Here is a 288,358-nt window from a genome sequence, read left to right on the forward strand (position 1 = left end):
CTGCCTCCTCAGTGCCCCCCCCCACGGGTCCCCAGAAGTGTCCTCTGAGACTACTTCGCCCTGCTTACCTGTCAGCCCTGGATGTGTCCTGATCTAAACCTTCCCCATAACCACCTCCAAAAACAACTGCAGGCTCAACTCAGTTCCTTCCTTTTCTCCAGCTGTACATGTTGCTAAAAGCCTCTGGGCCCATTCCTTCAAGTGCCTCTCCAGGCCTCCCACTGCATGGCGACTGGCACAGCAATGATCTTCCTAAAAGATCCATGTCCAATGAAATGTGTGGCCTTCTGAGACCTGAGATTTGATCGTGTATGCCTTATCCTGTTGCCCCATCTCCAGTTCCCACCTGCTGCTCTCAGGACAAATGTTTCAAGTTCCTCCCTCAACAGGTCTCTGCTCCAACTGTCCTCCACTCCTTTTCACCTGAAAAGTCCAACTGTTCAATCTCAGCTTCACAGAAACCTCCAGGAAGCTGTTTCCCAGCACTTGCCACGAGAAGCTCAATATGTTGAATGAACAATTTTTGTTAGCATTATTCCCTTTTAATGAAATGGTCACTCCAGTATACTGGTGGTGGTCACTCTGATATACTGAAGAAAAAACTGGGAAGAAAGTGATTTGCCCAAGGTCTCCTGCTAATAAGTGGCAGAGCCAGCAAGGTCTCTCTCCTGCTCAAGTCCGAGAATCTGTTAGGCCCCTCGTGTTTGAGGGAATGGGATTTTTACTTGGAAAATTTAAGATCTGCTCGGCTTCAGTTCATTTTCCCTCTTTTCTCATGCCTACCTGTCTCCCACAGGTGACTCCTGGGCTGGTCATCCTAGCTTTGCTCATCTCTCTGCTTGCTCCTAGCACCCGCCCACTTGCACTCCTGGCATCATCTGAATAAAAGCAGCTGCTGCAAGAGCAAAGAGGACTTTCTCTGCAGAGGCCATAATCTGACCAAAGGTACAGATACAAATGCTGCCAATAGCACCGGGCAACCAGAACTGAAGTGACATGCTGACTGCAAAATCCATTTAGGCTCTGAGTTGCAGTATCTTGCAGACATGGAAGGTATTTGTCTAGGGATGGAGCCAGAGCCTTAGAGAGAGATTCAGGCTAGATCAGGGATTTGGCTATCATCAGTTGAAGGTGGCAGTTGAAACCATTGGCAGTGGATAAAATCGCTCAGTATTAGCTTCATATATTGGTGGACTCAACCCAAGTCCACCAGACACAGAAAGACTTGCTGTCTACAAATGGGTTTCAAAGATGGCCCTGGTCATATGAGCATATCCCTAATTCTCTCACCCCACAAGCCCCCATATCACATGGGCTATTGTGCTCATAAACCTATGAGTGTCCTAAGTACAAAACAATTTGTACTGGGTGTGATTTAACAACAGAGCTCCTATCTTGTCCAGTAACTAAAACGAACTCCATTAGTGATAAGGAAAGTTAATGGGCTACCATTGTGCGTTCAATTTTCTCCCCAATGGTAGGTCTGAAATAAAAAATGCAAATATGGTTGTAAAATTACTTTTTTTTCCCCAAAATTGGAAACTTAGCTCCAATGTTACAGGCTAGACCACTTCCTTAATCTCAAAACCAGTTTCTCAGCTGTTCTTAGAAAGGAAATTACTTGTCCTTTACCATGAGAACCTGAGGACAATGCAGATGATTCGATATAAAGTCAAGCCCTTCCTGGAACGACAGTTAGCAGGTACCTTGATTTTTTTTTTTTTTAATTTTCCTCTAAAGGAAGAGATACTGAGCTTATCTTATCTGGAAATGCAAAAGAATTCACAACTCAAGAGGGGGTAAGAAAATTTAAGAGAAACTCGACATTGCAATACCAACCGCCAGTGGTGCGGTGTAGACACGTCATTGGAGTCTCAGGCCTGCCGGTACTCAAACCCCAGCTTTGCGTCTCATTTGCCAGGTAACCCTTGGGCTTGTGAGTTAATTGTCAACCACATAGAGCTCCTAGCACACACAGTGCCTGGCATATAACAGGCACCTAAATATTCTCTTTTCCATTTCCCAAATAAGTCAAACCAGCAGTTAAACCCAAGAGATGTGTAAGGATCCCACTGGGTCCCATTATTTGGAAGACCGCTTAGTTTTCAGCCACAAGTTGAAATCTTTAGTCATAGCTCTCAGATATGTTCAACAATTATCTCTTCCACTTATGAGCAAGTCTTTTAAACCAGTTATTAAAGCCTTTATGTAGCACCTCCCTAAAAGAAGGAGAACTAATCTGTGCTATTAGATGTCAGGGTAGTGGGTATTCCTGGTAGGGAAGGGACCAATTTCTGGGGTACAGTTATGTTGTTTCTTCATCTGGGTGCTGGTTGATTATGTTCAGTTACAGAAAATTAATCAAATTGAAATGTGTATGTATGATAGTTCAATAGGTTTGTGTTTTTTTTTTTTAATGCTTTTGTTTTTGTCCTGTATTTAGCTGGTTTTCAACCCGTACTTAGTTGAGGCTTGGATTGGATGTCTCAGGCAAGAGAGAACTTCCAGTTAGGTTGACACTGAGTTCCCTTCCTTTCCTCTCTTGGTCTCACTGGTGTACGGAAGTTCAAAAGACTGTTCTGCATCACTCATGTGGCACTCAGGTGCTCAGGGTGTCCCTGCTCGGTGACAAGACAAATAGCCAGGTCTAACACGGGCCACCACCACACACCCCTCTCCTCCCCAAAGCCTCCCCCAACCTGCCCCGCTTTCCAAGAAGCAGAAGATAAGGACAAAAGGGACAGGCGCAGGAAAGACAAAGATAAGGAAAAAGAAGGGAAGGGACAAAGACCAGAGTGTCAATGGCCATAAGGATGAGGAGACAGTGGGGGACAGACAGGAGTTGGACAAGGTAGGGCAGGGGAATGAAGAAGGGAGTAGTAGATAAAAAAGGTAGAAAAAAGTTCCCCAGTGTTTCCATGTCACCAGTAACACCTAGTCTCCTACTGTGAGTGGATTCCCCAGGGACTGAGATCCCACAGCCACCAGAGTGGAGTCCAGAGAACACAAGTTGTTCAACAGCTGCCACCACTGCATGGCACAGCACCCGACACAGCTGCCCTACTCGGGACCAGGCCAGCACAGCTCACTCAACTGGTGCCGCGGGTCCACCCCCCACCCCCCACCCCCCACCAACCTGGTCTCTCACCTTGTGGAAAGCGCTGATGAACAGCTGCAGTACAAGAGAACAGCATGGTCAGTGAGCATGCATGGAGCCCTCTAACCACGAGAAGGATCTCGGCCATCAGTAAACATCCCCTAAAGGAAATCTGCCAAGTTCCTGGTCCCAGTTAGCGAATTGAGCTGGAACACGCTATCACTATCCAAAGAGATTAAAATCCACGTGATAATGATTTTAATGGTATTTACCTGCGCTTTTTAAGTTATTAATCAACTGAGGTATTTGCAGGTAAAATATGACCACCCTAGACATATGCCTTTCACTTGGTTTCTGCTCTGACAGCCACCAGATACTTTCCCATCAACTACAAAGAGGAAGAAAGACTTAAAGGAAAAGAGCACAGTCCATGTTGAGCAGGAAGATTCCTTTATGATGGCGAATTTGATGATACACAGTACTAGAGTAGGGCCTGTCACTGGGCCACAGGAGGCAGTAAGGGAGCATCTGAGAACCAACACATTCTAGGGCTCATGTCACACGGACACTCACGCTGGAATGTCTGCCGCGTACCTCCCCGAAGCTCAGCCCACCCATCAGTTCAGTCAGGAACTGTCACTTTTAATTCTTCATTTTTGGCCGTTGAAGATAAAATCCACCATGATGACAAGATTTCAGTACAACAGTCTCTTTCCAGTCATGATAGACATGGGTGTCCCAGCTCTTGATGAGAAACAAAAGTTCATTTGACTTCTCTTGCAAGGACCGGAGAGAATTTTTTCTTAATGATCTGTTGAAATATTTATATATACTCAAAAAAAAAACAACAAAACAACTAATAGTCCATTCTGTGCTCTGTTTCCCTGGAAGATTTCTCATGACCATGCCTCCAACAGCTAGAGGGGTCATGTGTCTGGGAACAAAGAATTAAGACACTTCAAAATAAGCAATAAAAATCCTAGTGCAACACTCAGAAGCAGATGGTGGGCTTGAAGGGGTTGGAGGGGGAGGGAAGCAGGTGCTCTATTTGGGAGCAGGGTACAGCCTCTGGGAAAGCCGAGTGGATGAACAGACAGAAGCAGCAACAAGCAGGAGACATGACTGGGGAAGGGCCATTTCCTTCCAAGCTTTCCCCAGGAACGACGCTGTCACATCACCTGCGCTGTGACTTCTCAGGGCTGAGGACCCTACCCCTTACTCTCCACCCACTCCGGTGACCTGCACGCTAAGTTGAGTGGTCTTGAACTGAAACGGGTGTAGGCCAAGAATTGGGATCCAGCTCCGGAGGGTCCAGGTGGATCCTTTAGGATATTCCAAGCAAGCACCTGGGAAGCCCACTTCCCCAGGCGGCCAAGAGGCATGACGGGAAAAGGCAGGGAAAAGAGAGGCTTTGAAGGCTTGGAAAGAAGGCGACCAGCAACGCAGTGGCTTTGGCCCTGGCTCGGTTTTGTGGGGAAGACCTGCTGCCACCGCCACCTTATCCCGGTGCTGGGCACAGACTTGAGGTAAGTCTTCGCAACCAGCAGCAGCCTGAATATACGCCACGTTCCTTTCCTGTGTCTCTATGGGTATATATTATTTTAAAGAAATAAATGCAACGGATTCAGGTTCATCCCCCTTTGCTATCAGCTGCTCGGTCCCCTGCCCAGAGGGGTTCACGCCTTCAGGCCTGCCGCCAGGCTCGCCACAGCTTGCCATCTACCCTACCCCACGTTGTGGGACGGTGCCCCAGGAGGAACAGAGGATACACACCGCAACAGGTGACCAGGGCGAGGGCCTACCTCAATGAGACTTCTGTTTCTAACCCTGAGAACCTAAGGAATTGTGAAGGACTTGGAGAGGGAGCTGGGGTTAAAGGTCACCGGGCTTTTTATTGCAGTTAAAGCAGACTCGGACAGGATGGTCCCAGCCTCGAGAAGGGACAGCCCGGCGGTCATGGGAGCACTCGTCACAGAAGCCCTGTCCACAGGCGCGGCAGTGGTGCTTGGAAAGCTTGATGCTGAACTCCTTCCGGCAGTTGTGGCAATGCAGGATCTCATGGTCAGGCACCCAGTACGCTGGCCTGGCCGCATCCTTTACCAGACCTGCGGCAGGGAAGGAACCATGATGGGCGGGACACACGGAACCCAACACCCCGTGTCCCACCAGGCAGGAAGCATCGTCAGACACTCCACTGGCTTGCAGTCCAACTGCACACAGAATCAGCTATGGACCTTTGAAAACATGCAGATGCCTGGTCTTCACCCCACACCACCCAGGCCAAAATCTTTGGGGCTGGGCCCAGCACTGAAATTTGTGTATCTAGTAAGCTCTCCAGGTGATCCTAAAGTGCAGCGGCATTAAGAGCTCCTGGAGTAACAATAAGAAGTCGGACTCTGGAGTCAGGTTATAGCTTCATTCAAATCCCAGTTCCACTGAGCACGAGTTAATTAGCAGCTGCAGGATTAAAAGCGGTTGCTTCTCAAGGCCGTGGCTTCCACGTCTTTAACAACCTACCTTCAAGAGTGGCTATGGAGATAACAAGAAATGACGTGTCTAACACCCTGGCCTAGGGTCCGACAGCAAGTGAGTACTTGGTGAGCACAGGTGGCAGGCTCTGTGGGCCAAAGGCAGCCCCTGCCTTACCCATGAGAGCAGACGCAGCCTGAGCTTCGAGCCTGGGCAGTCCATGTATTCCTATGTCCTAGGCTCAGAAGGCTCATCATCTGCTCATTTATGAACCACACTGATTAAATCTGTCCCAAGCAATTTTTATCACCACCCACCAGGAGTCCTTGGTTTCTCCCCTACATATCCCAGGTCCGGACAACCCTGCTGAAGCTCTCCACACACTGATGGGTTTCCCTTCCTCTCCCTCGTCCCATTCTGGTTACAAGTATCTCTCACAACTAGAGGTGAGTAGCTATCTTAAACCTAAATGAAAAATAGCTTGGCTGGTGTGGATTAAAGACAACCACAAATTCTGACACTCATGCCCCCTCCCTCAAATCGTGGTAGGCTCTATGCCTACAGAAGACTATATAGTAGCAGTGCCAATTTCCAGGCGCAGGCCTTAAGAGACCAGCAGCTTCTACTTGTTTCTTGGAACATGAGCTCTTAGAGCTCTGAGCCACTATGTAAAGAAGTCCAACTACTACTGGAGAAACCACGTGGAGAATACGAGGGGTGGGGGAGTTTCACTAGGCCTTCTAGGTGTCCCTGCCAAGCATGTTAAGGCCCAGCATGGAAGTGACGTTGGCTCGGCCTCTCAAGACCAATCCAGCTGCCACACTAGAATATCAGGTAGTAACTCCAGGCAATGCCACTTGCAGCAAAATAATTAACTACCCTTCCTGACTTAAAGTTGTGAGACATGATAAAATGGTGGTTGTTCACAGGTAGTTTGTTATGCAGCTATAAGTAGGTGGTACTAGAGAATGGCCTCCAGAGATAAACGTGAAACCACCAAGGTACATAAGTAGTCAGGAAGCAAAACGTCAGTCAATTTTCAATCAACTCCCTGCTGCCCAACTCAATCTAGGTCTGCAAGCCTTTGACAAAATGACAGCCTGGGGCACTCTGAAACCTTTCATCCCACATACACTGTCCCCAAGAGAAGCACTGCCAAGCCCACCTAGTGGTATGTCAATGGCTGTCACCACGGCTCCCAAAGTGTTCTGCACGGCCTCGCCCACCTTCCGAGCAATCAGTGTCCCGCCTTCATCGTCTGCCTGTACCTCAGTAACATCTGTAGGCAATGAGAAAGGAACAGCCATCAGCTCTGAGTCATTTCCCAAATGGAAAACTCAGGGGAACAGCAGCGCACTTCTGGATTCTTCTCACAGGGTACCACTGTACTTTCCTACAATGATCACAAGGACCTGGGCTGTGGGTCAGTCCAGACCCTTAAAGTGGGTGACATCTTAGTCCTTTACCTCAACCCTTTGGAGCTATTTTATAACTTTCTTTTAAAGTAAACCAGAAAGGTCTAAAAGCATGACCTACTACCTTCTCCAAGGACAAGACACAGTCTAAGCCATGTCTGGTAAACACAGGACACGTTTAACCCCCAGAGGACTAGCAACCACAGGACCCTGTTAACAAAGAGCTCAGAAAATGACTGGCCAAGACCAAGGGAGCAATTGCTCTCAGAAGAATGATGCAGTTAGGAACAGGGTTGGGCATATGAGAGTCTAGTTCCCAACATCCAGTGCCAAGGAGAGAGGCTCCCCGCCCCACCCAGGCGTTCCGGGCCCCACATTACCTAATTGGACATTCCTGGCTTCATAGCAGTTGTCACACACCCGCACGGGGGCAGGTCCCCAGCCCCGCTCAGGCACTGGCCGGGTCTTAGATGAACAGCCATCACAGAAGCCCTCCCCACAGGCCCGGCAGTGATGCTTGGTGTCGTTATCTTTAAAGGATGTAGCACACTTGCTGCAGCTCTGTTCCAAGCCCAAACAAAGAGAGGCAGGTATCATTTGTGTTGGCTCAGCTGAGAAAGTCAGTGAGACCCAGGGGGAGGACCACAGGACCATCTTGGAATGACAGGACCCCAACAGTCCTGACAGAGTGGCCCTAAAATCTCTAGGCACATGGAATGCCCCCACTGAAACACAGGTATGATTATCACTTGCTTCCAAGAAGAGACTGGAAAGGCACTCAAATCATTTGGTTGAGTCACAGGATTCTCAGAAGGGCTAATTCTCAGAAGGCCAGAAGATCAATGAGAATTCATTTTTTGCACGGCTTCTCAAAAGAGCTTCTGGGAAGTTGGTGAGAGCGAGTTCCCTGTCACAAAGTATTTGGGCTAAAGCTGGGCGCTCCTTTGCTGTGGTGCCGAAGAGATTTATGTACCAAGCCGAGGATAACCCTAAATGACATCTAAAGACCCTTTTCCTCTAGATTCTTTATCTACCATGTTTCCCCGAAAATAAGACCTAACCGGACCATCAGCTCTAACGCATCTTTTGAGGCAAAAATTAATATAAGACCCAGTCTTATAAAAGATATTATATATATATTATATCTTATATAAGACCGGGTCTTACATGGTACGACCTCAGATATGTGACCAATACTAATATGCCCGTGCAGGTAAGGAAACTAAAATCCACAACAAAGAAAATACTTGCAGAATAACACAAAGGGAAATCAGTGTGCAAAGGACACAGGCTGCCTCAGTGTATCCTCCCTTTCCAAAACTCTGGGAGCTAACCTGATGGGAGAAAAATCCCATGCCTTCTTCACAGAACAAGCTTAGGGCAGGGTGAAGTGGCACAAGCAGAAGGGGTTGTGCTAGGCATGCGGGAGTGTCCTGCCACACCATACCAGGATCTGGGAGTTTGGCCTCCAGTAGGCGGGAGCGATCTGGTCTGTCAGCCAGGATGTCACAGCCTTGGTGGGCCCAAGGCTAAGCTCAGACACCGACTGAGCCATGAAGTTCATCCCGTCCAAGAGGCGCTGGGCAGCATTGTTGTTGTCCTTCAGAAATCCATCGGTCTGAAATGAAAATGCAGGTTCCCATCATGCTCTGAGTGAAGGGAGTCAAAGGAAAGGAGGAGAGGGATCTTGGGTGAGTTGCACACTCATCATGGCCAACTCAGAACCACAGACCCCCGGCAGAGAAAAATGGGGACAGACCAGGAATCCCTCTGGCTTCTAGGCAACATCACACCAACCAGTCGTTACTGATTTATTCTGTTCAAGGCAACCATAATACTTGTTGCACAACTGTTCCATTCTGGACTTACTCTGCCCATATGCGGAGATATATAATCCAGGAGACACTCGTGTCAAGATGACACTTCCCCTAGGAAGCTTCCCACCCCAGGCTGGATTAGGAGCCCTTCCTCTCAGTTCCTCTAATACCCGTACATCTCCAGGAATCGTGTTTCCATGTGTCAGCGCAGTATCTATGTATTTGACTCCCTATTAGATTGTCAACTCTCTGAGAACACTAGCCTATCTTTTTTATTTTTGTGTTTTTGTAAGTATCTAGTTCAATTCTGAGCACATAGCACTCAAAGACATATGCTGAAATAACCAATCAATGAACAAACAGAAGTGGAGGAGCCTGTATTCCCTAATTCTGAGGACTCTGAGGAGTATGGCTTCATGGTAAACTGTAGTATGAGGGTTTTTTGGGAATATAAATTATCTTGCCATAGAGATGATAGCTTTGACGAGAAAGAACTAACGCAGATCAAAAAACGAAAGACATTAGTCATAAAAAGCTTCATGAGAAAGTTATACTAGTTTGAGGCCATAATAAATCCTTGGACTAGGATGGCCTGGACCATCACGCCAAGGGTGAGCTCTAGAAATGACACCACACGGCAGTAACAAATGTTGGTGGGGCTGGAAACTGGATAGAAGATGAACAAAACAATAAGGGAATCGTTCAGTTTCGTGGTACCTGCAGGAGCCGGGAAAGCTCAAAGATGAATCTGCAGGTAGACCTGACCAGTGGCTTTAGGAATCACCCAGCAAGGAGAACATCACCAAGGAAAATAAATCCCTTAGAGAAAATCACTTATCTTTTTTCCATGAAGGGCAAAGATTTTGCATGTGATGTGACTTAGGGTAATTCCAAGTGTGAACTGTGGTTTAATGCAGAATGAAAGCAATATATCAATGCGTCATAAACAGATATGTTTTTTCAACATCTTGAATTTGAAAGTTAAATTAAGACGTCATAAGGGTCTGTAGTAATCTCACTTCCTAGAATATACTTAAAGAAAATTTCCCAAAACAAAGAAAAGGCTTTCTTATATAAAGATGATTACTATAGCATTTTTTTGTTGTTGTTAAAAAAAAAAAACAGAAAAGCAAAAAACCCTCAAGGGATTAAGAAGTATAAATTGGTAATTACAAAATAGTCACAGGGATATAAAGTATGGAGAATATAGTCAGTAATATAAAAATGATATATAGTATCAGGGGGTGCTAGACTTATCGGGGAGATCACTGTATAAATTATATAAAATTCTAACCATTATGCTGTACACCTGAAACTAATATATAATGATATTGAATGTAAACTATAATTGAAAAAAAATAGTCATGGGGATGTAAAGTATAGCATAGGGAACACAGTCAATAATATTGTAATAACTATGTACAGTGTCAGATGGGTACTAGACTTTTGGGGGTTATCACTTTATCACTTTGTGAGGTAAATAAATGTCTAATCACTATGTTGTTTTGTACACCTGAAACTAATATTAATATTGTATGTCAATGGTAATTGAAAAATAAATTTTTAAAAATAAAAAGCAAAAGACTCAAACAGCATGAATGTTTAAAAAGGAAACGGGCAATCAAACTATAACACTAGCCAGACTATTACACAGTGACTACAAATGACAATGATGAAAAGTGAAATCAATGTGGAAATACAATTGTGGTGTGAGAAGAAAAGCAGATAAATGGCACAAATTATAATCACATCGGTACAAATATATGTATATTGGAAAATGAGTGAGAATATGAAAAAAATGAAATTTTATTTGGTAAGGCTGTAAAACTACAGATCAATTTTCATTTATTTAAAGGTGTGCTTCTAATATTTATGTAAAAAGAATGAAAATAATGATGTAGAATAAGAAAGGCTTGTTTCTCTCTGAATCATGCCTTCCTAAACCACCAATATACTGAAATTCATTCTAAACAAGTTCCACTTTTCCACACACATGAATAACTGAGCAATACAAGAGAAAGAGGAAAAATAAATAAGACTGCTCTTACTCCAGGCCACACATGCACAATCTCTGTCCGCACCACCGTATCCACAGGATCTTGGTTCCCAAACCAGTACTGCCGGCTACGATACACCACGCCGCAGTTAGGACATTCGATCACATACCTACGAGGAATGCAAATAGATACTATTACCTAGCCAAGTGCCTGGGGAGACAAACACACCAACCAACCCTTAGCTATGTCGCTTAAACTCACCCAGACCAGGCATATTTTGCAAGACCCATCCAGGGAGAGTCGGTGGAAGCAGATGTCTTGGGCACTACGCTGACTTCCTTGCCTCTCTCATAGCAGGCCTGAAACATGGAGCACTCTGCTAGCTTCTTCTCTGAACACCAGCCCCCATGGCCTCTTCATGTCCCTGTCCAGCCCCACTCCCGGCAAACCATACCAGCTGAGGGTTTACAGACCCCCCAGTTAGCACATCAAAAGAAAGTTCATTTCTCTAAAGAAGCCAGTGCCCTGAATGGTCATGAATTGAATGTGTACCCATCGTGAGACCCCAAACTGAGCTGTAAACTATACCTGTCACAGACAGGAGAAACCAATCAAAACCGGAAAACCGGTTCCTGAAGAGCACTTCTGTTCTTAAGAAGAACGAATAGTCAATGTATATGACCCTTGCATACAACTTCAAGAGAATAAGGGGAAAATAAGCTTTAAAAAACCCAAAACAAACAGACAGACAAAAACCCCAAGAGCCTCAGCAACAAAGACTGTGCGTTCTTTTGGTTAGAGCTGAGGAAAAGTTTCAGAGACATTCAATTTGAATATCAAATACTTTGGGATGCAGCAAAGGTGGCGCCAAGCCAGTCTTTCCAGAAGGACAGTGTGACCGGCCAGCCAGCTGTGAGAGCAGGGAGAAGGTCAGAGGACTCACCTTGCAGGTGTAAACTCGGTTGTCATACTGGTGGGAGTAGCTGCAGCGGCTCTTAGCTTCATGAGGTACTCCTTCTTTCCCATGATTCATGCTGTTCTTACATCCAGCCCTAAGTGAAGCCCAAAAGCTGACAATGAGGCAGCTAAAGGAGCCAATGCCACTTAGGCAGAAGAATCTGACCCTAAGCCAGACACAGGGCCAAAACCAGACCTTGGTTATTAACCAGCAGCAAATACTGAGCACAGACAGGGCAGTTTCTCTCAGGAACCCACAAGCCTCTCTTACACCTGCAATCAATATCACTACAAAGGTAGAGCAATTAAATACCTTTGTAAGAGGAGAAAAAGAGTAAGCAGAACTCTTAGAAAAACCACCTTGCCGCTCAGTAGGCACAGAGGGGCCAGAAGATACCACACTGACAAAAGATGAATCCTGAATGACTCTCAGGAAACTCAAAAATCCAAATAGCATGAAGTAAGTTTAACCAGAACAGGTTGCCAAGACGCCAAACAAAAACTAACCCCCAACATTTGGCAAAGCATTTGGCTTACGCTGGGCAAGAAAGTCCCCCAAATGAACAGAGAGCTCTGTCACCCTGACAACACAAAAACAGAGATCAGGACGTTAGGATTTCACTATGAGAGAAGGGAAAGTTCTGGAAACCCTGATAGGGCTCAGTGAGAATGGAAAAGTGATGATCTAACAGAGCCGCTGCCCCTCATCTCATGGGGCAGGTGAAAAGGAAGGTAAGTCATGCTGGCAACTAACCTCCCTCTGTCCACGATACTCCTTAGCTCTCCCCAGGCCAGGTTGTATAATCCCAAAGCCAAGGTGAGTCAGTGCCCAACAGGTGGCTTACCGGGCTCAGTGCAAAAAGGCCATTCATAACAGAACAGGCTCAGGTCTTCTCCTGTAGATGAGCAAACGTGGAGGACACAGGCAGTGGTCCAGAAGTGAGCAAAGACAATCTAGTGGGGAAGTGCCTACACGACACGGACACTGCAATCTGACCATGACACACTGTGTTTAAATCCCCTGGGCTCCATCAGACAAATCACCAAACTGTGATTTAACAGCCATCAACAGCTCAAATTACTCTAGTGATCCTCAAAGTGTGGTCCTCGGCCAGCCACACCAGCATCACCTGGAAACGCACCAGAAAAGCAAGTTCACAGGCCCTACCCCAGACCTACTAAACCAAACTATGGGTGTGAGGCCCAACAGTCCGTTTTCACATGTGCTTCAGGTTTTCCTGATGCATGCTAGCATTTGAGAATCGCTGCTCTGATCCCGTCACAACGTCACAACGTGTGGTCCACAGACCAGCGGCACAAACGTCACCCAGGAGCTTGTTAGAAACGCAGAATCTCACCCACACCTGCTGATCCAGAATCTGCGTTTTAACTAAATCCCAAAGTGATGCACACACAGCTTGAAGTTTGAGAAGCACTGCTCTAGGACAGTGTTCTTAACTCAGGCTACACATTACAATCATCTGAGGAGCCTTTTAAATACACCGATGCCGTGGCCCCAGCCCAGATCCATTAAATCAGACGCCTTGCAGGAGACGCCTGGATAATTCTGAAAGCTCTCTGGATAATTCTAAAGTGCTCTAAGCATTTGCCCTCATAGTGAATCAACTAGGATTGAAACGTACCACAGTGCTTTGCACACACTGGGCTATCAAATATTAGTTGAATACCGCGTTTCCCAGAAAATAAGACCTAGCAGGACAATCAGCTATAAAGCGTCTTTTGGAGCAAAAATCAATATGAGACCCAGTCTTATATTGTTAGATAAGACCCGGTGTTGTGACATGTCATGTCATGTCATATTATATAAGACCTGGTCTTATAGTAAAATAAGACCAAGTCTTACATTAATTTTTGCTCCAAAAGATGCATTAGAGCTGACTGTTCTGCCAGGTCTTATTTCGGGAAACATGGTAGGTGGAATAATTATAACTGAAAGCCCTGATAGGAGAAACAGAGAAAAACAAGCAGCCTAAAGTTTTCTGTAGTAAAAGCTGCCCAAACCAGAAGCCAGTCAATTTCACATCCAAACCAGGTTGGACTCTTCAGGGGATTCATCGTAACCATATGTCCTGGAATTCCCTGCATCCTCAAAGGATGGTCTCGCAACCACCAGGGTCACCTGGGAACTTAGAACTTGGCATCTCAGGCCTCACCTCACCCTTAAATCAGAATCTGTAATTTAACCACACTCCAGATGATTTGCGTGTACACTGAAGTGAGAGAAGCACCATTCTCTTTTTTCAAGGTGGGGAGGTGGCGGCCTCACTTACCCACAGCTGAGGCACAAGGAGGAGCAGGTGAAGTACTCATCTGGAAAAAAGGAGCTGTGTGCCATCTGGTCATCGGGGATTTCACCACTGAAGCGGTCACTCAGTGCCTGCGAGGAGGGAAGGTGACATGAAGGCACTCAGCGGAGAGCCCTGTGCTTCGGCCTTTCCACTACTGCGCCTTTCTAGGATCCCCTCACTGCTGGCTTATTTCTTACAGGCTCCAGAGAAGGAAGAGGGAACCCAACAACTTTTGTTCCTTACCTTCAGCCTTCTTGCCCAACTTGCACCAATCCTCACCACAGGAAACCTCAGAAAGAACCAGCCCATTTCCCAACTGGTCAGAGGTAAGCAAAGCTACTGTTCTCTCCTAATTACCTTGGAGGTTGTAAACACCTCACACAGTCTTTCATTCAAAACCACCACAGATATTGCTTAATGCCCACTTCATCCTTGTGAAGACTCGAGAAAGAGGCTCATCTTTCAGTCAGAGGCAGAGCTGAGCAGTGAGCTGGGAGGCTCCTGGATTCTATCCCAGTTCTAACCAGAGGCATGCATTTGGAGTTTATTAGGCCACTGAACCATATTAACGTAGAAAAAAAATGTCATCAGCCAAAAACAAGGAAGAATTATTGTAGTGCTTGGCAGCCTTTTATCAATTACCGTAACCTAAAAGATAGCAAAGGGCCAAAACAAATGCCAAGAATAAAGTACTTGCAGAAGCAAACTAGAAGTTTTATGTTGAAAAGCACTTCCATTTTTAATACTGTTTTCACCCATTATACAGAAAGTATTCTTCAGGCTGGTGTTTTTTTTTTTTCTGCCAGGCCCTTAGTCATATGTAGTGGAAAAAGTTATACAAATTAAACAAAAATGGACTTTCAAGGCTTTAAAAATCATTAAAGGCACACGGTTCCAAACTTCTAACTTTCAACCTCCCATTGTGAGGCAGCAGGGCACTATCCACAGGCAAAAGGACAAGATACTACTTCCTTTGGTAAAAAGGCAGAATAAATTTTAAGATGGGATGTGGAAAAAGGGCAGATTAGGGTTTAAACTAAGCTTCACAAGCTCTGAAGGTAATTTCACTCAATGGGAACTTCTGATTCAAGTTCCTTTTCCTTTTTTCAATGAGTTGCAAACTCAACTGTTTACAAAGGCAAGCGCTATCAATGTTAAGTCAGGTCAGGTGTAAGAAAAGAGCAGTGGCAAGGAATGTGTCAAACTGACAGTGCAAGACTCACGTGAGGGCATTCAAATCCAGTTTCTGCAAAGATAATGCAGACAGGTGTTTTATGGAAAACACCATCTGCCAGCAATGGTGGACAAAGTGGCCACCGCTGACTTTGACCAAAGGAAAAAAAGGTCTGACAAATAACACATGTAAGTCCTGTTCTCTTGGGAGTAATTTTGTAAAGAGTAACTTAGGGAAAATGTTAAGATTTTGAAAGAGAATATAAATGAATACACGTAGGAATATTAGGATAAATCAGAGGGCAAGTAGAATCACTCACTAGCCCACACCATCCTCCTCTCTTCTATTTCTTAATGTGACCCATCCTTGGGGGATTTTTTTGGTCTTACCTCTTCCACGAAGCCTTTCCAACTACTTTAGACACACCACGCTCTGCCTTCTCTGAACACCTGTTGTTTTCAACACCGAACTAGTATTGAGTAATTAGGCAATGATGCAAAGTTAAAGGGCTGTTGTATGTATTTCACCTCCCAGACTAGATCATAAACGCTGAGAAGGGAAGTTTCCTACCTCTGTATTCTCCTCTGACTCCTAGCAAAGCTCCTAACATATTCAACTCGGACCTCTGGAATGAAGTGCCCCAGCACCAACCCCCACACAAGTACCAACCCCTGCCCTCCCCTCCTCACCTTGGCTCTGCCTCTGAGCCAGGCTTCACTCAGGCCCACAGACCCTGTCAGATTTTAGGCTAACTCCCCAGTTGGCCCATTAGTGATAATTAAGGCTGTATTTCTTTTTTCTTTTTTTATTAGTTTCAGGTGCACAAGACAAGGCAATACTTAGACGTTCATCATTTATATCCCTCACACTGTGGACCCCCCTCCCCACAAGGCTGTATTTCTCTAACAGGTGAGTGTGTAACTCTCTGGGTCTAGGTGGTGGGAAATAGAGTATTATCTTCCTAAGGCATCAATTTACTGAAAAATTCAGGGAGGAAGTTATTTTTATATAAAAAGCAAACATTGACAGAGTATGAAACTAAATGGAAAATTTGAAGAAATTAAACATGAACCCCCAACCCCGGCGAAAGTCACTTCAGCTTATAGTTGGCAGCTTCACACACTGTCCCTTTATTTCCTTATCTATAAAACGGGGATGTTAGTACCTTCCTCAGTAGGGGTCTGCATGGATTACACTGCGAGGATCAAATGAAGTCATCCATATAGAGCACCTGGCACAGACTGAGAGCTCAGAAAACGTTAGCTGCCATCATTATCATTTTTTATTGTTTTTTATGCTGTGAATTTTCTTATTTTCTTCCTTTGATACCCCACTACTTAATCCGGGTTAACGCAAGAGATATAAGAACCCCTCTCCTTCCCACAGTAGCTTATTAGTCTTCATGGCTGCTTGCACGTGTGGGTAAATAGAGTAAGTCCTCACTTAACGTCGTCAATAGGCTCTGCAACTTTAAGTGAAACGACGCATAACAAGACCAATTTTACAACAGGTTCATTGACATAAACAAGAGTTCACTTCCTATGGTATCTCATCGTTATAATGAAATGACATGGAACAAAATGATGTTATTCAAAGACCTGCTGTATTTAGCTGCAAAAAGATGCTATGTATCTAGTGAGGTGATAAAGTAAGAAAAACAAAAAGAGATAACAAAGGAATGTAGAAGCTAGAAGAGGTATAGGGAAAACCTCAAAGAAGAGCATTTTCAGTTCCAGAGATTTTCTTTTTAAACAGGTAACTAAAAGGACAACCTACATGCCATTTTGTCTTACAAAAAGTAGTCATATTTAGCGTGAGTAGTCATATTTAGCTGGATTGAATTCAGGGGGCACACCACTCCCCAAGCAATATAAGATTGCAGCCCAGGAATAGTGACAGCACAAAGTTCTTTCTATTCCAAAACCCAAGTGGCCTGGTCCACTTCTCTGAAAGTTCTTCAGAAAAATGGGGGCATGTCTAAGTATCTCAAGGCTTGGCATGAAATAATCTGCAGCCTGATTCCCATGGTACATAAGCTTAGAGAACCTCCATCACTGCCTGCCCTTGACAAATTAACTGTTGGCTGATGTTGGCCAAGGCAACAGTAACCTCTTATGACATCAGAAAGAGAAGAACTCTTAAGACAAACCAGCCTCATCACTTCGGATGATGGTCACCCATCCTGTGAAATTCTGGGTAACAACACAAAAACCGTCTCACTTCCCTCAAGTCAGTGAAGAGCTGGCAGTTAGTATTGAGTCAGACCTTGACAAGCTTCAGCAGGACTTACATGAATCAAGAGTATGGGACTATAACAGGAACTCATAAAAAGTAAATCTGATGTTAGTGTGTTTTAGATACAAGAGTAAGGAGAAAACTATCCTCCTTCTTCTACAACCTGATTGTTCCTTTCCAGCATAGAAACTACCACCTGATCCATATATTTTGTCTTTCAAAAATTCTAAACTTTACATCATTCCTGGGTTTCTTGGGTGCTCCTCCTCCTGAGGTCCCAAAGCTGTCAGAGAAAGGCAGGGAAGGACATCTCCTGAAAAAGCTTGGGAGAGCATTTGAGGTAGGTCTGGAAAAGGTTGCCTGGACACCAGATGGTCTTGAACTTTAGTTGTCCTGGCAACAGTAAGGCTCTTTCTATTGAACCTGAAAGGTTAGTCCCAGTCATCAAGCACTAGCAGTGAATTTTGATTCAAAATGGAGACTCTTACGTAATCAATGATGCCACCCCAAAAAAATATGTAACTTTAAAAACATTTACCAGATGCTTCCTGATGTGATAAAATTGGAAAGTCAGAGTTTCTACATTTAGAGATCAGAGGCTAAAGAAGGTATTATATAAAACTTATACAAAGTCAACTTTAAAATGGTTCTCTCAATGATTCAGAACTGTAAATACAGACAACAATACTTAATTCAATATTCAATTCCCTAACTCACCAGGGATCTGAGCATCTCTTTAAAGAGATTTACCTGCTCACTGAGGGTATGCTCTGCTGGTAGGTATCTGGTCTGTTGCTACCACAGAACCTAAGCAAAGGAGTGAGTGAGTGGTCAAGAAGTGGGAAATAACCCAGCTGGAAAACAGGGGCTGGGGCCTGGACCACAATGTGGCTGAATGGCAAGAAGTGGTCAGGTCAGCAGGATTAATCGGGAAACATGAGCAAGCCACTAGAGCAGAAAGTGACTGCAGATCTCGAGCTCCATCTCTCTCTCACACATACCCATTCTACAAACTCCTCAACCTTTCTCATCAATCACATTTCCTGTTCAATAATGAACATGAGAAGTAGCACTTGGGCTCCCTTTGAATCCAATAGTGCTACATCAATGAAGTGGAACCTCATAAATAAGATACAGCTAATAATGTTTTAAAAGTATACCAATGGCATTAAAAAGAATGAGGTATGTATATTATGTACTAATATAGAAAGATTACCAAGATGCATAATTAAGTGAAAAAAAATCAAACTGTAAACAGTATGAATGGTATGATCTCATTTATGAAAGAAAAAGGACGTGTATGCATGTGTGTGTATAAACATGCACTTATATAGCACTGAAAATTTCTAGAAGCATATAGAAGAAACTACAGTGGTTATCTGCAGAATGAGAAGAGAATGTGGGGAAGTATAAAAGGATTTAACTTCTCTATGATCCCATTTATGTAGGGAGAAAAATATACACATCAGATACACATACTTATGTATGCACGTATGTAGCACTGAAAATTGCTAGAAGCATACACAAGAAATACTAACAATGATTATCATAGAGTGAGGGGGGAGAGGAGAAAAAGGGACTTAACTTGTACCATACACATTTCTGTACTATTTGAATTGTTTATCATGAACACACATTGCTTTTATAACTCAAAAAATGACTTTTTTTTTCAATTAAAATAACCAAACACTCGAATACAACTATTGGGAATGTCCTTTCTAAAAGCAACTAGCAATATGTATCAGGAAACGTTACAGACGACCACACTCTCAGACGTTCTTAGAAGTGGAATAACTATTGAGAAGGAATACAGCGCAGAGGTAGAAGCACAGGCTTAGGAGCCAGGCTCCCTGGTTCAAATGCTCCACCACTTACTGGATGAGTCATCTCAGGCGAATTAACTAACCTCACTGTGCCTCCATTTCTTTATAGAGGTGGTACGAGGGTTAAATGGATTACTGCATGTACAGTGCAGAGCACAGTACATGGCATGTAGTAAGCACCCCATTCAGGTTGGCCAATAGTAGTAGCGGGAGTTGTAAACTATTCTAAGGAAATAGGTGGAAAATGTAATAAGAAATAATGGAAATCACTATTAAAAGAAGGGCAGAATTACTACATGTAAAAAGTGATCCATCATATAAATGAAAAGTGTGCACCTATTATTAATATTTTAAAAACATGTTTTCACAGAATGGCATGGAAAAAATGCTAGGTTTCAATAGTTTCACGAAAAAAGACAAAGTATATAGCTGCACATACATACATCACAACCCCAAATATCTTTTTAAATAAGTAGCAAGGATTATAAAATGCAAACATTTACCTATTTTTTTGCACATTTAGTTTGTCTTTTTTTTGGGGGGGAGGGTTGTTGTTTTTTTTTGTTTTACAAAAATGAGCTATTGGGCGGCCGGTCAGCTCAGCTGGTTAGAGCGCAGTGCTCTTAACACCAAGGTTGCTGGTTCGATCCCTACATGGGCCACTGTGAGCTGCACCCTCCACAACTAGACTGAAACAACTACTTGATTTGGAGCTGATGGGTCCTGGAAAAACACACAATAAATGTTTTTAAAGTTTTTTAAAAAAGAACACATCCCTAGCCTTCTCAAAGTGTTTACTTGGTGAGTCAGTGATGAACTAGAAGGGTAAAGAATACCAAGGAGACAGAAAGAAGAAAATGGGAGAAAAAGGAAGCCAAACAAGTTATTTGGCATTGATAATGTATCTGTTTATGCCCATCCCCACTCTCTTGTTCCAAAAAGATTCCAAAAAAAAGGCTACTTGCAAAAATAAGTACAACATAAAACAAAATAAAATAAATGGAGAAGACTAGGCAGCCATTACATTATACACTGCTATGAACGATGAAGACTTCAGTTAGAGTGTATTTTAACAGCAATAAAACTCTACTAGACCTAATGTGGATCTTAAAGGTAGCTTTTTATTAGAGTGACAATCAGAGAATTAACAACTAATTTTAAAAAGTAAATTAAAACAAAACAACCAACAAAAGACTAAAACAACTTTTTCAAGGATTTGAGTAAGTTGCAAGAACCCCACAATTCCCTGGGGAGAGTCTAAATCATCCTTAAACAGATAACTCCTTCCCACCGACAGTGGTGGGTCCCACATCTCAGTACAGTACAGCCCCTATTTCAGAGAACAGAAAATACAGAGATCAGGTGAAACTCTGAGGACACCAGTTACCAAGAATCATCAGAACTCCAGTTGACCAGGCTTATTTTAATCACAGAAAGCTTTCATGATTCCTACCGTGCTTCCCTGAAAATCAGACCTAGCCGGACAATCAGCTCTAGTGGGTCTTTAGGAGCAAAAATTAATATAAGACCCAAAATTAATGTAAGACCCAGTATTTTATATTGTATTATATTAATTACATTACATTATATTGTATTGAAGACTAGGTCTTATATTAAAATAATATTGGGTCTTATATTAATTTTTGCTCCAAAAGACGCATTAGAGCTGATAGTCCGGCGAGGTCTTCTTTCCGGGGAAACAGTATTTTTTTCTCAAAAGTACCTAATCAACTTGCCTGGAGTAGGCCATCCAAGACTCCTTAAAGTAAAATCCCTGAGCATTAATTACCGCTTACAGCACTCAGTGTCCCTGCAGGTCTTACTTAAGCATTAACCCAGCGATAGGCCGTACTGACCAGATTTACAGCCCTTTGCATAACATAGATTCAGCCTCTGTGGAGAATGTCTGCAGTACTTGGGGGTGATTTTCCACTCTGACTACCTCTGAGCCCTAACAAGGCCATTAGCCAGTACATGTAAGTACACTGTAACCTCAAACCCTAACTGTATTTATTTCATGAATTATGAAGTATGTATTTCATGAATTATTCAAATATAATCATTTTTCACCTTTTTCCTTAATATTATCCACAATAGTTAACACTTATTGAACATTTCCCATATATGAAGTCCTATGTTTCTTAAAGTACGTTGTTCTCATTGAATCCCTACCACCTTAAATTCATTAGGAACCGTCTATTACCCGTCCTACGCAACTGTACAGATGAGGCAAAGGTTTGAAGGACGAGAAGGGCAAAGATTATTGTCCATCTTGTACTCCACTGTATTTCCAGCACCTCAAACTCTACCTGGCACATAATGTACTCATCTATTTGTCCAATGAATGAACAAATAAACTAATTTCCCAAGACCAAGCAGCTGGAAAGCAAAACTGGGATTTCGACACAAGCCTGACTCCAGCACCCAAGCTTTTAACCACTGTCTTAGTTGAGTCAGGCTGCTGTAACAAAATACCGTGCTTTTATCGCTGAGGTCGCCGGTTCGATTCCCACATGGGCCAATGAGCTGGGCCTTCTACAGCTAAGACTGTGAACAGCTCTCCCTGGAGTTGGGCTGCCGTGAGCAGCCGGAGGTTGGCGTAAGCTGCAGTGAGCTGCCGCGGGCTGCTGAGTGCTGGTGAGCGGCCGGCAGCCATCCTGAGCGGCCGGCAGCTGGCAAGAGCTGCCGTGAGCTGCTGTGAGCGGCCTACCCACGAATGGCGACCAAATGCCTCAGCTGGGGGGAGCAAAAGGCTCATAATACTAACATGGGCCAGAGAGCTATGTCCTACACAACTAGACTGAGAAACAATGGCTTGAACTGGAGTGGGGGAGGGGGAAGTGGAAGAAGCAGGGGAAAACAACCCACAGGGACTGGGTAGCTTAACAGAAATTTATTTCTCACAGTTCCAGAGGCTGGAAATCCAAGATTTGGGTACCATCATGATCAGGTTCTGGTGAGAACCCATTTTCTGGTTCACAGATAGTGGCTTCATAGATAGAGAACCCACTTTCTGGTGACTTCTCACTGTGTCCTCGCTTGGTGGAAGGGTCTAGGAGCTCCCTGGGGCTTTTTTCATAAGGGCATTAATCTCATTCATGAGGGCTCCATCTTCGTGACCCAATCACCTCCAAAGTCCCTCCTAATACCATCACACTGGGCACTAGGATTTCACCATGTGAATTTTGGGAAGACATGAACTTCCAGCCTATAGCAACCACTATGCAAAAACCACAAACTTTGTGGGGTTTTTTTGGGGGGGAGTGGTAACTTTTCATTTCAATATGTAATTTCAAACTAGGAGAAAAGTTGCAAGAATAGTCCAAGGAACCCTCATACACCATTTACCCAGATTCACTAATTGTTTGCATTGTACCTCAATGCAAACCTTTTAAACTCTACGGATTAAGCAAATCAGCATATGCCCAGTGTTTGTTCCTGTGTAAACCTTGGCCTGCCTAGCTTTATGCCAAACCCTCTCCTCCTATCCGTTCCTTCTAATCTAACCCAGTCCCATTCTCTATCCTCTAACCCTCAGGGCATCCTCAGATCTCTAGCTCCAGTCTTCTGGTCAACATTTCCTTGTCCTCTCTCCAGGTCCCCTCCCCCAGCACTGCCTCAAAAGCCCTGCTTCCTTCCCATGCTTCTGTCCTAAGCCTGTAGCCATAACACAGAGGTGTGGACAAAAAGCAGTATTCACAGGGATCGATTGGATGAATTCATTATAAAGAATGGTAAAATAAAGAGGTACATAGTAAAGATAAAAGATTGTGTGGACACCTTAAAAAAATAGTTTTTAAAGTTTGGCTTTTTAGAGATATAATTTAAATAAATGGAGCATTTAAACAAAACAAAACAAAAGATTGTGTGGAAGTAAAAATCCTTGAAACACTAAAAATAAGCAAAACAGAAAAAAGATACCAAATAGGCAAAAATGTTTAAAATTAGATTCCATTATATATCCAACTGTGAAATGATAGAAATGCAATAGACGTTCACTGTTTCTATTTACACACACACACACACACACACACACACACACACACACCTCTTTTGACACAATCTTCTACTCCAACAAAATATAACCTAGAAAAATAATTTCAAGTATAGAAAGAGCTTTTATATTTAGTTGTGGTGTTATTCATATTAGAGACGATTTACTAAGAATCTCTTGTCCAACAACTGTTAGTTTGGTATGTCTCACTGCACATGAAATACTGTGCAACTACCAAAACTATAAAAAAAATACAGTACAATGTTTATGATATTACATGGGGAAAGGATTACAAATGTACACCTATAATATGACAGGCTATATATTTTTTTAATACACAAAACACATACTATAAGGGCATGCAGTCAAGTGTTAACAATGGTTACCCTTGGGTGGAGGGATTATGGGTAGCTTTTGTTTCCAGTGTTGTACTCTATTGTGCAGCCAACACTTTCTACACTTAACATGTATTCCTGATGTAAGCCAGAGGACATGACTTTAGACAAATGCAATATAAATGGATCACTGAAGAAATTGTCCTAAAATTAAAATTCTTGCTCCCACAAGGATCTGAACAAATTTTAAATTTCTTATGGGAAAACTTTTCCCAGCTTTTACTAGGCCCGGAGAATGCTTTGACTAATGTACGTGTGATAAGACTTCAAAATTTCGTCTAGACTACCTCACCAATTCTAAAATGACAATTTTCAATAATCAGTAATACTTCAAGTCATAGTTTTCAATGATCCTATCTGTTCCCCCCACTGTCACTGTTCCGGTGCTTTCTTGCCTGTTGACAACCATAATAATGTAAGGATGGTAGAATAGCTACCAGCGTAGAAGTGGGCTCATATTAGCTAGTACAGCAGCGATCTCCACCTACCAGATACCTGTGCGGCCTAAGATGCTGTCTGATAAAGAAGGACCCCACACGGGTTACACAGAACCTGTCATGGTTGAAGGGCTAGCAGCCCACCCAGGTGGCAGGGTCTGTTACAAAAAAAGCAAGCACCATCCATCAGGACAGGAGAAACTGCAACAGCAAGGTACCTTTTAACAGGATTTTACTGTATTATCGAAACAGTACATGGATACCACTTCTGGGATACACGAGAAAAACAATTGGCCTGATTGTCAGGAACAAAAATACAATGCTTATTAGAGAGGTTTCCCAAAAGGTGTGCTGTCGGAAGCCATAGAAATCCCCAGGCCTTGCCTAGGCAGAACTTCCTGGTCACAAAACCCAAAGCCCGCGCGCGCCAAACCCAGAGCCCGCGCGCGCCAAACCCAGAGCCCGCGCGCGCCAAACCCAGAGCCTGCCCATTTCCTTGTACCTCATATGGCATCGCCCTGTCCTAGCCTATCAGCCCGCGACAAATACCTCGCCACCCTATGACATAGCATATCCCACCCCCATCTGACATAGCTATATATATAACCCGCCATCGTAATAAAATTTTGAGGCTTGATCAGATCCCTGTCTTGCCTCCATTCTTCGCGTCTCCTGTCTCCCCTTTTTTTCATCCTCAACAGGTTTCTTCCCCTCGTCCCACGTTGCATTGTCCTGCCGGTCGGGACATTTTGGCGCCCAACGTGGGGCCCGAGGTACGAAGATTCTATGAGGACACCTACTCTGGAAACCGCCGCGGCCCCCCCCTCCCTGAGCCTCCACGGGCTGGCTTCTTTCGAGCCCACGCAGTTTTCACTCGTGGGACAAGACTCGAGGGCCTCCCCGGCGCGAGTGTGGCTTGTTTCGAGCCCGTAAGGGACAAGACTCGACAGCCCCCTCGGCAGTAAAAAGGCTCGTTTGGAGTTCACGAGGTATTCACCCGCAAGAAAAGACTCCAAGTTTGCCCGACGTTGGAGTAGCCGCCCAGCGAAGGACGAGAGATTGGTGAGTAGGTGATTGACATGGGACAGGAGTTGAGTTCACATGAACTCTTCCTTAAGGGTATTAAGGAATCTCTCAAGATGCGGAGAGTTAAGGCTAGAAAAAAAGATTTACGTGAGTTTTTCAGTTTTGTCTCTGATATCTGCCCCTGGTTCCCCCAAGAAGGAACGATTGATCAAAAATATTGGAAGAGAGTTGGAGACTGTTTTAATGATTACTATCGGGTTTTTGGACCCAACAAGGTCCCTGTATCGGCATTCTCATATTGGAATCTGATTAATGATATCCTAAAAATACATTCCTCAGACCCAGATGTTAGAGAGATCTTACAGACAGGGGAAACAGTCCTAAAAGAGAGTTCCCGCCCCCCTTCTGTCTGCCAATCTGTTTCAATAGACATGCCAGAGGAACCTAAAAAACAAGCTGATAATCAGGAAGCCTCTGCCTTAGAGAATCACCCATTAAAAGACCCCCCTAAAATCTACCCTTCCCTTTTGGCCTTTAATAATCAGGACCAGCTCTCCCCAAGAGACCAGATAGATTTAGAGGAACAAGCTGCCTGCTATAATAAAAAAGAAGATCCCTGGGGCCTCGCCGCGCCAACCTTGCGCGCCCCTTCACAAAAAAAACATACTCCACCACCTATTCCCCCCTTTAACTTACCACCCCTTGGCTCTCCCAAAATCCCGGGATATGGATTTAGACACACAAACCAACAACATTCTCGAATCCACCTTCTGGGCCTTAAATCATTCCAACCCTTCTCTTGCCCAGGACTGCTGGCTTTGCATGACTATGGGAACTCCCATACCTACTGCAATCCCCTCCAATATCACAGTAAACACACAAATCTCTAACTGTTCCCGTCTCTCCCTTCCTCTTAGAGTTCAACCTGTAGGATTTAATACCTCCCCCTGCTATCAGGGACGATTTCAAAACAACACTTTTGATGTAGATCTAGGGTTTGTCACTTTTACTAACTGTTCTGACATCATTCAAGTTAACGGAACCTTGTGTTCTAGCCCTGGACAAGTTTTCATATGTGGGAACAGCCTCGCTTACACCACGTTACCCACCAACTGGACTGGACTTTGTGTCTCAGCTAGTCTCCTCCCTGATATCTCTATTATCCCAGGAGACACACCTGTCCCTCTCCCCAGCCTAGAATTTGCCACCGGGCGCCACAAGCGTGCTATTACAGCCATTCCCTTACTCGTAGGGCTAGGAATTACTGCTGGAATAGCCTCGGGTACCGCGGGAGTAGGTGTTGCAGTCCAGTCCTACAATAAACTATCACGCCAGCTGATAGATGATGTCCAAACACTTTCTGGGACCATCAATGATCTCCAAGATCAGATTGACTCTTTAGCTGAAGTAGTCTTACAAAACCGTCGAGGCCTAGATCTTCTCACTGCAGAACAGGGAGGTATCTGCTTAGCTTTACAGGAACGCTGCTGCTTCTATGCTAACAAGTCTGGGATCGTCAGAGACAAGATCAAAAAACTACAAGAGGACCTAGTAAAAAGACGCAAAGAACTCTTCGAAAACCCACTCTGGACGGGTCTCAACGGACTTCTCCCCTACCTGCTCCCCACCCTTGGCCCCCTCCTATGCATCCTTCTCTTAATAGCCTTCGGGCCATGGGCTTTTAGGCGCATTACTGACCTCATTAAAAACCAAATCGATGCTGTTTTGGCCAAACCAATCCAAATCCATTATCAGCGGCTAGCAACAGGGGACGGCCTCGAAGAAGGCTATCTTGGCTTCCTCCCCACGGGGACGGCATAATACTAAGGGTATGTCTACTCCCCCCACGAGTTGGGGAGGGGTATGGGCACCGAGGTGAGTGCAAAGCAAAGCATTTGCAAGGAAAGGGCTCGACTCACAACGGTCGGCTCCCTTTAACTTTCCTGAGAACATACCTGGTTTGCATAGAGGTTGGTATCAAAAAATCTCTACCTCTCCTCCACAAAAGATACCCAAAACCATCCAATAACGAGCTCTGCTCGTTGGAGGAACCAGGCCTCTGTTCCCTCACTCGGTCAAGGCCCACCTCCTTAAAACAAACAAAAAGGGAGGAGATGTCGGAAGCCATAGAAATCCCCAGGCCTTGCCTAGGCAGAACTTCCTGGTCACAAAACCCAAAGCCCGCGCGCGCCAAACCCAGAGCCCGCGCGCGCCAAACCCAGAGCCTGCCCATTTCCTTGTACCTCATATGGCATCGCCCTGTCCTAGCCTATCAGCCCGCGACAAATACCTCGCCACCCTATGACATAGCATATCCCACCCCCATCTGACATAGCTATATATATAACCCGCCATCTTAATAAAATTTTGAGGCTTGATCAGATCCCTGTCTTGCCTCCATTCTTCGCGTCTCCTGTCTCCCCTTTTTTTCATCCTCAACAGGTTTCTTCCCCTCGTCCCACGTTGCATTGTCCTGCCGGTCGGGACAGTGTGCCTCACATCAGTGCTGTATACAAGATGAATTTTAGGTGGCACACGACATGACTGTAGGAGATACACTGCATAACATCAAATTCCACAATAGAAATTATTTCCTTTTCAATTCTTTTTCAAAATTTCAGATTCTGTTAAAGGGAAAGTCTCACTTGGGTAACAGTGTATCTTTATCATCTTCCAAACACTGGCTGCTAATCTCCCTTGTAAATAAGGATAAAACAAACCCCACTCTCAGAACTTCCAATGAGCAATGGTCTCTAATGAGGAATATGGTATTTTATTTGTTGAGAGGCAGGAGAGTCTTCCTGGTTATAATAAGGAACTTGAGAGTAAAACAGCCAGGGTTTATGCGTGCTGCCACTCAGGAACTATGTGTAACCAATTACTTCATCTCTCTGTGCCTCGGTTTCCTCACCTTCAAAGTAAGGATGGTAACCGTACTTAGCTCATAGAGTTGGTGTGAGGATTAAATGTACAAATCCATATGTAGTCCTCTGAACTTTGGTACCTAATAAACAGTGACTACTGGTATCGTGTATCTGGTTTGTGTGTGTGTATGTTGACCTAATTTCTACCTTTGATACTAGTTTTCTGTTTATAGTGATTACAAAATATTGCCCTCTTGAATAAATTAATTTAGGTTATGAAAAACAAGAAAAAGGTAAGTCCTTTTAAAGAAAAGCACAAAGGCTGTCCACGTAACTGAGCTCAACACAAGGTCAGACACACCACCAGAAACGAAGGCTTTTCTCTGTTCCCTAAAAGCCTACTTTTTCTCTGAGATGAGGACCTGTCACTTTTTAACTATCACCCAAGATTCCTCTGCACTCGTGCTCCTAGCAAGCAAGACGAGGACATTCAACTGGTGCAAAGTACACTCCTGTGTTTCTTTTTCTCGTAACCCTTCTCTCCTTCCAGCCCAGGTTTTCAATCACCAGCACCAACAAAATCTGGAGAACTGAGAGTTCTCACCACCTACTGGTACCCCAAGGAGCAGCACTCGGGGCAGGAGCCAACTGACCTTCAGGGCTTTGAAGATGACCCCTGGGTGCCGGGGTGAACGGGTGGTGTTGTTCTCTAGTTGCTGCTCCAAAGCACGCCGAAGCCCAGAGAAGTCTGTGGGAGGGTTATAAGTCCTCGTTCCCTTGTAGTGAATGGAACTGAAGGCTTCAGGGAAACGGCCCAGCTTCCGGAACCGGTCCTGGATGAGCTTCTCTGGCACCTCTGAGGGGTGATCTGGACAAACAGAAACAGGTATCTGAAGAGTGACCTTTCTTAAAAAAAAAAAAAAAACGTAATACATAGTCTGACTCCATATACATATAATACAGGACACAAGCAGGCAGATGCAATTTATGCTGTGAGAATTCAGGTTACCCTCATCTAGAAGGGAGCGTAAGCAGAGCCTTGATGAGGTGGGTGCTGGTGTGTCCTGCTCTGGTACTGATTTCAAGGATATGTTCAGGTTGTGAAAATTCATCACATTATATGCTTTTGATACAATGTTCACTTTTCTGTATGTACATTATACTTCAAAGAGTCTTTTTTTAAAAAAGTCTGCTCACTGTAAAAAATCCATATATGCCAAAACATAAAAGGAAAGAAATATATGTCCTCTGCTCCCTCCTACTCCCCAAAAGTAACTACAATTCAACGTTCACGCTTTCAGACTTTTTTCCTTACACTTACCAACACATACGCAACTTGCTTTTATCACTTAACATACTCATACTGTCCTTTTCATGATACATTGAGAAGTCCCTTGCTCTTTATAACAGCGTCTTCCATCCTGTGGACATATTTCACCAGTCACCTACTAATGAAAATTTAAATAAATAGCTACTTTGAAAATGCTGGGCCAACCCGGTGGCTCAGGCGGTTGGAGCTCCACGCTCCTAACTCCTAAGGCTGCCAGTTCGATTCCCACATGGGCCAGTGGGCTCTCAATCACAAGCTTGCCAGTTTGATTCCTCGAGTCCCGCAAGGGATGGTGGGCTCTGCCCCCTGCAACTAAGACTGAACACGGCACCTTGAACTGAGCTGCCGCTGAGTTGCCGGATGGCTCAGTTGGTTGGAACGCGTCCTCTCAACCACAAGGTTGCCGGTTCAACTCCTGCAAGGGATGCTGCGCCCCTTGTACCTAGCAACAGCAACTGAACCTGGCCCTGAGCTTCACCCTCCACAACTAAGACTGAAAGGTCAACAACTTGACTTGGAAAAAAGGCCTGGAAGTACACACTGTTCCCCAATAAAGTCCTGTTCCCCTTCCCCAATAAAATCTTTAAAAAAAAAAAAAAAGAAAAAAGAAAATGCTGGTCATAGGCTGGTGAAGCCATGAACAAACTGCCAATGTATGAGGCTACTAACCTGCCCATAGTCTCACCAATAATTATCTAGAAATTTGGGGAGTGGTAGTATAAATGGATTCAATAAATATTTTGGAGGTAAAAGCTGCAAGGACTTTTTGTTTTAATTTCCTTTCATGTTTAACAATAACAAATCACTTGTATTAACACTGGAGATACAGCGTTAGCTTAAATTTAAAAGTAAAGTCATCAAAGTAGCCACAATTCTGCAGTTAATCCCTGAGCCCATCTCCTCTTGAATTCTTCCTGTGGCAATAAGTTTTGAAGGAACAGGAGGTACCCTGGGGGTAGTCTGACCACCTTCACATCCCTCAACTTCCTCTCACAGCTTGTCCGTTGACATACGTAATCCCTGCTCCCAAACAATTATGGGAACTCATTTCTGCTCACGTGTAAACCAGAGAGAATTCATTTGCCTACTAACTCCTAACTAGAAATCCTCTATCCAGAAAAGGAACAGGATCAAACAAAATCAGGAAGTCTATGAGATGGAGGAAAATCTGTCAGTTTGCCCACAATTCTGGCACCTGTCCTCCTACCCTGCATAAACTCTGGCTGCCTCAGTTCCATCTCAAGGTTTCAAGCAGCAGCAATGGTATTCCAGAAACAGTTCTGGATTTAGAACTTAGAAGACCTTGTTTTGAATTCCAATTTTGCAACTTACTAGTGGGAAACTCCTCGGTTACATAACTTAAGCTCTCTGAGTTCAGTTTCTTCATCTGTAAAATATGACTGCTATTGACAGAATAACAAAGATACAGTAAGTTAGTATTTATTTAAAAAACAAAAACACCTAGCATAGTACATGGCACAAAGCATGGAAAAAAAAAAAAGTTAGTTTTTAAGAGCTGGTTATTTCAAAACCCTGAACTAAAAAGTAAGCCTTCCCCTCACCCAAGGGGTAAAGATCCAAAGTGGCATAAAAATGCTGATCACAGGGGTGACCAGTTAGCTCAGTTGATTGGAGCGTGGTGCTGCTAACACCAAGGTTGCCAGTTCAATCCCCGCATGGGCCACTGTGAGCTGCACACTGTGAGCTGCTCCTTAAAAGAGTCAATTATGCCATTGTAGCGTGAAAGCAATACGTAACCAATGACCATGGCTGTTTCCCAATTAAAAAAAAAAATGCTGATCCCAGGAATCAGCCTAAAGTCAGCATTTCCAACCTCCTTTCCTAACATAGTCATTTGCTATGAGTTCCTTCTTCCATTCTAGAACATTTAGATTTCACACCCCATTAGACCTAGCTGCCTCAGGTTCTAACTCCTTGATATGGCCCCAGTGTATTCACTTCCCTCCTACTGCCACCGCCCTTGCTCTGCCCCCATTACTTCTCACCTAGAAGCGTGACACCTCCTGGCTGGTTTTCCTGCCTCCACGCATGCCTCTCCAGTTCATCCTGCAACAGCTGGCTGGGGGATCTTTTGAAAACATAGTCCTGATCATGTAACTCCCTGCTTAACATCTGTCAGGGGCTGCTGTCATACTTAAGAACTGAGTCAAAGCCATCCATGATCTAATTCCCAAGTGTCTCCACCATTCCCTCTCACACAACCTATGCTTCAGGCACACTGAGTCTCTTCATTTATTCATTCAGCAAACATCTGATGAGAGCCTACTGTGTGTTAAGTACTCAGCCAGGCTCTTTCGATACAGCAGTGAATAAGATAGGCAAGGTTCCTGCCTGCGCAGTTTCCATTCTAATGGGAAGACTAAAAACAAGTAAGCGATAGGTGTCCTGATGCAAATGAACAGGGTGATGCAGTAAGAGCATAACCCCTAGGGTGCAGGAAGGACAACTTCACAGGGGACAGTCAGGAAAGGCTCCAAGGGGATGAGAGCTGAGTTGAATCTGAAAAAAGGATGGCTAGCTGAGCGAAGAGTGTTCCAGGCAGACAGAGTAGCACACGCAGAGGTGGGAACAGAGAGAAGGCTGACATGGCTAGCGGAGGGAGCGCGCGTGCATGAAGCGGGAGGGGAAGCGGATGGAGGATGACAATCAGAGAAGGAGTTCAGAGATGCAGGCAGGAGTTGGAGTGAGCACACCATAATTAGGAGTTTGGATTTTATTAAGTGGAAAGACACTGACAGGTTGTAAGCAGAAGTCTAACATGATCTAAATTATAAATTAAGCCTTTAAAAAGATCACTCTGGATGCTGTGGGGAGGATGCACTGAAGGGGGTGAGAATGAAATTTAGGAAGCACCAGAAACACCTGGCAGCTCCCTGGACACACTGCTCCTTCCAATCACTAGGGGTTTGCTCTTTCTGGCGCATCCCTCCTCCCCTCCTCTAGCCAAGTCTCTGGAGTTCCAATGTCACTTTCTCTTCCCTAGATCCCATGAGGAGGTGTGTCAAGTGTCCTCTTCCATACTCTAGCTCCAGTGCCTGCATCTACCACAGAACAGAATACCTGTGGTCTCCCCAACTAGACCGTGATTTCTTCAAGGGTAGGAATTGTTTGTTTTCTCCCCCAGCTCGGTACCCCAGAGCTCAGCACATGACATTGTGCACTTGATAAACTTTGTTGATTCAATGAACAGGTAAACAGGGTAACTGCTTCAGGGGCCAACACTACTGTCCCCACCTGCATTTAATTACATTGTTATACCTGCTCCCTTATCCTCTCTCTCAGGTGGTGACCTTGCTTCCTATTTTTCGCTCTTTTTGTTTTATAAATTTTATTGGGGGATATTAGGGAACAGTGTGCTTCTCCAGGGCCCATCAGCTCCAAGTCATTGTCCTTCAATCTAGTTGTGGAGGGCGCAGCTCAGCTCCAAGTCCAGTCGCCGTTTTCAATCTTTAGTTGCAGGGGGCACAGCCCACCATCCCATGTGGGAATTGAACCGGCAACCTTGTTGAGAGCTCGCGCTCTAACCAACTGAGCCATCCAGCTACCCCTCCAGAAGCTCAGAGGTAGCTCGTTGTCTTCAATCTAGTTGTGGAGGGTGCAGGCCCATGTGGGAACTGAACCGGCAACCCTGTTGTTCAGAGCTCGCGCTCTAACCAACTGAGCCACCCAGCCGCCCTGCTTCCTATTTTTCTAATAGAAACAGTAAGACAACTTGCACACATACACACATGTACCTATTTACCTGCAGCCCTGCCCACATACTCTACCTCCTTTCCTGTTGTTACAGATGAACTGTCCACACTCCTAACCAAGGCTATCCCTTCACTTGTGTATCGCTCCAACGTTCCTGCTCTCTTCCATCTGCACTGATCCTTTTCCAGTGAATCATTCCTATCAGTACATAAATATCTGCAATACCTCACATCTTAAATGTCAAAAAGTAAGATGGCTCAGTTGGTTAGAGCGCAAGCTCTTAACAACAGGGTTGCTGGTTCAATTCCCACATGGGATGATGGGCTGAATGCCCTGCAACTAAAATCAAAAATGGCAAGTGGACTTGGAGCTGAGCTTCGCCATCCACTAGATTGAAGGACGACTTGAAACTGATGGGCCCTGAAGAAACACACCGTTCCCCAATATTCCCCAATAAAAAAAAAAAAAAAAAAAAAAACAACCCAAACTTATTTTAAAAAGTGAAAATTCGGTGAAATCCTACATCAGCCTGCAGCTATCATTTCATTTGTCTGCTTCCCTTTATAGTAGAACTTTTTGAAACAGTTGAAGGTAGCTTTATTCTTCTCTTATTCTCTCGATCCCACTCTCCACTCTCATCAGTCTTATGCCCATTACTAAGGACCTTTATTTTGCCAAAGCCACGCAGCAATTCTCAATTCTCATCCTGACCAGAAGCAGATTTTGACATGATCTATTCACTCCGTCTTTCTGGAAACACTTCCTTATGTCTTGCCCAAACAAAAACTTTTCTGGGCAATCCACCACCACCAAATCGCTACTACACTCCAACGCTGCCTCCTGTACCAAGAACGGTCAATCTGTGACAGTACCCCGTCTACTCACCAGAACCCAGTAGTTGAGTGTGCACAGTCTCATGGAAAATGACAACAGCCGGGCCGAGGGTGGACAAAGGGACATCCAGGCCACAGCGGGCAGTGGTTGCCTTGAGCTCCTTAGTGAAGTGCTTCAGATAAGCTTCTGAGGCGTCCCCAAGGAACTTGAAGAGGTCATTATGCAGCCGGTCGGCATGAGTTCGATAGATGACGAGGTCTGAGATGGCCAGGACCTTAAGCAGCAGCCGTGTTCTCTGGCTTAGATTCACTGTAGCCCCCAAAAGCCCTTCCGTGTCTATCACTGCTACTTTGTGGACTGGGTCATACGCTGCCCACACTCCCACAGTACAGGACTCCTGGGCTGGGGAGGTTTTGAAGACTTCCCGGCCATAAAAGAAAGTGTGATTGAGGGTATGAGACTTTCCATCACCAGTATTTCCAAAAATGGAAACCACCTTCAGATGCTGATCAGGTTTGCAGTCCAATTTCCTAATAAAGTCCTCTTCATTCGTTACCTTAAGAAAAAACAAATGAAAGAGAGAAATGGCAAATATCTAAAAACGTGCAAGAAGAACAAGTGCTTCCCAGAGTCAAGGTCTTTGGCTGACTTGTCAGGGTGGCAAGGAAAAGAAGCTCCAGGATAACAGCTTCCCGCCCAGCACTTACCCCTAGCAAATACCTAACAGGAACTTTTAAAGCCTCAGTCAGTACAAGAACTTAGTGGTCATGAAAGAGCAAAAATTACAAGTCTCAGAAGATGACACAGGAGCAAATCTTTTGACCTTGAATTAGGCAATAGTTTAAGTGTGACACCAAAAGAAATACAACAAAAAATAGACAAAATGGACGTCATCAAAATTGAAAACTATCATTCTACCAAGGACACTATCAAGACAGTAAAAAGACAACCGAAAGGACGGGAGAAAATATTTGTCAATTCTGTATTTGATAAGGGACTAGTGTCCAGGGCATATAAAAAAACTCAAGGGGAAAAAAATAACCTAAATTACATATTTTAAAGAAGTAACCTAATTAAATATTAAGCAATAATAATAATAGATATTTCTCCAAAGAAGATATATAAATGGCCATTAAGCACATGAAAACTTGCTCAACATCATTAGTCATTGGGAAATGCAAATCAAAACCACCATGAGACAGCACTTCACACCCACTAGGATGGCTATGATCAAAAAGATAACAAGTATTGGTGAGATGTGGAGAAACTGCAATTCTCATACATTGCTGGTATGAACATAAAATGGCACAGCGACTCTGGAAAACAGTGTTGTAATTTCTCAAAAAGTTAAACAGAGTTACCATACGTCTCAGAATTCCACTCCTAGGTATAGATCCAGGAAAATTGAAAACATATATGTGTCTACATAAAACCTAAATATGAATGTTCATAGCAATATTATTCATAATAGTCAAAAGGTAGAAACCCACATGTCCATTAACTGATGAACAGATAAACAAAATGTGGTATATGCATACAATGGAATATTATTCAACCATAAAAAGGAGTAAAATACTAATACATGCTACAACATGGAAGAACTTTGAAAACGTTATGCTAAGTAAAAGAGGCCAGTCACAAAATGCTACATATTCTATGATTCCACTTATATGAAATGTCCACAACAGGCAAATCCATAAAGACAGCAAGTATATTTAGTGGTTACCAGAGGCTGGGGGCAGAGGAGACTAGGGAGTTACTGCTAATGGGCACAGACAAGGTTTCTATTTGGGTGATGAAACTGTTCTGGAATTAGATAGTGGTAAGGGTTGCACAACTTTATGAATATACTAAAAACATTGAATTGTACACTTTAACAGAGTGAACTATATGGTGTGGGAATTACATCTCAATAAAGCTATTCTTTAAAAAAAGAATTATTGGTCAAACGTCATCCATCCATAATTCCTGTTTACAGTTTAAAGAACACAGCAGTCCTTATAAAGAATAAGGCCAGGAGGAAAGATACCTGGGGAAGAGAGAGATTATGGGATACCAGACTAGAGGTCCAGAAAGATGCGCAGGGCCGCTGCTCTCAGAACACAAGAGCCCCAGGATCAAAGCTCCTAATCCAAACGGGTAATATTTACTCCAGCAAAAGGAGTGACGAACCTTTTCAGCAAGTATCGCCAGCTTTAAGAGAAAAAAAACACCTTCCCGATACTCAAGAGTCTGCTGGTTTGATAAAGAGGAGTTGTTAGAGAAATGAGAAATGTAAACAGACCACTGGTGTAATAATATAAGCCCTCATCTTCCATAACCTTATCAAGATGGTAAACCACTCATTATTCTATTAATAACACCACTATTTTTTTTGAGGTAATGATTTTATTTCCTTTTTTTTTTAAGTTTATTGGGGTAACAATTGTTAGTAAAGTTACACAGATTTCAGGTGTACAATTCTGTAAATACATCATCTATATATATCACATTGTGTGTTCAAACACCACTATTCTTACATTAGAAGACAATGTTAATGATAATACTAATAATGTACTGAATGCCCACTGCAGTGACAGTGCCCTCCACTATATCCATGAGGACAGGACATGTCTATTTCATCTTTACATCCCTAGCACTTGGAACACAACATGGCACAGAGGAGCTCACTACCCAGTTACTGAATGAATGAATGAGTGAATGAATGCATGACAGGCATCTTGCTTGGTATTTTCATCACTTTTCTCCACACTGTATCTTCTATAGGGCTTAACACACAGCAGCATTCAATAAACTCGGCTAGGAGCTCACTGATCTACCAGACAACTGAGAGGAACAAGAAGTTACATGGAACAGCCCATTTTGGACCAGTCACTCAGCCAGCCTGGTTCCAAGCTGCTAACTTGGCCAGCAAGAGAAACAAAATAAAAGCTCCACGAACCTCTCCCAGAACAAGTCAGGTAAGGTCAGGGTGGCGCACTGCAAGAGCCATCCACCTTCTCAAGCAGTCCTGGGGAAGAAGACTAGGCCTAGGGACTTTCTCCCCTGAAATCTACTGTCAGGAATCTGTTAGCCCACAAAACAACAACTGCTATCCAGAATATGTAAAGAGCAGGCACCTGAAAAGAGGCACATGGGAGCGTTTAGGTACAGAATTAAATGTCTCAGTACTCATATTCATTAAGTGCCCACTTAATGATGCACATTATATATGTAAGTAAACTATTCATTTGGGATGAAAATAAACACTCCACAGCAGCATCTAGGGATATTATTTTGGCACCTGGTGTCCTGGGGGTATGTTAAACACACATGTTCATGTGTTGGGCATATGCATCTGAGTCCACTGCAAAGAATTCTGGGAGGAGGAGCTCAAAGCCCTAGGCTGGTTTTTCTACAGACAGACCTGGATAATCATTTAACATGCACTGACTGCATTTTTTTCATGTGTAAAGTGAGGATATAACCATCTTTGCCTCCCTCCACTGGAGGCTAATCAAATAGATACATGAGAAAATGTCTTGCGAACCAAAAAAATGCTTCATTTTTCCTTCTTGTACCTTCACATTATTTTGCTCCCTGTTATACTACTCAATTCATTCTTACGTGAGCCAGAACAGAGAGAACAGCCCATGCCTCAGTCGTAGGAAGACTGGTTTTCAGATAGGCAGATTCCCTTCAAGGTAAAGATGAGAAGATTCCCTTCAGTGAGGAAAGGAAGGGGCCAGAAGGGAACAAGGCTCCTGCTCTACTCGTTTTGCCTGTTTGCAATAAAGGATCCCACTTTGCTCCATTCCACGAGGGAGCTAAGCTACCTGACTCTGAGTCCTGCCAAGTGGCCACCCAACTCTACATGTTTGGAATGGTCCTTAGCTCTTTCACAACAGCAAACGCAGGAGTGACACCAAAGCCAACTTCTGCCTTCTGTCCTCCCTGAGCTTGCTAGACAATCTCTTGGATCTCAGACAAGTCAGAAACACCTGAATTCCACTCCTGGCTTTGCCACTGTGTGGCCTTGGAAAAGTTATTTAACTATTGAAGCCTCAGAGGAACCAGATAACAACCGATTCCACAACCCATAGGGATAATGGAGGGGATTAAATGAGATAAAGCACATAAAGACACAGTACAATGCCTGGCACACGGTAAGCACTCAGTAATTATTACCATTATTATTTAAAGACCAAGCCACTGGGAAAACATCCAGGTGCGCTGCAGTAGTAGCTGGGCTTGAAACTGCTTGGTGCTCAGAAGTTACTCCTGCCGGGACTAAATCAGCAATGTGGTCAGGTCTAAACTGATTCTACCTAAAAATGACAGATCTTGCTGCTTGCTTCTGATAACTAATCAAAACAACTTAATATTAATATCGACTGGCTTTACAGCTGGCTTTTAGTAAAGTGACCATCTATTGTTGTAGCAATCTTTAAGAAACCAAGCAGTACACCTCTATTTCACCCACAAAGCGTTTCACTTTGTATAGAGTTCCAAGTGGAGTCTCTAAAATGAAATGTAACAGTACTCAATGATCTTCCTTGTTCCAATTCAGAATTCAGAGCAGTTTATGGTAGTGAAAAGTGTCCAGCAGTCAACCTCTGACCCAGCAGGCCACAGGATGATGACAATCTCCCTCCAGAAATTCCTTTTTAGCCCTCAGAGAATCATCCAGGAAGAAAGACCCCATGGGCTTTGTTCTGAGAAGGCCTGGGAAGGGAAATGCAAGAGGTGGGAAGGAGCTGAAGTAAAGAGCCTTGGAAGGAGAAAAGTTCAACAGATCAGACTCTAGAAGTTAAACTCCCAAAGACACTAGGAAACACTCCCAAGGAAAGTAGCTCAGCATTGAGGTCCTTTCAGTTCTCTGGATGAAAACGACCTGATTTGTACCAACTACAATCATACAGGCCTTTCAATTTTTATAAAGGTGTTCCCTGTGGCTGAGGGTGAAAAATCAGCTCCTTCCCCAAAGTGATGGGAAGAGCTAAGGGAAGCTTGGTCGCTTCCAATCACAACTTAATGCTTCTAATAAATCCCACCCCTGAGTCAATAGAGTTTTTTTATACCTCTCCACTGAGATTCTAAAACTAGCCTAAGTCAATCGTTATTCCCAAAGTTAAGTTCCCCTTAATTACTTTTCTGTGTTTTGGTCTCTGGTTTATTTTGCTTTCATTCCATTTTTAGCTGAGTTCAGAGGAAGAGACAGAACCCAAAGAAACCAAACCAGATTCTTGCTCTGGGACCACGATCCCAAAAGGGAACTCACAACTTAAACACTTCATTTAATCAACAGACGTGCATCGCGCTTCCTCTAGTGTCTGGCACAGACCTGATGATGTTAGGCCAGCACAGGTACAGAGCTTAGGTAACGTTGTCCTTCTAGGGGAGGGCTTTCCCTAGAAGTAGACGGTTAGGGAACTCTTCCTTAAAAAAATCCAGACCCACTTTCATCGTGTTGAAAACAACTCCAGGCAATATTTAAATCCATGGCCTAATTTTCAGAGAGGGTTTTACTTAGACAAATATTACAGAGATTAATAGCCAGTCTATTTTTAAAGTCCAAATGATAAGGAAGTTCCATACCAACAGCAAACCCCTATTGCCAGAAAGTTCTAGTAAAACTGTTTCAACCTAGCAAGTGCAGAAAATTTCCTTTCATTCTATTCTAAAAGGATAATTTATCCACGTCTGTGTAAACACAATTTCATGTAAAAAGACAATTGTTACTCAAATATTTTCTTAGGACCACTGAGGTTGTTATCAAATACATTGAGCATATTTGGTAAGGGCAAAGATCACTTTCTCCCTCTCCAGTGTCCCCCGAGTGTCCCATTACTTGAGAGGTCACGAATTCTCCTCCATGTCACAGAACCACCCGTGGTGCTTATGATACATGGCCTTGCAGACATTGCCTGCCGCTCCCCTCCTACTCTAGCAGCAGAGAGATTCTTTCTATGTAGAGATGATCCACACAATGAATTCTTTAAAAAGAGTCATTTTTAGCTCCATGATCAGTCTCTTTGACTTCACCCAACTCACCCAGTTCAGTTTCCATTTATATCTGAATAAAAAGCTTTCCAAGGCAAAGCTGAATTCTGAGGACAGACTGGAAATACTGAGTCATCCTGAAGACCTGCATCATCCTCAAGAGGCTCTCCCAAGGAGCTTCCAGATGGGAGAGGCAGCTCCCCTTTTAAATGGTGTGACATACTATATTTGGCTAGCTATAAAAACAGACATAAGGTGTCTGGTAATGGCTCTGAGACTTAGCAGGAAAAGCACCAAGCTAGACAGAGACAAGAGAGCTGGGTTCAAGTCCACGTCTACCTGGATCACACCAGGGGCAATTTACTCAACCCTTCTCTTGCTCAAAGTCTCCATTCTCAAATCACCATCTCTGTTAACATTTTCCCATTTGTCCCGTCCTGGTTCTGAACTTCCCAACTAGAATGTACTTCATGCTGGCAAGGGGTATGGTCTGTGTTGTTCACCACTGCAGCCCTAGCACAGGGCCTGACACATTATTGGAAATCAATACATATTTGTGAAAATAAACAAACACAGCACAGAAAGTCTAGATGCAATACTCTCAGCGGGAGGGAACAGTATTGCATTACCGTTAAGGGTTCACCCAACCAGCCTCTACCACTCACTGACTTTCAAATAACCTTCAAGTTATTGGACTTCTCTGGGTCTCAGTTTTCTCACCTGTAAAATGAGGATAACAACACCACCTACTTCATAGGGTTGCTGTGAGGATTAAGAGGTGACGCCCATAAACACGTAGCACAGTGGAAGCATGCAGTAAATGCTAGAGAAGGGCTGACTGACACCACTATTACTGCTGCAGTTGTCCTGGTTTGCCTCTAGGCCACTGTCATCACCACCACCACCTAATTTCATTCCATTATCCCAAGAAAAACCCTCCTGAGGGAAGGTTTCCAGTAAATGCTTTATGAAAGAATTAGGGATAACGGGACAAGATGCTGAATACTTAACACTCCCTCTCTCAAAAGAATGTATCTTTTCAATTTAGGAGAAAGGAAAAAAACAGCTGTTCTAAGATTGTATAATACATATATTATGCATAAGAAAGCATTCAGTCTTCAAAAGAATGTGACATGATTCCAAGAATTATTACTACACCAGAGACTCACTAAGGTGCTCTTCTCACAGTTTTTGCTGAAGATCTTAATCGATGACAGCCTTGTAAGGAGAGCTTTGGTGTCTGAGGTGCAGACTGACAGGGGTCTGATTTTTATTCAATATGGAATGTGACAGTGGAGCCCTGGTGAAATAACAACATAGTCATAACTATTTAAAGTCAATTAACAATAGTAACCCCTTCAGCGATATCACTGTCCTCTGGCCTACCATAACATCCTCTCTACACTGCTCTGACATCATCCATCTTATTTCTATGCATTTGTCTTCTATTACCACAAGACTGTCCTCTCCCCAAGGGCAAACTCAATGACTTGGCATTTTGTATCTCCTTCAGTTGTCAGCACATAGTAGGCACTCATTAAATGTCTGAATTAATGATTACATTTATTCTCGTTAGTGTGTTCATTCATGCAACAAATATTATTTGAGAGCCTACTAAGTGCGAAACACTGTCTAGATGCTGACAAATAGAAGAGGCAAAAATCACTGCCCGATGAAAATGTTCTAAAATTGACTGTGGTGATGGATCACATATCTGTGAATATACTAAAAGCCATTGGACTATACACTTTGAGTGAATTGTATGGTATGTGAATTATATATCAATAAAGCTGTTCTTTGAAAAAGTAAAAGCAACATTAAAAAGGATTGAGATACTAGTGACTTTTACTGTAAAATTGACTACTTTTCTGTAGTTCTGTATTTTCAGTATTTTAACATGTTGAGTCTGTTCTTTTTATAATTGGAAAATAATAAAGGGTGTATAATAAGCCAAAAAAAAAAAATCACTGCCCCCGGGGATGGTCTGCTTAACAGGCACAGGGTTTTCTTTTGGGGTTGATGAAACTATTTTAGAACCAGACAGAGGTGGTGAATGTACTAAATACCACTGTTTACCTTTAAGTGTTTAGTTTTATGGTACACGAATTTCACCTCAACGAAAAAACAATCACTGCTCTCATGGAGCCTACATTCTAATAGGGAAAAGAAAGAGTCAAACTATTAAAATATATGGTATATAAAATGTCTATCAACAAGTGAATGGATGAACAAATCTGGTATATCCACACAATAGAATACTACTCAGTAATAAAAAGAAATGAAGTCAGACATGCAACAACGTGAATGACCCTCAAAAACATTATGGTAAGTCAAAGAAGCCAGACACAAAACAGGACTGCATGATTCTACTCATATGAAACTCCAGGAAAGTCAAATAGTTGTAGAGAACAAATCAGTGATTGCTGGGGACTGACTTCCTCGAAGCACAAGGGAACCTTTTTGGGGATTAGAAATGTTCTGTATCTTCACTGTGGTGGCAGTGGTGGTTACACATGTGTATATACACACACACGTGTCAAAACTCATAGAATTAACTGTACACTTAAAAATGTGTATGTTATCTGTAAATTATACCACAAAAGAGTTTTTTAAAATTACATGTTGTTCTTGGATGGACCTAGAGGGTATTATACTAAATGAAATAAGGTAGACTAAGAAAGACAAATACCACATGATCTCACTTATACTGGGGGTGCCAAAAAAACTGTATGCAAGTAGACACTTTGGTCAACGTTGCTCAAGCAGTAGTTCGCCGTAATCAGAAGTGTCTGGATGCTGACGGTAACCACTTTCAGCACCTGTTATAATTGCAGAAGTCAATCGTCACTTGTATTCATCTTTTGTTATCAGTATATATTGAGTATGACAATTTTAATGGTTTTTTTCCTTTCTTAAAATGTGCATACATTTTTTTTGGCACCCTCCATATGTGGAATCTAAAGAACAAAATAAACGAATAAACAAAACAGAAACAGACTCAATGATACTGATAACAAACTGATGGTTGCCAGAGGGGAGAGAGGTTGGGGAGCTGAGTGAAAAAAGTAAAGGGATTAAGAAATACAAATTTGTAGTTACAAAATAGTCACCGGGATGTAAAGTACAGCATAGTGAATATAGTCAATAATGTTGCAACAACTATGAATAGTGCCGGGTAGGTGCTGGACTAATTGGGGGGGAGGGCAGGGAATCACTGCATAAGTTATATAAATGTCTAACCACTATGCTGTACACCTGAAATTAATATAAATACTGAATGTCAACTATAACTGAAAATAATAATTAAAAAACAAAAGTACATGTTGTGTTATGTCTTTTTTTTAATGTCATGTCAAATGGCGATAAATTGTGTGAAGAAAAATCAGGAGAGGGGACTAGGACTACAACGTGGGGATAAGGGTTGCTCTTGTCAATATGGTGCTCAAGAAAGGCTGCACTTTAACGCCAAAACCTTTTTAGGTCAATCCTTTTTTTTTTTTTTTTTTTTTTTAAGATTTTATTGGGGAAGGGGAACAGGACTTTATTAGGAACAGTGTGTACTTCCAGGCCTTTTTTCCAAGTCAAGTTGTTGTCCTTTCAATCTTAGTTGTGGAGGGCGCCGCTCAGCTCCAGGTCCATTTGCCGTTTTTCTAGTTGCAAGGGTCACAGCCCACCATCCCTTGCGGAAGTTGAGGAATCAAACTGGCAACCTTGTGGTTGAGAGGATGCACTCCAACCGACTGAGCCATCCGGGAGCTCAGCGGCAGCTCAGCTCAAGGTGAGCTGCCGTGTTCAACCTTAGTTGCAGGGGGCGGAGCCTATCATCCCTTGCGGGACTCGAGAAACTGAACTGGCGACCTTGTGGTTGACAGCCCACTGGCCCATGTGGGAATCGAACAGGCCGCTTTCGAAGTTAGAGAACAGAGCGCTAACCACCTGAGCCACCAGGCTGGCCCCTAGGTCAATCCTTTAAAAAAAAAACAAAAACGGTAGCAAACTCAATTTTCTGTGGTAATGAAAGGAAGAGGGGCCAGCCTGGTGGCTCAGGTGGTTGGAGGGCCGTGCTCCTAAGGCTGAGGTGGCCGGTTCAATTCCCACATGGGTCAGTGAGCTGCGCCCTCTATAGCTAAGATTGTGAACAACAGCTCTCCTGGCGCTGGGCTGCCGGGAGCAGCCGGAAGTCCGCATGAGCTGCCGCAGGCTGCCGTGGGCTACCGTGTGCTGCCAAGAGTGGCCGGAGGCCAGTGTGAGTGGTCAGCAGCCATCGTGAGTGGCCAGCAGCTGGCAACAGCTGCCATGAGCTACTGTGAGCAGCTGATCGATGAGGGGCAACCGACTGCCTCAGCCAGCAGGAGCACAAAGCTCCTAATACCAGCATGGGCCAGGGAGCTGTGTCCTACACAACTAGACTGGGAAACAACGGCTTGAACCGGAGTGGGGGGGAGGCAGAGAAAGGGGGGAGGGGAGGAAGGAAGAGGTATGTCATGAACAATCCAAAACAATACATAGCCTAAAATCATTTATATTTAGTTCTAGAAAGAAACTTTCCTCCTGAAAGTGGCAGATTTTTCAGATTACTCACACTAATAAGGCACATAATTAAAAAGAAATGTTTATGACTACCGTGTTTCCACGAAAATAAGACCTATCCCAAAAATAAGCCCCAGTTAAGATCTCAGCCAGATGGACGCATTTAGTACATTATGACGATAATCCAGAAGATGACATGACTGTAATTGAATAAATGTAGATTGTTGTACATAAAAAAATAAGACATCCCCTGAAAATAAGCCCTAATGGAGCAAAAATTAATTTAAGACCAGATCTTATTTTCGGGGAAAAATGGTATTATTGAATGATTCATGTAAACTGAACTGAGATCTTTGAAAGAAAATGAGCAATTATGGAAAACAGTTTAACCATGTAGATGACATATTCACCAGGCAGAAGCAACTGGGCTGGAAAGTAGAGGAATTTCTAGAATACTCTATGACTGTTGAATTGCTCTTAACTTGAACCTGGGGTTTCTGTGAGTATATGCCAGAACAAGCCTCTGTCAACTCATTTTAAGCATGCCACCATCTAGACTCAAATTCCCTGGGAAAGACAGCAATAATCCAGTCTCAAGTAGAAAGAAATCAGGAAGGGGGAAAATTTTTTCCAGAAGCTACCAAAAAGTAGCATCCTCCTCCTGTGAAGTCAAGCCAGAGGTTAGGTGCTTACATATGACTGGTATGCATACTCTTCTGACCAAGAACTCCAGCCACTACCAAGGTAACCAACCACACAAACAGGTTAAACTGAGCCTCTTCATTGCTGGCCAAAAGTCAATGGAAAGAGAGGCAAAATAAAACATCCTTCAAGGAAGCATCCACCCTTTCCTGCCTCCAAAAGTTCCTGTGTCCCTTCCCACAGGTCTGTCTTTCCAATTCTTCTTGCCTGGAACTTTCTACAATTTTGTTTTCTTTCCCTTCTTCAGAGTCTCATCCATTAGCTTTCCTCTGATTTTCCATCACCAATCAAATGTGCTCAATACATTTAGAAGTTCTAACCCCAAACAGAAATGATCAAACGGGAGCTCCTCCCAAAGCAAGTAAGGCTCCCCAGAAAAGTTCAGCCAGTCATCAGAAGCCTTCCACGCTACATATCTCCAGGATAAACTCAAGGTGGGGTGCAGCCAGGAGATGTATTCACAGGGAAAACATATAAGGTCAACTTAATAAGAAGTCTTCCTGTAGTATTACCCACCCCTGGCTCAAAAAGCCAAACATCTGCCCAATTCCAGAAGAATCAATCACTTCAAGGAAGTGACAGACCAGAAAAAATAGAACCACACAAACTGAAGGTAACTTGAAATAGTCCCTGAAAAGCTGACTCAGCGATTTCAATGGCTTACATGGGTCAAACTTTAAACAGCCCTATAATAAACAAATTAGCCTACCAGGTTAAATGCCAGGAACCAGTTAAAACAGACCAAGGCTGAGAAAGCTCAGAAAATGCTGAGCAGAAACTAGATGCACATAATAGGGGCTCTTTCATCTTTCTGACTGTCTGAGTCATCCTCAATCCTGGTTTCCCAGTAATCCCATACAACGCCCTTCCCCCCACCATTATTACTAAACAAAAGGGCTTTTACTTGGGTTTCTAGGAGTAAAAGGCAGCAGTGGCAGAGGGAGCCTCTGTTACTCCTCCAATTATTGCTTATTATTTTGACAGACAGCTCCTAAGCAGATCTATGGCTTTTTGTTACTTTTTTTTTTAACATGGTGCCTAAGAACCAATAGTAACTACATTCATGTTCTGACCAGAACTTGCCAAACGGCTAACTAACCAGCCACAGCACCAAAATTAGTTTTTACATTATAAGAGTTTGGCCATTTAAAAAGAAAAATGGGAAACTTCCACAATTTAGATTACGATCCCCCTGGCTCAGGACCTATTGACCAGAATTAAGTCCTGAGGGGTTTCTGGCAGCCTTTCTGAAACAGAGGGCCTGAAAACAGCAAGCCCTAGCAAGGTACACTAGACCAGAAAGCAGAGGACAGGGCCAAGGGGTCACCAGCAGTAAGTCTAAGACAGAAGGAGCATGAAACGGGACAGACTAACACAGCCGGTTTGTGGTCAAGGATTCCCACCCAATCTGAAAACATCCTCTGCTATTTTTCATCCCTGGATCCCATTAAAATAATGTCTCTTTTAGCCAATAAAAAAAAAAAAGCCAAGTCCCAGTATTTTGAGCCACGCTATTCTGGGACTGTAAACAAGTGAAGCAGCCAAGCAACATGATGGATCTTCTTAAAGGAACGGACTCAAGAGAAGAGGTCCACCACTGACTTCACTGAAGCAAGAACACAGAAGACCCACTTGGCCTCCCATTTCACGGAGGGCCTGAGGCTGTCCATTTCTGAGTCAAGGAGGGCCTGCCCCAGTGGACACTTTCTCTGCTTCTCACTGACCACTTCAGGGCTTCCTTATCACCCTGCCACGTTCAGCATGAGGGGACTTAATTTCAGGAGTCTTTTGGCATGAAAATCTCCCTGGCTCTCAATGTCCTGGTCAGGGGTCAGTCAGCATGAAGGTGAAGTTTCTTGTCAGTTTGCTGTTCTATTCTCTTGAAAAGAGGACAGTTATAGGAAGTTCGCAGAAAGAGACAAAGAGAAGAATGGGGTGATTAAGAAAAAAGTAAAAACTTGTATGGGGTTTAAACACATGTATATATAGAATGAAAAACAACTTAATTTTTTAATTTTTCTTTCTAATAAACATTCTGATAAGATGTCTGAATTACCCAACAGATAAGAAAATACTATCCTCTTCCTCCACTAAGAACCCTAATTATTAGAACTTTATTCTTCTAACCTTTGAGCTATTTGCTAAGGGGGCTGTCTCTAACATCAAGAAATTATGGTTGACGACTTGTCAGTGTGGATATCTATTTATTATGGGCTCTAAATAATGTATCTGTAAGTTCTTGGGTTTCCCTCATACAGTTCCACTGAGGCCTAGAAAAATCAATGAATACAACCCAGAAAGTCTAACCATTTCACTAGAGAGGTTACAAAATATGCCAAAAGAAATATTGATTTCAGCTAGATTACTTCTGAGGAGTGAACAGAAGCAAAAGAGGGAGAAAAAACTGGTGTATTGATTTAATGTTTTGTTCCTGATACATTTTCCCCTTCACTGGAATCCAGACCTCCTATTCGACCAAAACTTCATCTGTTAGATCAGTTTCTCAACCTCAGCACTGCTGACATTTTGCAACAGGTAATTTTTTTGGTGGGGGACTGCCCTATGCAGTGTAAGATACTTGGCAGCACCCTGGCCTCTCTCTACCCACTGGCCAGTAGCACAGAACCTCCACCACCCCACTCCAGCTGTGACAACAACCAAAGATACCTAGTCTAAACAATGCCAAATGCCCCCTGGGGAAGGAAAATCACTCCAGTTTGAGAATCACTGTTAGATAATAACAAATGAGACTAATGTAGCTCTTTATTTTGCAAATTGAGTTCTTAAAGACTTTTAGTTTTATCAATTCAATAAAATCTGGGGGATTAAGTAGGGGGTGTTTGCACAAACCAATTGCCCAGGAGTCACCACTGAGTTCTCATTCCCTCACCCCTCCAACCCAATATATCAGTATTCCTGTTTTACATCCAAACTGCCCCAAATTCATCAGTCTTTCCATCTCACCACATCAGTGATAACACTAAATCTAAGCCAGTTCCCACCTCCTAAGTGGTTTCACTGCTTTCCTTCTTGCCCCCCCCTACAGTCACCATAATCCAGTCTTCACACTAAAGTCAAGTAAGAACCAACCTCTTAAAAAGTTCTATCAGATCATGTGACTTTCTAGAATAAAGCAGACTGGTGCTTCCCATTATATTAATACTTATAATCCACACTTATTTCTATGGTCTACAAGGCCGTAGACCTTGTGATCTGGTTGGTACCTGCTTCCCTCTGCACCTCTTTCCTTACCACTCTGCAACTCACTGGCTTTCTTTCTGTAGTCAAACATGCCATCCCATCTTTTTCGTTCCTGTTCCCCTCAGTCTGGAGGTCTATTTCCCCAGCTGGCATTAACCATCAGGTCTTTGCTTAAAAGTCGCCTCTACAATAAAACCTTCCTTGACCATCCTGCTATATGGTGGCTTCCAAAGTACTCGTCCTTAATAATGCTACATCTTAGCCATCTGAACCATCTTTTTATGCATTTTACACGTGTGAACTCTGCTTAAATGGTAACTCTGCTTAAATGCTTCCCCCCTTAAATGGTAAGCTCTATAACGGCATGGACCAGGTCTTATTAACCATGTACTCTGGAGCCGAGAAAAGTGCCCATCACAAAACATAGCTCAATAAATGTGATAAATTAATGAATGGCTTTGGCTAGCAGGCCACAAACAAGTTCCTGCTACTGAGACCAAAAGTCAGTCTGTCCTCAAATTTATCATTCTACTACACACACAAATGACAATAGGGTAATGATAAAATTTTCACATCTAAAAGAGAACTTTTGTCCTTTTAGGATTTCCAAAAGAAACTGAATACTCAAATCACAGGCAACAAATCTTAGGGGACTGTAGGCCATAGAATTTGAGGAAACCACATGTAAGAGTCAGAGCCTACAAGCTGCTAAAATCATCCTTATGTAATAAACCGAAAATGATCAAAACCTACAAATGCCAAGAAACATAAAAAGAAAAACAAAGCTGGGGCCTAATTTACAGAATCTCCATTGCAGGGCAGCCAGATGGCTCAGTTGGTTAGAGCGCAAGCTCTCACCAACAGGGTTGCCGGTTCGATTCCCACATGGGATGGTGGGCTGCGCCCCCTGCAACTAAGATTGAAAACAGCTCCTGGACTTGGAGCTGAGCTGCGCCCTCCACAACTAGATTGAAGGACAATGACTTGGAGCTGATGGGTCCTGGAGAAACACACTGTTCCCCAATATTCCCCAATAAAATTTTTTTTAAAAAGTCTCCATTGCTATGAAGAACTTCTTCGATGACAACAGTTTTACATTCATGTAGAGCTATGTTTCCTTTGATTTTCACAGCAGCCATGAGTAACTGGTGAGCTGATGCTATTAACCGTGATGAAGCTTAATTAGAAAGTTTAAATGATTTGGTCAGAGACAGGAGTGTCACAAGCAAGGATCTTAGAGCCAAACCCCTATGTTCAAATCCTCTGCCACTTACTGTACCTTGATATTGGCAAGTTATTTCATTTCTCCATGCCTCAGTGTCCTCATCTATACCGTGCTAAAGATGAAATGTTTGTATCACCCTTCCAAATTCATTATGTTGAAATCTAACCCCTAACATGATGGGATTAGGAGGTGGGGCCTTTGGAAGGTGGTTAGTTCTTTAGGATAGAGCTCTCATGAATGGGATTATAAGAGATCCAAGAGAGCTCCCTTCTGCCATGTGAGGACACAGTGAGAAGACAGCTGTCTATGAACCAGGCCCTCCCTCATCAGACACTGCATCTGCTAGTGCCAAGATCCTGAACTTCCAAGCTTCTAGAACTGTGAGAAATAAACTTCTGTTATTTAAAAACCACCCAATCGATGGTATTTTGTTAAAGCAGCCCAAACTAATTAAGACATACAACTTACTTCATAGGGTGTGGTAGGCTGAAACTGTGCCCCCCACCACCACCAAAAATGTCCACATCCTATCCCCAGAACCTGTGATTATGTCACTTTATATGGCAAAGAGACTTTGCAGATATGATTGAATTAAGGACCTTGAGGTGAGATTATGCTAGATTATCCAGGTGGATCCAGTGCAATCACAAGGATCTTCCTTAGGAGGGAGGCAAGAGGGCCAAGGACACAGAAGATGATGTAACAGAAGAGACAGAGAGGGGAATTGGAAGGTGTTATACTACTGGCTTTGAAGTTCCGTGATGGGGCCACAAACCAAAGAACGCACGAGGCCCCTAGAAGCTAGAAAAGGCAAGGAAATGCATTCTTCCCTAGAGACTCCAAAAGGAACACAGCCCTATGCACTAATAATTTTTAGGACTTCCGATCTCCCAACTATGAGATAAAAAATTTGAGTTACTTTAAGCCACTAAATTTGTGGTAATTTGTTACAGCAGCAATAAGAAACTAATACACAGGTTATCAACGGGATTAAATGAGCTCACACTTATAAAATGTAAGAACAGTTCCTAGCACCACAGTGAGAGCTCTTTAAATTTTAGTTATTATGAGCCAAGACCAGAACCCAAGGGAGAACCACAGAAGTACTGAAGAGGCTAAGAAAATGAGGTTTAAAAACTGGGTAATATCTGTAACAACATGGATGGACCTGAAAGGTATTATGCTAAATGAAATAAGTCAGACAGAGAAAGACAAATACCATATGATGTCACTTACATGTGGAATCTAAAGAACAAAATAAATAAACAAACAAAACTGAAACAAACTCATACATGCAGGGAACAGAGCTGATGGCTACTAGATGGGAGGGGGATTAGGGGCAGAGTGGAAAAGGTGAAGGGATTATGTACAAATTGGTAGTTACAAGATAGTGATGGGGATGTAAAGCATAGGGAATACAGTCAATGATATAGTAATAACTACGTATGGTGCCAGGTGGGTACTAGACTGGTCAGAGGATCACTTCATAAGTTAAATATCTAACCACTATGCTGTATACCTGAAACTAATATTAGTTAATAAAATAATATTGAATGTCAACTGTAATAGAAAAATTTTAAAAAGGGGGGAGGAGTGAAGGGGAATAAGAGGTTCAAATTTCCAGGTATAAAACAAGTAAGTCATGGAGATGTAATGTACAGCACAGGGAATATAGTCAATAATATCGTGATAGCATGGTACAGTGTCAGATGGTTGCTGGACTTACAGTGATCACTTCTTCAGGTACATAAATGTTGAATAACTATGGTATACACCTGGAACTAATATAAAAAAAAAACAGGAAAAAAGAAATTTGGTAATATCTAAATTTAAAATGCACGTTATCACTTGACAAAAAAAGACTCCATTTTAAATAGATTCACAAGCTATTTAATACACTCTTGTTTGTAATAACTCAAATATTCATTAACAGCCTAAATTTATTAAAAAAAAAAAAAAAATCAAAAAAATACTAGGCAGTCTTTAAATAACGAGGTAGATAGACCTCAATGTGCTAATGGAAGATCTATAAAATGTATCCTTCAGTGAAAAAAAGCCAAAGTGCATTAGGTTCCATTTTTGTTGAAAAATTAAAAGGATACGTACATTCATAAGTACACATAAAAAAAATTCTAGAAAGGCATGTCATTAACTGCTAATGATGATTGTTCTAAGAAAGAAGACTAAGGGTATGGAGTAAAAAGGTATGCCCTTTTATATCATTTTAGTTGTTTTTACTTATCTATTATTCATTTATTTTTTTACTAGGTATATGTGTGACATCTATTTTTAAAAAACTAAAGTTGAGATGTGACATCTCCAATCAATCAACAAATATTTATGCACTGACATGTCTACCATTGTACCTGATACCAGGAATAAGACGTGGTCCTGTTCTTCAGAAGTTTATAATCTAGTTGAATTTAATCTACATTCATTATCAGACAATCATCTAATTGTTTTGGACATTAGCATTAGAAAACGGAACCATACATTTTCTCAAAGTATTTTTCTGTTTATGACTCTATAAGAACGAATCACCACCTAAAATTCTATGTCCAATCATTAATCCCAACCAATGCCGCTTGTGATTAATAAACTGTTATTTCCTGTAAAATGGTCAATGTTTATGCAGGGAGAAATCTTTACAAACAACCTAATTATATACACATTACACACCACAGGGAAAAACAGGGACAAATATCGTCACTGGATAGTTGGATTTGTCTTCTTCATTACATTTCCTTATATTTTCCTAATTCTCAAAGGAATACGTATCAATGCCACAAAAAGAAAAAAATACACACCCTCCTCCCCTTAACAAATATTTTTTGTGCCAACACAATATCCATGATTACTGCTTTATCCCAAATCTTCCTCTCATTTTATGAAAGTGACAGCAATCCGAAATACGACTTTCCAAAGGCTGACACTAAAGAGAGCTGGTGGCAGAACCAACAAGAATCATCCAAAACCAAGTGCTCCTTTAATAAAATATGTAGTCCACACTGTCACCCAATTAGAGCATGATTCATGATGAACACATTATTGCTAAGAAGGGAGGCAGAAAGGGATCTGGGTCACTCTTTCATAACTATTAGTTCCTCTCAGCCAATAGTTAGCAAAGTATTTAGCCGACAATGGAAGTACAGTAGTGCCTCTTTATCCACGGTTTCGTTTTCCACGGTTTCAGTAACCCACCATCGACCATGGTTTGAAAATATTAAATGGCAAATTCCAGAAATAAACAATTCATCATTTTTAAACTACGTGCCGTTCTGAGTAGTGTGATGAAATCTCGCACCGTCCCGCTCCATCCTACCTGGAAGGTGAATCATCCCTTTGTCCAATATATCCATCCACACTCTATGCACAGTACACTATTTTGAGAAAGCCCACATTTACATAATTGTCATTACAACACATTACTAAAATTGTTCTATTTTATTATTAGTTCAGTACTATCCATAGTTTCAGACATCTACTAGGAGTCTTGGAACATATCCCTGGTGGATAAGGGGTGACTACTGTACATAGAAATCATGATGTATTTCCACAAGGCTATCCAAGTAGGAAAAAGACAGATGAAAAATGTTTAGTGGTTAACTGGAGAGTTTTTCAGATGGTTAACTTGCAGAGATTCTCCTCCAATCTGGAGACTTGAGGCGTCATCACTGCTAGGAGTCTGAGTCAATGTACCACAAATACTCCAGGGTACTGACAACAACAAGAGACTGGGGTAGTGGACACAGTGTGCCGGGCACTACGATAAATCCTTCCCATTCCTATTCTCTTTGAATCCTCTCAGTTACTTTTGAAGTAGAAGTGAAACTGAGGCACAGAGCTTAATTTGTCTGCGGTTATATAGCCAGTGAGTGGTGCAGCCAGGGTGTGAATTCAAGCAGTCTTCACTCGAAAGCACAAGCATTATACTACTTTCACTGGAAAGTATAAACATTATACTACCCCTTCCCCAATTGCCCCTAACTGTCACACACTACCTTCTCCCCACCTCGGAATCAAATCCAACGTTCTCTAGTCCTTCTGTAATTCCAGGTTCCCTCACTGGCTTTTACTGATCAAAAATCTAGCCATGAAAAGAAGATGCCATTTGTAGAGAATACTATCCTTATCAAGTGCCACTTTTGAAAGACCTGCCTCTCTAAATTGAGACAGTTTATGACTTATTGCCTAAAATGCCCATGGGATCCACTTGTCAGTGTTTCTTTCCCTGCACACACACAATCCCTCATCACTCACATTTATTCACAACTTGCCAAAGTGCTCATTTAAAACTGTTCTAAATCAGTTCTTCCTAATAACAATCCTATTAACAACAGCTACCATATACTGTGCATTTATTATGCAACAGGTTATACAAACACTATGCCATTTCATCCTCACAACAACCCAAAGAAGCAGGCAATGTTCCCAATCTATAAATGAGAAAACTAAGGCTCAGAGAGGTAAAGTAATTCAGCCCAAGGTCACACAGCTGGTAAGTAACTAAATCTCACTCTTCACAATTCAAACTTTCAGGGGTCTTGCCTTCTAATGATTAAAATGTGAGGTTCTCCTGGACTTTCCTTTTGAGAACTACTTTCCAGCAACAGATCTGCTTCGGTACCACACGAAACCCGCTTTACCCACACGCTTACCTGAATTTCTTCATTTTCATCTACTAGGAGGAAACTCACAACCTTCTCAGTCATCTTCTTCCTTTTGGTCTCCTCATCCATCTCTTCTTCCTCTAGTAATTCCTGACCCTTAGTGACATGATACACAGTAACGGGGTGTCTCCTTTTGTTACCCCCAGAATGAGTCCTCTTCTGGCACTCCAGGCACAAGTTGATTTTACAGGTCTGGCACCTCACAGCCGCCCTCTGCCTAACACCTGGGGAATGCCCGTTGGGGCCCTTGCAGGGGTCACAGTAAGGGATGTGGCCAGGTTTGAGTCTTATCCGCTCATGGTTTCGCAGGCGTTCCTGACGATGGAGCTCCTCCTCGCAGCGGAGACACTGCAAGCTGCAGCACTCATCACACTCAAAGACAGCTTCATCAGTGCCACTGCACGCGTAACTTTCCTGGCACATCAGCCCCGGATTCAGGCCCTTCTCTGCTGAGGAAGTCTGGGCACTCATCCTCAGATTGGTAAGGAAATCACCCACCATATAACAGTCACGGAGCTTTCCCTGGGAGTGACAACAAAGGCTTTGAGTCTCAAGACTGCACTGAGAAATACCACAGGGTTCTGAACACCTTAAAACACAGAAATAAAAAACCCTTCGGTGTCCTAGTAGAACTCTTCACACACTCATAAATGGTAGAATTTTTAATTTTCTGCCTCCAAAACTCCTGTCTCAGCAGCAACGTTGATTTGGTTTGATGGTTTCATCCTCCATAAAGTGCAGGCAAATATGTGGTCAAAATTAACTTGAAAGGGTCTTTTATGGCTATCTGAGAGATCTGACGGGTTCACCGGGGTGGGCTCATCAGTTGGGCCTCTATCCCAAGGTTTTGGTAATGAGACAGAGTGGTCAGAAACTTTTCAATAGAATCCAACCTCAAGTCAGTATTTCAGGGAACACCTAGAAATAGAGGAAGGAAAAGGATTTCACTCATCTAAAACCAGAAGTGTACCTTAAAAAAAAAATACACTGTGATTAAATACAACACCAAAACTGAGAAATCTTGCTCCTGCTTGCAAAACTTACACTGGCTCACTCTGATCCTAGCAATGTCTTCTCAAAATCATGGTCAAGGGTCCCTCTGAAAACAACCACTACCCCTAGGCTCAAGGGATTTTAAGAGATTTTGCTGCTTTATTTCCCAGACTGAAACTCTCTGTTCACTCAGTTATTGAATTCAGAATCAAAATCACTCAGCCAACAGTACTTGCAGGGACAACATTCTGCACCCCACAATTGGGAGAGGTGTAAAAAGCTAAAGAAATGATAACAATAAACTTCAGCTCCATCAAAGTCCTGGAGTTGTTTCAGCTCTAGACAGAGGCCTATTAAGGATTCTAAACCTGGAAACAAGAGTCACTATTTCATGCTTAAAAACAATAAAAAACAATTATTGTACTTCCTTTTGTCCCTTCTCTAACTACCATAAAAAGGGGGCAACAGGAGACAGAATTCCTCCACTATGGCCCACAGCAAAGCCAGACTTGCAGTGAGTTAAAACAATTTTTCTCTTTGTTGCTGAAAAATTAACTTAAAAATAACTTTAAAAAAAAAAGAAAAAAGATAACTGGAGCAGGAAGGGGGCTTTTGTCACAATTATATTCCTAACTCCTCTTCGCCCTGACCCCCCCATTCTAACGCCCCAACGAAATGCAAAGCCCTTCTTTCAGATATTCCCTACTCCTCCCCCACGGTAATCAATCTATCAACCTTATTTTTAGATAAACAAGGAAGGCGAACGGAGCAACCAGGAGACCTTATTTACACCCTAACCTCAGGCGTGCCCAACCAGCTCCCACAACGGAAACAGAAATCAGAATTTGTCACAATTGAGAAAAATATTAAACCAGCCTTCAAAAGAACACCTCACCGCGTCAGGCCAAGCAAACAATCTGCCCACTCGGCCCCCCACCTCGGTGCCTCTCTCCAGCCAGGGATTCCGCACCCTTCCTTCCTCCCGGGCAACACCACCACCACAACCAGAGGGTCGACAGTCTAAGAACAAAGGAGGTTCCCCCAAAATCCACCCCCACGCTGGCAGAGGCCAGAGCCGAATCCATTGTTTATGCCACCCCACCCCCACCACAGCCGCACCCGCCCCCCCTCCTCCCCGGGGCAGCCGGAGCTCCAGGACTATCGCTGGCCCAGCGCAGGGCCGTGCCCTTCCCTCCCCGCCCGCGGTGGCCCGGGGATCCCACCACGGAACAGCTCGGCCGCGGCAAGTGGCGTCGGGGGACCGCGGGGCGCCGGTGGGGGCGGGGGCTGATCCTCAGGGCACCCGTGGATCCATCCTCATCTCCATCTCCGCCCCCTCCTCCTCGGCTGCCTCCCGAGCTTCCTCCTCTGCTGTTGTCAATTGGGATCAGCTGATCCAAGTGAACTTCTCCCAGATCCGACTAACAGGAAGGCTCGAGCGGTGCAGCCCCGGGAGGGAGGAGCGGGAGGGGGTGGAGCCCGACGCTAGCGAAGGGGAAGAAGGGCACGCACAGCTTCCTGGGAAATGTAGGTCTCCGAAGGCGCTTCCTCTCCCACATCCCGGAAGTAGAGGACCCGAATGACTACAATTCCCAGTACGGAAGAGGCTGCCTATACGAGGAGGCGGTGGAGCCGGACCGTCGAGCATTTCGGGACTTGGAGTTTTTGCATTGGCTTGTGGTTCCCGCAGGTTTCAGCGCGTCGTTTTGGGGTAGTGGAGGGAGAAGGAATGGCGCTAAATTAGAGAACGGATGTAATATATAGTATAGGTCAGGTAAATAAGTCCATTTCCAGTAACGCATATTACACACCGTTCTTCAGAAATATGTAAAAACAGGCAGTCTCCAGTTCCCCAATTTCACCTTGTACAAACTAGGAAAAGATCAAAAAAAATTTTAAGTAGTCTTGTGTAAGTTTTGTTTTTCCTTTACATGCATTCGCCAAGCCACCATTATATTTTTTTCTACCTTTTATTGTTCTGACCTTTCCTTACATAGTTTCGGAACTTCTGAATTTTCAATCATCTATAAGTTCGGGTATATTTTCAGATAAGCTTGCAGGCTAAAGTGCAGGCTAATGGTTAACCATGTTATCTGGCTTTATGTAAAAGGTCATATGTTTATTTAGTGTTTTCACTTTTGGGAGTTTTGTTTGTTTCATAGAACACCAAAAGAAAGCCCGATGTAATGAAAAGAGCACTGATCTGAGATTGCCAAAGACTGGAAGCTTGTTCTCAAAAACTCTTGGTTAAGTCACTCAACCTCTCCATGAAATGAAGAAATTGTAAATTGTAAATTATGAAGTCTCTGCCAATTCTAACGTTCTATGATTTTATCTTGATAATTGTTAACCCGGGAGAGAATTCTAAGGTTTAGTGACTTGCCAAAGTCACACAGCAAATTATTGACAAAGGTGGGACAAGAACCCATCTCCTGATTTAGTCACATACTCTTACCTTAAGTTTCAAGGGTCATAATTAGACCAATGGTAAAAAACCAAATTTACATAATAAAGAGTGAACCACATATGAAGGTTGTATTGCTAAAAATTATATTTTCAAGACTGGGCAGATAGCCAATCTTTGGACTAAATGAACAAGATGACTGAGAATTTTTGTCCTATGCCACCTCACAAACTAAGATATTAAAAACTAAGCTATTACAAAAAAAGAAAAAACATCTAAGCTATTCGTCGGTTTAAAACTTTAAAGTTTCAAAGGGAGAGAAGGAAAGGAGGGATTTTAGAAAGTTAACAGGTCTTCAGCTAGGCTGTTGAGACTGGCTAGCCTGCCATAAAATTTCCCTAGAGGGTTTTATTCCTAAGACTACCACTTTAATTTTCTATAGCCCTGATAATTTGCTCTATGCCCCTAATTATAAAATGAAGATAGTAACATATCCTTGGAACAAAATGATATGTAATTCTTTTAAAGCCAACACTGCCCATTTGAAAGTATATGTTTTAAAGATAAAATAAACCCTGAAACTGTGGAAAATGGTTGCCTCCACGGAGTGTAACGTGAGAAAGAAGACTTCATTTAAACACATTTGTACTCTTGAAACTTTTTACTATGTAAGTGCAATATGTCAATACCGTAATAATGAAAAAAAACTAGTTTATTTTTATTTCTTTTAACAATTCTTTTGATAATTGGAATTATCAGAGCTGTTTCTATAGGTTGTTTTTCCTCATTCTTATTTTAGTGTGCTTATTTTTTACTGAGTTGTATTTTCCTTGGAAAATTATTTCTGGGAGTTTTTTGAGGCCTAAGATAGAGGTTAATTCCTCTAGAGAGGATTTGCTTTGGCTTCTGCCAGGAGGGATCACTTTAAACTACATTCATTATTTGCGATTTTTTTTTTTTTTAACCACCAGGAAACGTGTATTTGGATTACATATCCCTGAGATGGCTATCTTATGGGTCCAGTTTACATATCCCTGAGAGGGCTGTTTTATGGATCCTATGCCCTCCTATAACTCCCTGAAATCTACCCCTTTTAAGACAACTTTCTTTCCAGTCTGTTGGGTGGGGGTGTCTTTACTTGCAATTCACACTTAACACTGAAAACTGTAGCACTTTGAGGTCCCAGTTTTAGACTTCCCCCTTCCACCAGGCTTTGTCTCCTGTTCCACTTGCCCCGTGAGGCCTAGAAAAACCAAGCTTAAGTTGCAGACTGGGGCCAGCCCGGTGGCGCAGGCGGTTAGAGCTCTGTGCTCCTAACTCCAAAGGCTGCCGGTTCGATTCCCACATGGCCCAGTGGGCTCTCAATAAATAAATAAATACTCAGATATTAAAAAAAAAAAAAAAAAAAAAAAGTTGCAGACTAAGGTACATGCCCTAGGGTAAAACTGATGTCATTGCTTTACTTATTCTCTGGATCCTGCCTTCACCTAGATTTTGGTCCGATAATTCCTTATCTTCTTCTCGACTCCAATATTTTACCAATATATTTCATGGTTTTCAGTTGGATGACCTGTTTGTCATATAATCAGCCGTATTACAAAAAAAGGAACAGTCAATATTATTGTAAAATCTTTGTTATGGTGACAGATGGTTACTAGACTTATCGTGATCACATCATAAGATCTATAAATGTAGAATCATTAATGTTGTACACCTGAACCTAATATAATATTATATGTCAACTATAATAAAAATTACAAAAAAAACATTATTGAAAGAAATTAAAGAAGTAAATGGAAAGAAATCTGTGTTTTTGGATTGAAAGGCAATATTGTTATGATTATAAGACTCCCCAGATTGATCTACAGATTTAATTAATTTTCTATCAAAATTTTAACCGCTTTTGTGAGTGCATGTGTACAGAAATGGACAGCTGATCTTAATATTTACGTGGAATTCCAAGGGATCCTGAGCAGCAATATTAAAACAATCTTGTAAAGAACAAAGTTGAAAGACTGATACTTCCTGATTTCAAAACATATTACGGCTTTTGTTTTTCATGAAGATGGCACCGAAAGCGAAGAAAGAAGCCCCTGCCCTTCCCAAAGCCAAAGCCAAACCAAAAGCTTTGAAGGCAAAGAAAGCAGTGCTGAAAGGCATCCACAGCCTCACACAAAAAAGGAGAGCCACACATCACCCACCTTCCAAAGGCCCAAGACACTGTCTCCAAAGACAGTCCATATATCCTGGGAAGAGTGCCCCCTAGGAGAAACAAGCTTGACCACTGTGCCATCACCAAGTTCCCTGTAATTACAGAGTCAGCCATGAAGAAGACAGAAGACCACAATACACTGGTGTTCATTGTGGATGTCAAGGCCAACAAGCCTCAGATCAAACAGGCTATGAAGAAGCTTTATGACATTGACGTGGCCAAGGTCAACACCCTGATCAGTCCTGATGGAGAGAAGAAGGCATATGTTCAACTGGCTCCTATCTGTGATGCTTTGGATGTTGCCAACAAAATTGAGATTATCTAAACTGAGTCCAGCTGGCCTTAAAAAACCGGATAGTTTATCTGGTCTGGGAGGCTGGTGGCGTCTTCGGAGAAAGAGAGCAGGCCAAAGCGGAACGATACTTCAGAGCTCGGGCTAAAGAACAACTGGCAGCCTTGAAGAAACACCATGAAGATGAGCTCATTCATCATAAAAAGGAGATGGAATGTCTGCAGAAAGAAATTGAGCGGCACAAGCAGGCCATCAATAAACTAAAACAGAATCATGAGGATTAAGTTCACACAGTTCCCCGTATAATGGCCACATATCATCGCCCACTTCTATGGAGACATAGTTCTGGTCTCATATCTAACTGTGCTGCCAACAAATTATAATAAATTGTCATTGTTGAAAAAAAAAACAAAACAGAGTAAGAAGTGTTTGCAATGATGTGGACAAATTGGAATACTCAAACTTTGCTGGTGGGAATGTAAAATGGTGCACCTGCTATGGAAAACAGTTTGGCATTTCCTTAAAAACCTAAACATAGAACCACCATATGATCCTGCAATTTCACTTCCAGCAATATATCCAAGAGAATTGAAAACATATTATCAAACAAAAATGTGTGTTCAAATGTACATGGTACCATTAGTCACAGTGCAAACAACCTCAATTTCTATTAACTGATGAATGGGTAAATAAAATGTGGCACATCCATACGACAGCATATGAGGTCTGACAATTACGTTCGCGAACTCATCCTAGAAAAAGTGCTACATACCTCATTGCTGAATATCACTACAGTCACCTTTGAAGTCCTCCTCTTGGGAAGCTATGCACCAACGCCAGTGCCTAGTCCACCCTTCAAAACAATTTTGGAACTCTTTCTGGAATGGCCATAATACCCTTGATATCCTGAATATCATCAAAATGTCTTCCGTTCAATATTTTCTTTATCCTCAGGTAAAGAAAGAAGTCACTGGGGTGAGATCAGGTGAGTAGGGAGGGTTTTCCAACGCAGTTATTTGTTTACTGGCTAAAAACTCCCTCCTAGACAGTGCTGTGTGAGCTGGTGCATTGTCGTGATGCAAGAGCCATAAACTGCTGGTGAAAAGTTCAGATCATTTTCGTCTTTTTCACGCAGGCTTTTCAGCACTGCCAAATAGTATACTTGGTTAACAAAGTCAGTACAAATTCATAATGAATAATCCCTCTGATATCAAAAAAATTTCGGAACATTGTATCAACAAGTTTGCGAACTTAATTGTCAGACCTTGTATTATTCAGCCATATGTAAGAGTGAAGTACTGTCACATGGTACAAAATGAATGAACCTTAAAAACATGCTAACTGGAAGAAGCCAGACACAAAAGGCCACATATTCTATGATTAAGTTTATAGAAAATGCCCAGAATAGGCAAATCCATAGAGACAGAAAACCAATCAGTGGTTGCCAGGGATTGTGGGGAGTGACTGCTTAATGTATACAGTTTCTATTAGGGCAACATTCTAGAATTAGTGGTGATTGTTGCACAATATTGTGAATGTACTAAAAGCCACTGAATTGTACACTTAAAAGTGTTTTAAATTGTGAATTTCATGTAAATTTTGCTTCAAAAATGGACAATAATAAAGAGTGTAATTTTGCCAATGTTGGGTTTGAAATGGCCAGGGAATATTCTAGGTAGGTAGCTGACCAATAAGAGAAGGGAACACAAGTGATCTAGGCTCAAGATATACATCTGGGAATAGATGTTGTTGAAGGCCTGAGAGTGGATGAGTCAGCTGTGGAATCACTTAAGAGTAAGAGGAGAGGAAAACCTGCAGCAGGACCCTGAGAGAGACCAACATTTTAAGACATGAGCATAAGAAGAGTACACTCCTAAGGAGACTGAGAAGAAGAAATAGAGTGGTAGGAGGAAGAGTGTGGGACACACAAGACAAAGAAAGAGGATTTGTCAAAGTGTAGTGGTCAGAAGTATTAAATGCTAGAGGAGTAAAATAAGATAAAGGCTGATAAATGTCCATTGGACTTAGCAAAAAGGTAGACATAGTTTCAGCTTTTACAATGAGGTAGTTTTCTGTGTACAAATTTAACAAAAAAACCCAAGCCCTATTAGTGGTTGAAAGTTGAATAACTCTGATTCCATTTATGTAAAATTTTAAAAGCGAAATAAAATCATACATTTCTGTAAGTATATATAGATGTGGTTGCATAATTTATTTTTAATTTAAAATGTGTGTAATGTTTGCTACATTGAAAATATATGTAATGCATTTGTAAATGTATATGTAAATTATGAAGCATAATAATAAAATGAAAAACAGTAAACCCATCACTGAATTGATGAACTATATTACCAAACCCACTGAGGCTATCTATACATTCTTTTCCAGTCTCATCACCTTTGCTCCCTCCATAAGAGAAATAGTAACTCCAACAGGCAATCACTACCCTGAGTTTTCAATTAAGTATTCCTTTGGTTTTTAAAAAACAGTTTTATAATATATGTGTTTCTTTAAACAATAGATTATTACTTATGCCGATTTTTTTATCTTTATAATAATGGTATCATATAATATATAGACTTCTGGTTAGCTTTTTTCACTCAACATCTTGTGTGTAACTAATTTATTCCATTTTTATATAATGCTCATTATGTGACTTTTTGAAAATATCTATTCTTTTGTCAGAAATTTGAGCAGTTTCGAGTATTGTTTTTTCGTTTATGAATAATGGTGCCATGAACATTCTTGAGCATGTGTCCTGGTGCATATATGCAAATTGTCTATATAAAATTAGGAGTGAAACTGCTGGATCATAGAGAAAGCATATCCTTTATTTTTCTAGGTTATGCCAAAGTAGTTGTAGACTCCTGCCAGCAATGCCTATGTGTTCCTGTTATCCTATGTCATTGTATTATCAGACTTCTTAATTTTTACTAATGAAGTGACTTTAGTGTGACATTTTACTATGGTATCAGCATTTCTACAATTACAGTGGAGAGGGGCATTTTTCATATTTTATTCATCATTTGTCCTCCCTCTCTAGTCCTGGTTAAAACATAGTTCAGAATAATACTTCCTCCTGTTAGACTTCCCTAGATCCATAGGCTAGACTAAGTGCTGCTACCAATACTTTGTACATTTCGGTCATTAGATTTCAACAAACCCTCCATTTTTTAAGCTACTTGAGTAGCCCTTCTTTACAGCCCAAGGCGTAGTCTAACTCATCACTTCATATGGAAAATTGCCCCATTTTGCACTCATTTCCTCTTCTGCTCAATATGATTACTTAGTTTTCGATAACTTTAGAGGGTCAAACACAAAAATATACCTATCTCCTATAATTATACAAACATTTTAATAATGCTAAGTGGCAGCAGTTTTAATTCACGTAAAGTTTGAATCTTGATGACAAAGTAGCCTAAACTAGAGCTCTAGAACAGAGATGCTGAAAAAACTGATTGATATCTGGCTGTTTAAAATTATTTTGCTATACTTTAAAGATATGCTGTGATTTTTTAAAATCAAGTATTAATTTTGTGAATATTATGTGTCTAGCTTGGGCATTTAAATTTGAATAAACCATGGTCCCTTCCTTAAAGGAACTCAATGTCCAGGAGAGAGACTACGTGAGAAACAGATGATTATCATACAGTGGTATATGTCCTGAATGATGAAACAGGAACTAAAGCTACATGGCTGGGCCTCTGGGAGACTACATCTTCATCAGGATACCCCTGTAGCTCCAGCAGTTCTGATGACAGCTCGGGTGCCTTTATGAGAATTTGAATAATTTCCTTTTCCCAATCCAGGCCACAAAGGTACCTACTAATCTAGTGACCTTCTGTTTTTGACATGATTCACCTCCTCTGTCACCTATCACTGGCATTTTTCTTTTGCTATCAATTAATTGGCTATACTATCTAGTTTATCCACAAATCCAGTTTAAATTCTTGAGAGTGTTTGGTCCAGCTAAAAAATGCTTTTCTCACAGGTTATATGATATGCTGCTGCCCAATTGGGTCAAATGTGGCCATAGGAATAGGGTCCTAATGCATATAATATGGCCATCTATATCCAAATTAATTATTTATAGCCACTTTCCTCAGAAAGGGCCTGTGAGGAAAATCTTAGGAGGAGGCTGACTGGCATTGCAAGCGAATGGCTTGGCCTGTCTTCTACAAATATATACAAGTGTATCATCAGGATTGTTTCTGTTTAAGGGATAGAAAACTTAATTCTAACTAATTTAGGAAATGGAATTTATTGGCTCATATACCCAGAAGTCTAGAAGCATATCTGGTGCAGGAACGGCTGAATCCATGTTCTTAAATGATATTGTCAAAAATATTTCACCTTCTCTTAGCTCTGCTTTCTTCGGTGATGGTTTTATTTATTTATGTATTTGTTTTTCAGTTACAGTTAACATTCAATATTATATTAGTTTTAGGTGTACAGCATAGTGATTAGACATGCAATTTATTCAGTGATTCCGGATTAGCCTAGTATCCACCTAGCAATATACATGTGATGGTTTTATTCTTATCCCCACTAGTTCCAAGCTTATCTCCCCCAATATTTAAATTAAGTGAAAAAGATAGCCCTCCCTGCTCCTATCTTTTTTCTTCTTCTTCTTACCATTATTCCTGATAGAATAAACCAGCATTGTGTTTAAAGCCTGGTCTCAGGAACCAGACGGTCTCCATCACTTACTGTTTGTATAACCTGAGGCAAGTTGTTTAATCTTTCCACCCCTTACTTTGCTTCTTCATCTGTGTAACAACAGTTCCTAGTAGGTGGATTGCTCTGAGGATTAAAGTTGCTGATATTTGCAAGATGCTTAACATAGTGCCTGGTACAATAAAAGGGCTAAACCCTCAGGCTTTGATTGGGTTATAAATCTATCCCTGTGTCCTAAGGGGTCTGACCAGGTTGGGACTTCCTCTTCAAACTACAAATATCTGGAGTAGTGGAAGGATGATTTAAGAAATGTGGAGTGCCCTCACCAAAGACAGGAATGGATGTTAAATCAACATAAACAACAAATGTTTACTACAGAAAAGTTGGCAAAGTTGCTGAGACAACGCTCTCCTTAAGGGTACATTTTTTACTACACAAGGAATACATGAATTAGTGTACAGTATTTCTAACAATACAAAACCGTACAAAGGGATACAGAGTAACCTGAAAGGATTTCTCTGTTTATGCTTGTGGCAGGTAAAAACAAAAGGCACAAATTGCTTTTTTTTTCATTTGCAACAGGTAATTAGCATTTGTCTAGCACTTTACTGAATAAAGTACTTTCCCATACATTAGTTAATGTAGTCCTTGCAGTAGCTCTGTGTAGTTAAGTATTATTAGCCTTCCTCCGTGGTAAGGAAACTTAGCGAGAGACAATACTGATGGATGTCAATTTTACAGATAGGAGCAATGATATAGCCTTTCCCATTAGTCTCCCAATGCATTTTATAGTTGTTGGTACTCAGCATATGCAATCATTTGTTTCATTCAACAAATATTTATTAAACTCTTACAACGCACCAGGCATTGTTCAAGGCACTGGGAATATAGCAATGTACAAACAATCTCTGCACCCCTTAAGTTTACTTTCTGGTGGGGCAGAGCATCAAACACAGTACAGGAGAGGGTGATTCGTGCTATTAGAGTAAAATTAAACAGAAAACGCAGATAGGGAGTCTGTAGGTTGTTTCCATTTTACATACAGTGGTCAGAACTTGTCAACTATTCCGTGTTGTTTGCAGCTCCACCAGGACAGTAATACACCTGCACTTCCCTTTACCTTCCTACGACCCGCACTCAGCACAGCACCACTTACGGAGACAATACCTTTATCCTGAATAAATTATAAGCCTTCTGCGAAGCAAGTCGTTGGCAAACACAGGTCTGTGAATAGATATGGACCACGAAGTCCATAAATCGCATAATCATTCGCGATTCGTTCATTTCCATTAATTTAGTGAGGTGCTTTTTTTTTTTTTTTTTTTTAGCCTGTTTACATTCCAGAATGAAAGGTATGTTACATGTTTTTACCGGTCAGTTGAGGTAGCTCAGATATTGAACAGCCTCTTCGGCCTACCAGTGCGCAGAAGCTTTTGTGTGTGTGCACTTTCAAAACAAACAAACCCAAAACCAAAAAAAAGCATGGCCCGTTCTCTGGGTATCAAGAGTAGTTGTTTTCTAGGGAAAGATCAGCCCTTGGGGTTTCTACGGAGGTGCTGGGTGGGGCCCTATTATCAATCTATCGAACCTCAAGGAACCACCGAGCAACGTTCTAATCCCCGAAACACAAACTACAAAAAGCGAGAAATCCTCTAACATCCCTCGCGCCGCGTCCAGCCGGAACCTTGACCTCAAGATGGCGCCGCGTAGTCACAAGATTCAATCAGCTCCAATCAAAAATGGCAGGGTGGGTCGTAATTTACAGCTCGAGCCTTTCTAGTCCGTCCTAGGCGGTCCTTCTCTATGGTTCCTCGCTGGGGCGTGGTGAGTCAGAGCCAACAGTGAAGACTGTCTATATGCATTCTTCTCTATGATTCTCCTTTCCACGCCCCCGGCCGCAGTGCACGCCGGGCAAGAGGAAGACCTCCAGAAGCTCCCCGCGCAGCGCGGCTGTGTTTGCGTTGCGGCCTGTGCGAGTAGTTGGTTCGGAACCAGTCTCCTGGCGAGCGGTGCGCAGAAACCTCGAACCGGTGGAGCCCACTCGTAACCTGGAGCCCAGAAAACCGCGAAGACAGTACCGTTTTCTCGGCGGCGGGTGAGTTCACCCCTCTGAACCCGTGTGGCACCCGGGGAACCGGGTACTTCTGCTGGGGGAGGGAGGAAAGTCGGGGAGTATCCGAAAGGGCCGGGGCGGGGTGGGGGCAAAGAGGGGTGCTGGGTGGGGAAGGGGACGGCCACGAGGGTTGGGTTTCTTCACTTGTTTAAGGCCTCAAAAACCGGTGGGCCCCGCAGGAGATGGTGGAGGCCGGACCTACTGCCAGGGCTTTCCTCCTGGCATTGTCGCCCACTTTCCCTTTTCCTTTCGTGGCCCGCCGCAGTGAATTCCTCGGCTCCTTTTGGGCTCCATGTTTGCCACACAACCGTAGGGCTGCCCCTGGAAGCCCTTCTCTGAGGCCCCTTCCTAACTCGAGCCCTATGGCCGTTTCCGGGCCTAGGACTCACTCGGCCTAGGCTCTGCCTAGGAGCCAGCCGGTACCCACCCTGTTTAGAGAGGTGCTGGCCACCGACGGGTTTCTTTCCCTTCCTCTTCGGTCATCTAAAACTCGGCCCTGAGTGTGCTCCCCCACCCCTGAATTGAGCTGATGCCCATTTGTGTTCCGCACCCTCCGGGGTTGCTTTTCTAAGATTGTGAGGAGTATTGAGGCCCATTGGAGGTTGCAGTAAACTGGATCTCCATTCATTCTAGGCAATGACCAAGCTCCACGTTAAAACGTGTTACTTCTTTCTCTCCCTTCTTTGGTCTACAGTACCACTTTTTCAATACGTTTTCCGAAATAGGTCTAGGACTATGAAGATTTTTTTGAAGTTATGTAATGTGGATTTCTATGGCCATGGAAAAGCCATTTTGATACTGGGCAGAGTGGAGCAGGCCAAAAGGAGGGAAGAGATGGGACTGCTCTCGCACCAGACTGCTCTAGCGTGAAGTACTGTGAATTAGGTAGTTGGCAGTATTGTATAAATAAGTTTCTTATTGTCTTGGGAGCTTCAGTTTTTTTTTTTTGGGGGGGGAGCTTTAATTTTTAAAAGGTTGTTTCCAAAAACATTCAGAAGCCTAGAAAGGCATATTCAGTTGGTCATCAGTTCCTCGTGATTCAAGTAGATACTACTATACTGTTCTAATCAATGTAACTTTTCTTAAAGCCTTTGTTTTCTTCACTTGTAAAATAAGGGTTCTAATAGTTATCCACCTCATAGGTGATTGGGATTGGGAATTGAGAAAAATGTATATAAAATACTTAGTGCAATACCCAAATAACAGTGTTTTTTAATCCACATTAGAAGACATTTGTTATTTAAGATTTTTCAGTGAAATACACAAGAGCCTAACCCTGATACCAGTATTTCTTCCAGTGTACTCTGAATACTTTTTTTTTTTTAGATTTCTTTCCTTTTTCTTTTTTAGATTAAAGTTTATTGGGGTGACAATTGTTAGTAAAGTTACATAGATTTCAGGTGTACAATTCTGTATTACATCATCTATAAATCCCATTGTGTGTTCACCACCACCCAGTCAGTTCTCCTTCTATCACCATATATATATGATCCTCGTTACCCTCATCTACCACCACCACCCCCTTTACCCTCTGGTAACCGCTAAACTATTGTCTGTTATCTATGAGTTTTTGTTTCTCATCTGTCTTGTTCTTTTGTTGTTTTTGGTTCATATATCATATATCAGTGAAATTCTGGTTCTCTCCTTTTTCTGACTTATTTCGCTTGAATAGACTTTTAAAGTAAAAGTTAACCCTTAATAAATTTCTCCTTCGTGTGTTGTTACTAAAAAGAGGCATTGTGTTACAGTGAAAACAACCTTTGGGTTGGTAATTTCAGGATAGTGGGGACTTTGGGTCCCCACCCACTTGTTGTGTTCCCTTGGACATTAACTTCTTCTGTAAAAGGGAAATACTATATCTACACGAGATAATTTGGGAGATTAAATGAGATAATGTAAGTTGAAGGCTTTTGTAAACTAAAGTAAATAAAAATGTTAGTTGCTGTTTTTATTAAATAATTCATCATCTTGGGGTTATCAAATTTCCTTTTTTGGTCTTTTTTTTTGGGTAGGGTATCAGTACTTTTAGGAAGAAAATGTTTTTTATTTTTTAATTTATTGGGGTGACAATTGTTAATGAAATTACATAATTTCAGGTGTACAATTCTGTATTACATCATCTATAAATCCCATTGTGTGTTCACCATCCAGAGTCAGTTCTCCTTCCATCACCACATATTTGATCCCAGGAAGAAAATGTTTTTATTGTCCCCATTGTTGCATATAGGCACCGTATATTAATTATAGTTTTGACTTATTTTGTGGTTTGTTATCTTTATCCCATTGCACTAAGGCTCTAAATATATATATATGTATATATATATATGTATATATATATATATTTTTTTTTTTTGAATTTAATTTATTTTTTTTATATTCCTTTCAGGTGTACAAAACATAATGATTAGACATTTACACCCCTTACTAATTGATAACCCCCCAACTCTATTGTTCCTCTGACATTGTATATAGCTGTTATACTACCATTGACTCTATTCCTTATGCTGTACCTTACATCCTGTGAATCTATATATCCATATATATATATATAACATTTCTAATTATATCTTAAAATAAGTCCATTTTAACATTGGGTAATTACTTCAGACCTAATATGAGTTTGGGATTTTCAAGTTACTTTTTTGTCCACAGACAAATTAGCTATATACTTTTCTCAATTATACATGATTTAGGGAAAAATTATATTAACTGTTTCTTCGGAAGCAAAAGTAATCATTGAATCTTTTAAGGTCTTACAAAAACATTCTGTGTATTTTTTTAATCTCGAAAGTCTTCTGGCACTACCACTGCCATTCATAAGAATTCCGATTCTTCAAAGGGTTTGAAGAATCCCTTTTTGAAGAATAGCTTTTTTTCCCCTACTTTTTTTTTAAATTTTGAAAATAAAAAAAGCATGAAATTTCCACTAACTAGAATTATTGATACTGCTTTTTTTCAACTTTTTATTTTGACATAACTTCAAACTTAAAAAAGGATAGTACGTACCAAGAATTCTCAAATACTTTTCACCCACGTTACCCAAATGTTAACATTTCTTTTATCCTCTCTTTTTTTGCCATAGTTTTCTTCTGAAATATTTTGTTAGTAAGTTGCAGATGTGGTATTCTTTAACTCCTAAATGTGTATTTCCTAAAAACAAGGATGTTTTATTTAACAGCACAATGATCAAAATCAGGAAATTAATATTGATACAGTATTATCTAATCTACAGGTCTTAATTGAATTTTGCCTGAAATTGTCCTGAATTATGTTGCTTTTTGTAAAGCAGCTTTATTAAAGTGTAATTGACATAAAATTCAGATATGTAAATGTACAATACAATTCAGTGATTTTTAGTTAATGTTCAGAGTTGTGCAACCATTACCCTAAAAGGATCCCTCTTTCCTGTTTGCAAGTCACTCCCTGTTCCCACCCCAACTCCAGTCTACCACTAATTTTTCTCTATAATAGTATTGCTTTTTAATCATTGAAAATGTGAAACAGCAATGTGGAAATCTCAGAAAAAGATCAGCTCCCTTTTTGGAGACTCAAAACACTTGAGTATTTTCACATGTCTGAAAAGCTTTCCTGTAAAATACACTTTTTGTTAATCAAGCATTTCCTGTTCTTTGGACATGGAACACCTTTTCTTAGGAATAGTTTCTGAAGACGCCAGTTCTGTGGAAATTCAGTTTGAGAAATGATGTTATGAAGGGCTTGCTTTGCTTAGGCTGGGGGAGCTATGTTAGCCCATTGTACCTTGCCAGGCTTACTATGAGCGGAGCAGGAAACAGTGCATGATACACTAATAATCATTTATATTCAATCAGAGCAACTGGACTGGCTGTATAGTAACTACATAATAACAAGATTTGCTCTTTCAGAACAAAAAAATAATACTTTGAAAAGAATCTGGCACATTTATTGTAAAATAAATCTACAATATATTTATTGAGTGAATGAGTAAATTGTATATGTACATTTGCTGAGGAGAATCTTGGCTCATCGACCTCTTACATTGCTCAAATTTGGCATAGACTGTCCTGATAGCGTTAGCCTCTAAATCTAGCCTTGGTAAAATATTTTGTTTCTTTTGGGATAAATCTTCAATGGAGGAATGGTTATAAGCAGTAATGGTATTCCCAGGAGTGCAGGAAAAAAGAGTGGTTTAAAAGAGTAAAGAGAAAAAAGTGAAAAAAATGATTTGAGTGGTAGAGCGAAATATTATTTAGAAGTTTGGTTTTTTGGTGGGGACCAAATTTATTGACATAAATTTTACAATAAAATGCACCCATTTTAATTCAGTGAATTTTGACAAATGCATAAACCTATATGCCCATTGCCACAGTAGAGATAGGCAACACTTCCTTCACAGGTGCTTGTTTTTGTTACTTTGGGTCATAAAATATCATACTTAGCAGCTAAAATGCTTTGAACCTTCTAAAAATGAAGCACTAGTTTTCAAATATTTTTTAAATGCTATTTAAATCATTTCAGTGCTAATAAAAATAACCTCTGCATCTTTTTCTTAAACCCCACACACAATCCCTCAGCTATTGGTTACTTTCATAGTATATCCAGAATCTTAAAACTTGTTACCGCTTCACCATTACCACCTGTTTCAGGCCATCCTCTCTTGTCTGGATTATTACAGTAGTCTTTTGCTTCTGCCCTTGTTTTCCAGTCTTGTCTTAACAGAGTGGCCAGTAACACTGTTAAAATGTGAGTCAAATAAAAAAACCTTCAAATGTTTTCCATCTTACGCAGAGTAAAAACCAAAACGTTAACAGTACAAAGCCCTGCAAGTCTGTGAACCCCCACCCCAAGTAATGCTCGGACTTTCCTCCCATGCTCTGCTCTAGCTGTTGGCCTTGCTTTCCTACCCCAATGTTCCATTCCCACCTCAGGCTCTTTGTATGTTCTGTTTTCCTTTGCTGGAAGGCTATTTCCCCCAGATATGAATAGGGCTTCCTACATCAGCCTTTTTCACGTCTTTGTTCAAATATTACCTTCTTGGTGAGGCCAGATCACTGTATTTAAAATGAAGCACTCCCTAGCTCTCTTTCCAACTTCATTCTACAAAGTACCTACCAACTTTGAATATCTATATAATTTATTATAAGAGAGAGTTACAGTTTATCAACTATATGTAAAATCTGATAAGTTTGCTTATGGTAACCATTTTTACATGTTAAAATATAGAAAACTATGTTGAAATAAGTGGTTGATATTCTCATTTTAGGATGTTTAAAGTGAACATAAATATCAGAGATAACCAAAAATGTTTTTCTGAATTTCCATACAAAGGCCATTGTCTTATTAAGGTAACTTTCACCTTTGAAGTTCAGCTTATGCATAAGCAAGTTTTGAATAGCCCAAAGTAAAAGAAATATTTTATAGAAAAATTAAAAGTGAATGGAACAGATAATATATGGCATAAACTAAATTGAGCGTATAATCTGGTTAACTCTTTACAGAATGAATTATACATTTTATTTATTTGAATTATACATTTAAAAACCATGAAATACTGTTTAAACACTAAAAACAGAGGGTTAAAAAAATAATGCTTCTAGTACTTGGGGGAAAAGTGATTCAAAGATAAATTCATAGCCCAATCTTTATAACCGTTGTGAGGTTAGGCTCTGGGTCATTGCTAGCATAGTACCTGGCACATGGGAGCGTCTTAATAAATTTGTTTAATGAGGTCCTCAGAGTTCATTTGTTTACTGATTCATTCATTTATTCAACAGGTATTAATACCAACTGCCCTCCTAAGAAAGTGCTGAGATAGAGTATTATAATACAAGAGATTCTGTAAGTAGGACAGTAGCACTCTCTATTTTAAAAGGAGATACGTAGACTCCTGTTCCCTTCCTTTTGGAATATTTGTTTTTATTTTGGGGCAAAAAGTATTACAAAACGATTATTTAAAAGTATAACACATTTACAATCTTAAATTAGTTGCATTTTTCATTTTTAATGTATGCTGATACCTACTTACTATTTTAAAGCATTTCCAGTACCTTATTTGCTAAGTATGTGAAGTCATCTTAGGAATTTATTTTACCTATAAAACTGTCTAAATATTTTAAGTGTATTATGTTTTCTGAAATTGAAGTTTAGATTTTATAGCATATTTTATTACTCTAAAATTAAGTCGGAAGAATGGCTGTGAACACGCAGGACATTCCTTTTGTTTGTTTAAAAGAAATGTCTAATAAACAGGTAAAAAGATACTCAACCTTATTAGTGATTAGAGAAATGCAAACTGAAACGAGTATTTTTTACCTATCAGATTGTTATAATTTAAACACTGATTTGCTCTAGCAATGGTGAGGATATGAGGAAAGGGCATACCCATGTACTGGTGGTGGGAATAAATTTGTACACTAGTTTTGGAGGTAAAGTGTGGATACATACAGTACTAGTCTGTATTATACAATTACTTGCAGAGGTGCACAGAGTTACATGTTCAGTTTGTCATGTTCATCATTCGTAAGAGGTCAAATGTGGAGCCAACCAACAATGTTGGTTGAATAATTATTGTATATATTTTAATAGTTTGCTGCCTTATATAGAATGGAATAAAACTTTTTAAACTGACATAAAGATACGTTAATGATGAGGGAGAAATGCACATAACAATATAGTATGATTATACTGTTTGCAGAAAAACACAAATAATTATATATTAGTTTGTGTATAGAGAGATGTTTAGAAGAATACAACGATATATACCAAACTGTTGGGATTAGGGGGCGAGGAAGTGGAAGACATGCACTTTTTATCTTCTCTCTTCTGAAGGGTGAGTAAAATAATGTATAAAAGAAAAAAGTAGAGACAAACGTTTTTTAAAAGCTTCTAACAAACTCTAAACTCCTTCAAGTTATAGAGCGTGGATGAGGGCATTTTTCCTAGTGTCCAACAAAAATATCTCCTGTTGATCAAATCACTGCTTATGATATCAGCTCACTTATTTTGGCTGCTTTTTAAAATTGGTGCATGAAATCCACCTAGGACATCCTAACATTGTTTTTCTACTTTTTCCAATAGATATGGACAGCTAAATATGTTGAGGAAAATATAAAATTGGGGGAGGAAAAGTGATAAATACTTATATTCATTTATCTAAAAGTAAAAAACAGGTTTCTTTTAAGTAGTAATATCACAAACCAGATGAAACAGTTCAGTGTGTTCTTGTGTTTTAAAAATCAAACGCTAGCATGTGATTCTTGAATTTCATTCATTCATTCATTTATGGAATTTCATTCAAGAATGGTTAAAGGGTTTGGTTTTCAGTTTAAGAAAAATTATGACTTTTTCCCTCATTGTCACAGATTTTATGTTCTGTTTATATTTGAATGGTTACTGTGTGTCAGGAAGTATTCCCTCCTCAGGTTTGTAGATCACTGAGACAAATCATTGGTACTTGAGGAACTGAATCAACAACATTGAATCAATAAATACTGTGTAACTTTGTAAATTAGTTTTCAGAAAGGTGCTGATATATATTTTAAAATGAATGTATCAGAACACTTTTTAAAAATAACTGTTAGATACCTTCCTGGATGCTGAGTTTGGTTTAAAAAGATTCATTGATGTTTGGTATTTAAGTTTTGGATATTAACTGAACCTCAAAATTTTTTTCTTCCTTTATATGTATTCCCATATGATTGTAGGAGTCTATCCTGAACTTAGATGGTGTACATTTTGGGAACTTATTTTAGAAAAGATCTAAGTTTTAAAAATTCTCAATGGACAGACAGAGAAAAGAGGGTCTTTGCCAACTTCTTTGGGTAAGAAAACTTTAGAATTTTGCAGATACTCTAAAAATGAAGGCCAACAAACCAGGCATATCAAATTGTAAAGTTTTCAAATAAAATGATTTGCCATTTCTTTTTTTAGAGTGCTGCAGTAAGAATGTCTTTTCCCCCTCATTTGAATCGCCCTCCCATGGGAATCCCAGCACTCCCACCAGGGATCCCACCCCCACAATTTCCTGGCTTTCCTCCGCCAGTACCTCCAGGTAAGTTTGTATGAATACTGTTGTTTTATTCATACTTTTGTCTTTGTAGTATTAACTTTAGGAAGGTAATGTATATGTGACTGTTAGTAGCAAAGGTGTCCATTCGCATCATTCTGGAAACATGTTTCATTTCCCTGTGGCAGTAGTTTTCATATCTATCAAACTCATTTGGGAATTTCAAATTTTTTTTATTTAAAAAAAATAGGTAATACATTCATAAGGTTGTAAAAATCAATAAGTATACGCAGTGAAAATTATCACATTCACACCTAACTGTTGTTACTAACCCCTTATTGAAAGAGGGAAGCAAAGCCAGGGTTATTAGTTTCTTCTTTATCCTTCAGATATTTTCTAATGCATGTTGTAAGCCTCTATATAAGTATATGTTCCTTTATCCATTAGTTTTTTTTTTCTTTTAACAGATACATAGTAGCATCCTACATATTCTGCCCTTTACTTTTTTATACTTGACAGTATATAAAGCTTTCCAAATCACTGTTTAAAAGCTTCCTCTCTCCAAAGTTCTGTGAGGTAAAAAAAAATTTTCAGTCCCCACCCCAACCCACTGAATCAGATCCTCAGAAATTGGGACTCAGGAATCTTTATTTTTAATAAGTTCACAGGTGACACCTAGCCACCCATTTGACCATAGTTAAGAGAAAACCCACATTTGAGAGCCATTATCTTGAAGTACATAATTAGCATTGCTTGGCCTTAGAGAAGATTTTCCTTTGGTTTGCGGATGGTAGTTCAGATGTTTTTATATTTTAATTGGGTTGATAACGTTTCATAGAAAATCTTTTCCCCTCCAAAAGATAGTAGTATCTAAGAGCTCTCCTTAATTTGCATGTTAGAAATATCTTGACATAGAATCTGTGTAATTAAGGCTGAAATCATTAAACGATCTTGTAAATCATCCAGCAGTATTTCTAATTGAGTAAAGCTTCACATCAGGGACCTGTTTTTAATCATTGGTTTATTTATTTGAAATTACAGTGTTTTTTACTAAAGAGCTTCACTGTTACAGAATCAAAAGTACTTTGCAGTTGGCTTACATGATGACTTGATAATTCATATGTACATTACAGAGGCTCAGCTTTGGAGGGCTCCTGCCCCTAGGCCAAGTACACAGCAATGCTGGAGTAGGTGTGAAAAGCTGTAAGATAAAGCTGGCAATTTTTCTAAAATATCATTTAAAACTTCAAGAATTAGAGGGTAAATCATAGTTTAAGAAATCAGAACAATTACTTACACATGTATATTTTGGAGTGGAATACAATATTTGTACAAGTTTTTAAGACATGTCTATACCAGGCTATTTAAGCTGTTCTTCTAGATAACCATGGATGTGTATTTGTTAACCATCTGCTGCCAAGGGATGTAATGTGAAAGTTTAAATACCACCAGTTTATTATCCCATGTAACAACTACTTTAGTCAGTAGCTTAGCTGCTTTGTAATGGACTGTAAAGGAATTTCTGCTAAAAAGGGGGATTGAGAAAATGTTAACATCAAACTGAATAAAGTTGTAAACCATCAAACAGATTAATAATTTAAGGATAGTGTCCTGAACCACTTTCATTGGGGCATCAATTTTTTTGAGGATATCCATATATCCTAATTTTCATAAATTTATACTATCATAATAATGACGTCTGTTTTTCATAGGCCCTACTATCTGGTTTCCCCAAAAATGAGACCTGGCCAGACCATCAGCTCTAATGCGTCTCTTGGAGCAAAAATTAATATGATAAAATAAGACAGGGTCTTATATTATATCTGTCTTATTTTACTGTAAGACTGGGTATTATATCTGTTCTTATTTTACTGTAAGACCGGATATTATGTAAGACCCCGTCTTATTTTACTATAAGACCGGGTATAATACCAGGTATAAAAAATTAATTATGTTAATTTTTGCTCTAAGAGACGCATTAGAGCTGATGGTCCGGCCAGGTCTTATTTTTGGGGAAACGGGGTAGTAGCTATGACGCTTTTTTAAAAGCCCTTATATTACAGAGTTATAGGGAAGAATAGTTTATTTCTTTGTGAAGAAATTTAAGGGATTGGGAATGAAGCTTAATTTTTCAGAATCAGGAAAGGTGACAATGAAAATCAGTGCCTTAATTTCCTTACCAGTAGATTGGTTTTATGGACAAAATTTTAAAGTCCTTTAATTTTTTTTCTACTCTTTTTGGTTTGCTTGTTTGTTAATAAAAACATCTATTTTGCGTTTTATACAGAACAACCTGAAGTCTGCATCATGACAAGTTACCCAGGGGTTTATAGACAGTATGTCCATGTCAACAGTGTGGTTCTAGGGATTAGGGATCCACACAAACAGACAGAAGTTGTGAGGGAGGAAGGGAGCACAGCAGGGGTGTATTTTAATCCTTTCTTAAAGAAAAGGAGAACATTCTGAGTCACTGAAAACCTGTGCAGGTGACGCTTCTAAAACAAACGCTGTCCTATGAGCTCTTAAATTTCCTTTGAATTTTTAAGGAAAAAATACTAAATGTAACATTTTCTAATGAACACTATACCAAATTATAAATAGAAGCAGAAGATAAATGAGACATATTTCTCTTAAGGTTACTCCCTGCATATCTTTTAAGATAAATCAACAGACCTCAATACTAGATTTTTAGTATTTTTTTTTTTTTTGCCTGTTTGGTCAGTGTCACACTAATGTGGGCATTGGTTTATGGAGTGGTAACATTATTAATTGTGATTCATTTGCAATGGCGTATAGTATCTACGCCATTTCTATTTAGGGAAGTATACTTGGGTGATCAGACTTTAGTTGCAGCACATTCGCTACATCAATACTGTGCAGCATCAATACTTTAAAGGGTAAAAAATTAAGTAGTATGCTAAACTAGTATAATAATTGAAGACTACAAATATTCATCTAATAAGTGCAATTAATTGAAGTGAGATAATGTATATGGTGATCCCATACATGAAATTAGAAAATAAATTTGAAAAGTAACCATAATTTTTTTTCCATAATTTTTTCTTAAAAAGTAGTTCATGTATATAGAAAAAGGAAATTTTCCCCTCATAGTTCCTGAGAGTTCCTTTCTCCAAAGATCGCCTTTCTTATCTGTTTCTAGTAACTCTTCAAAGATATGGTATGCATATCCCAGTGTGTTTGCTTATGTTTGCTCTTTCCCCATGTTTGTTTTTGAAAAACTCAGATGTTCACTTCGCTTTTTTTCACTTTAGCATAATACATAGATCTTTATAATGAATAGCAATATATTTTTTAATGTGAATTCTGCATTTCATGTTGAGGTAAAAAACATACAATTAAACTTTTACTAACTTTTGAAAAGGAAAAAAGATTTTTCAATGTCTTTCTGAATGTTTTCTTTGATAGAAAGTTTACCTGAGGAGTATTGTTTTTTGTTTTGCAAACTTAAAAGTGAAAAAAAAATTTTTTTTTTAATGTGTTTTTTTTGTTTTCTATTGGGGAAGGGGAACAGGACTTGATTGGGGGAACAGTGTGTACTTCTGGGACTTTTTCCAAGTCAAGTTGTTGTCCTTTCAGTCTTAGTTGTGGAGGGCGCAGCTCAGCGCCAGGTCCAGTTGCCATTGGTAGTTGCAGGGGGTGCAGCCCACCATCCCTTGCGGAAGTCGAACCTGCAACCATGTGGTTGAGAGGACGCGCTCCAACCAACTGAGCCATCCGGGAGCTCAGCGGCAGCTCAGCTCAAGGTGCCGTGTTCAACCTTAGTTGCAGGGGACACAGCCCACCATCCCTTGTGGGAATCGAGGAGTCAAACGAGCAGCCTTGTGGTTGAGAGCCCACGCTCCAACCAACTGAGCCACCCTGGAGCTCAGTGGCAGCTCACTGACTTCATTCCAGTTGCAGAGGGTGCGTCTCTCTGGCCCATGTGGGGATCGAACCGGCAGCCCCTTTGCCTAGAACTATCGCTCTAAGCAACTGAGCCACTCGTCCGCCCAAAAGTGAAAATTTTAGATACGAATTGATTAATTATGGTAGTTTTGAACATCCATTGTATTTAAGTGCCCCACATAAATGATATCAGACAGTCTCACAGGCAGTGAAGAAAAGCTGAAGCTGAGGTTAAACTTGCCCAAGGTTACATAACTAAAAGTGATGGAACTAAGAATTGAACCTAAATTTGATTCTGAAGCCTATATGTTGTTTTGTTTTTTGTTTGCACAATCTTCTGTAGGCTCATTGATAACAATCTTGACTTTTATCTTTTAGTAAACTGTGAGATTATTTTAAATAAGTTATATTGGAAAATAAATGGATAGTGTTAAATGTTTAAGAATTATCCATTAGTCTTAGGTAGATAATTATCTTAAACCGATGCTAAATTTGAACTGAAGAGCAATTTCTGAACTTTCTGAGATATATTGACATTTTAAAATTTGTATTGGAAAAGTAGACAAATTTTTCACTGATTTTTGCCTTCATTGCAACCTTTCCCTTAGTTCTCAAATGGTAAGTTTTCTTCATTGGTTATGTGCACAAGGACTCGCAATACGGCAGCTGATTAGTAAACAAATGTAGTTGAAAACAGAAATGTAGATATCAATAGTAGATACCCCACTGACAATTGTTAAACCCTCAGAGCAGCAGGTGCTTGTCCTAGAGATTTTTCTCTGTGATAGTGACTGAGATTACTGATCTTGTTTTTTGCATGATTTTAGTTTTTTTGTTTTTGTGTTTCTTTTTAAGGAGGGCGCAGCTCACAGTGGCCCATGCGGGGATTGAACCAGCAACCTTGGTGTTAGCAGCACTATGCTGTAACTAAGTGAGCTAACCAGCTGTCCCGTGTTTTTAGTTTTTATTAAAGAACCAGGAATAACAAGATTTTCCTAGGTTTCCAGGTTAATTTCTCATTTGATACTTAAAAAAAAACTTTCAAAGGATTTGTTTTTACTTTTAAAGGATTCATTAATACCATTGTTCACCCACAAGTGAAGCTGTGTTTGTGAAAGTTGCTGGTTTTGAGGAGGTGCTGAATCAGTTACTATCCAGAATGTTATACTCCTTACGGCAAAAGCATGTTGTGGTAGCCTTTTTGCTTCTAGAATAGTTTGTTTTTTTTTTTTTTTTTTAAATTGGGGAATATTGGGGAACTGTGTGTCTCCAGAGCCTGTCAGCTCCAAGTCGTCCTTCAATCTAGCTGTGGAGGGCGCAGCTCACCTCCACGTCCAGTCACCGTTTTCAATCTTAGTTGCAGGGAGCTCAGACCACCATCCCATGCAGGAGTCGAACCGGCAACCCTGTTGTTGAGAGTTCCCGCTCAAACTAACTGAGCCATTAGGCCACCCCTCCAGAAGCACAGCAGCAGCTCGTTGTCTTCAATCTAGCTGTGGAGGGCGCAGCTCACTGGCCCATGTGGGAATCGAACCGGCGACCCTGTAGTTCAGAGCTCGCGCTCTAACTGAGCCATTCGTTTGCCCCTAGAATGGTTTTTAATTGTACGTATGCGAGCTTATATAAATTTGACCTGATAGTACATTGCTCTAGAAAATAAGGCATTCGTCAGTATCTCATTAGTTTGATATTTCCACTTAAATTATGATTTAGGATACTTGTATGTATGGCATATAGTCGATATAGAATAGAATCATGTATAATTGTATGCTTACGACTCATACTTTTTTCTTAGGGACCCCAATGATTCCTGTGCCAATGAGCATTATGGCTCCTGCTCCAACTGTAAGTATAATTTTAAGGAGGAATTAGGAGATATGGTAGCGATACTGCTTTTAAAGCTAAAAAACTTGATGAACTTAGATAAATTATTTTAAGTGTTTAAAAGAATAATAGGAATATACTCCCTAAATACATAGTTTGATGGTTTCCTCTTATTCTCTGGGTTCTTCATTTCCTTGTTATTTTCAGATTTAGAACATTGGCTCTTTCGTCATTCCCTCATCTTGTCTTGGTCCTGGGAGGTAGGGGAATGATCCAACATATGTGTTTCATTATGTTATTCAGTCTTAGGTTTTGAACCTTAATTCTCTATATTCATCAAAGTTTCTGTACACTTTAAGCATCTTATTTAGGAATACTAATATACTATAACACATGAATAAATAATAACCCTCTTAACTGTTATTTGATCAGAATATTTCTTTGAGTTCATTTGGTACAATATCAAGCTTCATTTGGAATTCCACTGTGAGGGAGGGTAGATCTCATTACTTTCAACTGTTTTTCTACCTGTGGGCTTTGAAACGTGAGGGGACTGGTGTTATTCACACTAAAAAGTGAGATGTGAACTACACGGGCCAACAAGAATCTGCTGTGAGGCAGACCATTAAGAAGATACAGTTCTGCAGACCAAGGGGGAGTCCAGCTTTTCTTTCATTGGACACCCATTGTTTGGCTATTTTGGAAAACTACCACATGACAGGTACTCTTACCCTCCTGCATTTCAGCCTAGGAAAAGTTAGCATTTGGAGTTTGGAGCACCTCCCCCAGTTCACCATTATTCAGTGCCTACTGTGGACGTTCTGCTAAATTCAGTACCAGATAAAACGATGAATAAGAGTATTTCTTCCTCTGGGAAGTTGAAAGTTTTCAAGGGAAAATAAGATAGAAATGCAAGTAACTGATCAAAGGTAAAATTTAAGTGTGGGGAGAGTGCTCTGGGAGTATTTGAATATTCTGCAAGAGGATTAACAGGGGTAATTGAAATTTGCTGTTATATTATTAGTACAGAATATAGTTGTAGAGAAACTTCTGGATAGATTTGATAATGTAAATGTTTTATGATGTCTTAAACATATAAAAATTATCTTAAATATAAAAAAGTTTCTATCCAAGTAATTTTTTTTTGCTTTTTCAAGTTGTTTTTAAAAGAAAGGTAATCTAGTGGTGGAACTTGACTTGTTATGAATGTTTATATTAATGAAAAATGCTATGTGCTTTAGGAGTTTTAGATTATGTAGACCATTTAATAATGATGTGCGATAGATTTACTACTTTAACATTGATGTTTTTAGCCTAATGTTACATTAAACGTGAAAGGTAATTTGCCAGATCAAATTTTATTGCCTTTCTTCCTTACAGGTCTTAGTACCAACTGTGTCCATGGTTGGAAAGCATTTGGGAGCAAGAAAAGATCATCCAGGCTTAAAGGCTAAAGAAAATGATGAAAATTGTGGTCCCACTACTACTGTTTTTGTTGGCAACATTTCTGAGAAAGCCTCAGACATGCTTATAAGACAGCTCCTTGCTGTAAGTTAAACTGTTTATTTTTCATTTTTAAAGTTTTTTTATTATAAATTTCAAAGTTACTGAAAAGCAGAAGTTTCAGTCAACAATTTCTCCTTTTTATTTTGAAAAATTTCATTTCTGCAAAAAAGTTGAATAGTACAGTGAGCACCCTTGTAACATGATTTGCTACATTTACTTTACACACACACACACACACACTTCATACTTTCTGAGTACTGTATTTTGTCATTCATAATACACACTTTTTTGCCCAAATTTGTGAGGGAAAAATAAGGATGCGCATTAAACATGGGTAGTACTAATTTCGTATCTTTTTTTTCACCTCCCCCCCCATTCTGGTTCAAGCCGTTGTTTCTCAGTTTAGTTGTGTAGGACACAGCTCCTTGGACCATGCTGGTATTATGAGCTTTGTGCTCCCCCGTCTGAGGCAGTTGGTTGCTGTTTGTTGGTCAGCCGCTCACAGCAGCTCTTGCCAGCTACCAGCCGCTCACAATGGCTGCCGGCCACTCACGCTGGCCACTGGCCATTCTGGAAGCCCACGGTAGCCCACGGCAGCACACAGCAGCCTGAGGGATCTTACTGAAGCTCACGCCAACCTCTGGCTGTTCTCCGCAGCCCAGCTCCAGGAAGAGCTGTTGTTCACAATCTTAGCTGTAGAGGGCACAGCTCACTGGCCCATGCTGGTATTGAACCAGCGACCTCGGGGTTAGGAGCAAAGTGCTCCAACCACCCGAGCCACTGGGCTGGCCCCAATCACAATGTTTTTAATTCTTTTATTTATGCTTATGAGTTAAAAGTGTAACTCTAGAAATCAGTAACAATATCCGTATGCAGAAGAATGCCCTGCAATATGATAATCGGTTTTATTGAACTTAAAGGATGCAATGACGAAGAGTTTTTGGCATTCTTAGATGCGTAAATATCATAAATTTGTTATTCGTCCATAAAATTTCTTGTACCATAATGTTAAAAAATAAACGCTAAAATTCCTTTATAATACAAAAAACAAGTACCTAAAAGAAAACAAACAAAAATTTGAATTAAAAAATTAAAATGAAAGATTTTTCCCCCTGAAAGTTTGGGCCAAAAACGTAGGTGTGCGCTATACATGGGAGTGCATTATACATGTCAAAATATGGTAATTTGCAAGTAAGTTGTGACAAGACATTTCACTTCTATATTAAGCATTTTCCCATGTGTCTTCTAAGACCAAAGACATTGTCCTACATGATCACAAAATCATTATTACACTTAAGAAATTTAAGAGTGGTACAGTATCGTTAAGTAATGTGCATGTAGTTCTTATTTAATTTTCCCAGTAGCTGTTTTTCGTTTTGATCTATGATCCAGTCAAAGACTATACATTGCATTTAATTGTCAGTCCTCTTTTTTTTTCTCTCTAAGTTTTTATTGGGGAATATTGGGGGACAGTGTGCTTCTCCAGGGCCCATCAGCTCCAAGTGTTGTCCTTAGTCTAGTTGTGGAGGGCGCAGCTCAGCTCCAAGTCCAGTTGCCGTTTTCAATCTTTAGTTGCAGGGGGCACAGCCCACCATCCTAATATGAGACCCGGTGTTATTTTACTATAATATATAATTAATATAATATAATATAACAACATAACATACCGGGTCTTATTTTAATATAAGCCGGAATCTTATATAAGACCGTGTCTTTTTTTTAATATAATATATAAGAAGACTGGGTCTTATGTTAATTTTTGCTTCAAAAGATGCATTAGAGCTGATGGTCCAGCTAGATCTTATTTTTGGGGAAACATGGTATATTACTAGTGATACCATGTCTTCATAGGTGAACCTGAAAGAATTTCTATCATGTGTTCTCTTAGAAGTGGAATTTCTGAGTTAGGGCATGCTCGTCTTCAGTTTTACAGGATAATGACAATTTTTTTCAGAGTGGAACATTGGGAGGACATTTTAAAAATAATCTTTATTGAGATATAATTTATAATACCATGAAATTCACCCTTTTATAATGTGGTTCAGTGGTTTTTAGTATATTCAGAAATGGTACAAACACCACTACTAATTTCAGAGAATTTTTATCACCCCAAATAGAAGTCCTGTAACCATTAACAGTCACCTCCCATTCTCTCCTCCCTCCAGGCTGTGGCATTAGCTTGTACTTTGTCTCAACAGACTTGCCTATTCTGGGAATTTTATATAACAGAATCATAGAATATGTGGCCTTTTTGTTTTATGTTCTTTCACTTAGCATGATGTTTTCAAGGTACATCTATATTACAGTTTTTATTGATATTTCATTCCTTTTTATAGCCAAATATTTTATTTAATGGCTATACCACATTTTGTTTATCCACTCATCCATTGATGGACAATTGGGTTCTTTCTAATCTTGTTGTTATGAATAATGATGCTGTGAATATTTGTATCAAGTTTTTATGTGGACGTAGGTAATGTTTTTTTCAATTTGAAGCATCCCTTTTAAAAACTTCTTGATTTATATGTGTAGCAGTGTTTTGTTTTTAAGCTTTCTTTGGGTTCCTGAATTTCTTTCACTTTTAAAACTTCTCTTAAATGTCTGGTGATCGTTGATTGTTTGTTCATATTTAAGAATTAGGCATTGAAATGCTATTGTGTGCATAATCTGGGTTTGTAAAATGTTGGGCATCATTGTGGGGTACTAGCCAACAGCCAGAGGTTTTAAATATTTGTGTGCAGAGCACTTTTCTTTGAGGCTTGTCGGTTTTGCTAGAAATCTTCTCGTTTCATGCTTCGTGGGTGTATGATTGGCTGCCTGCATGGGTAGGGGGTGATGGACTGAGTTCAAGCATTTCTTATATCTTTATTTTCTTCCCTTGTTACCCACTCTGTACCTCATTCAGATCTTCCTTCATCTCCAGTGCTTCACATCCCAAGCTTCTCGTGTTTACTTTCTTCAGACTAACTCTTCAGGCTGTCCTGGGGTTAGAGGTAGGGTAGTTGCTTCAAAGGAACTTTGAGGCTATGATTATGCCATGTTCATATTGTCAGGCAAACACCTGTTTTTATTTAGCTTCATGCTTCAACCCCATTCACCACCATACCTTTTTTTAAAACCTCCAGTCCCGTTCTACTTGGCCTGTAGAATCAGTTAAGTCAGCCTAATTCTTTTTCATCAGTATCTGCCTCTGGAGACAGTTATAGCTTTCTTTGCTTTATTGAACGAGTTACGCTTGCCTTTTGTCTTTTCAAAATTTTGTTGAATTCTGCTATTTCCCCCTGCTATATTAGACCTGAAGGGTTTTATCTTTTATTCTTTGATTATCATTTGTTTCTCTGAAGGGATGTGTGAAAAATTCATTCATTGTCAGTTTTGACAGGCAATCTTCAGTTACTATTTTCCACAAATAACTTTTTTTACCTCTTAGTTTTTTAATAATTAGAAATAATATTTTAAAATTTTGACAGCAGACAGGTTGTAATAAAGTCCCACCTTTCAGACAACCTGCCCGAAGAACATTTTAGAATATTTCTGATCATTTTATGGAAATTCTTTTTATTTACATAATTAAAATCCTCCTGTGTATCTGCAGTTTCATGTCCCATGTTAGTTTTTCATCCTATGTCAAGCAGTTTCCCATGTCATTAAAAATCCTTATGTACTGGGGGTGCCAAAAACACTTTATACAAGTGGACACTTTGGTCAACGTTGCTCAAACAGTAGTTCGCCGTCATCAGACATGTCTGGATGCTGATGGTAACCACTTTGCTATTGTTACTGCAGAAGTCAAAATTCATCTTTTGTTATCGGTATATATTATTACAATTTTAATAGGTTTTTCCTTTCTTAAAATATGTATACATTTTTTTTGTACCCTCTGTATATATGTTTTAAAACAATCTTTATGGATGCATAATATTTCCTTGAATTTACTGTAGTTTTCAATATTATAGTATTGGGCATTTTGGGTTTATATATATTTGATAGGATAAATAATGCTGCTAAATTTCTTTTTTTTTTAAATTAATTAGATTTATTGGGGTGACAATTGTTAGTAAATTTACATAGATTTCAGGTGTACAATTCTGTATTATATCATCTATAAATCCCATTGTGTGTTCACCACCCAGAGTCAGTTCTCCTTCCATCACCATACATTTGATCCCCCTTACCCTCATCACCCACCCCCCATAAATTTCTAATTAAAAGGCAATTTTAATTAGTAAGAATTAAATAATCAGTAAGAATTTATTTTTCTTTAAAATAATTTGTTAGATATTTAGTTCATAGAGGTTTGTGGGAATTGAGAGAATTTGAGGAAACTTAGTTGCTGGTATGATCTTTTTTCTTTCTTAGTTTTTGCTTGTGTTTTTCCTAGTAGAAATATAATTGTGCTTCTATTTGCATTATAAGTTTATATTGTTAAATGGTAATTATATGTATTTTTCTTTTTTAAGAAATGTGGCTTGGTTTTGAGCTGGAAGAGAGTACAAGGTGCATCTGGAAAACTTCAAGGTAGATGCTATTTTCCTTATATTGAGATAATTTTAATGTTTGTGCATAAATAACTGCATGTTTTACTTTTCATTGTTCATAATCATGGGGGTATTGTATTGGCATTCTTTGTTTTCTTATTGGAATAGGATTAAAACCAATTGGGAAGATATTGGCTGAGAGTTGATATTAGAAAATGGGTAAGTATAATTGGAAGGGGGTAGGTAGGAACCGAAAAAAAATTAGGCTAACTGGCTTATAAGATTACGAAGTTCTTTTTGTCTCAGCAGGATTTTATGATCAAGGTGGGATAATTAGGACTTAAAGTAGAAAAGATATTACCTGGTAGTCTTGAACACATGTTCTTTTCATACTTGTTGGTAGAAACACCTGCTTGATAGACATTCTTTAAACACTTTTTATTATGGAAAAATTCATATACATGTATAAAAATTTGAATAGTATGATCAGTTCCCATGTACTCATCACCTACTGTTAACATTTATCAACTGTTGGCCAATCGTGCTTAATCTGCACTTTACCCATTTCATCTTATATTATTTTTAAGCAGACTTATGCACCAGATACTTTTGTCTATAAATATTTTAGTATGTGTCTCTAAAAGATAAGGGCTTTAAAAAAAAAATCCAAATTACTATTATAAGGCCTAGAAGAATTAACTATTTTTCTTAATATATCATTAAGGCAATATTGAGATGTCCAACACTGAGTCAATATCCAGTCAGTTTTCAGATGTCCAGTTGCCTCAATGTAATTTTTGCTTGTTTGTTTGATTCAGGATCCATATAAGGTGCACACATTGCTATTGATTGACATATTTTTAAGTGTCTTAATCTTTTAAGTTCTTCTATCTCTCTCTTTCCCTTGAGTTATTTGTTGAAGAAACTTGGTCATTTGCCCAGTACTATTTTTTTAGTTTAGATTTTCTGGTTACAGCTCCAGTAGAATAATATGCCATGCATCTCTGTTTATTTTATGTAAACTGGTTGGTAGTTGTATCTTGAGACTTGATCAGATTTGAATTTGTGTTATTTTTGTTGGTGCTTTTTTTTTTTCTTAAATTAACGTTTATTGAGGTGACAGTTGTTAGTAAATGTTGATGCTTTTATTTGTAAGAATTCTCTAAAGGTAGCATTCTTCCAAAAGGAAACATTTGGGCTTTTTTTTTGGTTTTTTTTTTATGGTAGCATCTGTTGATTATCAATACCTAGGTGCTGCATTCATTGAGGGTTACAAAATACAATAGTCTGTTTTGAATTTTATCATTCCTCCATTGAAGAACAAATATTCTTACTAGTAGAATACTTCCATAAGGATATACTTCTCCCTCCATGTACTATTTGGTTACGTAGAGGTGTAATTTATATTTTAAAAGCCATGATAAGTACTGTGGTTGTTCATTTCATTTTTCAAAAGATTGAGCTTGTTTCTTTAGCATCTTTAGCAGTGACTTTTTTTTTGAACTTACGGATTGAATTGTATTCAATTTATTATATTTAATATGGATTAATTGCCATTGTTATTGCTAATGAAACTTAAGCTGTCATATGTTAGTTGCCTATGCAAGTTCGATTTCCAGTGGTTTTGACACAAGGCTAATTGCTTATGATAGCTTCTTTGTTGTCTGGAATGACAAGATATTCTAAGCTTAGTCGAGTAGTTTTTGTGCCCCAGATCTGGTATCAGACATCTCTCCAAGGAATTTTGTTCCTTTTAGTGTAAAACTGCTTTCAAAATCACAATCTGGGAATTAGGTATACTCGTAAGAGACGTTTGATCTTTGCTTTTCCGTTTTTGCATTGCAAGTTAATTCAAATTCAGGACTATCGTGTTTCCCCAGAAATAAGACCTGTTGGACAATCAGGTCTAATGCGTCTTTTGGAGAAAAATTAATATGAAACTCTGTCTTATTTTACTATAAGACCGGGTCTTGCATAATGTAATATAAGACAATGTCTTATATTAATTTTTACTCCAAAAGATGCATTAGAGCTGATTGTCCAGGTAGGTCTTATTTTCGGGGAAAACAGGGTAAAAAATTTCTGTTTAACCTTATTTTCATTCTTCCACACTGGGAATCCTCAGTTTCAAGGACACCTGGAATGATAGACTATTAAATATTTACTGGCTTGCTTCACCTCATGTTTCACATACAATTTCAGGCTAATAATACCAACATTATCATCAACAATATGATTATTGAATTTTCTTTTTTATTGACAGCTCTTTTTGTTCTTAGGATGTACACTCAAATTTACTATTTTAAAATCATTCAGAATAGTTTCTATGTGGTTATGTCATTAACTGGATTCATTTGTTTAATTCTACTTTCTACTTTCTAGTTTTAGATTACTCTTTAAAATTTAACATTGTTTTAATATCACTAATTTAAAGTCATGGTAATAATGAGGCTAGTTATTAAAATAAAACAGATTTAGAAAAATTAGATAACTAGAATAAAAGATCATTACTTTTATAGTTTGTTGTCTCAGAAAAGTGCTTTATTTATGTTCAAGCAGCCTGTTCTCACTTATTTGTAGCTGTTAGGAAGTCTGGATGAAGTGAATTTATGAAATAAAACATAATCATGAAATTTGCTAATTTTGCTAACCTTTTACCAGCACTTTTCCCCCCTCCCCCTCCCTCTTCTGCCTCCCTGCCACTCCGGTTCAAGCTGTTCTTTCTCATCTAGTTATGTAGGACACAGCTCCCTGGCCTATGCTGGTATTATGAGCCTTGCGCCCCGGCTGAGGCAGTTGATTGAGGCAATTCACAGGTTGTTGGTCGGCCACTCACGGCAGCTCTCGCCTGCTGTCAGCCGCTAACAATGGCTGCCGGCCACTCACGCTGGCCACTGGCCACTCATGGCAGCACATGGTGGCCCACGGCAGCACACAGCGCTGCAGCTGCTCATGCTGGCTGCCAGCCACTCATGATGGCCACTGGCCACTCATGGCAGCACGTGGTAGCATATGGCAGCTCATGCCGACCTCTGGCTGCTCTCTGCAGCCCAGCTCCAGAGAAAGCCGTTGTTCACAATCTTAGCTGTAGAGGGTGCAGCTCACTGGCCCATGTGGGAATCGAACCAGTGCGTTAAGAGCACAGAGGTCTAACCGCCTGGGCTACCGTCCCAGCCCTTATCAGCACTTCTAATAAGAATTTTTCTTCCTTTCCGCTGTTTAGAATTTTTTTCTCTTTTCCTGTTTTTGTCTTCTCCTTTTTCTTTTGGTTGAGGGTAAAAGTGAAATCATTATCACGGTAATTGAAGGACAGGGAGGAGTGACAACGTGAATAATCCTTGTAAAGTATTATAACATTTGGTCTCTAATGATTTTCATTTTCCAGAAATGTTTCATCATTCATAATTGTATTAATATTACTAAATTCTTTACATCTGTTGCTAGCCTTCGGATTCTGTGAGTATAAGGAGCCTGAATCTACCCTCCGTGCACTCAGGTTATTGCATGACCTACAGATTGGAGAGAAGAAACTACTTGTTAAAGTTGATGCAAAGACAAAGGCACAACTGGATGAGTGGAAAGCAAAGAAAAAAGCTTCTAATGGGGTATGTTTTCTATAGTGTAAACTTCGCTAGGCCAACTGCTCTTTCAGTGTAAATCTTAAAAATGAATCTAATATGGGGCTTCACAAGATCATTATGCTTGTGACTAACATGCAGGAGGGTATTTTTATAGTTTATAATTATTTTAAGTCTTTTATCTACCCATAGTGGGTGGATGACTGTTGATTTGCTTGTTCCAGGTTGGGATGAAGGTAGTAAGGGAGGCTGGACAAGGTTAACTTGCCAGAGAAAACATTGGTACAGACTATTCCAAACAGAGCTAATTCATTAAGGCAGCTTTGTAAGTAAGTACAAAATATATTTCAACCTACACAACTTTATTATTAGTTGCCCTCTGTTTTAGAAGTACGCAGGTTCTAAAATGAATGAAAATAAGTCTTATTATTTTTCTCAGGTGGGTGGCTATATTAAGTGAAGCTAAGTAAAGGAAAATTTTGTATGTTGTATTGTAATGTATGAATTATTACTCTCTCAACGAAGCAAAAAGTAGCTAAAAACCTGAGAATATATTTATTTCTTTGTTTTCCCTTCCTGTTTCTTTTTGGAGCCTCAAGCTGAGCTGATCCATATAGATTTATTATCTTCCTGTCTCTACAAAAACAAAGCGGCCTTTTTGCTCTTTCAAACTTATTATAATTGAGAATAGAAATAGCTTTCTTGTTCCACCCCTCCCTTCTTTACAAAAACATTTTATGCTCTTTGTAAAAACCATAAAAGCAAACTATAAAGAAACTAAGTACCATTCACAATCCCATCACCATTAGTAACCACTGTAGATATTTTTGTTGCGTATTCTTCCAGACAGTTTTCTCTGTGTGAATGAATATAGTTTTAATTGGAATATGTGAATTTGTTTTTCTTTTCATAAACACAGGATTGAATTCTAAGTGTTGTTTTGTAAACAACTTTTCTCACTTCCTTGTGCCTTTCCTTGGCTTTTAATACTTTAACTGATTTCTCTGCATAATTATTTTTAATTAGTTTCCTCTTATCTGTTACAGTGCTGCCTTTATTTCTAAAACAGTATAATTATTTCAATCTCCTGCTCATACATCCTTAATGGTTTTCAATTTCCTACAATTTAAAGCCCACATTCTTAGCATGACATTCAAGGCTTGCTCCAATCTACCTTTCTAATGTCCCTCCATTCAGTCATGTATCCGTACAAACTTCCTGTGTGCTTTGCTGACATCTCATGTTCTGTTGCCCACGCTCCTTGTTAAAATTCTATGCATATGGTTAGTATTATTAAAATGTTACTTGATTCATATAGCCTTCACCAGCCCTACCCCTTGATTCCTCTCTGGCAGAATTAAATCTCCTCTTCCCAGATCAAGCAGGATTTTTTCACTGCTCTTAATGTCAGTCTGCTTTGTGGTAGGTGTTGTTTATATCTCCCCATCCCTCATAGCCCCTTGAACCATCTCATTCCTATTTCCTCTCCCTATCTTTCGATTACAAGATAGAAAGGGAAATAAGTTTACAAAACTGTTCCTTCATCTTGTACCTCCACAGAATCTAGAATAATGTGTTGTCCATACCAAGAATGATTTATTGAATAACAGTTGCAGTTTATATTGCTGTCCTGGTAACCTTAACTGTCTTTACCTACCTTTATAAGGAAGTAATGAAATACAATTTCTCTGGAGTGTAAATTATATCTCAGATCAGCAGAGTTATCTGTCACGTCACTAAAACTTTGAAAAAATATGTGCAACAAAACTTTGCAGATTTTCCTTGCTGTGATACTGAATTCTTATTATTTTTTTTTAATTGGGGAAGGGGAACAGGACTTTATTGGGGAACAGTGTATACTTCCAGGCCTTTTTTCCTAGTCAAGTTGTTGTCCTTTCAGTCTTAGTTGTAGAGGGCGCAGCTCAGCTCCAGGTCCAGTTGCCGTTTTCTAGTTGCAGGGGTCACAGCCCACCATCCCTTGCGAGAGTAGAACCGGCAGTCTTGTGGTTGAGAGGATGCGCTCCAACCAACTGGGCCATCCGGGAGCTCAGTGGCAGATTAGCTCAAGGTGCCGTGTTCAATCTTAGTTGCAGGGGGCGCTGCCCACCATCCCTTGTGGGACTCGAGGAATGGAACCAACAACCTTGTGAACCCTCTCAACCTTGTGGTTGAGAGGTCACTGGCCCATGTGGGAATCGAACCGGCAGCCTTCTGAGTTAGGAGCATGGATCTCTAACCACCTGAGCCACCGGGCCGTCCCCATATTCTTATTTTTTAAGAAAAGCATGGACTCTGTCTTCGGACTCATTGTTTCACTGTGTTTGTTTGTTTGTTTGTTTTGTTTTACTATGTTTAATCACTAACTTGTGAGGTGGTTTAATTTGTAGCATTTTCAGATGGTGTACTCTGAACTTGAAGTAAATCACTTCACTATATATAAATAATGAAATGCACAATTTTGTGACTGATATAATTTGAAATCACCATTAGCAAGAGGAACCACCATTTAAATCTGTTAATATATCTTTTTTCAAGAATGGATTTGAAGCCACCTCCATTAAAAACAGAACAGTTATTTCAGATAAAATGAAATTTTAAAATATTAACAGACATGATTCTGGGTACACTTGGCATGGTACCCAGGTGCTTGAAGCCACAAGACAAACATGGCCTGTTTTCCTGGAATGTCAGTTTTCCTTAACAGTACTGGTAAAGAAAAAGTAAAGCAACTATCAGATGATTGCTTTTCAAATAACTTAAGCAAGTGTAACTACATTGTGAGTAGGTTGCAGGTTTGTCATGATTTTTCAAGATAAAATATTTGCAAGTTTACTTGATTTTTTCTCTTTCATTGATTTGTTGGAGAAATTTATAAAATATTGACTTATGGTAGATGTTACGATAATGAGACATTGAGAAACTTGTATGTTACTTTATCATGGCATCTTCCTGAATCCCAGGCAGAGGAGAAAACACAAATAAATAGCTGTATAGTTCTCTTTAACTAAATAAGAAACACAAGCTTGTCTAGAAACAGAGTGAAATATTTCTCTTAATTTAGAATTTTAAGAGGAGTTATGTCTTGTCTAATGACTTGATTGAAAGTTTTCGTTTAGATTTTGCAGAAATTGTAGAAGCAGGTTTTTGACCTTTAGTTTTTTATTTCAGGTAGCCATGCTGATCTAGTCTAGTCCGTGTCTTGTTTTCTGGATATTCAGCAGTAGAGGTAGAGCTATCTGCTTGATTGTCTCAGGAGTAGTGGTCGTAAACCACACCTTTAGGAATGAATTTTGACAAATATTGGAAATATAATCTCTGGAAAGAGCCACTCACATTGCATGTTAATTGATGACAGATTCTATACAGGTAGGAACATCTTGACATCTTTGTCTGGAAATTCTGGCTGAATCTACATTTCCTCAAAAGAAAAGGCTCCGCATTCGCTTAAATTCCCAAAGAAGTTCTTGTTTTAGATTCTAGAAGTCAGTGCCAAAAAAGTGAGCCTAGAAGGGCTGTTTTCCAACTTTATAGTCAGTAGCTTTACTGTTGAAGCTTTTTAATTCCTCTGAAAAGAGCCAAATAGGTGGGCCACATAAGCATTTCAGATATTCCGTTCATTTCTGTGATCAACTAAACCTTTCACCTTTTGCTGCTCAGTATTGTTGAATCTGCTTTCTGTTTCTGAATTGGAAGAAGAAACTGGAAATCAGGAAATTGTTTATGGTTGAAGACCCAGAGTTAGAGCAAGTTGAAACCAAAAATAAGTACCTTTCATGTTTATTTTTGTTTTTCTTATATTAATAATCAGTTGAGAGACTGAGGCTAATTTTTTCTTCTAAAAATCTACAATTTTTAGATCAACGGGCATTAGTTATTGGCAAGGTAGTGTGAATTAGTTCATTCCAAATGCTTTATTTCTAATTTAGATAAGCCCGGCTCTACTAATATTTAAATTTGGACTTAGGATGGTGGTGGTAGGGAATTTAGGGATGTGTATTTTTAGATGAGTAGGCCTTTGGATTTATAATCTCACTTCTATCCTTACTCTTAGAAGAACATGGAGATGTAGAGGGTTCATAGGAAGGAATTTAGAATATAAGGGAAAAGCTAAAGACAATCTGGATGCTCTCAAAGTATATTTTTATAATGAAGAATTTGGGGTTTGGGTTATAATAGATGTGTGTGTCAGGACCTACAGTTTCAGTGACAAGTTTACCTTGAGGGTTAATTCTTTAGTTTAAAACCTGTGAAGGAACAAAGTATCACTGAAGGAATTTTGATGAAAGCTGCATAAAGACCTTATTACTATATATTATTGATTTAAAGTAAGAAAGGAACATGTTGCCACAATTATAGTTTACAATATTTTGGTAAATAATTTTAACAGTTCTATTATAGTCCTTGGGTAAACCATTTTGTCTTTATCTAAGATGCCAAATAGAAAGTTGGCTATAAGAAGACTGGATGAAGAGGCAGGTCGAGAAAGTAAGAAACTCTTAAGAGTGGTTAGTTTTATAATACCGCAATGATTTATATTGACGTTATCTGTATCATAACTGTCTCTCAGCCTTTATTGTTAAATGCTTAAGGGCAAGGTTATTTCTTTTTCAATTTTGAATTTTTTTGCCATGTAGCATTGTATCTTGCACATAGTAGTAGGCTCTTAATTTGTTGAGCAAATTCATTTAAGAAATAAATGCTTGTTGAGTAAGTGTTCGTTGGAGAATGCTGGTAGTTGAGTTAAGAAATCACTCCTAGGTTATATTAAGGAGTTACAAGGTATGAAACTCACCTTGAATAGAATTGTGACCAGGAGTCAGCATTTGTGCAAAAGAGCATTGGTTCATGTTTGTTTATCTGAAAATGTGTGTAGTATGTATATGTTTACCAAGTAAACTGATTAGTTTGGGGTGTGCGTGTGTATATAGTTTTAAACTACAAGCTTTTGTACACATACACCTTTATATTTACCTTGTCGCTTTTTTGTCATATTTTTTCACCTTTCTAAGTTTTAAGAAGAGGCGTTGAGAGTAACTGGAAACTACCTAAAGTTTTGAGGTCATTGTCTAAATTTTGTGGTTTGAACTGAGTTATTCCTTAACCAGGGGACTTGAAATAAAACTTAGAAACAAGAATAGTAGCACATTAGAAGCCAATAATTTTTTTCACACAACACAAGTAACATTCTAGGCTTCCTTTAAAAAATAATGAAGTCTTGCAAATACTCCGTTGCTTGTTTGTGAGAAGCATTACACTGTGAATTTTTGTGTTTCTGTTTTTTATAATGTTACATATGCAAGTCATGGGGAGAAAGCCTTGTGCGGTATTTAGAGTTGATTCCGGTATTTAGAGTTGATTCCATCTTAGTGTGTAAGTATGTGACTTTTTAAGTGGTATTCCCACATTGTAGGAATTGTAGAAAGTGGAGTGGGAAAAAGAAGCCACCATTTCAGCCCCTGACCTGTCTATCTGATGTTTGCTTTGTGTTGTATAGATGTGTCTAGTTTTTTTTTTGTTTTGTTGTTTAACCTACACATTCTTTTTGTTTGTTTGTTTGTTTAATTGGGGAAGGGGAACAGGACTTTATTGGGGAACAGTGTGTACTTCTAGGACTTTTTTCCAAGTCAAGTTGTTGTCCCTTCAATCTTAGTTGTGGAGGGTGCTATTCACCTTCAAGTTGTTGTCCTTTAGTCTTAGTTGTGGAGGGCGCAGCTCAGCTCTAGGTCCAGTTGCCATTGCTAGTTTCAGGGGGCGTAGCCCACCATCCCTTGTGGGAGTCGAACTGGCAACCTTGTGGTTGAGAAGACACACTCCACCAACTGAGCCATCGGTGAGCTCAGCCCCAGCTTAGCTCAAGGTGCTGTGTTCAGTCTTAGTTGCAGGGGGCGCTGCCCACCATCCCTTGTGGAACTCGAGGAATTAAACTGGCAACCTTGTGGTTGAGAGCCCACTGGCCCATGTGGGAACCAAACGGCAGCCTTCGGAGTTAGGAGCATGGAGCTCTAACCGCTCACCGGGCCGGCCTCTACACATGCTTTTATTTTAACTAGTGGTTAGCATAGTGTACGTAAAATTGTATTTTGCTTTTTTCACATAATTATATTTTCAACTTTGGAAGGAATTAGTAAATTGTGAAAACTTGGCAGATGTTTTATGCAGTATACTAGTCCTGTGATTTAATCTTTCTGGTTAGGCGTCAGCATATTAGCTATCAAGGGAAGAAAAGAAAAAGATGAAGTACTGATATATAAGGAAAAAACAATAAAATCAAATTAGTTTTATAAAGTTAAGAGCAAAACCAAATCTGCATTTAATAGGACTACTGAGATGTTTTGGAGAAAGCATGTTTATTTTGTGTACTGACTCTTGTTTTAGAATGATTTTCATTTTCTTGTTTGATTTACCCGACTTCCCACTACTGTATTTGCCTTATTTGACTTTTTTTTTTTTTTTAAGAATGCTAGGCCAGAAACTGTTGCTAATGATGATGAAGAAGCTTTAGATGAAGAAACAAAGAGAAGGGATCAGATGATCAAAGGAGCCATTGAAGTTTTAATACGTGAATACTCCAGTGAACTCAATGCCCCTTCACAAGAATCTGACTCTCATCCCAGGAAGAAGAAGAAGGAAAAGAAGGAGGACGTATGTGTTACTGATTTCTGACAACAGAGTCATTTTCTACAGTTTACTTTTTATGGTGTCACATTCTCATCCTTTCATTACATTTCAACTTTTGGGGGGAAAACAGAATGACTAGCATTTATAACAATATACAAATTAGTTAATTAAGCTTAATTTGACCATGTTTTACTAATTTTCTAATTTTTTTACCAAAACATTCCTGTTTTCTATGTTTGAAATACACTGGCATGGAAGCTCGTGCTTATCTGTGGATTCTAATTAAGGAAAAAAACCTTGAATGATGAAGTGTAGGAAATGATATTAAGGGGTAAAGTAAGATTTCTTTTTGTTTTTGTTTGGTTATGAAGAGCCTTGGTTTGCCTGACTACCTAATTACCGCTGTTCCTTCTCTGTTCCAAATGTTCACTGAGGATTTTTACCCATTCTTTAATTTTTGGCCATCTCCTTATAAACAACATTTTATTCCTTTCTGTAGACAGTAATATTGTTCAAATTCCAACGGGAGGACTATGAAAAAGCAGCACAAGATGAAACACTCCTCCCCAGTATATTACATTGTCTCCACTCTTTGTCAGACCAAACTAATGGAACAGTAGGGAGTCCAGGCTGAAAGAAATGTTTCATATTCTTATACTCATTTCTTTTGGATAAATTTAGAAAAATTATGGGGAGCGTTCTTTAAAAATATTGGAAGTATGTTATATACATGGATTGTTTATACCATGAAAAGGGACTATGAAACATATTGTGATTTACTGTCAAGGGGTAGGTCCACTTCATATTATTTTGGATTTCATTGCTTTCTTGGGCCATCTTCAGTTTTCTTTGTGGCCAAGTGCATTTTCAGTATTTGGTTCAGTCTTTCTCACATGGTCGTGAAAGTCTGTCTGGTGAAATGCTGACAGTTGGGACTGGTAATTGGAAGAGATAGTCAGGTATCGGGTAATTGAGGCCTGTAAAGTGTTCTCTCTCCTCCCATTAATGGTAAAGGAGAATATAACAAGATGTGATATGGGTTGGGAGGGAGAGGATCAAAGAAATCCTGCTCTGTGGCAAGAATTTTGGGTACATTTTCTTAGTGTGTATGTTTCCTATATATCGGAGAGGATCAAGGACAAAGTCCCGCTAGTATGAGACACTCCTTGTTCCATTTCTTGGGGGAGTTGGAGGGAGCGGAGGTGGTGGGTGATCAGAGGGGTTATAGAGAGTGAAATCTTTTTATCAAGTAATTTGAAATCAAAATGTCGCAGAAATCTTGAATTGCCTGTTACAATCTTGCATTGCCTAGTACTGCAATCATCTCACTTTAGTATGAATGAAAGAGTATTGTTTTGCAGAGTAATGTGAACTGTTGTGTGTGTGTGTGTGTTTTTAAAGTCTTTGTGGATTTTTTCACAGATTTTCCGCAGATTTCCAGTGGCACCACTGATCCCTTATCCACTCATCACTAAGGTTTGTTTACATTGTAGGCCTTGACAATAACTGTTTACTGCTAATTGCCAGATTTGTGATACTTGTCTATCTGATTTTTTATTATTTAAATTGTTAGATTTATTACTATATAAGTTCTTTTTATTTATTTACTTCTCTCTTTTGTAAGACCTGTACAGAATATCCAACCTGTAATTTTTATTAGATTGATCTTTATGCATTCTCTCTTGTTCCCCTTGTCTTTTAGGAGGATATAAATGCTATAGAAATGGAAGAAGACAAAAGAGACCTGATATCCCGAGAGATAAGCAAATTCAGAGACACACACAAGGTAGTATTCTTGTTTTTTCACTTGATACCAATCTAGACTTTTTACAGAATCCAAAGCAAACAGACAAGAAAAATCAACTTTAATTTGAATATAATTTTAAATGCTTTTTATAGGTTTAATTGATATTTAGATAGACACAAACAGAAGACCGATACCATAGAAGACCAATACCATATTAAAGTGGTCCTTGACATATTATAGTTTTTTCAGTTACTGACTACTGCAGTCATCTCACTTTAATATGAATGAAAGCTAGTTTTATTTTTCGATACCAACATAAACATCAAGGTCAGACTTAAACTAGATTCAAGGGGGCAGGATAACTAACATACACTGTAGTGTATTTCTGGGGGCAGTTATTTAACTTAATCTTAGGAAAACCTTTTCTTTAGAGCTGAGATTAAAATTTAAGATTTATATTTGTATAGATTTAAGTTGAGAGGGGGAGATTTTTAAAAACTTAGGTCAGTGGTTACCAGACTTACCAAATTTTAGATGCATGGAAGAACTGTAAATGCCCATAAAGCTAATCTATTCATTGACCCCCACCATTATGATAGAGATCATATGGTGACTAATGCAAGATGAAACACTCAGCTTGGAAAGTAACAAGGAATAGGATGTAAGTATGAGCTTCTGTTTTTTATTATATTTATGGATGCCCCCTCAGAAAAATATGCAAAGGGGTAACTGGCTTGGAAATGGGTATTTGTGCATAGTAAATCCCACTCACGAGTTTTGCCTATTAAAAGCTTCTCTCAGTGACAGTGCACCTGTGAATGTTCGTTAATTGTTGAAGGTGATGCTTATGGATGGTGAAGTGCAAACACTGCATGATACGTATTTTGATGTTAGAGATAATAAGATGTTACTGGTTCTTACTCATAAGAATGAGTGACGCTCAAGTCAGTGAAATGCTAAGTGTTCATTTTTTCTTTTCTTTAATCTTATTTTTTCTTACTGCCTTCAAAATTCCACGTTGACAATCAATGCCATCGAAGCTGCTGTACACTAAATGATGCAGGCCCAGCCCTAGCTCACATACACAGTGCTTTTCCAGGAATTACATATGTCTAAAAGCACAAGTGCAGTTTTCTCAAATTAATTTTGAGAGTTAAAAGGGTAGTCCGTGGGAAGTCATTTTAGAAGAATACTTTTGGTTAGGTTCAATACTCAAATTCAGGATCTGAGTAAGCTTGAAAATGGTGTACAGTTGTGTGTGTGGTTTACCCCCATATTGTTATTTGTTAAACCCTGTCATGTCATTGGTAAAGTATGAGGGAATCGTGTTTTTAAAAAATTAATTCAAGATATTTCCTTCAGAGTTTGAGAAGCTGTCAGGCATTTGACTGCCTTAGACTTATTTCACTGCAAGGGGAATGTTTTGAATTTCCAAAACGTGCTTTAAAAATAAATCAAAAGGAAAAGAAAAACTGTTATTGGGTGGTATGGTTGAAAGAGATGTTTAAAACTTGAGTAACAAAAAATGAGCTCAGTGAACCTTTGCATGTTTTGGTATGAGTTTATTAAATAACCCCAGACTGTCAGGGTGTCAGCGTGGCAGGGGGCGTCCATTTACAGCACGGATGAGTCTGAAGAGAGAATAAGGTAAGATTTATGCTTTTTTTTCCTGTCCTTTCCTCTTCATTATTTCATTACTTTGTTACATCCTTTTAGACCCACTTCATTTCCTCTTTCTCTAGTCTTTGTCTTAAAATACATATATGTGTGTATCTATTTATTGCATATATAATCTTTTAGAAATGTATTTAGTATGGGCCAGATTCACTCACTTTTTCATTTACTTAGAATAAAACTTTTGAAATGAGTTCTGAAACAAATTGTTTACATAAGTGAAACTATATACCTAAGAAATAAGTAGTGCAGTGAATAAGGAAGAGTAAAAAAATTGAGGAGTTCTACAAAAGAAATTATTATTGGAACAGCTAAAATAATCTGTAAGTATCTATTATCTCAGAAATAAACAAATTTCTTTATAAGTGTATGATACTGAGGTAAGTTTTATGTAGTCCAGCCTCATTTTACAATTACAATTTTTATATTCCATTAGAACTATTTCAGAAATTAGAAAATTTGCCCCTTTAAATAGCTTTCAGTTTCTGTCCTCTTTCTATCATTTCTTTTCTGTTTGTGATTTCAATGTATTCAGTATTGGCTTTGCCTGCATTTTTCTTTGATATAAACTGGCATAGCAGCTGAATAGATTGGTTTCTCATGCATTAGCTTTTCTTCATAATCCTCTATCAGTTCTCTGATCCATGAGCAAGAGAAAAAGAGTATAACAGGTAAGATTGCTTTTTAAAGTTGTTTTAAATGCTGTACATGACTGAGAAAAGAAAAAAAAATGCACATTTTATCGTTAAAGTTTAAATTTCATTTCAGTGACTCTAAACATGGAACCAAAGAGATAAATGTGTTTTGTTTTTGTTTTGTTTTTCCTGTTTGGAGTTTTTTTTTTTCTTTCTGAGTTTGTGTAGAAGCCGCGTGGTACACTGGTAATCTTGTCAGGGTACAAACTTGGTCTGATTATGTTATTTGGTTTATTTGTGAACCATGTACTTGCTCTTCCTCCCAGAAACATAGCTTGTAGGCAAGGTTAATCCAGTGTTGGCGATCCATGTCCTAGCACAGCATCTGTAAGTTAATATGTAATCGTTCCTTCCAAGGATGGATTTATCACTGTTGATATATATATTACTGTCTTATAGGCGTAATGGGTATAACTAAATATGTTGCTTTTACAATTAATTTAAATGAGAATATTACAATTATGTACATTTTTGCTTGACATGAGTGATTTTCAAATTTTCTTTATTTGGTGGGCTGTCCATCTTGTAATGGTGGGAGTAAATGTATCCATAGATAATAAGATAGCTCGTGGCTGAATTCACCTTGTCTTTTGGAGGGTGGGCAACCCAGAGGGCAGTTTATTTAGTTGCATTACAGTGACCTGACTTTCCTTCCCCACCTCTCCTTTAAAATCTACAACTAGTAACCTTTCGGCAATGGGAAGTCTGGGATTATAATTAGTATCAGTAGTCCCACTGATTTACAGAAATTCATAACGGGAAGAATTATGTTTTAGCCAAGTGATTGTATTTCCAGAAATTATGAACCAATACATTCCTCACGGTCATTTTAGTTATTACATAATCATTGAGTGGCTAGCCACAGTTGACGCAATCTCTCAGCATCCAAGATTGGAGATTTCCTGGTCTGTGTAGAGCATATGATTTTGCACGGAATCTATCTCGTCTTGTGATTGCTTCTGTTTAGTTTGTCAAGTAAAACCACAAGTTTTTAATAGTAAAGTACCAGTGGTTTGGTTTTTGTTGTTGTTCCCAATATTGGGTATTGCGCCGGGAAAAATCTGAATACTGGAGCTACAGAGTTAACTCTAAAAGTGCTTTTATTGGTTTCTAGAAACTGGAAGAAGAGAAAGGCAAAAAAGAAAAAGAAAGACAGGAAATTGAGAAAGAACGGAGAGAAAGAGAGAGGGAGCGTGAAAGGGAACGAGAAAGGCGAGAACGGGAACGAGAAAGGGAAAGAGAACGTGAACGAGAAAAGGAGAAGGAACGGGAGCGGGAACGAGAACGGGATAGGGATCGTGACCGGACAAAGGAGAGAGATCGAGATCGTGATCGAGAGCGAGATCGTGACCGTGATCGGGAAAGGAGCTCAGATCGAAATAAAGATCGGAGTCGATCAAGGTAAGGCTTTATAGAAATTACTGTATTGCTGATAGTTTTAATAGAACTGCAGGTTAACACTCTCTAGGACCAATAACAATTATGTGATGAGAGAAATTCTTTAGCCACAGAGCATGCCCAGCTCGCTGTCTCACAGGTAAAACATTGGTTAAAATAACAATTTTCAACCATAGGATTAGTTTCTGTCTGAAGCTAGTTTTTACAGAGACCCAGAACACACCAACTGTCCACCCAATGTTTTGGGCAGACATGATTCTTTTTCGTCATCCAGGGCCAGTGGGCTATGTTTTCTAGTCACTGTTTCATTCAGGTATATTTGGAAATCAGCTCTAGCACCTCTGCTTTTAGCCCGTTATCTTTATTTGGTCCTGTAGCCCACTGGACGCCCATAACTCACCTCACAGTCTCTATTTACTCTCTATAGCTTCTAGTAATTTCACCTTGTTTTTGTTTTATTTAAATTTTTTCTTAATTACATTGATTATAATCGAATCATTTCAAATTCTTGAGGAATGAGGTAGAGCAAAAATGAACAAAGGAAGGAAGTGGAGAAGGGAGAAAGTAGAAGGGAAGAGAGGAAAAACTCACTTTTTTTTTTTTAAATCTGTATAGTCTTTTTTTTTTTTTAAACGTCTTTATTGGGGAACAGTGTGTACTTCCAGGCCTTTTTTTTCCAAGTCAAGTTGTCCTTTCAGTCTTAGTTGTGAAGGGCGCAGCTCAGCTCCAGGTCCAGTTGCCGTTTTTCTAGTTGCAGGGTGCACAGCCCACCATCCCTTGCGGGACTCGAACCGGCAACCTTGTGGTTGAGAGGACGCGCTCCAACCAACTGAGCCTTCCGGGAGCTCAGCGGCAGCTCAGCTCAAGGTGCCGTGTTCAGTCTTAGTTGCAGGGGTGCTGCCCACCATCCCTTGCGGGACTTGAGGAATTGAACTGGCAACATTTAGCTCACTTTTTTTCAAGCTAGTTTTCAAATACACATTTCTGTTGCAAATCTTCGACCTTATTATAGCTGAAGTGAGGTCCACTTTAGATCAGGTCACCAGTTTCTGGAACTGGAAGTTTAGTGCTGTTAACCTTTAGTAAGCATTAAAATCCTTTCCTTCTTCACCCCTGCAATAACCATTGTTGAGAATTTGACATGTGTAATAAGAATTTGATATGTGTAATAAGAATAAGAATTCTTATTATAAGAAGTATAAGAACATGTCAAATAAGAATTTGACGTGTATAAAATCAGTGTGTTCATGCTTTTACTACAGATATGAATCCGTAAACTATATTGTTTCATGTATGGATATATATTTACATATATTTGTATATATTTATAATTATATGTTATATATTATATATAATACAATGTAACTATTATATATAATATATATGTAAATATTATAATTCTATATTATATATAATACTATATATAAATATTTATATTTTAGTAGATCCATGACATCATGCTATATATGTTCTGCAGTTTGGTTTTATCACTCCAAATTAATTATTTGAGAACTTTTTGTTGCTGATAGATATATTAATAGCTCTAATTTCTCCGTGGAACATGCCAAAGTGCTTTTTCTCCACACCTTCTCCAACACCTTTATTCCTTGATCACTAGTGAAGTAGACCATCTTTTAACGTGTTCATTAGCACTTTGTATTTTCTACATTCGGGTTTTTTTTGTTTGTTTTCTGAGATACCAGTAAGAATTAACATTGAATTTAGAATGCAGTTCAGAATTTGAGGATAGAATTATATTCTGTGTTTCTCTGACGGATATAGAAGAGTTTACAATTCTACAAGAAATCAAATGTTAAATTCTGATTTGAGTTTGTGTATTTCATAAAACATCTTCTTTTTGGTTTTTAAAGCAAAAAGACAGATTTTTAAAATAATCTGTGTTTCATAGAGAAAAGAGCAGAGATCGTGAAAGGGAACGAGAGCGGGAAAGAGAGCGAGAGAGAGAACGGGAACGAGAAAGAGAACGTGAGAGAGAGAGAGAGCGAGAAAGAGAACGGGAGCGTGAAAGAGAGAAAGACAAGAAGAGAGACCGAGAAGAGGATGAAGAAGATGCATATGAACGAAGAAAACTTGAAAGAAAACTCCGAGAAAAAGAAGCTGCTTATCAAGAGGTAAATGGTGAAAATGCTTTTGTTCTTAAAGCTTGGTACTTAGCAGCTTAGTGAAAATTTTAGAACCCTTTCTATACATTTTTTAAAAAATTTATTGGGGTGGCAATTGTTAGTAAAATTACATAGATTTCAGGTGTACAATTCTGTATTACATCATCTGTAAATCCCATTGTGTGTTTACCACCCAGAGTCAGTTCTCCTTCCATCACCATATATTTGTGTATACATTTTTAAAGCTTTGACAATTTCTTTTTTAGCGCCTTAAAAATTGGGAAATCAGAGAAAGGAAGAAAACCCGGGAATATGAGAAAGAGGCTGAAAGAGAAGAAGAAAGAAGAAGAGAAATGGTAAGATTCTAGGTTAAGAATAAGTGATTTCCAAATAAAAATCAGATCAAATCTTTACTGTTAACTAGAAGTAACTTTATAATTAAAATGTACAAGCTCCCAGTATAATTTTATGTATTTCATGTAACCTTGAGACTCTTGCAGTACACCAAAATCTTTTTTCTTCTGTTTTTCACATTTTTGCTGTCTCAAAGAAAATTACCTTTTTGCATACTATCAAAGTAAGTCTGTCATAATGTATAAAATTAGAATTCATAGAACATTCTTTGATTAAGAATCTGCAATATTTTTGAATTTGAAGAGGCTTTAATACTGTTCTTATTCTGTATTGGTGTAGTATAGGTATTTGGGTGGAGGAAATAGTGTCGTAGAAGATCTCTGTTTTTATAAACCAAATTATTCTTTATATAATATTTATGGATTATAGTTTTTTATTTCAGTTACACCTTCTTTTGACTACATGATAATCATAAAAATACATATTTTTTACATTTACATTGTTTGATAAATTATAACAGTGAAGCAATTGGTATAGGTTGTTACTAAGTAAAATGACAAAAAATATATTTTATTATAGCACTTGCTTCAGTAGTATGTTCCATGTGTTCTGTCTTTGCCAGAATTTCATGAAAGTTTCTTTATCTCCAGTTTGGAGATTATTCTTCCAAAAACTTCAATGAAGTTAGGAATCTTCTTCAAATAGCTTTTGAACATGAGACATAGAATTTTTGTAAGTAACCAAAAGGGTGCATGCACCAACCAGATAGATAGTACGGGTTTTCTGGACAGTACATCCTTTAACGTCATAGCATTTAAAATAATTTTTATTTCCCTGGGTTATAGCTCTTATTCTAGATTTTTTTTTCATCCCTAGGTTAGAAAATAGGAGAGAATAATATAGAAAGAGACATAATTGTTGAAAGAAATATTTGCTATCAGCAACATTGTGGAAGAGATTTGAAGTGATTTTGCTTTCTACAAGCAAATCTGAAACCTGTCTTTCTAGAGAAAAATTTGCTATTGGATTTTTTTTGTTTGGGGACTTAAAAAATCCAGTAACAAAAGTTACAGTGGTACCTTGGTTTTCGAACGTCTCCGTTGACAAACATTTCGATTTACGAATGCCATAAATTTTATGGATCTATGGTATCATTAGATAGTAAAATTCATGCTAAATTTGCAGTTGTAGGGGTTAATTTTAAAGGTCTGAAACTGATTCATCCATTTTTGCATTACTTTCTATGGGGAAATTGTGCCTTGGTTTTTGAACGTTTTGGAACTCAAATGATCTTCCGGAACAGATTATGTTTGACAACTGAGGTACCGCTGTACTTGCTCATTATATAAATGTTCAAGTAACAGAAGCATCTGATGTAAAAAATAGAAGTTTCTACTCTTCAAGAGTGGTAACTTATGTATATATTTTAGTGTTTATCTATGGGCTCTCCTGTGTTTTATTTAGATATTTATGAGTATTGTATTTTCATTCATTTGACAAATTTTAAATATACATTATTTCTCAGCCTTGTGCTAAGTACTATGCTACAAGAATAATTAATGCGTTAAACTTGGAAACAAGTAGAAAATATTGTCAGATATATTGCTTAGTGTAACATGTGTTAGAGTATGTAAGGTATAATGAAGGTGTGTTCACAGAGGAAGAATGATTAATTTTGAGTGGGTGGAGGAGTTGGTCATGGATAGATGATTAGATCCGGGAAGTCTTTACAGAGGTAACATTTGAACTGGATGAAGTGTTTTACAATTTCACTGTAGTCAGAAGCCTACCATTAGTCTACTTTATATATAGATATAATAGTTGTTGGTATAATACATGTAGATTTCATTTTTATTTTTGTTATACACTCATACATATCTAATTGTTAGGTATACATGCTATTAAATATAATATTTGTTGTACTTGAAATTCCAAAAGGAGTGAGAGGTTCATGTATTTCCATGGTTTGTGTACTTAAAGTGAGGTAGACATTACCTTTAGATTGCCTTATGAATGTGATTTAAATTTTCAGTCCTGCATTTCATAAAAACTGCTTCTTGTAGCATCGTCTACCTACAAATGAAATGTAAAATATTTTTATTCAGTTAACACATTCAATAAGATAACTTTCAGTTTTGTTTCTTGGTGTGCTCAGATTTCATTAGAAAATAATTACTGCACTTTGAAGAGTATATTCAGAGAGGAAATTTATTGTACCACACTATATATGATTTTTATTTCATAGATAAGTCCTAAATCTGACTTGTTTTATGAATAAAAAACAAAAATAAAATCTATTATTCACATTTAATATATGAAGTATGTGACAATTATAAAATACAAGTGGTATGGATAAGAAAAATCTATTCCCAAGGAAGGGGGAGGAGGAAATCTAAATCTAAGTGATTTTTATGTTAAGTTTAACACACTTTGTCCTTCATTTCCTCAAAGGCAAAAGAAGCTAAACGACTAAAAGAATTCTTAGAAGATTATGATGATGATAGAGATGACCCCAAATATTACAGGTAAAGAAGCCTTGCTTTATGAACTCAAATTTTCAGCTTTTTGTTAGGTTCATTTTCCCTTGTCTTCTAGAGAGTGTAGTTTACTCAGTGGAATAAGGAAAAACCTTCACGTTCCATCTTGTAATCACTCCCGTAGTTGATTTGCTCTTTTGGGGAGAAAGAGAGGGCACTGAGGGGAAGAGCTGTTAGAATAGGATCAGTAATTCTATGCATCTTTTTGGGATGCAAGTCCATAACAGTATTATAACAAATTAACTTTTCTTTGTTTTTTAAAGAGGTCCAATTTTTCTAGCAAGTTTTAACTAATCTGTATAACTATAACTAAGATGGTCTAGCAATTTTTGTCTTCAAGGATTTCAAGAGTGTCAAATAGCAATCTGAACATCCCCTCTATCCTCCTCCCCTGTGCAATTGATATATTATTGTGAAGTGAGAGATGTGAAGCCTGGCTTCAGCCTCATCTCTTTGTTCTCATGGCATTTCTAAGAAACTACTTGTATTCTAGCATTTACAGCACTGTGGTAAAATTGTTTGCTTTGTTCTGCCCCCTTTACTCCAAACTGTAATATCACTGAGGATATGGGCTCTATTTTGATTTTTGTTTTAAATCTCTCATGTGCCTGACGTGATCCAGACATGTAGTAAAGGTATTTACTACATAATTAAATTTAGTGCACCAGAGCCAAAACAATAAAAACATCAGAATTAGCAACTTAAATTGAAAGAATACCAAGGATTTGACCTGGTAGAAGATGGAAAACATTAGATAAAATTATTGAATCCTAAAATAGTAGTACATAATTTCAATATTCTGAGATATAATAAATGCTAGATAGACTCTGCTTTCTAATAATTCTACACTACTTCTTTCTGAGATTTTTTTCCCATGAGGGAAACAGTTGATTTTAATTAAAGTTTTAGAGCTGTTCTTAGTGTTACTGTTACTTCATGTGTTAATTTCACAACTCGGCATCCTATTCCATAGGGGTTTTCCTATGCAATAGGCACAGAATGAGAACGTTCTGCTCTGAAAGCTAATTTTTTACTTGTTTTAGACACTTATTTAGAATGACTTAACAATGAAGCATGGTGATAAATGACTACTCAATGCTCATTTATCAAGCAGTAACATGTAAAAGAGCATATGGGTGTTCTGTTTTGGTGTTCTTCAGATCCACAATATTTAAGAGTCTTCAACAGATTGAGAAAATACGCATGCAGCTTTTTAGTATTGAAAAAAAAATCGTTTTGGAGACACGTAATAGTTGCGATCTGAGTATTAAATAAGGCCTGTTACTTTCTTTTGCAGAGGAAGTGCTCTTCAGAAAAGGTTGCGTGATAGGGAAAAGGAAATGGAAGCAGATGAACGAGATAGGAAAAGAGAGAAGGAAGAGCTAGAGGAAATTAGGCAGCGCCTTCTGGCAGAAGGACACCCGGATCCAGACGCAGAGCTCCAGAGGGTGAGTTACTATCACATTCATAATTATATATATATATATATATATATTTTTAAATTTGATTGGGGCATATTGGGTAACAGTGTATTTCTCCAGGGCAGCTCAGCTCCAAGTCCAGTCCCTGTTTTCAATCTTAGTTGCAGGGGGCGTAGCCTACCATCCCATGCGGGAATTGAACCAGCAACCTTGTTTTTGAGAGCTCGCACTCTAACCAACGATCCATCCAGCTGCCCCATATTCTTTTAAGATTATCTATCTTAAGCCAACTATGATGTGTTTAATTTATAAAAGAAATGCACTTTTATGTTCCATGAATCTTGCTATTTTCGGGGAGGTTGTTAGTATTTTATTTTTTTATTTTATTACACAAATCATCAGTATGAGTTGATTTATAATTAATTATTCCAAACATCTTCCAGGTGTCTTATTCCTTTATTTCTGTGAGGTATTACTAAGTTAAATGGATGTCTTTTAATGAAACTTTGCTAGAAACCTTTCTATAATGTGCTTTCGTAGTTTGAGTTCCTCTCTCATTACCACCCTAAATATTTTGTTTCCAAAATAAAGTTTTCATGAACATCTTTTCATTTAAAAACTGAAAAGACCTTGCCATAGGACATGGCATACTTCATTCTTGCTTTTAGGAATAGAGTGTGCCGTTTGTTTAAAGTTTTTAGTTCTTAATATATCATGAACCTAATAATACTATAAATTCTCATATCAACTTTTAAAATCAGTTATATGCTATTTGTTAACAGAAACCATGTCTTCTTAATGTCCCTTTTATCTTTCAAAATGAAATAGTGTTTTCTGTTGGTAAAAGAAGTACTTACATGAGAACTGGATTTTGCTGTGTATAATGCACTCCCTTGTATAATATGCACCCACATTTTTGGCCCAAACTTTCAGGGAAAATATTCTTTCATTTTAGTTTTTTTAACTCAAGTTTTTGTTTGTTTACATTTAGGTACTTGTTTTTTGCATTATAGAGGAATTTTAGCATATTTTAACATATTATGGTGCAAAGAAATTTTATGTACCAGTAACAAATTTACACATCTTAGAAGACTAAGAACTCTTTGTCGTAGTGAGTTCGTCATAAATTCAACAAAACCAGTTATCGTATTCCAGGTATTATTTTGTGTACGGATATTGTTATTGATTTCTAGAGTTACACTTTTAACTCATAATCATAAATAAAAGAATTAAAAACATTTACGTAGATATGGAATTAGTACTAGCCATGTATAATGCGCATCCTTATTTTCCCCTCACAAATTTGGGCCAAAAAGTGCACATTATACACGGCAAAATACAGTAAATAGAAAGTTCAGACAACATAGAGCACAATAATGAGATTAAAAACCATCTGATTTCTATCAGCTATTTACAGTCAAATGTGTGGTTATTTTTTTAAATGTCACAACACAGGTATACGTATACCCTTCCTCACACATAAGTTTTATAAATGGGATTATAATTTACATACTGTTTTCTGATGTTCTTAAATCGGGTATAATCTTCCACCCAGAATTCCCTTATGTCTTTTTTCATGCTTTCATTGTCATGGCTTATTGTCAGTCTTATTTTAAATCATTATTGTAACATTTAGGTTGGGGATGTTTTTATTTTTTAAGTATCTACCAGCGGGTTTGACTGCTTTACAGGTTTCATGTTCGTTGTACTTCCTTTGTGAGTTGATAGTTAGATGGTGTTACGTGATGCTACGCCCAAATTTTGAATTTTTATATAGTTTAGCATGTATGTTTGTATTTTTGTTTCTTTAGTCTTTGTTTCAGGCTCAGAAAAATGATTGTTCTTTGCATCTAAGTTTTTATAATGCTTTTAGGTTTTTTTTTTTTTACCATCTTTCATCTTTTTAGGGAGAGTGTTCATTTTGTTATAGGCGTTTGATTCCTAAAGTCCCTCTTCCCCTTATTTCTTCCTTTTGTTTGTGAATACAACAGTGACTGCCACCCTCAGTCATTTCCTAGAAAGACCAAATGATTGATTGTGTATGACCAAGCTGAGGATTTGAGTTGCCTCTTATGTATTGTCTACACTGTTCTGAAACAAAACTGGTTATAATTTCTGTAATAAAAATATAAAGACATTTTCATTTTGAATTAGCCATCCATTCTGTAGTTACCTTTGTTAATCTGAAGAGTTCATACAAACCACTCAAGAATGGTAATATATGTAAAATATTAAAAAAACATTTTGCAGAGTACCTAATTATACTTTACAGATTTACTCAGCTTTCTGATTATAGAAGCAGGCAGTGTTCATTATTTCTCAAAACAGAAAAATAAAGGTTTTATAAAAGGTCATGTAAAACAAAAACCAATTAAATTGAGTATAGTAGTTGTCCGAGTTAATCAGATTATTTTTGCTTTTAGATGGAACAAGAGGCTGAGAGGCGAAGACAACCACAAATAAAGCAAGAACCAGAATCAGAGGAAGAGGAAGAAGAAAAACAAGAAAAAGAAGAAAAACGAGAGGAACCCATGGAAGAGGAAGAAGAGCCGGAGCAGAAGCCCTGTCTCAAACCAACTTTGAGACCCATCAGTTCTGCCCCGTCTGTTTCCTCTGCCAGTGGCAATGCAACCCCCAACACTCCTGGGGATGAGTCTCCCTGTGGTATTATCATTCCTCACGAAAATTCACCAGATCAGCAACAACCTGAGGAGCATAGGCCAAAAATAGGACTAAGTCTTAAACTGGGTATGTTAGCATTTCCTTCCTTTTTTCTTTCTTTTATTTTGCCCCTTGCAAATACCTAAATTTTGCCTTAAGGAAAAAAAAAAAGTATGTGCTGCTTGGTAGGTAGATAGAAAACTATTCAAAAATGCCTTTCTAGCTCACTATTGTTTTCATAGTTCTACTAGTGCTCCTATATCTGCAGCTGCCTCGAGTTCTGAGAAGAAGTGAAAAGTTAAATTTTCTAGCACTTGTGAGTAGTGAGTTATTTTTTAAAGTTGGGATCTTCCTCTGAGATTTGTGGAAGTATTTTTTGCACTGCTTTTGAGGGATGGTGGGTTGTAAAATGTAACATTTGAATATTAAGTTGTCATTGCTAATACAGTGCTTTTACTATAGGTGCTTCCAATAGTCCTGGTCAACCTAATTCTGTGAAGAGAAAGAAACTCCCCGTAGATAGTGTCTTTAACAAATTTGATGACGAAGACAGTGATGATGTACCCCGAAAAAGAAAACTGGTTCCCCTGGATTACGGTGAAGATGATAAAAATGCTGCCAAAGGCACTGTAAACACTGAAGAAAAGCGCAAGCATATTAAGAGTCTCATTGAGAAAATCCCTACAGCCAAACCCGAGCTCTTTGCTTATCCCCTGGATTGGTCTATTGTGGATTCTGTGAGTAGCACATTATATTCCATCGTTTTAATTGGAAGTGGTTTTGAATATAGCATACAAACTCAGTGGATTCTATTAATGACAAGTTTGGATGATAATCGGAAATCTTGACATGGCCCTGAATTTAGATCATTGGGGAAATTCTTGGTGGTACTTGAAATCTTCAAAAATTAGAAGTAATTATGTCTTGATACATACCTGTCTTAGTTAAGCTTGTGAATGATTATACTACATTTAATCTTACCAAAAAATCACAAGGTTATAGACTTTCTAGTAAATGTAATAAAGATCTCTTTAATTTAGTAACCATACTTTATTTTGCAGATACTGATGGAACGACGAATTAGACCGTGGATTAATAAGAAAATTATAGAATACATAGGTGAAGAAGAAGCTACATTAGTTGATTTTGTTTGTTCTAAGGTTAGTTTTTTTATTTCTTTATCCCCAATATTTATTTTATACTTTAAACTTCTCCACCCTATTTCAGACCCCTACACCATGTGCTTTCATTTCAGAGGGTCAAAGAGAACAATTGCTGGCATCTGTCAGTTTTGCTCTTTCCCTGCCCCTGAGAATGCCTTGCCACCCCCTTCTGGTCTTAATGGTTATTATGCTGCTAACGTACAGTTCTGCAGGTTTTGTGGAAACTGCCAATAGCTTGTCTCATAAATTCCTTTGTCAGCCATCCATCCTTTGGAAGAGGAACAAAGTAGTTTTTTTTTAAAGCATAATAATAGTGCTAATCGATTAATTAGTATGTACCAGGCCTTGTTCTTCGCAGGTACTGCGTTAAGCTTTTTATAGAACCTTCTTTAAACCTCCCAACAACCTTAGAAAGTGTAAGTTACTAATAGTATCTTCATTTTAAACATAAAGAAATTGAGGCTTAGGGGAGAGAGTGTCTTAAGCATGGTTACATAATAAGTAGCAGAGCCAAGCCTATAACACTAGAGGTCTTAACCACCAACGTATACCGCATCCTTCCATTGTCTCCTGAAGACAAAGTCTTACCTTTAATAAGACAGTTATAATAGAAGTACCATATTTCTGTCAAGGAATAACTAAGTGCATTTTAACATACTATTTACTATTAACATTAGGAATAGCAGATTTAGGCTGCCCTTTCCACTTATAATTATTATAGCATTAAAATGTGTAAGTAAGTCTGGATATGAATTAGAAGACAGAAACTATGGTGACTAATATCCTGCGTTACGGTGTCAAATTTCCATTGAAAAGAGTGTTGGGGAATTAAGAAATTTATAGAATGGTTTGTTGGACATAAGAAGGATGCCTTAAAATTTCTTGATTATATTGCTAATTTTTTGTTTGTTTTCAAAATGACAATTATTTGTTTTTTTAGGTTATGGCTCATAGTTCACCTCAGAGCATTTTAGATGATGTTGCCATGGTAAGTTAGAAATTCATTGTAATTAATATTTTAATTAATAATATCTATGTCAACAAACTAACTTCTAAATTATTGATTTTTCTGCCTATGTTAGTTCCAGAATCTTTCTTTCTGCAAACCTGAGTTAAAATTTGAATATGCATTTAAAGAGGATAAAGGCACGTACAGCAAGATATCATTAGACAACACTGAAGTTAGGGATTTCTTTTTTACCAAGTTACTACCCTCCCCTATCTAATTTTTTCTTTTTCTTTTTAAAGATTTTATTGGGGAACAGTGTGTACTTCCAGGACTTTTTTTTCCAAGTCAAGTTGTTATGCTTTCAATCTTAGTTGTGGAGGGTGTCGTTCAGCTTCAAGTTGTTTTCCTTTCAGTCTTAGTTGTAGAGGGCGCAACTCAGCTCCAGGTGCAGTTGCCATTGCTAGTTGCAGAGGGCACAGCCCACACGGAGCCATCCGGGAGCTCAGCGGCAGCTCAGGTCAAGGTGCCTTGTTCAATCTTAGTTGCAGGGGGCGGAGCCCACCATTCCTTGCGGGACTCGAGGAATTGAACTGGCAGCCTTGTGATTGAGAGCCCACTGGCCCATGTGGGAATCGAACCGGCAGCCTTCGGAGTTAGGAGCACAGAGCTCCAACTAACTGCCTGAGCCACCAGGCCAGCTTCAACCCTCCCCTATACCTTTTTATGTTTGTGTGTATAAATGTAAATCCTGGCTCTAGTAATATATTTAGAGAACATTTATTAAGTGCTCACTGAGTAGAGCAATATGTTCGAAGCATAAAAAGGAGGAACATCTGCCCTTGAACTACCAGGGAGACAGGTATATTGATATTGATAAGCTAATATACTTGCTATAATGGGGCTATGTAATAAAGATAAGGGAGCAAAGGATTTAGAGTATCTGATGTTGAGAACAGTTAGGGAAAGCATTAGGAATTACCTTCTAAACAGACTTGGAGATGGCATAACTGTTTTGTCACTTGGACAGATGTCTGTTGGGTCAGCAATGGTTAAATATCAAATTCCCAGTTGCATTCAATTTTGGGTATTAGAGTCATTGGTTGCCCTTATCTAATATTGTGATTTTGTGAGAAAAGGAAGGAGGAAGAGAATTGATGGTAAAAGTGAGAGAGTGATTGAATGGACCGAACTGCAAGTTAAGAAGAGAAAGAAATATCAGAATGTAGCTGGTGGTTTGAATGAGTCAAGGACTGCTGGATCCAATGAAGATGTGGGAGGGGTGTTGGAATGACATAACTGGAAAGAGAAATTAATCAGAAAGTAGAATGTTTTAAGAGTATAAGTGGTGGATCAGTCCAGATGATGGCACAGTGCAAAATGTGGCCAGGGTCAGAGCTGATGTCATTGTTTAGAATGACATGAACAAACTTTAAGCCTGGGTCATGTACATAGAAATTGTAATTACTGATGTTGGGGTAGTTTGGAGAGAAATACTAGAACCAGCGGCCAGACTGCTCCTTTAATGTAGGTGAAAGACTAGGCATTTGCTGGACAGCTGGAGTAAAAGAGCAGTGTAGTGCAATCTCATGTGGAGATATTATTCACAAGGGTGTAAATAGCGAAGATATAGCAGCTTCCCCTCTCCTGTAGATACTAAGGTTTTGAAAGTGAGGAACTTCCTGAAAAGGCTCTTGTAGTGTCAGGGTTTTTAGGGGACATACCAGGTTTTCATTTAAGGTAAGAAGATGAAAACACTAATGAAAGAAGTTTAGGGTGGTTAGTATAAAGTGGAATAGGGGTCCAAAGGACAAAGCAGGAAGACAGCATTGGAAGACAAGTGAGGGAGGGAGAAGAAACATCAAGCATGATAGAAGATGACAGGTGACTGGGGGAACTTGCATTTCAAGCTGCAAAGTTTTCAGGGAGGGGCACAGTAGAGTATTTAACCAAAAGGAACTCTGAGGTTGAGATATTTTGTGTCCATGCACTAAATGATGATATCTAAAGCCCCAAAACATCTTTTCTCCTGCCCAGCCAGCCTGATGCAGCTAGTTTAGATTTCCTAATAAAATATTTGTGAAAAATTTGTTGGCTTCACAATGCTGAGCCTCATATAAAAGAAGAAATGTGAACAGACCCCAGTTTTGGGGGAATAGAATCTGAATGTCCTGACCTTCCAGCTTCTTTAAGGTTATCCTTGGAGTTGAGAGAGGGTTTGACAGTTAGGCCCGAGTTAAGGAATTTTTTTTCCAAATCAGTGTTTTAGTTTTTGATCTTAGCAAAGTTGTTAATGACTGTCAGTGAAGATGTCATGTATCAGTGTTAATCCTTTTTTGTCTGTTGAATTCTTAATCACTTACATGATTTTGATTATTTTTTGTCTCATTGTTGATCAGAGTAGGAGGAAACCAATTGAGCTACTGTTTTCAACTAGTTCTGCTGAAAGCTCATGGAGCCTGTAAACATCTCTTGTATAAATGAGATTGAATTTTTGGCTCAAGTAGTATGTTGCTCTTATTAAAATCTGACTTTTTCAAATTGTACCTTTCCTTATTTTACATAAATTAATGAACTTTGGTTGCATTTTGTGCCTCATCTATATTTCCAAGTTATGATTTTCATATTAATTAGTGTTGTGGTATAGTTCTTGTGAACTACTGGTCAAGTCTGGTTCAGAAGTCTGATTAAAAGTTCTTTAATTATTTGTTATCATTGAGAATTTTGGGAAATTTTTCAAAAAATCTGAATTTCTGGCTCCTCTTAGGTACTTAACTGATCACTAATTAGGCACTTTTCAAAGCACTTTGTACATATTAACTTTTTAAATTATGGACCAGTATGATGTATCTACTATTTCCTTCATCTTATAGATGAGAGAACTGAGGCTTGTTGTGGTTAAGTAACCCAACCCAGGACAGTTAACTAGTAAGAGGTAGAAGTGGGATTTGAACCTAGGTAATCTGGCCTACAGATTGGTTTGCTTAACTCCTAACCTAAAGTGGCAACATTAGGCCACAAATCATCATGTCACTGATAGACCTGAAACTCTGTCATTGCTTTACTGCCTCCTATAGAAGGAAGCATGATTATTCATTTTATGTCACTTGTAGCCCTAGTGTGAAGGCCGAATACGTGTGTGGGATGAGGGCAGAAGTTGTGGTGAGGACATGATGCATCTAACTCATGAGTAGATGGGAAGATTATTTATTTGCCAAGAGGAAAAGACCCTTTTATTTATTCGTTCAGTGGTCTGTGTCCCTTGCGATGATGATAGTGTTCACTTAACTCTGTTTACTGTATCCAAGACACTATTAAATGCTTTACATATTTTCTCGTTTAATATTTAATTCAATGTCACATCCATAAGGACTCCATAAATATTTAGATTGCAAGGTTGCTTTGGAGGTAAATGAGATACTCTGTATTAGAGTTATTGTGTAGTTAATAGTTCTTTGTAACAACTAGTTCTGCCTAAATGCTATGTTCTTTGTAACAAACATTTGCTTTCCTTAGGAAAATAGTTTTTCAAGATATGTATAAATGTAGTATTTGTAAAGTTAAAAATTAGAATAAAAGTTGGCTCAAAAAAGTACGGTGGTATCAGTATTCAGCAAGCCATTGAATTTTGCTGAATGCTTTTTTTTGATAATTTACATGTACTACTTAAGACATTTCTCACACTGGACACATTTCCTTTGTCATTTTATTGAAAGTAAATGCTTGTCAGTAGATGAAAGCCTTTTTAAACATCAGTCACTATTGTTGGGAGATGCTGATGATTGCTTATCTAGCGTGTGTTACTGTTTTTCTTTTTCTCTTCTAGGTACTTGATGAAGAAGCAGAAGTTTTTATAGTCAAAATGTGGAGGTTATTGATATATGAAACAGAAGCCAAGAAAATAGGTCTTGTGAAGTAAAACTCTCTTTACAGTTAGAGTTACATTTCAGATATCTTCTTTCCCATCCTTCAAAGGACTCTGAATTTTTCTTTGTCTTCAAAGACATTTGTGAGATCTGTAATTTTTTTTTAAATGTAGAAAATGTGAATTTTTTTTGTCCTCCAATTTGTTGATGCCCTGTGTACTCCCTTGGTTGTAAAGACATCTGAATCCTACCTTGGTTCTCTTTATACTCACCAGGTACAAATTACTGGTATGTTTTATAAGCCGCAGCTACTGTACACAGCCTATCTGATATAATCTTGTTCTGCTGATTTGTTCCTTGTAAATATTAAAATGACTCCCCAATTCTTTTGCAGAATTGCACTTAATATTGAACTGTACTGTATAGGAACCAACATGAACAATTTTAATTGAAAGAATACCAGTCCTCCTTTCTTGATCAGAATTGGCAAGCTCTCATGAAGGCATGAAGTTTAAAATTAAGAGTGCAAAAATTAGCAGACCATCCATTCCTACTGTATCTCTGTATGAGTGTGTTCGTGTGAATGTACATATAAAAGTCTTAACTTTTCCCTAATTGGCTTTGGAAACTCCCTTAAACATTTTCTAACTGAAGCATAGAATCGTAAAGGAAACGTCGTATTGTGCCAACCCTAATGTCTGGGTTAATTAGGTTATTAGTCTCCCAGAGCATAGTATTCTCTTATGGCAAGCAACAGTCTGTTGAGCAGAATGGGGTTCTGTTGATAGCTAGCTGCTTCAGCCTCTCTTTTAAGGGATTGTGGATCACTGGTTCCCCACCCCCAATTTTATTCAGAAATGAGGTAGATCCTTAGATTCTGGGTTCTGGGGAACTTTATTTAATGGATTTTTGCACTAATTGGTCCTTAACTTAATTTTGGTGTACCCCTTTGTTTAAAAAAATTTTGAAAAGCATAAATGAAAAAAGCTTTTTAAAAGGAGATAAAATTAGGCAATTTTACACTAGGGAAGTATGAGAAAACACAATAGGAATTCAGTGTGGCATTTTACAAAGTTTACATCTCATTTCTAAGGTAAATCATTTACCACTAATTTTTTTTGTAAAGGGTTTATAGCTTGTGTGTGTGTACACACACACACCTAGCTTACCTCTGTCACCAATGTTTAAAAATACAATGGTGGTGTTAGAGACGTACATGGGGCTTTCTTTATTGTAGATCAGAACTTCACTAAAGAGCAAAATTACCTGAAAATGTAACCATTTTTAAAACAGTTCTTAACACAAAGTAGGTGCGGCAATTTCCCATGTCTGAATATTTATTTGAAAGAAAGATAAAGATGGGGAGGGGTGTTAAAAAAGCATAACTGAGCTTGAGTTACTAGATTTTTTTTTTTTACATCTTATCCTCATAAGATGAAATTGAAAACACTGTTCTTTACATTGGACCATGACATGGTTCCATTATGTATATATTTCAAATATTAAAAATGTATATATTTGATCTTGGGGACTCATTCTTTCAGAGTCTTATTAAATAAATGGCATCATGCTGTAATTGTGCAGTGCATACTAGAAACTGAACTTGAAAATATGGGTTGAATTTTTATGAATATTAGTAACTGTAGGCCAAACAGGCCATTTACCTTATTTGGGATGACTCTGTATGTCTATGGAGATATCCCCTTTTAGTGTTACAGTATTTTAAATTCTGGATTCTCAAGGGAAAATTTCAAAAACGTGCTCTTTGCCATTTATAAATTCATTAGTAGCCTTTTCTCAGATTGACCCTCAGCCGAACACCTTGTTCAAGCAGTTTATTATGTATCTTCTCTTACCACATTACTGCTTCTAAAGCATGTTAGGTTATTTTTATTTAGCCAAAATTAGCATGAAGGTTTATTCAGGTAGTTTTAATTTTTCTTGCTTTTGCTCTTTCACTATATTTATCTTAAAGGGCCTGTATCTGAAACCCTTGGGGACATATACCATGTATTGCATAACATCTCTGGTGAGATTTGCTTTAGGATCCCGAGTTCATACATTAACGTTTCTGCAACAGCAGGAATGATCACAGCCACTGGGTTAAAGACCACTACATTGATAGCTTAATGTCAATTCGAGTTAGGTTTTGCCACCACCTTAAACTTGGAAGAGTTTGTTTTTCAGATTTGTGTATAAAGAATTGCACATGTGTAAACTGGCATAATCTAGTATTTGAGAGAATACACCTAAGAAAATTTCTACTAAATTGCATGTACCTCTGGCTTATCTTTACCATTACCAGGTTTCAGTTTGGAAACCTTTAGTTAAACCATGTTGCCCATTCAGGTTGTTATAAAATTTATATGAAAGTTTGGCAGTTAGAAAACCAATATGCTTTTTCCTCATTTGACCCTAAAAGTAATTTTAAATGTGTACATCTGTTTACAGGAGGAAAGATAAGTTATTTGAAATAGTTTTTTGTTTTTAATGAAACTTCAACATGCACCTGAATCACCTAATGGACTCTTGTTAAAATGCAGGCTCAGATTGAGGAGGGTTAGGGGAGGGCCTGATGTCGACCACGATGCCAACGCTACTGATCTAAGGACTACACTTCAATTAGCAGTTTAAGGTATCTACTCAGTTCTAGTATTTTATCCTCACAGACTACAGAAATGCAGCTTAATTTTCTTTTTAAGTAGATTTTAAAGAAAAAAACATGTTTGAGGCAAACAGATACTTATTTTGTATGTTCATGAATATAATCTTCCAAAAATGATGCTTGAGAACAACTCTTAATATTACAGGCTTTATTCCTAGTCAGTCCCAGAACATTTTCTCCTTACAGAACTGTATGTTGTTACTTTGAATCTTATCATAGCGTTTCTTGATAAACTTCTGTAATAGAAGAGGCTAACGCTTATTTTGTGGAGAGTGCTGTTTCAGGTACTCATCAGGCACGAATACTATATATGGTGGACAAATTGAGAAAACTGAGCTTGAAAGTCAAATTGGACTAAACACTGTTACCATTTTTTTCTCCTTTCATATGAAGTAAAAAAAAGTTTTATGCAAATAAATGTAAGCAGGCATGCAAATGTGTATATGAGGCTTATTTACCCAGCTCTTTTTAATAAGTTCCATGAATGTTTTCCAATTGTACCCAAAAACTGCTGCAAGGTTTTATGTCAAAATGCTTAGAAATTTTTCCACGTCATATTTCATCCTTCCGTTAACAGTATGAAATAGAGGTAGTTTTTGTTCAGTAAAAGAGAGTGAAATTGATTTGTGAATGCCACTGGATATAAAGGAGTATGAGAAGGATTCCCAAATAGGCAGTCCTAGGTGTCAGGAAGAAAACTGGAAAATTCACATATATATTTCAAACCCCGGAACTATTACTATTTTACATTAATATTGCAGACCAAAGTGAGCTTATAATTTTTAATAAACAGATTTTTTGAGGTGTGGGTATGTTAAATTAAAATATTTATTTGCATTTGAATGCTTACATTTTCATCTTTATTTAATTGACAGATCTTTACCTTTCATTTTATTCCTTAAATGAAGGTCAAATTAGGAATGGCAATCTAAAATGCCCAGAAAGAAAATTTCTATAAACAAAAATGAATAAAAATTCTTCATAAGCCATGTTGTTTGAATTAAATGACTCTACAAGTCTGTTTACCACATATTAGTTGAATTGATGACTCTTAGAATATCGTGCACAGATTCATAGCTGACCATTAAAGTTGGGATTACAAAAATGAAACATTTTGTGTTCTGGAAGCTTACCATTTAGGAAGATGATTCTTAAACTTGGAGCCTAAGAATCCCAGAAAGTATTTGTTTAAAATGCAGTTTCTCTGTTCTCCCCACCTGCCAGAAGTTTTAATTCCCTGCTTAGGGGGTGTATTTATAGTTTTAATGAGCATTTATTTCTTGATTGTGGTGCAGCTGGTTCACATTGAGAAACACTACAAATAGGTACCATAGAGAAATGGTAAACGTCAGGTTTAAGATGCCATCACTTGTAGGCCGGGCCAAGTACACGCTGGCCCCGGTTTACATGAACTTTGGTTCTGGATCAAAGAGCTGTGTCTCGGATCCCTGACAACCTCCAGACTCATCCCGGCACTCTGGGCGGGTTTCTCCAGATCCGAGGCGGTCCGAAGCGCAGGGCTTCCCCGTAACCCGCGCGCACCACCGGAAGCTCCACCCTTTTCCCCTGGGTCCCGCCCTGCCCCCTCTAGGTACCACCCCTCCCCCGCTGGATCGGCCGCCAACGACGCCAGAGCCGGAAATGACGACACCGGTGAGCCTTTGGGGCGGGGTCTGAGCTGGGCAGCTCCAGAGGCAGCGATTTCACATCGGAAACAAAACAGCTGCTACTCGCGAAGGAACCTCGGCTGCAAGCGGCCGGCGGCGGCGAGAAAGGAGTAGGTGCGTGATGGGGAGTTCGGGGAGAGGCAGGCGTCCCTCATCCCGTGTGGACACAGGCGGCCGCGAACAGGGCCCGACTCATTGTCGCGGCCGGGGCCGCGGAGCCGGTGTCCTCGAGGATGAGCGGGGCGCGGCCGGGCAGGGACCGAGGAGCCCCGTGTGGGGGACGAGAAGGGGCGGCCCGTTTCTCGAGTTCCGGGCGCGGCGCGCGGTCCGGTTGAAGAGAGACTACCCTTCGGAGCCTTGGTCCGGAAGTGCGGGTGTCCCGACGACGTCTCGGGGCGCAGGTGCCTGGGGCCGGGATTGACAGCCGTCGCTGAGTGCAGCTGGAGACGGGAAGCGCGTTGCGCTGAGTCTCATTGAGCAACTGGTGAAACTCCTCGCCGCCTGTCCTGCGTCTGTCCTTGTCCGGGGAAGCGGGTGGCACCCAGGGCGAAGTTCTGTATGCCTCACATTCGAGGCGGAAAACAGGGTCCGATGCTTTTGATTGATGGGCATTGTCACGGAGCGTGTGTGTGTGTGTGTGTGTGTGATGCTTTGCATGTAGCTTAGACATTGGCGTTTTCTTCCCGCCCACATTCCTGTCAAATAAGTATCTGCTGCTCTCGTGGGAAAGTAATTTAATAATACATTTTAAATCTTTGCTTGCCTGATTTGGACAAGGCTAATAAAGTATTCGAGGTTTATACTACAGGAGATAAGAATAGTGTGCAAACAACTATGTGTCATATGTAATAAACATAGCAGAGCACATTATAAAGGTCATAACATTCTCTGAAGTTTGAGGCAGGTAGACAGCATATCTGGTTAAGGGAATCTTGTTCTTCTAATTGTCTTTCGCAGTGGCAAGGTTTTCACCCTTGGAGTTGAAGTAGGGAGGGCATTATAATCATAGGGCGTAACACAACCAGGGGCCCTCTGGAGCTTAAACGTCCAGTGATCCAGCCTCAACATTAAGTAACCGTTGTGAAGGATGATAAAATAGGAACGTACATTTGAGCCTGTTGCATTTGGCTGATTTTCAGTCACCTGCAATAGCCTATTTCAGTTCTCAACTCATTTGCAGAATTCAACCAACTTAAGGACCCCCTTCTTCTTTTCCCCCCTCCCGTTTAATAACAAGCCTAAAACAATGAAAAAAGAAGCCTGTTGAGTGCATGGGGTCCTCTCCACCTTGCCCATCCCTTTCCCCCACCCCCACCCCCAAAATATGATAGATGTGGCATCTAGCATCTGGTTTTCCGCTCTTGTTTCTGGTTCTTGGGTAGACAGTTCCCACAGTTCTGGGTATACTTTCCTCTGAATGGATATGATTTATTAGTGAATTTTAAGTTAATGGCTGCTACTAATCCTAAACTGCTGCATGAATTTCCATTCGTGGAAAACTGGAGGACAGGAGTTGGTCTCTGAGAACCATCGTAGCAGGAAAGATAGAACGTGTGTCTGTTTTCCCTTTGCTTGTGCTCCCCCACTATTAGATTGTAGGGAGATACTCCTATCGGATACGTTCTGAAAACCCTTTCAAAGGCCTCTAATACTGCTTTTCCTTCATGTGATAGATGCCAGGCAGATCTGTAAGACGTTTTGAAAGTGTGGCACTGTTGTGGTCAGAGCTTTGCTTTAGGAACATTAATCTGGTAGTTGGGGCTAGAATGGATAAGAGAATTGAGGTGACTTTGCATAATCAGGCAGAGACTTAGAAAGGAGGAAAAACGTGAGCAAGACATAGCATTCAGTTGAGGTGCAAGAAATAAAGTGTGAAGTTGACTAGGAGGCTTGAAGTTTGGAGAATGGGGGAAATAAGATTGCAGAAATAAGGAAGTTGGCAAAGAACTATTTTAGAGTGGAAGATGAGGAAGTGGTTTGGAAGTATTACTTTAAAGTGCCAACAGGTGAAAATATCCCCTAGACAGGCATGGAGCTATAAACATGAGAGTCACTTAAATCGACTCGCCGGCTGATGTTGGAGCAGTGGAGGAGACACCTAAGGAAAGGAAGGGACCCGGAGGCCCAGGCAGACTCCTAGGAACATTTACAATGAGGGGATGGAAGAAGAGTGAGAAGCCAGCTGAGGAGAATGAGTGGCGGGAGGAAAACCTCCATAGAGCAGTGTCACAAAAGCTGAGGAAGGGAGAGAAGCTTCAGGAAAGAAAAGGTTGTCAGGGCTTTTCAATGTTAGGCCTGGTGTAGCAGAAAGAACTGAAGAGTTGGAGCACCATTGTCCAATAGAAACATAACGTGAACTACACACATTCATTTTAAACTTCCTAATAAACACATTTTTTGAAGGTAGAACGAAGTAGATAAATTAATTTGAATAATACATTTTATGTATCCCAATACATCTAAAATATTTTTTATTTCAACATGTAATTAGTATAAAAATGTACTTGTCTGTCTTCCCCTCTATATGGTAAACTCTTGAAGTAAACAGAAGCATTATGTGATTCAGTAGTATCCTCAGTACTCATCACAGTGTCTGGTTATGTAGAAGAAACCCAGTAAGTGTTTTTTGATTAAAGGGTATAATGTTTGGTTTTCACAATGCCTAGTACAGTTCCTTAAGTTGATCTAAAGCAAAAAGAAAGAATGGAAACCTTGCTGAATATAACCAGTGACTTACAAATTATTTAGATGTATTCATTTTTTTCATTAAAGATTAGTTGCATTCTCTCCATTTCTACAGTCAATTTGAGACAGTGATTCAGGGTAATCATACCTTCCATGTAGAGTTACTGAAATTGAATGTCTTTTGGTGGGAAAGGTTCTTTATAATTTTACACATACTGATAATACTGTTCCATATTCATGATTCTTAAATCCAAAAGCCCCTGGAAAACCTGAAAGGCTTACTCTAACCTGAACCTGTTTATGTAATTTAAGACTATTATATGTTTCACTATATATTTCTTAATGTGTTTGATTTTGTGGTTCTAAGGCCCTAAGGGGATATTATAAAACATGTGGTATTTGCATCATATTACCTTTATAAAATAAAAATAAAAAGAATTCTAAATATATTTAGTTCTAAGGGTTTCAGATAAAGGATTCTGGCTTTGTTCATTTTCATTGCATCGTTTGAGCCCACCTAATCATTTTTGTTTATTTATTTATTTTTATTGGGGAATGTTGGGGAACAGTGTGTTTCTCCAGGGCCCATCAGCTCCAAGTCGTTGTACTTCAGTCTAGTTGTAGAGGGCGCAGCTCAGCTCCAAATCCAGTCGCCATTTTCAATCTTTAGTTGCAGGGGGCGCAGCCCACCATCCCTTGCGGGAATTGAACCAGCAACCTTATGGTTGAGACTCAAGACTCTAACCAACTGAGCCATCTGGCCACCCCCAACCACTATTATTTTTAAAAAACTACGATAACTCTCTATATAACAGACTTCTCCAAAATTCAGTGCCTTACAGCACTTGTCCTCACTTAAGGCTCTGCTTCAAGGTGGAGGTCTGTGGATCAGCTAGGGCAGTTTGCTTTGCGTGTCTTATTCTGGGGCTTGGGCTGAAGGGGCAGTGGCTACCCACAGTAAGCTCAGGCAACAGTCGAAGTACAAGAAGGCGAGGCCAGCTTCACAAGCACGGTTCAAGTGTCTGCGTATGGGCCACATCTGCTAAGATCCCCTTGACCAAAGCAAGTCATAGGATGTGCCAAAGGCATGGAGTGGAGGGTAGGCTGCACCCACCTTGAGGCCCAAGTCAGTCACAGAGCCAAACCCACCATTACTGCAGAGGGGACGTATATCCTTCCTTCAGGGAGGTTGTGGGAGGTAGTAAATATTTGCTGAATAATAATCTAATCTATCACAGATGGTTCACAGAAGTGGAGTGGGATGGATGAAGGAAAACAAAAATTACCAAATAAGCCATCACTGTCCTTGCTCCTTTTAGTCTGCCACTTTCACAAAGCCTGTAGTAGGGCTGGGGAAATTATCTGCTCCTAGTCTCAAAATCCAGGATGGATTCCTGAAATTTTAAATTAGTTTCAAATTATTTTTATTAATTTTGGAGATTGGTAGGTTATTGTTGGATGTGAGCTTTAAAAAACTCAAATAGAGGCTCTCCCAGACCATCCACATAATCAGAACTGGGGCTGCCTGTCCAGGAAGAAGCTGTCAAGTAACATTAAGGCTGATTAAATACTTTTGTGGAAAATACAATAAATCACATTGTATTTCAAGTGCACATTTGGCACTTGAAAATTTCTTAGCATTAAGATACAAAGACACTATTTAAAAATATTTCAGGTAGTTTTCTAAGTGAAGGAGAGACTAGTCAAGTGGCTAGGGTCATTAAAACCAGTTACAAGCCCTTTGTGCTAGAGAAGATCCATGGAAATGTTTTTTTCTGTGGAGTACAAATTTTGTTCACATTTATCTCTGAGAGTGAAGAAAGAAAATGGTATCAATAATTAAGTAAACATGTTATAAGAGTTTGACGTTTAGTTGTTATCTTGGGATATAGTGAGAGACAGAAATGTATTTTTCTGTTGGTGCTTCCTTAAAAAGGATTTTTAATAAACTTTTTTGTGATTCTAAACATTGCTCTGGTTTTACTTTTTGAAGTGCTGAGTGAGGGGTAGGTTTTCTGGTTAGATAGACTTTTCTGTTCAGCACAGCTAGGCTCCAAGATTATTTGTATTCTCCTGGGGTTTTTTCTTTTTTAGCTCTTAGTATATAATAGAAAGAAATTTTAGTTGCCCATCAGGGAAGGATTTCTTTTTTCTTTTATATGATTAAGTGTCTTGAGAATAAAGAATTGGACGGCAGTGTATTCAAGTATGTTCTGTCCATCTCAGAAAATCTTTAGCAGGTGGCCAGAGAGAAAAGGTCACATGAAAGATCCTCACTCTCCAACAACTATCTTTTCTTGTTCTCACGGAACTGCTAAGACTGTTATAAAGTCCACTAGTATCTTTTGCCACATGGCCTGAACGGTGGGGTCATGGGCTTTCTCCATGGAGTCATCAATTGTTTTCAGCTGTTACTGGACCAGAATCAAATATGACTTTGCCTGCTCCTTTCTTTATACCAACAGTGTTTATTTGTTCTCCATGCCTGACTGAAGACCTAGCTTAACCCTGTTGCTTGAAGCCTCTGCTTTCTACTGAGCTCATGTAAGGAGCAGCTCTTCCAGTGAGGGTCCCCTTTTATGTAGCATTATGAACTCAAAGCATCAGCGGAGGCCTGAGCTTTCTCCGGGTGAACTAGAAAAGACCTGGGCTGGGCATCAGAAGACCTGGGCTCTGGAACTGGTGTTACCTGCCCCATAATTGTGCGCTGGTAAATTCTTTTACCTTTTCTGAGCCTTAGCGTTTCACAGATAGATATGTCTTTGAAAATAGTATTGGGATATGCTAAAGTGTTATTGATGATTCTTGCAAGATTTGTCTGAGAAAGCTCCAGTGTGATAATCAGTGTGTATGGTTTCTTATAATAGCTGAACAGATTCTATAAGCATAAGGCTAATAACGGAAACTACTTAAAATGACCAGATTCTCACTGTAGCTTTCTTTAAAAAAAATACATGAATAAATTTAAGACTGTATGTTAGGAATGCTTTTGGGGCTTCAGTTTTTAATTTATAGTTAGACCAGTTGTTGAAGCTTGAGATCTCATTTACTACTACTCCTATGTTTCCTCGAAAATAAGACTGGGTCTTATATTAATTTTTGCTCCAAAAGACGCATTAGGGCTTATGTTCAGGGGATGTCATCCTGAAAAATCATGCTAGGGATTATTTTCCGATTAGGTCTTATTTTCGGGGAAATATGGTAGTTTTTGTTTTGTTTTAAGGTCCCATTTACTTCTAAGCAGTAGTTTTATTAGTAATAAAAATCAGCTCAGTATGTCTTACTGATCATTGTTGTATACTCCTCAAGGGCGGGCATAGAATTTTACAGAGGCAACATAGTGTAATATGTGAGCCTTTTCTCTTTTGCTTACTGGACGTGACCTTGGGCAAGTTAGTGAAATTCTGTATGTCACATTGTTTTCTGTAGAATGGGTAAGTGAAATTAATTAATTGATTAAATTCTTTCAGTGTCTGTCTCTGAGTTTTGATATAGGTAGATAGCCAGTAAACTCGTATTTAGTGAATAATCACTTTCCTGTTCATTTTTCTTGTAAATGTAATATACTTTATTTACTTCTTATATATTTTTGCCTGCCTTGCCCTTTCTTGCCCTTTGCTTGTTTCCTTTGGCTAACGCTATCTTCTTTATTTGTTATCTTGTTTCTGAGGGATTATAAGAGACTATTAATGGCAGTTTCTAAGGGGTTAGTTTTGTAATAGAGCGGTACTTGAAATGATATGGTATAGTCTTCAGAGCAATCAGTAGAGATAATCAATTGCAACTTTTTTCTATTGCCATCCTCTGGCATTTCCGGGTTTCCTGAGATAGGTGCTGTAACTAAATATTTTTGTGGAAAAGAAGGGAATGATATATATGCTCTGTTTGCTGATCATTAATGCTACATTAATGTTACAGTTTCAGTTAGTCAGTTCTTAAAAATCTAGAAGTATAGATTAGAATATTTACTTTGAATACTTAGAAAATATAACTGTTCTGTTGGAATCCACCTCGTTTTTGGATAAGCTAGCATACATATTGCCAAGTTTTAATTTTATCCATTTTAAAAGACAGGACCATGGTATGAGTAATCCTACATATAGGTTTACTCCTACAAAATCTAGTTAAATGTTTTAATTGACGTATATAGAAATGTGCTCAGATCATAGGTGTATACAGCTTAGTGCATTTTCACAGACTGAAATCCCTCTGTAACTAGCACTCACGTCAAGAAATAAAACATTACCAATCCCCCCCTAATCTTCCCCTGTACCCCCTCCCAGTGAATAGCCCCCATACAAGTATTGTCTCTATTTCTATTTTTAATTCACTTTATTTTTAAAACAAATTTACATTAATTATGTCTTGTTTAGTTAATATTAATTTGCGATGCCCTGATCCCAGGCTCCTAGCTATGGGCCGAAGTTGGAGGGGAGGAGAAAGGTAGGCATGGTATATAAAAGCATGTAGGATAGAAGGGAAAGCATACCTGGCTTAAAATTTGTCATGATTTGAATGAGCCAAATATAGGCGATTATGGTGAATTTGAACTTGATACCTTTACTAGAGGGGAAAGTTGCTGAATGTGTTTTTTATGAAAAAATCATAATATAAAAAGTGGAGAATTTAAAGGGTAGAGGATCCAGAAAAGTGAAAATGAAACAGGAGATTGACAGAATGCTTTCATGTAAATAAATGTGTCCATGGTAATGTTTTAGGTACTACATATGAATTAGAATACTGCTTAGGTATGCAGACAGGACTTTTCCTTCTGTGTTTTTAAAGACTTTCTGTGAAAAGGAAATTTGAAGTCATAAAGAATTGACTGATAGAGATTAAGGTAGAGGTGCACATAGGAATGTGGCCCAGGAAGGGAGACAGTGATGTATGTAAATAGGCTGTGGAGGATACAAAGGAGAGACCCGAGGCCGGGAGTCAGGAGTCTGTGTGTTTTATCCTGGTCTTACTAATTGTGTGACTTTTTTAAGCAAGTCACTGAACTTCGGTCCCCTTCTGCTTTTGTAAAGTACATACGTTACCTGTTTACCCTGCCTTGGGGCATTATAGTAAGGATAAAATGAGATGATAGAATTTTGCAAAATTAAAAGCACTGGACAAATAGTTTTATGGAGATATAAAAATTAGGTTGGCTTGGTCAGCATAGTAAAAGGAATGTTGATGAGAACATTCTTTAAGATTATTCAACTCCTTTTGCTCTATATCTGAAATCATTAAGTAGCTTTATGAAAATATGTGGTTTGTCAAGTAGATCTACTCATTACTAAAGGGGTATCTTGAGCTGATAAAAGTTGTCAGTTGAAGGTGATGGCAAATTAATAAATTTGTTGTTTACAAATTGGTTTTATAAGTATTTGATAGATGTGAATGGATTTACTAGGATTTGACCAACTCTGCGTGACCTGTTTCAGACCTAACCCAGGAGCCTGCAAGTGACAACAGCCTACAAGGTCCTTAAGAAAGCTTGGCCTGGAGGAGAACACATGAAAAAAAGGTTTGTTTTTGCTAAATGTAATTTATGAAAATGTTTACAAGTAAAAAATCGTAATGCACAAAGGATTGTTTTCTTTTTCCCTTTTCAGAACCCCAAGAGGCTTTGTTTTCTGTGAAAAGGTATTTCTGTGCAGTTGCTCCGATGACAGAGTTACCTGCACCCTTGTCCTACTTCCAGAATGCACAGATGACCGAGGACAGTCACCTGAGCAATACTGTACGTAGCCAGGTACAGTGTCAGCCTCTGCAACTGCCTTTGCCAGACTGGGGATTCAGTGATCCCCCTGCCCCGCCTCCGAGAGAGGCTTCAGGGGCTGAGCAGGCTTTCTCAGCTTTACTAAATTCATGTATTTTCTGACTTTATCTGAGGGCAAAGCACTGTACCTTTTGGTGCTGGGGACACAAGGCTATGTGAGACATGGGTGTTACACAGTTCCTACCTGGCTCAGATATCACCTCCTTCACTGAAGCCTTCTTACTCGGCTATTATTATTTTATCTATCTTGCCCTACTCTTCTATAGGCTGAGTGTATTTCACATTAATTTTTTCAGTATCTAGCATAGTTCCTGACAGTGCTCAGTCAGCGTTCAGTGACAGAATGTGTGATGATGAATGCAAGTCTAAGTGTAGAGTCCTAAGAGAGTTCAAAGGAGAAAATCAGGAAAGAGGTATAATCCATGGCATGGGACACAGAGGCTTCACTGGCTACACACAGAGACATCAGATCGGCCTGCGACCGTTAGCTAATCATGGATTGAATGTGGCTTCCGCAGAGGGCCTGTGAGATGGTTGGGGAATTGGTAGGATTTTTAGAGGTGGAGTCAGAATGGGCGAAAACTTAAGGCCAACAGTAAGCTATGTGGAGGCCTGGGGGCGGGGGAATCAGACTCCTGTTTCAACCGGAGGGCAGAACCCGTGGGGGGAAGAGACCACAACACAGGCTCTGGATCAGTGAAAACAATTTTCTCACAATTACTCTCTGTCTGAAAGATCATGGAGTGCCTTGTGGGCTAGTGTGTGCTTGTCACTCAAAGCGGTCTCAAAGGCTGGAAGACTACCAGCCAGCCCAACCTGCAGACTGGAATGAGCAGCAAACTAGAACACTAGATGGCCTGGAAGTTCGCTTCACACTCTGAAGATCAGGAATTCCAACTGAAGGTTAAAATGTGGGGAAGTAGGCTTCACAAAGTAGACTTTGAGGGATGGGTAGGACTTGAATAGAGCAAACTGGAAAGTCATTACTGATAGAAGTAACACTAGTGGAGGAAGAATTTTCCTAAAATATAAATTGATAGGGAGGCCATATCCAGAGATCTAATGCAACAAAGGCAGACCACATTGTATTGCTAGAACATTTTTAATCAAGTGAAATCAAGTTAAAATGAATATCAAGGGAAGCCTGAAAGCGAACACAAGCTGTAAACTTAGAGGTGTGTGGAGGAAGGGAGAGGGACTTTGCACCATGTGCCTTGGTGCTCAGTTGACAAAGGGGTGTTACCAGGACTGATTTTTGTGACAACACATTTGCTCCTCTTCTGTGCGTCAGCAGCTTGATTACTCTTTTTCGCTGTTCCCTACGAACACCTTTTTGAAAAGTTAGGATGGGGCCGGATTATGAAGTTCTTTGGATACAGGATGTGAAAATTTGGACGTTACAGACTTTGTACTCATTTTTAAACTGTTACTTCAGAGGAGGGAGAGGGTAAGTGGAAACAGCGTAGTCAGGCCTCTGGGTACCCCTTCCTTAACCAGAGCAGCTCCTAGTTACAAATCTTCTCTGGATCCCTTGAAGAAAAGATTCCACAACTAACAAGTTTTGAAAAAACACAATTACATGTCACTCATTTGACCCAAACCCTCCAGAGGCATCTCATCTCAGAATACAGTCTGGTCTGTGAGGTTTTAACCTTTCCCTACCTCTGCCTCATCTCTGTCTTATCTCTTACCACCCTCCCCTCCTCCCCCGCTCCCTCAGGTCTGTCTCTGAGCCCTGGGTTATTCTCCCACTCTTCACATGGCTCCCTTCACTTCCTTCAGGTCACCTCATGGGTCACCTTAGCAGTGAGGCCTTGCCTTCCTCGGCTCCCCCTCCCTTCCCTGCCACCTGGCACTCCCTATACCCTTAGGCTGCTTTTCTTGTACATAGTATTTCTAGCATACTACCTGTTTACTTGTGGATTTTCTCTCCCTGTTTCCCCCTGCTATGTGTAAGCTGCTTGAGGCCAGGTACATAATCTGCTTTGTTCACTCTCTCATCCCCAGCTCCAAGAACAGCGCTGGGCACCTAGTGAGCTCTCTGTTGTTAATGTAGTATTTCTATCCCTCACACTCAGGTTTTGTAGGGCTTTCATGGTATTATTTTCCTGCCTTTTGGTACACCTTAGTGACTGATGAATAAAATATCCCCTTGAAATAAAGGGTGTGATAGAGGAGGTACAGTTGCATGGGATTTTTATTTATAATTACATATGTTCATGGTTTATTTTTAGCAAGTCTTAGTGCTAATATTCTCAGCGGTACCTTCCATATCTGTTAGGGTACCACTGTCTAGACCATCAGGCCTGATTTATTTGTATGATTTTGACTGCTGTTAAAAATGTGATGTAGGGCCGGCCTGGTGGCGCAGGCGGTTAGAGCTCCATGCTCCTAACTCTGAAGGCTGCCGGTTCGATTCCCACATGGGCCAGTGGGCTCTCAACAAAAAAAAAAAAAAAAAAAAAAAAAAAGTGATGTCAAATACTGTGTTTCCCCGAAAATAAGACCTAGCTGGACCATCAGCTCTAATGCGTCTTTTGGAACAAAAATTAATATAAGACCTGGTCCTATACTATATGTTTTAGTAAAATAAGACTTGGTCTTATATTAATTTTTGCTCCAAGAGACGCACTAGAGCTGATGGTCCGGCCAGGTCTTATCTTCGGGGAAACATGGTAAGTTTCTCTTTTGTTTATCCTTAAAAAATGCCCTCTATAACTTACAAAGATCTTCTTTATACATCCTCATACTTTTCAATTATCATGGGATAGGTATTATTCCCATTTTACAATTCAGATGTCTATCCAAGATCACATAGAAAGTTAAATGACAGACTTGGAACTTCAAACTGCTTTCTAACTCCCAACACGTTTGGTATACTTTCTGTTCTTCCAACTGTCTCTTACTTCAGAAAAACGTAATGCCTAAAGGAGACACTTACTATGGGAAAAAAATTCTAAGGAAAAGAAAAATGAAGTCTCTATATTCATTTTTGGACTAATGTATTTTTAAAAACCCCCAAAAAGAGGAAAAATACCTTACATTCTTATAGCTATAAAGAAGCCATTGTATAAACATATGCTCTGGTTGGTTATGAAAACAGGGGGGTAGATCCAAATTTAAATTGGACATAGACGACTGTTTTTGTGGATTAATTGTTTTATTTCTCCTCTTGGATAGTGGAACTGTTACATACAAGAACGTTATCTGGTCCTTTTTCTATAGTTTGTGATCTGTCATAATCCTTTGTTTTACTATGTCTGTTAAAAAATTGTAAGGTTTTATTTTTCTGGTGCAAAATTTTGATGGTAGAGCTCTTTTTCCTTCACTTGTCATAATTCGTTGCCAGAAGTCAGCCTCCATTTCATTTCTACTACATTACAGGAATATACTAAAACTAGAGGAAACTGAAAATATAAAGTTCAGAATAGTGAAAATTTATGCTTTGATTTGGTATAGACTTACATCGTTTATGTGGACTAGGCTCTGAGACGTTTTTGCTTTTCTAAGATACAAAAACGGTGATTTTTTTTTTTTGGTCAAAAATTCATTTGTATTTTATATATATTTGTATATTGTGTAGTAGTAGAGCAGTGATTTTCAAATCTTTGTGTGCATTGGAATCCCCTGAAAGAATTGTTGATACAAATTCTTTGGCCCCAAACCCCGAGTTTTGTAGGTCTGGGATGGGGCCAGAGAATTTGCGTTTCTGACAAACTCTTGCCAGTGTTTCTGGTCCAGGGATCATAGTTTGAGAACCATTATACTTAAGTAATGACATTAGAGAAAAGCTATTGGATTTATAAATTGAATACTCGGTATTTTATTTATATTAGTTAATTCTGACCCGAATTTTCTAGTCCTTAAGGAAATACATTGTCAATAGCCTTTTTGATTTAGAATGGAAAAAAAATCAATCATTTGTTAACTAAAAAGAAGCCTTAAAGTAGTAATTCATTGAAAGATCAATAATGATTCTCTATATAAAGCAATTGCTGGAGAACACTTATGTAAATGCTTTACCATCAGCTGCTAAATTTACAACATTAAAATGTATCTGCTCTTTATAAAGGAAGGTCATCTGCAATATCTTTTCTGAATTCAAAACATTAGATGTAAAGAACTTTACTAAGTTGTTAGCAAATCATAGACTGGCAGAACTAACCTCATTTTCTAGATGATGGTGGGTCACCTTTTTTTAAGTATGAGAAATCCTGTAAGATTAAACAGAAAGCAAACCTATAAGCTATTTAAAGTGATGTTTAAGTACTAGGGACTTTGAGGAGAAAAAACATAAATGAAAGAAATGATCTAAATTTAAACTGAATAGGGTTCACAGGCCCAGTTAGCCTTTAACACTGTTACTGTACTGTTTATAGAAATGAATTTGTTTTCCCAGTTATGTCAAAGTGAGGTAAGGAGAAAAAGAACTTAAAATCTTTGTGACCTCCAGAGGAACGTGCTTGCTTTTGTATGAGAGTAAAGTCAGAAATGTTTGGCACAGATCTTAATAGTTTGTTTAAAAACTCTAGGTTCAAGCCCAACACGATAGCCCCATAAATGTTAAATGTCAGGTTGGTGCAAAAGTAGTTGTGGTTTAAAAGATTAAAAATAATTGCAAAAACCCAATAACTTTTGTACCAACCTAATAGTATCTGTTTAATGTTAACGCTCCCTGTTCAGTGAACCAGTTAATGTTCACTGTTCAAGGAAATGACAGCCTTCCTTGATGTTAAAGTGATGGTTAAAGCTCTAACTCCAGGGAGTCACAAAGCTTGGACAGGTGCTGGATGGATTTTTGTGTGCTGTTGGAAACGTATTGCCTATGATTAATAAATATGTTCAAGTTTTCCACGTAACTTGCAGGTTCTTCAGTTAAGCTACTCTTCTAGTTTTTCCTACAGGGCAGGTTTAGGAGCCTCAAATTTCTAAATGTAGAAATCCAAACAATATCCATAAAGTCTTACAGGATTGATACTTTTTCTTATAAATAAATAAACATTCATATTAAGTAAATAACATGCAGACTGTAAATATAGCAACATAATGAAATACATTGTAACTTTAGGCATCTTGACTTATTACATGGAAATGTATGCATGAAATAATATTAGATGAAAAAATAAGGATGCAATATTTATGAACATTCATTATAACTATGTACATGTGTGTATGTTGAAAAACATTACAGTTTGGAGTGTTGTAAGAATAAGTTTTACTTGTAAAATCATCTAAGGTCATATTCAGCAATATAAATTTATAAACTTAAATGTGGCAAAAACTGCCATGAACAAAGTCATAAAACAAACTGGGCAAAGGCTTATAATGCATAATGACATATCTTAATGTACAAAGAATTCTTATGAAGTCAAACGGAACATGAACAACTCAGTAACATTACCAAAGGATATGAGCAATATATATGGTGGAAGAAGAAGAAATAAAAATGGCACCAAATATAAGAAAAGACTAGTTGATCAACCTTACTAATAATCAAAGATATAGAAATGAAAACTTTTCATTTTTCACCTATCAGTGAGGAAGGATTGATACCAATTCCTACTAAAGGTGTAGGGAAAACAGCCATTCTCGTATGCTTTTCAAGGGAGTTAAGTTCATGTTTCTTTGGAGACAAGTTGTTAACTGAGTCTGCAAATCTACATGCCTTTTGGAGATAACTTAGCAATTAATAGGAAAAAAATGCACATACCTTTTGACCTAGCATTTTCACTTCTCACATTTTATGCTATAGAAACATTACAAGAGTGCCAAGAAATACACTCAAGAGTATTTATTGAAGCATTATTTGCAACTGAGAATTTTGAGATAGCTTCAATCTTACGTTACTAACGGTTTACCCAGTCAGTATAATGTAATGGCTAATAGTATAGGATCTGTTTACTAAACCATCTGAATTAGAATCTCTTTAGAACTTCTTAGTTCTGTGATCTTTGGCAAGTTATCTGGCCTCTCTAAGCTTCAGTTTCTTTATCTGTTAAATAAAGTTTATAATATTAATAAATTCAGTCTTACTAGAATTAAATGAGATTACTCACCTGAAGTACATAGGTAGCCAATTGCAGCCCGCGATCCATTTTTTATTGGCCCACAGCAAATTCCAAAAATATATTTAGTTTACTTAAATAAACCAGGTGAGGCAATACATACTTCACCTCGAGTAAGTGGCCCGGCTGTTTGTGTATTTTACCGCATATGGCCCTTGGTAAAAAACGTTGAAAAAAGTTTGGACACCCCTGGTCTAGCATATACATGGTCAATAAATCTTAGCAATTATTATCATAATTGTTATTACTATGCTGCTGTTATAATACTTAAATTGGAGGTATGTGTTTACCATTTTTTAAAACTTAATTACAGTTGATATTTAATATTATATTAGTTTTAGGTGTACAGCATAGTGGTTAGACATTTATATGAATTGCAAAGTGATTCCCCCCGTAAGTCTGGTACCACCTGGCACCATATATAGTTATTACAATATTACTAACTATATTCCCTATGATGTACGTGTACTTTACATCCCTGGGACTATTTTTTAACTGCCACTTTGTATTTCTTAATCCTTTCCCCGGTTTCACCCAGTCCCCAAACCCCGCTCCCATCTTGCAACCATCAGTTTGTTCTGTGTATCTATAAGTTTGTTTCTGTTTTGTTTGTTGGTTTATTTTTTTAGATTCCACATAGAAGTGAAATCATACTGTATTTGTCTTTCACTGTCTGACTTATTTCATTAGCTTAATACCCAAGTTTGAGGTATATGTCCTGGCATAGAAAGGTATCTGATACATGATTAAGTGACAAAAGCACATTGCAGAACCAGGCTTTCAGAAAATCTAACAGTACATCAGATTGCTCACCACATTCATGTTGTGGGACAGAGATTAGGGAGGATAGAGGCTTTCTAAGGTACAAACAAAAGTTTATAAGACTTTTAAAAACTTCTAAAAAATGTTTACAAACTTTTGTTTGTATTTCTTTTAATTACAGAACTAAAACTTTAAAAAAGGCAGGCAGGAAACAAGGTTAAAAAAAAGCAGGCAGACACTACACTATATTAAAAATACTTCCGCAATTTTTGCTGCTTGAGAAGTATTCTCTCTGCTTGAGGGTCTACATGCCTTGGGTGGCTGGCCTGTACTTGCATCACATTCCGAAGTAAGGAGAAGGGAGAAACAATTAAAACGAAGCCTCTGACGTAATGGTGTAGGAGGTTGGGGGAATCTGACTTCATGGGAATTCACTTCCCACATACTCATCACTTCCTACGTACTCACCACTTCCCGAAGGACCCCGCCCTCCCTGAAACTTACAACATTTTTATAGTGAGTAATCCTTCCCCCTGCCACTGAAATGAAATCATTTCTAATTGCTACAACACTGGTTTTTCTGAACCTTAACAATAACCTTTAAGGATAAAAGTACAGAAGCAGTAAAAAAATCGGTGGTTGTCGGTGTATCGGAAAGGGAGGGATAAATAGGCAGAGCACAGAGGGTTTTTAGGACAGTGAAACTATTCCACATGCCTTGTTTCCCTGAAAATGAGACTGGGTCTTATATTAATTTTTGCTCCAAAAGACACATTAGGGTTTATGTTCAGGGGATGTCATCCTTAAAAACCATGCTAGGGCTTATTTTCCAATTAAGTTTTCTTTTCGGGGAAACATGGTAATACTATGGTGGATACATGTTTCATTGTACATGCTTCAAAACCCATAGAACGTACAACACCAAGAGTGGACCCTAATGTAAACTATGGATTTTGGGTGCTGATGACATGTCAATGTATTTTCATTGATTGTGCAAGTGTACCAGTGTGGTGTAGGATGTTGATGGGGGAAGGCTGTGTGGGGACAAGGAGTATATGGGAACTCTACTTTCTGCTCAGTTTTGTTATGAACCTAAAGCTGCTCTAAAAATTATTTTTCTTAAGGAAGAAAGAAATGAGCTACCAAACCACACACATAAAAGACCTGTAAGTTCTTTTTTTTTTTTAAAGATTTTATTGGGGAAGGGGAACAGTGTGTATCTCCAGGACTTTATTGGGGAACAGTGTGCTTCTCCAGGACCAATCAGCTCCAAGTCAAGTCATTGTCCTTCAGTCTAGTTGTGGAGGGCGCAGCTCAGCTCCAAGTCCAGTCACCGTTTTCAGTCTAGTTGCAGGGGGCGCAGCCCACCATCCCATGCAAGAGTCGAGCCGGCAACCTTGTTGAGAGCTCGTGCTCTAACCAACTGAGCCATCCGTTTGCCCAAGCCTGTATGTTTTTATCTTTTATAAATATATACTGACATACTTATGATGAAAGAAATGATATGTCCAAATTTGCCTCTAAATAATACTGGCAGGGCAGTACTGGGTGGGAAAATAGATGGAAAAAGATTAGCCATGACTTGATAATAATTGAAGCTAAGTAAAGTGTTCATGGGGCTTGATTATACACTTCTGACCATATTTATTTTAACTTTTTCCATAATAAAAAGTTGTGTTTTTTTTAATTAGCCTTAAAAATAATACTGTCATCGTTCCAATATTTAGCTACTAAGATTTTTTTATTTTGGAAATCCCTTATTCTAGTGTCATCTTCCTCATCTGACAGTTTTTAAAGCATTTACACAGCCCTTTGAGAAAGATGCTATTTTTTTTAAAACAGCTTTGTTAAAGTATACTTGGCATGCAGTAAACTGCACATATTTAAAGTATACAGTTTGATAAGTTTTGATGTGTGTATACCCTTGAAACCACCACCACAGACAAGATAATGAACATAACCATCACTCCCAAAAGTTTCCTCATGCTCCTTTGTAATCTTTTCCTCTTGCCCCTCCTCAACTACTCCCCATCCCTAGGCAACCACTGGTCAAATTTTTGTCACTATAGTTTTTATTTCCTAGAATTTTATATAAATGAAACCATACAGTATGTACTCTTCTGTCTAGCTTCTTTCATTCAACACAATTATTTCTTTTTTTCCCCCTTTCTTCTGCTTCCCCTGCCTACTCTGGTTCAAGCCGTTGTTTCTCGGTCTAGTTGTGTATCAATAGTTCCTTTTTATTGTTGAGTTGTATTCCATTGTATTGATATACTACAGGGTTTTGTTTTTTTTTTATCCATTCACTGTTCATCGATATTTGCATTTTTTCCAGTTTGGGGTTATTACAAATAAGGATGTTACAGGCATTCATGTACAAATCTTTGAATGGACATATGCTTTCATTTATTTTGAGTAAATACCTAAGAGCAGACTACATTATACAATGCAGTTGTATAATATATTGAACTTTTTAAGATACTGTTAAACAGTACTCCAAATTGGTTGTGTAATTTTGCACCAGCAGTTATGAGAGTTCCAGTTCCTCCATATCCTCATCAGCATTTGGTAAGGTCAGTCCTTTAGTTTTTTAGCCATTGTAGAGGGTGTGTAGTATCTGAATGTGGTTTTAATTTGAATTTCTCCAAATAATGATGTTAAGTGTGCTTTTCTTGTGCTTATCTGTCATCCTAATATCTTTGGTAAAGTGTCTGTTTAAGTCTCTTGCTTAGTTTTTAAATTGGGTTGTTTGTTTTCTTATCATTGAGTTTTGAAAGCTCTGGATATATAGGCTTTGCAAACATTTTTTCTCAGTCTGTGGCTTGTCTTTTTATTAACAGTGTTTTTTGAAGAGCAGAAGTAGATCAGTTTAGATATTAAAGTCCCTCTTATCAATATTTTGTGATTCTCTTTTTGGTGTCATCTAAGAAATCATTGCCTAACTCAAGTTCTCAAAAGTTCTTTCCTACGTTTTCTTCTGGAAACTTTATAGTTTTAGGTTTTACATTTAGGTCTGTATAGTGAGTATAATTTTTTGTATGTGGTATGAGGTATGGATCAAAGTTCATTTTTCTCCATTTGGATATCCGGTTGTTTCAGAACCATTGGTTGAAAAAGACTATTGAATTGCCTTTGCACCTTTGGCAAAAATTCATTGTCCGTGTATGTGTCGGTCTGTTTCTGGGCTCTCTGATCTGTTCCATTAGTCTATTTGTCCATCTTTGTGCCAATATTACATTTTCTTGATTACTGTTAACTAAGAAGTCTTTTTCAACTAGGCAAAGAACTTTATTAACTGTTGTTTCAAACTTTATTCCCAAGCTTCTTCACCTTAATTAGCTGCAAAGAATGATATGTGGAAGCAAAAACTGAAAAGAGTTGTAATGTCCAAGGGATTTGGGCTTAAAAATATTAGAGATCGAGATTTTATCAGATCCATGAACAAAATTTTAAAAAGCAGTCATAATACAAAATAGCAGCTCCAAGTAACTTCTTCAAGTTTTATCTTCTTCAGAAGTTGACTCAATTCAGTTTGCTTCATTCTTGGAAGCCTCATCATCGTTCTCCACAAGATCTGGAACTTCATCATCATCATCCTCTCCAGCAGCCAGTGGTACTTTTCCATCCCCAGATGGTTTGGGCAGAGCTTCAGCCAGTCTCGTTGAACTAGTCAGACTGTGTGCACCGAGCTGGTTTAAATGCTCCGTAGCATTTCTGTCAGCTGCTTGGTCTCAGCATGGCCTGTGATAGTCCCAAGTGTTCACGGCCAGAGAGGTTTGAACTTTAGGATTGTTAAAGTGGATCACTGTTCCTTGGTTTGTGAACATAGTCAGTTCTTCAATACCAGAGATATTGTTTGCCCCTAACTTCTTTAAGGAGAACTGAAGTTTTGTATCATGTGCTGTAGCTGTTCTGTGAACCAACTTCTTCTTTCTGTGAGCAGTTCCTTTCCCACCAATGTGCACTTGTGCCTGCAGTTTGGCGAGTTTCTCCTGGTTCACGATAGTTTCTTTCATCTTGTTGGAGAGGAAACGGAGCTGCACAGGGAACTAGAGTTGGCTCTCAGGAGTTCTTGGGCAGACCAGCTGAGAATAAACGCACACTCGCAGGGACACAAGATGGCAGCTAGAGCATAAGAAGTCCTAAAATCAAGTAGCATTAGTTTTTTAACTTTGAAAATTGTTTTGGATATCTTAGGTCCTTTGTATTTACATATGAATTTTACAAACATTTCCACAAAAAAGTTTGCTAGAATTCTGATTGAGATTGCATTCAATCTATAGATCAGTTGGAGGTGGGTTAGGGTGCAGGGGACGAGGGTGGTGATAGAATTGGCACCTTAATAATATAAAGTCTTTCAGTCCATGAATGCAGTATATTTCTACATTTATTTAGGTCTTCTTCAAAAAATTTTTTTAAAATTGTGATAAAATATAACAAAATTCAAAATTTACCATCTGAAACATTTTTAAGTGTACACTTCAGTTGTGTTTAACTGTATTTACATTGTGGCGCAACAGATGTCTAGAACTTTTCCAACTTGCAAAACTGAAGCTATACCCATTGAAACAACTGAAACTGAAACAACTCCCCATTTCCCCCTTCCCACAGCCCCTAGCAATCACAGTTATACCTTCTGGGTTTTTTTGAGTTGGACTACTTTAAGTATTTCATATAAGTGGAATCATATAGTATTTGTCTTTTTGTGACGTGGTTATTGCACTTAGTGTAATGTCCTCAAGGTTCATCCATGTCTTAGCATGTGACAAGATTTCTGTCTCTTTTGAGGCTGAATAATATTCCGTTGTATGTGTGCACCATCCTTTCTTCATCTATGTGTTGATTTGAGTTACTGCCATGTCTTGGTTCTTGTGAATAATGCTGCAATGATCACAGGTGAGCAAACACTTCTTTTCGATAATGATTTCTCTTCTTTTGGACATATATCCAGAAGTGGGGTTGCTGGGTCATATGATAATTCTATGTTTAATTTTTTAAGAAAACTCCATACTGTTTTGTATTGTAGTTGCACCATTTTGCAGTCATAACAATAGTGCCCAGGGTTCCAATTTTTCTACATCCTCACTAATACTTTTTATTCCTAGTTTTTTGATAGTAGTCATCCCAATGGGTGCAAGAATGGTGTCTCATTGTACTTTTGATTTGCATTTCTCTAATGATTAGTACTGTTGAGCATCTTCTCATATGCTTATTGGCCATTTGTATGTATTCTTTGGAGAAATGTCTATTCAAGTCCTTTGCTCAGTTTAAAATCAAATTGTTTTGTTGTTGTTGTTGAGTGGTAGGAGTTCTTTATATATTCTGAATACTAACCCCTTATCAGATATATGATTTGCACATACTTTCTCCTATTCTGTGGTTGCCTTTTCACTCTGTTGATTGTTTCTTTGATGCACAGAGATTTTAAAGTTTGATGTAGTCCCATTTGTCTATTTTTGCTTTTATTCTTTAATTTGTCATAGCAGTAGTGAATAGGTATATTTGGGGTTCCTCAAGATTATGCTCAGGTTCAATGATTAGCTAGGACTCACAGAACTCAGAAAAGGTGTTATACTCACTGTTCTATTTTATTATAGTGAAAGGATATAGATTAAAATTAGCAACAGAAATAGGCACATCGAGCAGGGACTAGGAGACACCAGGCATAAGCTTCTAGTTGTCCTCTCAGTGGAGTCGTGGGGACAGTGCTGAAACCTCCTAGGAACAGTGTGTGACAGCATGCGCGGAGTATTGCCAGTCAGGGAAGTGCATTTGAACCTTGATGTCCAGGTGTTTTATTGGGGTTTGGTCACGTAGACATGGCTGACCCTAGTTCTCTAGCCCCTCCCAAATTCAAGCAGATACTATGTGGCCCAAAACCCCCACCATGGAGCCCATTGTTAGCAATGTGGCCCAAGGCCTCATGCAGACAGAAACACTCTTAATAAGCAGGATATTCCAAGGACTTAGAGGTTATCTCCCAGGAACCAGGCCAAATCTTTCTTTGGCATGTGCAGGGTTTGGACACTCCTGGCTTGCTGAATTAATTCTCTGTTGTACATCCTTCAGCTCAAATGTCACTTCCTCAGAAAGATATTCTCTGGCCACATTATCTAAAAGTAGTGCCATCCCGTGTATTCTTTGTCACATCACCCTGCTATTCCACTCTGTGATTACGTTATTATCTATCTCCCTCTGCTTGAAATCAATTCATGAGAGCAGAAACCTTATCTGTCTTGTTGACTGCTGTATCCCTCGCACCTAGTACATAGCTGGCATTCACTGTTTTTTTATTAATTAGTAAGCATAGTAGTAATTATACTTACAAACTTTGTTTTAAAAGTACCGTAAGCCAAATAGAAAAATGGCAAAGGAATTAATACTTAGTTCATAGAAAAAAAATGCTCATCTTTCCTAGTAATGAGAGAAATAGAAGTTAAAATTACACTGAGATCCCATATTTCACCTATCAGATTGGTAGAAATCCAAGCTTTTCATAGTTTACTGTGTTGACAAGGGCTTGTTGAAATAGGCACTCTCCTACGTTAGTCTTTTTAAAGTGGTACAACACATAGGGAGGGTGATTTGGCAATATACTTTGCATATGTACTTTGACCCAGCAGTTTTACTTCAGGGAATTTCTCCTACAGTTAGGCCCCCCGCATGTGTGAAATAAGTTATAGGGGGCATTCATCACTGCAGTGTTTATAATGGCAAAAAGTTCGAAGCAAGTTAAATGTCCATCATTAGGGGATTGGCCTAATAAATTATGATATATTCATACACTGACTTTGTAGCTGGTTAAAAATATATGTTTTTAAAGAATAGGGATGTTCTTTGGGTACTGATATGTAAAAAAATCTCTATGATACATAGTTAAACAAGTGCAGGACAATGCATTCATTGTGCTACTACCATTTGTGTGATGGGGCAATGAGAATATATATTTGTATTTGCTTGTATGTACACAAAGAAACTTTGATAGGATTTGCAGAGAACAATGACGGTGTTACCCTGGGAGATTTGGAAACTAAGTAGTTTAGTGGGAGACTTTTTACTGTATACCTTTTGATACTCTGACTTTACACCCAGGAGAATGTTTTACCTGTTTAAATAAGTAAATTGTACTTAAAAAAAAAAAAAGAAAAGAAAAGAAAACGTATAGTCAGTTTTAAAAATAGAATCCAAAGTATTATAAAGAAGGGTGTGTGTATTAAACTGTGCTCTACTATCCCATATCAGCTTCGAGGGTGGGGCAGGGTGGGGTTGGCTAATGTTCATTATAAACCAGAACATCCAGTTGAGTAATGTGAATGAGCATATTCTGATTGCCTTTCATGCTAGGCTTAACCCAATTAAACTGTTCCTGTAGCCTAATAGGGCAGCAGTGGTGCCATAGAAAGAACAGGTTTTGAAGCAAGAGACCTGAATTTGATCCTGCCTCCGCTGTTTTCTGGCTAAAATTTTGGACAAGTTGCTTTAGTGCACATATACCAAAACCTCTCAACACATGAAAAGACTAAATGAGATAATGTGAGAGTGCTCTGTAAATGATCAACTACTATGTAGAGAGAGCTATTATTACTTGTTTTTTAGTTTATTTTGAACATTAGTCAACCCATCAAGTTGGTCATAATTGTATGGCTGAGTCACAAACATAACATTCTTAGCATATGGCCGTCACCTCCTCCTAAGAAAATAGAAGGATGAATTCCCTCCGCTGTCCTCCTCAGCTCTCCATCACCCTATGTCTCTGTTCTCTAGACCCCACCTTCTTCATAACCATTTCTTTCCTACGGGACTTGGGCCACTCTAGAGACTTGTGTTCAGCAAAGAGCTACCTTTTGTGCTTTGGAATAGTTTCCTTTTCATTCCTCATAGGGTTTCAGTCTTCATAAATATTTTCTCCATGAAGACAGAGTTACTTCCTGACTGAAGTAGAAGATACCAAGACCTTTGTAAGGCAGCTCTTCTCTCTTTTTTTGTTCCCCTCTGTGTACCCGCCCCCCATTAGTTATCAACCCTCTGTCTGGTATTGTCAATCTCTTCCTCTAATCCTACTTCTGTACTTTGACCTGATAAGTATGCTCAAGACGCTGACATCCCTAAAATAACTTTTTCAATTTGAATCCCTTCTGTTGTCATATCATTTTTTTCTTCAAGGAATGATTGCTTTTAATTTCTCAGTTTCTGTCCGTTCCTCAGTCCATTATGATTTATGATCTGCTTCCCTCTTAACTGTTGTACTTGTGTGAAGAAGTTGGTGAACTTCCCAGTGCCAAAGTCAGTGGCATTTCAGCTCTCATTCTGCCTGACTGTTGATGACACCTTTTTGACATGTGCTTCTCCTTTGGCTTCTGTGACACATTGATTCCTGGGGTTTCTTTCCTCTCCCCTGTTCTTTCTCCTTAATTTCTTTTGGTGGGTTTTCTCCTCTCCCCTGCTGCTTAAGTTTAGGGGTTAATCACACTTCTCTCCTTGGTCATAATCTCCCTCTGTGTTTTTCTTTCCACAGCTGTTGTAGTGCATTAATGACCAGCAAAATCATACTGTTCCTTCTTCCCATTTATACTCTCTCCCTGAGATTTCGTTCTTTTCCAAAGCTATAGAAACTAATGACTTCCCCCAACTCTCTTCTGAGCTTGAAATTCTTATTAACTGCCTTTGGACTTTCCTGCCTGGTAGCAGGTACTTCAGATTCACCTGTCTCCCACACTAAAATCTCTCCTCCTCCCGCCTGCGCGAGAGGCCTTGTGAGCCAGCCCTTGTGAGCCTTGTCTCTAGCAACGTCGTCATCAGCATTCCTAGTCGTCTCTTACGCTAGGAACCTCTAGAGTCATCCTTGACTCCTTCCTGACCATTCACATATAATTTGCCACAAAGCCCTGTCAATTCTGCTTCTGAAATATCTGTCTTCTACATCTATTTTTCATCACCCTCAGTCAGGCTTTTTAAAAATGAAACATAACGTGATGTGTCATGCCCTCAGTCTTGACAATTTTGATGGCTTTCTATTGCCTGTAGGACAAAGTCTAAAGTCCGTTGCACGGCAAACAGGGTTCTTTACAACCTGTTCCTAACCTGTTCTGCCACCAGTCCTGACAAACCCTTTTCTCCAGCCACCTCATGAGTACTCCCTGGTTTTCTGCATAGGCCTTGCACTTCACTTTCACACCTCTGTGCCACGACTCGGTGTCTCTGCCTGAAGCCCATTCACCTTCTACTTCTTCTTGAAGGTTCTACTTAAGAATCGTTATCTTTTATGTTGCCTTTCTTGACCACACAGAATTGTAGTCCTGTAGCACTTGAGAATGATCTCTAATGTAATATTCTATATTAAACCTAACTTATGAACTTCTTAAGGACAGCATCAAGATCTTACTAATTTCAGTACTGCCACAGAAGAGTTCTTGGAATATAGAATATTGATAATTACCTGTGGAATGAATGTATTGAAAGCAAAGTAAAAGAGAACTCGGCCCACACTGAGTCTGCAGAGCTCCCATGTTTTCTTGTGAACAGCAGATTGAGGTGGCTAAGAACTTGATTTCTGCGGTCAGGCATAGCTGGGTTCAAAACTGCTCTGTCACACTTACTAGCTGTGGCTGTTTCCTTACATGTGAAGTGGTGATGATGGGGTGGCTGTGTGTAAATGTAAAGCATATATCAATCCCTGGCACAGTATAAAAATGTTAGGCTATTATTAAGTGTGTAATGCATTTTTAATGACTAATAGTAATACTCTAGTAATAGTTATACCCTGTAGTCAAAGATGAGGTACAGGAGTTCATGTTCTCACAATTCTCCTAAGAGAATACTTTTTTAACCAAATTGATTACATCTTACCAGCAACAGTGACTATCAGTCTACTTTTCTCTCCTGTTCTATTACCTTGTTTCCCCCGAAAATAAGCCCCAATTAAGATCGTCAGCCAGCCGGACGCATTTAGTACGTTATGACGATGTTCCAGAAGAAGATGACATGACTGTATTTGAATAAATGTAGATTGTTGTACGTGAAAAAAGAAGACATCCCTTGAAAATACACTCTAATGCGTCTTTTGGAGCAAAAATGAATATAAGACCAGGTCTTATTCGGGGAAACATGGTATCTGTGAGGAGGAGGAGTGCCTGTTCTTTTTTCCTTAACTATTGTTTTTATTGTTGTTCGTTCTCTTGGGATTCATTCTACCCTTTACAAAAACTGAGTTTTAGATATGAACAGAGATACCAAAAAGGATATTGAACTTGAAGAATAGGAAAGGATAAACCCAAGATAAGGGTAAAGGTAATAAAAGGGTGTCTGGATTAAGAGTCTGAGAAAAGTAGAATCTAAGAAAGGTTCTCATTTCGTTCTGTCATTCATCAAGTATTATTGTCCCCTTACTCTGTACAGGGCACAATGGCAATGGGGCAGGGATATCAGAATTGTTTTAGGCCTAGTTTCTCTCTGTAAAGATATTTTTTTAATTGAATACTTCTTTGAGCTAATTGCAGATTTACATAGCAGTTGTAAGAAATAATACAGAGAGGTCCCCTTGTACATTACTAAACGGATTTTAAGTCTTTTTAATAGTGGAGGTGATATGGCGCCTTGTATAACTGGTAACTGGTATAAAGCCACAAGTAGAAAGCAATTCATGAATTTGGTAAGATTACTCTGCTTGTTGCTGCAGCAAATAAAGGTTTCATGCAGGTATCAGTTTTAAACCAAACCTCAAAGGATGAGTATACTTGTATTCAGTTGGGAATGGGAAAAGAATGCGGTAAGCTGAGACTCAGGTGAAAGGGAGGACCTGGGTTTCTTCAGTGAACAGTGGTAAATAAGCTAGACTTCTTAACTGTACACTTCTTGTAAATGGGTTCTTTCTTGCATCAGGTTTTTAGAATTCAAGTAATGGTGAGCCTGTTGTTAATCTCAGGTCCAGCTGTTACATTTCTGGTTTTGATATAGAACACCTTGATTCTCCTGAGGATCTGATTTAATGAAAATTTTGTACTTTTAGAATGACAGTAGAGAACGGCATGAGCACAGCAGCGAAAGGAGGAGGCGTGGCAATCCTGAGCCAGTGTCTAATGGAGGACCCCAGGGTGACACACTGCGGGCAGTGGAACAAGATGATGAAGAAGATGAGGAACTGACTCTGAAATACGGCGCCAAACATGTGATCATGCTCTTTGTCCCCGTGACTCTCTGTATGGTGGTGGTGGTGGCCACCATCAAATCAGTCAGCTTTTATACCCGGAAGGATGGGCAGCTGTATGTATGAGTGTTTTGTTTTATTGTTCTCAAGACCAGTGTAGCTTTTCTTCACAGCATGTCATCTCCAGCTTGAAGGCCTCTGAACTGAAGGGGCACGAAGGCTAGAGAGTTCTTCACTCAGAAGGAGTTGAGAGAGTGAGGAGTTATTTGTTACTTGATGCTTTAAATAGAGAAAATGAAGGCCACAGAACGAGATTTCCTGTATGGTGTCACTAAGGGCTGAATTTATTTGGATTTGAGCGGGTAAAGAGTTGAATAGTAATCTTTCCCACTTCACGGCCATTGGGCCCATTGTTCTTTGCCTGGAACATCCTTTTCTAACTTAGGTGGATTAATTCCTATTATCCTACTCACTTTGGCTTAAATGTTACGTCCAAAGATAACTTCCCTGATCCTCCTAACAAAAATAGGTACTTTCTGGTATTTCTCATAGCATCCTGTTCTTTTTCACTTGTAGCAATATGCAAATATATAAATATTTATTTACATTATTTGTTCAATACCTGCTTTCCTTCTCTACTGTAAGTTCTATCAGGCCACTTTGTTTCCAGGGCAAGGTATGTAATAAATGCTCAGAAAAAAAAAACAACAGTTGTTAACTGAAAGGATGAAGAATGAATGCAAGCTGGCGCTCTTGGAGAACTGTCATGTATATTCTCTGGCACTGTTGGTGCCAATCCTTTGCCTCCAAGAAAAATGCTTTGCTTCATATGTCACCTAGTTCTGTCTCTAGGATTCTCAAGGGGCTCAACTTTTAAGTGGATTTTAGAATTTGAAATTGGCAAGTGTCTGGAAAACTGTGGGGTGCTGAATGCAAGCTTTTAATATTTAGGAGAAAGGCTAAGACAGTGAGTAAAGAGCAGGAGTTAGAGACAGTAGCCAAAAGAGATTGAGGAATATTCTCTGTAGGAGTTAGAGTTAGGTTTGGCTACATATTATAGAACAAGGGTTAGCAAGCTATAACCCACAGGTCAGATCTGCCTGTCATCTGTTTTTGTAGCTGAAGTTTTATTGGAACACAACCATGTCCATGGTTGTGCATGCCCATGCGGTTTATGTTGTCTATGCCTGCTTTTATAATGGCAGAGTTGCCATTATTTGACCCACAAAGCTTAAAATATTTACTCTCTAGTCCTTTACAGAAAGTTTGCTGACCCCATTATAGAAAATCAAAACAACTGCTTTACATGATAAAGATATTTTATCTCTCTCCCACGGTGTACAGAGGTAGTCGGTCCAGATTGGTGTAGTGACTTCACATTCATCAAGGACTCAGGCTCCTCCTTTCTTTTTTTGCTGCTATACTCTACGTTATTCCAGGGTCCGTCTAGGTTATTGTGGGTGCTGGAGTCCCAGCCTTCATTCAGACAGCAGGAAGGAGTGAGGGAGAAAAGGACATAAGACATCTCTCAGCAGAATTAACTCCTTTCTTAGAAGTTCTACACAACACATCTACTTATAACTCATTGGCCATTACTTAGTCTCATGGCCACACCTGACTATATATATTCAGAACAGTCTTTTAGCTGGGAACATTGGCACCTAGAGTAAAAGTGTTTTTCTGTGAATGATAAAGAAGGGGAAGATGGACATAAGGCATTATTTCAAGACAACTCCAGTTGCAGTCAGCCTAAAGATGAAAGATAATAATTATAAGCCATATTACCTTCCTCTGACAACCACTTGTAGCCTGGGTAGTTTACGTGGCAGAATCCGGTTCTTCTGCAAATCACTAATAAGCTGTGGAGAAGGAACATTTGAGGAGGTAGTTATTTCAGCATATAGTGCTCACTGCATGAAGCCAGTGTCTGACTACAAGGAAGTCTACCTCTCCATGTTTTAGATGTTTCCTTTTATTTCGAAGCACGTACTTTAGAGGCTAGCTATTTTTCTTAGGGTAAAAATTTTTGGCTAGATTGATGAAATGGAAAAAAGTAACATATCAGTTGAATCAAGGCAACAAACCTTGGGTTGGACAGGGTATGTGGTTTGGGATAACACTTACCTGGGGCTTTTGTGTTTTGTTTTGCTGTAGAATCTATACTCCATTCACAGAAGACACAGAGACTGTGGGCCAGAGAGCCCTGCACTCCATTCTGAATGCTGCTATCATGATCAGCGTCATTGTTGTCATGACTATTCTCCTGGTGGCTCTATATAAATACAGATGCTACAAGGTGAGCACAGAGACAGAGCTTTGCTTTTCACCATATTCTTTTTATGATTGGGCTTTCCTGTCACATGCCTTAATTGGTCTAGTAAAGAAAAAGATCTTATATTCTTAAACTAAGTTACTTTTTAGTTTTTCCCCTCTCATTGTAGAACATTTGAAAAATACAAAAAGGCATACATAGAAAACAAATGTTTGCATATTATATCACAATCTAAATGGTTTTAACATTTTGATTTGTGATATATATATACATCTATATACACACGTGTGTGTGTGTGTGTGTGTGTGTGTGTGTGTGTATATATATATATATATATAAAATTCCAAAGGGATATATCCTAAGACTTTTGGTGTTTCCTCATTCACAAATAGCATAATATAATATATTTATCCCCATAAAATAACATATAACTTAAAAAAATCATATTGAGGTAGCCGGATGACTCAGTTGGTTAGAACGTGAGCTCTGAACAACAGAGTTGCTGGTTCAATTCCCGCATGAGCCAGTGAGCTGCGCCCTCTACATCTAGATTGAAGACAACGAGCTGCCGCTGAGCTTCTGGAGGGGCGGCCGGATGGCTCAGTAGGTTAGAGCGCGAGCTCTCAACAACTAGGTTGCCGGTTCAATTCCCGCATGGGATGGTGGGCTGCGCCCCCTGTAACTAAGATGGAAAACGGCAACTGGACTTGGAGAGGAGCTGCGCCCTCCACAACTAGACTGAAGGACAATGACTTGGAGCTGATGGGCCCTGCAGAGACACACTGTTCTCCAATAAAATTTTAAAAAAACAATCATTATATTTTCATACTTGAGCACAGAACAATCAAGCCACCTTCAGATGCTGATTTAAACTTGTTGGTGACTGGCTATATCCCCAGTTCCAAGTGGGTACCCACCCATCATTCCCTCACCACCTCTCTTCCAGTAGCACTGATTCTTTCTTTGGGAAACAAGGGCAGGGGAGGTTGTGCAGGAAAGACACAGACCTAACTTTCCTAGCCTCTGCTTCCCTGGCTCACTCTTTAGCAAGTGACTCACTTCTGAATTTCAGCCACCAGGCACATGTTCCAGATTCATGCCTCAAAAAAATGACAAATTATTAACAGTCATGAACCTTTAGGATCATTTTCAAATAAATACTAAATTTCCAAATATTGAAGTCTACTCTACTTCCCCTTTGTATTTATTTGTGTATATTTTTTAACATAATTAAAAAGCTTAATCAGTATGTGTCCTTTCTTTACTTTAACTTTGGCATAAGCCATTTTCCATATTATAAACTCTTAGAAAATACATCTTAACAGCTACATAATATTTAACTCAATGGGTGTATTGTAATTTACTTCCCCGAATTTCCCTCATATTGGACATTTAAGTTGTTTCCAGTTTTTCACTATTCTAATAAACAATGAATGTCTTTATGCATAGAGCTTTTTCATTTTTTCAGATTATTTTCTTAGGGTAAAATCCTAGACAGAATTTTTGGGGCAAATTATTTACATATTTTTAACTGTCTTGGTACGCTAAATTCCCTTTTCAAAATGATAGTATCAATTTGTACTTAACACTAGTAGTGAATGAACTATCTGTCCTACCTTACCTTTACCAGCATTGAATTTAAAAAATTTTAAATATCTGTGCTAATTTTTATAGGCAAAACAAAATGTCTTAATTTGCATTTAGTTGATTACTAGTAAGATTGGATACCTTTTCAGTGTTCACAGACTCTAAAATTATACAAGGTTTAACCTTGTTTGTTGAACATTTGGATGGATAAAAGTGTTAGCCCAGGTGGTGAACATCTGTAGTCTGATGTTAGCGTATAGAGAAGGTAGAAGAGGAGATGTGTTATGATGATGACAGGAAGTCATCAGAAGGCCAAAGAGCAAATGACGTAAACCCAGGCTGGAAAGCATACTCCTCCCACTGTTCAAATGTGGTCATGTCTTAAGTACTTTTCTTGATCCCTTTTTTCACCATATATATTGTCTGCATATAAATGTTTACTTGCCAGTTCCAGTTTTTTGCTTTATTGGACTCACTTTGTGACTTTTATCTAGACTATATGCAACTTTTGTTCTTCACATTTTGTTGGGAGTGATTGGGGTCACATCCACACCTGTGCGTCCTGGGGTTGGTCCCCCAAGTTCCTAACAGCTTTTTTTTTTTATAAAGTTTTTTTTTTTTGTTTTTTTTTTGGGAAGGGGAACAAGACTTTATTGGGGAACAGTGTGTATTTTTTCAGGATTTTTTCCAAGTTGTCCTTTCAGCCTTAGTTGTAGAGGGTGTTGTTCAGCTTCAAGTTGTCCTTTCAGTCTTAGTTGTGGAGGGTGCAGCTCGGCTCCAGGTCCAGTTGCCATTGCTAGTTGTAGGGGGCGAAGCCCACCATCCCTTGCGGGAGTCGAACCAGCAACCTTGTGGTTGAGAGGACGCACTCCAACCACCATCCAGGAGCTCAGTGGCAGCTCAGCTCAAGGTGCCGTGTTCAATCATTAGTTGCAGGGGGCGCTGCCCACCATCCCTTGTGGGAAATCAAACTGGCAACCTTGTGGTTGAGAGCCCACTGGCCCATGTGGGAATCGAACCGGCAGCCTTCGGAGTTAGGAGCACGGGGCTCCAACTGCCTGAGCCACCGGGCTGGCCCCACTAACAGCTTTAAGAAGTTTCTTTCTTGAGTTTCTTCCTTTCTGTAGTCTCCCGGATACTTTCTGGTTTTTGGCCTTCCCTGTTTCCTTCCTTCAGCCAGAAAGCTGGGCTTTATTTTCCCGGTGTCAGTGCCAGGTGGGAGGACAGAGAGAAATATAGCAAGGGCCATTTGCCTCACTGTCTGGGAACTACAGCTCCTCCAGTCAAATGGGAAGAGCTTCCCCTCCTCCTAAATGTTAGGCTCCTGCCACCCCCATTGCCACCACCACTGGATTGTTTGGGGGTTGGATGTGAAAGAATGGAGAAAATGGAAAAACCAGAAAATAGGATTTTTCATTCTATTTTGGTGTTAGGAGACTTCTTTCCTGTTCCTCTGGCCAAAACTGGAGGGTTTCTCCTGCTGCTCTCACTGTCTTGCTAAAAAACCACTCCGGATGTGTTGAGTAGTGGTGGGAAGGGTAGTACTGGAGGGAAAAAAAGTGGTAAACTCATTGTTGGTCCACTGGTACTTTTCATTCCCCAGTTCACCTGCCTCTCTTTACTTTTCAGATCCTCAACTAGCAGCTGCATGCATTCTATCCAGGTTTTATAGCTGCATTCGGTGGGAGAAACAGGATGGGATGTGCTTTTACTCCTTGTTACCTAGCACCTATCTTGATATATTTTTGGTCAGTTTTGTGTCTTTTAGTTGTGCTTCATTTTACACCATCTGAAAAGTTTATATTCAACCAGATTTCCACATTTACTCATTCATTTATGTTGTTTTGCGTTTTTAATGTTCAAGTCTTAGCAAGCACAGGCCAAGTCTATAAAAACAAGTTGTTTACTTTGACTCCTAGTATAAAGTAAAAGCTTTTGAGTCAGAAATTCAGAAACTTGCCAGAACCTGTTTGGAAATGATCCCTGGGGATTTGTTATGTCAGTGGTTGGTTGTGCAATGCCTATAAGAAGCACAAGAAGCTAAAAGACCAAACAAACCTTAAAAAGTGTCAGCCGAGTGTAAATGAATCAGGATGCTTTGGCTAGAAATAAATGGTAACGACCTATTTAAGGGTCTTAGGGTTTGTAGACTGGACACATAATTAGGCCATATGCTGAGTGTTACAAAGAAGAAAAAAAAGCTGAGGATTCTTATTTTTAAAAAAAATTCTTGAGAAGAATCAGTTCTGCATTCTTAGCCTCTGTATTGGTCCTAGATGGTAATCCTCTAGACGACCAGTGGTCTGGATAATGGATGTCAGGCGGTCTGAATACGTAAACATTCTTTCCTTAGTCTTTCAGGAGGTAATCGGAGGATTATATGGAGGTTTGATGTATATCCAGGTATTAAAACAGGACTGGAAATTTAAATGTAAGTTCCCAGGCTAGTTAAAACAAGAATAGAACCATTTCTTCATGCCTTAACGTACTTGATTTTAGTAATTTAGCAGCTTGACTATAGTGACTCCATATGTTGATTTCTCAAAAAACAGAAAAGGCAGTTATTATTATTTGTTGTACATGGAACTATATAGCTTATTTAAGTCACATGACTTCTGGCCTGGATAGTTCAGAGTTTAGAGGAAACACTTGCTGTTCTGTACTGAAACAGGGCTCTTTTCATTCAGAGCATTTAGCACAGGAAAGATAAGTAGGGATTTTTGCAAGATGAGAAAGACCTGTTTTACAATCTGATGTTCTAGAAAAAAGGGGAGATGCTATTAAGTCATCATCAGAAGAGACTTTGAATTCAGGCCATAACTCAGAAAAGGTTGACACAAATCACCAACTTAAATAGGAAAACTGTTTACAACCATTACTACAGGCAAAGGGCAAATGTTATAAAGATCACTTACAGATCATTAAGAAAATTATGAACATCCTAATAAGAAATTTTAAAAATTCCAAGCAGAAAAATTATGAAGGAAATAAAGCTGGCCAGTAGAGACACGTGAATATATGTTTCCTCATCATTAAAACAGAAATATATTAAAATAACAAATTAACATATTTTACCTATTAACATGGTAAAGATCGATCCAGCCTTTTTTGTGAAGTCATTAAACCATTATGTTTCAATAGTCAGTGATCAGAAAAAGTGTGTGCACTTTGATTCAGTAATTTTGCTTTCATGATTTTTTTCTAAAGAAAGAATTAGAAATGTAGAAAAATATTTGCATGCTAGTACTTTATCCTAGCATAAATTGTAATTGAAAAAAAAAAGGGAAAACACCACAAATTTATGCCTAAGGAAAAGGTTAAGTTGTGGGTTCATCTCTATAAATTATTTGGTCATTTAAAAATCACTTAAAAAATATTTGGTGGCATGAGAATATCTGTAATAAAAAATTAAGTTTTAAAAAAGCAGAATGTATTGTAACTTGATTCTAATTTTGTTAAAAGGTCTTTATACATGCCTACATAGGCAGACAGAAAACATATCTGAAAAGAAAATGTTAATATTAACTTTGGTTGTCATTGCTCAATGGGAATTGTTTTCTTCTAGTGTTTCTCTATTTTCTAAATGTTATATGCATGTTACTTTGGTATTCAGAAAAATGCTGTTTTTTTAAATAAACAATATCCCCGTGTTCCCTTACTGAAAAAACAAGGTAAAAAGCATTTCTCAAGAAAGATGAGAATTTCTAGTATGTAATATTTGCCTTGCCCTGACCTTTAATATGGAGCTTAATATGGAAAACCAGTACACATCTTTAAAGCATTTCTGTCTTGTAATATTTTATTTCCTTTTAATTTTGTATGTTGGATTATTTCTAAAGCTGAGACCTATGAGCTTGATGAGGTAGGATGCAGGTGGGGAGATTTCTTTCTGCTTAAGCTATATATATATATTTTTTTACAGAAGAAATAGATTAAGGGCTCCCTTTAGAATATTTTGCTGAGGTTGAAGTATTTAGAGGGAAATATACAGGTATCTTCAGTTTACTGTGATATGTATTAAAAATAAGATGGACTAATGGATAGAGAGATGGATAGAAATGTTGCAAAGCAAGTATAGCAAAATGTGAATGGTAGAATTTAGGTGGTATATGGATGTTTACTGCAAAAATTGTTAAACTTTGCTGTGTGTTTGAAAAGTTTTATAATAAAACATTGGAAAATGTTTGTGGAAGAACAGAAACTAAATTTAATAAAAATTTTTAAAGAGAGTCAGTGAAAATTTTAAATAAATCTTTTTTGTTTTTCCAAGGATTTAACAATCACAAATAACCTTGGGTGATCAAAACAGAACCACGAGAAAATTAACACAGATTCTAATCACAACTAGACTTTGATAGCTTAGATCCTGATTATTGGAACAACTGGATCTGGTAATGCTGGTAGAAGATTTAGAAAAAAAATGAAGACGATATAATATTCTTGATTTGGAGGTTTTCTTTTCTCTCCTTTCGTCACGGTTTGATTTGATCTGTTCTGGTTAAGAGACATATTTGGAAACATGCATTTTGTAGCTCTTTCTGTCATTAAACAATAAAGTTCACTGCAAGATTAAAGCAAAAAAAAAGATTAAAGTAAATTATGGGTGTTTCCATCTCGAAATATTTTTACTCTTGGTTAGAAATTACTTGACACTTTATTGTACTTTTTCTGTTTTTAAAAACCCCATACTTTTTGGGTTGTATAGTATTTTCCCAAATATACCCATAACATAAAATTTCCATTTAAAGCGTTCATCTTGTGTAATAGATTACAAAAACAAATTCTGTCTCTTCACATTAATAAGCTGTACATGAGTAACAGAGAGTAATATTTATATAGTGCTGTATGAATTCTGCATAATAATGATGGACTGAATTCTAAGTGTTTCAAAGAATTCATAATAGTAATACTTAATGAATGATGTAAAATGTTGAAAGCTTTGCAATACTCATTGAAACTTCAGATTCTGAATATTCTTTTGTCAAATGGTTATATAGTTTAGAAGGCTTATTTTCTTTGTACAGTTAATGTATGCATACACAGGTTACCTAACCAAATACCTGATTTTCAATTTTATTTATCAAGTACTTATTTAATTTATTTATTGTTTATGTTAGAAATACTACATAATTCCTCCACTGAAAATGTTGCTACTTTAAAGTTTAAAATGTCAACTGTTGACTCTTAATAATTCGATATTTTAGAATGCATTCTTTTCTTTTTAAAATTTCACCTATTTCTAAAGGAATGAGGGTCTATATATGTCTTGCTGAAATTTCTATTTACTATTATGAGTTGTTCAGCCCCAAAGAGTTCTAGTATAAGAATTCACTGAACCCAAAGCCATTTGTGTTCTGCCATTTGAAAAGCATAACATATACAGAAATAGTATACTATTTTTGAAGTCACAAATTTGCACTTCTTTAGGGCTTCAGGATCTGCTAATTATATTGAAATTCTTTCTTTTCTAGGTTATCCATGCTTGGCTTATTATTTCATCGCTATTGTTGCTATTCTTTTTCTCATTCATTTATTTGGGGTAAGTGTGAAATATTTGGTCTACTTTTCAGAAATTAACAATGTTTGAGCTCTCTGTCATTTAAAGCAGTGTCTTTTATTGATGAACTACTCTTAAATTATAATTGTTTCCATATGTAGATCATACTTGTTATATATAAGACGAGTTAATATTATCGATATTCTTCTGTTGATCCTTACTTATAAATAAGTAGAACTGAAAGAACGGAAAACTATAGTCAATTCTAAGTCTTTTTTAGTGAAGAATTTAATTCTTTCAGTGAAGATTTTTTTGTATTCTTTACTTCCAGTAGAAATCTATGAATCAGAATGTTAAGAAAGGATTTCAAGAAAGTATATAAATATGATTTAATTAATTTTCAAACCCTTATATTGTTTCATCAGTGAGTTGGTTTTTCCAAATGAAATGTTACATGAAAATATTACACATAAAATAGAAAAAATAGAGCTGCTCTGTTGAAGAGAATAGAGAGGCTCAGAGATTTGCCAACCTGACCTTTCTCTCAGCACCCGTGGTAGAAATAACGTTTGTAAACCATTGCACTAGCTCTTAAATTAGGAACAGAAGCAATAAAAACTAATAAATAAATTGATGAATTTGGTAGAGCCAGTAAGAAAAAATGATAGACTAAAGAAACAAATATGAGAATCTATATGAAATGGATGATTTTCTAGAAAAAATTGTCAAAACTGACCACTGATGCAATAGAAAATCTAAGTATAGCAAAGAAAAAATACAGAAGGTTGTTGAAGAAGTTCTCATCTTAGCTCCACCAATAACAACAGTACATCATTTTATAAAGCCAGCATCACATTGATACTAAATACCTCTAAATTACGAAGAAAAAGGAAACTAGACCAATCCTATTTATTGATATCAAAAGAATAACTAAGTATTAACAAGTAGGATTCAGCAACACATCAAGGAAATAATACCTTATGACAAAATGGGGTTTGTTTGCTGAATGGAAGAGTGGTTCATTATTAGCAAATTTCAATATATGTCACCATGTTACTAAGTCATCATCTCTGTACATGCTGAAAGGCATTTGATAAAATTTAACACCTGTTCTTGATGAAATTCTGTAATAAAACAAATCGATAGTTCCTTTTTTAACATGATAAAATGAATAAATCTCTTCTAAAAGTCAGTATCATCTTCATATGGAAATTCTAGAAGCATGCCTATTATGTCAGTAACAAGATGAGGATTTCCTTTATCAATATTGTTGTCTGACATTGCTCTAGAGGGAATAGAGCACAATTAAAAGAGAGAAAGACATACGAGCTATACAATTTGGAAAAGAAGGTTAAATTACCAGTATTTGGAGTTAAAATGATTGTGTACTTAGTTTCAGAACTCACCAAAAGGCAATTATAGAATCACTAAGAAAACTTGGCAAGGCATCTGAATACAAAATTAATTCAGTAGCATTCATGAAGACACTAGTTAGAGAACATAATGAAAGGAAAAAAAATCCCATTTATGATAGCAGCAAAAGAGACAAAAATATCTAGGATTAAACAAGAATCGTGCAAGATTTGTTAAGAAATTTTTAAATGCTTCTGAAAGGCTTAGAAGACTTAAATAGAAAGGTATACCAGGTTTCATAAGAAGACTTAGTATCATAATGATGTCAGTTCTCTCTAAGTGTATTGTAAAAATTAATATAAGCCCAACAAAAATATGAACAATTTATTTTTGATCTGGACAAGATAATTCTAAGTTTATTTGGAAAAATTAATAAGTGAACTTACTCCAAAGAATTCTGAAAAAGAAGAAAAATGAAGGGATACTAGTCCTACCTGATTTGAAAATATAATAAACCTACAATAATTAAAATAGGACACCTGCACCATGAATAGTGATCAGTAGAAAAGCTCAAATATATAATGGAATTTAAGATAAAGGTAGTATAGAATCAGTAGGCTATAGATGGATTATGTATTCATAGTAATTGGTGTTGGGATAATCAGGTTGCAGGGAAATGAACAAGTACACATTGGTTTATAACTTTTAAGAGCAGTTTGGCATATTAAAATTTTAAGTGCATATGTCCTGAACCTAATAATTTGTAGGAACAATCATTGTAGCATTGTTTCTAATAGCAAAAGAATGGATGGAATCACTCTAAATGTCCATCAACAGAAAACTGGTTAAATGAATTAAATAAATTAGGGTACATTTATTGAATAAAGCCATTAAAAAGAAAGAGGCAGCTCTGATATACTAATGTGGAAAGATCTCCGTGAGTATTGTTAAGAGAAAAAAGCCTGGTATAGAACAGTGTATACAATATGCTATTATTTGTGTTTAATAAAGTATATGTGATATGTATAGACAATCACTGGAAGGATACAAATGAAATTAATAATAGTACTTTTCCTTTGGAGAGGGGCACTGTGGGACAAGGTGGGGAGGAAAACTTACTTTTCACAGTATGTATCGTGAATTTTATATTATACATGTATTACCTAGCCAAAGATTAATAATAATTTGTGTGTTTTTTGTTTTTTGTTTTGTTTTTGTTTTTGAGTGCTAGGATATCTGAAATGCTTAATACAAATAGCTGCATTGTCTAGAAATTTCAACATTTATTTTGAGATTTCAAAATGGAAAAATTGTCTTTCTGGATAGTCTCGGCACCCAAAGTTTGTGCTTAAATGAGTGCTTGCTTTCTCTTCAATTACGAAAAGGCATCTTCTATACTTGTAATCTTTTTATTTTTAGATGGTGAAATTTTATCCCCCCAAATTAAAATAGTGTTTTGTTCTTTACAAAAATGACTTAACAGTCATTGGGGAGGGAGGGAGGGAGATAGAAAGGAGGGAGGGAGGGAGGGAGGGAGAGAGAGAGAGAGAGAGAGAGACAGAGAGAGAGAGAGAGAGAGAGAGAGAGAGAGAGAGAGAGAGAGAGAGAGAGATCACAAGATTATAAAGAAAAAGAAAAAAGTGAAAAAAATGACCAAACTCCCATCATCTAAAGATAAGTCCCTCATCCTTTCAGGAGTCACTATATTGATATATTGCTCTCACTACTCACACATTGTTTCATAAATGAGATCATTTTTTTCCCCAGGCAACAGTGTGTCATGTCTATCTATATTCCATGTTTGTGTGTGTGTATACAAAATATATACCTTTTTAATGGCTGTACTAAATTTCATTTTAGGAAAATAATATACATCCTAGCTATAAAATGTATTGTGCATGTTTAATTTTTTCCAATTTCAGCTATTTTAAATGAGGGTTTCCCAAAGTGTAGAATGGCATTTTAGATGGTATACAGCCTTTTTTAGTTTTTGTACTTGTACTTGTTTTTATAGTCTGTGATACTGGTTTCCCATTTATATGAATTATACATTTTTCTGTTAAAATAAGCTCAACTTGAGGGAAAAAGTTAATTTAAAGAAAAGTGTTAAAAGCCTAGTTGATACAGATATGGTAAAAATGTGAAGGTGTAGGAAATGAACATCTCATGTTTGGGAACCATAGTTGTAAACAATGTTTTGATGAATTATTGTACATAAATCTTTTTACATCTCTATGTAATTATTTTCAGGGAAGTATTTAAAACCTATAACGTTGCCATGGACTACATTACTGTTGCACTCTTGATCTGGAATTTTGGTGTGGTGGGAATGATTGCCATTCATTGGAAAGGTCCGCTGCGACTCCAGCAGGCGTATCTCATTATGATCAGTGCCCTCATGGCCCTGGTGTTTATCAAGTACCTCCCAGAGTGGACTGCGTGGCTCATCTTGGCCGTGATTTCAGTATATGGTAAAACCCAAGACTGACATTGTGTTTGTTACATAAATGCCTCACGGGTGTGTTTTCCTTCATCTTCCCGTTATCTTGACTTACGAAAATGATAATGGTTATACCCCATAACTCTTCAGTAAATAATTAATTAGCTATGGTATCTTTTTGATACAAAGATTTTGATTTTTTTGAGATTAAGTTCTTTAAAAATGTCTTATTACTGTCCCCAGTTTTACTTAGTGATAGATTAGTGGAAGGATCCATAGACTCTGGTCACAAGACTTAGAGTCAAATCTTCTCTGGACCGTTGACAGCCTTTATGACTTTAGGAAAGTTACTCAGGTTCTTTGAGCTTCAGTTTCCTCATTTGAAAAATGGGAACAATGCTTCCTAAAGTTGTAAGGGTTCAGAATGTATGGTGAAAAATTCTAGCAGAGTGCTTAATACATATAAAGTGATCAATTTTTAAAACTAAAATTAGGTTACATACTTTTTATAAGGCAACGTGGGTAGAATTATTCTTTTAAAAATAGTGAAATTCAAATTCATTAACAGCCAGTGTTACATGGATCCTGAACAGTCAGAATGTACCCTAGCCCTGAATGACCAAGGCAGCTGTACAGGTGTGTACTCTGTGGCTGTCACCCTGCATGAAAGCCGAAAGAGAGCCATTTTCAGACATCAGTATGTGGTCTCTATATTATAAGTAGGCAGTGGTCTTTTATCCCTATACAAATGCTTATTAAAATGTCAGGTGACCTATAATAGGAAACTCATCATCCTCTCTTGATTGACAAAGAAAAAGTCTGTGGAAATAGAATTGGATTGATTCCGTTCTCCTATAGATCTAAAGAAGTCCTATGTTCTCTATGCCTGCCTTTCATAATAACTTTAGGTTATATAGTACTTGATGGTTTGCAAAGTACTCATCTATTATTCCATAGCTATGATTAAGAATGCTAGTTCTAGACTCCATCCAATCAGCACTGCTAAATACTTTGTACTCAGAGATTTTACTAATATGTTCTATTCAGTGCCTTTTTCAACAATCACAGTTACTCTTCACCTTCAGAGGGACACATTATATCTTTACCTAGCTACCCATGGAGTACTTAAGCATTCTTACCATTGTACACAATCTTTGCAGACTATATCTTAACCACATCCAGCTTTCTCCAGGAGCACAGAAATAACATCACGCTGATATCATCCTCTGAAGACATTCATTTGACATCCTCATTGAGGACATACAAGTAGTCACAAAGGAGCTCAAAAGGGGGTGGTGGTTGGCATTTCCCTGTACATAGAACAAGGCCCTGCCACCCCAGTTAAATTCCTAAAAAGTACTTAGTAAGCTGAGGGCTTTTGCATCTCTGACACTGTCAAGAAATAGCAATTGACCCCCTGCACCCACGATGTTAAAACAAGCCCAGTAACTTTTAGGCCTTTTTGGGACCTCTAGGTAACATACTCTTCATTTACAAATTTTATGTAAGACTGTTTATACTATTACAAATTGGCCCATCTTGAATTGGGGCCCCTTACAACAAAGGGCTCTAGAATCTGTCCAAATTGTGATACAACAGTCACGCCCATAAATGTTCCCTCCCTGCCCCCAGAGAATCATTCATTGTAGAGGCTTTAGCAGCCTCCTCTCAAACTTTCTGAAATCTCTGGATCATCCATGATGATATTAAGTTAGCCGTGGGTTTCTGGTGTGAGAAACTGCCCTTAGTCCAGTACTATACACCATTAGGATGGCAGTTTCTGACTGCGTATTAAGTTCTCCTGGAAACAGAGATTCTCACATATCTTGAGGATATGTGAAGCTCCATATCCTTCTCCATTTCCTCCGGATCATGGAGGCAGCATTCTACAGCTCAGCTCAGCCACCGGGGCCTCCTTGCTAACACCAAACTGTTACCTGCAGGAGAGGGTAGCCTCTTCTGTCCTCAGTCCATTGTCAGTTGACAAGGTATTAGAGAATGTCAGGCCTCTCTGGGAACTTTGGCTACGCTGGGAGTCCTTTGGGATCAAATGAATGAACAGCAATGGAAACTGGAACACTTTGTGGACAGTATCAATACTACATGTGGTAGAGCTTATTGAAAAGCTGCTGCTTTTCATTCCTTAATCCATGCGTCTTTGATCGAAGAATGGGGTCCAACAGTCAGCAAAGTTAACGTTAGGCAGTCATCTTACCCTGGCCAACAACTGGCTCCACCTGTGCTTTTTTTACAGATTCGTGGGCCATTGCCAATGTCTAGCCATCTGGTTCTGCTAACAGCGGCAACAGCAATGACTTATGCAAGGTTTCCCTCTTTGGAGGATATAAGCTTGAGAACCTCTTGCCTCAGATACCCAAAACATAAATCAGGGTTATACATGTCTCTGTACATATTAAAGCCACAATACAGACTTCACTTTAGCCACTTTGGATTTCCAGACATTGTTAATAGTGACCATCTCACTTCTGAAAATACATGATGCTGGGCTCTTAGGTGTTCAGTGGAACTGTCACCACCCTTACCAGTCTCGGGCTACAGGCCTTATTCGGGCACCATTATGACATACTAGAGCAAGTTAAAATTTAATTAAATGAAGCAGGACGTATTTCCATCATCAGAGGTGAATTGTAATAAAGAGTAATGAGTCTGATTCCATTTTTGATATTTAAAAAAAAGAAAATGCTAGTTCTGGGGACAGACTGTGTAAGTTCACATCTAGACTCTTCTACTGTCACTTATTGGCTATGTGACCACAGACACATTACTCAACCCCTAAGTCTTAGTTGTTGTGAAGGTTAAATTTAACGATACATATAACACTTAGAACATTATATCAGTAAATATTAGCTGTTATTATTTTTTTTGTTGTATAATACTGTGAAGTAAGCAAGGCGGTTTTCCTTGTTTTACTGCTAAGAAACCTGATGTATATAGAGGTAAAGTATTTGCACAAGCTTTCACTGTTTGATGTAGAATTGGAATCCCTAGTCCAGTATTCTTTCTACTACAGCATACTATTTCTTCCATCAATTCTCAGTTTCTTCTTCTTCAGAGCTTTGAGTTCATTTAAAATAAGAGACTTGTATCCAGTTTTTAGAGTAATGATTCTCAACTTCATTTTTACAAGGTCTCAAGATATTTTAATTTTTCACAAAGATTCTAAACAAAATTAATTGTAATTCACATTAATTGCTCTAAAAATATGGGAGTTTATTATTTAGCAGTTCTATAAGGGGGAGTGTGTCATAAAACCAAGATAGTTACAGAACATGGCAGCTTCAAACAGGTTGAAAATCCCACTGTTTTGGAGCACAGCAAATTTCCATTTTCTTTCCAAAATAAATCAAATTGAAAACAGTGAGGGTAGCAGTTTCTCTCTCTGTGTGTGTGTGTGTGTGTGTGTGTGATCTTTAGTATCTTTAGTAGTAGTAGTACTACTAATACTGATCTTTAGTAGTAGTAGTATACAAGAAGACATGACCACTTGGCAGGAGTGAGGTTTTTTACTTAATTGCATCTGAATGATAGTAATGTCAACATAAGCTATCAAGTCTTCCTTAAAAATTTTAGCTGTACCTGTTTTATATTTATAAATGTTTGAAATTATTTTCTATATTTCTATTTCTGAATTTTCATGACACAGAAAATGTAAGAAAAATTACAGTTGTGGAAAAGATGGTGGTAGAATCAAGAATAATTGAAGCATATTGCTTCCTCTCGGAGTCGCTGTTTTTGTGAAATAACCGTTTTTCAGCACCACATGTATTATAAGACCTGAATATTTGTGAAGTGCTTTTGACAGGAGAACTAAAGAAATATGCAATTACGTGACAACTTTTGTGTAATAAAAATGTATTTAAAGTTAAAAAAAAGAAATGCTAAACTTTCTCATGGAAAGGTTTATTAGTTTTTTGTTTTGTTTTTTAATTTACTGCCCTTTTATTTCAAATACCCCTAAGTAGTACATATTCTGTTTTTCAAAAAGGGGAGATGAATCTCTTCTCTGCTCTTCATATTTTGAAAAGTTCAGTCAAATCCCTGCTATTAAATTCCTCTTAAAGCTTCTGTGACTCCTAGGTATGGTTTGTTTGATAATGACTTGTTCTTGGTTCTACTAATTGGAAATTGAAAACTGTTCTAGAATAGTTCTGTCTTGTCATTATCTCTGCCTCTTTTCTTCAAACTGAGAAGACTTATTCATAGAACCCAGTGATGACACACTAAACTAACCAAATAGCATCAAAACCGAAATGAAATTTGCACAGATCTTCTGTATGCTTTCATGTATTTTTTGAGGTTGTTGTGTCCCCCATCAGTTTACTTGCTATTTATTTCATATTAATTATTCATATTTCACATCCTTTTGTGTAAAAAAAAAATTTCAACCTTTTCCATTAGTTAATTCCTCCCTAACACACCCCTTTACAAATTTAGCCAATACATTTCTTACAGATATTTTTTCCATTTTTCTCTTTCTAGATTTAGTGGCTGTTTTGTGTCCAAAAGGCCCACTCCGTATGCTGGTTGAAACAGCTCAGGAGAGAAATGAAACTCTCTTTCCAGCTCTCATTTACTCCTGTAAGTATTTCGGAATGATACTAAGTTAGTAAACAGCTTAGAATTTATAGGAGTTCAAACACATGTAACTATGGTCATTATCATATCATTACTTTTTCTCATCTTAAATGCATGGCATTAATGGAACTTCTGCAGATCTCCATTTCCTTGCAAATTGTCTTCTATGTGACATTGGTTCAGGAGAGTTTTCAATATGTGTAGAGCTAGAAGAAATAGTTAAGAGACTGGGGAGCCAGTATTCTCATTTAAAATATTACTAGTCAAGTGTTATTGAGTACTTGTTATATACAGATATTGCAAGTGAATCGTATCCTGGCTTATGAAAGAATTGTACTGTTCTTCTAGAATGTGCTTGCCTTTTTTTTTTCTGTTTATAGGTATACTCTTCCTAATCATTCCGTAAATATTTATTGAGCATTGGCCTGATCTGTTCCCACAGAGCACTGTGGAGGACATGAAGGTGATTAAGCTACTCAGAGCTCATTTGCTTACACTTTAGAAGTAAGATGAGACAAGTATATAAACAAGCAACATCCAAGGCAGAGTGTTATCAGATTCTGAAGAGACATGATCAAACTGTAGAGAGAGTTCAAAAAGAAGGAAAATCTGGCTGGGGAATCAGGGAAGGCTTCATGGAAGAGACAGCATTTGGTTTGAACCTTTTAAGATGAGTAGGATTTCAGCAAGCACAGATGGGAGTTGATTTCAAAAGTGGGCTTGTCACAAAGAATGGCTTGCAGACGTAAGTGTGGGGCCTCTATCAGATTTCAAGTATTCAATTTGACTAGAATATAGGTTACAAAATGGGGAGAGTACTAGGAAGAGTTTGGAAAGGCAGATTAGGGCAAGATCAAAAATAGCTTTGAGTGACTGGTTTAGATCTCTGTATGCTTTCATGATCACTGGGGAATCATAGGATGTTCTTGAGCAGAAGAATAAAAAACAAGAACATAGGAGAATATGTGACAGAGACAAGATGTAACCCATAAGCCCGAAATGTTTACTGTCTGCCCTTTTACAGAAAATGTTTGCTGACCCAATTTCTGCAGTAATACTAAATATTAAAACAAAAGAGTTTGTAGCAATACTTTTTGATGCTTACATAAAGAAAGAAAATCAGATAAATAACTGCTGCCTTTATTGACAAGAAGGCTCCAGAAATCCATAAGCCTTGTACATGGTGGTTGCCCTTCTGTTTCTCTTATTTGGGTTTTGATTTAGTTGAACAGTGTATTGCCTTCCTGGCTTATGTTGGGTTATTGTATAATGAAACTTGTTTGATCTCAAAATTACAAAGCCGTGGTGAACGAGGAAGTATGTCTACTATAGAATTTTCAGCCTCTTTGGTCATGTATTTCTTTTATAAGTTATTCAAGAAGTCTAAGAGTGTTAAGGCCATGGATATAATTATAAAATCAGTAACAAAAAGCCAGAGAGACACAGATGCCAAGTATTTTGTTTAAAATTGTTTACTATGACCAGTTTGGACTCAGGTTGCTGCTGGCATTTGGTTCCTGCTGTAGCCCTATAGAGTACATGATTATATATATTTTTATGTTATTTAATTGGTGTTTTTAGGATAAATTCCCAAAAGTGGTATTCCTGGGTTGAAGGGTTGAAGCACATGTAGTTTTATGAGATGTTACCAAGTTCCTTCCAATCAAAATTATACCATTTTTAATTCCAACTGCAATATATGAGAAGCACCCTGTTAAAGTATCCACATTGCCTCTTAACGAAATGTGACAAAGATGTATGTGTATATCTAGATCAACCTATATCTATCTATCTATCTATCTATCTATCTATCTATCTTGTGTGTGTGTTTGTGGAAGGGACATAGAAGAGACCAATTGACTCTCCCCTTTGTGTTTATTGCTTTTAACCTTTTTTTCTTATTCCCTACGTATAACACAGTTTAGCCTTATTGAAAATCCCAGAAATGAGACATAATATGAAGAAAATTTATTCCATGCATTTTTAGAGTTATAATAATCATCTGATGCCCTAGTTTGTCCTCCAATTTAATTCCAAGAAGTAATTTTCATGAGTTAATTCACATTATTATAGGATATTCAACTAGTCCAGCTATTGTCTCAGTGGAATCTTGCTGGTCTGGACAGTTTTCCTTTTGGTTACTTTTCACGGACTGTAAATGATGATGAACAGTTTTAAAATAGCAGCTGCAGTTTGAAAGCTACAGCAAACAGTCAGTTAAAGAATTTTTTTTATATGCCCAAATCAAAGAGAATATTTTGTGGTTTTTAATATGCATTTACTTTGATTGTTAAGGATTCTGAAGGCAACATTAAGAAAATCGGTGATTTGTGTAGAGAACTAATGGCCTGCTATTTGTGCACTTTCCTTCTGTGTTTCCAGTTTTCACCTTGACTTTTGTCGTTCTCAACAGCTACAATGGTGTGGTTGGTGAATATGGCAAAAGGAGACCCAGAAGCCCAAAGGAAGGTCTCCCGAAGCTCCAATTATAATGTACAAAGTAGGTGACTTTTATTTAGTAATTTCTTGGTTTTAAGGGTCATTGTCATCTTAGAGGCTAACAATGAGTTATGAAGCAATGATTTAGTCATAGATTCTTTTGAGAATCTCCTAAAAGTTGTGGTAATACCCTAAATATGTAAGGAGTTCCGATGTTCCAAACCCAACAGTACAGCCAAGGCACCCTAGATTAAGAATTTCTGCCATTAAATAGCATTAATACCAGTATGGAAAGGTTTAAGTTGAGGCTATAATTTTAAAAGAAAAAATAAGCTCTCTCTCCAAACATGTTAAAAATGAGAATCTCTTGTCTGACATGGCCAGAGTAACTTAAATAGAATTTTATTTGAGATGTGGTAATGTTTATACTGAGAAGATGAAATATTCCAGGTGGACATGACTTTTTGAAGGAGGATAATAATGATGACCTAGGATGGGAGGGAGATAGGAAGGCCCACTCATGGGTACCACAGAAGATGTTAAGGAGAATATAATTTAGGAGCTGTTATTAGAAAGAATTGAATAATAAAACAATATCAGTAGTTAAGAAGAAAGTAAACAGGCCGGCCCGGTGGCTCAGTTAGTTGGAGCCCCGTGCTCCTAACACTGAGGTCGCTGGTCCAATTCCCACATGGGTCAGTGAGCTGTGCCCTCTACAACTAAGATTGTGAACAACAGCTCTCCCTGGAGCTGGGCTGCTGTGTGCTGTGTGCTGCCTGCTGCCTGCTGCTGTGGCCGGCAGCATGGTGAGTAGCCTCGAGCAGCTGGCAGCTGGCGAGAGCTGTCATGAGCGGCCAACCGGCGGGCGACTGGCGACCTACTGCCTCAGCAGTATCAGGCCTGTTCTGCAGTGAGCAAGGCAACAGAACAAGGAGACATTATACCAGTAGTAGACCTAGAAGAGAAGTAGGAAATACAATATATTGGAAACAACTGCTGCAAGTCTGGTTATCGTGTTAACCTGTGTTAAGCTAAAGAAAATTGAAAGATTGGTTGTCATGAGTATATATGTTTATGTATATGTGAGTATGAGTTTGTATTTGGCATGTCAGGATTTTACCCTTTTGACAACTGTTGATCGAGCACCTAACTGATGTTTTGTTAGATACTGGGGGCAGAGCACTGAATGAGGTATCTCGTCCCTGGGGAGCTTACAGCCTATTTGGGGAAACACAAACATTCAACAAATAATTCATACAGTTGTGATAAGTCCTATAAAGGAGAAGTGTAAATTGCTGTGAAAGTTTATAGTATAGGAATTTCTTTATTCTGGAAAGAGAAGGAAGGCTTTCCGGCGGAAGTGATAATAGGAGATGGCCAGCTGAAGAGTGGAAGGAAGATCTTTCCAGAAGAAGAAACAACATGGGCAAGGGCCGCGAAGTGAGAAGTATCTGAATGAACTGCAGAGTCCTCAGTGGGAGTAATGGCGGTATTTTGGTGGGGCAGTTCTTCATTGTGTGGGGCTTCTCCTCACATTGCAGGATATTTAGCGTTCCTGGCCCTTCACCCACTAAATGTTGGTAGTGACTTCGAGGTATTGCAATAACTAAAAACTCCTCCATCATAGTTACTTCCAGACACCTCCTGGAACGGAAGTTCTACCCTCTAGTTGAAAACCACTGTTAGAGGAACTAGAAGTTAGATTGGAACAAAAGGGCACAGAGCTCCAAGGGGGATGTCTGTAGAGGGGGAAAAAAATAATAGAACTGGGAGGTTACCTGAGTGTAAACTCTGTTAGAGTGTTTGAGGATGAATTAGTCAAAAATAATATATAGGAAATTAGTTAAGGGAAAAAACGTGACAGTTTTCCAGGGAAAACAAAAAGATGTATGAAAGAAGCAAATGTAGTTTATTCTGGCTGTAGCAAAGTAGTTTAGTTGTGAACACTATTTGCATAATTATAGTATACAGACTGAACTTAACATAAAATTATGACATTGAGAATATTGGGAGAGTTAAATTTAATATATTTATATATTAAATTTACCATGAGTATGGGAGCTAATGCTTCCATCTTCCCTATAGGAAGTATTAATATCTAAAATAAAAGCATCAAGATGTAGTACTATAAACATACTATTTATAATTAATTATGGAGGTAAATACCCAAAGAAAACAGCTGAAAGGGTTGAAAGCAGGAATGAGGATTAGGAGTGAGGAGGGATGGGGCAGAGCAGGGACTGCTGTTTTTGTTTATAAACCTTATGCTTATATGATTTCATAAACTCCAAACCAGGGAATATTCCAGTTTATGGAGAATTTCTCTGGTTAAGAAAAAGCATACGAATTACAAATCCAGAATTGTAAGAGCCCTTCCCAGAGAAAGTCCATGCAAGAGGCCTAAAGTGTACAAGCTTTATTTATTCATGGTAAATTTACCTCTGCTATGAACATGTATCACTTGTATAAAAAAAAAAGTAAAGGAGGGGAAAAAAGTATTATCAACTTACATATTATAATTATTTTTGATGTATGGAAGGTTCTCAAGACTATCATGTTATGCTCACAATTTTCAGTCAGAGTGACTGTCATAACGAAATGACTAGCCCATACAAAATGCACCCCTCTTTTCTCCTCCCTTCTCCCCCTAGTAATGGTCTACTTTTGTAACTTAGTCACTAAAGCCAGTGGTGAGTGCCATCAGTTAGGAAGCTTTCGGCTGAAAACATCAGAAAACCCAATTCCTTTGCTTTAAACAAAAAAGAAATGTGTTCTCTCACATGACCAGAATCCTGAGCTGTAGACATTTGTAGGGTTGTTTAATTTTGTGGCTCATTGGTGTTATCAAGGGCCCAGGTTCTTTCCATCTTCCTGCTCTGCCATGCTTAGGTGTGGGCTTGGGCCTCAGCCTACTGCCCCTGATGGTCACAAGGTGACATGTGCAGTTCCAGGCATCATGTACAGATAAGACAACATCCAGGGGAAGAAAGGGATGGTTGGTATCTTCCTGTTTCTCTTAAAGTGAGAAAAATTTCCCCCAAGTTCCCAGCAGACTTTGCCTCACATGTGACTAGTACCAAACACACAGCCATAGAATTTTCATTGGAAAGAGGAATGATGAAATTACATGCTTGGCTTGGATTGATCAGGATTTACCTGCAGAGTATTGTCGGTGAGAGCTGGAAACCCAAAAAAATCAGAGCTCTGCCCTCAGGAATAAGGGGAGAAATGGCTGGTGGGTGAGCAACCAGCAGAGCAGGCCTTTCTGCAGCCTGTGATGCGTGGTTTCAGAGCCAGCTAACCTAGTAGCAGTGACAATCAAGTAGTTACTGTTCCCATGTACTTAAAAGTATTAAAAAGTTGTGTAAATGTTACAGCTGTGATTTCCCCTTTTTCTTGAAGGTACAGGGAATGAGTCACAAAACTCTGTAACAGAAAATGACGATGGCGGCTTCAATGAAGAGTGGGAAGCTCAGAGGGACAGTCACCTAGGACCTCATCAATCTACGCCTGAGTCACGAACTGCTGTACAGGAACTTTCTAGCAACGTCCTCGCCAGTGAGGACCCAGAGGAAAGTATGTGCATTTCTCTAGTTAAAATGTCATGGATTATTCCTTTACGTGCTGCATTATCAAACTCTCCCAAAATAAAATGAATTGAGAGTGTTACAGTCCAATTCCAAATAACACTACAGCTTTTAGTGGGTAATACCAATAGTTGGTGCTTTTCTCATAGTTAAATTTGTTAATGGATCAAATTCTGCCCCTCAGATTTTTGAAATTGGCCCTTAGAGCCTGATCTTTGGCATTTGTTTTACAAGAGAAAAGGTTTCTTTGAAATTATTGTTCTAGTAAGACTTCATGGCTGCAGTATATTTGTGTATAAAAACTTCATTAATTCACGCTTTGCTGTACAGAGACCTATGGATTTGAATATATCAAACTTTCACACTGTTATTCCCTTTGTTGGCAAGCACTACATTTTATTTTAAAGAAAACCAAAGGGATCTAGGTTATGGGCAGAAATGTAAGCGTTTGTTCAGTGTCTAAGATGTGTTGTCACTTAGATTTAGGTTAGCAGTTGGAGCTTCTTAGGAACATTAACCAGTAGAGTCACTTGGTTAGGGCTTAGTCTTAGTGATGTGGTTTATTGAATAAGAGATTATTAGCACGTTTTCCAACTAAATTATCCTCAGTTGTTTCATTTTCACAAAAGTGAAACTCTTGATTACAACATAGCAAAAATATTGAGTAGTGTTAAGGAAACAAACACCTAGATGCCTTAGCTTCTTTAATCACTAATCACTATTTATTATGACCTTGACATGATACTTCATCTTGAGGAGAACGCTTCTTACAGATCATCCTTACTCTTTTAACTGGCTCAGAACCTGGGCATATCCATGACTTTGGTGCTTGGCTGGGTTTTCCAGATCTTAGAGCCAGCTGCGGCCTGCGACTTGCACACTTCTGGAAAACTCAAGTGCCTCATCTTACAGCTAGACCTGAGCTTGCCTTTGCTGGTAATTTCTCTGCCGGCAAAGTTTCCACCATAATTAGGTTGCCTCTTCTGTTCCTCTCCTCTTTTCTCAAGGTGCTGGAGTCAAAAGAAAGTGATATATAGCGTTTGAACGCACCAGTACATGCGTCTTTCCTGACTGCCTTTCCGACTTGAAGATTCTCTCTCCTGATCATCTCTTTGTGTCCTTCTTTTCTTCATTTCTGACTTTTATTTTTTTAAGAAAAACCCAAGTATTACCTCTCGTATCTACAGATTAACATTTTCTTTATCTGGGACCAATGTAACTAATAACATTCTTTCATAATCTTAGCATTTACCGCCATATACAACCATCTCTGATTGCATTAGTGTTTTTAACCAGACTTACGGTAACTTATAAAAGTTTCCATTTACACTAGAATTTGACTTCTAAAAGGCACAAATGTCTTCCAGAACAACCTTTTAAAAATCAGCATTTATCAGAAAACAAGTTTTTAACTAGAAATGTATATCATTTCATTCAGTGTGAAGGCAGTTGGTCTTCTAGAGAATTTCAAAACATACTTTCCTGAAACATCATGCCCATAACCGGCTCATCCTCCGTCTACTACTGATAGACTTAAAATTTATCACAGTAGTGAAATTAACCTGTTGTTTCCAGGAGTGGGAATTTGACTCATAGAAATTCTTTTTCTATAACCTCAAGGGAGGAGAGAGATTTTAGTGGAGGAAGAGATTTTAGTAGTTTAAAGATAAACAGTAAGTTTGAGGCAGTTTTAATATGTTTATATTTATTAAAAAGATAATAGGAAATTTTCATTCTTTTATTGTGTTATTATTATATTTATGCTAGGCACATATTATACTATTAGAACTTGTATAGAGAAATATTACAATTAAAGTGACTGTTCACCATCATTTGGTGAATAGTCCTTACTGTGTCTTGTGTTTGGTAGACCAGCAAATGCCCCTTTTAATATTAAAGGAATACTGTAATTACTTAAAATCATTTTTCAGAGTTGGCAAAAACAAAACAAAAAACAACAGAAGGCCTACACTACCGTTAGCAAATAGCAATAAAATACTAGCAGTGAATCTCAGCATCAGCATTTGGCATTAGAATACTGTTATTATGTCTAATTTAAGCAGTTACCATTGCTGTGATTTTAGTTGTTTGGCCATTGCATATTTTATTTAAATCAAAAGGAGCTATTTAAAGAAAACAAATTTCCAGCAATGTGATTTTTTCTTAGGTTTTATATACTGATTCAGTTTCTTCTGGTTATAGGTGAATAAAACTTTTCACTTCGGTAAGTGCCTAAAGAAAAAAATTGATGGTTACTTCTTTGTTGATTCCTTACTCTATTTTAATTTTGTTAATAAAATGTATCTACGTTTCTTTCTTCATTAAAATGAATTCTATGAAGTATAACTATAGCATTTTCCATAACGTTGCTATTATTTAAACGAAAATAAGCTTTTAAATGAAAAAAATGTGAGGCCATAATTTTAGGCTTGATTCCATACATCATTTTTTGATAGCTTTGTTGAGATATAACTCACATACTATACAACTTACCCATTTAAAGTTGTGGTTTTATTCACAGAATTTTTCAACCATCACCACAATTAATTTTAGAACATTTTCATTACCCCCAAAAGAAACCCACACTTCATAGCTGCCACTTCTCCAATCCTTCCCATACCTCCTATATAAAGTATACAATGCATTGGTTTTTATTGTATTCATAGAGTTATTCAACCATCACCACAAGTGAATTCTAGAACATTTTTATCACCTCAAAAAGAAACCCTGTACCCATTAGCCACCATGTCCCTCAAAACCAACCAATATATTATCTTAATATATTTGCCTATTCCAGACGTTGAATAAAAATTGAATCATACAATGTGGTCCTTTGTACTTGTTTCTTTCACTTACCATAATTTTTTCAAGGTTCATTTATGTTGTAGTGTGTATCAGTACTTCATTTCTCTTTATAGCCAGATAATATTGCATTGTATGAATATGTCATACTTACCCATTCATCCATTCATCAGTTAATGGATGTCTTGAGTTTCCATTTTGGCATAATGTTGCTATGAACATTCATATACACTTCTTTGTGCAGACATAGGTTCTTTCTCCTTAGGTACTTACCTACAAATGAAATTGCTGGGTCATATGGTGACTTTATGTTTAACCTTTTTTTTGTTTTGTTTTAAGAATAATGGCAAGGGACTTGTTTTTTAAAAAAAATTTTATTGGAGCATATTGGGGAACAGTGTGTTTCTCCAGGGCCCATCAGCTCCAAGTCATTGTCCTTCAGTCTAGTTGTGGAGGGCGCAGCTCAGCTCCAAGTCCAGTCACTGTTTTCAATCGTAGTTGCAGGGGGCACAGCCCACCATCCCATGTGGGAATTGAACCGGCAACCTTGTTGCTAAGAGCTCACACTCTAACCAACTGAGCCACTTGGCCACCCCTCCAGAAGCTCAGCAGCAGCTCATTGTCTTCAATCTAGTGTGGAGGGCGCAGCTCACTGGCCCATGTGGGAATTGAACCGGCAACCGTGTTGTTAAAAGCTCCCGCTCTAACCAACTCAGCCATCCAGGAGCCCCTATGTTTAACCTCTTGAAGAACTGCCAGACTGTTTTGCAAAGCAACTATATTACCTTCCCACGAGTAATGTATGAATGTTTCAGTTTTTCCAAGTCCTTACCAACACTTGTTATTATCCGTCTTTATCATTCTGGTGGCTATAAAGTGGTATATCTCCTTGTGGTTTTGATTTGCATTTCCCTAATGGCTAATGATGTTGAGTATCTTTTTGTGTGCTTATTGGCCATTTGTATGTTTTCTTTGGAGAACTGTCTATTCAAGTCCTTTGCCCATTTTTTAAAATATATTTTATTGGGGAAGGGGAACAGGACTTTATTGGGGAACAGTGTGTACTTCCAGGACTTTTTTCCAAGTCAGGTTGTTGTCCTTTCAATCTTAGTTGTGGAGGGTGCCATTCAGCTTCAACTTGTTGTCCTTTCAGTCTTAGTTGTGGAGGGCGCAGCTCAGCTCCAGGTCCAGTTGCCGTTGCTAGTTGCAAGGGCCACAGCCCACCATCCCTTGTGGGAGTCGAACTGGCAACCTTGTGGTTGAGAGGACGCTCTCCAACCAACTGAGCCATCCGGGAGCTCAGCGGCAGCTCAGCTCAAGGTGCCGAGTTCAATATTAGTTGCAGGGCACAGTGTCCACCATCCCTTGCAGGACTCGAGGAATTGAACCGGCAACCTTGTGGTTGACAGCCCACTGGCCCATGTGGGAATCGAACCGGCAGCCTTCAGAGTTAGGAGCATGGAACTCTAACCGCCTGAGCCACCGGGCCGGCCCCCTTTGCCCATTTTTAAATTGTCTTTTAAAATTATTGAGTTGAAATGGTTCTTTATACATTCTAGATACAAGTTCCTTATCAGATAATTGCAAAATTTTCCTCCTGGATTATTTTCAAAAATTCATTTCTATACCATTTTTCCCCCCTGAAGAACTTAGTTTCTTTTAGTTAGTTTCTTATAACATTTAACATTTGGAATCAAAAGTTTTTCTGAGGGTATCATTTGTTTATCCTCTGTATGTGCCATGAGCTTTTTCTTATTCTTTTTAATTCTGATAACAACACTATGAGATAGGTCTGTAAACCCCATCTTAGAGCTGAGGAATTTGAGGATTAAAGAAATTAATGACCTTGCTCTGGATCACACAAGTACTTAAACGGAGAGGTAGACTCTTCCACAGCGCTGCCACTGGTGAGTGCATTCATCAGTCTGGGAAGGTTAGCAAGCCCTGTACTTCATAGCATCAGATTTCACAGGTCGTACGTATGTTTGTCTTTTCCACTAAGGAAGACTGCTCTGGCTTCCATGATTTAAGAAGAACAGTGGTTTCTCAGTAACATCTTATTAACCAGCACTCTGCTTTTTTCTCACCCACATGTAGAATAAACTGTACTTCTCAGGCCCATTCAGCCCCTATCTTATGGAAAAGATTTCTGTAACCCAGTCAACAAAACTTTAAGACCAGGATCAAATTCAGTAGGAAATAGTTATTTAACAACCAGAAAGATGAAAGCCAATTATAACATGTACAGAGTAATATTGGACCCTAAGTCAAAGCTTATCTTTTGAATCTATAATGTTTGCTTGAGTGTTTTATCTTTTTGAGAAGAACTTATCAGGTTAAAATTGTTAGACAGCAGAAAATCTAGGGCCTTTGCATTTCCATATAATTTTTAGGATGTGCTTGTCAATTTCTACAATACCCAAAGCAATTTTGAAAGAGGAGAAAAAAGTTGGTGGACTTAACATTATCTCATTTCAAAACTTACCCTAAAGCCATTGTGATCAGGAGAGGTACAAGGACAGGCATAGAAATCAGTAGAACAGAATTGAGAGTCCACAGTTAAACCCTTACATTTATGGTCAGTGATTCTGTACTTCATAAGATAGCATTAAGAGAAGAAATATTTGCACACCCACGTTCATAGCATTATTCACAATAGACGTGAGGTGGAAGCAACCTAAGTGTCAAATGAATGTATAAACAAAATGTAGTATATACATACAATAAAATATTACTTAGCTTAAAAAAGGAAGGAAATTCTGACACATGCTGTAACATGAATGAGCCTTGACATTATGCTAAGTGAAATAAGCCAGTCACAAAAAGACAAATACTGTATGATTCCACTTATGTAGAGTAGTCAAACTCAGAAGTAGAACGGTGGGTGCTGGGTGCTGGAGGGAGAGAAAAAGAAGTTACTGTTTAATGGGTATAGAGTTACAGTTTTGCAACATGAAAAGAGTTCTGTGGATAGATGGTGGCACAACAGTATGAATGTACATAATGCCACTGAACTGTATTCTTCCACAATGAAAATTTTTTTTTAAAAAAAAAGGACAAGAAGTCACAGACTGGGAGAAAAAATATTTTCAAACTATATTGTAAATCCTATCAAACCATATTGTAAGTTCTGTCAAAGAACTTGTATTTAGAATATATAAAGACTGCTTACAATGCATTGAATATAGGAAAATAACCCAATGAAAAATAGGGAAGTGCTTTGAATAGACATTTCACCAAAAAAGAAGTAAAAGGGTTAATGAACACATGAAAAGATACTCAACATCATTAATCAGAATGGCTATAATTAAAAAACTGGCAATACCAAGTGTTGGTGAGCATGTCAAGAAACTGGAACCCTCCTGCATTGCTGGTGGGAATATAAACTGGTACAGCCAGTATGAAAAAGAATTTGGCATTTTCTTAAACGCAAACTTACCATAGAACCCAGCAATTCCACTCCTAGGGATCTACCCAAAGGAAATGGAAACAATCTGTCCACAGAAAGATATGGATGTACAATAATGTTCATGGCAGCGTTATTCATAATAGCCGCAAACCAAAAACAATCTAAATGTTCATCAACTGGTAAATGCATAAACCATACATAGTATGTCTCTAAGTGGAAAACTCTTCATCTGTAAAAAGGAACAAACTACAGACACATGCAATATCATGGATAAATCTAAAAAATGTTACATGAAAGAAGCCAGTCACAAAAAACTTCATATCCTATTAGTCCATTTCTATAAAATGTCTATAAAAGGCAAATTTATATAGAGAGAAAGCATATCAGTGGTTGCTTAAGGCCTGGGGTGGGAGTGGGGATTAACAAAACAGGCATAAGTTATCTTATTGGCAAGATAGAAATGTGGGGGATTGTGATGATGGTTGTACAACTCGAAATTTTTTACAATCATTGAGTTGTACACTTACACAAATAGGTGAATTTTCTGAAATAAATTGTACCTCAACAAAGCTGTGTTTTAAAAAAGGAGATGATATGTCTCTCTCATAGGGGTTCTTGTGAGGATTTATTAGAACAAGTGCCAGCTAGAAAGTAGGCATTCAATGGATGACAATTATAATTTATTGTTACTATTTTTGATATGTAACAGCAGCATGTATGGTTAAGACCCCAGAGACATCCACATAGAGTCAGAAACTCCTATTGTAAAACACCAAAAAAGAAAAGGGAAAACCTAGCTGCAGCCTAATTTTGTATGAGATCATTTGCTGACTTCTCATTCAGTGCAGGGTGGAGTGGAGCATTTTTGACTTGTGAAATCATAGCAAAGAGTGACAAACTTTTTTTTTAATGTTTGTAATCTTTCCTTTTTAGGGGGAGTAAAACTTGGATTAGGAGATTTCATTTTCTACAGTGTTCTGGTCGGTAAAGCTTCCGCGACAGCCAGTGGAGACTGGAACACAACCATAGCCTGTTTTGTAGCCATATTAATTGTAAGTATACACACTAATAAAAACATGTCAGAACTCTCATCTCAAAACTCTGATCATGCTGTCCCTTTAAAGCAGTCCCATTTTAACTCCATCTGGGCTGAGTGTCCCAATCACCTGGGAACTTTTGAAAAACAAATTACTGGACTTCACCTAAGTAGTTCTCCACCTAGCCACACATTAAAATCACCTGGAAGCTTTTAACACTGCATTCTCACCTGAGAGATTTAATTGGTTTCAATTCTGTATCTTGTTTTTAAAGTTCCCCAGGTAATTCTGAAAGTGCTTTTGATTAGGAACCACTGCTTTAAGCAGCACAGATATGGAGGAAATTAACTGTCTTAAAGGAGTAAGTAGATCCTCACTTAGTCCCTGAGTTTGGTGGTGGTTTTGCAGTTAATGCCACAGGCTACAGCGTGCAGGGTTCCTGTGGGCAGCAAGTAGGAGGTGACACAAATTAACACCATGTGTGATCTCATGTAGATCTTACAGTTCTGTGAACCCTGAAGCTTTCATAACTGATTTCAGTAAATAATTCAGAAGATAGTTCTTACTGCTTTTTTTTTTTTTTTTACTAAAATGGGATATCTTTGATATATGCAAGTGGAGTTATATGAGAGCTTTTACATTGCATTTATTTTGTGATTACGTTTGTGATTCATCATAATATAACCAGTTACAATTTTCATGTATTTTATTTCTCTTTGGAGGTTAGTTTCCTGGGTGTGTTGTATCTTTTTAAGAAGAAAATGACTTACAGTGGTAAACCTGAAATGATACTCAGCCTCCAGAATTTATAGTTAGTGTCTCAGTAACTAGAGTAAAAAATGGACTGTATTATATGGCTGCTCTGTGTTTCCAAGAAAGCAGCAATATTCTTTCACAAACAAACTTTTACTGGTATGTTCATGAGCATCTTTGCCTCCACAAGCATAAAGACTGCTCTTCACCTCTGGGAATTTAGCCAGCCCAACTAAACGCACAGTAGCCAACTCACTATTTTCGATAGAAGTCTCTGTATTATTTAATTTTTTTCAAAAATAGTTTTACTTATTTTCAGTTTCTGTTTCTTACCTAGAATTAGGGGATGAAGAATCACAAAACGTATGCATAATGAACTCTGTGTTGCAAAGGAAAATAAAAGTTGTTTCCAGGTTTCATAGAAACATGTGTTCTAAAATTTAACCGGAAAGAATAGTATTCAGTTTACTAAATGAAAACCAAGATTTGTGGTTGAGTTGTTTTACATGAAATACTTTCATAATTATGTCTCAGTTTGAGTTTTCCCCCTTCTCCCCCACAGGGTTTGTGCCTTACGTTACTACTCCTCGCCATTTTCAAGAAAGCATTGCCAGCTCTTCCGATCTCTATCACCTTTGGGCTTGTCTTCTACTTTGCCACAGATTATCTTGTGCAGCCCTTTATGGACCAGTTAGCATTCCATCAATTTTATATCTAGCATATTTGCAATTAGAATCCCATGGATTTTTCTCCTTTGACTGTAATAAAATCTGGCAAGGACAAAGGTGTTTTCCTGTGTCCACTTCTAACAAAGTCAAGATTCCTGAATGGACTTTTTGCGGCTTCCTTCCAAGTCTTCCTGACCATCTGCACTGTTGGGCATTGGAAGGAGGTGTCTACAGAAAATGGTTCTGAACATGTATCATCATGGTAGACTGAGTCCCTCAGTTTAAAACAGCCAGATTTGAGGGACAAGGTCAAGGACAAGTGATGGGTCAAGAAGTTGCTGTGCTCCCACCAGCTTTTTGACCCTTGGTCACAGGCGGATTTTATCAACACTGCAGACTCTCAGGACTACCATTACCAAGCGGTTAAATGAAGTGATGGAAACCAAACAGGACTCATCGTCTTAAGCAACATGTTGGAAATCAACTTAATAAGTCTGTACTGAATTCTAAACCTTTTCAGGAGGTACTGAAGAGCAGGCACCAGCAGCAAAATGGAAAGGTGGAAAGGGGCTCAAACTTTCACTTTCAGACTTTTGTGCTGCAGACTTAACCATTTTTCAGTAAGACTTTTTTTTCACCTTGAGTCAAGTCAGAAGTATATAAGTTGATTTTGACACTTTTCGTTCTCAAGCACTGAAACTTATTACCATCCATGGTTGCCATTTCTGCCCAAGGCCAGTCTGAATTTATCTGAGGCTGCTTTATCTTAAAAGTGTTGACCTCAGTTTCCAAATTCAGTAATTTCTGGAAATAACAGAGCTATAACTTAATAATTCCCTATCACCGTTAGGTAAATTCCGGATTTACCACCAACTTCCTAATTTTTAGATGTTCTTGTAGGTTCACTTGTCCCTGATACCTCCTTTGTTCTCCATCTGTCCCTTTACTCCCCTCATAAACTGTTCTTTTACACAGCAAATAAGACAGCTCAGTTGTGATAGCAGATGATACGGTTCTTTAGGATTGTACCTTGTGTGGTACAAAGAATGTGTTATGAATCAGTACTATCAGCCTCGCTGTTGTCCTTTCTTCAACAGCAAATACTGTGTGCGCCCAAAGACAGTAGCATTAAAGAAGAGTAAAATGGCTGGTGAAGCACTTTCTGTCCTGGTTTTTCTTTTTTAACTACAGCCTGTTGTCTGATAGTAGGTTAGAATTCAAACCAGTAGCCAAAAGCTGGTGGTTTATAAAGTTTATGGATCAGTAGTATAAGTACAAAGCATAGTTTGGAGAAAGCCATGATGTCACTTGGCGAGCTGTGGGAAAACCTAGGGTCGGGGAGAACCAGCTACCAAGAGAAGAAAGAGGGATCCCCAGCAGCCCGTGGGACAAAATGAGCTAATGTCCCATGGGCACATGTTCAGGAGGGGATCCAAGTTGTCCCTCAAAAACTTCTCAGTGGGTGTTTTGTGGTTTTCCTTCTGCGCTCCCTTTTATTTCAGTGTAACTTTGTGTGAGATTGGGCAGTGGCGTTCAGGCCCTGTGCAGCTCAGCTGGACAGTGCACAAAACAGAGCCAGCAGCTGTGGGCACACAAGCTCCATGAAGCTTTACCAGGGCACAACCCTTCCTTGCCCACACACACCCCTCAGCCATGGTGATCTGACTGTAAGGATTGGTGAGGAACTCAGTTTCCCCCTGTGGCTAAACAGAGACCAGCTTTCTTCCTCCTCCTGCTTTCAGCCTATCCTGTGATCTGGTTTGGGGTTCTCCCTGGAATTTAGAATATTTGTTTTCTGTCATGGAATATTTCTTAGAAACTAACCTCAGGAGTATTGTGCTGGTACTAACCTGTGTGTGAGTAACAATTGGCTCATATTAGTCAGTTGAGAACAGTAGGAAAAGTAAGAGCTGTGCAAAGAAAGAGTGGGATATAGAGCAGTAGTTTGTTTCATCTCTTTTTTGTTGTTTACCCCCTTTTTTCCAAAATTCTCTTTTTTTTCCCTGAATATGTGGCAGTGTAAGTATTATCTTCTAGGAAGATGTGATACAGCAGCTACAGCAAAGCTACCTGAACACCCATTTATGATTTGAAGCGGTCTCGAGGGAGCCCTGATCTAGAGCAGTTTGTGTTAGGGTACCAAACATGCGGTATCTTTCATGAAAGGCTCATCTCAGAAGAGGATGTGTGGTATGTGTGTGGGTGTGTGTGTGTGTGTGTGTTATATCTGCCCTATGAATTATTGTCCCACGTAGAAAGATTATGATAAAGCTGTCACTTTCTACAAGATGGAACCATATCTCAGCATAGAAAACACATCTTATTTAAATCACCAATCTCAGATGCAGAGGTTTTTCTTCAAATCTTAGAATCCATTCAGTTGCCTCTGAAGTATCAAAATGCTAGTCTTCCACCATGAAAAATCACTGCCACCAGAGAAAATAGTAGCAATTCCACTGAGGATGTCCACTGTTGATTTCACACAGGCACAGGGGTGGTTGTGGAGCCAGGCAACACAAACAGTAAAGCATGAGCAGCCAAGCCAATCTGCTCAATTAAAACAAGGAAAAACACTAGGAAAAAGTGACCAGTGATGTCTGGGTCTGACTGGCATACAGAATAAAGAGTTTATATGCAGAAAGTTGCTGCAAATGCCTATGGAAATACCAACCATATTTGGAAGATTTGTAGTGTTTTCAAAGAAGAAAGGCTCACTTTCCTGTTTTTGATTTTTACTAGGTTAGTATGTAGTCTTAGGATTGATTGCAACTCTCACTATAAATGACTACATTTCTTGATCAGAAAAAATAGCTTTCTAAGTAACTTGAAACATTCGTAAGTGAGCAAATTATTGATCTCACTACAGAAGCAACAATTAAAGAGGTGGTGTTTTCACTCTTAAACTCCTAGATCCTCATGTGTTAAAAGTCCATTGGTTTTAAAAACCCTTCTTCCATAATAGACGCTTGAACAAATAATATGTTTAGTACTTGTCCTTTACTTGGCCTCTAAATACCTTATATATATACATATAGTCGTGATTATAATTTGTAAAATGTGAGACAGAAGTTAAGCTACCACATTAGATCCTCCAGGGTCAGGTGTCTCAAGGAAGCTTCTGATCCTGACCCCCACCCAGTGCCCAGCCTTCCATCTTTCCCCATTGACGCTCTAGCCCTGGAAGAAAAAGTTCAGAAACCACTATGAAAGGATTTATTCAGTGTCTTCTGTGGTGCTGGAGTCTAAAGATGCAAAGATGAATAAGATCTGTCCTCAGAATCCTGCTAAAGTCTCTTGTTTTCTGTATATGCCATTTTTAAGTTCTCTAAAATATTGGGTACTTGTCAATTATGCCTTTCAGTTACCGTTATTAAAATTGATGTTTACAAACTGATTTCATTCTTCCAGAAACCCATCCTTTCAGTAAAGTACTCCTTTTTCTCTAAATTTGCTTTTGGGTAAACTATACAGAACAGCCGACTTGCCATTCTCCCCACCTCCAAGGGTATCCTGCATGCCAAGTTTGGGAAGAGACTTGAAATATGGACATTTCTTTTTGCCCTGGGGTGAAACCATATCACTATCGTAAGTTTGAGCCCAGAAGTGATCTTTGTGATCTTCTCAACTCTTTTTAAATTCCCCAAACACAGGAGATTAAAAACATGGTTTCAGCTCTTCACAACGCTCGTTGAAATTGCCGAGCAGAGTATACGGACAAGGCTGTCCTCATGCTCAGGTCCCAGATCACATGGACAGTACCCTCTGAACAGTCCTCCCCTCAGGGAGGAGACACCTCAGAGGTGTGTGTGAAAAGTGAGCCCGGAGCTGAAATGAATTCTCTTGAATGTCAAGGCCGTTTCCCAGGACCTCAGGCAGCTGCAGCATTGCCCTGAGGAGGTAGTTGGGTCTTCCCTGGGCCCTGGAATGTTAGCACTTCAGTCTGGTCTGTATAGCAGGAAGGATTTCCCAGAAAGCAATTTTCCTTTTAAAATCAATAATTGCTGCAACAGGGCAGTTTCAAACTCAACTGGAATAGCGAGTACAGTGGTACCTCGGTTTACGAACGTAATCCACGAGCACTGAAACATCCGAAAACAGCCGACAGCTAGACCTCAGGATCTTGCATCAGGGGAAGCTGTGTGACATATTGGACTTCTGAGTCGTGTTTGAAAACCGAAGCATTTACTTCCGGTTTACGGCATTCATAAAACAAAATGTTTGTCTACAGAGATGTTTGAAAACCAAGGTACTACTGTATAAGATTGTCTTGTTTCCTGTGTGATTGGCGGGGCTGGGATGTGGGTTCAGCAGGATCATTTACACTCACGTGTTTATTGTCTGGCTTTTGCTTCTGAAGACACTGCTTTGTACATGTTTCAGACAGACTGTGAATGCATCTTTCCTAAATACCTTTCAAATTTTTGGTAATATGTTATTTTGACGGATGACTGCAGATTTTCCTGTATTCCGCAAATGAATAAAGCACGCATGAACCCATCTGTGCTAGCTTTCTTACATGAAAGGAGTATAACGTGTAACTGTGAGAAGTGTTCAGCAATGATCAGGAAGCAGTTTAGGAACACAAATGCATTGTTTTCTATCCTTAGTACAGAATAAAGTGGTATGGATAATAGCAGGCCATGCATCTGAAGAGTGTAATATTGAACTATTTATGAGATGTCTCAAAACGACTATTCTTAATACCTAGTTTCTGAAAAATATTTTTCTAGAGAATATTTAACTCAAGTTAATGTATAAACTGTCAAAACAAGAACTTAAGGACATTTTGTTGTAGTACAATGCAGATACTTCATGTGCTAGAGGATGATGGTCTTTTAAAAATTATTATGTAGAGCACATCAATGGTAAAAAGCAACATTTATTGACCTGGTAGAGCATACATTGTCCTATCACTCTATTCCCAAACTCTACACAACCTTTTGTTTCTAAACAGTGAATAACAGGCACAATATTGGGAGTTATGGATCAGAAATAAGTTTGTGGCAGAAAAACCATAGTTGACCATTGTCTTCCGAAGGAGCATATAAGAGATGGATGCATTCCTGGCTACACTGGGTAAGGGCATCAAGAAGCAGAGGAGGTGGCCATTCCCTTCTTTGGGAATCACAGCATCATTTGCATTTACGAATCTTGTAGGCAGCGTCACTCGAGTCTGCCACAGAAGCATCGTGGTTTGTCCTCATCGGCTGGGAGAGTTGTCTGATTTTTAGGGGCCCTGAGAGTGGTGCCTTTGAGAGAGAATTTCCTGGAGCAGGGTTAAGAAGCAAGAGAAATGAGGCCAGATTTTCTGCATCACTAGGTAAGTACCACAGTTTTCTGTAACCCGGCCATTGTGCCTGGGGCCGCTTGCTTATGTGTGCTGTGTGTGGGGGGAGAGAGAAAGAGACCCGCCCACCAGTAGCTTAGGATCTGGTTAAAAGTGAAGTGACAGCGTACTTGAGTACAAGGAAGTCGAGTGTTGGCTCACTACATTGAATTTGAGTGGGAATACACAGGAAAGGAGGGAGCCACAAAAGACATGGTTTAAGATCAGAGTTTTCTCCAGAAACAGAAAATTTAAGCCAAATTTGGGAAGAAGAGAATAATCGGAATTGGCAAGAAGGCAAAGAACATTCATTTAAAAACAAAATCAGGAAGGAAGAAGTATTTGGGAGACACCCAAAGATAATTGGTTTTTGAGTTAAGGTGACGATTTATCCAAAGGAAAACCCAATTAGCAAACCAAATCTGTTTCCATATTTACTTAGAATGTCCCTCCTTCGTGATGTGACTTGTAGAAGTCATGGAGGAGGATAACCTAACACGGGCCTTTCAACATAAGAATCTCTCACACTTGACAAAGATCGATTCTCTTACCCGGGCCAGCACTTCTAGGCCTGCCATGCCTTGCCCTCTGAGGGAGAGACGGAAGAGCGTCAGACACCAGGTTTGTTGGAGACCTAATTCTTAGGAGAAGAGGCGACATACTCTTGATGCCTCTGTCTCCCCCGCCCCCAAGATTGCTTTAATTATGTGGTCACCCAGGGTAAGTCCTCATGCAAAAGAGAAGGATTTTGTGACCATTTTAGCCACAGCATACCAGCAAAGTAGACTGCAGGTAAAATTGTGACTGTGATTAATTCTCTTGGGTAGTAGCCCTAGTCAGGAACCACTGCACTCAAAGGTATACATACAAAGATGATTTTAAAGTGGAGACGATGCGGGGAACAACATGAAACTTAATTGTTTAGTGAGATGACTGGGTTTTAACTTGCATGAGCCAGATAGGTGGGAATGTATGATTTCTTCAGATTTTCTGAAATGTTGACAATGACCTCTGCCATCCTGCCATTATCATCGTGGAGATCTGACTGGGAAGCCTTGTTTCAGACTCCTAACCCGCTTCCTCACCTCTTTCCCTCCCTGTTTAGGGGTCTGCTCTGGAAGAACCCAGGCGGAAACTCAACCAGTTTGAAAACGTCATTGGGCTGGGGGGACTGTAACATACCAGGGGAAGGGGAAGGGCTTTTCTGTCCCTGGTAACCTGCACAGGCCTTCCAGGGCACAGTCTGAGGACACCATGAGGGTGTCTGTGCTCTAGGGGACGGCTGGGAGAGTGGGCCAGACTTCACATTTTGTTAATATGGCTACTCTGGCTCTCAGGGTACTGCAGTGGGCATTCAGCAGTGAGTTCCGTGGCTGTTTGTTAAGGGCCTTAACTTTTGTTAGATCCCCACAGTGAAGCCAGCCTGCCTGGGGCGTAATGTGCTATTGACGGCATGGCCTGTTTGACTCTCTGGTGATGGAGGATACTGCTGGAAGCCAGGGCGCCCATTTTGTGTTATAGGCCCATGACCCCAGAGCTGCCTGCTCTAGGGAGAGACAGGGACCAGTGCCCTCTGCCCCTGTCCACGTGCAGCAAATCATCCTTTGGGAGAGACTTTTTCTAATGGGCAAGGAATTCCCTTTCCCCCCTTGTGCTCTAGATAAATTCACTTGTTACAAGTGATTACACAACCTTTGTCATTAAAAGATATGATTCACCAAGACACTCCAAACATTTGATAATTGTTGCATGAATTGATTTTCATTTTCAAGTCAAATGCATTGGTAAACATTTTTGTGAGGGGAGGCAGGTGAGCTGACCCAGAGAGTCCTGGTCCTGTCCCAGGAGAAGTTCACTGGGAACCTGGCCTGGGGACCTCCACCAGCCACTGTGCCCAGCCAGGCTGACGTGTAGCAGTGCTCTGGGCTCCCTCCCCACTGGCCCCTGGCTGTTTGGAAGGTTCTGCCCGCCGCCTTTCAGTGGCAGCACTCCAGCCTTCCAGCAGGCAGGGTGGGTGGGGAGGAGGGTGAGGCCTGGCGCCCCCTCCGTGGGCCCCTACCCTTGGGGCTGGAGACAAGTCTGGCCGCATCTCCCAACCGGGAACTGGGCCAACCCAGCTGTTTCCTGCAGCCCCTCCCTGATTCACCCCCTCTCTGCCCCATCTCAGCGCAGGTTTCTCACTGCCCAGCCCCCTTCCTCCCACACTGTGTTGCCCCAGGATTCTGTCTCTGGCTGGGGAGAGCCCCCCCAGGCCCTGCTCCTTCCTTTCATTTCCGTGAGGTTTGACATTCCTGTGGCTCTTACCCCTCCCGACATTCTGCTTGTCATTTTCAGAGCAAGCCAGCCTTTGTCTGCAGACTGGATCCCTGCACAGGGAAACTGACAGAGGAACATGTCCTGTGAACCAGATGAGGGGAGCCAACGTGGGCAAATTCACAGACCGTGGGGTGTGCACCTCCCTCAGGTGTGGGGACCAGCTGCCCGGGTGGTAGGAGGGAGCTGGGTGCGTGTCTTCACCATCCCATCCCTGGGCTCCTGGGAGTTGCTCAATCAGTGTTTGTTGAATAAATGAAGTAACCGTGGATTAGGGGTCCACAGGAAGGGATTTGCATGCAGGAAGATGTAAACAGGGCACGTGTGTGGGAACATGTTTTAAGTAAGAACAAACATTAACCAGTTTACAAGCATGTGCTGGAGACTGGAGCCTGCAGTCAGTTAGCCTTATCTGCTTGAGACTAGTGTTTATAAACAGGTGGTCAGGGTTGAATCCAAACAGGATTCCTCCCCAGGACACATTCGTGACACCTTGAGAAATGTCTGGCTTTGTCCTGGTTCAGTGTCACCATGTTAACTGTGGGAGGAATAGAGGATAGTGCAGTTCTTAATACTCATTTAACCAAGAAGAACTCCAGAGGAACCTACTTGCTCCGTAAAACCACTGTCCATCAAGCACATACGAGGACTATGGCTCGGACACCATGCTAAGTCCCTCACAAGCATTGTCTTGGGTCACCCTCATCCGACCTCGGAGTAGGGACCTGTTATCCTCATGTTACGGGTGAGAAAATGGGAGCTTTGAGAAGATGAGAAACAGCCCCAGACTCACACACAGCAAGAAAGTGGGAGAGGCTGCCCCAGCCCAGGGAGGTCTGAAGCCAAAGCCCATGTTTCTTAGGGGTGCGGGAGACCCGTTTCTGTCAAACTGGATCGGTGCTCTGGGCCTCTGTTTTCTCCTTAGTAAAATGCAGTCTGACAATGTTTCTCAAATTTTCTCACTAAAGCTGCCCCAGCATGAGAGGACCTGAGCTCCTAGGCAGCCCAAAGTGGCGGCCACAGGGTAAAAAAGTTTCTATTTCATAAGATATTTTGTTGTTTTATTCTGGTAAAATACACATAAAATTTACCGTCTTAATCTTTTTAAGCGTATAGTTCAGTGGTATTAAGTGCATGCATGATGTTGTGTGACCATCGCCACCATCCATCCCCAGGCCTCTTCATCCTGCAAAACCGAAAGTCTGTGCCCATTAAACACCAGCTCCCCATTCTTCCCTCCCTGAGCCCCTGGCAACCAAGCGTCCTACTTTCTGTGTCTATGAATTTGACTACTCTAGGTATCTCGTATACGTGGAATCATATATTATTTGTCTTTTTCTATCTGGCTTATTTCACTTAGCATAATGCTCTCTAGGTTCATCCATGTTGTTATATGTTTGTTTTAATATAAAAATAGCCACAACAGCGTCATAAACCATCACCCAAAAATATTTAACCTCCTCCCGGCATACACACACTCCCAGTCTTAAAGCTGATGTTCCCAGAAGCTGTGCCTTGTCTACTTGGTGTCTTTGTGTCCCCAAGAGGACTTATCCCAGACTGGAAGCATTCCTCCCCACGCTCGCCGACCAGTCCAGCCGCATCCCAGCTGGACTTCAGGGTCTGTGCTGAGTGGGGCCTGTGCTGGAGGTTCCTCATGGGCCATGTGTATGTGCACCCTCCATCTCTCTGCTGCCCTCCTTTATTCTCAGCCCCTGGGACTGTTGTGTCTTGGAAATTTTCAATTTTAGTGCTTATTTTTGTTTACATTCATCAATTGTCTTCTTTTGAAAATGAAGAAACCACCATGCATAAAGGTTAACTTGCCAGAGATGTCCCGGCCAGACTCCAATCCAGGCTGGCCAACTGCGCAGGCTCCAGACGCCCCCCCACCCACGCCCACTGCCTCCCACACTCAGGCCCGCATGCACAGCCCCCACCATGATGGAATTCAGCAGGCCGCCGTCATCTGTGCGTTAGCGTTCTGTTCTGCTAACCAGAATCCCATCTGCTCTGCGGTTCTGTTGTGCCAAATTTGTGCAGGTCTGCAGTCCCTTATTTGCAACTTAGGAATTCAAAGTTCTGAAAATTGAAAGGTTTCTCATAAGTTTGGGAGACCTGGCCTGCCTGAACTCTGTGAGGCTGTTGAGAGCTTCAGTGTATCCTGTTTAGGTGAATATTTATGTTTTTCTGCAGAGCTGAGTGTGTGTGTGGTTTTTTGTTGTGCTTTTTGGTGGTTTTGTGTTGATTAAAGAGGGCTTCCGGACCCTGCTGGGGGTGGTATATCATATACAAGTTAGTAACTTCTAAAATCTGAAGAAGTCTCCATTCTGGAGCACATTTGGCCGTAAGAGTTTCTGATAAAGGATTGGGACCTAGATATATGTAACAGGATTGTAGTTATATAAAAGCTGTGAAAATAAAGAGCTTCGACCTAGTTTTATGTCTGTATATTAGGTGGCATTTCACTCCAAATACAGGGATCCCGGATAATACGTCCGAAAATTACTAAAGCTAGAAAAGCACTGCAAAAAATGAAGTTAGTATTTCCCCCCTAGTTTAAGTTGAAGTCTATTTTGGGAAGTTTGTTTCTGAATTGTGAGGCGCTGGCCCTCTGACTTTCTGGGTAATGTTTCCAGGCCTTTGGCACAAGGCAAAGACACCTCTCAGTTTCTGGGCTGAGAAACATCCAAATAGAGCAGAGGAGATGAGATGTGCCCTGGGAGTGTGGTGGAGGGAGACCAAGAGGGAAAGATTCGCAGAGCCTCGGCTGCTGGCCTCTGGGGTCCCAATCCAGGACCCTCCCCCGCAGCCCACCAGGACAACAGCAACAGCAGGAGACACTGAGCCAGACACACAGGGTCCGTAGCAGGAGAACGAAGACTTGCCCTCTTGGCAATGAGCAATGGAGCGCCGCTGCTCAACTGTAGGACACCAGGTTTGCTCTGGACGCCAGGGCACTCCCCTGAGCTGAGATGGACCCTTTAGGTCTGTGCTCTGCAGGCTGGCCCCACACCTGCAAGGACTTCTGTGGGGGCTTAGGTCCCTCTGCCACTCAGGGAGTGGTGGGTGGGCGAGGGTGGGCTCCTCGTACCAGCTCCTTTAATGTCTCCAGGAGTTCAGGTGACCAGCTTCTCCAGAGAAGACTGTAGCCCAGATGCTTGCAGTGTGTGAGTGTGTGTGTGTGTGTGCGTGTGTGCGTGTGTGTGTGTGCGTGTGTATGTGTTCTCATGTGAAGGAAGGGGATCAGATCTCTGAGGCTGGAGCTGCTGGGTGGGGGCCAATCAGGACAGGTCTGGAAAGCCCCTTCCTCTGCCTTTTTGTTGCTGTCCTCCTGGCTCTGGTCCCCTGCCCCACAGCAGTGTCCTGTCCCAGCCCAAGTGTCTTCACAGGGCCTCACCCTCCTCCTGGTGCCCTTTCCCAGAGCCTGAATTGAAGGTGGGGCAGATGGGGTGGGTACCTATCAGGCCCAATGTCACTGAGGGACATCCCAGGACTTGTGTTCTTTCTCTCTGGATGGCCCTCATATCTGCGGGAAGGTCGGGGAGCTATATTCCTGTCCCAGCTTTGAGACTAAAACTCCCTCCAGAGGCTCTGTGACTTATCTTAGCCACTTGCCAGACATACTGAGCATTGTACTTCCACTCCCCTGGTCTTGCTTGATGTTTCAAGGTCCCGATTTATTTATGGCAGCAAGAGAAAGGAAAGAGGATTGGTGTGAGTTCTGGAAGCACTACATCTCAAGTTGAGGGGCAGACTGAAATTGAATGTTTTAACACTCTCCTGCCCTGCCCCCCATCTTGATGTTGAATGACTCTATCAGGGGAAACGCATACCGTGTTTCCCCGAAAATAAGACCTATCCGGACAATTAGTTCTAATGCATCTTTTGGAGCAAAAATTAATATAAGACCCAGCCTTATTTTACTATAAGACTGGGTCTTAATATAATATAATAATAGTATCATATAATATAATACAATACAATACAATATAATACAATACAAAATAATATAATTAATATATAATATATAATACAGGGTCTTATATTAATTTTTGCTCCAAAAGACGCATTAGAGCTGATGGTCTGGCTAGCTCTTATTTTTGGGGAAACACTGTCTATGTGTTGGAAGGTGGGGAGAAGGCAGAGTGATAAATGGAGAAATCCTCCAGTGTGAAGTGTTCCTTTTTCCTTTTGAATTCCTAGTGGGCTGTAGCATAGGTTCTGTGTCTTTTATAGTGGAAATATTTGAATATTCAGGTTGTAAGATTTGTTTTATTCTAAATTAACACACAGCACTAGAATGCAATGCCGTGCTAACATAAGCCCCCCAAAGGCAGGATGATCGGTGTGTCGGAGCCCAGGGCTTGGGGGAGCTGATGGAGCATCTCTTCCCAACTGTGTCCAGTGATATTACCTTTGTAGATTGAACACAGCCATGGGGTACTTACACCATGGAAATTGATAAAGGCTCCAAAGCAGCCCTTTTTCTCCTCCGGAGAGCTGGTCACCAAACATTTACCACTACTGGACGGGTCTCTCTCCAGCTTCTGGCACAGCGTAGGCACTCAGATATGCAAGGAACGAATAAATGAGTGAACAACCATCACCAAAAAAAAAAAAAAAAACAACACAAAAACGAAGAAGAGAAACAGCATTTTCTAAGTTCAGCTCAACAAATGTTGTGTGCTAGGTGCTGCAGGAAGAGCAGAAACTTGTTTTCTGGGGTAGCCCAGCATCTGACCTTCCCATCTGGGGCAGCGGCCAACTCTCATTTCTCAGGTCCTGGAATGCTCCTGTTGGGGTTGAAGTCTACAAGGACCATTCAGGGCTTTCTCCGGAGGTGGCACGGGTCATGGTTACCTAAAAGTGGTGGTGGCAGTAGTCTGGTGTCAACAGGATAGGTCCTAACCAGAACTACTCCTGGGTCATGAACTATGACATTGGCAGGGATTCCAGCCCATTTCTGTGCCTGATTCTCCAGCTTCCTGTCCATTCCATAAGCTCCCAATGTTCTGCCTCTAAGCAACTTTTCTGTTTCAGTTAATGACGTTCTTTTCTGTGGTTTGCAAGAATTCTGTGTCAGATCAGGTTAGACATGCAGAGATCTATTGAGGAAAATGCTGGGGAGGATAAATGGGAGGGAGTAGGAGCTGGGAGAGCCTTCAGCATGCGGTGCAGACCTGAGGTGTGGCAGCTGCAGCTGTCAATCAACTGTGCTTACCACATTATACTTTCTTGAGGGGCACCTTCAGGACCCCCACAAATATCTAGTACAGGGTACAATGATGAAAGAGATCACTGCCCTTGTGAAGTTCACAATTTAGAGGAAGAAAAAGAGGCAAATGTATCACTGCACTGGTTTGCAAGTACACAGAGGCTGGTGTAGGGAAGGCCTCCTGGAGGAGGCGCATCCCAGGAGCCCTGAGGTTCTTGGGGTTTTGCCCTTTCCCTTTCTCTCCAGCTTTCCATCCCAACCCAACCTCACAAAGAGATCTGGCCTCTTCTTTGCCGTACCCCTGGATCTGCAATCTGCAAAGCTGATCAAAATGTAGGGAATCCAGGATATGGGTAGGTGGAAGGGAGCATGGGGCAGGGGGAACTAACTTTTATTGAGCACCTCGTAGGAGATTTACAGAAGCCATTTTCTTCCCTACTATGCCAGCCTCTGTGTGAGGCTCAGGTGAGCCAGCTGAGACTTGAGGAGGTGACATAACTTGCCCAAGTTCACACACAATGAGAGGCAGAGCAGATCCCCAGCCCAGGTCTGTTTGCCTCCCAAGGCTGTACTCCTGTCCCCCTGGGCTACCCCTGCCCCCAGGTGGAAGGGAGTCTCCTGCAGCCAGTGAGTGGCACAGGGCCAGTGCAGAGGGAAAGATTCAGTGAGTCTTACACTTTTCCTGGCATTTTCTTTCTAAGCCACAATTTGTGTGTGTGTGTGTGTGTGTGTGTGCACACCAGTTGTGCACACCATTTTCTGGTGAACAATTATGTGCTGGGCATGTGCTCACAACATCCCTCTGAGGTAGCAGGATGTGAGGCTTGAAGAGGTGAAGTACTTGCCCAAGGCAGTAACTGTCGGAGCCCAGGTGGTGGGTCCAAGGCTGCCCCTTAACACTGTGTGAGGGTTCTGCTTCCCTAAACTCTGGGTCTTCTTTGCAGTTGGGTGGAGAGTAATTAAATCAGGGGCCTGGGTGTCTAAGAAGTGATCGTAGAGGAAAAACAGGAACGGATCAGAAAGGTGCCTCACCGCCCACCCACAGCCCCAGCAGGAGAAGCAGCTTCCTCCCACTTTACAGGGGACCTTTGACCAAGCTCAGAAAATTCCTGGCTGATGGGGCCAGGGAGTAGGGCTTTTTGAATGCAAGAAACTATTTTCCTTTTCTAGAGAGGCTTTGGGTAATTCCACTCCCTTTTCTCTGCCAAGCTTTATCTTTGCCTGAGAATTCACACAAGTCCCCAGGGGCCCCTGCTACACAGCTGCTGCTTCTCTCTCCATTCATAGGTAAGAAATGGGCCAGATTTTAAATGCTTCTGTTTTAATGAGTATTTTATCTGAGCATCAATCAGTAATGGCCCCGGGAGATGACCCGCAGGCGTTAGGGGTCTGAAGAGGGGTTGAACTCACTAGTGACTTCTCTCTGCCCCAGTGGAGGCCAACGCAGAAATGACCAATGGCCAGGGTAGGTAAGGGGCTGAAGGCAGAAGAGGATGGGGTTAAAGGGACCTCCCACCTCCCACCTGCCCTAGGGCCAGTGCTATTTTTCTGGGGATGGGTGATTTCCAGTTCCAAAAAGGGATGGCAAGCAAGGTGTGTCTTGTTTGGGAAAAAGAAGCACAACTAGGAAAGGAAAGGAAATGTATCATATTTGTTGAGCCTCTGCCTCGATCCCAACTAGGCAATGGGGGTGCAAGCTTTACCCTCAGGGAATAAAGCTTGAGTCAGGGAGACTCAGATTCCCAGTGTGAAGCACCATAGATCTACAGCAGACAGGGGAGGAGACTGAGGGAGCAGGGGGCACCTACTCTGCCTGCTGTGATGTGGGGGAGACTTCTAGAGAAGGTGATGATGTCACCAGGGCCTTGAGGGATGAGTAGGAGTTTGCATGGTAGAGGGAGTTCTCCAGAGTGTATTCTAGGCAGTGGGAAAATCCAGCGGAGGCAGGGAAACAGCAATGTGTGTGGAGAAACTCAGCTGTGGCCTAAGGCGAGAATTCAGGGGTGGAAGACCAGCAGGGGCTAGACACAAAGATGTGTTGTTGTATGTAAGGTGGGTGAGGAGGTGGGAATGACACAGAACTGGAAGGCTTGGGCACAGAGGAAATGGGACTGCAGAGATGACCAGTGCTAGCCCAAGAGAGGAAACACGTGGTGCCTGCAGAGTGAGGGACAAGCCAACGCTTGGCTCAGACCCAAGGGGCCAGAGGCCCTGGGCATCGCAGGTGGCCGTGGAGGACTCTCCACGGGGGCATGTCCTCCCACGGAGATTGGGGTGGATGTCAGCAGCGGGGGTGGGGCGGGGAGGAAGCCGGCCAGCGCCGAGGAGAGAAAGTCCAACCTCCGCAGGCGTTCCGCGCGGCCAAGCCAACCTCCCGGGCTGGGGCTGGGGCGGGTACCAACGGAGCGGCCCCGACAGCCCTGTGCGCCAGGTTGCTCCTGGAGACAGGTAGGCAGGCTGAGGGGCTGGAACCCGACGGCGAGGGAGGAATTTGCCCGCCTGTCCTCCGGGGAGGGCGGCGTCGAGGAAGTGGGCAGCACCCCGCCCCCGACTCTGCCCGCGAGGTGGGCCCGCGCTGGGCCGCCGCTCAGCCCCGCGTGCACTCGGGCCGGGGCGGAGGTCGCGGCAGGAGGGAGCCTCCGGGGCCGGGGCCGCGTACTGGGCAGACCCGCACCCCCCCGCCCCCGCGCCTCCCACCTTCCCCTCCTCGGACGCCATTCCCGGCGCGCCGCCCGGGCGCGGGACCCCGGACGGGAGCGCCCCATCCCGGAGGTGACGCGGGGCCTGGGGCCGGATCACCAGCGCCCCGGACCCGCCGTCGGGGCTCACACCTGCCCGGCGTCCCCGCGCCTCACGTCGGAGGCGGCACCTCGCGGCCTTTGGGGGCACAGCGGCCGCGGGTCCGGGGCGGATGGTGCGGCGCAGGGCAAGTGCCCGGGTGGTGGCCCGGACGCTGGGGCGCCTCCTCTGCGCTGGCGGACACGGGCGAGACCCTTGCGTGGGGGACGGACGCAGCGGGGCGTCGCTTCCCGCGTCCGCTGGGGACCGGGGAGCGAGGGTGTGCGGGATCCCAGGCGCGAGCCCCGGGCAGGCCCCCAGGAGGCGGCGTCCCCATCAGCAGCTGTCAGTAGAGCTCTTTCCTCCCGGCCTGACTTCGGTCTCTCGCTCGGTTCCGCTCGGCCCGACGCTAACGGCAGCCAGTCTCTCCGGAGAAGCATCGCCCGTCGCTCATCTGGGTCGTAGCCCTCGAAGGGGCTCCCGCGGTAACGCCGCCCCCTCCCGCAGGCTGCTGCAATTACAGGTGCGGGCACCGGAGGGCGGGGGGGGGGGGAGCCGCCAGCCCCCAGAACCTCCGATTTGACGGAGAAAGGAATAACCAACTGAATCACTATGGGTGCTAAATTAACGGAGCGTGCACGCCATTCAATGTGCCAGGTTCAATTTTGTTGAGCTTGGCTTGTGTTTGCTGTTTTATCCTTGTCAAATGAAGTCATTTTATGCTTAAAAAAATTAGAGAGAACATTGGTAGAATTACAGATTTTAAAATTTACAAGTCAGTACTTGTGTGATGTTTTGTACTGAAAGGGGCACATTGCTCATGTCATTCTCCAGTACAGTGACATGTACACACACGCACACATATGCATACAGTGCACAGACGGAACACACACCAGCCGGCATCCAGTGTACACACCGCACACACACACGTTACGTGTAGTCACACACCAAACTCCCCAAGGCACTCAGTACACACACACACACACACACACACACACACACACAGCTTAAGGAGCCTGCTGTGGATCTTCCCCAGTACAAAGAAATACTGGCTTGCTTTTAAAGTAGGATACAATTAACATTTTAAAAACTTTTAAGTTGAGTTTTGATAGTGTCTTCAGAGACTTTTTTTTTTTTTAAATCTATCTTTATTAACGAGTTTTTAAACAATTGGTGTAATGGCTTTTTAAAAAGGAATCTTACTGAATTAAAACAGTGGGTCTGATTGCTTTAATTCTGAACTCCGTCTTTCAATAAGGAGGAAGTATTTTTAATCGCCCCCTTTTTTGCTCTCTGAAACCCTGAAAGGAGTTACTCTTGAACGTTTCTTTTTAATGCGAAATCTGTCAGTATTGCTTTTCTGTTTTTTCCCCTCCCCCCCGTTGTTGGGGAATATTGGGGAACAGTGTGTTTCTCCCATGAGCTCCAAGTCGTTGTCCTTCAATCTAGTTGCAGGGGGCGCAGCCCACCATCCCATGTGGGAATCCAATTAAGAGGTCCCACTCTAACCAACTGAGCCATCTGGCTGCCCAACTCTTGAAGTTTTTTTTTTTTTTCTTTTTTTAGTTTCAGGTGCACAAGACAAAGTAATACTTAGACGTTTATCATTTATATCCCTCACACTTTGTGGACCCCCCACCCCATCCACTATCCCTCTGACATTGCACAGCGCCATTACAGTTCCACTGTCTCTATTCCTAATGCTGTACTCCACTTCTTGTAAGTATAGACATATATATATATATAAAATTATAGTTGGCATTCATTATTGCCAACTCTTGAACTTTTTGAAGCCAGTTGTAGATGGGCCTTTTCTCCCTCCCTTACGTGGGTGGCGTGACCGGTGCTCTGCTGTGCCCCACGGTACTTCCTCCTGTCCCTCTGTTCTTCTGTGGATCTCCCGGTCACCTATGGGTAGCAGGGAGGGACACGCCCCCACCTGCCTTCAAGACTGGGGCCTGAGCCCGAGGTTGTGGTAGGGCCCTGCCTGTTGGGCCCCACCGCTCCAACCCCGGCCTCTCCCGCAGGCCGAGATGCCGCTGCTCCTGCTTGTGTCCCTGCTGCTGGCCCCGGCGCCCGGGTCCTCGGTGAGTGCAGCCCTGCCGTGCCCGGGACTACCTTGCTGGGGAGGCGGGCGCAAGGGTCTCGGTAGGGAGGACACCCTGGGCTGAGGACCAGGGAGGAAACGCCCAGTGCCTGTTGGAGACCCCGGCGGTGTCCACAGCCCTGGGAGAGGGAGGACCCCCGGAAGATGGGGTGGAAGGAGGCAAGGCCTCAGCTGAGCCTCTTCAAAAAGAGGTGGGACCTTGAAGCCATCTGGCCGAGGTGTCCAGAGCTGCCTGCCTGGCTGCGGGGGTTGTAGTTTGCAGGACCTTCCTAGCGCTCTCCCCATTCAGAGGGTGCTGGGTGCACGTTATGCTGGAGTGGACTTCCAAGGTAGAAGGAAGGGTAACGCTGGCATCAGACAAGGTGCACCCTGACGCCTGCACCTGCCGGGAACCAAACTCCCCTGGCGCCGGCCCTTCCCGGCCTCACCTTGGAGTGAGCATCTGGAGCAGGGCTGTTATAGAACCTTCTGAGATAGAACCTTCTGAGAATGACGGAAATGTTCTGTATCTGTGCTGTCCAGAAAGAGAGCCGCTGTGTTCATGTGACTATTGAGCACATGAAATGTGGCTAGTGCAACTGAGGAACTGAATTTTGTATTAGATTTCATTCTTTTTTAAAAAGATTTTATTGGGGAACAGTGTGTTTCTCCAGGGCCCGTCAGCCCCAAGTCGTTGTTCTTCAATCTGGTTGTGGAGGGCGCAGCTCAGCTCCAAGTCCAAGTCCAGTCGCTATTTTCATAGTTGTGGGGGCACAGCCCACCATCCCATACGGGAATTGAACCGGCAACCTTGTTGTTAAGAGCTTGCGCTGTAACCAACTGAGCCATCTGGCTGCCCCTATTTGATTTCATTTTAATTTAAATAGCCACATGTGGCTAGTGGCTGTGTGTCACACGGGACGGCCTGCAGGGTCTCTGCTCCCACTTCCCACATAAGAACGCAGGACATGGTGAGGCCAAAGAGGAACACCCACGGAGCCATAGGTAGGGGAGTCACACCACTATAGTCTCGCTGGTGGCTGGGTTGGAGACACAGGAAGCAGGAGCCACATGATCCTCAACCCTCACTCGGCGGCTTGCTGGCTCAGCCACCATCTTCTTGCTAGCCCCCATTTTTCTGCTAGCGTAGCCACAGCAGTTATATTAGTGGCCAATGGCTCGTTGGTTACAGTTGACGGCCAACTAGCCACAGCTGATGGCCATCCAATCACAGTTGGCCATTTACTACCTGAGTGAGCACCTTTTGACGTGAGGGCGAGAGCCTGGAAACTGCATTCCTGGCTCTGTCCCCACCACTGTGACATTAGTGCAAATTTAGAAAATGGACACAGAAGTCAACTGGTGATCAGAGTAGCCATTTCATTAACAGGAGCCCAAAGGACTCCCTGGACAGCACACATAGGTCCTGAGGAGATAGAGGGAATCTTCTAGACTGCAAGACCCGTGTGTCATGCAGGGTGGCAGGTGGGGTCTCTAGTCCCGCTCCCCACATAAGAACGCAGGACACAGTGAGGCCAAAAAGGAACACCCATAGGTAGGGGGAGTCATACCACTATAGTCTCTCTGGCGGCTGGGTTGGAGATAGAAGGCAGGAGCCACACTATCCGCAACCCGCCATCCACTTGTGTCTGCCAAACAATCTCACTTGCTAGCAATCCGCTTCTCTGCAATCCACGCTTGCTAGCTAAGCCACCATCTTCTAATGTGTTCTTATGTGGGGATCGGGAGCAGAGACCCCCAGGAGACCCCGCACAACACTATGTTTGGCCCAGGGGGTGGAGGGCAGTATCTGCAGAGCTGGGCTTGGTCCTGGAAGCAGCTCCTGCCAAGTTCTCCTGGCAGGATGGTAGGTGCAGAGGCAGCCCCTGGAGAGCTCTTCACGAAGGAGACCCACGGCCTTGACCAGACCTGGGAGGCAGGCAGGGAGAGAGACAGGACCACAACTGTTTGCTGCCTTGAGGAGGGCTGAGGAAATGCCGCCTCTGTGGAAATATGAGTTGAGGACGAGAAGGGCTGCAGTGGCAGACAGGATGGACAACAGCGGTGGGCAGCGGACACTCCTCCAAAGCCCGACAGATCTAGCAGAAGCTGCAATCTGAGTGGTGAGTGGGCTAGCGTCCTCCTTCCGCATGTCCTTTCCACCACCTGCCAGCTTCCCACAATCTCCTTTGCCACCCCATGGTCCTTGCTCCCTAAATGCCACATCTGAGGTCCTTGGTGCAGGCTTCCTCCTGTTGCATGAATTCCGCACCTCAGGTGGAGAGGCCACAGTGCCAGTGTCAGGATGAAACCCAGAGGTACCCCCTAACAGCTGCGTGACCAGGCCATAGATTCCTTTAATTTGGGGGTAATAGTGCCTCCCCACAGGTTGCCGTGCAGATGAAGTGAGTCAAGGTCCACAAAGTGCCCGGGGTCCTAGTGGGTGCTTTTTCACTTAGAAACACTGAGTAGACTTCTGCTGGGCTGATAACTCTCCTCTGTTTGGGGGAGGGTGTGGCCCACGCTAACAGCTCAGCTGCCTCAGTTTCTGGTTCTAGCTGGGACAGGATCCACATAGGTTACCTGAGCACTTCTGGGCGGTTCTAGTGCTGACAGGTCAGCTTGAACAGCGTGAGAAGAGGATTAGGGAGACTAAAGCAAGATGCAGCTTTACTGCCCCCAAACCCAAGCCTGTCAGGGAAGGCGATGGATTTCCAGTACCCCCTCCCTTACCTGCACACACCCTCTCATACACTCACACCTATGCACCTTGGGCAGCTGATCCATCTGGAATAGCACAGCAAGAAAGGGGTCTCCTGAGTAGCCCCAGGTGGGAGTTGCAGGAGGAGTGGGTGGGGTGCTGAGCGCAGCAGGAGGCAGGTGAGGACAGGCCAGGGTGAGGGCAGACTGGAGCAGCTCATCTGGCTTCACACCATCAGTCTGTGGTTTGGGTAATTATAGGGAAACAAACTGTGCCTGTGCCGCTCGTGGCTGAAAGTGCTTTTTTCCTTCAGACCGTGTGGAGTAGGAGACAGGGCATGGTTCTAGAATCTGGCAGGCTAGGTCCCTCAATCCAGCTTGCTGCTGGCCCTGGGCACGTGGATGCCTCCCTCACAGGTGCTGGGCACCTGAAGCAAAAGGATGTTTGTAAGGCCCAGTACTTAGAAGGCCCTGTGTCCAGGCCAGTCCTCCCCCGACCCCAACCTGGCTGCCACACGGTGGCTGGATGGAAGGGGTGCCCCTTGTTGCCTCATCCACACCAATAAGCCCGGGCCTGCCCCGGGGAAGGGTGGATTGAAGAAACTCAGTGGCTGGGATTCAGGCCTGACATCCAGACAGGCCTTGGTCAGAAGATAATCAGTAACCAGACCAAGGCCGGCAGGATGAGGAAGCAGCATTCCCTGTGGGCCGCTTCCAGAATTCTTATAGTGTGGTGACGAGGCTGGGGGGTGGGGCAGGGTGCTCGTGGTCCCTGGAAAGTTACCTTCCACCCTCAGCACTCAATATCTTCCACTGCAAAATAGGAACTTGATCAAGTAAATTTCAGTTTAAATTTCATTTGAGAACACTTTGATATTCTGAGTCACTGGTTTTCAAAAGCTTGATGATTTTGTCCCAGTTAGAACTGAAGAAAAAATGATTTGAAGAGTGAAAGCTAAGACCTTTGGCCTGGCCGGTGCTTCCTTCTTGCTTTTGTGTGTGGTTCAGCAAATGTAGTGTGATTTGTTCTGATTCAGGGTTCTGGCTCTATTTTACAACAAGGATAACTAGATGTTTGGCATCGGTGGCGTTAGGGCTGAGCTGTGAGTGATCTGCGGGTCCCAACCCTGTCCCCACTTGAGACCCTCTGAAGTTGCTGGAGGCTCACAGTGGGAGGAAGAGCTTGTTTTCTCACATTAGGACTTGAGTTCTTTGTCTGGAAAATGGGAGTGATTTTTTTTCCCCCCTAGAGATTCTTATGTGATGATGCCCTAAAAATAAAGTCCCCTTCCAGCAAACAGGACATACTTCCAGTACACCTTCTGCCTCCTGGCCAAACAGTGAAGTCACATCAACACCTGTCCAGCTCCTTAGGACTCATCTGCGTCTTACTTGGCTGCCCCAATGGAGTAGGTGGGAACAAAGGCCTGCGGTGAAGCTATTGTGTCCGCTTGTTCTTATGAGGCTACCTCTCTCTGCTTCACTTTTCTTACCCATGCACTGGGGCAATAATACCCACCCACACATTGCCATACAGACGAAATAGTCAAGGTTCACAAAATGCCCTGCGTCCTATTAGGTGCTTCCTGCCTTAGAAATACCTGAGTAGCCTTTCCCCACCTCCTCTCCAGCAGTGTATGAGCCCAGATGTCAGGTTCTGAGGATTAAATGAGTAAACGTGTATAGCATGTGGACTTTTGATGTCAGCTACAGGGTGCTAGGTCTTTATGGTGGAAAACTGTATCCATTAGGATTATATTCCTGTTATGGAGTCCCAAATAACAGTCCTTCAACAAGAGAAACTTGATCCTTCTCTCACTTAAACACCCCGAGGTCAGAAGTCCGGGAATGTTGGGTGACCCAAAGTCCTCTAGGCTCCTTTTCTCTTTGTGTCACTGTCTGAAGCCTCTATTCCTAAATTGCCTCATAGTCTAGAAGGCTACTCCAACACCAGCCATGACATCTACTTTCCAACCAACAGGAGTACAGGAGGAAGAAGAAAAAGGACAACTGCACATGCAAGCTATGTCTTAGGAGATTATTGGAGGTTGGCAGTGTTGTGCGGGGCACCCTGCTCGCTGCACCATGTGTCATGTGGGGCGGCCTGCGGGGTCTCAGCTCCCACTCCCCACATAAGAATGCAGGATGTGGCTAGGCCAAAAAGGAACACCCATGGAGCCGTAGGTAGGGGAGTCATACCACTAGTCTCACTGGAAGCTGGATTCACACGATGTGCGACCTGCTATCCGCTTTTCTGCAATCTGCAACCCGCAATCCACCGTGCTAACTGCAGTCCGTGCTTGCCAGCCACCATCTTCTTGCTAGCCCCCATTTCCTGCTAGCGTAGCCACGGCAGTTATATTAGTGGCCAATGGCTCACTGGTTACAGCTGAGGGCCAACTAGCCACAGCTGATGGCCATCCAGTCACAGTTGATGGCCATTTACTACCTGAGCCAGCACCTTTCCATGTGAGGCTGAGAGCCTGGAAACTGCACTCTTGGCTCTGTCCCCACAGGGAGGAAGAAACCACAGCCTCCTCTTACATACCACCATCAACACCACCAACACACACAAAGAGGATTAGATTAACTTCTTGTTTTAATAGGCCAGAGTTACAGGAACTTCCTGAAGTGAGGTCACCTCACAGGGCAGAAGCAGGTGCAACAAGGTTTGGTGTGTCTTTTCCCCTGTAGACACTGGTGAAGCGTGGCACTGCCTGCGGGTGACACTCCCAGCCTACCCGAGAACCCGCCCTGTTCTTCCTGCCCTTTTATATATTCCTCCTTGTGGGGACAGAGCCCCAGAAAGCAGTTTCCAGGCTCTCGGCCTCATGTGGAGAGGTGCTGGCTCAGATAGTGGATGGCCGTCATCTGTGGCTGGTTGGCCATCAGCTGTAGCCATTAAGCCATTGGTCACTGATATAACTGCCGCGGCTACGGAGGGGAGCCGAGGAGAGTGAAGGAGGAGACTGAAGGAGAGTAGGGAGAGTCGAGGACAGTTGGTTGGTTGGCAGCAAAGCGAACAGCAGGTCGCACGTCGTGTAAACCCAGCCTCCAGTGAGACCATAGTGGTATGACTTCCCTACCTATGGCTCCGTGGGTGTTCCTGTTTGGCCTTACCGTGTCCTGCGTTCTTATGTGGGGAGCGGGAGCAGAGACCCCGCCGGACGCCCTGCACGACAAATGGCGCAGCGAGCAGGGTCCCCGGCACGACACTCCTGGAAGGGCCTGCTCTGCTGACCCAGGGACTCCCATGCAAGGGAATGTTTACAGATATCTTGATTGTCAACCCAGACTGCACAGGCCGGGGGATAGCATCATCAGGGCGCAATTCTCTGCTGCCAGCTTGGCGGTTTCCCCACCGTGCATGGCAAAGAGCAGGAGCTGGCTACTTTGACAGATGCGAAGGCCTGGCTCTCAGGTCCTTCTGGTGAAAGCTGGCTAATTCTGTAAGTGAATATGGGTGGGGTGCCTAGCGAGGTGTTGTCAACTCCTGCAGGGCTGGCTGTAGGAGAGAGAATGCCAGCCTCCCTGAATGGGCAGGGGAGTGTTATTTTTAGGCAGGGGGCTTGGGTGAGCTTCTGAGAGCCCTTGTGGTGGCTCCGAGTGTTAACTCAAGTTCCTGAGTGTGTCTTTTCCTCCAGGTTCCCCAGGTGAGGCGGCAGAGTGACACCTGGGGCCCCTGGGGTGGCTGGAGCCCATGTAGCCGGACCTGTGGAGGAGGCATCAGCTTCCAGGAGCGCCGCTGCTACTCGCAGAGGTAGGGGAGGCTGGGCTGGGCCAGCTGGTTAAAAGAGCGTGGGCACAGGGACTTGGCTGGGTCCTGGGCCAGTGCTGCGTCACACAGGCAGAACCACCACCAGAATAGATTTGTTCTGGGAGCAGCATGGATGGAGAATTTGCAATTAGGTCATTTCCCATGTACTTACACTCTGATTTCAATAATCAACCTTATGTCCGAGGATCTGGAGCCAAGCCTGCTTCATCCACCCCCGTCTCCAGCTCCTAGCTCAGTGTGGGCATAGGGCAGGGGCAGTGAATTCCTGTTGAATTAATAATCTTCAACAATGCTAAGTTGTGTAGTTTCTCTACCTTCAGCCACTTTGTCAAATATAGGTGTTTCCCACTTCACGTGATTTAAGACCTCCTACTACGTGCCCTGCACTCTGATAGGTGCCATAGAGGGGAGGGCACAAAAGGAAGGGTGATGACACCTTGCCTGTCGGTGGGTTTAAATCACTGTTCCTGTGAGCCCGTGTGAAGAAGGGAGAGAGGTGTGCTGTTATTCTAAGTGCCTTGTCGTCATTGTCTCCTTAAATGGCAGAGTAGCTTTATCAGGTGGGTATATGTTATATTTTATTTTATCTCCAAGGGCAGAATTTGGGGCTTCTCTGGAACTTTGCCTTCAGAGGCCGAGTGGCCCAGAGTTAGACTCCAGGATAGTTGGGCTTCTGAGTCTTCTTCTCCTGAGTATAAACATGAGGCTCACTGCCCCTCCCTAAGGGGATTTGTGGGTGCAGGCACCTCCATCCCTCACCCAGGAGTCCCACAGAGGCTGAGGGGCCTGTGGGAGAGGCCCAGGAGGGGGCTGGGAGTGTTGGGTCAAAGGGGTTGGGGCTTCCTGGTCCTCTTGTCCTGCAGGAGAGATGGGGGCTCCAGCTGTGTGGGCCCCGCCCGGAATCACCGCTCTTGCCACACTGAGGTAAAGCTGCCTTTCCAGATCCCCTACCAGGCTGACATCTAAGCCCTGGGGGGCCCTCCTGTCAGTGCACAGCCGGGCTTGCATGGGAACCCCCTTCCACACCTCTCACCAAAGTGACAAAAATGACAGCTTCGACAGCTTCCCCTCCAGCCACCCAAAGCCCCTGGCCCCTGGAGGGTAACCCTGGGGGCCACTCCACCTCCCTGAAGCCGCACAGAGGTGGGGGGACAGGACCTGACCTCCCTGGAACCAATGGGGTGGGCAGACCCCAGGGGTGGCCTCACTTCCCCCTCCCTTGCCCCCTCCATCCCTGGCAGAGCTGCCCTGATGGTGCCCGTGACTTCCGGGCGGAGCAGTGCTCGGAGTTCGATGGCCAGGAGTTCCAGGGCCGGTGGTACAAGTGGCTGCCCTACTACGGGGGTAAGGGCGGGTGGCCTCCACAGCGGGGTTTCCTGCTGCCCCACCTTGCGTTTTCCTGTGCTGGCCCCATCTTTTCGGAATCTCTTTTATATGTAGACTTTTCATTTCACAATTCTCATTACCATATTATACACACTTTGTCAATTACGTTTAAAAAAACCAAGAGTACCCTCAGCATGTGCCCATCAAAACACAACAGTGGTGACCATCTTGGGTCTTTCCATCCATTTTTCCCTCCGTGTACGTGGCTGTGGAATGCCATTTTGAGCCGTTTTTGGCCTGCTCCGTGGAGCATTGCTAGTGCTGCATGGAGGCCGTGGAGAGGAGGGGGTGCTGCATTTGGGCTGCAGGGGCTCAGTATGGCAAGAGCCCATGTACTCAGAGTCTGTGGGGCTAGAGGGTGGGCGCTGGGTAACTTTGAGGAGGGTGCATATTGTTAATTTTTAGAGCCGTACATTTCAAGAAAAAAAAAACAAAAAAACAAAACACTAATGTGTATGTAATTAAAACATTTTAAATGCGTCAAGATATCCTAGGATAACTTTTCTGAGTATTAGTTTTTCACTGCTCACTGCAAATGACTCATGGAAACCTGTGGCACTCTGGATTCCAAGTTATTGAACATTCATATCCTGTGTGTGCTGGGGGTGGGGGGAGGGGAGCCTTGGCTAAAGGGGGTGGCCCCGGGGGGGCCATTGGCATTCATTGCTCCTCCTGGATCCTGAGGTGAGCATACGTTGAAAATAATTTAAATATATCTGTATTATAGAAAAATTGGAACATAGAGGAAAGGTTACAAAGACCGGTGAAGGATGCCTTCTTTGTTGTGGAGGTGATTCCGTCCTATTAGCACTTTTAGGCTGTTGAAACAATGTGTGTATAGTATTAGATAAATATAAAAATTAAAACAAGAAAAAAAAAGACAAAATTTAAACAAAACAATGGGATCACTGCTAGCATTTCATTCTAGCCCTTTTCACATTATTTTCTCTCTGTATTGACACATCTGTAATTATGGCATAGTATCACTTTGCATTCTGTTACAAGCATCTTCCCACGTTATTGTATAGTCTTCATAATTTAAAACTTTTTGTTTATCGGGGTGACATTGGTTAGTAAAAATATATAGGTTTCAAGTGTACAATTCTGTATTACATCATTTTTATATTGCATTGTGTTCACCACCCAGAGTCAGGTCTCCTTCCTTCACTATATATTTGACCTCCTTTGCCCTCTTCTACACACCAGCCCCCCCCCCCCACACTTTGGTAACCACTAAACTGTTGTCTATAAGTTTTTGTTCGTTTGCTGCTTTCAGTTTTATAACCTACATATGAGTGAAATCACATGGTTCTCGACATTTTCTGACTCATTTCACTTAGCTTGATAATCTCAAGATCCATCCATGTTGTCGCAAATGGCAGTATTTCATCTTACGTCTGAGTAATATTCCATTGTAACATTTCATAGATGTACCACATCTTTATCCAATTTTCTATCGAAGGACATTTCAGTTGTTTCCATGTCTTGGCCACCGTAAATAATACTGCAGTGAACATAGGGGTACATATATCTTTACAGATAAATGTTTCCGGATTTTTTTGGGTAGATACCCAGGAGAGGGATTGCTGTGTCATATGGTAATTCTATTCTTAATATTTTGAGGAACCTCCATACTATTTTCCGTAATGGCTGTTCCAATTTACATTCCCACCAGCAGTATATGAGGGTTCCTTTTTCTAGTCTTCATAATTTTTAACAGCATTGTCAACATGTATAACATTCTATTGGTAGGTAATCATTTTCTCAAAGAGTTGCTGATTATTAATATTTGGACTTGTAAATAACACTGACATAAACCTCTTTAGGTGTCTGGCTTTTCCCTTATTCTGCAATTTTTCTTTGACTTGATCTCCAGATATGCAGCAGTTTTGTGGAGAATGACCCCTTTCTCTGGGGTAGAGATGCGACTCTGAGCCACTTGGGGGGGCTGCTGCTAAGGTTTCCTCTCCCCGGAAGTGTGTGCTTCTGGCTCTGCCCCCGCTCCCCTGTGGCTAGGATAGGCTTTGAACCTCACCGGGATCTCAGGTTGCCTCTCTTGCCTGCTCCAGCTCCAAACAAGTGTGAGCTGACCTGCATCCCCAAGGGGGAGAGCTTCTACTTCAAGCACAGGGAGGCCGTGGTAGACGGGACGCCTTGCGAGCCTGGCAAACGGGACGTCTGTGTGGAGGGCAGCTGCCGGGTGAGTTGTGCCTCCCCAGACCCCCACCTTGGAGCTGGCATGGGGCTTATTGCAGCATGTTTCCCTGCCCTGCACCAGCAGGGCCAGTGGCCCTCATGAGCTTGATGTCTTCCCAAGACAAACTTCTAAGGTGCCTTGCATTGCAGATGCCCTAGGACCCCCTTACCTTTACCCTTTGAAAAGGAGCCCCACAGTAAGAGCCACTCTGTGGGTGGCAAGTTACAAAAACCCAACTAAAACTGACTTAAGAAAAAAAAACATCGAAGGATGGGCCTACTGGTTGCAGGTGTCTGAATGATGCTGCTGGAAATCTCTCTCTCCTTTCCTTTTGGCTTTCCTCTCCTGTGGCTCAGCATTAGGATCAGGCAGCTTCTTCCTGTGAGGTGTGAAGATGGCCACCAGCAGCTCCAGGCTTCTGCTGTCCCAGCCTGGCAACTCCCTAGGGAAGGGTGCCCCATTCCCAGGAGTTTCAGCACCCTGGGGTTACTTCTGATTTGTCTTGGCTTGGGACTCCCCTCAACCACTCTCTTGAGCGAGGTGTACAGCCTACTGATTTGCCCCAACCTACTGGTGGGGAGCTCTATCCAAACACTGTGGGAGAGAGGTGGCCTCCAAAGGAAAATGAGGTGGTGTTCCCAGAGAAGGGGAGATGGGTGCTGAGCGGGCAAAAGAGGTGGCTTGTCAACCATGGGCCAGATCCAAATTTACTCAGACCTCGACAGTTCTGATTCATCTGAGAATTTTTTCAAATTGTTGCAAATCTCCAAAAGATTCTCCAATATATTTATTTTTAAAAATGTATGTATATGTGGTCTTATGAAGTTTAAACCTATGTTGTTCAAGGGTCAGCTGTAGTTCCTGCTCCTCCCTGAGCTGGCCAGGCAAGCAGGGATGGAATGCTGGTGTGTCTGTGACTCCGATCTCTCCCTCGTCTCTGCCTGGCAGGTTGTCGGCTGTGACCACAACCTAGATTCATCAAAGCAGGAAGACAAGTGTCTGCAGTGTGGGGGTGATGGCACAACCTGCTACCCTGTCACAGGAACCTTTGATGCCAGGGACCTCAGCAGAGGTGGGGTCTGTAGGCAGCTGAGACAATGGCCTGTTGCCTGTCCCTTCCTGGTCTGTCTCATGCTCTGTCTGTCATCCTCATGGCACTGAGAAGGTCTGATCTGGAGCTCAGGTCATACCTAAAAGGCTCAGGGTGCAGGCCAAACCCTTTCGCAGGAGCCCGTAGGACCACGCTAGCTAGGACCTCTGCCCACTCGTCCAGTGTCATCTCATACTGCCGCTCATTCCTGTCCCCATTGTCCCCATCCGTCCTCTCCCCAGTCAGTTTGGGTGCCCAAGCCTGCCCGCCCTGGGCCTTTGTAAAACTCTTTCCTCCTTCAGGAACACTCTTTCCCAAGCAGCCCAGCCCTGCTGCCTCCTCCTCTTCCTTCCTGATCCCATCTGTGCTGCCAGGGGCTTAGCAGCCGCAGGCCCAGCCCTCCCTGTGGTTGGGTGGTCCCAGAGTCTCTCCGCTTCCTCAGGCTACAACCAAGTCCTGATAGTGCCTGTGGGGGCCACCAGCATCCACATCGAAGAGGTGGCTGCCAGCAGGAATTTCCTGGGTGAGGACAGTTTGGATCTCGGGGAGTTGGGGGCTGCGGCAGGGAAGCGGGTGGCCCTGGCAGCTGATGGGGGGCTCCCCGCACAGCGGTGAAGAGCGTCCGTGGTGCGTACTTCCTGAACGGGCACTGGACCATCGAGGTTGCCGGGACCCTGCCCGTGGCCAACACCATCCTGCACTATGAGCGGGGCGCGGAGGGGGACCTGGCACCTGAGCGGATCCATGCCCGCGGCCCCACCTCGGAGCCCCTGGTCATCGAGGTGAGCTGGGCTGGTGGGAGAGGCCTCTGATGTGAAAGGGGCACCTGGTCCGCAGGAGGACGTGGGGTGCCTGGGGCCCGAAGCCGGCAGGAGGGCGGCAGGAAGGGGGGTGGCGGAGGCCCCACTGGCGACTCGCCTCATTGAGGATTTCCCTGTGCAGCTCATCAGCCAGGAGCCCAGCCCCGGCGTGCGCTATGAGTACTATCTGCCCCTGAATGTCCCCGGGCCCGGCTTCAGCTGGAGCCATGGCTCGTGGAGTGAATGCAGTGCTGAGTGTGGTGGAGGTGAGGGCCTGGCCCCGGGGACAGGGCAGTCCTCTCCTTGAGGCGTTCCAGCCCGACGGGGGGAGGTGGACCTATAGATGAGACATCTGCATGTCATGGGGTCACCTTGGGGAAACCCAGGGGTTGGGGGACTCCATGAAGGGCCCCCACCTAAGCTAAGAGAACCAGAGAGGGCTCCCTGAGGCCGTGGCGTTTCATAGGAGATGGTACTCTGTTGGCAGTGGAGGCAGAGCCTGAGCCGATGACCAGCTGTTATACTGGGGCTTGGTCACTCACTGATAAAACTGTCCAAGCCTCAGTTTACTCACCTGTAAATGGGGGATGATGATGGCACCTATCCCAGGGGATTGTTTCAGGCACTTGGGATGTGTCCAGAATGGTGCCTGGCCCAGAGAACACATTTGGTGAATGTGGACTGACCAGCTGTCCACTATGGCCGGGCCTCTACAGGTCACCAGTCCCGCCCAGTGTTCTGCACAAATGACAATGAGGTCTACCCTGACCACATGTGCCAGCACCAGTCACGTCCAGCCAACCTCCGCCCCTGCAGCTCTCACCCCTGCCCACAGACCAAGCGGTGAGGTCCTTGCCAGCCCCTCCACGCATGGCGGTGCCCAAGCCCTTGGGTGGGAGGGAATGGGGTGTCTAGGCTGCTTTAGGTGTTGAGCAAAGAGGTTGGGTGGCCTAGGGCTCCCACAGCTGTGGCTAGAGTTGGGGGTGGTGCAGCTGTCACTGGAGGAGACTGTGGAGGGGTCTGAGCATGAGGCCCAGGGCTATTCTGTCCATCCTTGTGTGCACACGCAGTGCCCAGAGTGTCCAGGCTGGTGGCAGGAGGTTTGGGGAAGATACTAGAGGTCCCGTCTGTCTGAGCCATCAAGGTGCTTGGCTCGACAGATGCCCAGGAGTGGGCCGGGTTGGGCCAAAGTGTCTGTGGGCGTCTGCAATGCCTTTGTTCCTGTACAAAGGGCCTCTTACCTGTACCAGCCCAGAGTGTGGCGCCTTGCTGGGGCCTAGCGTGTGTGTGGGAACAGGTAATCTGCAGGCCACAGGCTCCCTGCAGGGCTGGTGCAGTCCTTCTACCCTCGTGGCCTTGGTGGCAGCTGGCCTCATGGGATGGTGGTGGGCTTGGCTTTGCATGTGTGATGGGCACTGCCCTTTCCTCTCGGTCCACGTGCCCCAGGGCCAGGCATGGCCACTCCAGGCCACTGCACACATGGGTGAGTGTGGCCCCTCTGGAGATCCCCCAACTAAGGTCAGACTCTGAGGAAATGGAGTCTGGCTGGGGGTAACAGGGGACTTGGTGAGAAGGAGAAAAGGAGATGCGGGTGCAGACATGTGAGATCTGTGAGAGGGAGGAGGTAGCCAGGCTCTGTGTTGTAAGGACTCAGTGCACAGTGGCAGGAGATGGTGAGTAGGACTTGGCTCTTGGCCTTGGTGCAGAGCTTTTTGCCCCCCAGCTTCACAGGCCTGGATGTTCAGAAGATGGGGCAGGTTGGGGAGGTCCCCAGCCCATTCCTGTGTGTGAGAGCTGGTGCCCCGTCAGCCTGGGCTTTTGTCCCCTGCTGCTGGGCCAGCCTTACCGATTCCTGCTTCCTGCCAGTTGGAAGACTGGGCCCTGGGCGCCCTGCTCGGCCTCCTGTGGAGGAGGCTCCCAGTCCCGCTCCGTCTACTGCATCTGGTCCGATGGGACTGGCGTCCAGCAGGCTGTTGAGGAGGCCGAGTGTGCAGGTCTGCCTGGGAAGCCCTCTAGCACGCAGGCTTGCAACCTGCAGCACTGTGCAGCCTGGAGCGTGGAGCCCTGGGGAGAGGTGAGGCCCCTGCCCGCCCAGGAGGGGGTGCGGTGTAAATGAGGAGTTGGGTCGTGGGCCTGGGCAGCAGCAGTACAGGGTTGGAAGGCTTGTCCTCCACCATGAAAACGGATCCTGGGAAGTAAAGTGACCTGCTAGATTGCTTGGAAGCTGTGGCCAAGGCTAGGACAAGGAGCAGTGCTTGGACTCCTTCTCCAGTGCTCTCCCTCCTCCTCTAGGGTCCCAGGCCGGGTGGGAAAGGCTTTGCCTTGGACACGTTGGTTGGGGGCAAGGAAGGAGCTGGCACTGTCTGGGTCTGCTGGTTACTGCTTCCAGCACCTACAGAGGTCCAAATTGCAAACGAGGGGATATGGAACATGTGCCTCAGGATGGTGTCAACAGCCATGGTTCATGCTGTGTGACCTCAGGAGAGTGACTCAGCCTCTCTGGGCCTGGGAGCTGGACATGGGCAGTAGGGTGCTGTCCGCCCTCCATGTTAGGCCTGTCCAATCCAGCATGGCTTTTCTGGGCAAAGACAAGCTCCCGCTGATGGCCTGGTCCTTACAGTGCTCTGTCAGCTGCGGTTCTGGAGTCCGGAAGAGGAGCGTCACTTGCCGGAGTGACCAGGGGTCTCTGCTCCATGCCACAGCATGCTCCTTGGAGGACCAGCCACCTCTCATTGAGCCCTGTGTGCACGATGACTGTCCTGTCCTTAATGACCAGGCCTGGCACATAGGCCCCTGGGGTCTAGTGAGTGCTTGCCTCCCTCCCCATGCCTGCTGCCCAAACCTGGACCCTTGGGTCTCTGGGAGGCAGCTGCACAGGGGCCTGTCCTTGGATCTGACATGCTTTCCCAGGCACCTTCTCCCTCCTTCCCTCCCTTGTGCGTACCCCCACCCCCACCCCCACCTTCGGGGTCTCTCTCCCTATGCATACGTGTTCTCTCCTCCCACTCCCACCCTGTGGACCCCAGTGCTCTACGAGCTGCAGCTCGGGCACTCGCAGGCGCCAGGTCATCTGTGCCATTGGGCCGCCCAGCCACTGCAGGAGCCTGCAGCTGTGGAAGCCTGCAGACGTGGAGCCCTGTAACACGCAACTCTGCCATCTCCCTCCCGGTAAGGACAGGAGGGGCCTGACTTCTTTCCCCACGACAAAACTAGCCAGCACTTCCTGCCTCTGCTGTGTCAGCCACCTGGGCCACTCTCCTCCCACATGTCCCTTTACTGAAGCCTTTGCCACCCATAAAGTCCAGCTCTATGCAGCCTTACTAGCCAGCCCTGTTTTACCCCTCAGAGGTCACATCCTACCCCCATAGCTCACTGTCACTGTCACAAGTTAGTATCCTCGTATTACAGTGGTTGCATAGGGCTAGCAAGCCATTAGGCCTACTAGCTATAAGCTTCTTGACGGCCGGGTACTTGACTTCCTTATTTCTGTTTATACCCCGTACAAAACTTAGCTAGTATGCGGTAGGTGCTCAGTGTTTGTTGAATGACTGAGTGACTGAGTGAAGAGGAGGGAGGTGGTCTAGGAAAGATTGTCTTCATATACTCCTTCTGCTTCTATATTCCCCCTTTCCCTTCCCTGCATCCCCTCTGGGAAAGAAGGCATCCCAGGCATGAGAAACGGCAAGAGGAAGGAGGAAGGGTGCAGAGGCCAGCACTTGCTTGGTGTGAGGATGTGATATTGAGGAAGGCTGTGGATTGGGCTAAGCTGGGGGTGGGAGGGGCCTCTGTGCGGTGTGTTTGGCCCTGACTTACGTGCGTGCGAGTGGTGGAGGCAGTAGGATTCCGATGGAGGTGCATGGTCGTGTGGCTAAGAACCAGTGGCCTGGAGTCAACAGCTAACCTGGTTCAGATCTCCACTCCATTGCTGACCAAGCATGTGGGCACAGTTTGCTGCCTCTCCTCTCTGCTTCTCCGTTCGCCCATCTGTACAATGGGGTTAGCACGACTTTCCAGGCTTGGGGTGAGTCCCTGGCAGGCTGCCTGAATACACAGTGCCAGAGAAGCAAAGCGTCAGCCGTGGTGGTGGTGAGGCTGGGTGGGGGCTCCTGGGTGCCTTGGCCTGGCCCTGGCCCTCAGGGTGCATGAGCAGGACAATCCTCGGCTCCCATGAGTCCAGCTACCTAGAGCTACTCACTGTCCCAGGGCCCTGGACGCCTTCCTGGAATAGGTGGCCCTGAGCTTGCTGGAGAAAGGCGTTCACATGGGTAAAAAGGAAGGAAATGGAGAGAGAATTTCAGGCCAGTTGAGTTGTTAACGAAAAAACCTTCATTGCTATTTTTATAATTATGAAAACTATGTATGTTCATTGTGGAAAATTGGGAGAAATCTGGAAAGTAGTGTATAGAAGCTTCAATTTCCCTTGATACCATCCATCAGTGGGATAAAGCTTTAGTGTACTTCCTTGTAACGTGTGTGGTTTTCTATCGGCTTTCTCCTCTTAATGCTGTTTGGTGTGTGAACATTTTCCAGTGTCATGATTTCTTGAGGCTTCACGGAAGTCCATGATGGGTGAGAAATTGAGGTGATTTCTGGTGGTTTGGGTAATGTCACTAACGCTGTAGTGCGTTCTGGTATAAGCCTGGGAGGGGGCTGGGGTCTGATGACGAGCCCACTGGGTTGTGGGCCTTGGAGAGGGCACCAGACTCACCCCTGCAACCTCTGCCTCCTCCTCTTTCTGGACTCCAGAGCTGTGCTCGCCAGTAGAAATAGAAAGCCAGACACACATGTCATTTAAAAGTATCTAAGGGACACCTTAAAAAAGTAAAAAGAAACAAGTGAATTTATATGTAATAATATATTTTATTTAACCCAATTAAATATATATATATATATATATATATATATATATCCATGGAATCAATATAAAAATTATGAACAGGATACTTTACATTCTTTTCTTTTTATAAGATTTAAAAAACAATCTTTGAAATCCAGTGTATAGTGTAAACTTATAGTACATCTCCAGTCAGCTGCTAACATGTCACTGGCATGCTTTATCTAGATTTCATAAAATGTACGGTTGGCAGAGTGGCTTCACTACCCACGTTGTTTCAAACACACTGAGATATTTTTCTATAAATGAATCAAGCCTCAGTATTTCAATTTAAAACTCAATTACTCCGAAGTAAAGAATGTGAAACTCAGATTCTGGGTCACTCTGGCCACGTTTCAAGTGCTCAATAACTGAGACCAGTAGAGACCCCAGTACTGGCCCTCAGCCCAGGGGGTGAGGACGGGGACAGGAGGTCCAGAGGGTGGTTGGTGCTCTTAGGGCTGGCGTGATGCTGAGGGCTGCAGATTAGATTTGTCTAATACAGCCCGGGGGAGTCAGTGAAAGTTTTGGAGCTAGAAGATGACATCACGAAAGCTACTTAGGAGGACAAATTGGGCCTGAGGGTCAGACTGAAGTGGAGACAGGTGGGAAGCAGAAGCCTGGTGGGGGGCAGGCTGTGGAAATTCAAGTGCTAGAAAGAGCAACAAATGAAGGAATGGGCACTGGCCCAGCAGAGCCTAATGCCCAGAGGGTATGTGGGAAAGAGGTGCTGGGCTCAAAGTTAAGTCTGAAAAGGTGGAAGAGAAGAGTCACAGGATAGGAAGCCAGAGGTAGATGGGCTTGGCAGAAAAGTGCCTCTCACTTTGAGATGACAGAGGGACAGAGGCAGAGATTCCCAGGCTGGCTGGGGGCTGTGAATGCAGGGCCCAGGAGAACGCAGGAGGCGGGTAGAAGATGATAGAACTGGGGAGAGAGTTTGAATCAGCCTTGCCTGAGGTCTGGGTGGGGTAGTCAGTAAAACGAAAACAAGCATTTTATCGCATATCTACTGCAGTCTGCCCACCCTAAATTATTTTTAAAATATCCCTGGAGACTGGCAAGATGTAGTCCATATGGGAATGGAATTTTCACTTATTTTTTATAACTTTATTCCATTATGTACTAGTAAGTATGTTATATGAAATTTGAAAGACATTAACAAATACAAGGAAGGGAACCCCTAACCCCACCCAACCACACACGTGGGAAGCACTCAGAAACTTTCACTGAACATTTGGGGTGTGTTCTGCAAGTCTTCTAGGTATTATTTTTTTTAATTCCTTTTGTCTTAATTTACTCAGCCTTTTGCATTTTTCCCCAACATCTTCTGATGAAAAAAATTTTTTTTAATGTTAAAATTTTTTAAAATTTTATTGGGGAATATTGGGGAACAGTGTGTTTCTCCAGGGCCCATCAGCTCCAACTTGTCCTTCAATCTAGTTGTGGAGGGCGCAGCTCAGCTCCAAGTCCAGTCGCCATTTTCAATCTTAGTTGCAGGGGGCGCAGCCCACCATCCCACGCGGGAATTGAACCGACAGCCTTGTTGTTGAGAGCTCGCTCTCTAACTAACCTTGTTATCCGGCCGCCCCTCTGGAAGCTCAGCAGCAGCTCGTTGTCTTCAGTCTAGGTGTGGAGGGCACAGCTCACTGGCCCATGTGGAAATCGAACCGGCAACCCTGTTGTTGAAAGCTCACGCTCTAACCAACTGAGCCATCTGTCTACCCTGAAAAATCTTTTTAATAACTTCATTGTGGTGGTTAAATATCATACCATAAAATTCACCCATTCTAATGGTATAATTCCTGATTTTTAGTAACCCACCTTCTAAATTCTACAATTAATATTTTGTTATATTTTTCATTATCTACTCTCTGTCCTTTCTCTCAATCCAGTTACTTTTAATATGGAATCTTCTTATTGAGGTAAAATTCACATAACCTATGGTTAACCATTTTAAAGTGTAAAATTTGGTGTTAGTGTATTCACAATGTTGTACAACTACCAGCTCTCTAGATTCAAAATTTTCCTCACCCCATAAAAGTGCCTTGTACCCATTAAGTTATCACTTCCCATTAATCCTACCCCCCTTCCCTGGCAACCTGATTTCCTTTCTGTTTTTATGGATTTGTCTATTCTGGATTTTATCACAGAAAAGGATCAGTAGACCTTTCGTGCCTGGCTTCTTTCACTTAGCAGAATGTTCTGAGTGAGGTTTATTGAGGTTGTAGCATGAATCAGTACTTCATTCCTTTTCATGGATGAATAACATTAAATTATATAGATACATCACCATTTGTTTATCCATTCATCTGCTGATAGGTATTTGGGTTATTTCCGCCGTTTAGATGCAATGAATAATGCTGCTATAAGCATTCACGTGCAAGTTTCTGTGTGGACGCTGGTTTTCATTTCTCTTGGGAATGTACCCAGGAGTGGAATTGCTGGGCCATATGGTAATTCCACGTTTAACTTTTTGAGGAGCTGCCAAAGTGTTTCCACAGTATCTGCACCACTTTATATTCCCACCAGCAACGTATGACGGTTCCCATTTGTTCACATCCGCACCACCACTTATTATTTCAGACTTTTGATTACAGCCATCCTATGGGTGTGGAGTACTCTTTCTTTAAGGCTTTGATGAGCACTTCCTTAATGACTAATGAAGTTGAGCATCTTTTTGTGTGTTTGTTGGCCATTTATATGTCTTCTCTGGAAAAATGTCTGTTCAAGTGCTTTGCTCTTTTTTAAATTGAATTACTTGTCTTTTCATCAACCCAATTAACAAAAAACTATGTATCACATTTTTTGTTAATGTTGGGATCAAACAGAGGTGCTGATTTTGTATCTGACTTTTCTTTTTGTTGAACATGTAATATTAGCATTTTCTATGTGATTAAAGACTTTTGAAACATGGGAAGGGTGTTTTACGAAATCACAGGTGCTTCTCATGTTCCTTCTGCTGCCCTGGGCTCCCGTGGCCGGGCCCGAGCAGTGGGGTGGGAGCAGATGTTGGCAGGGCTGGCCATGGCTCAGGCCCACTCCTCCCTTCTCCTCTGTCCCTCTGTCCCCCACCTGCTCTGGCTCCCGGCAGATGTCCCCAGTGTGCAGGACGCGCACACCAGGCCCAGGGCCTCCTGGATGTCTTTGGACCCTCGGGAGGTCCCCGCCTCAGGTGAGCAGCTCCCTGGATGCCCCACCCTGGGTCCCTGGAGATGGAGGTTGAGGGCAGGGGCGAATGGCTTAGGGGGGGAATGGAAGGAGAGGGTTCTGATGTGGCCACTTATGGAGGTGTAGAGCCAGGTAGACACATCATGTGTCTTTTGCTTCCTCTTTCTAGATTCCAGAAACCAGGGGTGGACACATCTGGAGCAACCCTCTGCCCAGGGTAACCCCAGAGGAAACCAGAGCCCCCACCACCTGCCAGCCTCTGGTCCAGCCCCTTCTTTGCAGCAGTCCCCACGCCAGCAGCCCCTGCGGTCTGGCTCCAGGTTTCATGACTGCAGACACAGCCGCTATGGGTGCTGCCCCGATGGCCACACCACGTCTCTCGGGCCACAGTGGCAAGGCTGCCCTGAAGCTTCTTGTAAGCAGAGCAGGTAGGTGCCTCCTCCTCCTCACCAGGTCAAAGAGGAGAGGTGTTTGTGGGGGGCGTCTGAGGGGCAGGCATCATCTCTGCTCAGAGAGGATGGAGTGGGTTTGCTGAGCTCAGGAATGGGACCACGAAGGGGCTGTCTCCGAGCTGCCCTGTGATTATGACTTTTGAAACATGGGAAGGGTGTTTTACAAAATCACGGGTACTGCTCATGTCTCTTCTGCTGCCCTGGGTTCCCCTGGCCCTGTCTGAGCAGTGTGGTGGGAGCAGACGTTGGTCAGGCCTGGCCATGGCTCAGGCCCACTCCTCTGCTCTCCATCTTGAGGACTTGGGTTCCTCCTTGGCAGCAGTGAAGTGGGGGTGGCGGTGGTGGTAAGGCCTGCTTTCTCTGCAGAAGTCAGCCTATGGAGATGTAGCCTGAGGCCCTGGAAAGGCACATGGGGTAGGATTCTAGCTGTCCATCCAAACCAGGCTCCCACTCCCTCAGGGGCTGGAGTGCTTAGAGCCCAGACTTTCCGGCCAGTGGCCTGGGGGTGATTCCTAGTTCAGTCACTTAACTAGCTGTGTGCTGGGTGACTTGGGGCAAGTTACTTAACCTCTCTGATCTTGGCTTCCTCTGCTGGGAACAATGACAGCCACTGGTTGGGGTGACTGAGGATGAAACAAATCACACTGTGCCTGGCTGCCTGGCATGCAAAAGTGCTTTCATCCGCCCCCCTTTCACCTTCCTTCCCAAGTGTTGGTTGTAGAGGTGAAGTATATGCAGGATTCCTCTGATGTGCTTTCTGCCCCATCTCCCATCTCCTATCTGCTGCTATTTTGTAAAATCTCCCTGGGAACCTGATATCCAGCCAGGTTCAGGTTGATTTCCTCCTCCTTGGCTTTGTGGTGGGAAGTGTGAGTTGGGGATTTGCCAGTTATTAGGACTGCAACTCTATTGTGTTACTATTGCCCTCCCTGGTGGCCACAAAGTGGTCATTAGATGGGGAGAGACTGGGGTCCATAAGATGGTGTGCCATACATGCAGGGACATGCTGTCACCTACTTGGATCCTCACCTGCTCAGCTCCCAGCACAGGGAGCCTTGGAGCCTGGGTGCTGGAAGCTCAGGGTCCCTGGAAGGGTGGGGATTAGGGCTGGTGGTGAGGGGAGGGCTGTGATGTCTGTCTAGGTACGGGTGCTGCCCTGACGGGGTGTCTGTGGCTGAGGGACCCCATCAAGCTGGCTGTGCAAGGTCTTATGGTGATAACAACACCGGGAACAGGCCAGGGTCGAGAGCAGTGGCCTCCACAGTAAGTGTCCCATTCACATGAGGGGCAGGAGTCCAGCCCCCAAGCCTGCTCAATGCCACTGTGCAGCTTTGGCCTTGGAGGAAGGAGGTCCCTAAAACCTGCTGGCCTGACTTGTCTCCTCGAGGGCACAGGGCTTCAGAGATGGTCTGGGGATGGGGGTTTCATCCCACATTCTGCTGGCTTCTGCTCTCCTGAGACCGGGGTTATGCACAGTGGGCTCACAATTCTGTCTTTCCCTCTTCCTGCCCTCCTCCCCCAGGCAGCCTAGAGTCCCCAGCAAAAGCGAGACCTATTCCGAACTTCTTCCCCAGGTCCCCAAGGCCCACCAGCCCCAGGCCCAGCAGAATGAGCCCAGTGAGTGCCGGGGCTCCCAGTTTGGCTGTTGCTATGACAATGTGGCCTCTGCAGCAGGCCCTCTTGGGGAAGGCTGTGTGGGCCAGCCCAGCCATGGTGAGTAGAGGCCCTTCCTCATCCTTCCTGGTGGGGAGGCTCTGGTCCCACTGTGCCCCCCACCTCCACCCAGAGCCAAAGAACTTTCTACTGGCTCAGTTCATTGATTTCTTCCACAAATATTGATTGACCACCTACTAGGTGCCAGGCCAGAGAGCAGACCCAGACTGTTCTCATTTCCAGCAGTCTGGCTGCTGTGGGAGTTGGGGTCAGTTGGAGGTAGAGAACCCACAGAGAAGCAAGGCTCTTTCTTCCCCCTGGGACTCAGCCCCCTCCAGAGGCAGAAAGGGTGTTGGGCTGTCAGTGCTGGGATGGACGGGGTGTCCCCAAAGTGTCTGGGATGAGTCCTGGAGGGAGGTTATTGAGGTTGGAGCATGGGTGGAGCTGGGAACCAACATGGGATGTCGGAATCCAGACGGACTGGTGGTCAGTGTCTGCAGGAGATTTTAAGCAGGAGCCAGCCATGGTCGTATGAATGTGGAGGGGCTGACCCGGCTGTGCTGGGAAGAGGTCTGCTAGAGTGGGCAGGTGGGGGCTGGAGCTACATTCAGAGGCTGGCGGGCCCCTTGCTGGGCATCTTCACAGGCCCCTGGGAGCTCAGGCCTGGGTCCTAATTCCGAGCTAAGCAGCACATCAAGGTCAAGGCCTTGGGTTGCTCTGGGTGTGCCCTCCAGGAGTCTGGTCAGGGGTGAGGAGGGATGCGAGGGAGCCAGTCCAGGGAGCTCACGGCCCTGACCCGCTGAGGGCTCTAGTTCTGTGGTGGGAGGTGTACGGTTTGGTTTCAGAGGCTGCTGTGCTCCCAGCCCAGGGCAGGTCTGGACGAGCAGGCTGCCCCCATGGCCAGGTCAGGGGCCCAGGCAGCGGTGTCGGCGTGCTCCCATCCTGTCGGGGTGACTGACGCATCCTCCTGCCCTCAGAATACCCCGTGCGGTGCCTGCTGCCCAGCGCCCACGGCTCCTGCGCAGACTGGACTGCCCGTTGGTACTTCATTGCCTCTGTGGGCCAGTGTAACCGCTTCTGGTACGGTGGCTGCCACGGCAATGCCAATAAGTTCTCCTCGGAGGAGGAGTGCATGAGCAGCTGCCGGGGCTCTCGACGTGGGCCCCACCAACGCAAGCCTGGGGCCTCTGGCCAGAGCACCCACAGAGATGGTGGCAGCAGCAGTGCTGGAGGCCAGCAGGAGGCCAGCCAGCACAGGCCCGGGGCCACGGTCCAGAAAAAGGCCTTGCCTTCTGGTGGCCTCCAGTGGCAGGACCCAGCGCCTGGGCCCAGGGAGGGGTACCACACGGAGGCCTTAGAACGGCCCTGGGGCCAGGAGCTGAGGCCCAGCGCTCCTGGACTGGGCGGAGATGCCAGTCGGTCAGCACCACCCTCCCACAGCTCCTCCTACAGGTGAGGCCCTCCTTTCCCAGGTTCGGGGAGAGGGACCCAGGTTAGGGGCCGAGCCTGTTGGAGCTAAAACCCCAAGGTCAGCCAGCCCTGCCTCCCCATCCCTAACCTTGAAGCTTCCAAACAGCCCTGCCTGGATGCCCCATTACCTTCGTTCTACACCTGGGGAAGCTCAGGCTTCCGGGTCAGGCAGCCAGTACATGGTGGCGCCTGGATTCCCCAGCAGATATTGCCAGTGTATTCAGGGTCTGTCTAGTTGGAAAAACCTATGGGCTTCATGACCTTTGGCAAGTCATGTGACTTCTCCACGCCTCAGTTTCTTGACCTGTAATATGGTGATATTATCTCATAGGTTTAGTGTGGGTTCCGCTTGCTATTATGTGTGGGACTGTGTCATATCAGAGATGTGGGGAAATTAAAAAACAAAATAAGTAAAACAAGTGTGTGGTTTAGGCCCCATGTGAGTCTGGTGTGTGCTGTCTCCCAACCTCTCCACCCTGGGCTTTGTGCCACCCCTGCTGTCCCCGGCTGCCGTTGCAGGGACAGATTGAGGCGGCCGTGCCTGGGGCACGGTAGGGAGGCTGGGAGGGCGGATTCCTGAGTCCACGGGCTTCCGGAGCTTGTGCTCCCATGACACCCTCAGGGCCCACAAATGCCCAAGACAGGATGGGCACGGATGGAGGGGTAGTCCCTGGCCCTGGCACCCATGCCAGTAGGTCAGGTCCTTACCTCCCCTTTCCAGGATTAGCTTGACAGGCGTGGAGCCCTCTCTGGTCCAGGCGGTCCTGGGGCAGTTGGTGCAGCTCTTCTGCGCAGATGACACCTCCCTGGACCCCCATTCCACGTGGCAGAAAGACGGGCAGCCCATCTCCTCTGACAGGTGTGTGTGGGAGTCCTCCCCTGGTGGCAGCCCCTCAGACTTCCCCTGTGCTGGGAAGGGGAGTGTGGGGCTGTTGGCCCGTCCGCCAGGAGCTCTGGGGCCTGAGGGGGGTTGGGCTCACTGTGGTTCTCAGGAGCTCAGAGCGCAAGCCCCCACCCCCTCATTCAGGCACAGGCTGCAGCCTGATGGCTCCCTGGTCATCAGCCCCCTGCGGACAGAGGATGCTGGCACCTACAGCTGTGGCAGCTCCAGGCCGGGCCGTGACTCTCAGAAGATCCAGCTTCGCATTACAGGTTTCTGTCCCCCACCTCCAATGGGTTCTTATTGGCCCCAGGAAGGGAGGGGTTGGCTGGAAGGGCCTTGGCACCCCCACACTGGAGGACTAGGGAGCTTCCTTGGGCCAAGGCACCCTGGTGGCAGGGACCGTATGTACAGTTGGGCTTGGTGGATGTCTTGCCCCTTGTGGCCTGTTTCTCCACACACCCCCCGCCGGCCTCATGGCCCACCCTTCCTTCCACCCCCTTCTCCCCACAGCTCACCTCTTGCTTCTCCTGGCCTCATGACAGGGGGTCACACAGCAGTGCTGCCTGAGGCGGAGCCAAGGCATTTCCCTCAGACCAGGGACCCAGCCCAGGGCTACAGTCCCCAGGACTCCAGTCTAGGGGGGGATGCTGGGGGCCTGGGGGCCACTTCCTCGCATCCACGGCCCATGACCAGGTAACAGGGCAGGAATGCCACCCTGTTCTCAGCCTCCCCCACTTGAGGACCAGGGTCAATGGAAGTCTCAATGGGTGAGAGGAGGGGAAAGGGAATGGGTCCCAGACCAGTGTGTGCTGGGACCAGGCTTGCTAGCCTCTGCTCAGGGCTTTGTGAGGTGAGGATTAGAAAAACATGGTTCCCTGAGCTCAGCATCTTGAGGAGGAAGTGGAGCCCTCCCTCCAACCCCGAGCCGTTGGAAATGGTGCAGGTCTATGGCCCAGGATTCGGGAGATGCAGGAAGGGAAGAGCATCAGGAGTTAAGGGCCTGAGACAGCCTTGAAGAAGGGCAGTTTTCAGAGGGGCTGGAGAGGGGGGGAGGGTGTCCAGGCCAAGGACCTAGAGGCAGATGTGGAAGATGCAGAGGGCAAGCCTGAGACTCTGGGAGCGCGGTGGAGAGAGAGATAGCGGAGGTGGTGGTCGAGGGGGTCACCAGTACAGAGGGGTGACTTTAGGAAGCCGAATGTGGCTGGAGCGGGAGAAGGGGCGCATGAGGCTTAGGCAGAGGTCCAGTCCCCAGGCACGGATGGGCATGGGGGCAGCGGTGGCAAGGACCCTCTCAGGGCTGTGGGGCTGCTTGTTGTGCAGGCTGCGCCTGGACCGGAACCAGCCTGGTGTGGTAGACGCCCAACCAGGCCAGCGGATCCGGTTGACCTGTCGTGCTGAGGGCTTCCCACCCCCAACCATCGAGTGGCAGAGAGATGGGCAGCCCCTCTCTTCTCCCAGGTTTGTTCAGCTCCTCTCCCTTCCCTGCTGTGTGGCCCCCAGCCCCACCCTACCCCCCCTCTGGGCAGGCTGGTGGGAGAAGGAGCTGCCAGGCGGCATCTCTGGTCAGTCAGGGGCTCTCGAGAGATGGAGCTGCTGAGCGCAGGGTCTCTGGGCCTTTCCAGAGTGTGGTTAGAGGACAGGGGTAACGGGCCTGCTGACAGGTGATGGATGGGGGAGAAATGGAGCAGACATGTTTCTGGCTGTAACCATAATAGCTAACATTTATTAAGCCCCCGAGTGTGAGACTTTTGTCCACCATACAGTCTGAAGAAGAGTCACGCTGAGGTAGGTGCTGTTTTACCCCCATTTTTCACACGGAAGTTAATACCACACAGCTCCTAAGTGGCGGAACCAGGATTTGAGCCTACTACATGAGTATAGAAAAATTGTTTTGTATCAGAAAACTTGAAATGACTTTTATTGCCAGGCTTAAAAGTCAGGCATCTTCCAAGAAAAGGAGAGTGCTGGCAGATGGAGGACCTAAGGCTGAGTGGCTCTTTGGTCAGACCCCACTCAACAGTAGGGGCCACTCAGCCCACTGGGAAAAGGAAGACTCTCCCCCTCCCCTGGCCCTTGCTGTCAGGTGGGATGGAGCCACTGACTCTGCTTGGTCCCCAGACACCAGCTGCAGCCCGATGGCTCTCTGGTCATCAGCCATGTGACTGTGGAAGACGGTGGCTTCTATGCCTGTGTCGCCTTCAATGGGCAGGACCGCGACCAGCGATGGGTGCAGCTCCGAGTTCTGGGTAAGGTGCAGTGCTGAGTGGAAGGGTGCCTGGAGCCAGGGGCCTTTGAGGTCAGGTGGCACAGGTTGGGCATGACTGGCATAGCGGCTGACAGTGCCTCCTCCTTGGGCCTAGGGGAGCTGACAATCACAGGGCTGCCCTCTGCTGTGACGGTGCCAGAAGGTGACACGGCCAGGCTGCTGTGTGTGGTGGCAGGAGAAAGTGTGAACATCAGATGGTCCAGGTAAGGCTCTGTTCCTGGCACCTGAGGGTGTACTGCCCAGGCACAGGTGGTCCACCTTTCTGCAGGGATATTGCTGTCACCACTGCCCTCCCCTCCTGCTTCCACTCTTACCTCCAGACCTGGTGCCCACACAATGAGGCCACACAGGACGATGTCTTCCCTGGTCTTCCCTTGGGCCACATCAGGGTTTGTCAACCTTGGCGCCCCTGACATTTTGGACCCAGTAATTTTTTATTGTGGGGGATGGTCCTGCACATTGGTAGGGTGTTCAGCAGCACCCAGGCGATCTGCCCCGTGGGTGCTGGGAGCTCTCCCTCCCAAGTCATGACAATAAGGTGTCTCTGGAGGCTGCCACATGTCCCCAGGGTTGAAAACCACTGGGCTTCACTCTTCTTTGGAGAATTCAGTGGCCTTTTACCTCAGGTCAGTTGGTCTGATTCATGTAGCAAAATATTTTGCCCCCTTCCTCCTTGCAGTGTGTCAAGACTAGGCTAGGCTCTGGGGACCCTGGGGTAACCAGCGCCCTAAAACACGCCCAGGGGATCCTGGCACAATCTGAGTCCCCTAGATACTCCCAGGCAGATGGCCCAGTGACAAGCCACAGAGGTTTGCCCTAAGTGCTGTCTGCAGAGGAGTGGGGCTGCCTTCCGTTTAGAATCAAGAAGGGGTGGTCATGAAGGCTGAGGGATGTCCTTGGTCAAGCTCACAGGTGAGTGACGGGCCAGCATGGGAATGGGCCCTCACACGGCACGAGGCTTGAAGTATCTTTCAACTTTGCCTCCCCGGATCTTCCCAGCAGCAATCTACTCAGGACCCCATCTTTAAAACAAAGATAGAAACCACACTGTCCTCTGATCCTGTTTCCCTGCAGCCTGGCCTTTGATCAGTCTCCCCTTCACAGTACGACTGGGTGTCTCCTCCTGTCAGTCCCCTGCTGGAGGCTCAGCCCTTTGCACAGGGGCCTCACATCACCCCCCCCCCCCCCCCGCTCCAGGGAGACTGCGCTGGCCAAGGCCACCAACTGCCTCCCTGTTCCTAAGTCCTCTGGTCACATCCCAGTCCCCATGACCTGTGTCCTTTCACGGGCCTCTTGCACCTCCTGAGCTCTCTCCTCCCCTTGGCTCCAAACAACACCCGGCTTCTGGTGTCTTTCTGCTTCTCTGGCCGCTGCTTCTCTTTTCCTGGCTGGCTCGATTCCTCACACCTATCCCTTAGAGGCTGATGCACCTCAAGGTCTGTCCTTGGTCCTCAGTTCGTCTAACTTCACCTTGCGTAACCTTGTAGACACACAGTTTCTGGGACCATTCAGTGGTGATACATGATCTGGGTCGGGTCCAGACCTCAAATCCGACGCCTCCTGGTATCTCACAGACACCCGAAATGCAAAATGGTGGGTGTGGGGACAGAGCCAGGAGTGCAGTTTCCAGGCTCTCGGCCTCATATAGAAAAGTGCTGGCTCAGGTAGTAAATGGCCATCAGCTGTGATTGCATGACCATCAGCTATGGCTAGTTGGCCGTCAACTGTAACCAGTGAGCCACTGGCCACTAATATAACTGCCATGGCTACGCTAGCAGGAAATGGGGGCTAGCAAGAAGATGGTGGCTGAGCTGCAAGCGGTGCAGTGAGGGTTGTGGACAGTGTGGCTCCTGCTTCCTGTGTCTCCAACCCAGCCGCCAGCGAGACTATAGTGGTGTGACTCCCCTACCTATGGCTCCGAGGGTGTTCCTTTTTGGTCTCACCATGTCCTGCGTTCTTATGTGGGGAGCGGGACTAGAGACCCCAGAAGAGATCCCGCCTGTCACCCTGCATGACAGTGGGAAATAAATTCACCATTCACCTTTCATCCCCACCACCACCCCGGGTCTCCCCACAATGGAGGGGCACCACCATTACCCAGTAACCTAAGCTAGAAACCTCTATTATCCTTGATTTCTTCCCACATCTGCCCATCATCCCAATCCCTTTATTCTGCTGCCTGTGCCATCTACCTGTGAGCAGCAGCCACTTACCTGGTCTCTGCTTTCAGGCTTGTCCTCGACCCCCCACTGCAGTTAGCAATCCTTTCAAAGCACAAACACAGTGTTGGTCCTGCTGAGCTCACACCCCTTCGTTACCCCCAGGATCCAACCCAAAGTCCTAACCAGAGCCGTGTATACTTCCTCCCTCACTCGCTCTCTTATTCTGGCCATGGCCTTCCTTCAAGCTCCTGAGCCCCCACGTTCCCCCTTTCAGCCAGCCAGCTGCAGCCTCCTCCTCAGGGAAGGCCCCCCTAACCACTGCACACCCCCACCCGGTGCCCTGGAGGCAGGGGGAGCTCACGTCCTGCACCCAGCACAGGCTTGGCATCGCACTGTTGCCTAAATGGTCTGCGTTAATGAAGAGTGCAGCTCCTTTGTGGACAAGAGGCACATTTACAGTCACTCAGATCACTGTGCTCAGCTGAGGCCAGTTCCCATCACTTCTGAGTTATTTTGCTTTGATCGTGTGCAATCTTTTCCTTGAGGTGAGGGTCATCTGTCTACAGAGGAAGCAGCTGGCTCTGGACTGGTCTTTGGCTCTTCCCTTGCCTCCTGGCCCTGGCCAGCTCTCCCAGTGTCCTCTCCTCTCCAGGAATGGGCTGCCGCTATGGGCCGATGGCCACCGTGTCCACCAGTCCCCAGACGGCACACTGCTGATCCACAACCTGCGGGCCAGGGACGAGGGCTCCTACACGTGCAGTGCCTACCGTGGAAGCCAGGCAGTCAGCCGCAGCACGGAGGTGAAGGTGGTCCCGCCAGGTGAGAAAGGCCTCCCCAGGCATTTGCTTGTTCTTGAGAGCTGGCTGGTTGCTGCAGAATGAGGATGAGTGCAGGCTCTGCAGCCCGAGGGGCTCTGGTCCAAATCCTGGCTCGCTCAGCCCGTCACTGGTAGTGTGAGTTGGGGTAAGAGGCTTAACCCACTCATCTGTCCAGTGGGCTACGCCATGGCCTGGTAGGCTTGTAGTGATGAAGAAATAATGTGTATGTATGACAGGCAGCTGGTAATAGCTTAATACATGATGTTAAAGACTTACATGATGTTTTAGACTTACCAATCTTCATTCGAGAACTATGATTGACTGGAACTTCATTATAATACTTAAGGCAGACGGACCATTAAAATCTGACCATTGCAATTAAGGTGGCAAAAAGTGATCCTATGATTGGAAAGTGCTTTCCTGGCCCTTTGATCATATAACCCAGAAAGGAAAGGGCAGGGATTAATGTCACCACCTTACTACAAATGAGACAGATACCCAGAGAGCACAAGTGATGTTTCTGTAAGTCACACAGCAAATTTGTGGCCAAGTTGGTACTAGAACCTACGTGTTTTTGACTCTTCATATTTAATGTTCTTGTAACTAAACTATTACACCTGGAACTGGGCAGAATTTTACCTGTTATTCAGTAATTTGATATTTTAGCCTTATATTCTCCAGCTCTTGCTTTCTGAGTTGTTACTTTAGCAAATTTCAACAAATCTAAATACTGTATTGTAAGATGCACTGTTTGCATACCAATAAGGCAAAAGGCTTCTAGCAAGATTCTAGCAAGAGAAAAGCTACCTACAAGGGAGCACTCATAAGACTGTCAACTGATTTCTCAATAGAAATATTGCAGTCCAGAAGGGATTGGCATGAGACGTTTAAAATGACGAAAAGCAAGTACCTACAACCAAGATTACTCTACCCAGCTAGACTATCATTTAGAATCAAAGGTGAGATAGTTTCGCAGACAAGAAAAAACTAAAGGAGTTCATCACCACTAAGCCAATATTACAAGAATGTTAAAGGGACTTCACTTCTTTAAGTAGAAAATATAAGATAAAAATATGAATAAAATATAGGAAAGAAAAAAATTCTCACTGACAAAGACTAACAGTAAAAGCAGTGGATCAACCAACTACAAAGCTAGTACAAATGTTAAAAAGGCAAAAGTAGGAAGATCATGTGTAATTACAACAATAAATTAAGAATTCACACAAATGAAGTAAAAAATGAGAAAAACAAATGTGGAAGGGGGGGAAGTAAACATTGTAGGGATTTTAGAATGTGTTCAAACTTAAGTGACTATCAATGTAAAATAGACTGCTATAAACATAACTTGGTATATATGAAGCTCACGGTAACCACAAATCAAAAATGTATAAGAGATATATACAAGAAATAAAGAGAAAGGAATCCAAACATGACACTATAGAAAGTCATCAACATAGAAGAGATCAAGAGAATAAGGAACAGAGAAGAACTAAAAAAAAAAATCAGAAAACAATAAAATAGTAATAACTACATACCTATCAATAATTATTTTAAATGTAAATGGACTAAATGCTCCAATCAAAAGACAGGTGGCTGAATGGATAAAAAAATGAGATCCGTACCTATGCCGTCTACAAGAGACCCACTTCGGACAGAAGGACACACACAGATGGAAAGTAAAGGGATGGAAAAAGATATTACATGCAAATGGGAACAAAAAAGAAGCTGGGGTAATAATACTTTTAAAATCTGTTTTGTCTGATATAACAAGGGCTGTAACAGGAGAGAAAAAAAGCACTTCATAATGACAAAGGGATCGAGCCAGCATATAAATAACACATTAGAGCAGATGGACTTCAGCAGAATATACCTTCTTTTCAAGTGCACATGGAATATTTTCCAGGATAGACCACAAGTTAGGCCACAAAACAAGTCTCAATAAATTTAAGATGGCTGAAATCATATCAAGCATCTTCTCCAATCACAATGGTATAAACTAGAAATCAATTAGAAGAAGAAAACTGAAAAATACACAAACATGTGGAGGTTAAATAACATGCTACTAAACAATGAATGGGTTAACAACAAGATCAAGGAAGAAATCAAAAAATACCTTGAGATAAATGAAAATGAAAACACAATGACCCTAAATCTATGGGACACAGCAAAAGCAGTTCTAATAGGGAAATTTATAGCAATACATGCCTACCTCAAGAAACAAGGAAATTCTCAAACAATCTAACCTTACACATAAAGGAACTAGAAAAAGAACAGAGCCCCAAGTGAGCAGAAGGAAGGAAATAATAAAGATCAGAGCAGAAATGAACGAAAGTCTAAAAATAATAGAAAAGATCGATGAAACCAAGATCTGATTCTTTGAAAAGACAAATAAAATCGATAAACCTTTAGCCAGACTCAAACTGGAAGAAATGGGTAAATTCTGAGAAACATATAATCTTCTGAGGCAGAATCAAGGCTGAATCAGGAAGAAACCGAAGATCTGGACAGATAACTACTAATGAAATGAAATCAGTAATTTTAAAAAAACTCCCAAGAGAGAAAAAGGCCTGGACCAAATGGCTTCACAGGTGAATATTACCAAACATTCAAAGAAGAATGAACACTATCCTTTTCAAACTATTCCAAAAATTTGAAGAGGAGGAAGGGTCCCCAAACTAATTTTACAGGGCCAGTATTACTCTCATACCAAAACCAGACAAAGACAGGACAAAAAAAGAAAATTATAGACTAATATCCCTGATGAACATAGATGCAGAAGTCCTCAACAAAATATTAGCCAATCGAATTCAGCAATACATTAAAAAGACCATACACCATAATCAAGAGAGATTTATTGCTGAATGCAAGGGTGGTTCAATGTCTGCAAATCAATTAATGTGATGCACCACATAAACAAAATGAAGGATAAAAATCATATGATCTTATCAATAGATGCAGATAAAGCATTTGACTAAATCCAGCAGCCATTTATGATAAAAACTCTCAGTAAAATGGGGATAAAGGGGGACATTCCTTAACATAATAAAGGCCATATATGAGAAACCCACAGCTAACATAATACTCAATGGTGAAAAGCTAAAAGCTTTTGCTTTAAGACCAGGAACAAGACAAGAAAGTCCACTTTCACCACTTTTATTCAACATAATATTGGAAGTCCTAGCCACACACCCATCAGACAAGAAAAAGAAATAAAAGGCATCCGAACTGGAAAAGAAGTAAAACTGTCATTATTTGCAGATGACATGATACTATATATAGAGAACCCTCAGGAATCCACCAAAAAACTATTAAAACAAATAAATGAATTCAGTAAAATAGCAGGATAAAAAATTGATATTCAGGAATCAGTTGCATTTTTATACACCAATGACAAGCTATCAGAGAAATTAAGAAAACAATCCCATTTATAATTGCATCAACAAGAATAAAATAACTAGGAATAAATTTAGCCAAGGAGGTAAAAGACCTGTACTTAGAAAATTATAAGACATTGAAGAAAGAAACTGAAGAAGATACAAATAAATGGAAGGCTATACCATGCTCACGGATAGGAAAAATTAACACGGTTACAACGTCCGTAAGTACCCAAAACAATCTAGAGTCAACGCAATGTCCATCAAAATACCAATGGCATCTTTCAGAGAACTAGAACAAATAATCCTAAAATGTATATGGAACCAAAAGGATCCCAAATAGCCAAAGAAATCTTGAGAAAGAAGAACAAAATTGGGGTAGCTCGCTATCTGAAGAAATTCAAAACACTAATTCAACAAGACATATGCACCCCTATGTTCACTGCAGCATTATTTACATAGCCAGGATAAGATATGGAAGCAACCTAAGTGTCCATCGATAAATGAATGGATAAAGAAGATACGGTACATATATACAATAGAATATATCTCAGCCATAAAAGACTGAAATCTTGCTCTTTGCGACAACATGAATGGACCTAGAGGGTATTATGGTAAGTGAAATAAGTCAGACAGAGAAAGACAAATACCATATGATTTCACTTACATGTGGAATCTAAAAAAACAAAATAAATGAACAAAACAAACTCATCAATACAGAAAACAAACTGATGGTTGTCAGAGAGAAGGGGTGTTGGGGGATTGGGTGCAAAAGAGGAAGGGATTAAGACATACAAATTGCCAATTATGACAACAGTCACGAGGATGTACAGTACAGCATAGGGAATATAGTCAATAATATTGTAATAACTACATATGGTTTTAGATGAGTACTAGACTTATTGTTGTGATCACTCTGTAAGTTATATAAACATCAAATCACTGTTGTACACCTGAAACTAATATAATATTGTATGTCAACTATAATTAGAAAAAAACAATGGATGGAAATTGTGATCCTTCATGTAGTTGTGCATATGGGTATTCAAATGTTACAGAATAACTGCATTTTGGGGGGAATCTGACAATCATAGTGTCACTTTCCTTTTCAGGAAATGAAATGGTAGGTGAGAATTCCGGCACATACAGAGCTTCCTTACCATTGTCTCTCTTCCCTGTTGTTTTGCAGCTGTGGCGGCCCAGCCAAGGGACTCCAGGAGGGAGTGCATCGACCAGCCTGAGCTGGCCAATTGTGATTTGATCCTGCAGGCCCAGCTCTGTGGCAATGAGTATTACTCCAGCTTCTGCTGTGCCAGCTGCTCCCGTTCCCGGCCTCATGCTCAGCCGGTCTGGCAGCAGGGATGAAGGCTGGCTCGAGCCCCAGTTCTGAAACAACTTAGAGCTGGGGAGAGGGGCAGAGAGGCTCTTGGTCTCCGCTCTCTGGCCGGCAAAGGGAGTAGTCTTCTGGAGACACTGCCCCATTAATGTTGAACCTCAGCAACAGCCAGTCTGGCCTTCTGAGCCCCAGCAGTGTTTGCATCTCCCACATGACGACAGAAGGCTGCTGAGTTGTCAAGAGGAATATGATTGGATAAGGCCCCCATTACTTTATAACTTCTCTCCGTAATTTGTTACACAGGATCAGTTCACTGTGTGTGATAAAACAAGCGACCAGGTTCTCACTTCATTCAAAGGTGTGGAATGATTTTAAAGTTAACATCTATCTCATATGGGGAACACTCACTCCTGCTGTGACAGGGAAGTATTCTTGCTAGAACTAGATCTCACCCGGGGTCAAAGAGTGGTCTACTGCTCTACTCTCTCTCACCCTTCTAGGTAGTATAGCGACAAGCTTCAAATCTCTTCTGTGCATACAGTTAACAGCATGGTGTTGGTGAAAGTTCTCAGCAAAGTGGAATATAACGCAAAGCTCAGAACAGGGATTTGGGATGAAAAAGTAGCACTTGGATTATTATGGAAGAACTGGAAAAGCGCCTTGCTTTCATCGGGAAGCTGGAGCCTGAAGCCCTTGTCCTGAGCCCGACACACAGAACTGGCGTGAGGATGGTCTCACACGCGTATGGGCGGGATTGCTGGGCCTGCTCTGTATTGGGACCAACGAGGAGCCTTTCCTGCTCAAGTAGGAATCTGTGCTGCCCAATCAAAGCCAGTCTGTTATTAAAAACAGCAACAGCAGGATGGGGGCGCCCAATGGAGGGGAGGGCAATGTAATAATAGCACGTGGCTTCAGAAATGGTTTGAGGTGGAAGAAGTCATTCTTCATCTCAGAATCTCCAATTCCTTGCTTCAAAATAAGAGGCCTGGATTCAATGAGCTTCCAAATCCCTTTCCACTTGAACCTTCTACAAATCCTGTAGGGGACTGGCTGGGCCTAGTGACAGGTTACTGTGGGACACGGAAAAGACAGGCTTTACAGGGAAAGGTGACTTTTATTACCACCATGCTGGCTGGAAAAGGGATAAACTACGCCATGTGTGAGGGACACTTCTTGGTCTGCATGTCATTCAACAAAGGAAACATGGGCCGGGGGCAGGGGTCTTTTCTTTCCATTAAAAAAATATAGTGAGGAGAATCCCCGCTCACTTACCATGGCTGATTTTGCTATAGAAATTGGAAAATAAGGGCCACTTTCTTGGACTCCCCAGTGCTTTAATTAAACCAGTATTTGGCCTATTGGCAACACATTTCAGACGGTAAGTTTTGAGGTTAGCTAGCTCTTCCTAGAACTCGTCACACAATAGTGGACTAAGGGTCAAGGTGAGAGTAAGACTCAGTCTAGACTAGTGGTTCTCAACCCTCTTTCATACTGGGAGCTTTTTAAAAAAACAACCTGGGGTTGCACTCCCCCGAGATTTGGATTTAATTGGCCTGGAGTATGCACAGGGCATGAGGATTTTAAAAGCTTCCCAGGGGACTGATCAGTATCCAAGGCTGAGAATCACGCTCCAGGCCTGGACTTCCGACTGGACATTTCGTTCACATGTGGACTCTGCTTACGTGCTCTGGGGTGGGCTGACATCCTGCGTCTCTAACCAGCTCCCAGGTGAGGTCTGTGCTGCTCTCCAGAGCACACTTTGAGCAGCAAAAATCTGATGTTAGAGATGAGCTTAGGAATAATCAAAGCCTAAAGTATGAATAAAAATATGAATTTTAAGAATATACTAGTCCCAATAAAAGATTTTCTACCTGCCAAACTAGAGATCTGCAAGAGCACTATAATGGAGAGAGAACAAGACCAAAAAGAACTAAAAGCCAACTCATTTGCTAATAAAGGGGAAAGAACTGCCCTTCATGGGTAAAAGCTTCTACCACGAACATTTATTTTTGTTAAAGCAGATTATAAAGTCTCATCAGTACAAATATATATAACTTACATTTATTTGTAAGGCCAACGTTCAAAAGTAAAAATGAGATGGGATCTCACGTTGTTACCAGGGGTCAAGTGGTCAATTTCTTACAACTGGCAACGGGATGTTCTGCTCACAATGGAGGGGGATGGACAGACGGATGGACACGGACACACACACACACACACACACACCTAATAAAACCAGCATCTCCACACCCACAAAATTCATAGGAACAAAACTTAAAGGACAAAACAAAACCCACCAAGACCCACATGACAAACCCATACAGTAACCTGCATTCCAGTCTGTAGATATGATGTCATTGTCACCTTAGTGTTAAAGTAAAGGATTAACATAAGGAAATTGCAGCAATATATAAAAGAAAATACATATTCTCTATAGAGCATATTTAGATTGATTCCATTAAAAGAATGACATTAGAATTTCATCACAGGTTTAAAACCAGGACAATGCTACTCTTTCATTGTCTTTATTTAAAACTACAACTTAGTGACTGTATTGGTCATAAGCATGATTGTTGTTGCAATGTGCTACTTACAATGACTGATACCAAATTAGCTAGGGATCCTGTCTGCACCTCCCAACCTTTCCTCTTTTAACTTCAATAGGCATCAATGATAAATCAATCTTATGTACAATTTCTTACAGCTAACCCTTTTACCTTTGGCAAGATTACTTACAACTCATACAATTTTTTAATAATTGAGAACTATTTAAAATATTCTAAATGCATAAAAATAAAGATTTTGGCTTTTTTGATATATATTTATAATATTTATTCTTACTCAAAATGGAAGCTCAACTTTACCCTTAAAATATAGCTCTGCTGGGCAGCTGCTGCTGTGCCCTCCCGGGGATTCTGGCAGCATAGCCTGCCTCTTGTCCCCGGCCCAAGCACAGGCCACCCTGTTCCTGATCTCTGAGACAGGCCAGTACCGAGAGGAGGCAGGTGACTGGCCTGAAAAACAAAGGGGGGTCGTTTTGCTTCCCGTTGTTTTATATTCCAGTAAATGTGCTTTGATTACAGATTCCTGTTCAGATACGTCTGCCTCTCTGTTATCAGAGATTTGTAAGGGGCTGAGGCAAGAGGAGGGGGATAGAGGGCAACATTTCCTCGACTCCTTTAGCCTAATTGCAAAACAGCTCTTCTCGAGGAATGGTTTTCTCCACTTTTTTCAAAAATCACCCTGTACAGCACTCCGTGCCTGGACATGTTACGTTCCTTGGGACCTCTGGGATTAGGGAAAAGTGGACTGATCGGGAACACAAAGTCCCCATTGCTCCTTTGACCCCCACCCCCTGCCTTTGCCTGAGTACAGACAAAATACATGAGCTATAGGGACTGCTCAAAGTTCAATTTCAAAGGTCTTCTGTAAGTCGCTGGAGAAAGGGTTGGTGGGGGAGGGGTTAGTGCGCTGCTTGGACTTGCTTTCTAATGCAGCCCACTGGGCTTCGAAAGGATCCACCGGGCAACTGCCTGCAGGAAGCTCTGTGTGCTTGTCTCCTGAGGCCAGCCTGCCATCGTCTACGCCATTGAAAGCTGCAGAACCATTGAGGTGCTGAGCAGAAGGCTTAAAGAAGGGACTGGCAGTAGCACTGCTCGTCTCAGACTGAGGGAATGTCTGCTGCTTGACCATGCTAGGAGACTGATGGGGGTGAGCAGCCTGAGGGTGGCTCGCAGTGCCAAACACGTGCGCTACCATCTGGGAGGGAGTGATGCCCACCACAGGCACATTAGGGGCTGGATAGGGCATCCCATTGGCCACAGGATAGGCCTGGGCAGGGACAAAGGCTGGCTGCAGGGGCGGAACCACACCCACTGGCATGGGTTGAGAGGTGAGGAATGAATTCCCTTGGAAAGGCGGCGCTGGCTGGGAGATGGCAGTAGGTGGAGGAGGCTGGAGAACTGGCTGCAGAGGGACAGCGGAGGCCGGGGGCTGCTGGGCCCGGACGCTCTTGGACACCTCTTCTAACCAGCGGTCGGCCTCAGAAGGAGTACGTCGGTGACCAGCCTGGAAGAGATCTGGAGAGGCAGCACCAGAAGGTTGACCCCACTCAGTCCCTGGAACCAACAAAATAGAGACAAAAGAATCAGCCTTTAGGGGCTTCTTTGCTTACCTGATCACTTTGGTTACTGGAATGATCCTAACGTGTAGAACAAATCCCTGTAGTGGGATATTTTATGGTTTGGGTAGGGGGAGGAAAGCCTCTAATACTGGCTCAGAGGTTTTATGGTAGGACAATGAGAACCTTGCCAGACCACGCTGCTGTCTCAGCCCCACGGAGGAGCTGCTCAGATATGGCTCAACCGCACTGAACCAAGGCTGCGAGCTGGCATCAAACACCCCTTCCTGTCGCTGGGGCTCCTCCATGCTACAGAAACCACCTTACACAGGCTCTGAAGGACCCAAGGTGATTCACCTTCTGCTCTAACAGAACGAAAAGAAAACAACCAGTGAGTTGGTACTGTACCTTGTGGCCCATCTGGCTTCCACACACATCTGTCTTTCTGGTGAATTCCCTATATTACTGTTTAAAATTTCTTTTTGGTTTTATAGTTAAATGTTCATTATCGAAAAACTAGAAAGTACAGAAAAGCAAAAATAAAGTGCTTTATATAGCTCTTTTTGTAGACCTGCCACTGTAGGAGGCAGGGTCCCCTCTTCCCACTGGCATGTCCATAGAACTCCAAATCCAGTGATGCTCAGGGGACGGCCCGGGAACCTGGATATGGGTGAGTCTGTTCTACAGGCTTAAGAACGAACAATTTAAACATCTTTAGTTCTTTCTCCTTCTTCATCCTTTCTTAATAGTAGTTTACTTCCAGGAGGGAACACACTTTCCTTAAAAGGACTCCTTCCTGGTTCCCACTCAGGTAAATGGCTGACTTCTGAACCAGGGTCACTTAACGGATCCCAGGATCCTCACCGCCACCTGTGGCCACCTTACCCGAACGTCTGGCTGCAATTCCCTTGTTAGCAGCATCAAGGGCACGGGCCCAAGGGTTGGTTTCACGCACAGGCATTGCTACGGGTGCTAGAGCAGTGTGGGCTGGCTTAGCAGCAAGCACATGGAAGGCTGAGTCAGTGCCATTAGCTACAATGGGAGCAGACAACATCGATGGAGTTAATTCATGCAGGGTGTACAGGCGACCCCATGGGGCTGGGTCCGTCAGGCCAATGTGCAATACTGCTGGGACAGATGAGACAGAAAAGTTGCTGTTGGGATAACCATACCAGCTCGTCATGGCTGCACACACCTTTTAGCAAAGAGGGAATCAGAGGTTGTAATTAAAATGGCTGTAAATGCCAAATGACTGTTCTAGGAAAATATGTGTATGGGAGAGAGGAAATGAAGCCTAGAAAAACAAATCAAGCTGAACAGAGCTGCTTTGTCTTACAGCAGCAAAGACCTAACTCTTTTAGATACTGCTTAGCCTTGGCATAATGACATAAACATTTCCCTCTCCTATCACTTTTCTAAAAGATCAAAGAATACCAACAATAACAACAATGGGAAAAATATAATGATTCCATATTATGTGCTAGGCACTGTGTTAATAATACCTACGCATGCGTCATCTTGTTTAATTCTCTCAAAAACCCAGTAAGGCTGGTATTACCCCATATTACAGATGAGAAATCAAACTTAGTATATGTTTTCATTTGCTTAATAAATTTGTAATTTGCTACAGAATTAATTTCATCTCTTTTTTGAAAATTTTTTTTCCTTTGGTAATGTTCAGAATATGTCAAAGTACCTACTATTTTTTCCTCATTTCCCTTTATGAAAATGTCCTGACTCTTGCTCCTTCACTCCAGGCATCTATTCCATCAGCTTCTATTCCTCAGCCCAGCTATCATATGTAGTTGGAGCAGACAAGCAGGCAACTTCTGGCCCCTACACTATAATCATTCCCTCTCTAGGACTGGGCAACCGTTCTTACGGCATCGGTACTATTTACCCAGGACTTGTCTAAAAGACTAGCTCACCCTTAGACTGGGAGCCACTATGTTCTATTCAGTTTTGCACCCGCTGCCTTGTAAACAGGCATAGAGTCAGTAGAATATAACAGGTGCTATATTCAGAAAGACCTGGGTTTAAATTCTGGCTGTGCAATTTGGGCAGTTTACTTAACCTCTCTGAGCCTCATTTTTCTCATCTGTGATGCCTATCCCGAAAGGCTGTTGTGGGGATTAAATAAGATGAGAAAATACATGAGTCCTTACCATGATGTGGCATCACTAAGCGCTCAATAAATTGTGCCCATTATTGGTATAAATATTTGTTAGGTGAAATGAAAAGCCATTTGGTGCACATGACTATAAAGGTTGTTTTTCTTTTCTTTCTTTTTTTTAAAGAAACTCTCTGGAGGAAAAGCATGTAGTAGCTTCCTCCAATAGGAGCGGGGTACTGTCTCCACAGCAAAGCTGTTCCTGAGCTCTCTCTTAAAAGAAGTGAAGAAATGGCAATTATAGGAGCACAAATTCTCAAAGGCTGTAATTTAAGTTATACAGACTGTGCTGATCGCTGAGTCAATACTGTTAACTCAGTCTCTCTGAAAACAACAACTTTTAGAACTCTTCAATGTCACAAAGTCAAATTTTAGGACGCTTGTTATACAATGTGAAATGAACTGAAGAGCCCAAAGAAGTCTTTTTTTCTTTATGAGCCTCTGTGGCAGGGTAGAGACTAGGTGAGTCCAGGGCTTTTCAACCTTGGCTCTATTGATATTGATTTTTCGGATAATTCTTTGTTGTGAGGCTGGCTACTGGGTACGTTGGAGGGTGTTTAGCAGCCTCCCTGGCTTCTACCCAGGTGACAACAGCAATCACCACCTACCAAGTAGTGAAGCCCCAAAATGTCTCCAGACAAAGAACACCAAATTTTCCTTGAGGGTGCAAAATCACTGCAGGTTGAAAAATCACTGATAAAGCATCATGCTAGAACCAACTGTGAAGACTGCTGCTTCTGGAGAACTGGCAGGACACTGACTCTTAACACTGACCTGGCAAATAAAGCAGTGGGTCGGGACTGCAGACGCTCCTAAAAGAACAGGATGAAAGGTAGGTACATGCAAAATGACAAGTGCAGACATCTGAGGAAACAGGAAGAGGAACAAAGCATAATGTCGCGGAAGGAAATGAATGAACCTGAGACATTGTCAAACGGGGAAATGAATGCGTCTGACCAGCTCGGGGTGCCAACTTACAGTTAGTGAGCAGTGTCATAAAAGGACTAGTTGCAAAGAGAACAGCTGAGCAGGCTAAGAGGGCACCAACCTTGAAAGGCAGGAGACTGTGGGACTGCCACTGTCACTGGTTTGGTCATTGGGGCAGATGAGAAGGGATCCTCGGAGGGTGTGCTGAAGGCATTGGTGATCTGTGAGCACAGGGAGCTGATACTCTCTGCTTCCCCTTCTACCTCTGGCACTGCAAGACAAGCAGAAAATGGCTCCAGACAGAAAAAAAGAATAATCCTGAAATATAGCAGTATGACACAAGATGGCATTTTACACAACATCCCTTACTTGTGGAAGGGAAAGTCTCAACTGTCAAGTGGGGCTATAAAAGCAGCTTTAAAAAATTTACTAACCACTGTTTCATCGGCTTTTCAGATGAGAAGGCATAAAATGTCAACAATTCGTGTACTAAGGTCTATCTTCCTCTCTTGTAAATCCCCATGTTTCTTTATTTCTTTTCCTGTGTAACACTGTTCAGGACTTGGTCTTTTTTTCTGATCCAAGATGTTCGGTTAGCTAGATCTTTCTGGAAGACATCTGCAACCTGTCTGTCTTCCAACTAGTTCCCAAGGCTGTGGTCCAAGTTAAGTTCTGGAGCTACGTAGTGAGCCTATCAGGAAACGGGCTATAGTAAGAGGCACTGTGGACGCTGGGTCCTTTTCTCTATAAGCTATGACGATGTCATCACTCTGGCCTTCCTCCAAAGGACCAAGTATATGAACTATGATATCATGTCAAAGCAAAGTAAGGTACAGGACTCCAGAGGCTTTGTTCTTGATATTGACTCTGGGATACTTCTGTCTCACTGAGGAAGCTAATTATGTGTCCTGAACCTTTGTTTGCTCAACTGTGAAAAGAGAATAATAGTTTTTGTTTCCCAGCTGCTCCAGAAGGAGAGAGAAAACAGGTATTGGAACCATCTGGAGTTCCAGTGTTTAGAGGAGTTGAGAGCTGGAGAGACCCGTAGTAATCATCTAATCCAACTGTTCTTCAGGCTTAGTTCCATCCACCAGAAGAACTTAACTGTACTTTTATAGCACCACCAGTGAGAGTGCCCTGTTGAGACAGAGCTGCCTCATACTCCGTTGTAGCACAGGCTGGATGTGTCTCACAGTGAAGTAAAAGAGACCCAATAAAAACACCGACCAGATCTGACACTTTAGCTCCGGATCTTATGATGAGGACAGAGCTACCGGGCTGGCTCAGCTGTACAAAGGCCACACAAAGGACTGTGTGGCAGTTCTGAAAGGTAATGAATATGTGTGAGCAAGCCCACTGTCTCTGATGAACAACAGATCTTAGATTTATACAGGAGGCCCGTTTAGAGTTTCCTCCCTAAGGAGACAACCAGCCATGGGGACAATGAGCACTTATCCATTTCTTCTGGTACCTCTGACAGTCATGCTATTTAACTGGATGTGTTTCCAAAGCCTTTTAAATTAATTCCCTGCTGGGTACCAAATGGCAGAATAAGAATGGAAACTTGAGACCCTTGATGTGTGGAAGCAGGTTGGCTGAGGCAGTAACACGTCCATCAGGACTAACCACAAACCTTGTAGCTCAGGCTAGGAATTCCCATCATGGCTCTGTTACCTGTATGTTGAAGAGAAATGAATGGTTCACATCCCCCTCCGTGAACCTTAGTTTTCTCCCAGTTGGGACACGACACAAGATACATATAACCATCAACCAGCCTGAGAGAGATGGGAGGCTAGTTGATGGGATTAGTGTCTCCCCTGGAGGTGATGATGTTTCAGTGCTAGAGCGCCCAGTGAGTCAGGTGCATGCTGCATTACCTGCGTTTTTTATGGGGAAATCAGTCTTCCTCTGCATAGTGGAAGGCAACTCGTTGATGCGCAGGGATAGCTGGCGCTTAAAGGGTGACATCTTCTGGCTAAGAGCAGGAAATCCTCGGAAAGAGCCTTGGCGAGCAAGCTGTTCGATGGGTGCGTGCCGGCGTGGGATGGCATGAGGATTGTTCATCTCCAGGGAGGCCGTGGCATCCAAAGTGGGAGACGTGGGAGAAGACGGGGAGGGGGCAGTGTTGCCAGGGACCACTGATGAACCGATAACTGTCTTATCTGTTTCAGCTCAAGAAAGTCGAGAGAAAGAGGACCTTAGCAATGTCTTCCAATAATGTGAGGTTATCCAGCCGAGGAACTCAAAAACCCTCCTAGGTCCTTTTACCCATGTCCTTCCCAATGTCTCTTAGAAGACAGGTTAGAAGCAGGGCTCAGGTCTCCTATTTTTCAAATAAAAGGTTTAATAACCTACTACAAGCCACATGGTACATCTACTAAGACACAAATATTAGAGCTTTGATTCTCATACAGTGATTTATAGCTTAAGACTTTGAACAACAACAACAAAAAACAGTGCCTGTGAACTCCTAATGTGAGGTCCTATAAAGAATGATGGCTTATGGCTTTCGGTTTTCAATGTTTCAAAATTTGTTTATCTGTTTGGAGGAGAGGACTTTGGGAATGGCAGAGTCAGAAAGATAAGTAAGTATGTTTGGTTAGATGTTAAAGAATGTCATACAGCAGTCTTCAAATCATTACTATCTGTGTTTGTGGCTCATTTGAATAAAAGCAAACAGAAGTAAAATTTTAAATTGGAAAAACCTAAATACAAGACTGCTTCCATGTGAGTATCAGCTGAGTCCCCTTCCAATTGTAGTAAATTTCTCCCTCTTTCTCCCCTCGCAATCCTCTGTGGTAGTTGGGACTCAACCACTTTGGCAGTTGCTGTGTGTAGCCAAGAGCATTATTTGGTGGTATTAAAGAACATGCTTCCAGTCAGAAAATCACTGAAGCACACTAAGTAACAGCTGTACGTATTAAATTTTCTAATAAAAATAGCATGGTGTTTTCCGGTCTTTGGTATTCTGGGACAAATGTTTACAAGAAATGAAAAAAATCATAATCAATAATTTAATTTCAAATAAAAATATGTATCTTTTTTGGTTTAAGAATTAGAGCTGTTTGGGTCAGGATTAATGTTACCCAAAATGCCTGTTTTAGAACTAAAAGGATATAGTAAAAAATTACCAAAATTATATTAACACGTATTTAAACTGAACTGTTTAATCTCAGAATATTTCTTGTTGGTTTCAACCCCAGCTACACACAAGAATGCAAAGCATTTTCCCCAAGCCCTATCACTTATTTCTAAAATATGCCCAACGCAACTGCAGGCAATAGACTCTTGAGTAACTTGAATGCTTGTACAGGCATTTTTGCTATGCTGCCATGTATACCTGAAAAAACTCACATTCTGCAAAAATCACACACTAAAATTAACAGGGCTGTGGGAAAAAGAGGGGCTAGCTTCTCAAAATCTATGTCCTTCTTTTTATCCAAAGCACTTAAAAACCAGTAGAAACCTCGTGAGAGCAGTGGGCCTGCATTTGCACGCAGCATCGCCAGCAGCGGGTCCTTTGCAGCCGAAACCAGGGATTTGTCCTTCAAGACGTAGGTCCTTGATAGCATCTGCTTCTCACAGAGATCAGATGTATCGGAATTAAGAATCAGTCCAGGATGCAGATTTCCCCAATTTTGTTTTTAAACATGGGGGGAGAGGCGTCTCTGCAGCTCATTCCACTGCACTCTCTCATTTCCCCAGATAGCTTCATGTAATAAAAAGGGTAAACAGTTCTGAAGCCACTCAACAAGCCACTCTAAAGGAAAGGACTTTGTTTACAGATTTTCAGCTTTGTTCTTAAGGTCCTTCATATATTGCTAACAGTTCTCTCTGACTGTGAGAAAGCTTAGCCCTGATAGCTTCAAAATATGAACCTGTTAGGGAAAACTGCTTAAATAAACACAATGGAGTAGAACAGACTGTACCTTTCTTGGCATCTTGGATTTGTTTCATAATCTCCTCTCTTTCTGCTTGCTCAGTGGCTGTGGTGACACGGAATGATCCTTCTCTTGTAAAAGTGGTCCGAGTGGCGTCAAAAGTAGCTGTCACTCCACATTCTTTCTCCCGCTTCTGTTTCCGTTCTAAACAGGCCGCGAAAGCACAGCCTACCGCATGGCTCAATCTCTCACCCTGTACACAACAACACATTTTTAGAGTTACAGTATCAACAAATACAAATGAGCTTGGATCATAAATGAGTCTGTATTTACACAAGGCAAAATGCTGAAAACTCCAGCTTAAATTAGATTTTAATATATTAATATGCCAAATTAATTTAAATGAATAAATTACCTTAGGTAATGCTTATGATACTTTTACTGTAGCAAGCATTGGGTAAAGTGACCATCAGCCACCTGTGCTTTTGTGAGCAGCCACTGAGACACTCTTACTAATCAGGTGACATCTGTCACGCACATTAGTTCTGGCCACCAGCTTAGGAGACACTGCTGAAGGTTCTAAGCCCTAAGTCTTGAAATGTAAACCTCTATTTGCCATTTAGGGGAATAGTGGGAGCATTTATTAAGCATTTCTAAGAAACCACTGGAAAGGCAGGGTAAATTTCAGGAGCTTTAAATATACTGTCAACATATCTAAGAACAAAAAGTGCAAACTAAAAAGTTCAAATAAATAAATACAGCTCCAGCATTGAGAAGGGACTAAGGCAAAGGAAAGGTTAGTTTTTTTCAATTTCTCCTTTCTGAACACTCCCTCCCTAAGCACCCTTACCCATTCTAGGTCCTCCAAGCTTTTAGGCTTTCCCCAATACCTTCCCTGTATTCTTCTAGCTCTCCCTAATCCCAACTCTGTCTCCCAAACACTCAAAGGCAAAAGTTAAATAAAGTATGTTTTCATCCACACTCTCTACTTATAAAAGAATTAAACAAATAAAACTCATTTGTTTGCAGGAGGAGAAGAGGGCTTATATGAACTAAATATTATTTGAAAGACATTTAAATAAATTCAATGGATTATTTTTACCAGGGTTATTTGTATTTTATTTACTTATTTTTTCCATATTCATTGCTCATTTTATTTATTAGGTTTGTGCAAAAGTAATTACGGTTTTTGCAATTATTTTTAACCTTTTAAACCACAATTACTTTTGCACCACACTAATGTTTATTAAATTTAAGTATAGTTGGTATATTAGTTATATTCGTTTCAGGTGTACAGTATGGTGATTTGACATTTTTACACCTTACAATATGATCACCCCACTAATTCTAGTAATCATCTGTCATTGTGCGAACTTAAACTTGTCACAATATTATTGACTGTATTTCCCTTTGCCTTTTCCACTCACTGCCCCATACCCCTCCCCTCTGGCCATCATCCCTTTGGTCTCTGTTTCCATGAGTCTGTATTTTTATTTTGTTTTCTTTGTTCGTTTTTTTTTTTTTTTAATTTATTGGGGTGACAATTGTTAGTAAATTTACATAGATTTCAGGTGTACAATTCTGTATTACATCGTCTATAAATCCCATTGTGTGTTCACCACCCAGAGTCAGTTCTCCTTCCATCACCATATATTTGATCCCCTTTACCCTCATCACCCACCCCCCGCCCCCTTACCCTCTGGTAACCACTAAATTATTGTCTGTGTCTATGAGTTTTTCTTTCTCATTTGTTTGTCTTGTTCTTTTTGGTTTATATACCACATATCAGTGAAATCATAGGGTTCTCTGCTTTATCTGTCTGACTTATTTCACTTAGCATTATACTCTCTCTCTCTCTTTTTTTTTTTTTTAAGAATCCACATGAAAGTGAAACCATACAGCATTTGTCTTTCTCTGACTTATTTCACTTAGCATAATACCTTCTAGGTCCACCCATGCTGTTGCAAATGGAAGGATTTCATTCTTTTTTATTGCTATGTAATACTTCATTGAGGGTTATCTATATTTTAAACCATATCCCTAACTATGGAATAAAAAGTTAGAGATGATATAGTAACAGTTGGTTGGCATTATGAATAGCGAGAAGAGGTATTTGAGAACAGGGAACCTTTCATGGAGTTTTCAAAATCACACCATGTAAGCAGCTGCTCCTACATCTGAGCAAGTAATTCCACTGGGTTTTTTATATGCCAACATCATAAAGAAAGATAATGTCCGAAGTGCTTTTTGTCCCTAAGATTTCATACGACGGTTTAAAGACTGACAGACTTACTCTTTATAAATCCACATGTGTTTCCATCTAACTTCTCAGTAGGATGATATAAGGGTAGGCACTAAAGTATGAAATAGGAGAGAGTAATGAAAGAATCTAGAACATCTGCATTTACATACAGCTCTATTACAAGAACAGAGCTAGACGTCAAGGAAGCTTTTTATTTCTCCTAGGTCTAGGGTGTAAGTTCTTGAAGATGGACCCCTCCTCAAGCCCTACCCCAGACCCAGCGGGAAGAACGGCTATAACGACATTAGCCACCATTTTTAAAGCAGTTACCATGGGCCAGACCCTATGCTAAGAGTGCCTACCATCATTATCTAAGCGAGTCTTCACAGCTGTCATCTCCATCTGATAGGGGTGGATACTAAGACTTAGAGAACATGAAGTAACTTGCCACAAATCCCACAGCCTGTAAGAACCAGAATCAGGTCTGAAACCCAGATACGATTCAGAGCCTAGGCTCTTAATATTTGTTTATATCACAGTCTCTAAGAGCTTAAAAAAAAACCCCTTTGGTCAATTTTAGAGTACAGCCACCACTTGCCTTCCAAGTTCAACCCTGGCAAGAAGTTTTTGAGCTGTAGCCTTTATGAGTGGCTACAGTGACTTATTCTGTCCGAACTCTTAAAAATTCATAATTACACACTCCATGCTATGCTATACGATAGTTAAAATCATCACCATCATCACCATGTAAGAGACGTGTCTTTCGTGTCAGAATTTTGAGTAATTTACAGGAAGGATGATAGATGAGGTTATTCTCTATTTTTAAACAAAATCAAAAATTTCTACTATGCAACAATTTCTAGTGTATATCATTATACCATCATTTAGTATTTCCATTTTTTTAATTAATTGAGAATATACTCCAACTCAGTTCTTTCATTTGTAGTAGAGTCTCTTTGCAAATAAATTTATAAGCACCTGTCAAATGCCAACATCTTCTACCCAGATGTATTAGGAAACAAATATACCTAAGAATTGTGAAAATAGTTCTAATAATGAAAAGTTTTGAATAAAGTTTAGCAGCCACCCTCACCAGAACACTTTCACTTTCTTTTAATGACCTTGGATCTCAGCTAATCATCCTGCTGCTAGAGATGGGGCCTCACACCAACAGTGTGAACTACTTGAATAAAAGGAGTGAAAGCAGGCTAGTGTAGGCACTTCCACATACTGTAACAGCACGCCCTTGTCAGAAATGTAGTGGAAACTGCTTGACTGAGCCAAGCTGAAAGGAGCTTGGCTAACTGAGGCTTGTCATGATGAAATCCACGTTGGACTCACCGTGTCCTTGACAGCCATGAAGCAATGACAGATCCAGCGCCGAGTGGTGCCATCGCGACATATGTAAGAGAAGGCTCTATCAAAGTTCCTATCTGGGGCACAGAAAGAAACTTTTTCTATTGTCTGGTCAACTATGAGGTCCTAGAAAAAGGGAAAAACAAAAGAATACAGAACTTATGAGGTTACTCAAGTTTCTCAGAAGAAACACAGGATGTTCATTTCATAATACAGAATCCCAACATCGAATGCATTGAGGCTATGGAATAGCTGCATCTGAGGCCAGCAGTCTGAACACTAAGAATCGGACCTAGGAGAGGTCCCAAGAGCCACTGTGCCCAGATGCCTCCCTCCCCTCCTCTTCCTGTTCCATATGCTTGCTGATTCTAATTTTATCATGGTAGAGTCTATGTTCAATTGACAATATATGTAAATCAATATATTTAATCCAATTTCCATATAAGATATTTTATCACATCATTCCCAGAACAGTTCTATGTATTTATTAACTTCTTAATCATTTAACTTTGAGTACGACTTCGTTTGCTTATATACTTGCTGAATGGCCTATTATATACGCTGTATAAACATTACACAAAATGTTTTTTAAAATCTTGAGGCTCCGAGGCTCTTCTGTATGATATTGCCATGACCCAGAATCCCTAGATGCTGAGGTGGGGATGTAAATGCTAAAACATACAATCGAAACAAAGAAGGCCTCGCTATGAGAATTCCTGTTGCTCCACAAACTTTCCAGTTAATTTTTTAAAATTTTGCGATTCTGAGGGCTCATGATTTTATTTTGCATAACCTCGATTTGTTTCCTCTTTAACTAAGTGATTCTTTAAGTCTTTTGGGTTGTCTGTCGTTTTTCTTACTGATATGTAGGAGTTATTTATATATCTAAACATGAGCCCTTTATAGATTATACACAATGCAAAATTTCTTTTCCACTCATGATGGGTCCAAGAGTGATAATCCACCAATTACTATTATCTCTCAGTGTGGAAAGAACTAATTAATGCCAGTGCTATAAGCAGCCACCAGGGGGCAACATCACTTTCTCACCATTGTATAAAATAATCAAAAACAGCCTTCAACCACAACAAATTTCATCCAAAACACTAATGAAAACTACACAAGTTCTTTAAAATAAGCTAACTAAAATGACTGTTTCCAAGAGTAATGTACATTTAAGACTACCAATTCTTTTGAACTTAAAAAAACAAAACGCCTTAGATGGAGGGTCAAAAGAACTAAAATGCGGCTATATTAAATCACTTAAAATGTATCAGGCAAATCATCCATCAAACTGCTTTCTACCTTCCAGACTTTCTCCCAGGTCCAGTGACATTTGAGTTTTTTGAAAAATTGCCTGCTTGTTAAAATTTCTCCAGACTCTCGGTCTCTTAGGAAATTTACATTAATGATTAAATGTACTTATATAATACCATATGCTCTCTAGGGGAAGAGTCTATGTCTCTATTTTTATTTAGGCATGTAGGATCACTTTCTTTCAAATGCAAAATGATACCTAGGATTTGAGATATCGTGTGGATTCTAAGAAAATGTTAACCAAATGAGTTCTTTACTAGTCCTTAAGATTTCACTTATGTTGGGTTTTCAGTTAAATAGCAGGTTAATCAGTTCAAATATTACTTTCTAAAAATGCAGTATTTTATTAAGTAGAAGAAGAAATTTCAGATGTGGTCCATCATCTTTTTAAAAAATATTTTAACTATGGTAAAAGGTCTATCATCTTTCACATCAAATTTGTGAGGGTAAAGATTTTTGAAAAATGTGTAACAACAAAAATAGAACTCAGATCTTAACATTAAATGCTTAGGAGGCTAAACATGCTGTGTCACGTAGAGCAAAATATTGAGAGAGTTCTGTTTTTCATAAGGTAAATGAGTAACTAAATTGGCTTCCTAACATTAACTAATCTCGTGGAAGACTGTACTTTGGACAAAGTCGAAGGATATAGAGTGACTACAACAGCGTAATGGCATTATATTTGATCATTAGGGATTAAAAAAATATATGAGCAGTAACATTTAAGCTTATAAAAGTTGTACCTTAGTTTTTTCATCCACAACTCTGAGTCCATCTGCTGATACCCACAGGACTGCCTTAACTGCTTTCTTTCCAGTCTTTTAAGAGAAACCAAAAAGGTAGGGGGTGGGGAGGAGACACACATATATTAAAAAAAAAGTCATCTTCCATAGAAAACACAACTTCTGCCTTCCAAAAGTCAAAAGTACAAATGGAGTCCAAGTTCAGGAGGAGTGCCCAAAGCCAGATACTCAAACCAAACTGCAGAAACATTCAGGAAAAAACAAGCCAAAGCCATTAGAAACACAATGCAAAACAAATACGATAAAATTAAGTAAAGGGGAAAGGATATACAGAATCAAAACCAAGATATTACATTCCATAAAGGGCAAAGAATTCGTAAGTAGATGCTTCTTCACCCATTTAAAAATAAATCAAGAAAACCAAGAGTCAGATATATGTAAATACATAAGGAGTTACACCACAAGTAGCTTCTACGAATGTATTTAGAGTAGAAAGTAATGCGTAAGTCTAAATTGAGATGCTGACCATTGTACTATCCTTTGACCCCAATGATTACAGCAGGACCCTTGGTCACCTGAAAATTTCATGTTAAAAACCCATGAAGTCTTCATTTTTCCTGTAACAGTCTTTAAATACCATTATTTCTTCTCGCAGGGTTAACACAGAATTGGTTTAGTTTTTAGTTTGACATTAAGTGCATGGAGACATTTTGGGGACATAGGAGGCTTAAAAAACTGTTGAAAAAATATTTTTACTGTAACACAAATTGTTTTTACTGGCTGAGAAAAGACTTCTTTTGCACACAAGAATCACATGGAAACAAGCTAATATACGATTTCTCCTGTGATGGAATGAAAATGGGAGAGTGGGAATTTTGTAAGAGTAATTGAACAACTTCCTTTTGTTCTAACTGCTTCAAGGATAGAAGCGAAATAAAACAAAAGTGAAGTGAAGGCTGAGAATAGGTATCAAAACATCATAAAGAGTATATACATCAAAAGGAATCAGACACTGAAGGTGGGAGCAGCACACTCTAGAAGGGACAAAGGAGGATAATGACATGTGTCCAAGCCCAACACTCCTTAATATGGAAGGCATGCCTTCGTTAAATGAACCGTATGACCCACTCCAAGTTCATCTCCACCATCACCATCCACCTGATGAGAGCCTATTATACGCCAGGCAGCAGAAATACGCGAAGAGTTCACAGCCCCTTGACACTCAGATAAACAAAAATAAACAACACAGTAATAAGTGCTACAGTAGAGCTGAAAACAAATGCATAATTATGTCGGAAAGAAAGCATGGTCAAATCTATTTGTGAAACTGAGGAAGGTTATTCAAAGGAGAAGGCTGAACTGGGTACTAAAATAATTTTTCTAGATGCCCCAGGTGGTGGTAGGTAGGGAGGGAACTGAGAGGTAGTGGACATGCCAACCAGTACAGGACAAGGCGAGTCTGGGCTCCATAACTATCTCAGTACAGCTGCAAAGTAGGATGGGTGAGTGAGGCACAGTAGGAGACAGAGGGTAGGACAGGCCTAGCCACGAACGGCCTTGTATGCCTGCTAAAGAATTCTATCTTAATTCTGTGGGCGACTGGGAGCTATTGGAAGAATTTAAACAAGATTAAAAAGATTTGCATTTTTAAAATATCACTTCTGCGGCAGTGTTAAGGGGTTGGAAAGAGACTGATAGGAGGCAAAAAGACCACAACAAGATTCCAAGTGAGAGAAAATGAGGGTTGAGCTCTCGTGGTTGAGAGAGCGATGGAGATGAGAAAGTTTTAAATAGTCAATGCAAGGGAGAAGTTGAGGATTCCTCTCTGGTTTCTGGTTTGAGTAACTGGTGGAGAGGGTACCACAAACTAAGATAGAGAATAGAAGAGATGCAAAAGCAAGTTTGAGAGGGAAAGACTAGGATTTCAGTTTTAGACATGCAAAGTTTGAGCTGTCTGTGCAACACCCTGGTGGAGACATCCACACGTTAATTGGCTATACAAGTTTTGACAATTAAGTTCACGAACTCATCCTAGAAAAAGTGCTACATACCTCATTGCTTAATAATCACTATGGTCACCTTCGAAGTCCTCCCCTTGGGAAGCTATGCACCGACGCCAGCGCCTAGTCTACCCTTCAAAGCAATTTTGGAATTTTTCAATCACTTGAAGACTTAAGGTAAAAACTAAGGTTTCCTGGAAAAGAAATTCTGCCTCAGGTCTGTAACGTAGGAATTCTACCTAAGCTTCCAGCCTGGTGTCCTACCCTACAGATTTCAGACTTGCCAGCCCCCACAAATGCACAAATCAATCCTTAAACACTCCCTCTCTAAATATAGATATAGGTAACCTAAATGAATAAGTATATAAATATTATATATATGTTTGTATATATATAAAGGGGGGGGACAGATGGTTCTGTTTCTCTGCAGGATTCTGACTAATACAGAGGTGAAAGTCAGATTAGATTGGGTTGAGAAATAAATGAAAGACAAGTAGAGTCTATGAGTATTAAATATTCTCTTAAAAATTTTTTTTTCTATAAAAGGGAGCGCTATAATGCAATGGGGGACAGACAGAGGATCAAAGGAGGTCTTTAAGAATCATGATAAACTAGAATGATATACTAGAAGCAGAATGAACTTTGGAGTGAGACAAATACACGTATGAGTCTGAATTCAGTGCCACTATTCTTAAACTAAGCAAATTATGTGCTTAGTATGTCCTCTGAGCTTCTATTTCTTTATCTGTAAAGTATTTGTAGGGTTTGTAAAAGGATCAGAGATATGCACAGTACCTGGAATTTAAACAGGGTAATAAATAATTGGTAGCCATTTATCATCGTTATATTATTAATAAACTTTAAAAACTTCTCCCAACACTAAAGCTTCTTGAAAGAGTGATATGCTTTTCAACAACAACCACTGATCATGCTTATACGCTGAATGGAAAAAGCTAGTAGAAAGATGGCGACTGAAAGTCCAAGAAAAAGAATAATTTAGAAAACAGAGTCATCCAGGAGCAGGATGGGATGGGGCTAGAATACAAGTTTTAGACAGGAAGAGGGATGCCCCTTCCTTGAAATGGAGGGATGGAGTGAGGATGAGCAGAAAGGAAGACAGATTTGAGAAGGAGGGAGTGTCAAGTTGAGGAAGTTTACTAGGACAGCGACAAATTTATCTGTGAAGGGGATGAGATTACCTGCTTTACTTGGCTGGGGAGAGGAAGGTAGTCAGGCAGAGGAAGATAGTCAAGATTTACAACAGCAGTCAGGGGCTGTACAGGGCAGTGACTCAGAGCACAAACTCTGGAACCAGGCTGTCTCTAGGTTTGAATTCTGTTTCTGCCATTTCCTAGCATGACCAAGGGCAAATTACTCAACTTCTCGAAGTTTCAGTTTCCGTACCTGTATAACGATTTTAATAATTTTATATACCTTATGAGATTATTATGAGGATTAAATGAAATAACATATTTAAAGGTTTAAAACTAGGGTGGTCATATAATTTTCTGTCCAAACTGGGACTCCTTTGAAAGTGAAAGGGGGCACTAATAAAACCCAGAAACAGGCGTCATATTGGGACTGTTTCAGGCAAGCTGGAACAACAGTCACCCCACCAACAACAGTAACTGCACATATTTAACCGATGCTGATGTAGCGTTTAGTATTGTGCTGGAAGGTGAGCTCCAGGAGGGCAGGGTGCTGCCTTCTTTATTGTTCACTGTTGTACCCTCAGAACTCAGAATAATGTCTGACACAGAGTAAGAGTTTAATAAATATTTGTTGAAGGAATAATTGTGCTAGATATCTCCTGTAAGAAATAGGAAACAGTTGATCAGTGACGCAGAAGACTGTCAAATGGCACTGAAAATCCTCTGTAAGAAATTTAAATTTGAAGTTTTATTCATCTGCTTATTATGTAATGGTAGCCTGCAGTGTTCAGCATGAGGCAAAGATAGGTTAGGAGACTGAAAGTGTGAAAAATAAAAGGTCATTTTAAAATGGGACTATTCCCCATTTAGCCTCCTTACCATGTACAGGGAAATGAAACATTTTTTTTGGCCCAATGGTACTGTTATGTAAACAACTCCACTTTTTGAGGTCTGTCTTTATAATAATTTTTACGGTGCTGTGCTAATCTATCAGTGAGGCATTGTATTTGTCATATTTCATGACCTCTGACCTCTCTAAATAGGGGAAGAAAACAGATAATATAAATTCTTTTTGTATTTGTTTATACATCAGAACGATGGCTCTTGGATGTCACTATAGTTTGTCACATTACAGTTATTTCAACCAGGTACTGAGATATTCAGGCTCAAGGGCACTCGCAGCTGAAGTAAAGCCCAGACTTCCTCTCACAAATTTTATAGTAGCAAGGCTTCTGTACTATTTGTGAACTTCAGAGTCTTTCATTCTGATAACATAAACTAAGATTCTGAAGCAATTTTTAGAAAACGACAAAAGTCATGGAGAGAAGATGAAAGTGTTCGTTTCTGTTTGCCCTAAAACTGTTTACTCAAGCTAATACCCAAGGAGATAAGGTCAAAGTTAGCTAACCAAAGGAAAAAGGAAAAAGATAATCCAAGTATGACATGTAGAATTTACGTACATCTTAGTGATACAAACATCCCTTTACAAAAAAAGACTACATAATACTTCAGAAACTAATAAAAATGTGGTAGGGATAATGTAGATGTGAGTCATTAAGAATCATTTCATCACCACTGTTCCAACACTTTCTATTTTAATAATACCTTTAGAATTCACACTGACTAATGTCAATGTACTAAAAACAGAGTTTTACAACAAAGAGAAAATTGCTTATTCTTCAAGGAAAGAAAATGAATCTAACAGGTACAGAACTGCAGTAACTTAGAATTTAAATTGGTGAAATCTGAGCAGAAGGATCAAGGTAACCTATCAGTAAAAGATGACAAATGTAAGTATAACTTTCAAATAACCACTCAACTCTCTTAATATCTATCTTAGAATTTTAAAATTAGCCTCTGCCTTAAATACCTTTTATTATGGGTAGATATGAACCAACGCAGAAATTAAGCAGGCTGACATTGGAGAAAATAATAGCAGGTAGTGGATCTATTACAAATTACTTACTCAGGAAACGTGCACTGCAAGTAAGACAAATGCATGGGTAACCTTAACATGAAAATACCACTAAAGAAACATGCAAAAATGACAAGGAAATAGTAACTTAAACAAACTCAGTCCACTGTGAGATCACTTTCCCCTAAATATAAAAGCTACTCATAATAAAAGGCTATTGAAATAATTAATTACAGTAAAGAATTGCCATCTACCTATCAATCTCTCTCCAGAGTATTTTTTTTTAAAGTAGACACCACTTTAAAAAAAATAATACATTGAAAAAGGATGAAGATCACAAGTTGGTGATATTCTCAGTAGGCTGATAACTCCTTACAGTGCTTTCATTTTATATATTGGTGTTACCGTATCTGGAAAAGTACTTCAGATTTCCAGTTGGAGAAGTAAGTTTTTAAACTGTTTAAATCAGGGATGGGTAAACTTTTTCTGTGAAGGACCAGATAAATATTTAAGGCTTTGCTGGCCATATGGTCTATGACCACTATTCACCTCTATCATTGTAGCACAAAAGCAGCCACAGACAGTATGTAAACAAATGGACATGGCTTTGATCCAAGAAAATTTTATTTACCAAAACAGGTAGTGGGCCACAGTACGCCAACCTCTGATATAAATCATCATAATCCCTGGAAAGTGATCATTAATTAAACCTTTTTGGGAAGACAATTCATTATATTGAAATATTAAAACTGTTTAAAATTGTGTCCCTGAATTATTTTTCTTTTCTGTTGTTTTTGTTTTTTTACAAATGTGCTTATATCCTATCTATTATTTTAAACTGTGACTCAGATCTCAGGTTCTGTCCAACTCTAAAAAGGTTTATGATTCCCAAAATCACCAATGAGAATAACAGCATGCAATTAATCAACATAAATAGAAGTAATATTTGGAGGCAAGACAATTCTGCTGGGCATATGATAAGAGTAAAAAGGTTAAACAGATGTTCTAAAGTAAGCCAAAGTAAAATGCTGGAAAGACACATGGAAGCATAGTGTGGCATAGCTTTGAGATGCTACAAAGCCGGAACAGCAAACAGTTAGGGCAGGAGGGCAGAGCATGTCACTTTTTCTGAGCAACAGTGATTTGCCATTCTCCTGTAAAAAGCAGTTTCTGCTACAAACCAACGAGGTCTTCAAAGGTACTCAATGCGTAAAGAATCACAGGTCAGTCTTTCTGTCACACCTATACACAGAGATAACCCAGTCATTACAGAGTAATAATGATACATTAACAGGCAACCATAATGCGGTGTGCCTTGTAACAAATGAAGAGACTTCTTTCATAGGAAACTTGGCTTCATTTTTTTTTTAATCTGAGAAGGGCCTTAAAATCTGTAATTTGATATTTGAATTTCTGAACAGAGTCATGTAATAAATAAATTTTGTCTTATAATTCCAAGATACAGTGAGTACTTCCCCACAGGATAAAGTAGTGAAGGGAAAAAAACACAACCTCCTACAGGATTTGAGCCTGGCACTATCTCTAATGGTTGCTTCATTAAAAGTACAGCAACTTTTGGTGGCCAGATGACTCAGTTGGTTAGAACGTGAGCTCTGAACAACAAGGTTGCCTGTTCAATTCCCGCATGGGATGGTGGGCTGCGCCCCCTGAAACTAAAGATTGAAAACGGAGACTGTACCTGGAGCTGAGCTGCGCCCTCCACAACTAGATTGAAGGACAACGACTTGGAGCTGATGGGCCCTGGAGAAACACACTGTTCCCCAATACTCCCCAATAAAATAAAATAAAAATGTTTTGTTTTTTTTTTTAAAAAGTACAGCAACTTTTAATCTGGGACACTAACAGACACTATTTCCTGCATTTTCTTAAATGAGAGGGGCCTTTAAAGGCTTTCGAGGGAAAAAAACAAGGATGGTAGCATCTCATGAACCAAATAGCAAAGGACAGATTTTTGGAGACAATTTAGCTCTTCTAGTTTGCCAAATCACTTTTAATTGTGGGGGGGAAGGGATTCTAATATTAAATTCTAATAAGGGATTCTAATATTAATATAGGGATTCTAATATTAAATTCATATTTCAAACGTTGTAACAGCAGAAATAAAAATTCCACAGACATCTCAAATTCAACCTCTCCAAAACCAAATTCATCATACCCTTTCTCACAATGAACGATTCCCCCTTCCTTTGGTCATCCACACCAGAAACTGGGGTCTCATCTTTCTTCTGTATATCCATCCCTAGGTTGAATGAATGAATGAATGAGTTGGAGCATGTCCTGTCTCACCCAGTGGTACTGTTAATGCTGTTCCTCCTGTCTGAAACGTCTTTCTCCTCTAACTTAGTTACACTGGAACTCATTGTTTTAAGTCTCATTCTTATGCGTCATTTCCTCCTAGAATCCTCAATCACATCCTCTTACGTTCACTCTTCCTCTGCTCCAGTGGTGCCTGTTAATATTATACAATTTGATAACCATTGTTTTAAATCAGTCATATTTCTCCCACTACAGGGTGAACTTGAAAGCAGTGTGTCACTCATTCATTTATTCATTCATTCATTAACTCAAATATTCTGGAGCCGCTACTATGGACCACATACTATTCTAGGCATTACAGATTCAGCCGTGAACAGAATAGGTGAAGCTCTCTGTCCTCAGAGAGCTTATGTTTTAGTGAGGAAGTAAACAAGTAACATGTATGGTATGACAAATGGTAATATGCTCGATCAAAGAAAAATCAAGCTAGGAGGGGAAATAATTAGTGTATATATGGAGAAGTGTGGTATCTGGAATTTAAAATGGGGTCCTTGCCGAGAATGAGGCTTTTGAACAAAGAATGGAAAATATGAAGAAGTGAGCCATGCATATATCTGCGTGTTCCAGATTTGAGGTGATAGCAAGTGCAAAGGTCCTGAGGTTAATGCATACCTCGTGTGCTCAAGGAATAGCAAGGAGGCTTGTGTGACTGGAACAGAGGGAGCAAGAGTGAGAATAGGAGAAGACAGGAAAAGGGACAGAGGGAATTCATGCACAGTGGCCTCCAAGGCCCAAAAGACTCTGAGTAGGTCAGGAAATTACTGGAGACTCTGGGGCAATGGGGCAATACAATCAGACTTCTGTCTTAAAAAAGATCACTCAGACTGTTATCTTTAGAACAGATGGTAGGGGAACAACAATGAAAACAGGGGAAGTAGAACATTATTGCAATGATGCAGGTGAGAGGAAGCTGGCTTGGACCAGGGCAGTAGTGGCGGAGGTAGTGAGATAGAAACTATTGATATAGGGTGTAAAAGAGAGAGGAGTCAAGATCAGATCCAGAATTTCTGGCTAGAGCACAGAGACAGAGTTGCTGCATATGAGATGAGGAAGACTAGCCAAGAGTAGTTTGGGAGAGAAAGATTAGAAATTTGGTTTGTGACACGTTAGTGTGAGCTGCCTGGCGTGAAGTGTTTGATGATGCTGATGATACCAATCTTAACACTTACCCACCTCAGCAGGCTGTTCTGTACACTGTGTTTATACTCATTTAATCTTCACAATAATCACACGATGTTGGTATTAGTATTGTCCTTTTCTATGGTGGGGAAACTGAGGTACACGCAGCTGATAACCTTTCCCAAGGTTACAAAGCTAGTAAGCGGCTGAGCCAGGATTAACTGCAAGTAATCTGGCTTCCGAGAGTCTGTGCCTTTGACTCCTATGCTATACTGCTTCTAAGACGGAAATACCACTATGGGGTTTGGGGGAGATGTCTAGAGATAGAAATTTCAAAATCACCAGCATAGAGATGGTATTTGAACCCATGACATTGGATGCGATCATCAAAGGAGAGGTGTAGTCAGAGAAGTAGGTAGCATTATAAGAAAAAACCAAGAGAGTATGATCTCTCAACTCCAAAAGCACGGACTGTTTCAACGCAAGGGAGGGATAGGCTCTGTCAAATGCTGCTGACAGGTCGAGTAAGGTGATAGGACCACTGGAATAGTAATATGGAAGAACTGATAAGAACCGCTTAGGTGGAGTGCTGAGGGTAAAATGAGTTTAACAGAGGAAGGGAGAGCAGGAAGTGAAAGCACCAAGAAGAAACCTTTTTTCAAAAAGATAGGTTGTTTTTATGCTAATGGTGATCCACTAAAGAAAAACTGATTATGGAAGAGAGAGCGGGTAGCGTTGCTGGAATAAGTCGGATCTGGAATAGTAAGACTCTAATGGAGGAGTTGGCCTCAGCCAGGTGCACGCTCATCCCTTGAACAGGAGGGCAATGGATACAAACATGGATGCGGCGGGGGGAGTAGCTGTGGTGGGGGGAGTAGCTGTGGTGGGGGCACATGCGAGTTTTCTTCTGATTAATTCTGTTTTTTCAGGGAGGTAGGAAGCAAGAAGCAAGGTCATCAGCTGAAAGCACAGAATAAGAAATTCTGGAAGTTTAAGAACAAAGGACGTGTGAAATAGTCATCTAAAAATAAGAGTAAATGGGCTGAACAAAAATAGAGACCGTCTTGTTTATCTTCGTATCTGGATAGCACAGTCTCTCCCTAGCATGTTTTAGATACCAACTGTGACCTGAAGCTTGAGAACCACTGGGTTTTCATAAACACGAATACAGAAAGATAACTCTCAAGGCTATTGAATTTTTTTTATCTAGGAAAGGTCAGTGACCAAGGCATTTGACATACTAGTTGGCCATGTCACAGGAAATAATGAAACGAAGGATGAATGGAAATCTTCTGATTACTCTTGGGACTCTCTTTTTCTTCTTCTTCTTCTTCTTCAGAAATTTGTTATAATGCACTTCAAAAAGAAAATAAACCAAATCCTAAAAGATGCATCCAACAAAATGTAAGGAAAGTAACATTTACAGAAGACAGGGCATGGGAATTAAAAAGGCGGGAAGGAAGAAAAGGAAAGATGCAACAGATATTCCCTGACTTTTAAAGAAAAGGATCCAGACAGAATAAGCGCTAAGTACTACTTGTCACAGAGGAGAAAGTTTGGAAAATCTAAAATACAATGTAGACGTGAGTACACTGATTTAAAAGGGTCATAAATACCATTAAACGCTTTGTTCGTGAGAATTAGACGAAAACAACATAACCACGTATTACCTTTCAACCACGCATTTTTAAAAACATAACCATTCCTAATGATGCCATTTAACAACTGTAAAAGTGTGAAAAACTTGAGAAAATATATTTGGCCATACATTAACAGAATCAGCTAGAACAGATATAGTAAAGTTCGAAGTGGTTACCCACTACCCACCAAATCTAAGTGATAAAGTAGCCCAGGGAGGCGTTCACACACTCAAACGCTACACGGCTAGAAGCAGGTAACAGAATAAGGGAAGTGGGCTGAGCATAAGATAATAGGGGATTACACGGATTGTGGCAAACAACCGAAAAGCACAGTCGCTAGCTACTCAGCTCAAGTCACACTGAAAGCACATTATTTTGCCAGATCTTCTCATTCTTAAGATAGGTATCCTAGTTTTTATGTGCAAGCTTTCAATGTTGGAAATACTGCAACTAATTCAAATTCATAAACTGTGTGCAGGTATGTCTGCGACCGACCCTTGAACTGTCTCGTGTCCTCTGCATTAGACATTTCTCCATTCATCATAAGTAAGGAGAGCAGAGGCCAATACTTTTGAATGAGAAAACATCAGTAAGGGGTATGTGAAAGAACTTTGCACCAGGCTGCAGAAAACCTGGTTTTAGGGTAGGCACTACTATTTGCTACTAGCTGGGTGACATCTTTGAGCTTGTTCGCTCATTTCTTAAATGTAGTTTCATGAATTATCCTAATTCACTGAGCTGTTATGAATAGCAAATTAGAAAGTAGGTCAAAGCATATCATAAACTATAAAGCTCTATATAAATACAAGTAAATGGCTGTAAGATAATAGAAAATATATACTGGTCTTCGTCCCTAGTTCCTGCCACAGAGCTCCCGAAACCCTTATAATTTCCTGTATGATCAAAGAACTATGAGCATCTCTTGGTCTTTGACCCATTGCTGGCATAGGGCTCCTAAAACCCTATGTAAATTCTGGTAAATTCTTAAGTAATAAGATCACTAGGGCATCTTTCGTTCTAATGAGGCAACTCTGGGTGGGCTTCTAGATGGGGGCTGGTCACCAGAAAGAACAAGCCATGATTAGAAGCCTGGAATTTTCAGCCTCTCTCCCCATCCTCCAAAGGGGAGATGAGCTGGAAATGGAATTAACTAATCATGGCTATGCAAGGAAGCTTCCATAAAACCCCAACTCCACGGGACAGAAGCTCCTATACTTGGGACCCTCCCAGATTTTGCCCTATGTATCTCTTCATCTAGCTGTTTGTTTGTATCCTTTGCCACATATGCTTTAATAAACTGGTAAACCTAAGTAAGTGTTTCCCTGAGTTCTATGAATCATTCTAGCAAATTAATCGAACCTGAGGAGGAGGTGATGGGAACCTCTGATTTGTAGCCAAACTGGAGAGAAGCTGTGGTAACCTGGGGACCTACTCCTGGCGATTGGTATCTGAAGGAGGGTGGGGGCAGTGCTGGGGGATTGAGCCCTTAACCTGTGGGATCTGACACGATCTCCAGGTAGAGAGTATCAGAATTGGGTTAAATTGTAGGACACCCAACTGGTGTGAGAGAATTGCTTGGTGTGGGGAAAAATCTCCACGTTTGGTGACCAGAAGTAAAGTGTGTTGTGTGAACAGTAAATGAGACACACAGGAGAAAGACACAAAGGGGGCAGACTGAACAGTTTTTCTAATACAAGGCTTTAAAAAGAGACCTAATAGGGTGGCCTAAGAACATTTTATATCTTTAGGTTCAGTCGGTTCCTCATTAAAAAAAAAGAATACAGATTACTTAGCTCATGGGGTTCCTCAAATATATTATGAACTCCTTTTAATGTTAATGTTAAGCCCTATAACCATTTGGTAATAAAGTATGGCCTAGTACGGCCAAATACACTAATTACTTTGGTGTAATGAGCCAAACACGTTCTTGGCTTTCCTAAAACAATGAACAATTTAATGTAGCTAGTTTGGAAAAAGTGATTTCAGGTTCTCAGTTTTTGTTTCTCCTCTTTTTTAAGATGTGTGTAAACTTACAATGTGTTAAAATAGTCCTGTAACAGACCCAGGTTTATCTGTTCCCTACTCCTAAAGCTTGTGGAGGCACTGCTCCCATCAGCTGGTAATGCAGGAATGAGGAGGTGACTGGGTGGGTGGGTCCAGGATGCGATTTAGGGAGAAGAGGAAGCAGTCCTCCTGGCCATGACTTGTAATTCAGAATCAGGGCGAAGAATTCTTACATCGATCTACTTTTATGCAAATATGTGTAATGGAAACACTTTCTGATAACTGTTCTCTTTATCCTGGGCCATTAAATCATACATGATGTGAAGGCTAAGAAAGTATCAAAACTTATGAGGAACTGAACTGGATAAAAATTCCCTATCGTACACTATTCTGTGAGATTCTTCATGTTCGGCTTTCATCAAACCACAGCTGACCTAGAAAACTCACCAAACCAAGTCTCTTTCACCAGCCTATTTCTTGTAGATTAGTGTAGAAATGAGCTGAATGATAGATAGCAAGTTGAAAGGTTTAAAAGGCTCCAGAGTAAAGTTTTCATTTAAAAGCATATTTCTGGTAAGATAACGATCAAGTCTTTGTCCCCCCCCCACTTAGTTTTCCAAACTCTCTGAATGATTTAACTGTAATTTCAAAAACGGTATATTAGAATATAATCATCCTGCCATAGAAAGAATTCTTTCTGTAAAAACATGAGAAAAAATTCTGATCGTCACATTTGGTCACGGATGCCATTATGGGATAGCTTAGCTTCTTTTAAGGAAATCCTGTGGGAGTCAAACTCACTAGTATGATTTAAATATCTCCAAATAAATAAACTGTTAGTTTGAACCACTGAAAAAAACTCTTTGAAGCTTTAACTAATAAAAAAGTAAACTAACAAGAGACAAAATCTAAAGTTGAAGTACTACCTGTAAAGAAGAAAGTAAGTGACTTTTAGGAAGCTCTTTATTTACTAGCATCTTTTAAGGATAAACTTTTTAAACTTCGCTTGTAAATAATATGAATACAGAGTAATTGTATAGCATAGTGATTAAGAGTGTGGGCTCCAGAGTCAGATTATCTGAGTTCAAATTCTAGCTTCCACCACTTGTTATATCTGTGAATTCAGGAGGGTCACTGAACCTCTGTAAACTTCAGTTTCCTCGTAAAACAGGGACAATAATAATTTCAGGGTTATTGTAACGATGAAGTGAGATGATTCATAATTTTCTTTCTCATGCCATATAAATTTATCATGTAGCAAAATGCAGTGAAAATAGCTAAGAAGCAAAGTGTGGCCCAGTTCAGCTCCACGGTAACTGTGCTACAACCCCATTGTATATAGCAATGAATACTGCCACCTTGGGATTGATTGTGAAGTGAGAGCTGTCCTTGTTCCCTCACACCTTATACTTTTAACATGTTTTTCTATAAACCAAATCAATATTTTCTACAACCTAGCCTTCATAGACTAGTCTGTTTTACTATAATTGACATATGTATTAAAAACTGATCACTTGGAAAATAATCTAAATTGTATGATAATTGTGGTGATGTGGAACTGCTTTGAGAAATTCTATTTGGGAAAGAAAAAATACTCTACAAAAAACATTTCCTTAACAATTAAGTGCCAATTAATAATGATGCAAATGTCTACAGGATTCTTTCTAGATATGGGTCCCACATATTACGGACCCATTAATTTGACTCAGACTCAAAATGTCTATTAAATTTTTATTGTGACACGTGGGTCAATTATGTGACTTTTTATTTCAGATTGACAGCAGTAACTAAATTAAACCACGCAATCCAAAAATCCTTCAGATTTGTTTCGATTAATATAAAGGTGACCCAAACAAGAACATGTAAAAACGGGTTATTACTAAAATACTTACTTGAGAACAAAATGAAAATTATTTGTTCTTTAAAAGTTCCAAAGTTAACAAAACCACCCAGTAAGAAACCAATTGTGATGGGATTTTCATATTCACATAAACTTTTAGTAATTTACACTCAGTTTTCCAATGACAGAAGTTTTTTCTTATACTGTCTCAAGTCTGTAATACTTAAAACTAAACAATGGTAAACTTGGACACAAAAATGTTAGAAGTGTATTTACCTATTTGTATATATATTCTTAATTTCAAGTAAATCTGAACATAAAACAGTCATTACTTGAAAAGCATCTACATGAACAACATTCCACATATGACATATTTGTTAAACTAACAAAGATTTCTTAGATAAGTAGCCTAGGTTAAAAAAAAAAATCAAGGGATCCCTACAGACAAGTTTATGTACTTTCATTTACTTCACCTGAAATTTAACTTAGATTGAGAAAAAGTAATAGCATTGAATGTAAATTTGGGGTACATTTAATTTTCACTTGAATTTAATATTTGTTCCCATTTCTCTGTCAATACTGAACACTAAGTAAAACCCATTTGTTAAAAATTCAGCTAATATGCTAATGTGAACAGTTTTGCAAGATCAAATTAAATTTATTTTAACACCTAGTCTTGAGACCATCCTTTTTTAACCTACTTGATTTGTTGATTGGACTTTCCTAGGAAGCATCAGGTTTAATATCAACAGAAACGGAATATCATAGATAGCAACTTTCTCATTCATTAATTTCCATGTACAGACAAATCAATTCCTGTATTATAAAGATACCAAAGCTGTACTTCTTTTTTAAAAATATGTCAGTGCTATACTAGGGGTGTAACTCCTTATAAAGCAAGCACAAATGTGGCATCAAACTTACTTTTCCAAAGAAGCCTTTGAAGAACTTCCTTTCCTGGAGGAACAGGGGGACAAGTCGAGCGCTATTACTGTATGGGCTAAATGTCCCAGGGTTTCACACCAATAAGCACATACAGAAGTTGGGTCAAGGGCAAAGTAGGAGAAGGGGAGGAAGTGAGAGTTTTAAAGAGTTATCCATACCAGGAGTGACATGAAAATGCAGGGAAACATACTGTATGGCCTAAGAATCCGTGGAAAGAATGAGAAGAAATCAGAACCTGCATCCCATGCAGAGCAAATAGTTAGTTTAGTATTCTCTATTTTTAAAACAGAGATTATCCAAATTTGGTAGCAGAGAAAAAGATTAGGACAAACTAGCTTGGTGAGACTTGCATTTTAAATTTCATTAACAGTGAGCAGTAAATAGAAGATTAGTTTCATGTACATTTTTCAACTGAAATGTGCTCATCTGTGTGGGAGTCATCAATGAAAAAATCCAGCTCACATTCAAACGCCTATGTAATCATATAAAATTAAGTTCTGTGTGCAGCAAGGCTTCTTGTCAGACTTTTTCTTACTGAGTTCAAGATGTCACTTATAGAATCCTTACTGATGCATTAGGATTGATTTGTACGGGTGTGATCAATTCCACAACAATCATGGGAAAAGAATATATATGTTCCATTCCAAACACAGAATAAATCATCTATAAAGAACACAAACTAATGATTTCACTGGAGCTGAGGAAACAAACATTTCTGAGAACCAAACCACATCTGTGGACCACAACTGAAATTTAAGGAATGGGTTGTTTTCTTTTTAAATGCTACTGTTTTATTATAAAAAAACTTGCATAGACAGTTATAAGTATACAATTCTGAAACTATGCAGATGAGAGAGACATAGCTATCTATGGTTTCAGCACCAATTTTTAAGCATATGCAAACTTTGAAAACTGGCCACCATTTAAAATCTGAAGCACTTACACAAAGTAGATGGATTCTAATTCACCCGAGTTACCTTAACTTTACATTTCCTAGCTTTGGTTGAACAATACTTTAAACCTTTACTTTTTATAATCCGTTTTTAATGATGAATAAATATCTAGAAAAAGACAATTGTACTGAAATTTGACTCTCTCAGACAATTTATGAAGTCATCTAAACACTGAACAGTTTATTTGCTCCTTGAGTTTTGAAAATGACAAATAGCATCAAATATTTCCACAAAGTGTTTTGAACTTAAGCTGGAAAAATAATAAAGGAATTGGGGTAGTTAACACAGTAAGACTAACTTTATTTCTGCTGCCAAGTTTGGTGACCCTAGTTTTGTTAGACTGTGAGCAACCATCAGCTTTTAAGGATGCAGCCAAAGTTAAAAGATTCACCATTCTTGAGGGATAAGGAGGTAAGGGGAAGAGATCTGTTAATATTTAATTTAGCTTCCAGCAAAGCTCTTGTTAAACATGGAGTGTGTCCTCTTTTTATAAAAGATCTCAGATGTTAATGAAAAAAGTTGACATGCAAAATGCCTAAAAAGATAGTTATTAGAGAATGTTTTTTTTAAAACAATTAAGTTATGATTCTTTTACCTGCTAAAACAAGAACATACATTAGAAAAAAATATATCAAATAGTGAATAAAAAAACCAACATATTAGAAACTGGTAGTATAATGAAACTAGTCTAAAACAAAGACAGAGAGGGAGAGACATTTACAGAGACAACGGAAAGAAAAGACTTTTTAAAAGGAAGGGCATTTTGGATCAGGGTCAAGCAAAATAACCAAAGGCCCGATACACTTATTACAGAATAGACTGATAAATGACATTACTCCTCACCCAGCAACTGACTGTGACATAAAGGCATGAAAATAGACAATAGATTGTCCATAGGCAATATCCTACACAATGTTAAATCCCTAAGTGGCTAAACTGAGAAATTATGTCACAAAATAAATGAGTTAAAAATAGCTGTAACTAACTTTATGCATACAAAGTAAAAAACAATTTAAACATACTTATGCTCTGAGAAGCATATGTTTAAAACACTGTCTTGTTTAATTATATTTTTTCATTTGAGAATATTAAGTTTGCAGATAACGCCTAACTGAATCCTAAATTGTAAGGGACTACTTCAAGGAAAAAGAAAACTATACTTGCAAATTACCCTGCTTCCTCAATTCCCCACAAATTTAAAATGCACTATAATGTAAGATTTTTTGTTCAAAGATTATTCAAGTGATAAGTTTAAGATGTTTGTTTTGCTACTTATCTGGTACATGTGAGCTACGTAAGTCTTCAAACTTTAAAACTTTGGCATTCAAACTAGTTCCATACACATGCTATTTTTTCCTTTAATCTGTAGGTTTGTACACTTTTACGTTTGCTTCCATTTATTGGAAACTCTAAGAGGAAGCTTTATGGTCTAGAAAAATAAACAAACAAAATATCTCCAGAGATACAGCTTTTGGCACAATGTAAGCATCTGGCATATCTGATTATAGATGTTTGTTATAGATTATAGATAATTGTTAGATGAATATTTGGTAAGGGGGGGAGGCAACTAAAATTTTCAGCATAGTAAAAATATGAAAAGAAGACAAAAGTCATAAATTTTTGTGGACAAATATGATCTGACAAAAACTATCCTGTAGACTTCCAACTTTCTGCAAGCTTCTCAGTACAGCATTAGAAAGGGAATTTATACAAGGGGGAAGTTTCACTGAGTATAACTGACCTCAGTTACCTAAATATTCTATCTTATTTTAAAAAATACATCATGCTTGCCTATGTAAAATAATAAACAAATTTGCTCCAAGTCGCCTGGATAAGGTTGGTCTGAAAAATTTTAAAGAACTTCTTGAATGAAAAGTTCAGAAGTGGTCAATTTCCCTTCAAAGTTCAAAAGTTTGTCATGAAAAGCAAGCAACATATATAAAACTTCATTTTAGTTACAAAATACCTAGGGAAATAAGGATCTTTAAGAGATATGCAAAAGTTTCATAAACTTTAAAATATTAAATATAATTGTGATTATGATGATTATTACGAGATTCAATTTGACCACATATTGAGGACTGAATTGTTTTCTGTATATTCGTTTCAGAAATTTTTTTGAGTGGCTACTACGTGCCAGACATTGTTCTAGGCATAGGTATAATTTTTTTTAAATGGCAATGTTTTCTATTTCTAGTGAAAATAAAAACTCATTAAATCTTATTATCTAAATAGTCCTGTGTCTTAAATAATCATGCTTATAGTTTATAATCTTCTTTGTTCAAAAAATAAAAAGGTGAAATAAAACAAAAACATTCATCACCTAAAAAATTAGTTTTAGAACTAGATGGTGAATAGTGGCTTTCTCTGGGGATTGCAAGAGATTTTATGTAGTTTTTGTTCACTTGTATTTTATACAATGAACATACACCACCTATACAATAAAGATATGTTTCTAATTAAAAGTAGGTTAAAAATAGGCAGTTAAGAGGATTAACTGCTCATTAAACAACTAAATATCATTTCTTAATGCCTTCTGGGTAAATTTAACCCTAGTTTTTCCTTATTTAGAGAGTGAACATGAAGCTATACTCTGAATCAAAAGACTTCTAAAGGCTCATTCCACAGTGACCTTCTAATTGTAAGTTATAAGATTTTAATAACTATTTATAGTTTGTTTCAGGTCTATCTAGTCTGTTCACTGATTTGTGTGTTGTTTTCAGTTATTAGTATTATGATGTTTAAAATATTCTTTAATGACTACAGGGCAAATCATTGCATTTTTAAAAAAATGTTCTTAAACATATTATTATTCTTGGAAAACTACATTATCTGGGGCTATATTTAATAGGGGAATATATTCAGGTGAACATAGCAAGTCTATAAATTATAGTTTCATGTACCATACTATACAGATAAAAGTCCCTTTAACATTAATGATAATTAATCGGAGGGCACAGACAGACTAGGAAGGGCCTCATGTAAGAATTTAAATGACCAAAATCTAAGGTAAAGGGGTATGTGTACATGTATCTATCTATCTTTTTTTTTTCTGTTGTTTTTTTTTTTTAGTTCTTTGCATAGTATAATGCGTTATTTTTTCCTCCTTTCCCTTCCATAATGGATTCAGGCATTTGTTTCAAAATGTAATCCACCTCTCTTGAGTTGGTTGCTTCCTCAATTTTGTATCTTTTATAATGCAGAATTACAGAAAAGAGGTCATACAGAATGTACCAAGAAGCAAAAAAGTTTTGATTATTAAGCAAATTGAGAAAAAAAAGCACTCACTAATAGCCAAACTTGTAGCAGCTCACCAGACCAGCAAACCCAAAGCAACGAATATCGAATGCTAATTGGGGCAAGGCCATGCAGAGGTAATGCATAAAGCTATCAGAGCACAGGGGGAAGGCCACAACTGGAGAGGAGGAAGAGGTGATGAGGGCTGTCAGAGTTTATGAAACATTCTTCAAACCTATTCAAAATATGAAATTAACATTTTATCTGAAACTTTATGAACTCTGAACCCATTCTCTCCTTTTATTAAATATACAGGCATGAGCCTGGGATGTATTCTATGGCATAAGACAAATAAACATTATTTATGTGGCAAAAAGGATTCTCCATTTCAAGTATGCTGAAGTTTCAAGTATGAAAGAGGCAGGGAAAATAAACTGTTTATGTGAAAGGAGTGTAGAGAACGAGATTGGGGAGTAGCAGTCAAGGTAATAAGTCCTTCCAAAATGTAAACCTTACTAGCCATGAACACAGATATCTCTGTCTCCTTCGTTTTCCTGGAAAGGTGTTTCTTATAGATTTAAAATCAGTAATTTATAACCCATTTATCACAATTAAGACACTAACTTTTAACAGTTTTATCCTGGTTTTGGAATATTATTCATCTATAAGGTTTCATACCATTTGTTTAATAAGGATTCTGAATCAAAAGTACCTTTTGGATGATGTCTGGCCTAAATTGAAGGTCATAATTTATACCTTTGGATGAACAAAATGAGATGTTCTTTATTAGTGAGCTCACTTTTTTTTTGCCTTAAGAGAAACATTGTTCTTACTTGATAGTTAAGTCACTAAAATTTAGTGAGCAAAATCTTTTAAGAAAATATTTACAACATATAGATCAACAGCGGTAACCATCAAATACATACAGCTTTCAATCTTTTTACAGCATCTTCACAGATGTGCATTCCTCTTGATTCATCAACTTCTACATGGCCAAGGTACTGTAGAAAGAAGAAAAAAGTTAGGGCTATTGCTATGTTTATTGAGTAGCTACTATATGGTAGGTATTAGATGGTAGAAAATTGAATATTGAAATTCCTGCACTCAAGAAACTCACAGCCATTGTAGAAAGTTAAGATAATGTTACTTTACTTATCCTCCGTGTCCTCATATGAATGAGATTTATAATAAATGTCTCAGAGTTATTATAGAAGAGTATACATTAGGCACTAAATGTTACCTGAATCTATTGGATCTGAGGCATAATAGCCTAGCCGCAGTTACTTTGTCTCTAAACATAAGAATAATCCCAAAGTGTGTGTGCGCATACTGAAATAGGCATACATAAAAATAATAGTTATTCCAAGGCAAAAGAGATGGCATATTCCTTTTATGAAGAGCACATAAAAGCAGGGCACATAAAAAGAAATCCTGTGGTGGTGGTGATGGTAGCAATGGAAACCTGCGAGAACCTTCCTCTGTTTAGTAAAACTGTGATCCCTGAAAGGTGGGGCCAACCCCAACCTGTTCCCCAACCTGCCCAGTATCTCCCAACATTTGGCCCTGGAATGGAGATGAAATACTGGGAATGAGTAACCAGAACCCCAGGAAGCACAAGCATATAGAGTTTAAAACTTGCCCAAGTTATCTTTGCTTATCTCTTTTGTCTATTGAAAATAATACCGACTAGGTGTTTCATCACCAAAAAGGATTTATTCGGAAAAAGAAAGGATTGCAGCCCAGTGCATGCAGACATGGCAAGCCACGTGCACACCCTGGCCTGTATGCCAAGATGGAGGGTTATTTATAGAGAGGAAAAGGAAGTTAAGGGAATGGGAAGTTAGAACCTTAGAGCTTTATAATAAACAGATTTTCCTGTAGTGTTCTCGTGATTACATAGAGTGTGAGAACAGAATTCTAACCATTAAGCAATGACTCCCAGTCCTCCCGTTCCCAGCTCCTGGTAACCTCCAATCTACTTCCTGTCACTGTGAAATTGCCTATTCTAGGTACTGCATAGAAGTACATAGAATCGTACGATATTTGTCCTTTTGTGTAGAGCTTTATTTCACTTAACATGTTTTCAATGTTCATCCATGTAGTATATGTCAGAACTTCATTCCTTTTAATGGTATGATCATATTTCATTGCATGTATACATCACATTTTGTTCATCCATCTGTTGACAGACACTTGGTTTGTTTCCACCTTTTAATTATCATGAATAATGCTCCAATGAACACTGACATATAAGCATCTGTTTGAGTCCCTGCTTTCAGTTCCTGTGGGTATACACCTAGGAGTAGAATTGCTGGGTAACGTGGGGTAATTAGATGTTTAACTTTCTGAGGAAATACCAAGCTGTCTTCCTTAGTGTTGCACCATTTAACGTTCCCATCAAAATTAGGAGGATTTCAATTTCTTCACAAGCTCATCAGCATTTTTTCCCATTTTTGAAAAATGTATGCCATTCTAATAAGTGTGAAGTGGTATCTCTTAATTTTGATTTGTATCCCCCAATGACTAACAATGTCAAGCATCTATCTTTTCATGTACTAACTGGTCATTCGCATATCTTCTTTGGAAAAATGTCTATTCATATTTTAATTGGGTTATATGTCTTTAAATTGTTTGAGTTGTATATGTATGAGCTGTTGCATATTCTGAACATTAAACCTTTATTAGATATATAATTTCCAAATATTTTCTGCTATCTGTAAGCTGTCTTTTCACTTTCTTGAAAATGTTCTGTGATGCACAAAAGTTTTTAATTTTGATAAAGTTCAATTTATCTATTTTTTTCTTTTGCTGCTTGTGTTCGTGGAGTCATATTTAAGACTCAACCTCCAGATCCAAAGTCATGAAGATTTACCCTTGTGTTTTCTTCTAAGAGTTTCATAGTTTTTACTCTTAGGTCACCAACCCATTGAATTAATTTTTTTTTATGGTGTGAGGTAGGGATCCAGCTTCATTGTTTTGCTTGTGGAAATCCAGTTGTCCGGGAACCAATGGGTGATGAAATAATTCTTTCCCCATTGAGTGGACTCTAACTTTGTCAAAGATCAACAGGACATAAATGTATCAGACTAATTTTTATTTATCCTATTTGCTTCTTCAATCTGAGGATTCAAATACTGCTTTGAATAAATTCGTTTTCTTTCCTCCTTAAAGCTCCTATTAGGCCTGTCAGTGCTACTGGGCTTTTAAATTTGTTCATCCGTGTTTCTTCATTTCTTTTTCACATTTTCTCTTTATAACTTTGTGCTACATTCTGGGTAACTTCATCAAATCTATCTTCCAGTTTATCAGTTCTCTTTTCAGCTAGGTCTAATCCACTATTTAATCTCCATTAAATTCAATTACAATAACAGTATTTTTCACTTTTAGAAGCTCAGATTTGATTCTTTGTCAAATCTGCATATTCTTTTTTCATTGCCTTTTTTTCTTATAGCTCAAATTCTTTTTCTTATGTCTTTAATGATTTTATGTATACATATTTTGTAGTCTATAGTCTATATTTCAAGTTCTTAAAGTGCTAATCCTCTTGTCCTTTATTGTATTATCCTTTATCGTACCTGCTGAACAGTTCCACATTATTTACAACTTTTTAAAAATCATAATTTCATCTTCACTGAAGCTCAGTTTTCTAGGAGAATTTCACACAATCTGGATTGTGGTTTTACATTTGCTTCTAAAAGGTACCCCAGGTGTATTACTAGCCTAATACTTACTCTTTATTACTTTGAGGTTTATTATACCATGCAAGTTATAGTGTATGAAGTCCAAACCCATGGTTTCAATTTTTCTTGGGAGACTCCTTTTTTCATTCAAGGTTTGAGGCAAGATTCCTTAATTGAATGGGGGGAGGAGGTGGTGCTTTTCCTTCTAGTTCTCTATTTCATTGATTTTTAAGCCCACTGAAGGTTCTGGTTCAATGCTGGGTTCTCAGTTCTAATTCTCTGCTTCTTATGAGTTCGGAGACTTGAGAATGAATGTTAAAACCAAAGGCTGAAGCTCACAAATCCTCTCCCTCGTAGGCTATTCCATCATTAGCATGATTCCTAACTTGCTTTCAAATTCCTTCTTAATTTCTGGTAATTGGAGATACCTATCTTATTGAACGCTCAGTTTGTTTGAAAGTATATTCAGCATATCTAGATATTTTTATTGGGATTATTTCTATGTTAGCTAATCCACATTCTGCCAGAATCAGAAGACCTATAATATTTTCCAACTAAACTAAGTGTTTTTTCTATATATTGATTTTAGTATATCTTGTAAGTAGCCAAAATACAGCAATTTCCTATCATTTGAAACAGCTTTTTGCTTGATTCTCTTGGGTTCTTCAGAGAGACATCTACAGAAACAACATAAAAAGTGTTGTCTTGATTTCCCACATTTACAATTTATTTTCTTGTCCAAAGGTACTGATAACCATTTCTAAATGTGTTGATACTAGCGGTGCTGGAGAACAATCTCATCTTCCTCCTGAATTCATTGTAAACATTTCACCCTTAAGCATGACTCTGAGATAGTTTTTCAGGCATTTAAAAAACATATGATGCTATTCCTATTTTGCTAAGATGATTTATCAGGATTGAATAATAAATATTTTAAAACTTTTTTAATGAGATGTAATCCACATGACATAAAATTAACCACTTTAAGTGAATAATTAAGTGGCATTTAGTACATTCAGAATGTAGTGCAACCACCACCTTTAATTCCAAAATGTTTTTCTCACACCAAAAGGAAAACCGATGGTCATTAACCATTTGCTTCCCATTGCCACTCCCATCACCCCTAGCAACCAATAACCTGCATTCTGTCTTTACAGATTTACCTATTTTGGATATTTCATATAAATGGAATCACACACTATGTGACCTTTAGTAGTTCCCTTAGCATACTGTTTTCATGGTTTACCACACTGTAGTATGCATAAGTATTTGATTGCTTTTTATAGCTGAGTAATATTCCATTTATAGCTGAGTAATATTCCATAAAAACAGGAGAGTACATGTATTTATTTGAGTATCTGTTTTCAATTCTTTGAGGTATATACCTATCAGTGGAATTGCTGAGTCATATGGTCATTCTATGTTTAGCTTTTTGAGAAACCATCAAACTGCTTTCTACAGAAGCAGATTTTACATTCCTATCAGCAATGTATAAGGGTTCTAGTTTCTCCACATCCTCACCAACACTTACTGTTTTCTGTTGTTATGGGGTTTTTTTGTTTTTTGTTTTGTTTCAGGTATAGCCACCCAAGTGGGTGCAATGTGTTACTTCATTGTGTTGGTTTTTTTTTTTTTCAATTATAGTTGACTTTCACTGTGGTTTTGATATGCATTTCCCTAATGACTAATGATGCTGAATATCTTGTTGGCCATTTGTTTTTGGGGAGATAGTTTTGGAGTTTTAAAAACATTCTCTATTTACTTCATGGTTAGGGGCCTATTCAACTTTCTTTTTCTACTTTAGCTAATTTTAATAATGTGTATTTTCCTAGAATATTCTTAATCTAAATTTTCAAACTTATCAGGAAAAACTATACAGTATTCATATAACTGAAGTCTGTAATTGGGTTTCCTCACTTTCTCATTTCTACACTATATATCTGTGTTTTCTTAAGGCTCTTCCTAGTACCACCTCCGAGTCATTTAATCTCTATTTCCATTTTATAATAATAAAATGAGAAAGTAGAGTTTTATGATCTCTGAGTTACCTTTAGGTGCTCAGAAATGAACACAGGCTTCAAACCATTTTGAAGGATTTTATTCTATCATCTTGATCAATTCAATTGGTCACATATGGGTATTTATGCCAACAAAAATGGGGGGAGGGAAGATTTGGTGGAAAGACAAGAACAAAAATATCTTCCATATGGACTGACTCTTAACTGTCTAATCTATTTTAGAAATGTGGAGATGGAAATCAGCCTTATGTCTTATTAGACTATGAGAAAAACATGCCCATTGAAACAAACATTATTAAAGAGGTCTCTTCTCTTCTGAGACACTATCTCACTGAAAAACTGCAGCTGATTTATGCTTTAACGGCTAAAATATTTGACACTGGGACTTCTTTTGTCTGTATGCCTTTTCCAAACTCCCTCTGAGTGAGGGACTTTTATTCACAAAAATGTACTTTAGAAAAACTAGTGTGTGGAATTTCATTCTTAGATGAATTAAGTCATTTTTCCTTTCCTTGAAAAAATTATTTAAAAAGTACATTTCACCCCCTGCTTTGGCAATGTTATCCACCAGAAGAAATGTAGAGCTCTTACGTGAGAGACTGTACAGTTAGCAGTTCCCAACATTAACAAAAGTGACATGATCATTAATTTGTAAAAAGCTACAAGGCATATTATTACATATACATAGCCTATGTAACATAAAAAATATAGGGTGCAGGTGTGCTGAACAGGACATCAAAACTTGTTTGGGGCCTTTAATCAAAGAGGAGTAGTAAAATCAAATTAAAATGGGCTTTTCTTTAAGAATAAACTTGGAATACAACTGTATATGAACAAGTCATCTGACCTAAGCATATGTATTAAATCTAACCACATTAGTGTAAAGCTCAAAGTAACTTAAAGAGATCCAAAAGCTTCATCTTTCAAATGTGACACTAAGTGTCAAAAAAGTTAAGTGATTTAAACAAGGTCAATAACTAGTAAATTAACAGAACCAGGAAAAGAACTCTGATTTTTGATTTCTAGATCTATCTTTTTTTCAACTATCTCATATTACCTCTGCAATTCTCCTAATTAAGTAATGCCTTATAGTTTACTACTCTTATATACATTAAGTTAATGTTATTCTTCTTTTAAAAAAGGTGGTTGATCAAATAGGGAGAGTCGTTCATTTTGGAAATGTTGCTTATGACTGAAGGGTGGCTTGATCTTCCTCATAGCTCAATATTTCTTTCATAAATGAAATTACAGTTTTTCCTTGTAAAACTATATCACTGTTAATCACACAGTAGATATGGGGAATTTTGCTTCACAGAAATATGATAGCTAATAAATGAAGAAGGGATGACAGAATTGGAGTATCATTAAGGGTTGTAAAACCCTTAATGAATTAATAATCCCAGGCAATAATCATCATTGGTTACTGTCATCCCAAAGATAGATAATCAGCTATTGTGTGACTTCTGATAATAGTCCACACCAACAATGAAGTATTCCTGGGAAACAAAAACCCAAAGCTAAATCTGATCAAGCCTCTAAAACTACAAATTCACAAGGACAGGAAACAGAGTGAATATGTTAAACAGAATAAGTTTGGGGCATTTTCAATTTGCTAAGGAGTGAAGAATTGAAGGACCCACCAGAGGAACAGGTTCCAGTGAACACTAGTCTCTCATTGGGACCATCTGGACAAGTAATGCCCTAGGAGTGGACGTAAATCAGAGAGAGGGAGCCTTGTCAAAACTAATCCAGCCTTCATTCTGTCAATATAAAACCTGACAAGGACGTTATAAGAAAGGAAACTTATAGTCCAATCTGTCTCCAAAACAAAAATGTGAAATTTGTCAACAAAATATTAACAAACAGAATCCAGCAATAACTCAGTAAACTCAACTTGATCATGATGGATATCAATGAGGTAGTTTATTCTACGAATGTAAGGTTGGTTGACTATTCAAAAAATCCAGTAAGTGTAATTTACTACCTAACAAAATTAAAGATAAAAATAATATAATCATCTCAATAGGTGCGGAAAAGGCTTTTGATAAAATTTAGTTTCCATTAATAATTTTAAAATTATTTTTTAACCAAGAATAGAAAGGAACTTGTTCAATCTGATCAACTGTGATAAGATCTGGAATGAGACAAGGATTCTTATCACCAATTCCAGCCAGTATTGTACACCAGGCTGTAACCAGTGCAATGAGGGAACAAAAAGAAATGAAAAGTATAAGGATTGGAATGTAAGAAATACAACTATAGTTATTCATAGATTATATAATTGTATTAGTAGAAAATCCAAAAGAATACACAAGTTACTAGAATATGTGAATTTAGCAAGTTGTTAGATATAATTTCAACATAGAAAAGTCAACTGTATCCTTTCACAATATACACAAATATTGAATCATTATGTTATACACCTGAAACTAATGTTATCTGTCAAGTATAATCTCAATTTTTAAAAAGCCAATTGTATTTCTATAACAGCAATAGCAGAAAATGGATTTTTTAAAAATGCCATTTATAACAGAACTACTGAATGCTTGATACTATCCTTCATTCACAAATCTACTCTTCTACCAACAGTCTTCCCCCAAATCTCTACCCTTCCAATCGCTCAGATAAAAACCTTGGCAACATCCTTGGTTTCACTTTCTCTTTGTAAAGCCTTATAAATCAATCCATCAGCTCTATCTACAAAACACATCCAGAATCCGACTCCTTTTCACCACTTCCCCTGCTATCACTCTGACGTAAGCCACGATCACCATCCATCTGGATTTTTGCAATAACCTCTTAACTGATCTCTCTGCTTTCCTCGTTGCTCAGCAAAGAGTCACGGTGATCCTTTTAAAACATAAGTCATACAACGTCACTCTTCCTTTCAAACTCTTCAGTGGCTTCCCATTTCACTCCAAATAAAATGTTTTATAAAGCCCTACACCAGTGGTATTTCAAAGGGGGCTGTTAGGAAATATGTGGAGGCACTTTTGGTAACAATCACCAGAAAAATTATTCGTAGGTAGTCAGTGAGGGGCCACAGATGACAGACTTCCTGCTACCTGTATGACATTTGAATGTCCCAAAGGATATTCACTTAAAATAGATTGAAAAAACTTACTAGTAATTATTTTAGATTAGGCCCTCGCTCCATTCTACGTATACACACACATAGTGTTTTTGTACAAATGCAACTGTGTAATCAAGGGAAGACTGTACTTCGATAAGAATTTTACCCAAAGTTATTAACCAATTAAAAAAATAACATTACCAATTGCAATCCACTCATGGTATATGAATTACCAATACATCATATCAGTCTACATCTGCAGCTATCTCACCCACAGTGATTCTATGTAAAGGCATACTATTTTTAGGTCTTCTGGTCCAGTTATGTCCAAGCATTTACACTCTGGTATAATTTTATTAAAATTTTCTTTTGTTTCTTATTTATATGTTTAATTATGTAAGCATAAGTAGGTTGTAGTGTGTAAACATTTTATTTAGGACAGTACTTATACTTTTACTTTTACTTACAGTAAAAGATACAGTAAAAAATGTAGGTGATAGGTCTGACAGTGTTGAAAAGTACTTAACGATATCATTGGGCACCCTGTTCCTTACCTGATTCTCATCTTCACTTGTCCCATTCCCTCTAAACACACTGGCCTCTTTGCTATGCCTCCAACATACGAGGCATCAAGTGCAAAGCTCTGGGCCAGGAGAATGCCTGGTATTCTAGAGACACAGCAAGGAGGCCAGTGTGTTTAGAGCAAATGGTACAATTAGAGATGAGAAGTAAGAAAGCAAGCATTCAGGTTTCTGAGGAAGCCGATTGTCTACTTTCTTTGGGTCATTGCTCAAAAGTCACTTCTTAGGTGAAGGCTTCCCTGATTATCCTATTTTAATTTCACTCCCCACCCACACTCCATTTCTTTTTGCTCTATACCAAGTACTTTATATGTATTTATTTTTTCATTGTTAACATCCATTAGAATGTGTGCCCTGTGCAGGGATTTTGTCTGTTTTGTTCCCTGTATTCCCAGTGAATGACAGCTACCTAGAACACTGGCACAGAGCAGGCACTCAGTGAGTATCTTCTGAACATATCAATGAATTACTGGACTCAAAGAGAAGAAAATGAACCACATTACTTAGCTATACACTATGCAATAAGACTTATAATAATGAAAACTTTTACAATAAACCCAAGACAAAGAAAAGGAGCTAATTAATGCCTGTAGGACGGAATGAAAATGTTAATGACCTACATAATGTTAAAAGGAAAAGCATAGCTAATACTCAGTTTAGAGGTAAGAGATTAAGAGGTTTCATATTTTTATCTTACTTGGTAAGGAATCAAGATATACCATCTAAAATGAACAGAACAAAAAATTTTATAAGGACAGTAAACCAAGAGGAAAAACTAAATAATCTAATTCCAAACGTCTGGGCAGAGAAGGGGCAAAGACGGAAGGGAAGGATGTGTGGGTTAAATCATTCCTTCTCTTCTTTATAGTGGGGAACCAATGAAAAATATGAGTAAATTAAGAAAAGGGAGCGAAATCATATTATCTAAAGAAGTGAAAATATTACTAATGGTAGAAGCAGAAATAAAAATGGTTAAAAGTGTCACTGGGGAGTGGATTAGGGATAGAAAAGACGTTTTTAATCACAAGCATTTTGATAAAAAATGTTTAAGTTTAAATTATATATAACACTTACAATAAACTAACTTTTAATTCACCTATCATGTAATAAAATTATAGTATAGTGCTGAAGAATATAACCCTCTAAGTCTAGACCAGTGGAGATCTAGTCCTAGTTTCAAATTATCAGATATTACCAACTATTCCTGTAACGGAAATCTTACTGCATATTATGTCACAAAGAAGTTAAGTGCTTAAGAGTTACTGAATAGAGTTGAAACTTCTATGCAAAATATGCATATACAGCAAATCATTAGTAACTGAAATGCTTGAGATGAATAAACCATTAACATTTCACAATTTATGTTTTAAAAGTTATTGAAATATCTTATTGTCCTGATCCAAAGACATATTTTTTTCAAATTTTTAGTGTTTCAGAGCAAAATTATAAGAGCAAATTATAATGTAGTTGTCATTGCCAACATGCTAGCAAACTTAGAAATGAATACAATGTCTCTGTTCAACCAACTGTCACTTCAGTTGATTTATTCCACTGGTACCACACATGGTTGAATTGAACATAACTTAAGTTTGGATCACTACTTCTCACCTAGAGTATCTTCCAAAAAATTACAGTGTGAAGCAGATTTGAAAGGAAACATTATTGTGTATGCAGAAGATCGTCTGTCACACTCAGGCAACAGAATTACAAGCAGAATTACAATGTCCCATCTCTTGGGAGAAATAGAATTTTTAAAGCTAGGGGAGGTTAGTGTGATCAATGCAGAAGTCCTCAGACACTAAACATCTATTAATAGTTTCTAGCTGATATTCAAGAGAAGATATTTAACTTGTAGTCTTAAAAATTCAATTAAGGAAAAAACCCAAGAAACAAGAAATGCAGATTAAAAACTCCAGTATTCAACTGGCATCTAACCAATAATAACAATAACAGCAGTAGCAGCAAACATTTATTGTGACTCACTATGTACCAGGCAGTGCTGTGTTCTTCAACTGTACTTGTACTTACTCATTTAATTCTCAGAACATCTACACTATGTAGGTACAGTCCTCATTTTGCAGATGATGAAACAGGCATAGAGAAGTTAAGTGATTTTCTTAAGGTTACACAGTTAATAATGGACAAAACTCAAACTCAAAGTCAGGTAGTTTGGCTTACAAGCATATGCTTTTAGAGAGCTCCAGATGCCTCTCTAAAATTGTATTACAGAGCCACTGAAGGACAGGAGGCAGGCAAGTAACATAACCATATTTGCAATTTAGGTAGATCACCATTACAGTACTAAGATAATAGGTTGGAATGGAAACAAGATCAGAAGCAAAGAAAATAGTCAAGAGTCCTTGTAATGGTCAGAGGGAGAAAAAAAGGATCAGAACCTGATTAAAGTGGTGGCACTAGGAAATAACAAATAGAGGTGATAAATACTTAAGTATAGATAAAATACAGTGACTGGTTGACACTGCTGGTTGCCTACATGACGGCCATTCCTTCCACAGGCTTCCATGCAAGCAGAGCCTGAAAATACCAACTAACTGCTTTCTTGGCTTACCATGCAACTACAGCATGGGCATTTGATGCAATCCTACAATGGAAAGTAGTGGGAAGTTTGTGTGCTTGTAAGGGGTTGTCCCATTCTGATATAAAAGATACTCATTCCCTCAGTCCTTATCTTTAGATAATGATGAGTGAGTGTATAAATTATTTTTTAAATTGCTGGATTCTGTGTGTTTATGTTTTATCAAGAGTTTTGTGTTGATAGCTATAAATTAGTATAGTTTCCTTCTTTGATGCTGTCAAGTTTTGGAATGCTACATACATAAAGAGAATTTGTAGGATTATAAAATGAATTTGTAAGGCTTAGATGAACAGATAAAGCATGACTTTTATCTTTTCATTAGAAGCTTAACAGTATTTTATTGGTATGCTACAGGTGAGAGGTAGACAAAGGAGACAGGTATCTTTGACATCTTATGGTATTTCTTCTACAGTAATTGGTCTCTTTATATTTTCAATTTCCTTTGGAGTAGTTTTGGTCATTTATATCACCCACAAATATTACCAATTTTACCCATGTTTTCAAGCTTATTTGTATGGAATCTTAATTTTTAAAAATTCACCACTATCTGTGATTATTTTCCCATTTTACTTTTTATTTTATGCACTTGTGCTTTGTTTCTTGATAAATTATGTGTAGCAACTTTCAATTTTGCCTAACACTTTCTACCCAAATCTGAAATCACAGATTATTAAATGTTACGTGGTAAGTCAGTCACTGTAGGATGAGGAACTACCCTTTGAGAAATACAGAAAAAGAGCTCTACTTTCTGTGCCGTGGCTATACGGACACACACAAAATAAGAAAGTCCTGTTATAAAAATACTGCCTATTATAACTTCTAGCACAATGGCAAGTCCTTATCTTAAAAAGGACTGGATCCCCAAACCACCTAGCAGGTCACTTAATACAACAAAATGTTGGTCTAAGAGGCAAACACATCCAATTCTAGCATTCATCTGTTCAAGTCTCCACTTGGTCTATCCTACTTGTACATACTAGCATAATTCTCGACTTAGGTTTACAGCCCTAAACCAAAGGGATAAGAAAGCCCTTCCATCTCATTGAGTTAAAATAATTAGGCCAATTTATAAACATCAGTAACAAATATGAATTTTGTATCCAGCCCCTTACTCTCCATCCTTTCTAATTTGAACAGAATATGATCTCTTTCAGAATCTAACCAACAAAAGACCCATTTTAGCATTCCGTATATTCTACATAATCACAGACCTAAGATTTTACTTACAAGTCAGAGGACTGGTGGACTGGCTTGGATTCTACCAATTTATTTAACATCTAAAATTAATACTAGCATGTTAAAATACAATGTTAGCAGGCAATTATAGATAGATTCTGAGTGTATTACTTTAATAGGTGAAGCATACTATTTAAATCAGCAGTTCTCAAAATTTTTGGTCTCAGGACCCATTACACTGAGTATTCCCAAGAATTTTTATTTGTGCCAATTATATCTATTGATAATGACTATGTTATAAATTAAAACTAAGAATTTTTAAAAATATTTAATTTAATTAAATATAACGATAATTAACCTCGCTGTGACATAAAAACATTTTTAATGAAAAATAACTATATTCCCCCCCAAAAAAAATTGTGAGAAGAGGGGCACAGTTTCACATTTTTGCAAAGCTCTTTAATATCTGCCTTAATAGAAGAAAACTGGATTTTCATATTTGCATCTTCATTCTATCTGTTTTGCAATTATGTTGTTTTGGTGGAAGTATATGAAGAAAATCTGGTGTCACATATGTAGTTAGAAAAGGAAGTTCTTCAGAACCCTATGAAAAGGTTTTAGGGACCTCACTTTTAGAACCACTACAGGTAATATTTGTGTATAGGTAATATTTCACTTTTAACATTAAAATTCCCTCTCCATTAAAACAATCATCTCTGTTATACTCGTAGATTGACTTCTAAGACAAGCTTTGAAACCCACTTTAATCATTACTCACACTAAATTACACTTACATAGGCACTAGTATACTTAAACACACACAGCAGAGACCAAACTTGTATTGGTTTCACTTGATTATTGTCTAGTATTGCATTTTTATTTCTAGTAATTGCATATCCTGTACCTCCTATTCTCTAGAGTAGCTAGTCCATTGTCTTCAAAATCTAATTTACAACTTCTCTCCCCACTCTTCTACGAATAGCTTCCTATTTCCTTAAGAAAACATGTCTTTAGAATAGATATCCATCAATCTCAAGCCACCAACATCATAAATTTAAGCGCATTTACACCCTTTTTTCCACTTTTACTAGTGTTTAAATAGAAGCAACGTCTTTCCTCCAGTCTAAAACTAATTAATCCACTCTCTACATGGCTTGTAAAGGTCTTTAATTACGCTCAAGGCTCTCCCATCTTAAAAACAACATTCAATAGAAAACAAAGCCACCAGTGATTTATACACTTCAAATGAGTAAACTTTATGGTATGTGATTACATCTAATAGAACCATTGAAAAAAACAAAACACACACACGGTTTCTCAACCTCTCACTCCCTTTGCTACTCTGCCTTTATGCATGCCCTCCTCTGAAGACAAACTTTTGCATTAAATTTTTTAACACTTTATTGAGGCACAATTGACATACTATAAACTATACATATTTAACGTATACAATTTGCTGAGTTTTTGAAATATATTTGAGAAACCATCATCACAATCCATTAAATACACAGCCATCACCACCAAAAGTTTCCTTGTGCCCCTGTATAGTATTTGCTTTTCACCCCTCCCTCTCCATCCTCATACAACCTTGTCTGACAAACTTCCTGAATTAGTAATCTCTAGATTTATTGTCTCCTTTCTTATTTTATACCCATTCATTCCTCAGTGTAGATTCCATCCTAATGACTCCACTGTAAATGCTATCATCAAAGTCACCAAGACTTTCAGGTGTTTAATCTAATGAAGTTTCATTTGTATTTGACCTCTTGATAGCATTTGACCACTGTCTCCTTCCTTGAAACCTTGGCTTCTGAGGCCACACTCTCCAGGTTGCCCCTTCTACCTCTCTGGCTACTCATTCTTGGTCTCCTTTGAAGAGACCCATTTCACTGCCTGTCCCTTCTATGAGTATGTCCTAGGCCCTCTTCTCACTTCCCGTAGGCAATCACGTTTACTCATGACTTTAATGACAATTTATATACAGTCAATCCTCATTATCTGAGGATTCCATATTCACCTACTCACTAAAATTTATTTACAACTTCAACATCAAAACTCACGGTCTTTTGTGGTTAGTGGGGAGCTGCATGTACATGAACCACAGGAACCTCAAAAGGAATTCCTTTTCTCTATCTACAAGTGTGCGCTTCCTCAGTGAGCATGCCCACTGCCCTATTAGTTGCCTACATGGAAAACTTTTTAAACCAACTCATCACTAGTTCAGAATTCTGTGGTCTCTAAGGCCAGGCCAGATAACACATCATTTGCCCAGCTATATCTGACTAAGGAAATGCATCTATTTCTAGGCCATAGAAAAAAATTTCGAGTTCTGATTCTCTTATTCTACCCAGTTGTATGTAAGTGTGTGGGGTAGGATGGGATGGAGAGGGGAGGAAAAGTAGGTGAGGGGGACTCAACATGCCAGAGGGAATAAATGTCTTCTAGAAAGGATTTCAAAAGGCCATTTGGAAAAGACTATACAAAAAAAACCCAACCTAAATGCGATGCCTTACCTGAATAAGATATAAATCTTATATTTTATGTGCTTATCTCTAAAGCACATACCATCCAGCTGTTTCTTATGATAAATGAGAATGACACGGAAAGATACTGGACCTTAATTATCTCACACAAAATACTTAAAGGCTATATATTTCATAGCCAATCAGAAGTTCAATGAACATTACTTCAATTATTTCAACACTGTATACCAACCTCTCAGAATCCTGGAAATGAGATTTTAAAAACATATATATATATATGCTTATTTATTATAAATTTATTATATTTATATAAATGATATGTGTTCACAAGAAATGTGACTAGTTCCAAAGGATATACACTGAAACGTAAAAGATCCCCAATCCTTCATTCCTATTCTGTAGTTCAGAGTAGCTTGTGTCCTCTTACAGATATTTCTTACATATATAAGCACATACATGTTTTCTTTACTACAAACAGACTCGTATTATAGACTGCTCTGTATCTTGCCTTCATTACCTAACAATAAATGCCTTGAAGTCATCTTTCTGTATGAGCACATGCAGGTGCCGACGTCAGTGTTTCCTATGTCCATGATCATCACTTCTAACAGCTTAGGACAAGAAATTAGGTGTCTCCTCAATACCCCCCTTTTTCATTCCCTTGATCCAGTCCGCCTCCAATTCCTGTTGCTTTGATCTCTTAATGACCTCTCGGTTTACTTCATTTCTTTTCATCTCCCCACGCTAGTCACCACGCTAGTGCAGCCCACCATCATCTCTCTCCGCTGGATTACTGTCATAATCTCTCACTAGACCCCTTCTATCCACTCTGGGCGACCTCCAAACCACACTGCAGCCAGAGTCCCCGGAGCTGGGGAAGAAGAAAAGGTTCCGGGAGATGGATGGTGGTGATGATTGCATAACAATGTGAATGTTTTTAATATTACTGTACTGTACACCTAGAAATGGTTGAAATGGTAAAATTTATGTTATATATACTTGACCACAATAAAATAAACAAATAAATAATGAAAAACACCATACATTGAATGGCTTCCTGTTACCTTAAAAGTCCAAAATCTTTAATATGGCCTACAAAATTCTGCCCTACTTCTTTCCAGGTTCATATCATGTAACTTCCTACACTACAGCCTTCGTCTAGCTCTTTGGTATCATTCTTTTCTCCCACCATCAGGGCCTGTGTATAGACACATTCCATAATTCTAAAATGCTCTGCCTACTTTTTTATTTAATTCATCCCCACTCAATCTTTAGATATCAGGCCAAACTTCATTTTCTCAGAGAAGCCTTCCCTGGATCCTCTAGTCCATGTCATGTTTTGTTACAGGCTCTTACAGAGCCAGATTCCCTTTTTAAAAAGCCTTTATCTCAGTTTGCAATCATGCATTATTAGTGCAAATATCTCATTAAAGTCTGTCTCCCCCACAAAGAGACTATAAACTCCACAAAAGCAAGAACTATGCCTTTTTTGCTCACCACTTAGCATATGCCTGGCACGTAGCAGGTATTCAAAGAAATTTACTGAATACATGAATATAGATCTACCTTATTAACAGCAGCAAAGAATTCCACTTAACAGATGTCATAATTTCTTTATCCAATCCTGGAATGGTGGACATTTATTTCCAGATTTTTGTTATTACAAACAACGCTAGGAAGACCAGTATAATGCCAGTATATCTATCTATTAATGTACTTAAATGTAATTCTTAAATGTAAAATAAAATTGCAGGTCAAATGAAAAGTGCATTTACAACGTTTTAACTAATATTTATAAATTGCCCACCTAAGAGGTTGTAATTTATACTTTGAGTAACCAACAGTGTATAAGAATGATCATTTCCACATACTTCATACTCAACTCTTATAACCAAATGTGCCAACTTCTTTGCTGGAGGGAGGTAGTAGAGAAGAGTGTTAGTTTTTATGTAAGAGAGGTGTTTTTTCTCTTTTAATATCATACTAAACATGAAAAATCAAAATATTTATGTTTATTATTCCTATAAATAAGAAGTTGCAAATGAGTTAAGTAAACAGAGCTAAGTGATTAGAAAAACCCTCAGTTATTGGGCAGACTGTGGACAACTGTGTGTATTTTTAAAACCATGTATTTATTTAACCTGTAGATTGTACAAGTCCCTTTTCCTGTCACATAGATTTGTTTGTTTTGTTTTTGAAGCCTTAGTCCATGCTTTAATCAATGGTACTGAGGCAGTAAAAAATGAGGAGAAAAATCACAGTAAGAATATTCACACATAAGAACATAAAAAAATAAAAATAATAATAATAATAATAGATGGGCCAGCCCTGGTGGCTCAGGTGGTTGGAGCGCCGTGCTTCTGACACCAAGGTCGCCGGTTTGATTCCCACATGGGCCAGTGAGCTGCACCCTCTACAGCTAAGATTATGAACAATGGCTCTCCCTGGAGCGGGGCTGCCATAAGCAGCCGGAGGTTGGCGTGAGCTGCCACGAGCTGCTGCGGGCTGCGGAGTGCTGCCGTGGGCTGCTGTGTGCTGCCTCAACGGGGGGGAACACAAGGCTCATAATATCAGCATGGGCCAGGGAGCCGTGTCCTACACAACTAAGCTTGGACTAGGGGTGTGGGGTGAGGCGGAAGATGCGGGGGGGGGGGGGGGGAGAGAAAACAATTTCAACATTTTAAATTAAATTAATTTTTTCTTGGAGATCTTAACATTTTAATCTAGTTCCTTCTACTTTTTGCCCCCAACTCTAATATAACTCACAGTGTACTGACATAATTGTGCCTCTTTTCACTACACAGTTCAGTGTGTACATTTTTTCCATGTCCTTAAATATGACCTTTCTTCTCCCAAGCTTTAAGTAGTAGTAAGAAAAAGCAATTGCACAGCACGCCCTTCTCTAGCTCTTCACTCTGTTCTTAATGTTTGAACTTCCATTTCCTGTTCTGATAAATGAAGGCATTAAACGAACTCTATATGATTAACAATTACAAGATTAAAGAAAAAATTCCTTTCTATTTAACTCTTCTGATTTAAGATTTTCCAGAATAAACCAGGCCTGTCTGTAAGAAAGCAGACTCCCACTACCTCTACTCTGCCACCCAGTAAGCATATCTCACAGAAATTAATTTGATTCTTGATAATTCAGGATTTTTAGACATTTCAGGATTAGTATTCTCATCATAAATGATCTTATTAATAGTGATTCCAGATTATATACCTTCTCACATATTTAAATTCTGGATTACCATACTAATAAAAGAAACTAATGTCTTACAGATTTTGGTTTAGGGAACCAATGAAAAAACGTTAACAAGTGTCTCTTTACAGAGCAAATCGCACAATCTAAAACCAATACCTCCAGATTTCTGTTAAGTAGCTTTGCTCATTCTTTCCCTGAAGAATTGAAGTACCTCCACCAGCCTAAAAGATCTCAACTTGAGAAAATGATGTGACAGAGCTACATAAAGGAAATATCCTCTTTAAATATAAAGAGAAAAACCACTAATTATAATCTATTTTATTAATGTACCACTGGAGCAGAACATGAAGGGATTGATTTTGGGAGGGTTTTCTTTTAACTGTTCTGATTAATGGGACTTCACATACAATAGACCATCAACTCTTTTCCACATAGAGATGTATAGAAACATGTGCTTTTACCTTAACTGGGAAGCTGCATTTTCCAGTACGAACCCCTTCTTCATCGGTCTGCCACTGATGCGGACGACTGGCCTCTGGAACATAAACATCTTTCTTTCTCCTAAAACTTTGCCGTAGTTTGTTCATTTTAATTTTTACAACCTGTAGACACAGTAAAAGAAATATAAAAAAGAAGTTATTGCTGTTTCACATATTTAAACTTTGGATTACCATAAATAAAAAGCTAATGTCCCAAAGTAAAGATTTTGCTTTGGGGGAAAGGAGCCATTAGTACACTTTCTCTTAGAGGAACCGTAAGCTCAAACAAATCATTCTACTTTTTGAAGACCAGTATAATTACTAGTCTTATTAAACAACAATAACCTCTTAGGATTCCAAGAAATTTTATTCTGAGAACTTTCAAGTACTCTAATTGTAATAATCCAATGAGTAGCCCTACTTATCTACCTTTCAAATCCATCCTAACTCCTGAAAATAAAAATCTGTACATATTTGTCCTA

General features: G+C 40.6%; 5 protein-coding genes and 1 pseudogene across 27 annotated transcripts in view; 3 read left to right on the forward strand and 3 right to left on the reverse strand.

The window, feature by feature from the left end:
• Positions 1-3,526: 3,526 nt before the first annotated feature.
• Positions 3,527-56,687, reverse strand: ZFYVE1 (zinc finger FYVE-type containing 1). Its single transcript, XM_081050158.1, has 12 exons — positions 56,414-56,687; positions 54,186-55,115; positions 33,939-34,443; positions 28,663-28,877; positions 14,044-14,150; positions 11,739-11,847; positions 11,057-11,154; positions 10,847-10,964; positions 8,429-8,599; positions 7,362-7,542; positions 6,732-6,845; positions 3,527-5,202 (listed from the first exon to the last, which is right to left on the reverse strand). Exons 2-12 carry the CDS (start codon positions 54,696-54,698, stop codon positions 4,970-4,972), a joined length of 2,364 nt encoding a protein of 787 aa, XP_080906284.1. The 5' UTR covers positions 54,699-55,115; positions 56,414-56,687; the 3' UTR covers positions 3,527-4,969.
• Positions 56,688-66,665: 9,978 nt separating this feature from the next.
• RBM25 (RNA binding motif protein 25) lies at positions 66,666-121,033 on the forward strand. Of its 3 annotated transcripts, XM_081050067.1 has the most exons (21): positions 66,675-66,870; positions 72,642-72,705; positions 74,571-74,687; positions 74,797-74,917; positions 80,574-80,623; positions 81,983-82,150; positions 86,569-86,626; positions 90,031-90,191; positions 96,621-96,806; positions 98,205-98,258; positions 98,485-98,568; positions 102,013-102,299; positions 104,206-104,428; positions 104,686-104,775; positions 107,225-107,298; positions 108,608-108,758; positions 111,155-111,479; positions 111,855-112,129; positions 112,454-112,552; positions 113,496-113,543; positions 117,328-121,033. In XM_081050067.1, exons 3-21 carry the CDS (start codon positions 74,646-74,648, stop codon positions 117,418-117,420), a joined length of 2,589 nt encoding a protein of 862 aa, XP_080906193.1. In that variant the 5' UTR covers positions 66,675-66,870; positions 72,642-72,705; positions 74,571-74,645; the 3' UTR covers positions 117,421-121,033. The 3 variants fall into 3 exon arrangements, with proteins under 3 accessions (XP_080906194.1, XP_080906193.1, XP_080906195.1); XM_081050069.1 differs by lacking the exon at positions 74,571-74,687; XM_081050068.1 differs by lacking the exons at positions 72,642-72,705; positions 74,571-74,687 and having other exon boundaries at positions 66,666-66,870.
• A 630-nt stretch (positions 121,034-121,663) lies between these two features.
• On the forward strand, positions 121,664-185,058 carry PSEN1 (presenilin 1). Of its 3 annotated transcripts, none has more exons than XM_081050070.1 (12): positions 121,664-121,813; positions 129,814-129,896; positions 129,985-130,124; positions 147,984-148,237; positions 150,276-150,417; positions 157,452-157,519; positions 161,081-161,301; positions 165,771-165,869; positions 168,280-168,366; positions 171,708-171,881; positions 179,037-179,155; positions 180,456-185,058. In XM_081050070.1, exons 3-12 carry the CDS (start codon positions 130,038-130,040, stop codon positions 180,609-180,611), a joined length of 1,407 nt encoding a protein of 468 aa, XP_080906196.1. In that variant the 5' UTR covers positions 121,664-121,813; positions 129,814-129,896; positions 129,985-130,037; the 3' UTR covers positions 180,612-185,058. The 3 variants fall into 3 exon arrangements, with proteins under 3 accessions (XP_080906196.1, XP_080906197.1, XP_080906198.1); XM_081050071.1 differs by having other exon boundaries at positions 121,679-121,813; positions 129,985-130,112; XM_081050072.1 differs by lacking the exon at positions 121,664-121,813 and adding an exon at positions 126,850-127,094 and having other exon boundaries at positions 129,985-130,112.
• Positions 140,506-140,994, reverse strand: LOC308498326 (transcription factor BTF3-like; annotated as a pseudogene). The gene has a single exon. The product of its transcript is annotated as a transcription factor BTF3-like (transcript).
• Positions 185,059-195,763: 10,705 nt separating the features above from the next.
• PAPLN (papilin, proteoglycan like sulfated glycoprotein) lies at positions 195,764-235,506 on the forward strand. The gene is made up of 28 exons (XM_081049899.1): positions 195,764-195,866; positions 196,616-196,719; positions 198,224-198,283; positions 204,627-204,742; positions 205,624-205,684; positions 206,002-206,104; positions 208,216-208,346; positions 209,292-209,415; positions 209,876-209,956; positions 210,043-210,215; positions 210,376-210,499; positions 210,950-211,076; positions 212,100-212,307; positions 212,854-213,036; positions 213,260-213,401; positions 218,198-218,278; positions 218,444-218,702; positions 219,869-219,989; positions 220,301-220,439; positions 221,357-221,831; positions 222,571-222,708; positions 222,877-223,001; positions 223,275-223,425; positions 224,053-224,190; positions 224,851-224,978; positions 225,093-225,201; positions 227,813-227,979; positions 232,542-235,506. Exons 3-28 carry the CDS (start codon positions 198,230-198,232, stop codon positions 232,715-232,717), a joined length of 3,834 nt encoding a protein of 1,277 aa, XP_080906025.1. The 5' UTR covers positions 195,764-195,866; positions 196,616-196,719; positions 198,224-198,229; the 3' UTR covers positions 232,718-235,506.
• NUMB (NUMB endocytic adaptor protein) overlaps positions 234,673-288,358 on the reverse strand; it is a 134,215-nt gene continuing 80,529 nt past the window's right edge. For 4 of the 18 annotated variants that reach the window (XM_081049905.1, XM_081049906.1, XM_081049907.1 and 1 more), the window contains 8 exons: positions 287,859-287,999; positions 269,512-269,586; positions 249,445-249,519; positions 247,370-247,510; positions 243,835-244,039; positions 241,783-242,076; positions 240,027-240,176; positions 234,673-236,806 (listed from right to left, as the gene is read on the reverse strand). In XM_081049905.1, coding sequence (XP_080906031.1) covers positions 236,091-236,806; positions 240,027-240,176; positions 241,783-242,076; positions 243,835-244,039; positions 247,370-247,510; positions 249,445-249,519; positions 269,512-269,586; positions 287,859-287,984 — 1,782 coding nt within the window. In that variant the 5' untranslated portion in view covers positions 287,985-287,999 and the 3' untranslated portion in view covers positions 234,673-236,090. Of the gene's footprint in view, positions 236,807-237,693; positions 237,841-240,026; positions 240,177-241,782; positions 242,077-243,834; positions 244,040-247,369; positions 247,511-249,444; positions 249,520-264,374; positions 264,408-269,511; positions 269,587-287,858; positions 288,000-288,358 lie in introns of all 18 variants that reach the window. The other 14 variants (XM_081049917.1, XM_081049901.1, XM_081049902.1 and 11 more) reach the window with 6 other exon arrangements.

Source organism: Rhinolophus hipposideros, assembly GCF_964194185.1.
Source record: "Rhinolophus hipposideros genome assembly, chromosome: 5".
NCBI classification, from domain to species: domain Eukaryota; kingdom Metazoa; phylum Chordata; class Mammalia; order Chiroptera; family Rhinolophidae; genus Rhinolophus; species Rhinolophus hipposideros.

Bases quoted from the DNA above. Each gene is read 5' to 3' on its own strand.
- PSEN1 (XM_081050070.1), top strand. From the start codon at position 130,038: ATGACAGAGTTACCTGCACCCTTGTCCTACTTCCAGAATGCACAGATG. The intron at 150,418-157,451 runs GTGAGCACAGAG...TTTCTTTTCTAG, and splicing joins ATAAATACAGATGCTACAAG to GTTATCCATGCTTGGCTTAT. The intron at 161,302-165,770 runs GTAAAACCCAAG...TTCTCTTTCTAG, and splicing joins GGCCGTGATTTCAGTATATG to ATTTAGTGGCTGTTTTGTGT.
- ZFYVE1 (XM_081050158.1), bottom strand. From the start codon at position 54,698: ATGGTGGGTGATTTCCTTACCAATCTGAGGATGAGTGCCCAGACTTCC. The intron at 11,848-14,043 runs GTAAGTGAGGCC...GGCTTCACTTAG, and splicing joins TCCTTGTGCCTCAGCTGTGG to GGCTGGATGTAAGAACAGCA. The intron at 6,846-7,361 runs GTAATGTGGGGC...CATTGCCTACAG, and splicing joins AGCCAGGAATGTCCAATTAG to ATGTTACTGAGGTACAGGCA.
- PAPLN (XM_081049899.1), top strand. From the start codon at position 198,230: ATGCCGCTGCTCCTGCTTGTGTCCCTGCTGCTGGCCCCGGCGCCCGGG. The intron at 209,416-209,875 runs GTGGGGTCTGTA...CCGCTTCCTCAG, and splicing joins TGCCAGGGACCTCAGCAGAG to GCTACAACCAAGTCCTGATA. The intron at 225,202-227,812 runs GTAAGGCTCTGT...TCTCCTCTCCAG, and splicing joins GTGAACATCAGATGGTCCAG to GAATGGGCTGCCGCTATGGG.
- RBM25 (XM_081050067.1), top strand. From the start codon at position 74,646: ATGGACAGACAGAGAAAAGAGGGTCTTTGCCAACTTCTTTGG. The intron at 111,480-111,854 runs GTATGTTAGCAT...CTTTTACTATAG, and splicing joins AGGACTAAGTCTTAAACTGG to GTGCTTCCAATAGTCCTGGT. The intron at 112,553-113,495 runs GTTAGTTTTTTT...TTGTTTTTTTAG, and splicing joins TTGATTTTGTTTGTTCTAAG to GTTATGGCTCATAGTTCACC.